The following is a 257,500-nucleotide window of genomic DNA, read 5'->3' as shown; positions in this document are numbered from 1 at the left end:
TTTTGTCTGAAGGGCATTGGCCATGAACTTGTTCTGCGAACAGACGTCAGAACTTTTTCAGTCAACATACACAAAACTACATGGTTTTTCTGCTCTTTAGCGCCACCCTTTGGGCAACTTCTGCTAATGTCGGATGGTTAGCATTGATTCGGAGAATGCGTGTTTGTACTTTGGATTTTAGTCTGATGGACTTGTGTACACACAATCGGATAATCCGACAGAACACAATTGTTGTCGGACAATTTGAGAGCACGGCTAGCCAACATTTGTTGTCGGAAATACCGAGAAACTCGACGGCGAAACACATCGTTTTGCTTGTCTAGTTCCTTGTTAGGCTGTCTAGGATCTCGGCGAGCCAAATTTCTCCATTGCCGTCGAGGAAAAAGAAGACATGCTCTCTTTTTGGCTCGACGAGATCCTCTACAGTTTCCTCGTCGAAAAGTGTACACACAACCGGTTTCCTCGGCAAAAAAAAATACCAGCAAGTTTCTTGTGTACGAGGCCTTAGACATTTTGGACAATTTCATGTTCCCAACTCTGTGGGAACAGTTTGGGGACGGCCCCTTCCTGTTCCAACATGACTGGGCACCAGTGTACAAAGCAAGTTTTATAAAGACGTAGAGGAGTAAATTTGGGGTGGAGGAACCTGACTGGTCTGCACCGAGTCCTGACCACAACCCTATAGAACACCTTTAGCATGAATTAGAGCGGAGAATGTGAGCCAGGCCTTCTCGTCCATCAGTGCCTGACCTCACAAATGCACTTCTGGAAGAATAGTCAAACATTCCCATAGACACACTCCTAAACCTTGTGGATAGCCTTCCCAGAAGAGTTGAAGCTTTTATAGCTGCAAACGGTGGGCCAACTCAATATTGAACCCTACAGACTAAGACTGGGATGCCATTAAAGTTTATGGGCCAGATTCACGTAGGAGAGTGTATCTTTATGCGGGCGTAGCGTATCCTATTTACGTTACGCCCCCGCAACTTAGACAGGCAAGTGCAGTATTCACAAAGCACTTGCTCCGTAAGTTGCGGTGGCGTAGCGTAAATGGGCCGGCGTAAGCCCGCGTAATTCAAATTTGGAAGAGGTGGGCGTGTTGCATTCAAATGAGCCGTGACCCCACGTAAATGACGTGCCTAACGAACGGCGCATGCTCAGTATCACGTCGAATTTATGCCCTAAGATACGCCAGGCCCAATGCCTGTGACGTGAACGTAACCTACGCACAGCCCCATTCACGTACGACTTACGTAAACAACGTAAAAAGATACGCTTGCCGACGTCCATACTTTGCATTGGCTGCGCCTCATATAGCAGGGGTAACTTTACACCGGATGTAAGCCTAACGTAAACGGCGCAGCGGGCGCAAGTACGTTCGTGAATCGGTGTATCTACCTAATTTACATATTCGACGCCTAAATCTATGGAAGCGCCCCTTGCGGCCAGCGTAAATATACACCCAAGATACGACGGCGTAGGAGACTTACGCCGCTCGTATCTTGGCCAAATCTATGCGTAACTGATTCTAAGAATCAGGCGCATAGATACGACGGCTCGCATTCGGAGTGTGTAGGTGTATTTTACACCGCTATTTTCTTGATATCGTTTTTCCTTGTCGTTTCTTTCTTCTCATTTTAGGTTTGTTTGGAAAAAAAAAAATTTTAAATAAAAACGATTTTTTTTTAAATAAAAACTTCATGTGTGTGTACAGGCAGGTGTCCCAATACTTTTGGCAAAATAGTGTATTTAGTAAATAATAACGCATGCTCATCTATTACAAGAATACACGTTTTTACGCTGATCTTTACATGTCACGTCTACATAATATATATTGTTTGGTTGGCAATTAATAATTACATTTTTTACTATACCTTACCGCTATGGCGAGCTAAAAGTTAATTAATAAACTATCGTATTTGTGGTATGCCTGACACGTTCTCTAAAAAAATCTATTTATTTGCAGGAAATCGATTGTGCAAATTATTATGAAAATAATATTTCCGTTCCTTTATTAAAGTGAATTGTGAGGAGTGATGAAAGCAGGGCGGTCACGTTAATACAAGTCATAAGACTGGGGGCACCTTGTGAGGAATCACATTTTAGTGGCCAGAATGAAAACACAAGGAGACCATTGTTTGCCCAGAATGGAGAAATCTGCAGGGATCTCCGAGTCAGAAAAAGAAAATAGAACTGTTGCTATTATATTTAAAATTCATCAGGTGGAAAGTACCGAAAAAATTGGGGCATTCTAACCTAGGCACACACTGAGGCCAGGAGGTTAGTTGGGAAAATAACATTGATCATATGATTGCTGTAAACACGAGAGTGGATCACACAGAAAGTCGTACGCACAGATCGCCTACATTCGTGTCTTTGTTGTTAAACAATTTCAGCTCTAGGAAGGAATATTGGGACATATTTGTACATGTTATTGCTTGTCTCTTAATGAATGTGTACAGGCTATAGATTCTTCATGGTTCAATCACAAGTCTAGGAGAGCAAGTAGCAGAAATGCCTGTAATGGGCTATAGAAACAGGACATACATAAGGCTCAGATCTGAAGTGGATCGTATATGTGCGATGAGCCCACACACATTGATAAATGAGATTTATTTTTCTTCTGAGATCAAACAGATCTCTTCTCTACATCTATAGTTCACAACTCATTCGACAGATATGCCACAGATGGGAGGTAAAGGATGCAAATCAAATATTAAAGTGATTGTAAGCCTTAGACATGAAATATGAACAAAGCATATCCATCTATAGTGTGTACTTGCCTCAATCCAGAGCACATATAGCTAGATTCAGTAAGGGTGTCCTAACTTTGCGGCGGCGTAGCGCCGTAAGTTAGCGAGGCAAGTACATGATTCACATAGTACTTGCCTGCTAAGTTACGGCGGCGTAGCCTAAAGCGGGCGGGCGTAAGGGCGCCTAATTCAAAATAGGCTGAGGGGGCGTGTTTAATGTTAATTTTCTTTGACCTGACGTGATTGACGTTTTTTTAGAGCGGCGCATGCGCCGTCCGCCTACATATCCCAGTGTGCATTACGGCAACGTACGCCGCACGGGCCTATTGGTTTCGACGTGGACGTAAATTACGTAAATCCCTATTCGCGGACGACTTACGCAAACGATGTAAAATTTTCGAATTTCGAAGCGGGAACGGCGGCCATACTTTAACATTACTATTCCAACTATTTGATGGAATATCTTTAGGCCTGATAATGCGTTACGTAAACGGCGTATCTGAACTGCGGCGGCCGGGCGTACGTTCGTGAATAGGCGTATCTAGTGATTTACATATTCTACGCCGACCGCAATGGAAGCGCCACCTAGCGGCCAGCCTAAATATTGCACCCTAAGATAGGACGGCGCAAGCCGTCGTATCTTAGATAGGTTTAAGTGTATCTCAGTTTGAGAATACACTTAAACTTAGGTCGGCGCAGATTCTGAGTTAGGTCAGCGTATCTACTGATACGCCGACCTAACTCTTACTGAATCTACCTATAAGGCCGGGTACTCACGAACAAACATGTACGGTGAAAGTGGTCCGTCGGACCGTTTTCACCGTACATGTCTGCCAGAGGGCTTCTGTACGATGGTTGTACACACCATCGTACAGAAGTCCGCGCGTAAACATTACGCGGGGCGTGTCCGCGTCGTCGCCACAACGATGACGCGGAGACGTGGGCGGGCCTGCCATTTAAAGGCTTCCACGCATGCGTCGAAGTCATTCGACGCATGCGAGGGACGGCGGGCGCCTGGACATGTACGGTAGGTCTGTACTGACGACCGTACATGTCCGAGCGGGCAGGATTCCAGCGGACGGTTTTAAAACACGTCCACGAATATTTGCCCGCTGGAAAAAGGCCCGGCGGGCAAATGTTTGCTGGAATTCGGCCCGCTCGCGCCTACACACGACCAAACATGTATGCTGAAACTGGCCCGCGGACCAGTTTCAGCATACATGTTTGGACGTGTGTACGGGGCCTAAGTGTCATTTCTTTCTGCTGCCTCATTCCTCTGCTATCAGCATGAATCACTTTTTAAAAGTTTTCCTGACACCAAGAGAAAAAAGGTGACAGGGGAGGGCACAGCCTCTGCTTGACAACTTCAGCTCTCTTCCTGTGTGCAGGGGGAGGGTGCCCCTTTCCTCCAATCAGCTATCAGAGCTCTTGTACAGCGTGTACCTGCAGCTCTCTGCCTCCTGCTTTTCAGAGCTGAGGGATCCTGTGTAAATTCTGCACTTTAAATAGATGCTGGAGACAGACAGCTGTAAATAAACAGATACAACTTATGTAGGAGGATTTGTTTCATCTCTGTATCCCCGGATACACTTCACTGGGTATATGGAAGAGTTTACAGCCACTTTAAGATACAATCTTATGATCGAAAGTTTTTGAGCACATCTCTCTTTTCCCTATGTAATCTCACAATCTGATCAATCAAAATATGATCATATTAATGAACAAAGCATGTCAGTGCTATTCCTTGAAGCAAAGTGATCAATAATCTTCATACCTGGCCAATTAATTTGATTGATTGGATAGATTAGGCAAGACCTCATATTACATAGCTTGGTAGATCTAAAGTTGGTTGTACAGTCATGCCCCGTACACACGATCGGAATTTCCAATGGAAAAGGTCTGATGGACTTTTTCCATCGGATTTTCCGATCGTGTGTAGCCCCATCAGAAATTCCATCCGACTTTAGATATAGAACATGTTCTATATTTTTCCTATGTTATTTGGCCGGGCAAAAGCCTGATCGTGTGTACGCGGCAAAAGACTGTAAGCATGGGCTGAGCCCAATGGTGGCCATTACCCTTTGACAGTTGATCAATTTATTTTCTGATCAAAAAGTCACACACTCACACACAGGGAAGTTTGCCCACTGATGCAAAGTAACCAATCATGTTGTGGACCTGGCCATCCCACTTAAATTGGATTGATTGGCTGGTTTAGGCAAGTCATCATATGACATACAGTTGACAACCCACACACAGGGAAGTTTGCCCACTAATGCAAAGTGATCAATCATTTTCGGACCTGGCCAACCCACTCAATTTGATTGGTTGGATTGGGTAGAGATTGATTGGATAGTTTAGGTAAGTCATTTATATTTATATATATATATATATATATATATATATATATATATATATATATATATATATATATATATATATATATATATATATATATATATACACACACACACACACACACACATACACTGTATATATATATATATATATATATATATAAACTGATCTGATGGATATGCCACACACAGGGAAGTGGATTTCGATCAATATTTAAGATACAATAATAACTTAGGATCACAAATTATCCATCATATCTCCGTTTTCCACCAAGCGATCTCATAATCGAACTGATCAAAATACAATCCTAATCAATAATACAGTAAATGAGTGCTGCTGACTGATGCAAAGCAATTGGGAATATTCTTCCCTGGGCCGATCGTCTCTGTTTGATTGAATTGATTGAAATGTAGTCTAAATCCATCGAAAGAGAGAAGTTATTCAACTGTTTGCAGTTTTGATCAAATTTGGATTGGCTTAACAAAACAAACTCTAAATCTATCAGGTGGAAGATATAAACCTGGGCAATTCCCAGGGAAATACCAAGCCTGCAGAACAACCAAATTAACCTGTCTAACAGTATGCGTTAAAACCAGGGGAAGATATAGCTTGCAGAATTGATCTGTTGGTTGAATGACACATCTATCAGATCACAATATCATCCTGTGTATGGGCACTACAAGTGATCGGTCACCACTGGGGAGCAGAAATAAAAGCTTGTGACTCTATGTACACACATTCCTCTAGTAGTAAGAAGTAGCATGCTCGCTCTGTAGAAAGCAGATGTGGAAAGTTGAGCGATATTGAGCTTGTGGTGTAATCTAGAAGAATTAGGAAGTCTTACACCTATTACTGATAAGGGTCACATATACACACAGATAAGAGATGAGCGATAAGGACTTACATATCTGGTAATGAGTCTCCTTAGCAGGCTGCAATCCATGGCTAGTGACAGCTGCCCTGACACCTCCTCCCTTCCATACACCGGCAGGCTGGGAAGGATGTCTTATCTCGGTGTGTAGTCACACATGGAAGGCTGGCCTCCTTTCTACAGGATGAATGGGGGAAGCTTGACATGGGCTGTGTGTTTGTTAACAAGTGCCGATCGTCTATTATCTCCACTCCATGTATTGATCGCTGCCTCTCGCATTGGGATTTCCTTGCTGAGATTGGCCCGATGTGTATCTTTGCTGTGTCTCGCTTTGGCAGTGTCAGTGGAATCGTTCGGCTTTGCCCCCCTCCTGTGGATTTCCAACTAGATGCTTGTTTCTCTTTGATGATCAGTTCCCTCTTCTACACACTCACACCCCTCCCGTCTCATGTCACATGGCCCCTCCCAGCCCTCACTTCGGGATCCTCCCCTCTCCCTAGACCCCTCCCCTCTTCTACCTTTTCGCCTTGTCTCTGATCCCTCACTGCCAGTCATTGCCGAGCCTGCACGCCCCGCTCTCTTACTCTGCTCTCCTCCCCTTCTGTCAGATCTGTCAACTACCCCGCCCACCTCCCTTGTGAGTGGGCACGCCCCCTCCCCCCGCCTGCCTCCCTCCCTATTTCTTTTCATCAATCTGCTCCAGTGCTGGCATCCTGTGCTATTTATATCTCGCCGGCCGGGCGACTTACTTATCCAGCTGGCTAGAAATGAGCTCGGATTGTCACACCACAGCGTGGAATGTGCTAAGCTCTCTACAGATCACCGGAGCGGCTCTCTATAGCAACCAATCAGCTTCCAGCATCATCTTGTTCATTTAAGCTTTGGAAATGATAGCTAGATGCTGATTGGTTGTCATGCACATCTGATCCTAGGCAATCCAGCCTGCACTCTACAGATCACTTTTATTTTTATGAAAACTGGAACAGCTCTGTATAGAAACCAATCAGCTTCCAGCATCATTTAGGCTTTGGAAATGATAGCTAGAAGCTGATTGGTTGTCATGCACATCTGCTCCTAGGCAGTCCAGCCTGCACTATACAGTTCACTTTTATTTTTATGAAAACTGGAACAGCTCTGTATAGAAACCAATCAGCTTCCAGCATCATCTTGTTCATTTCTGCTTTGGAAATGATAACTAGAAGCTGATTGGTTGTCATGCGCATCTGATCCTAGGCAGTCCAGCCTGCACGCTACAGTTCACTTTTATTTTTGCTAAAACTGGAGCAGTTCTGTATAGCAACCAATCAGCTTCCAGCATCATCTTGTTCATTCAAAGCGGAAGTTCACCCGAAAAAAATTTTTTAACATTCGATTTAGGCTAATTATGCTTCCGACAGTCGCATACAGCGCGTCACGAGTTGCCAAACGTCGGTGCGGCTCTATACAGCACCTGCGCACCGATGTTCGGCTACTTTCGGGAACTCGTGACGTGCTGTATGTGTCACCATCGGAAGGCTGTCAATCAAATAGGAATGCCCAGTCCCGCAGCCCATACCCAGGAGCCCCGGAGAACATCTATCTCTACAACGGTAAGTACTGCATTGTTTTAAAAAACACACCCGATTCTGCTACGCATAATTAGCCTCAATCTAATGTTAAAAATTTTTTTTTTTGGGTGAACCTCCACTTTAAGCTTTGAAAATGAAAGCTAGAAGCTGGTTGGTTGCCATGCACATCTGATCCTAGGCAGTCCAGCCTGCACTCTATAGTTCACCATTATTTTTACTAAAACTGGATAAGGTCTGTATAGCAACCAATCAGCTTTCACTGTCACGTTGTTCATTTAAGCGTTGGAAATGATAGCTAGTAGCTGATTGGTTGCCATGCACATCTGCTTTCTGCAGTTCCCTTTTATTTTTACTAAAACTGGAGCAGCTCTGTATAGCAATCATTCCAGCATCCTCGTGTTCACTTAGGCTAGGTTTCCACTATTGCGACCCCGCCTGATTTACAGTGTGACTTTGCAATGCGATTTTTGATGCAATGTCATGCGACTGGTGAGAACCATGGGAGAACAAGTCGGAAGAAAGTAGTGCAAAAACCTTTTTTTGGAGTCGCGGCGACTTGAGTCCAACCAATTAGAACGGGGACCATTGAAATACATGGATTTTGACTTGTCATGCGACTTCACATGTGTTAAATCGCACAACAACTCGCAGTAATGAAAACAGAGCCTAAAGCAGGGGTGGCCCGGGGGGCCACATGTGGCCCGCGGAGCCCTCTGATGTTGCCCTTGCTCTTCAAAAGGTTGGGCACCCCTGGCCTAAAGCTTTGGAAATGATAGCTAGAAGCTGATTGGTTGCCATGCACATCTGATCCTAGGCAGTCCAGCCTGCACTCTACAGTTCACTTATTTTTTTACTAAAACTGAAGCAGTTCTGTATAGCAACCAATCAGCTTTCAGTGTCATCTTGTGGAAACGAAAGCTAGAAACGGATGGTTGCCATGCACATCCGCTCCAGTTTTTAGTAAATCCCCATCTGAGCCCTGTTCACACTGCTGCGATTTGCTGCACCTCACATGGCAATGGAAATCGCATTATTCACATCGATGCAACAGGGTGCGATTTCTGTGCTTTCTTTGGTGCTACACAGTGCGTTTGGTGTTCTGAACTTATATCAGTGTCGGCTGACCCCCTAATCCATGCGCCGGCCCCTAATCCACATGCGTGGCGCCTGATGCATGGCTTTCAATGTTTTTTTTTTTTTAAAGCATGTGATTAGAGCCAGAGGTTTTAATTGGTTTCATAAAGGGTGGGCTCGGGGCACAGAGCCCACCCCCTCCCCCAAAATGGAGCACCAGCTGCCGCTGAATTGTAATCTCTAACGAGAAGGGCCCTCTGATTCCTCTTGTGCCTTCATTTTGTAAGACGCTGCGCAAACTGTTGGCGATCCTGTATAATAATAATAATGATAATGAACTTCAATGGGCATGCATTAAAATGGCATTTTTGCTCCATTTTTTATTTATTTATTTTTTTGCTTAAAATCCAGTCTCTTCTTCCTAGCAACTATGATGTCACAGCAGACATCATTAGTCATTGGCACAAATAAATACGCACAATGCATGAAAACAGATGAAAAATGTGCATAAAAACAGACACGAGCTTATACACCAGATAAAAGGAGAAAGCAGGAAAATGAGAAATGCTTCTTTATTCCAAAAGATGAGGTGATACAGCCCAGAGGTTCAAGGATGTTAACGTGTTTCACACAACATATTGCTTACCCACTTCCCGCCTGGTCAATAGTGAATTGATGTCCGGGAAGTGGTTTTGTTATCCTGACTGGACGTCTATTGACGTCCTGTAGGATAACAGCCGCTGCGCGCCCGGGGTGGCACGCATCGCGGCAATCGGTGATGCGGTGTGTCAGTCTGACACACCGCTCCAGTCTGACACTCCGGCGGAGGCTCTTTACCACGTGATCAGCCGTGTCTAATCACGGCTGATCACAATGTAAACAGGAAAAGCCGCAGATCGACTTTTCCTCACTCGCGTCTGATAGACGCGAGTAGAGGAGAGCCGATCCGCTGCTCTCCTGACAGGGGGGGTTTGTGCTGATAGTTTATCACTGCAGCCCCCCCTCGGATCACCGCACAGGACCACCAGCATGCAACCCAGGACCACCAGGGATGGGCATCCACACTGGACCACCAGGGAATGCCAATCGGTGCCAAGGCAGCTGCCAATCAATGCCCAGGCAGCTGCCAACCAGTTCCCATTCAAAATCCCTGCCAGTGCCACCAGGAATACCCATCAGTGCTGAATATCAGTGCCGCATGTTAGTGCCCATCAGTGCCATGTATCGATGCCCATCAGTGCCGCCTATCAGTGCCCAGCAGTGCCGCCTATCAATGCCACCCATAAGTTCCCACCATTGCAGCCTTTCAGTGCCCATCAGTGTTGCCTATCAGTGCCAATCAGTGCTCACCAGTGCCACCCATGAGTGCCTATCAGTGCTGCCTATCAATGCCCATCAGTGCTGAATATGAGTGCCACCTAACAGTGCCCATCAATGCCGCATATTAGTGCCCATGGTCAGTACCACCTCATTTACGCCGCCTCATCAGTGCTGCCTTATCAGTGCCCGTCAGTGCCGCCTTATCAGTGCCCATCAGTGAAGGAGAAAACTTACTTATTTACAACATTTTATAACAGATAAAAAGAAAAACTTAATTTTTTTTATTTGTATAGCAAAAAATAAAAACCCCAAAGCGATCAAATACCACCAAAAGAAAGCTCTATTTGTGGGAACAAAATGATCAAAATTCTGTTTGGGTACAGCGTAGCATGACCGCGCAATTGTTATTTAAACAGCGACAGTGCAGAAAGCTGAAAATTGGCTTGGGCAGGAAGGGGCGTAAGTGGCTGGTATGTAATTGGCTAATCAAAACTTGTGCAACAGCCCTAGTTTGAACCTGGGCTTATGGCTCGTTCACACGGCCAGCTGGGTCGCGGTAGAAGTACAGTAGGTGGTTGAGCCGTCATTTTTACCTTCTCCTGACAGCCCACCTAAAGAAGGGCTATGTAGCCGCTCAAGGCTGTATACACATCACGGCCACAATGCTTTGACAAAAAATTAACCCACATGTCACTTTTTGTAGGCGCTACCACCACTGAAATCGACCTATTTAAAGAGGAATTAAACCCTGATCGGTTTTACTTCCTCTTTTTCCCTTGCAAAGTAAAAGCATAATGGGCTAGTATACATCACATACTAGCCCATTATGTCTTACCTGCAAAGGAAGCCAGCGATGTCACCGCTGTCCCCTCTGCGTGGAAGCGTCCAACATCACCCCTCTTCCTTCCGGGGCCACGGACTCCAGCTCACATGACGTCACTCCTTCGCATGCGCACAGGGAGCCAACGGTCACAGTATGGGCCCTATAGAAACGGCACGATCGCAAGTGTATATGGTAAATATCTCCTAAACCGTACAGGTTTAGGAGATATTTCCAGTTTCTACAGGTAAGCCTTAATATAGGCCTACCTGTAGGTAAAAGTGGTTGTACAGGGTGTACAACCACTTTAAAGTGGTTGTAAAGGTTCAAGGTTTTTTATCTTAATGCATGGCATTCTACAAACCATCTGTGTGAGCTGGGTGGGAGCCGCCTACTCGGGGCCTACAGCCAGAGTTAGGCGAATGGAGTGTTGTCGGAGTCATTTCCGATAGCCAATGGCACCAGACAAGGCTGCCCTCTCTCCCCCCTGCTCTTCGCCCTCTCCCTCGAGCCCTTCTTGTGTCATATTAGACAGAACCCGGATATTTCGGGGGTGACGGTAGGCAAAAGACAACATAAGGTCTCTGCCTACGCAGACGACCTGATGTTCACCCTAACGAACCCATCCACGTCCCTGACGCACCTCATGCGGGAATTTGAACTATACGGCCAGCTGTCCAATCTGAAGATTAATTTCACCAAGTCGGAGGCCATGGGTGTCGGGATCTGTCAACACCACCTGGTGGAGCTCAGGGAGAGATTTGACCTTAAATGGACGGATAAGGCCCTGAAGTACCCACATACTTACATCACTCGCCCGACTCTTCCACCTTAATTTCCCACCACTTCTTGCGACGGGAAGAAGGTTGCTTGACCAGTGGAACAGTGGCTTGCACTCATGGCTAGGCCGCTGCAATATCCTTAAAATGTCAGTGCTGCCGAAGTTCCTCTATCTCCTGAGACCGGTGGTGGGACATCCTAACTTTGAACCAGGACTCCACGAAGGGAAATTCCTTGAATTACGCGAGGCGGGTTTGGACCAAGCGACGCACTTTAGTGACAGGGGTAAGTGGAAAACCGCCACGGAGCTAACAGACCCTGCAGGCCCGTACAAATTGGACTACATGAGAGCACTTCAGCTTGGACACTTTCTGAATAGTATGCCACCCCACGATGCCATACAGCAACCGCCCACGGCCTTGGAGGAAATCTGCGTCGTGACTGGAGTGGTTTTGCACACCCTGTCCCTGATGTATGGCATTCTAAACACTCCACCCGAGGACAGCCCGATCCCATGTCTTCTTAAATGGGAAAGGGACCTGAACTGTGTCTTCCCGACGGGCAAGAGACAGCGCATACTTGAGTTTGCCCATAAGTCGTCCAGAACCATGCTCCAGAACCCAAGAAACTAATTACAAGATACTTACACGATGGTACAGGACCCCGGCGTTACTGCATACCCTCTTCCCTGGGGCGTTGGACCCAGGGGCGGACTGACCATTGAGTCACTCGGGCACTGCCCCATGCCACTAGGGGGCCCCATCAAGGTTGCCAGGCTCAGTAAAACCAGGGACAGTATGTAAAAATCTATGTTTTTTTTTACATCTGTCTCTGATATGTCCGAAACCGACATGCTTTTGATGTGAAAATCCCAAGATTTTAGCTGTCCCGCCTCTGCACTGCCTCCTGGCGTGGTGGCCATCTGTAAGCCCAGGGGCCCCATAATCTTCTATTGCCCGGGGGCCCCATGAGTTGTCAGTCCGCCCCTGGTTGGACCTTTTCTGGCGCTGTCAGGAGGAGAAGGGTACCCTTTTACACATATTCTGGTCCTGTACTCGTTTACAGGGGTCCTGGAGAGAAGTCCGTCGGGTAACTTCACTGACCGCGAGATACCGGACGACCCGGCATTCTTCTTACTGCATGCGACAGACATCCCATCTAAGGTTTACAAGAAGTCAGTGGTACGCCACCTGCTAGATGCGGCTAGAGCCTGCATCCCACTCACCTGGAAATCTCAACATCCGCCGACCCTATCCCTTTGGCTTAAAAAAGTAGATAACATCAGCCGGCTAGAGGATCTTATCCTCACAAGCCAAGATAGGCAGGAAACCTACAAACAAACCTGGCAGCTGTGGAAAGTTTTTAAATACTCTACTAATACGCCGGCGTAACTCTTTGTTACGCCTAATAGATTTTACAAAAGCAGCTATTTAGAAATCAGATGGTTTAGCACTGTGAAACACTTTTTGAAAGATAAAAAGTGCATTTTATATACAACTATATAGTTTTTAGGGCCGGTTCACACTGCTGCGATGCCAGACATTGCATGTGATTTGCACCACATTGCTGCGTAGATCACATATGATGTCTGTGCGATGCGAATTTCAGCCATAAAAACTGTATATAGAGTGTATATATATATATATATTTGCACCGCATTCGAACCAAACTTGTGTGCAGGACACTTTTTTTTTTCTAGAATCAGATCTCATGGGTGTTCACACTGATTGTGGGGGTGTCGTTAACTTAACAGACACTCCACAATCAGTTTGCACGAACGGGTTTGCAATTTAGATGCGGCGTGAATTTGCAGGAAATTTGCGCCGCATCTAGTGTGAACCAAATCTATCTCAGGGTTAAAACAGGTGGTGAGTAGGCAACATATCAAATGCTCTCTGAAAAGTGATCCACCGCAGATCACTTTTCAGAGAGGCGGCAGGGGCTGCTGCAGATGAGAATGATCCCAAAGTGTTTGTAGCTGTGACAGGATGGCACACTTGTATATAAGCTGGGCTGTGGATGCCTGCAGACTGGGGTTGTGTCCCTAGCCATAGTAAAACAAAGGGTTTGATGTGCGCTGTCATGTGCCTATTTTTGGAAGCGATTCACTGCCTGCTTTTGTGATTTTCTCAGTGTGCTCATGTCCTGACTGACAGGCAGTGCTGATGAGTCAGGCATGGCAGGCAACCTCTTGTCTGTCTTTGTGTACACCATCTAATCTCCGCTATGGGGACGCCTGGATCTTGTTGCAACAGGGAGGTCTGGTTACTTCTTGTCTTGTCATGGACGAAACAAGTTGCTGCAATCCAGCTATTGTGCTTTTTCTGAGGCCATGGAGCTAATACCAGCAGCTGGCGTAGGTCAGGGGTGGACTGGGAAATTTTGGCCTGGGAGGCCTTTTTTTATGTGCCTTGGTGATGTAGCGCCCCCTTTACTTTCAGTAAGGGCACTACGCTAAAGTTAGTGGGAGAAAGAGAGAGGTAAGTTGCTCTCATTCTAAATTATACCTCAGACAGGAGGCTCATATCTTATGCATTATCTTTCTTTAATAATGCCCATAGCAGAAATACAGTAAACATTTATTGTAACTTAAAAGAAAAAATTCAAAGAACTACCCTTCCCAGCAGTCCCTGGGCCAGCGTAGCCCCTCCCAGACCGTAATCTATATAAGGGACTGTCTGAGGTAACCTATCCCTCTTTCTTTCTGCTCATGGCAGAGCACACAAGATAAGTATTTCATGTACCTTTATTATTTACAAGATAGGTATTTCATGTACCTTTATTATTTACAGGATAGGTACTTCTTGTATCTTTATTATTTACAAGATAGGTGTTTCATGTACCTTTATTGTTTGATTGTATATATGGTCTCTGATACCGAGTGCCCCGGTGTCGGGTGATTTTGTTCAGTCTTGACTGATATGTTTGAGGTATTGTGGAACATGGGGAGTTTCCCTGGAATTCCTCCCTGATACCGAATGCCCCGGTGTCAGGTATTTTGTCGGAATTGATTGTTCTGTAGTTTTTGGAAGATGTGGAATACTGGGGGTTCTCCCTGCTATCCCCCGTTTCTGCGCTTTATTTCTGTCTGCCTGACACCGGAGCGGTGTCAGGCAGATATGTTTGAGAGGCCACGTTTGTTTGTTTCCAATTCTTTGATTCTTTGCTCGGGTTTTTTCCCTTTCTTTGACGCCGGAGCACTGCGGCGTCCGTGCGGGATTCGCGCTGTTTTTCATTCGCTCCCTCGGCGGGCGCCATGCCTGGGCAACTGTGTCCCCCCCCCTCCCTCCGCGCGCTCAGGTGGGGGGCAGGGTTTTCAAGGATTTCATACAAAGGTTCTGATTTCATACAAACCGCCAGAAATATCCAACAGAGGCCTTATTGATTCTGCCACCTCGTTGGCATCAGTAGATTTGGCTCCAGCACATATTTTGCTGTTATCAATCTACCTGTTCTGGTTTCTGATAAATTCTGGCAAAACAAGGATGTTGATTCCCTACTTAATCGGCATCCAACTGCAATGGAGCCTGGGCTATGACAGCTGCCTCTTCAGGGTGTATGCCATCACACTGTTCCTGAATTTGGCCACCATCTTTGCTGTAATTATGAGTTTCGGGAGGACCAGGCGACGTAAGACCAAAAGGGCTTCATGCAAGAGAGGTAAGTTAATATTTTAGATTTAAAAAAGAATTTGTTTGGCATTATTAAAATCTCAGAGCTGATATGTAAGCAATAACCTCATCATATCACATTTGAAACTGAATTGTATTATTACATTTGGGACTCTACCTAGAACATGGATCTTCAAGCTACAGCCCTCCAGCTATTGCGGAACTACATGTTCCATTATGGCATTGGAAAACCGACATTCACAGACATGACTAGGCATGATGGGAATTGTAGTTCCTGAATAATTGGAGGGCCGTAGTTTGAAGTTCCATAACCTAGAAGAATGGAAGATCTAAGCGGATATTCACTTAAGGCCGGAATCACACTTGTGTGGTTGCGAATTTCAGCTCTCTTATCTCTGCAGAGAGATAAGAGAACTGTTCAGCAGATCATCTCCGTTTTAGCTGCGAATTTGGAGACCTGGGAGAGGGGAGGGGGAGGGGGGAAGTGTATTGAGGCGAATGAGAGAAATCCTGAAGAGAAATTAACACATCTGCGAATTAGATGTGTGCCCATAGAAGATAATGGGCCTGAATTCGCACCTGAGCCGCACCGCAATGCCTAGAAAACCCACACATTGTGCATCGCACATATGGGAACCAGCCTCATTGAAATCAATGTATTTTATAATGTTATGCGAATTGGATGCGGTTTAAGCCACAACCATTTTGCATAGGTGTGAATCCGGACTTAAGGAAATCTTTGCTGAGGGAAATATGTTGGATGTTATGGCTGACCTGCTTATGAAGATGCTAATCGCCTGTTTGTCATGTCAGAGGGCAAATATTACAGCCTGTCAATTGACATTGTCAAATGTCCACAATTAAAGCCTACTTTACTGTCTCAGCACAGGCTTCCTTAAAATGAAGGAAAAGGAATGTAAAACAACTATCATTGTTCCAATTAGAATTTTCATGAAGAAAATTGTATCAGTTGATTCTTATAGGAAAATATTCTCAGAAGTTACCTCAGAGTTCTGTGATATACACCCGGCCTTGAGTTTTAATACAATTGGCTTAGATTGTTTCCATCCTCTAATATTCTTGTAGTTTATAGGAGGGGGCGCATTCTTCTTAACATAGAAGTACAGTGGGACTTTGGATTACGAGCATAATCCGTTCCAGGAGAATGCTCGTAATCCAAAGTACTCGCATATCAAAGCGAGTTTCCCCATAGAAGTCAATAGAAATAAAAATAAATTGTTCCGCATTGACTTCAATGGCATGCAATACCGCATGTGGCCAGAGGTAGGGGGGTGCCTGAGAGCCTCGGAAACACCCGGAAAGGCCAGCTCTGCTGAACTTGGAAAACCTTGGAAGGCTCGGGAATAGAGTATTTCCAAGGTTTTCCAAGCATTTTCAAATGACTCGAACAGCTCCGGCGCCCCCCACCTCAGGCCGAACGCGGTACTGCACACCGCTTTGGCTTGAATCCCGCTCGTTTTGCGAGACAACACTCACAAACCGAGTCATGATTTTTCATAATACAGTGCTCGTATTGTGAAACGCTTGTTAACCGTGTTACTCGCAATCCGAGGTTCCACTGTACTTAGAATATGAAGCCAGTATCTTTATAGATGTGTCTGTACAGTTCCAGATTGAGTATCTGATCTCTTGTTTTATCCGATTCTACAGGAAAGAAACAACTATCCTCCAGCACAGAACTACCATCAAGCCAAGGACAAAAACCCACACCGACAACTCAGCTATCCAATCCACCAGCTCCACCTGTACCATCAGCTCCACAAAATGAAGCTACGGTTCATGAAAAACATCAGGAGGATAGCACCATTATTTCTGCTGTTGTAGATTTGTTATCCATTCCAACTTCTGAAAAACCAGCTCTACAACAGAAATTTACCACCGACTCCATGCTTCAGGAGGATAGCACCATTATTTCTGCTGTTGTAGATTTGTTATCCATTCCAACTTCTGAAAAACCAGCTCTACAACAGAAATGTACCGCCGACTTCATGCTTCAGGAGGATAGCACAATTATTTCTGCTGTTGTAGATTTGTTATCCATTCCAACTTCTGAAAAACCAGCTCTACAACAGAAATTTACCACCGACTCCATGCTTCAGGAGGATAGCACAATTATTGATGCTGTTGTAAATGTACCATCGCTTTCTGAAACAGCAGCTCCACAACATGAAGCTTCTGTCTTTCTAATACTCCAGGAGGAAAGCGCCATTCTTTCCGCTGTTGTAAATGTACTATTACTTTACGAAACAGCAGCTCCACAACATGAAGCTGCTGTCCATCTAATACTCCAGGAGGAAAGCGCAATTTTTTCTGCTGTTGTAAATGTACTATCACTTTACGAAACAGCAGCTCCAAAACATGAAGCCATTGACCACCCAATTTTCCAGGAGGACAGCGCCATTCTTTCTGCTGTTGTAAATGTACCATCGCTTTACGAAACAGCAGCTCCACAACAAGAAAATGCTGTCCATTTAATACTCCAGGAGGACAGCGCCATTCTTTCCGCTGTTGTAAATGTACCATCGCTGTCCGAAACAGCAGCTCCACAACATGAAGCTGCTGTCCATTTAATACTTCAGGAGGACAGCGCCATTCTTTCCGCTGTTGTAAATGTACCATCACTTTCTGAAACAGCGGCTCCACAACATCAAGCCATTGGCCACCCAATTTTCCAGGAGGACAGCGCCATTCTTTCCGCTGTTGTAAATGTACCATTGCTTTACAAAACAGCAGCTCCACAACATGAAGCTGCTGTCCATCTAATACTCCAGGAGGACAGCGCCATTCTTTCCGCTGTTGTAAATGTACCATCGCTGTCCGAAACAGCAGCTCCACAACATGAGGCTGCTGTCCTTTCAATACTCCAGGAGGACAGCGCCATTTTTTCCGCTGTTGTAAATGTACAATCGCTGTCCGAAACAGCAGCTCCACAACATGAAGCTCCTGTCGATCTAATACTCAAGGACGACAGTGCCATTCTTCCCGCTGTTGTAAATGTACCATCACTTTCTGAAACAGCGGCTCCACAACATCAAGCCATTGGCCACCCAACTTTCCAGGAGAGCTCCACTCTCTCTGCTGTGCAAGCTTGGCCTTCACATTGGGAAGCAGCAGCTCCATACCATCAAGCTGCTGTCTACCCAGTCTTCCAAGAGGAGAGTGCCGCGCTCTCTGCTGTGGAAAACTGGCCTTCAGCATGGGAAGCAGCAGCTCAACACTATCAAGCTGCTGTCTACCCAGTCTTCCAGGAGGAGAGCACCACTCTCCCTAGTGTGGAATATTGGCCTTCAGCTTGGGAAACCACAGCTCCACACCATCAAGCTGCTATCCACGCAGTCGTCCAGGAGGAGAGCGCCAATCTACCTGCTGTGGTAACTTGGCCTTCACCTTGGGAAGCAGCAGCTCCATACCATCAAGCTGTCGTCTACCCAGTCTTCCAGGAGGAGAGCGCCTATCTACCTGCTGTGGAAATTTGGCCTTCAGCTTGGGAAGCAGCAGCTCCACACCATCAATCTGCCGTCTACCCAGTCTTCCAAGAGGAGAGTGCCTCTCTCTCTGCTGTGGAAAACTGGCCTTCAGCATGGGAAGCAGCAGCTCAACACTATCAAGCTGCTGTCTACCCAGTCTTCCAGGAGGAGAGCACCACTCTCCCTAGTGTGGAATATTGGCCTTCAGCTTGGGAAACCGCAGCTCCACACCATCAAGCTGCTATCCACGCAGTCGTCCAGGAGGAGAGCGCCAATCTACCTGCTGTGGTAACTTGGACTTCACCTTGGGAAGCAGCAGCTCCATACCATCAAGCTGTCGTCTACCCAGTCTTCCAGGAGGAGAGCGCCTATCTACCTGCTGTGGAAATTTGGCCTTCACCGTGGGAAGTAGCAGCTCTACACCTTCAACCTGCCATCCCCACAGTTTTCCAGGAGGAGAGCACCACTCTCCCTGCTGTGGAAAATTGAACTTCAGTTTGGGAAGCAGCAGCTCGACACCATCAAGCTGCCATCTACCCAGTCTTCCAGGAGGAGAGTGCCTTTTGGCCTTCACCTTGGGAAGCAGCAGCTCCACACCATCAAGCTGCTTTGTACCCAGTCTTCCAGGAGGAGAGCGCCACTTTCTCTGCTGTGGAAATTTGGCCTTCACCTTGGGAAGCAGTCACTCCACACCATCAACCTGCCATCCACCCAGTCTTCCAGGAGGAAACCACCACTCTCCCTGTTGTGGAATACTGGCCTTCAGCTTCAGAAACCACAGCTCCACACCATTAAGCTGTCATCCACCCAGTCTTCCAGGAGGAGAGCATAATTTTCTATGCTGTGGAAAATTGGCCTTCGCCTTGGGAAGTAGCAGCTCCACACCATCAACCTGCCGTCTATTCAGTCTTCCAGGAGGAGAGAGCCACACTCCCTGCTGTGGAAAACTGGCCTTTGGCTTGGGAAACCACAGCTCTGCATCATCAAGCTGCTGTACACCCGGTCTTCCAGGAGGAGACCCCTAATCTACCTGCTGTGATAACTTGGCCTTCATCTTGGGAAGCAGCAGCTTCACACCATCTACCTGCCGTCCAACCAGTCTATCAGGAGGAGAGCGCCACTTGCTCTGTTATCACTGGACAATAACTTACCGTTGCCGCAGCTGGCCAATATCTAGTCTATATGAATGGGATAATGCCTGGTCAGGCGGCGTAGGGGAAGAAAGTGATTTCCATAAAAAAAGGTAAGTAGATATTTCAGGCTAACAAAAATGTTTATTTTTTTTGGTTTGAAGAATTTCAATATAACAATGCTGATATCTGTTATGTACGGATAACACAAAATAGATAGTAATTTGTATATGCTTTTCTCTCCTGCAGGAAAGAAACAACCTTTCTACAACCGGACAATTCCATTGTCTCTACAAAGCCATGACTCCTGTTTTTCGGTAGAAAGATTCAAGAAGATCGTTCCATTACATCAGTTTTTACACTGAGCTATGCCATCACTTCACCTCTACAACAGAAGTGGACCAGCAACTCAATGATAGCCACGGACAATCCCATCATTGCTGCAATAACAGCACCCTGCTAGCCTTTAGGGGATTTACCAGTACCTTACTGTTCCGCAGCTGGCCAATATCTATTCTATACGAATGGGATAATGCCTGGTCAGGCGGCGTAGGGGAAGAAAGTGATTTCCATAAAAAAGGTAAGTAGTAATTTCAGGCCAACAAAATTTTTTATTTTTTTTTGGTTTAAAGAATTTCAATATAATAATGCTGATATCTGTTATGTACGGATAACGGAAAATAGATAGTAATTTGTATCTGCTCTTCTCTCCTGCAGGAAAGAAACAACCTTTCAACAATCGGACAATTCCATTGTCTCTACAAAGCCACGACTCCTGTTCTTCGGTAGAAAGATTCAAGACGATCGTTCCATCATATCAGTTTTCACACTGAACTATGCCATCACTTCACCTCTACAACAGAAGTGGACCGGCAACTTAATGATAGCCAAGGACAATCCCATCATTGCTGCAATAACAGCTCCCTGCTAGCCTTTAGGGGATTTACCAGTACCTTACTGTTCCGCAGCTGGCCAATATCTATTCTACACGAATGGGATAATTTCTGGCCAGGCGGCGTAGGGGAAGAAAGTGATTTCCATAAAAAAGGTAAGTAGATATTTCAGGCCAACAAAATTGTTTATTTTTTTTGGTTTGAAGAATTTCAGTATAACAATGCTGATATCTGTTATGTACGGATAACACAAAATAAATAGTAATTTTTATATGCTCTTCTCTCCTGCAGGAAAGAAACAACCTTTCAACAATCGGACAATTCCATTGTCTCTACAAAGCCACGACTCCTGTTCTTCGGTAGAAAGATTCAAGAAGATCGTTTCATGATATCAGTTTTTACACTGAGCTATGCCATCACTTCACCTCTACAACAGAAGTGGACCAGCAACTCAATGATAGCCAGGGACAATCCCATCATTGTGCAGCGTCCCACTCAGGACATGTGGGATCTGCAAAAGTATTACTTCTTTGTCATTGCTATATTGCATGTCATTTTGCATTGTATACCTGTGGTATCCCTGTTCATAGGCTGGTCAGGTGTGCTTCATACTTCCCACCACAAGATGGGGATAGCACCACTCTGGGATATCTATCCCAGCTCAGGCTTATCTGTGGTCAGTTGTTCAGTACAGGAAGCAGTGTGCAGAGAGAAAGGAGAATGTGAAGGTGAGAGAAGGTCAGTCCAGAGAAGGGACACATTTAAACTGCTAAAATCAAAGGATAAAAGCCACTAATCGGCAGCAAAGACCTTTGAGTATAAAGGTGAAGGATTTATTAGCCTCCGGCAACCTCACCCATGTCACTGGATTCAAAAGGGACCAGACACAAGTAAGCATTATACTGAACCACAGCCTGAGTCCAGGCCTACTAAAGCCTATTAGCAGTGGATCAGCAGAACTCCTCTATTTACCCAGAGACTGTATTCTAACTGGATGTTTGTACTGCAACCAAAACCAGACACAGTAAAAGTTGTGAGTTGTATTCTACCACTGTCTACCTCATTCTTCACATTGCTACTACAACTGGTTGTACCACCATTAACGGTACTGGCGTCACGACAAATATCATCAAGGGACCCAGCCGCCACAAGCACTCTAAACACCCCTGTCATCACGGGCACCTCAACCACCATCTCGGCTGGCGTTTCCCTATCGCAGAGCGTGCCCCGGAGGATTTCGTGCTGTCTTCCCTTTCACTGTGCGACCGGCCCAGGGAGGCTTTCTGCTAACCGTGAGTAAACCGATGAACTGTATTATTGCTGTCTCTCATCGGCCCACCGTGCACCTCACGTGTTCCCCTGCGGTTCTGGCTCGACGCATAAAAAAAAAATTGGCGTCACGAACAGGATTATTACCCCTGCGCCCTATCTAAAAGACTGTTGCATCAGAATAAGCCCCTTTGCTTTATTGAGAGACTGTTTACTTATTGCATGCTGTGTGGGGCCACAGAACTGTTTAAACTGTTTAAAAGTTGCATGGAAGCGTTATCCCAGTTATCAGCATAAAAATCGCAGCATCCAAAGTGAGAAAATCAGACATTTGTGTGTTAACAAAACTGCATGCAGTATTTGAATTGACTATTTCCATTCACTTAAAATGGCTGCCAGAGACCTTCTTGTCCAAAAATTCCTGCGCCATCACTGTGGATAGGTTAGTGACACCCCCTGAAGAGCGGGAAAGTTTGGTGCCACCCATTGCTTGCCGTCCGAGCAGTAATCGCAACCTGTCAGTTGCCTCTACTAACTATAAGGAGCACTGATAGCTGGAACTCTGCCAGAGACCCAAAATCAACATCGCTGCAGCATTGCATTCAGCTGGCATTAAATTCTTAAAGGGCCATACACCCGCAAGACAGCGGTTGCCCATAGCAACACCGCACAAAAAGTGTCTAAAAACGCATTTGACTTACCTAACTAGAACTCACCTGCTGTTACCATGTCTGTGCAAGGAGATGACGTGCAGCCCGACCTCAGAGGACCCCCTGCATCAGCCGCAGTCGGTCCCAATGCAATACCAACCGCTGCAGCACCAAGTTTAATGCCTTTAACCATGCCTTATTATTTTGGGGCCCCCTGGTTCCCACGATATTCTGGGGAAATTCATACTTTAAGGGACTTTAAAGAAAAAATTCTGGCTATGTTCAGATTGTACCCTGTATCCTCAGAGCAACAGATGGAGATTCTTCTTGCGCAATTGGAAGGAGCTGCGCTCAGAGAAGTGAAATCTTGGCCGAGCTCAGAGAGAAAGACCATGGAGCAGATTTTTCAACGTCTCTACACCACCTTTGAACCCAGAACCGTGTCAGAGGTCAAGATGAGGTTCTTCAGCAAGAGACAGCAATCTGGTGAGTCACTCAGAGACTTTGCATTATCTTTGCAGGAAGCCCTTAGAGCTGTTGTCCAAGTAGACCCCCGTGAGGCAGAAAATCAGGACAAAACCCTGAAAGAACAATTTATTGAAGGCGTCGATACAGACAATCTAAAGAGCCAACTAAGAATGTTAGCCGCCCAACATCCAAGCGCTACCTTCTTAGATTTTAAAGAACTAGCTATCAGCATCCTGGGAAAAAGCCCACCAACAGAACCTGTTAGATCTGTTGACGTGCCTGTATCACAGCTGGTTACCCCTGTAAAGTCTTTACCTATAGTCAGTCAGGCAACCCAAGCTCCAGTTCCTGACGCAGTTGCTGCCTTGACTGAGCAAGTCCGTTTTCTGACTAAAAGTCTGGAGAAAGTCCACCAAAAATTGGAACAATGGGAAAAACCATTAATGCTAGAGGATGAGAAACCTGTGTCCAGAAGACTCTTCCCCTCTAATTCTAGAGAGACTTATTCCAGAAATTCTGGCGGACGCCCCCCTGACCACACTAGTACCCCTAAGCGGCCTATCTGCACGTACTGTCACAAACCAGGCCATACAGAAGCAACCTGCTGGCAGTTAAACGGGAAACCCCCGAGGCCAAGGACCACCCCTCGGGAGGTAAACCAATAGGTCCAGAAGATCCCCACTGGATGCCAAGATACGTTGGATCCCGTCCTGAAGTGGCACTTCAAATAAATGGAGTCCCTTTTGTTGCCCTAGTTGACACCGGATCCCAAGTCACCACCATCCAACAAGCAGCCTTTGAAAAATACTGGGATCAAAATCAGCTTACCCAGCCTCCAGAATCCTGGCTGAGTCTCATAGCCAGTAACGGCAAACCCATACCAGTCCATGGTTATTGGGAACCTACCATTCAAGTAGGAGGAACTACACTACCTCGACAAGGCCTTATTGTGGTACAAGTCAGAGACAATAACCCTAACCCTCCAATAGTCCTAGGAATGAATGTCCTCAGGAACTGTTATGTTGAGATGCTAGAAGCCTTGCACCAGTTAGTGCCTACTGCCCCTCCTGATTCTAAGAAGGTGATCCAACAAACCATCCGTGTACTAAATGCGCAACAGAGATTCACCAACGAAAAAGGAGAAATTTGCTGTGCCCGCATCCGGGATAAACAACCTGTGATCCTCAAACCCAACACCGAAACTCTCTTGTGGTGCCGAGCTGTAGTCGGAATCCAAGGTCAAGACTACCAAGCCCTGGTAGAGCCTGTTGTTTTGGAAGACTATCCTCTAGTTAGAGCTGCAAGGAGCCTAGTAACCGTCTCTGAAGGTAAAGTGCCTATACGACCCCTAAACTTGAGTGATAGCAGTGTAACACTATCAAAACACCTTCCTATTGCACAGCTAATCCAAGTCACTTTTCAAGATGTCATCAGTGCGGCTACAGCTACCACAAAGCAAATTCCCAAGAGACAGAACCCCCAGGACCAAAATGTAAACACATCCTGGTGGAAAGAACTTCATGTGGGAGATGCTTCCACACCAGCAAACCAAATGGAGGGAGTACTAAAAATTGTGAAGGAGCTTCACCTTGCCTTCAGTAAGCATTCCACCGACTATGGAGAAGTGGATATCATCAAGCACTCCATTCCTACAGGTTCACACCCACCGATCAAGGAAAGATATCGGCCTATACCACCAACTATGTACCAATCCGTAAAGCAAATGATCCAAGAGATGAAGGACTCCAATGTCATTAGAGACAGCCATAGTCCATGGGCTGCACCTCTAGTTCTTGTCCGTAAGAAGGATGGTAACATCAGATTCTGTGTGGATTACAGAAAAATTAACCAAATCACCCACAAGGATGCTTACCCTTTACCACGCATAGAGGAATCTTTGACAGCTTTAGGATCTTCAGCCTACTTCTCTACCCTTGATTTAACCAGTGGATACTGGCAAGTACCCATGGCACCTGAAGATCGTGAGAAGACTGCATTTACCACCTCGATGGGCCTATTTGAGTTCAACCGCATGCCTTTTGGACTTTGCAATGCGCCCGGAACCTTTCAAAGATTAATGGAGCATTTTTTAGGACACAACAATTTTGAAACCGTCCTGTTGTACTTAGATGATGTCATCATCTACTCCAAATCTTATGAAGATCACTTGAAACATTTGGCCGAAGTTTTTCAAATCCTCATCAAACATGGACTCAAAGTCAAACCATCTAAGTGCTATCTACTGAAGACAGAAGTCAAATACTTAGGGCATATTGTAAGCTCTGAAGGTGTTAAACCGGATCCAGAGAAGATAGCCGCAGTCCGAAATTGGCCTACTCCTACTACAGTGAAAGAAGTGAGGAGCTTTCTCAGTTTCGCAGGATACTACAGACGCTTTATTCCTCACTTTGCCCAAATTGCGGGGCCAATATTAGAACTTCTGAGAGGACATCCTAAGAGGTACCAAAAGTCTCCAATACCAGTCGAATGGAACACAGAAAGAGAAATTGCCTTCCAGCTCCTAAAGAAGAAGTTAACAGAACCACCAATCCTAGGCTATCCAGATTACCAGCAACCATTTCATCTTTACACAGATGCTAGTAAGAAAGGTCTGGGAGCTGTCCTATCGCAGGTACAGGAAGGAAAAGAGAGAGTTATTTCCTACGCTAGTAGATCTCTTAAAGGTACTGAAAGAAACGACCAAAACTATAGTTCCTTCAAATTGGAATTCCTCGCACTCGTGTGGGCTGTTACAGAAAAATTTAAAGATTACCTTGCCGCAACACCATTTGTGGCCTTCACAGATAACAACCCGCTAGCACATCTGAATACCGCCAAGTTGGGAGCATTGGAACAAAGATGGGCCTCACGCCTAGCTAACTACGATTTCACCATAAAATACAGAACAGGAAAAGCAAATGAAAATGCGGATGCATTATCCCGTCTGCCTACCCAAGAAGACCCTACTAGACAGGAAGATGTTTGGGAAGAGGTAGAAATGCCAGCTTTTTACAAAAATTTTGCCCAACAAGACATTATCACCATCAAAGGAAGAAAAGTCCTTAATCTTCAACAACAAGTGGATCCAAGATCCCAAGTGGACAAAGAAAGGTGGATCAAGCTGCAAAATGAAAGCAGAGTGTTGGGAGAACTGCAAGATTTCTTCACCAGCGGAAGAACACCTGAAAGAATTCGCAGAAGAAATGCTGATCCAGAATTGTCAAAACTTTGGAGACACAGAAAACATCTCTTCCTACAGAAGGGCCTACTATTAAGAAGAACTTTAGACCCAATTACCTCGGATTGTCTATACCAAATCTTAATACCACGCCGAGATGCAAGAATCATTCTTGAGATGTATCATGATCAATCAGGACACTTTGGCGTGCAGAAGACAGAAGCCACCATCCGTAGAAGATTCTACTGGATTGGGATGAGAGGAGACATTGAAAAATGGTGTCGAGAGTGTTCCACCTGTGCTGTTGGAAGAAATGAAAAACATGACCAAAAAGCACCCTTACATCCCATTGTAAGCCGAACACCGCTAGAAATAGTTGCAATTGACCATGTGAAGCTGGAACCAAGTCGCTCAGGTTACACATACGCCATGACCATCATTGATCATTATACCAAATTTGTTGTAGCCGTACCTGTCAAGGATCTGACCGCTAGAACAACTGCAGATGCCTTCTGGAAACATTTCCTACTGCCATATGGATGCCCAGAAAGAATCCTTACAGATCAGGGATCTGCCTTTGAGTCGCAACTCTTCAAAGAACTGTGTACACTTCACAATTGCCAGAAAATCAGGACCACAGCCTACCACCCTCAAGGGAATGGACTTTGCGAGAAAATGAACCAAACTTTAATTGAGATGTTAAGAGCAGTACCACCTGCTACAAGAAGTGATTGGCCTACTCTATTGCCTCAATTGATGTACACCTACAATAACACCATTCACTGTTCTACTGGGTATACACCTTACTATCTCATGTTGGGCCGACAAGGTAAACTACCTGCTGACCATACTTTGGGCGTACAAGTGCCTGATGCAATCAACCCCCTACCAAAGACTGATTGGGTGAGTGAGCACCAAAGACGTCTAATTGATGCACAAGAAATTGTTCAACATCGCATGGAACGTGCTCATGAAAAGCAACAAAAAGATTATAACCAATCTGCCAAAGCAGAACCTCTCAAAATTGGTGACCATGTATGGTTAAAAAACAACCATCGCACCAGCAAGTTTGATAGCAAATGGGAGAGAGAACCTTACACCATTACAGCTATTCTCAATCCAGAGACTGATACTTACGAGATCACTAAAGACAACAAATCGCGTGTAGTACATCGCAATCGCCTTAAGTTATGTCTCAAGGAAAGTACTCAAGAAGAAACTCTTCAAGAAGAAGCTGTCCAAGAGGAAACACAATTCATAGAACCAGAGCCTACAAAATCATCTGATTCAGAGAATCCACTACAGTCTTTTGGAAAAGCATTATTAGACTCTGATCCTTTACAATGGTTCCTTACACCATGGCTCAATATCTTAGTGCCTGCCAAGACCAATACAACCGCACTTCAACCAGAGGAGCTACCTCAAGAAATGTCTACTACCGCTCAAGAGACACCAAGTTCCCTTGAAACAAGGCCTGTAGAAACTCAGCCGCTAAGAAGATCTGACAGAACTACAAGAGGACGACCACCTGTCCGTTTGGAGGATTACCTGCACCAGCAGCCGAGAAGTCGACTACCGACTCTGTCATCTCATCGTTGAGTGCATCCTTACATCGTCTGAAGTTCCAGAGTGAGAAGAAGACTTACTTGGGATATTATGTTTATTTCCTTTAAAGGACTTTTCAAAAGGACTACATACCTACTGTTTTGCAACGTTCAAGCCTGCACCCGGAGATAGACTTTCACGTACCTGAGCCTCCGTGATATTCATCTGTTGACATTTTCCTATGCCCAGGGAACGGACTCATACCCTGTGAGCCTCCTGAGATGTTATTTTTGTTTTGTTTTCCTTTTTCCATCTCATCGTGGACTATTCTGGTTTTGCCATACATCACCAGTCTTCAGAGGAAAAACTACACCCCTTTTTGTCACATTTCGTTGTTGCCTGAGATATGTTTGCCTAACCCATTTTACTTGCAGATACAAGACGTACAAGAATGGGGTTATATTGTTATTTCCTATGCATGCATGCTTTTCCATTTCTCTTATATCTTACAGGAAGACACAACATCGAGTCAAAAGTGTGCCGAGGTCGACACACGTTTTACCATGGGGGTATGCAGCGTCCCACTCAGGACATGTGGGATCTGCAAAAGTATTACTTCTTTGTCATTGCTATATTGCATGTCATTTTGCATTGTATACCTGTGGTATCCCTGTTCATAGGCTGGTCAGGTGTGCTTCATACTTCCCACCACAAGATGGGGATAGCACCACTCTGGGATATCTATCCCAGCTCAGGCTTATCTGTGGTCAGTTGTTCAGTACAGGAAGCAGTGTGCAGAGAGAAAGGAGAATGTGAAGGTGAGAGAAGGTCAGTCCAGAGAAGGGACACATTTAAACTGCTAAAATCAAAGGATAAAAGCCACTAATCGGCAGCAAAGACCTTTGAGTATAAAGGTGAAGGATTTATTAGCCTCCGGCAACCTCACCCATGTCACTGGATTCAAAAGGGACCAGACACAAGTAAGCATTATACTGAACCACAGCCTGAGTCCAGGCCTACTAAAGCCTATTAGCAGTGGATCAGCAGAACTCCTCTATTTACCCAGAGACTGTATTCTAACTGGATGTTTGTACTGCAACCAAAACCAGACACAGTAAAAGTTGTGAGTTGTATTCTACCACTGTCTACCTCATTCTTCACATTGCTACTACAACTGGTTGTACCACCATTAACGGTACTGGCGTCACGACAAATATCATCAAGGGACCCAGCCGCCACAAGCACTCTAAACACCCCTGTCATCACGGGCACCTCAACCACCATCTCGGCTGGCGTTTCCCTATCGCAGAGCGTGCCCCGGAGGATTTCGTGCTGTCTTCCCTTTCACTGTGCGACCGGCCCAGGGAGGCTTTCTGCTAACCGTGAGTAAACCGATGAACTGTATTATTGCTGTCTCTCATCGGCCCACCGTGCACCTCACGTGTTCCCCTGCGATTCTGGCTCGTCGCAATTGCTGCAATAACAGCTCCCTGCTAGCCTTTAGTGGATTTACCAGTACCTTACTGTTCCACAGCTGGCCAATATCTATTCTATACGAATGGGATAATACCTGGTCAGGCGGCGTAGGGGAAGAAAGTGATTTCCTCAAAAAAGGTAAGTAGATATTTCAGGCCAACAAAAATTATTATTTTTTTTTGGTTTGAAGAATTTCAATATAACAATGCTAATATCTGTTATGTACAGAAAACAGAAAATAGATAGTGATTTTTATATGCTCTTCTCTCCTGCAGGAAAGAAACAACCTTTCAACAATTGGACAATTCCATTGTCTCTACAAAGCCACAACTCCAAAGCCACAACTCATGTTCTTCGGTAGAAAGATTCAAGAAGATCGTTCCATCATATCAGTTTTTACAATGAGCTATGCCATTGTCAGGTCACCTGTGGCCAAGTGACAAGTCCCGCCCCCCCCTTTGGGGTCAGGAAAGCACCACAGGGTAGTGAAACCTATGACCGACTGCTGCGATAAGAGAGAAAGTGTGAACCCAAGATCGCCCAGGGCGCGGAGACTAAGACCCAGCTTTGTGTTCACCAGAGCCTCTAGTGGTGAGGATGGCCTTCGCAGCAGCTGGATCCAGGTCGCGACCCCTGTGATCCCCTAGGTCACGCTCCGCAGGGAGAGAGGGGAAGCAGCAAGCAGACAAGCGGTAGTGATGGGTAAGCCGAGGTCGGGGCAACAGGCAGACAGGGGTAACCAAGGGACAGGCAAAAGGTCAAGATCACAGGCAAACAGGAGAAGTCAGGGACGAGCCAAAAACGGTACACAGGAAGATAATCGTAGCACACTGCAGACAGGAACTAAAGCAAACAACACTGTTGAACAGCACTGCAGGCCTGTAGTGCAACAGTTAATATAGACTTCCTGGGATTGCCTGGGTGGGGCCATACAGGAAGGATAGGACATAAGAAGGTAACCAGAACAGAGTCAGGCCTCTTAATGGACAGATGGAAACAGATAAGCTGCCAGACTATTGCATAACCATGACAGCCATCACTTCCCTCTACAACAGAAGTGGACCAGCAACTCATTGATAGCCAGGGACAATCCCATCATTGCTGCAATAACAGCTCCCTGCTAGCCTTTAGGGGATTTACCAGCACCTTACTGTTCCGCAGCTGGCCAAAATCTATTCTATACGAATGGGATAATGTCTGGTCAGTCGGCGTAGGGGAAGAAAGTGATTTCCTTAAAAAAGGTAAGTAGATATTTCAGACCAACAAAATTTTTAAATTTTTTTGGTTTGAAGAATTTCAATATAACAATGCTGATATCTGTTATGTACGGATAACAGAAAATAGATAGTCATTTTTATATGCTCTTCTCTCCTGCAGGAAAGAAACAACCTTCCAACATCCGGACAAGTCCATTGTCTCTATAAAGCCAATGCAATGCATGTGAACTAAAAATCCCTGTTTTTATGTAAAGTTTGCTAAAAAGGGGGTTAGCAGTGTGCAAATGTTAAAATTTGGTCACACTCCTTTAGCCCATATATATATATATATGTATATATAGATATAGATACACTATGGCCCGGATTCACATACATCGGCGCATATTTATGCTGCCGTAGCGTATCTAATATACGCTACGCCGTCGCAGCGCAGAGAGGCAAGCACAGAATTCACAAAGCACTTGCCTCCCAAACTGCGCAGGGTTTCCTCGGCGTAGGTGAAAGTGGGCGTGAGCCATGCTAATGAGGCGTGACCCCATGCAAATGATGGGCCGAGCGCCAGACAGATACGAATAGTGAACGGCGCATGCGCCGTCCCGTGGACGCATCCCAGTGCGCATGCTCAGAATCACGTCGGAACGAATGCCTAAGATACGACGGATCACTGCCTACGGCGTGAACGTAACCTACGCCCAGCCATATTCAAGTACAACGTAAGCAACTTAAAATACAATGGCTTGAGTTCCCTGGTCCATACCTTTGCATGGGTTGCGCCTCATATATGGGGAATAACTTTACGCCGGACGTACGACTTACGCAAACCGCGTATATTATGCGCAAGTACGTTCGTGAATCGGCATATCTCCCTCATTTGCATATGTAAAATCCATGGGAGCGGCAAATGCGCCCAGCGTAAATATGCGTCTACGATACGCCGGTGTAGGCAAGTTACGTCAGCCTATTTTTAGGCGTATCTCAGTTTGTGGGCACGGCGCATAGACACGACGGCGCATATTTACACTTACACGGCGTATCTCGAGATACGTCGGCGTAAGTGCCTTGTGAATCCGGGCCATACTCTCCTGCATCTTGTGTTTGCATTTTGCAGAGTAGAGTAGGGACTGGCCAGAAAGGGATTACTTTGACGCAGTTGGCCAGCTTAAACATGTATTGCAATGTACTGTATGTGAAATACAAATTCCTGTTTTAATGCAAAGTTGTTAGGAGTGCAGAGGATTCATTCAGAATCAGGAGTATATATTGAACAACATAACACATAGGGGGTGATTCAGTAAGAGTTAGGCCGGTGTATCAGTAGATACGCCGACCTAACTCGGAATCTGCGCTGTCCTAAGTTTAAGTGTATTCTCAAACATAGATACACTTAAACCTATCTAAGATACAACGGCTTGCACCGTCGTATCTTAGGGTGCAATATTTAGGCTGGCCGCTAGGTGGCGCTTCCATTGAGTTCGGCGTAGAATATGTAAATCACTAGATACGCCTATTCAGGAATATACGCCCGGCCGACGCAGTACAGATACGCCGTTTACGTAAGGCATTTTCAGGCGTATAGTTATTCCATCAAATAGCTGGACTAGTAATGTTAAGTATGGCCGTCGTTCCCGCGTCAAAATTTGAAAATTTTACGTTGTTTGCGTAAGTCGTCCGTGAATAGGGCTGGACGTAATTTACGTCCACGTTAAAACCAATACGTCCGTGCAGCGTACTTAGCCGCAATGCACACTGGGATATGTACACGGACGGCGCATGCGCCGTTCCTAAAAAACGTCAATCACGGCAGGTCAACCCATATTAACATAAAACACGCCCCCTCAGCCTATTTTGAATTAGGCGCGCTTACGCCCGCCGCATTTACGATACGCCGCCGTAACTTAGCAGGCAAGTACTTTGTGAATGCAGTACTTGCCTTGCAAACTTACGGCGGTGTAGTGTAAATGCCATACGCTACGCCGCCGCAACTATGCGCCCGCCTACCTGAATACAGCTAATAGGGTGCAGAGGTCAGGACTTGGTAACAAACAGTATAGCATACTTGGTGCAGCATTTAGATAAGCTTTAATAGATACATAGAGCCATAAAGTAGGTCATTTGTTTTCAGACATCATTAACCACTTAACCCCCGGACCATATTGCTGCCCAAAGACCAGAGCACTTTTTGCGATTCGGCGCTGCGTCGCTTTAACTGACAATTGCGCGGTCGTGCGACGTGGCTCCCAAACAAAATTAGCGTCCTTTTTTTCCCACAAATAGAGCTTTCTTTTGGTGGTATTTGATCACCTCTGCGGTTTTTAGTTTTTGCGCTATAAACAAAAATAGAGCGACAATTTTGAAAAAAATGAATATTTTTTACTTTTTGCTATAATAAATATTCCCCAAAAATATATAAAAAAACGTTTTTTTTCCTCAGTTTAGGCCGATACGTATTCTTCTACATATTTTTCATTAAAAAAAATAAGCGTTTATTGATTATTGGTTTGCGCAAATGTTATAGCGTTTACAAAATAGGGGGTATTTTTATGGCATTTTTATTAATATTTTTTTTTACTAGTAATGGCGGCGATCAGCGTTTTTTTTCGGTACTGCCACATTATGGCGAACACTTCGGAAACTTTTGACACATTTTTGGGACCATTGGCATTTTTATAGCGATCAGTGCTATAAAAATGCTTTGGATTACTATAAAAATGCCACTGGCAGGGAAGGGGTTAACACTAGGGGGCGGGGAAGGGGTTAAGTATGTTACCTGGGTGTGTTCTAACGGTAGGGGGGGTGGCCTCACTAGGGGAAATGACTGATCTTCTGTTTCGGGCCCCTAGTGGCCTGCGCGAGAGCCGACGTAGAGCTACGGGCTCTCGCGCAGGAGAGCCGACTTGCCACTGTAATATGACGGTGGGCAGTCGGCAAGCAGTTAATGTGAAAAGCACATTTGTCATTTGAATTCATAGTCCATTAAATCCAATGGAATCATTCAGGCCGCGTACACACGGTCGTTCCAAACCAATGAGAATGGTCCGACGGGCCATTTCCATCGGTTCACCGCTGAAGTGGCCTGGCGGCCTGATGTGTGTACACACCATCGTTCCAAAAACTGATCGGGTCAGAACGCGGTGACGTCAAACACACGACGTGCTGAATAAAACGAAGTTCAATGCTTCCACGCATGCGTCGACTTGATTCTGAGCATGCGCGGGTTTTGAACCGATGCTTTCTGTACTAACCATCGGTTTGGACCGATTGGGCAGCGGTCCATCGGTTCGATTTTGAAGCATGTTTTATAATTTTGGACCGAAGGAAAACAGACCGATGGGCTATACACACGGTCGGTTTGGATCGATGAAACTGAACCTCGGTCCATTCTCATCGGTTTTGTCCGACCGTGTGTACGCGGCCTGAGTGTTAAAGAATAACTAAAGGAAAAATACCTTTCTTAGTTTTGGATAGAGTGGAGAGAGATTAAAACCTTTTTACTATTTGTGCCCCCATTAGGGAGGTTCACCCTCTGTCATGTTTACCATTATCAAAGTGAAAGAAAATCCCACATTTTGGGTTGTCGCCAGAACAGGAATAGAGGGGAAATCTTGCAATTAGGAACATTTAGTTCTGGTGACAACCAGGGATTTCCTGTCACTTCCTGTTTTGGCTGTGGGACAGGAAGTAAAGATAAATCTCCCCAATGGGACACAGTTGGTAAAATCACTGATAGGGATTATTACCCACCTTTATCATATACAAAAAAAAAAGGTTTTGACTTTAGTTCTACTCTAACCTACACTTCCATCCGCAATCCATACTCCATTAAAGCATTTACTGTATGCTTTGTTCATCATGTCCGAGGTTTACAACCATTTTAACCACTTAAATACAGGGCACTTAAAATGGATGTAAACCCGAAATGTGTATTTTTATTTACGATTTCCTATCATCTGTGCCCAGTCTTGCCACAAAGAGTTAATCCAGCTCTGAGCAATCCTCTTTTCTTTTTTTCAGTGAGATAAACGGACAAAAAGGAGAAAACTTTTGTCCGTTCTTCCCCCTTGCTGTGAATGACAGGTTATTTACATATCTCATGCACTAGCCTGAGACAGGCATTATTTTTTAATTCCCACCCCCCACTCCTTTTCAGAAGTCATGTGGTTACTTTTCTGGATTTTGACTGGATGTTAGCAATCATAGCATAATTTAGTGTAAGGAATACATAGGAGAAAATGCATGTTGATAAGGGGAGTGTAAAGGTGGGCGGGGAGTCTACTGACATCACGACTCCACCCACCGAGCTCCAGACAACAGACCCACCCACAGAATCTGCAGTTTTTCAGTTCTTATAACAGACAGAGGGGAGACATTTGACAGGTAAGGATACATGCAGGAGGCATCTATATCCTTATAGGTAACCACTATGGCAGTAGTTTAGAAATGATGAGACCCCCCTACATTGCCAAGTGGGAACGCGATCTGGGACTGAAATTCACGGATAAACAGGTTGAGCAGATTATCATTTTTTCTCACAAGACTTCCATGTGTGCAAGACACCAAGAAACGGGATTCAAAGTGATGTCACGTTGGTATTATACGCCAGCAAGGATTCATGTTCCCCCAGAGCACAGACCTGTGTTGGTAGATGTGGAGAGGAGTCTGGAACACTCCTCCATGTTTTCTGGTCATGCAGGTTGATACAGCCCTTCTCGAAGGAGGTGCACCGTATTGTCCAAAAGTTCATGGATCGGGTGTTGCCGGACTCCCCTGAATTCTTCCTTCTGCATCATCATTAGATCCCAACCAAGAGCTACAGTAAATCTATACTGCCATTCTTGCTCACAGTAGCTAAAAGCTGCATCCCACTGTATTGGAAACGGACCCAGCCCCCGACAGTGGCTGCTTGGTTGAAAAGGGTGGAGGACATACACGCTATGGAGGACTTGGTGGCCACGGAAAAAGGTTTAAATGAGAAATTCTCAAAAAAATAATATTTCTGCCGCGAGTTTATCTACTCTGAGGAATACGGACAGCTAATGAACCGACCCCTTGAAGGGGTTTAAATGCAACATTTCCCTGGGGGATTGGTTGTGACTAGACATGTGCATTCGTTTTCGTTAGAATGCATTTTCGTCCGAAAATCTGTTTTTTTCGTTATCGTTTTAACAAACGATAATGAAAGTGCAAGAAACGAAAACCGAAAGATCCGACATAAAAAATGCTTTATTTTCATTTTCGTTGCGGTAAAAATTCGATATAGAGAGATTCGACATTATAGGGAAAAGATTCGACATCATAGAGAAAACATTCGACACTATAGAAATAATAGATTTGACATTACAGAGAATAGATTTCGATTTATGAGAAAATAGATTCGACATTATAGAGAATAGATTCGACATTATTACTAGTCATACAACATTAGAATTCTTGTAGGCGGAATATTCGAACGGAAATGTACGATTCGACGTAAAGATTCGACGTTCCGTCAAATATTTTTTTGACCATTAGACAGAAGCCAACAAAGATTCGACGTTACGGCGAATATTCTTTTGACCATTCGACAGAAACCAAGTATTATTTGATTTTCGGACGAAAGCTATTCCCCAACGAAAAACGAAATAAATCAAAACGATTTTCGGGAGTAACTAAATAAATTTATTTTCCAAGCGAAAACGAAAAAACAAAACAAAATATTCCAGTCTGCACATGTCTAGTTGTGACTGGGCAGGGATATTTTCCCCTCTCTCCCCCCTTTTTCCCCCCTCTTCTACTTGGTTTCCGTCTTCTATCCTCCACCCCCCCCCTATTCCCCTTTTCTCCTCCAGCCCCTCTCTCACTCCATTCTCTTTTTGTCCTTTTTTTTTCGCTTCAACTTTTTTTTGCTTCTGTTTCTGCTTCTGGTCCTATCCGATGTTTTCACAACGGATATTGTCATGTTGGGGTCGGTGTGATCCGACTCCATTACCTTACCTATTCCTTTAAGATACGGCTCATGAGGAAAAATTATAGGGGTCATGCGTGATACGGCGGACTCCTACCTCTATTCTACAGGTTGTGCTCCCAAGAATGTGTACAAAATAGATGTAGAGATGTCCAGATTGTATTGTCATTGTATTATGTCCTGTTGGGTTTTCTGTGTTTCCGCATGTTCTACCATGTTAAAATAAAGAATAAAAAAAAAGAAAGGATGAGAGTGGGTTTACATCCACTTTAACCACCTTCCTACCGAGGCCAATTTTCAGCTTTCAGCGCTGTGCCAGTTTGAATGACAAATACTCAGTCATGCAACATTGAACCTAAACACAATTTTTATAATTTTGTTTCCACCAATAGAGCTTTCTATTGGTGGTATTTGATCGCCACTGGGGTTTTTATTTTTTGCTAAACAAAAAAAATACCTTTTTCTTTGTTTCTGTTATAAAACTTTGTAAATAAGTAAGTTTTCTTCTTCACTGATGGGCACTGATAAGGCGGAACTGATAGGCACTCATAGGTGGCACTGAAAGGCCGCACTGATGGGCACAGATAGAGAACACTGATGGGCACTTATAGGCGGCACTGATGGGTGGCACTGATGGGCGGCACTGATGAGTAGGCATTTCTGAATGTCACAGATTGGCATCTATAATGGGCACTGATTGCCATACTTGGTGGTCATGGGTGGGTATCCCTGGTGGGCTCTAGTGGGCATCCTTGGTGGGTCTGCACTGATAATTAATGTGCTGATTATTATCACAGACCCCCGTTAGGAGACCAGCCGATCGGCTCTCTTCTGCTCGCCTCTGTCAGTGCGAGTGGAGGAAAAGTTGATAAATGGCTTTTCCTGTTTACACTTTGATCAGTTGTGATTGGACACAGCTGATCACATGGTAAAGAGCCTATGTCAGAGTCTCTTTACTGAGATCAGATTTGCGGTGTGTCAGACTGACACACCACGATCACCGGGCTGCGTGCCCCCGCGGGCACGTGATCACGGCTTATGCTGCTGGACATCATATGATGTTCAGTCAGGATAATTAAACCTCTATGAGGTGGTCATATTGCTATATGGTGGGCGGAAAGTGGTTAAAGTAGAATTCCAGTCAAATCCTAACCTACTCCCACCTCCATTCTATCTACCCCTGTAACAGGGAGGATGTCTATACTGTACTTACCTATTCTGAAGTCACTTTGGTTCGGTCACATGATCTCCCCAGAGGAGAAGAGATCACAGACAAAGGCTGCGCAGCCTGGGAGATGATGTCACCCATAGGCAAACTATGGGGCATCCGTTGTCAGCTGTTCCTCCCCTATACTGAAGCTGTTGCTGGGACCCGGCCATGTGACCGAACCGAAGCGCCATCAGAACAGGAAGGTAACGCCACGTTTCCTTTACATAGTGGATAGGATAGGCTTAGAATTGGGGGGGCAGATTTAGGTATAGTTAGTATTTGACCGGGATCCTACTTTAAGACTATTGACTCCACACCAATCACCACAGTTACCATGATCCATACTCCATAAGAAATCAAGACAAGGATGACATCCCTGGCCCTTGTGTCTTTAAAACACAGTCAGAAATTAGGGTTAGTAACGATTATGCTAGCTGGCCTTTAAAGGAAACCTACAGTGTATAAAAAAAACATAACCAGGCAATTGGAAAAATTATAATATCAAATTATTGTTAATGTCATGTGCCCTAAAGCAGGGGTAAGCAACCCTAAAGAGGTGGAGATCTACCTGGGCAACATGGGATAAGTCAAAGATCACCTGGCACAGTTTGACCCTTTTAGGCTGGTGTCTCATGGTCCTATACTCCAGACTGCTTCTCCAACAAAGTTCCATCAGTAATGAAGTGACCAATTAGGAGACATATTAATGGGTATCACATCGTTATATTGTTTATTTAAAATATGGTATAAAAACAGATTGAATTGCACTCACGTGGCAGGTTGCCCAAATACTGGCACCAGCATGATATGATTTTTTTAATATGATTTTTTATTTGACCTGTATTTGTTTTTTTATTGCTTAAATGGTTGCTCTTATGTGTTTTATCCACTAATTTATGTACATCATTATTATGACAAGCTACAATCCTATGAACAAGGACTGAACCGAATGTCAAATAAAGGAATTATTCTTATATAACAAAAAGGGATCATTTTCAAATAAAATGTTGTACCCTTATGTTGTATTCACGTTCTGGTAACATGTTATGCTTGGTGTGTTGCTGTGCCATTTCCAGCACATCCGCACAATGTACCTGTGCTGCAATGCATGGTAACGCACTTCTGTGCATTGTGGTGCTTTGCCTAGGACAAAAAAGGTGTAGGTAGGTTTTTCTGTCCACTCTGGTCCTTTAGCAGCCCATTCAAAACAATGGTCTTCCTTATCACAAAGGGCATTGGCACAGTAAGTGAAGGAAAATCCCCGGAATGGGGCACAGATGGCAAAAAAACTGACAGGGGTTAAAAACACCCCATACCCTATTCAACATAAACTTTAGTTTTATTTTAAAGCTGTAAGGAGATAAACTTGAATTAAACATAAATGTGTAATATGATCAGCATCCTTGATGAATGAATGAATGAATGAATGAATAACTTATATAGCGCAGCACATGCGAACCAAATCGCCTCTGGGTGATCCCTCAGCATGAAGCATTCTATAAAATGTACATACAGAAACTCCAATACTAATTTACTATTGGTGACAGAAATGTCATAGCGAGTTTCTGCCTCTAAACACACAGATTTTTTGTCATATTTTATGGCAGACAAAATTACCCATTTAGAAGACCTGACTGTGGCCAGCATAATAAAGACAGAAGAAAACGACAAATTACACTATAATGCCTTGTACACATGACCGATTTTCACGATGAGAAAACTGCCATTTTTTATATTGTCGTGTGTATGCTCCCTAGCAGTTTTCTCAACGGATAAACTGCTCGCGAACAAATTGAAACCAGCTCTCTTTTTTCTCGTCGGTTTTCCCGTCAGACTTTTTCTCGTCGCGAAAAACGGTGTGTATGCTTTTCCGAGAGAAAAAAAAAACGTGCATTCTCAGAATCAAGTATGCAGCCCAAAAGCAGCCCAAAGGGTGGCACCATTTGAAAGGAACTTTCCCTGTATAGTCCCGTCGTACGTGTTGTACGTCACCGCGCTTTGGTCGAACAGTTTTTTGCATGAACGTGTGTATGCAAGTCAGGTTGGAGAGGAATCACGTCGGGAAAAACATCGTTTTTTTTTCCTGTCGAGAAAAATGGTCGTGTGTACGAGGCATAAGACTATGACATCACCTAGATCAATCATCACATAGAGAAAGCATAGGACAGGGAATTGTGCTTCAGCGAACTTGCATTAATAATATGTAGGCGCCCTCTACTGTTAAACGTTGAAAATTGTCTAAGGGGACACATTGTACAAATATCAGATTTCCAAGGATGGCCTAGAGAAGAAATTTGGAGAAATTCATAGAAAGGCTGTATCCAGTATTAGAATAAATAGCTTGAAATATTTAGGGCAAATGAAAAAAAAAAAAAAAACACATTATGTAGCATGTTAATACGATTCTTCAGGTTAATCCTACCATTGGGCTTATTCAACAAGAACAATATGTAGGGCCAGATCCACTTACCTCCGCGCATCTTTCCGTCCGGCGTAGTGTATCTGAGATGCCGTAACTTTCAGCGTATTTTCCGTATCCTGAAAGAATTTGCGCTGTAAGTTACGGCGGCGTAGTGTAACTGTGTCAGCGTAAGGGCGCGCAATTCAAATAGATAAGATGTGGGCGTGTGTTATGTTAATACGTCTTGACCCAACGTAAATGACGTGTTTTCTGAACGGCGCATGCACCATCCGTGGGGGTATCCCAGTGCGCATGCTCCAAATTAACCCGCAACAAGCCAATGCTTTCGACGTGAACTTCATTCTACGCAAAGCCAGCGTAACTTCTTTGTGGATCTGGCCCGTAGAGTGTATAAAAAAATGTCAAGCAGTTGAAGCGCTTGCAACAATAAAATGGCAACTCAATCAAAAAAAAAGTTTCATTTTTTTTTTCAACTTGACTGTTTGAGTGTTTTTACCCATTTTTTGATCATGTATTATTAACACCTGATATTGCAAGCATACATTATTATACAATATTATCTTTTCTTTAAACCAACATTTTTTTTTCATTTTGGGGATGCCTCATTCTTCCGTCCAACATTCTAGACAGGCAGCTCCATCTGTTGAGGAACATGGGAACTAATGCCCAGAGCTACCTCCTTTTTTCCACCAAACAAAAGAGTCGATTTTTCTGAACATTATTCGGTAATTAGCCGGGGAAAAAAACGAAATCCCCTACTAGCACAAATCCCCCTCCTCTAGTCCCCCCTCCTAGCACAAATCTTCCTCTCCCAAATACCCCTCCCAAACCAATCCTGTACCCCCTATCCCCCTCCTAGCACAAATCCTCCCCCCAATTTCCCCCTCCAGCACAAATTGTTCCCCAAAATGCCCTCTCCCACACAAATCCCCCACAATCCCCCTCCTACCACAAATCTGCTTACCTTCCCCCAAATACCCCTTCCTAGCACAAATTGTCTTCCCCCTCCTAGCACAAATCCTCTCATCCTCAGTACACATATTTGTTACTCCCCCCTTGTGCCTCCAGTACAATTCCTCCCTCGCTCCCTCCCTCAAACTTACACACCACTAGATGCAGCGTAGAAGATGGCTGTGGAATGGGGCTGTCCTTTCCTTATCTGGTGATTGGACACAGATGATCAGATGGTAAAGAGCCGCTGATTGGCTCTTTACCTTAATCTGTGATCAGCAATGTCCGGAGGACATTGTAGTCACAGAGTGTGCTGGGCGTGATCACAGGAGGAGGTCATATGACGCACTCCCAGAACTGGCTGCCCAGGCTGTAGCCGTCATTCGGATATAGCACAGTCGGCAAGTGGGTTAATTTGCAGGGAATTCCTCTCATTTCCTGTTTTGACTACGGGACAGGAAGTGAAGGTAAATCTACTAAATTGGACACAGATGACCAAAAAATCTTAAAGGGCTTATTCTCTCTTTATGTTCATCTTTAACAGACATAGGCGCGTGCACAGGGTGTGCCAGATGTGTCTGGGCACACCCTAATCACCCTGTGCAGCGCAGATTTCCTCAACTGCCCTGGTTCCCCCTGCAAAGCTTCTGGTCTCCTTCCTCTTCTCTCCCACTGGCTGCTGCTGAGGGCATACACAGGGCAGGGGATGATTTAGAATCAGTGGGGGAAGGGGACGGTAAATATGTCATTTACCAGCCTCTTCCCTTTTAAAATGAACACAGTGAGTGATCGGAACCATGTGTTTGAGCTTTAGAGTGCATATGTTAACAGATGTAGAGAAACAACTCCTGGTGTAGAGACTGTTCCCCAGGGTTGATGCTTTGCCAACTCAGAAAGTCTACTTGCCAGTTTTCCACTACAGGTATATGAACCACTGGCCTAAATCAGGGATGATACTTATGTAACGCTACCCCCGGAGGAGCCGCTGTTTGATTCAGGATCGGCTTTCTAAGTTACCTTCTTTGACTTGGTCTAGGGGTGACTTCTGTGAGTGTGAATGAAGAGCAAGTGTCCAGACACAAAATTCAGTTTCAAAGCTTTATTCCAAGGCCCGAACTGGCCAACATCAACAGGGCACACGAAAGAAAAGGCTGATGAGCATAGAGGAACTTTAGTATCAGGCCTTTGGATGTTAGGAGAGAGCAAGCCTGCTCTCGGCAATGGCGTAGATCAATTCGTCGCCACCCAATCAGGGTGGGTAAAGTGCCCCTGGACAGGCAGTTAACTCAGGCCTGGCAGCCGGAGCGTCACTTGCAAAAATCACTGGGAGGATGCAGGCCTCTGCCACAGGCTGGACAATTTAGGATTTAGAAAAGTCGGTTTGAGTAAATCCTCCCAGTTAGTTCAGTCAATGTCACCCACTGACAGCTTGAGCATACCTGTCATAAGGTGTGTTGACCGGATCCCTGATGGTTCGTCTAGGCCTTCCAGACAACCTCTAGTTCTAGGTTCTCCCGAGCCAATTCCCATCGCACAGCTCTTAGCTTAGGATCCTCTCAGCAACAGTTTGAGACCCAGCAAGCCGCTGGGGTCCCTCTCAAATTAAGGTACATGATGCATGACCTCGGCATGGCAGGACGCGGTGGCGGGGCCCATGGATGCACGTACCCTGAAGGTGGGTACCGCACCTGGAACTCGGGCCCCGCAAGAACGACCCGCCCAAAGCGTCCGCCACAGATATATCCCCCCTCTCAGCATGCCCAACAAGGGAAAAACCCCCCTGATTGGCTGCTGAAAGGAGGTGGATCCCCCAGAACCCCTCTAGCGCCAACTGCCGCCCAGGGGTGACGACGCACCCCTGGCGCGCAGACTGACCTACAGGACAGATTCTGGAATTGGCAGCAGCCTAAATTTCCATAATTCGTGAATGGGAGTAATTAAGCCTCCCATTCCCCACTAGTTTTAGTGTAGAGCCCGTACTGAAAGTAGGGGGGCGCTACACTTACAATGAATGTAAAGTGTCCCTTGTGCCATTGGCTGCTATGTTCATTGAAACTTTCAATCCTCTGATCTTCCAGCACTGCGGGAGTTAATTCAAGCAGCTGAACCTGTCACAGGCTTGCCCTTTCTGCCCCCCTATGCCATTCATAGTAGCCTTGCTATTGCTTCCTGCAATGAAATACTCTATGAATGGAGAGCGGGTGCATGCTTGATTTCCAGTATGGGCCATGGTCTCGTTCTGCATACAGACGGCAGAACTTTTTCAGCCAACATTCATGTTTTTTCCGCTCTTTAGTGCCACCCTTTGGGCAACTTCTGCTAATGTTGTCTTATGGTTAGCATTGGTTCGGAGCATGCTTGTTTGTACTTTGGATTTTAGTCCGATGGATTTGTGTTTACACGATTGGATAATCGGACGGATCACATTTGTTGTTGGACAATTTGAGAGCATGGCCATCCAACATTTGTTGTTGGAAATTTTGACAATTGTCCAATGGAGCATACAGATGGTCGGATTATCTGACAAAACACGTCCATCGGACAATTGTTGTCAGAATATCCGATCGTGTGTACGGGCCTTTACAGATACAACCGGCACATTAAAGGGCAACCATACTGCTGATGAAATTGAGTTTGACACTCCTGAAGTATGGTGTGTGAAGGTTTATACTCCATTATTAGGAATGTATTTTACTACCTGGCCCAATCAAAATTTTCGGGTTCAGATCACCTAAATACATTCCAGGTGCATCAAATGAAAAGACATGGAAAGTCTTGAGCCAGTTCAAACCAGAACGCAGTGCAGGAAAAGCGAGTTTTGTGCGTGTTTACAGCACTGCCCTTGCAATTTGCATGTGGGTGCCGATGTATCACTGTAACACAGATTGTAAACTCAGTCTGAGTAAAATAATCTATCCCCTGCAAGCATGGTGCAAGGACCCTTGCTCTGTATGTGGAAGCAGTAGCCTCACTGAAACATTTGGCGTATGAACAGTATGGTTTATCCTGTTGATGGGAGCATACTAAGGTCCAGCAATATGTTTTGCTCAGAACAGGTTCTGTATAAATCACCCCATCCATATCTCATAATCCTCAATTTAGTGAGATATGGATGTTGGCTGGACTGTCAAGTCTGTGGGGGGCGGCACCTCACCAGCTGGGAAAAAAAGGTTCTGTATGCCAAAGGTACCAGCCAGGTATGATGGCTGGGTCGGGTATATGAGAAGAGCATCCGTCTGTTTGTAACAAGTCCAAGGCCAAATCTAGGGGGGTTCTGGGGTAGGCTGTGCTGTCCCAATTTTCAGCAGTGCCCCCCCTCCCCCCAGGCTGCTTTGGATTCAGTGAGAAGCTAAGTGCACCTATGTCACTTCATCCCAAAGAAGTAACACAAACAGCAAAATGAAGACTGACCAGAATATCTGTAAGAGGACTGTTAGAATGCATCCGGCGCGCACATGTGCGCATGCGTATACGCGCAGGCAACGTCAGATTCTCACACGCAGATTCTCACATCGCACGGCGTGCACGCGCAAGGAGCGTGCCCCTAGCCACAATTGGCGCCAGCCGGCCTATTTAAAGGATGTCCTGACTTCTGACAAGTGCTGACTGGTCTTCAGCTGTGTCCTGATAATCTGAACTCTGTTAAATCCGGCTTGATTCTTGCTGCTGAACCTTGGCTTTCCTTGACCCTGCTTTTGGACTCTGATTACTCTGATTACTGGTTCCTGATCCTGGCTTCCCATCTGACCTTGCTCCCGCCTATGCCTTGTTACCTCGCTGCCCGCCTGTTAATGAACCCAGCTATCCCTATGACCTTGCTCCTGTCTCCTGCTTGGCTCAACGCTGTCTCCGAGTGCCTGTGCTGGCTATTCATCCTATCAGCTTTCCTAGGTTCAGCTCCTTACCAGATGCTTTGCCTGCACCTCCAAGCCTGCAACTCCACTTACAAGTTCTGCACGCAACACCTACAGGCACCCGTGTTCCTCCTCACCCTAGCCACCATCTGTTCCACCTTCAGTGGGGCTTGGGTTGGAGATACAAGGGAGACTGACCTCGTCATTTCAGGCCAGGTACGTGACAATATCACAGATAGCCACAGTTGCTGCCAATTGAAAATGCCTGAGGAGGGTGATGGACTCCCTCCCCCCACTCCACCCTGATCAGCCTTAAATTGCGTAATTATGGTCGAAGATAGCAGGCTTTCTCATGAAACGGTCTAAGCGGCTCATGAGCCACTGGAACGGATTCCGAAGTGCCTGAGTTTCTTAGGCTTATCGTTTCCGCCAGTTCGCCGAGAAACGATCTGACGGTATGTACGGCTGCTCCCATAGGCGATCAAAGAGTTAATTGGTCAACTCTATGGCCTTGGAAGACTGGAGCGACAGCTTGATGCCACTTCATGTGTTCTGTCAAAATAGCCAACTTGTCAGAAACTCCATCTACTTAACTTCCGGTTTCTTTAAACCAGCAGTAATTAGAGTAATCAGAGACTTTGACTAATTTCTGTTTGGACACAACACTGACGGTCGAATACAGTCCGATGCACGATATTATGAAATTGTTACTCCGATCAGATGCTAGCCAACAAAATGTCCGCCTCCTAGGCGGCGACAACTTTGTCCTCGTTAGCCGCTGTGCTGTCAAAACAGCTAATCACCAGACTGTATTTGGTTGTCAGTGTTGTGTCCAAATAGCAATTCGTCAAAATCTCTAATTACTAATTGACGTGGTTGGAGTTTCTGATGAGTTTGCTAATTTGACAGAACACCGGTCAAGGCTGGAAGAAAATATACTGTATTTATCGGTGTATAAGACGCACAGGTGTATAACACGCACCTTAACTTTAATAGGGAAGTTTCAGGAAAAAACTTTCCACAGCCCCCTGCACAGTACACAGACCCACTGCATAATACACAGACCCCCCTTCACATTACACAGACACCCTGCACAACACACAGCCCCCTTCATAGTACACAGCCCCCTGCACAACACACAGCCCCCTGCACAACACACAGCCCCCTTCATAGTACACAGCCCCCTATACAACACACAGCCCCCTACACAACACACAGCCCTCTTCATAGTACACAGCCCCCTGCACAACACACAGCCCCCTACACAACACACAGCCCCCTTCATAGTACACTGCTCCCTGCACAACTACCAGCCCCCTGCATAAGTGTAATGTATGGATTGCGCTACCCCTATATTAACTTCAAAAGATCCTTGCCACGAAAACAAACAATTTTTTTTTTTTTTATATAGTGACAACAAAAAAATTAGTATAAAATATATATATATATATATATATGTGATAGAAATGTATATAAATGAAAATTGAATAGAGGTCTTCTAGATTGATCCTCTTCCTTTTAAAGTCCCAATATGTTAACCAGGTGCTCATAAGCAATCAATGCTTCTCCTGTGAGGTGTTAAAACACAACGTGATTTCACCACTTCCATGATAGTCCCATCACCGTTAAAAATGGCCACTCACCAGATTACATTTAATAAATGCCTTTGGTTCATTCCCAGGATAACCACTCCTCTTTTGCGTCTCCACAAATGTCAGGTGTCTTGGGTATATTAGTATGGTCTCTTTTTCTCTATAAAAACTCACAGAAAAAGAGTGCCCCTCATAGTGCAGTATGTAAAAAAATGTATTATTTAAAATCAAAGCATATATTGCACTCACATTTGGTTGTCCCCGTATGCCGGCACAAAGCTTCTCCAGCCGTGTATGCAAACATATGAAGGACAAAAAGCCGCTCCTCTCTCGTGTTCCCCCTACGCCTGTCTTACAGTCAGCGTGTTGTTCCGTAGATGTCAGCAGCCTCTACGAGTTTCGCAAGGTATATTGCGTCCTCAGCCCCCTGCATAGTACACAGCCCCCTGCACAACAAACAGCCCCCTTTCATTATAAGCCCCTCCTGCACTCCCAGTAGAGCCCCAGTCTCCTGTGGCAGCGCTGCCCGCATAATCTAAAGTTGAGTAAACGGCACTGTCAGCCACTTCTCATACACCGCTCCTCCTGTGTCACTCTCATTGTAAATCAAAGCTCCTAAATACCTCCATTAACGCCGGACCCAGTCATGTGACTGCTCTACTCTCTTTCGTTGATGGTCACGTAACCGCTCTTCTACTCCAATCACAAGCTAGACTTGAGGAGGCAGAGCGGAAGGAGGAGAGCGGCCACAAGCGGGGTTAATTGAGGGATTTAGAGACTTAGATTTTAATTGAGAGTTACACAGGAGGAGCGGTATATGACAACGAGCTGGCAGTAATATTTTTTGAACTTTAAGGTATACTGGCAGCGCTGTCCCATGGCCAGGAGAGGCGGGCGGCCTGCCTCACACCCTCCCAATAAGTGGCACCCCTGTCGGACCATCCCATACCCGCCCCATTGGCGTATAACACGCAGGCACAGTTTACCCTATATTTTCAGGGTAAAAAAAGTGTGTGTTATACGCTGATTAATACGGTATATATATATATATATATATATATATATATATATATATATATATACTATACTGTATATATATATATATATATATATATATATATGTTTTTTTAATATATTTTGCTTTTAAAGGTAAAGAAGAGATTTGGGGTCCTATTTCCATTACAAGGAATGTTTACATCATAATATAATAGTGATAAAATAGTAATCTAAAAGTGACATAACATCATCTTTGAAACTATACAAAAAAATTGGGGTAACTATTGTGTTTGTTTGTTTTTTGAGATTCAGTAAAGTGTTTTATTTTTTTTCGAAAAAATTGTGTTTGCAAAGCTGCTGCGCAAATACCGTGTGACATAAAAAATTGCAACGATCGCTATTTTATTCCCTAGGGTCTCTGCTAGAAAAAAGTAAAATGTTTGGGGGTTATAAGTAAGCAAAAAATACAGATTTAATCTTGTAAACAAAAAGTGGCAGAAAAAGTCAGTCAGGAAGTGGATACCTAACTAAAGCATATAAAACTATGCATACTATGCTTCAATTTGTGGATGAACAGAAAGCCGCTCAGCATAGATCACTTCCCATTTGTTCACTGTCCGGTGCAGCTGATGTTGCAGAGAAAGGGGTTACGGAAGCTCTGTCCTCAGTCCCTTTCTCTCTGTTTAGACCCTTAATATTTCACCAAAGCCCCCCGATGGGTCTCCTAAAAAAAAATTAAAATACAAAAAAATAAATAATATTGTAAAAAATTCTTGAAAACATAAAATTGTCAAAAATAATCTAAAAAATAATAAAAATAAAAACTACTGACACCATCCACTGCCCTACTAACACCAATCTTTGCTTTACTGACACCGTCCTCCGCTCTTCTGATATACGCGCATGTGTGTTTGTGCTCTGGGGTGCACACCTTAATGCAAAAGACTGCATACACCAATGTTAGGCACACATTTAACCCTTTGATCAGCCCCTGATGTTTACCCCTTCCCAACCAGTGTCATTAGTACAGTGACAGTACATATTTTTAGCAATGATTACTTTATTAGTGTCCCTGTCCCCAAAAATGTCAGTCAGTGTCCATTTGTCCGCCGCAATATCGCACTACCACTATTAGTCACTGTTCACCACCATTACTAACTATAAGTATATAAATAGAAATATCCCATAGTTTTAGACGCTATAAATTTTGCGCAAACCAATCAATATACATGTAGCGGGGTCATCCTGTCGGAGTCACCTGACAGGTCATCCCCGCTGGAGTTACATTCACATTTGTAAATATGTTGGACATTGTTATGAATTTATGCATTGCGGGGCTATGAGTGGCAGGAGATATGGACTCCATTGACTCTGAGGAGAAAACAGACTACGCCCCTTGCAATGCCCTGTACCATTGGAACACGTGACAATTCCACTCAGCCAGTCAGAACGGACATGGGAAGTTATTTAAGAAAGGGGAGGGGTTAACTTCGCTCTCTCGGGATCTACACTCTCTCCTCAGCGGAGCTGCGGACAACCACAGCCGTGCCACTAGGACAGAAGCCGGGGCCTATTCACCGAGAGACCAGCCATCTAGATAGAATCAAGATCCCAGCATCTAACCTGTGCTCCCAGAGGTCGAAGAGGCAGCCCAGCTGACAACAGAAAGAGTGGAGCACCCTCGTCCGGGATCCCTCGTGCTGTGGAACAGTGCTTTACCAACGCGCCCTTTTCTGAGGAGAAAATCAGGCGGGTCGGCCTGTCGGGTGAGAGAGTACATGCTCAGTTTCTGACTTTCTGGCTATTATAGACACCCAGTACCATTTCACCGGCCACAGACACTCGTTCGGCCCATAGCTAAAACTTAGAGGCCTAGTAAATCGTGTCAGTGATCCGTAGAGGGGATTGATGCTGAGGGGTGATCACTTCACCAACACCTTGCTGTCTTAGACATTGTTATTACTCAGTTTATTCCGCTAATTGTTACCCGTGGATTACAATTTCTGTGCACCCACCGGCCGCAACACAGATATTGACTGATCTGTAGAACTGTCCGTTAGGGCCTGCTCATGAGCATAGACTTCATTTTAGTTTAATGGATGGTACCATTCCTTGGTTCAAAGATAAATATCATTAACTTATATTGATTATTGATTCCTGCAAGGGCCCTTGCGAATCAGACTGAGTTATTACTAGTGATACTTATTATTATTATTTTTTTTTTCAACTATAAATTTTTTATTATATCAATAAAATAGTACATACATACAGCAAAAGCATAAATGACAGAGTTGCAGTACAAACAAAACAGCAGAGATATAATCAGATCTGTAAAGGCTGTGCTTGTAAACATGGTACGGGCCTTGATGACCTAGACCAGTCTACCCCAACTGGGTTCTAACTGTAGGACTGGAAGGACATCACGATAAGTAATGGTACAGCCTGTACTATAGAAAGAGTAAAAATAAATAAAGATAAAAATAAAAGTAAAATAAATACAAACAAAATATCCACTATAAACTAATAAAATATTCATTGCTCTACACCTGCATACTGCTTAATACTAAGCATAAATGTTTTCATAAACTCAAGTAGAAATTAAATATTGCAATCTTTTAAATAGGCGGAGGCTCTATGATGTGTTAGCCATGTTTTCCATTTTTTCCTAAAAGAGGGGATTGTGTGGTTTTTATAAGCTAGCATCAGCTCGAATTGAGCTTGGGTATTCACTCTATTTATAACCGTGGAAATATTAGGTGCTTCTGTGGATTTCCATAGTTTAGTAACAGTTAGTCTCGAGGCTATCAAGATATGGGTCACGACAGTTCTATAAATGGTAGGGTATATCTCCAGGTCAATGCCCAGTAAAGCTGAGGCAGGTGTAAGCGTAAGCAGGTTGCCTGTGAAATCTGCTATGAAGGATGATATTGAGTTCCAAAAGCTTCTCAGTGATTTGCAACTCCAAAGAGTGTGTAGGAGGTTTCCAGTTTGTTCTTTGCACCTCCAACAAATGTCGGACATTGTAGGGTAGATTTTAGATAGCCTGTAGGGAGTTAGATACCATCTATTGGTAATTTTTTGGGCGTTATCCCAATGTTCGATGCATGAAGATGCATTTTTAATTGTCTGGAATGATTTTTCCCATTGATCCCAGGAAAAGGATACGTCTACGTTTTTTTCCCATTTTATCATATGAGCGTTTTTTTCAACTGGCTGGGATGAAAGTATGTTATAGAAGTATGAAATACCTTTTTTAACGTAATCCCTTTGTTGGGATAAATAATCCCAGATTAACGATGGTATCTCTATCGTATTTTCCGGGTTAAAGTCCCTCAGACGCTTACACCTTCCCAGCTTGCACAAAGTGACATTTTTATAATTCAGGGGGAGGTTAACGTAAAGATAATATCCCTGTTTGATCCAATCGTCTACTGACATACGGATTTTGCAGTAGTTAATAATTTCTGTAGGGAGGTATAATTTAGATTTATTTCCTAAATGTCTAGATTTAGAAAGTATGTGTTTCCATGCAAATAGTGTTGCCTTAATACTTAATAGATTGGGATTGACTACTTTTGGGAGTACAATATTAGCTAATGCTAGGGTGTATAAATCGGAGGCCTTGGTAGAATCTTGTTCTATGTTCAACCATAGTTTATCTTTCTGGGGGGAGAACCAATATTTCATTTGATCTAGTATTGCTGCATAATAGTAATTCCTGATGTCAGGTAAGTTCATACCACCATGAGCCGTAATGGAGGTAAGAATGGAAAAGGCTACCCTTGGTTTTTTTTTATTCCAAATAAACTGTCTCAGTTTAATGTTTAGTTGCTTGAAGAATTTAGCCGGAATTGGGATAGGAAGGCATCTAAAGTAATATATGATCTTTGGTAATGTTTGCATTTTGAATGCAGCTATTTTCCCGACCCATGATAATTGAATTTTCTGCATTTTCGATAGGTCGCCACTAATTTGTTCTATGAGGGGGGGGAAGTTAACATCATAAATTTTGGCTGGCAGTGGTGCAAGTCGAATACCTAAGTACTCTACCGAGTTGTTATTCCATATGAATCCAAACTTTGATTTAAGGCTGACTGTTAATGGAGTAGGGATATTTATGGGTAATATGTAACATTTATTTATGTTGATTTTGTAGTATGAGACTTCCTTAAAATTTTCTAGTGCATTAATTACTGAAGGTAAGGATAATTCAGGATCGGTCAGAGTCAGTATAATGTCATCAGCGAAAAGGCCCAACTTGTGTTCATCCTGACCAATCGCAATGCCTTTGATATCTGGGGAAGAGCGAATATATTCCGCTAGGGGTTCTATTGCAAGGGAAAAAATCAGTGGGGATAAAGGGCACCCTTGTCTGGTCCCGTTGGTTAGTGTGAAAGTTCTAGAAAGCATACCTGAGGAAAAAACTTTAGCAGTGGGATGAGTATATAATGCCATAATAGCAGAGTGTATAAATCCTTCAAGGCCAAATTTAGATAAAGTGTGTGAAATATATCCCCAGTGCATTCTGTCGAATGCTTTTTCTGCATCAAGTGTTAAAAGTAGGGCGGGCATTCGATCATTATGTATTCTGTTAATAATATTCAGCATTCTTCTAGTGCTATCGGGAGCTTGTCTACCTTTAACGAATCCTACTTGATCGGGTCTAATTAATGAGGGGGTGATGTCAACTAATCTATTTGCTAGGACTTTCGCATAAATTTTAAGATCGGAATTTAGTAAAGATATGGGTCTATAATTCAAGGGAGAGTCAGGATCTTTGTCAGGTTTTGGAAGTGTTATTATTACAGCTTCTAGAAGTTCATTTGGGAAAGTTTTTGAATTTGCTGCTTGATTGAAAAGTCTGGATAAATATGGGGCTAAAATATCCTTAAAAACCGAGTAATATTCACCTGACAGTCCATCAGCACCTGGAGCTTTATTTTTGGGAAGATCATTTATGACTTTCAAAATTTCTTCATTGGAGATTGGTTTATTGAGATTTTCTAAGGATATTGGGTCGATGGAGGGTAAATTAACAGTATCCAAAAAAGTTTCTATTTTATTAGTATTAGGTTGGGGGGTATTAATATCTTCTTTAAGATTGTATAATTCTTTATAGTACTGTGAAAATGCATCTACAATTTCTTGGGGATTGAACATTACTTTTCCTGATTTGTGGTGGGGTAATTTAATAATTTTATTTTTTTGTCTACGCTGGCGTAATTGGGAAGCTAATAGTTTACCCGCTCTGTTACCTTCTGAATAATATTTTAAATTAAGTTTCTTAAAGTACTTCTCATAGTCAGTTATCAGGATAGATTTGAGTTCCATTCTTAGAGTGGAAAGATGACGTTCCAAATTAATATCTAGAGGATTTTTTTTATGTAACACTTATTGACTTGCAATCTCTTTTAGTAGTGAGTTTATTTTGATATTTCTATTTTTTTTCTCCCTGGCAGTTAATTGTATCAGGAGGCCCCTAACGTAGGCCTTGTGGGAACACCATAAAGTAGCATCGTTAACACTACTATTGTCATTCATAACAAAAAATTCTTCAATAGATTCCTTCATCACAGACTGATGTTTCCCCTGTGCAAGAATAAATATATTATTCCTCCATAAGTAATTGTTGGGGCAGATTTGATTAGAATCAATTTCTATCGTAATAGGAGCGTGGTCTGACCATGTTAGATTATGAATTTTTGCATCCACTATTTTCGGTAGGAGATTTTTGTCTGTGATAAAGTAATCCAATCTAGAGTATGACTTGTGAACATTAGAAAAAAATGTAAAATCTTTCTCTGTAGTGTGTAAGCATCTCCATGGATCATACAAATCTTCTTTCCAGAAAATATCAGCTAAACCTTTCCTAGGAGTCTTTCCTTTTCTTGAAGTGTCCATACCCGGGTCTAGGGGTGCATTAAAGTCTCCACAAATAATAAGACAACCCTTCTGAATCTTCCTTGCCATCTTGATCACTTTCTGGATAAACTGGTGGGGATTCTTATTTGGAGCATAAATGTTGACAATAGTATACGTTGAGTTATCTATAGAGGCTACTAAAATAATATATCTTCCATGGGCATCCGTCTTAAGGTCTAATTGCTGAAAGGAAATCGTATCCTTTACAGCCGTAATCACCCCTCTTTTCTTTTTCTTGTGGTTGGAAACAAAAATATGTGGAAATTTGTGATGTTGAAATTTAGGAGACTTATCCTTGGCGAAATGAGATTCTTGGATACAGAGGATGTCGCTGCCAAATTTGATGGCGTCGGCCCATAGAGCTCTCCTCTTGTATGGGCTATTGAGGCCCTTCACATTCATTGACAAGAGTTTAAGGGTCATTGCTGATAAGAGGATAATTGCTGAGATGCAAGATCATTTTTGTAGACAAGTTGCATGTTAGAATGTGGAAAAAGCAGAGTGCAGATGCAGTAATACTTTATTTCCAGTAGGTGGAGGTGTTGTATCAGGTAAAGCAGCATGGTGCAGATACTATAGTGGAAGGCAAACAACAAAAACAAAACAAAAATCAGAAAAAATAGGAGGAGTTGTGGAACAACTCCTGTGTACAATAACATGTACTTTTAAGTAGGAGGTTATAGGGAATAACTCAAACAAGTTCCTTTAAACGTCCTCCCCTGAGCCATCAGGTAATTCCCAAATGAAATATTGAAGGCAAACGTTAGAAAACCGGTAGAACCAAATTAATGGTGGACTAAGTTCTCTTTTTTCTTCCAGTCTTGTGGTATTGGTCCAGGAGCGCTGACATCCATTTTATCAGTCTCTTGATTGGGGATCAAACCCCAGGAGCGAAGAAGTTTTAGACCCTGATCCAAACTTTTAATTGCGTAGGAGGATCCTTTGTAATCTATAAGCAATTTTGTGGGGAACCCCCATTTATAGATCATTCCATGGTTGCGGAATATTTTTGTGATTGAATTCATGTTCTTGCGAGCTAGAATTGTCGCTTGGGAGAGGTCTGAGAAAAGGATTATCCCAGCGTAAGGGTCAGGTAGTGGTGAATGGCGTCTAGCGTATTGCATGAGCTGATCCTTTACCTCAAAAAAATGAATTCTAGCAATGACGTCTCGTGGTAACTTTTCAGCTTTATGCTGTGGTTTAGGGAGCCTGTGAGCTCTATCAATCTCTAATTCTTGTTTTGAGACTGAAGGAATTAGGTCTGAAATCATGCTTTTAATAAAGCCTTTCAGCTCTGATGGTTTCACTGTTTCTGGTATTCCTCTGAATTTTATATTATTTCTTCTGCTCTGGTCCTCGATATTTCCGACCTTAATTCTAAGCTGTCTGACTTCTTCCTCCAGGTCAAAGTGAGAATCTATTAACTCGTTGTGCGCTGAGGTAAAATCGCACATCTTATTCTCAACATAGTCCACTCTGTCCCCCAGCGCGTCAATTTCTAGTTTAGATTTGTGCATATAGCTCAGCATGTCATGCTGTAAGGCACCCCTGAGGGACATAATCATTTCTTTTATAGTCGTGTCCAGTATGGGTTGACCTGCTGTCTGTATAGCATTAAGTTTGTCATCATAAGGATTACATTCTGGAATATAGGCAGTGTCAGGGTTAATGATGGAAAAGCTACCTTCTTTATCAGTAATCCTTCTCCTCTGCCTCACAGGGCTCAGAATGTCCTCCTGGTGCTCTGTGCTGCATTCAGCCTGTGAAGCACTATGTTTCTCCACAGCTATGTCAGAGCTGGCAGTATTGCTTTCATGAGGAGAGGGGCCGGCGCCATCTTGGATTCTCTGAGGTGAAGCAGGGCTACAGAACTCACTCAGCTTACGTAGCCCCTCTCTCGTTTTTCTTTTGGCCGCCATCCCTCTTTTGTTCCCGCTGTCCTCCGGAGCAAAACGGTGTCACTCGGGGCTTAAAAGTCGCTATATAAGTAGCTCAGGGAAGTCTGTTATAGCAGAGCTCCCTCACACTGCGTCCATACACTCCTGTGGCTGGACACGCCCCCGTGATACTTATTATTATTATTATTATTATTATTATTATTATTATTGAATGTGTTTTATAGCAGAAAGTAAAATATATCGTTGTTTAAAAAAAAAATGTTTTTTTTTTGTTTATAGTGCAAAAGAAAAATCCGCCCCCACCCCCACATATACACAAATACAAATGTAAACGCATGTATGTATGTATGAAAGCGCCAATTGCAATACACATGTTACATATCGCTGCACATGCCGGAATGAGAGCCATATTACTAGCACCAGACCTTCTCCGTAACACTAAACAGGTGACCTATAGGGGGGTGTTGAAAGTGTTGGAAAGCCTATGGAAAATATAGAGTACTAAAGTCTGACACCATTTCTGATTCCCATTTATATAGAAAACAATATTCATCCTCCTGGTTCAACCCCATACCTAAAAATCATACATTTATCTTGAATCGGTGCAGTTTTTTAGTCATAGATTATTTGGAATATCAAACATAAATGTCATTTTCAAATTGGTCCAGGAAAACAGCGTTTCCATGGCGATAATCCTTCCAACTCCACCCATTACTGAATGAAAATGCTCCAAATAGTGCAAACATGAAAACTATGAAACAATATTCATCCCATTGGTTCCCCATAACTGAAAATCATACGTTTAGTTTGGATTTGGTGCCTCTCTCAGACATCTCAAGTCTTCCGCGAGGTCCGGTAGACTGCCGCAAATGCCTCCCGATCTCCCGGGAATGATCGGTGCAGCGGGGAAACAGCTATGAAGACTGACTCTGTCCCCACAGACGTCTCTGCAACACAGCTTCTGCTACTAGCATCCCCTACAACACTAAACAATCTGTCCTTGTAATTAAAGCCCTACCTGGCGGCCATTTTGTGGTGGATCAAATTGCATTGATTTTAATGGGAGAATTCTCAAACGCTAGAGAACAAACTTTCTTCTTGTGTTGAGTCTCCGGCCGGGTGCCACCATTTTCCTAAGGAAAACACCTCCTTACAACAAAGGACAAATTATATATATATATATATATATATATATATATATATATATACATACACACACACATACACATATACACAGTATGGCCCAGATTCTCAAAGGGCTTACGACGGCGCAACGCCATGTACGCCGTCGTAAGTTCTAATCTGGGCCGTCGTATCTATGCGACTGATTCTTAGAATCAGTTACGCATAGATATCCATTAGATGCGACAGGCGTAAGGCTCTTACGCTGTCGGATCTTAAATGCATTTTTTTTTTTGCCGCTAGGTGTGGCCTCCATCGTTTTCCCCGTCGAGTTTGCAAATTAGCTAGATACTCGAATTCTCGAACGTACGCGCGGTCGACACAGTGAAGTTACGACGTTTACGTTAGGTTAGCGCGGCGTAAAGTTGCCCCTGCTTTATGAGGGGCAACCAATGTTAGGTATGGCCGTCGTTCCCACGTCGAAATGTAAAAATTTACGTCGTTTGCGTAAGTCGTCCGTGATTGGGGCTGGACGCCATTTACGTTCACGTCGAAACCAATGAAGTCCTTGCAACATCATTTGGAGCAATGCATCCTGGGATATTTTCCGGACGGCGCATGTGCAGTACGTTCAGCACGGGAACGCGCTTAATTTAAATGCTCCACGCCCCCTACCCGGCTAATTTGAATTAGGCGGGCTTGCGCCGGGTGATTTACGCTACGCCGCCGCAACTTTACAGGCAAGTGCTTTGTGAATAAAGCACTTGCCTGTAAAACTTGCGGCGGCGTAACGTAAATGACATACGTTACGCCGCCGCAGAGATACGCCGAATCTACGAGAATCTGGCCCTATATATTTGTTATGTTTTTTACTTTATTTCAGAGCAGAGATATATATATATATGCTTTGAAGTAACAAAAAACAACAACAAGCCCCCAAAAAATATAAAAACAATTGTAAAAAAAATTCTAAAAAATGTAAAAGTATAAAAATAAAAAAAACTCCCCTGCCCTACCAACACTGTCCACTGCCCCAACCCCCTCCCCCCAAAAAGCATTGTGAAAAAAAATTAAGGAAACAAATTAAACAAATTAAAATGTAAAAAAATCAATTATTAAAAATAAAAAAAACTACTGACACCATCCACTGACATACCACCCACCCTCTTCCCCAGAAGCACTGTGGAAAAATATTAAAAAGTTGATTTAAAATGTATTTTGCCGCGGAGCGCCACTTCGATGAAATTTGTTTTTGAAGGTTGGGATTGTCTGCTCTCTGTAGTCATAAATAAATTGGAATTCAACCATAAATGCAATTTTCAAAAGTGTTTACTAATTAGAATGGAGAATACAGGAAATATTGGAAATATGAACAGAATCAATCAGCTATATAATGCAGATTATCAATAACTTTCTCAAAGTAATTGAGTTTTGCTGAGCCCTTCATACAGATCCTGCTAGTAGACTGTTTTTGTTTTTACTTTCTGTCATTGACTGGCTGAGCTGTCAATCAAAAGTGACAGTTGAAAGCAGTGCAGGTGTCTCTGGCTGTGGCTAACTGTCACTTGCTGAGGAGTTTTCAAAGCGTGTGACAGCTCCAACGCCTCTTTCCTTGTGATCGGCTGATTTACGGAGGATTTCTGCGATTTCTACTGATATCTGCAAGTAACTAAACCTTTATTAGTATTATTATTACTATTGTTGCAATTATTGTGATTATTAATCACATTTTGTGTTCGTTCTTTTCTATAGGCATCCGATACCACCAGGATGGCAGCCTTTGGATCTGGGCGTCAGGAGTATCGCATCCACCTTGATGGGGACAGAGATGCCATTCCAGCAGGTAAGTGTCATATCTGATCAGTGGGGTGTCCTCCATGTGTGCAGGGTACAGGGGCCCCTAAGAGGGATGGGGCCCCCCTCACACACTGCACACATGGGGGGTAATGCTGTCCTCCTTTCCTGTCTGCCCCTGTATACATTCCCCCTTCTACTCCAGACCAATCACAGAGCCCAGGGCAGTGATCTGAGGCTCCTCCTCCGGCTGTCACTGTTTGCTAGGGCCACTGGTATCCTAACAACTATTGATCTTAGTTGTTTGTCGCCCCCCGATTTCAGAGATGAGAGAACTTCCCCCCATTCATCCTCCCAGATCCTATCCTGACCATACAACCCACAGTGTAATGTAAGGGGGGGGGGGTGATGTATGGGGGGTAGTAATATTAGGGGTACAATGATGTATGGAGGAGGGTAGTGATGAATGGGGGGTGTAGTATTGTATGGGGGAGCATAGTGATGTATGGGGAGGGCGTGGTGTATAGGGAGGTGTAGTAATGTATGGGGGAGGGTAGTATTGTATGGCGGGGGGTGATGTATGGGGGGGTGTAGTATTGTATGTCAGGGGGGTAATGTATGGGGGGGGTAGTAATATTAGGGGATACAATTATGTGGGGGGGGGGCTGATCCAGAAGTGAGGGACCCCTCTGCCTGTTGTTTGATGGTGTTTCCATAGCAACAGGACGCAAAGCAGACTTCTGATATCTGATATATGGACATCATGTCTGTCTGTATAAATGTGTGTAATATTTTGTGGTGTATCGCTGATTTTTCCTCATTGGTTGGCTGTGTGGGACAAAATCTTTTTTTTTTTTTTTGAATTCTTCATTTGAAATAATACTTTTTTTTTAGAGTACTTAATCAAGTGTTTTTTAGTTTAATGGTGTGCGTGTCTTTCTTTATTTACACTTCACATTTTTGGTGAATGGATAACAAGGAGTACCATGTACCCCATACTCATTAAGCACGGGGGAGGCCAGATATTTAAAAAATATTCCAGATTCTGAAAAGTTAACCCCCCCCCCCCCACACACACACACAGACCACCCACATGCATCGGACCAGGGATGGGGGAGGAAGACTCTTGTCTGCATCATTATGGGAACAAGATATCTTACCAGGGACCCCCCTAGCAGAGTATCACCCCATGCTAAGGGCATGTGGCCTGGTATGGTTCAGGAGGGGGTGCACTCTCTTCCCCCTTTCCTTGCCTACCAGGCTCCATGCTCAGGTAAGGATTTGGTTTGGATTTGGGGGTGACCCCATTCATTTTTTCATTTTTGGCATATAGTCCCCCTTAAAATCCACACCAGACCAAATGGGTCTGGTTTGGCAGGGACCCTGTGCATTTTTCTTTCACAGGGGTAACTCTCAATATCCATACCAGACCCCCCCCCATTGAGGAAAAGGGTCTGATTTGTGTTTTAGGGGAACCCTACATTTTTGTTCGCTGGTGTCCCCTGCAAAATACACATTAAATCCTCTTTAAGGACAAGGTCTGTTTTAAATTTTGAGATCTGCCGCTACTACAGAGACCCTCGTCTTCCGGGTCCGCACCATTCTGAAAACGCTTTGTGTTTTCTCAGTTCATGCAAAGTGTTCTCTGATTGGATGTGGTGAAGAGGGGGGGGGGGAGATGTCACAATCTCCATCTTGTCCAACCCCAGAATGCTTTGAATTCACTGAGAGAAATGCAAGGCATTCTCTGAATGATGCCCACACAGAGCAGGCGTCCCCTGTGGTTACTATCCAGCAGGGCAGACGCTCAGCATAGGATCTGGAAGATAGAGAGGATCACTGAAGTATGCTGAACCAATGTAACTATGAACATATGGTTTGCATTGATCAGAATGTATGGATATGAATGTATCTTTGTTATTACAGGTCCAATTGCCTCGAGAACCAGGTCTCGATTCTCCTTGGTGGGTCGTGCACCAGACCAGTTACCAGCAAAATCCAGGAGACGTCGGATCCCTGAGGCCAGACAGAGGGATAGAAGCCGTTCTCTGCCCCGTCCTCCGGACATCTGCACCATCTGTTTGGAGGATCTGGAGGAGGGAGAAGGAACTTACCTTCTCTCTTGTTTCCACAGGTTTCATTCCCCCTGCATCGCACAGTGGCTGTATATACAAGTGAATCAATTGCGTTGGCCCCAGTGCCCGATCTGCCGGGCCCTTGTCCCTCTGACTCTATGGTTAAGTAGAACATTCCTCAATGTTTTGGATCTGTATTTTTCTGTAGGAAACCCTTTATTAAATGTAATTTATTTTCCCAACAGCCTATTTTTTCATATTACTTTTGTCGGAGGGGTCGTAAATATTCAACCTTATGTGCTTTAAGAGGAGTCACCACCAGATTGATCAGTAAGTCTTATGTAGCGCTACCCCCGCAGGAGCCGTGTTATGTTACCTCTGTGATGTGTCTAGGGGTGATGATGAGATGATGAGAGCAATGATGGAATGTCCAAACAGCAGGGTATCGTTTTCTGTGCTTTTATTCTCTTGCCCAACACGGCAAACAGTTAACTTGAGGTAGATAGAGAAAGATGGGTGAAGAGAAGAATTGCAGATTCATCCTTAACAATACAGAAGCAGTGCTGCTTCTAACGATACTCTTACTTCGTCGCCACTCCAGCCGGAGTGGGTATAGTGTACCTGGACAGGCACCTCTCACAGACCTGGCAGCCAGTGTATCACTCGGAACCTTGAGAAGGAACAAGTAGGCATGTGCACAGAATTTTTTTTCGTTTTTTTTTGTTCCGTTTCGTATCATTCCGTAGGTTCGTTCCCGTTCGTTTTTCGTAAGACGCCTGTTTTCCTGTTCGTTCCCCTTCGTTTTTCGTACGACGCGATTTTTTCGTATTCCGATCGTTTCGTATTTTGGTTACCGTTTTATTTTCGTACATGCGGGATGGTTCGTTATTCTGTTTAATTCATGTTCGTTACTTGTTAGACAATAATTTTCGTGAATTTTCATCATTTTGTACTTTCGTAAATATATCGCGGGATTCGCGGCACTTTCAACACGCGGCTCATCCATATTAACTATTGTTAAGCCCCATACACTTGGTCAGACTTTTTTAGCAACAAACATAAAAACGATCGTTTTACCGAACGTTCGTTCGTTTTTAAACTCCATCAGAAAACCATTTTTGGGTTCCAGGTTCAAAAGTCTGGCCAACTGATCTCTCCCTTCAGACGAAAATCCACAGAAAAGTTTATTTGGCTTTACTGTACTACTGTACTCAGCACAAAAGAGAAGCTGCTTCACTAACTAACTACACTCACTGTCCATTCAAAAAAACGAAAATGACATCTTATAACAAAAGATTTGCATTCTGTATTTTGAAACCAAATTACGAACAGAAAAAAGGAATTCAGAATACAGAATACAAATCTTTTGTTATAAGATGTCATATGAACATACAAACAGAAAAAGGATTCAAACAAAATACAGAATGAAAATCTTTTGTTAGATGTCATATGAACATACGACTGAAAATCAAAATACGAACAGAACAAGGATTCAAACAAAATACAGGATGCAAGTCTTTTGTTATAGATGTCATATTCGTTATTTTGCCGTTTTCGTTTTGTCGTATTTTCGTTGGATCGTTCGTTCGTATTTGCGGTTGTTCGTTATGCGACTCATTCGTAATCCCGTCGTTTTCGTATTTTGGTGCTTACATTTTTTCGTATGTACACATTGTTCTGCGGGTACGAAAATGAACATTTTCGTACGAAACTAACATTCGTACGAACGGGAATGCACATATCTAGGAACAAGTCTCCGCCAGAGACTTGGCTCAAGTAGAAATAGGAGTGGAACCTCTGCCACAGGCCTGTGCTCTGGAACGTAGATGATAGAGTGAATCCTTCTCAATAAATGCAAATTTGCCTGAATCTCCCTCAGGTAGTCTTCTTAGTTTTGGGTCACTGACTGACAAGTTGCAACGTACAACCTTCCAGTGTCCTGTAACCCCGATCCCTGATAGATTGTCTAAGCCCTGTTGGATTGCCTGCCTCCGGGCTCACCTCAGACTGACTCCCCATCGAACAGCACAACTTGCTTGGGATCTTCCTCTCAGAATGTGGGGAACCAGTCGATTACTGGGGCCCCTTCACAGCTTCAGTCGCTCTGGGCAATGAGGGCCCAGAACTCAGAACTACGCATAGCACGTGCGCCCCGGCCTGGTAGGCCATATCGCCGGGGGCCTGTGATGTACGCACACCCTAAAGGTGGGTGCCGCACCCGGAACCAGAAACAGGAGAAGACCCCCACAAAATGGCATCTGCCCTAGAAGTACCCTCCCTCAGCATGCCCTGCGAGGGAGAAACTCCTCTGATTGGCTGCTGGCAGGAAGGCACCACCGCCTGGACTCCTCTGGCGCCACCTGTCACCCAGAGATGAAAAGGTATCTCTGGAACACAGAATGAAACCACAGGGCAGCCCAGCCTGGCAGAAACCCAATTTACATGAATTAACCGGATGAGAGCAAAGTAACTCTCTCATCCCCCTCTAAATTTAACATAGCACCTGGACTGAAAGTACACAGGTGCTACACACTCCCCCCACTTGAAATGACACTGTCCCCAGTGTCCTAACGAAGGCATTCAAGCCTGAATGCCTGGCCTGATTCTGCGTAACAGCAATAGAGAGAAAGTAGGAAAAATACAACTTTGAGATATAAAACATTAGCTTCCATGAATACTACAGTAAGAACTACAGAATTACACAATCCTAGCTATCTAGTCTGCCCCAGTCTCCGACAGCATTGATAGAAGGTCAAGAACCTGCAAAACAAACAAAAGAACACACACAAAATATATACACTCTCATATATTAATAATTTCTATATACAATCCCTAAGATCAGAGTTGAAACTGCACCCTCCAGCCGGAGTGTGAAATTTCCCTTCCTCCCAAAGAGATACCAGTAAGTGCTAGACATTTTCCTGAATTGCAAGAAAAATAAGAACAAAATATATTACAATTAGTCTCTGCGGTAGTAGGGGAAAGAAAAAGTTTACTGCAGAACACTGTCCCCTAGTGGTTAGTGCGCTGGTACTACAATGGCAGTCCATCGTTCATTTTAGATTGCACAGCAAAAGAAGGGAGATGTAAAAGAAAACGGCATCCCCTTCACTGATGTTTTTCCTGGTGCTGCAAAGAAACCGGCAAGACCCTATTCCAACCAACTGAGATAAACCCAACCCGAAGTTCTGCACATGCACCAAAATGTGGATCCGGTGGGACAAACAAAAATAAACTTGAATAGGGGGAAAAGTTCTTGTCCAAGTCTTCTTCAAAAGCAGCAGACATGAAAATATAGGCATGGGGCCTATTTGTAAAAACGTGGGTCAGGCAAAGAAACAATGTCTCCTCTTGAATTGGCGGAGGTCAAAGAAAACATCCGATCCGTCCTTCCCGGACACTCCAGAACCACACGGTGAATGAATGAATGAATGACTTGTATAGCGCTACACAGAAGATATAGCAACCTGGGCTCCATTCTCTGAGACAGCTTTCCAGGCGGTTGCCTACACACAGAAAAGCATATGGTGTTTCACGATCCTAAGGGGCAAGCACAGTGGTGCAGTGAGTAGCACTTTCGCCTAGCAGCAAAAGGTTCGCTGGTTCGAATCCCAACCACGACACCATCTGCCTGGAGTTTGCATGTTCTCCCTATGTCTGCGTGGGTTTCCTCCGGGTACTCCGGGTTCCTCCCACACTCCAAAGACATGCTGGTAGGTAAATTGGATCTCGTCCAAATTGGCCCAGTATATATGTACATATGTGTGTATGACTGTGTGTCCCTAGCGTGTCATGATCCTACGGGGTAAAAATGACCGCACCAGCCAAGCAGATACTGGCTGGAAAAAGCGCCCAGAGGCGATTAAGTTCGCATGCGTTGCGCTATACAAGTCATTCATTCATTCATTCATTCATTTGCTGGGACATCTAGATTTTCCCAGATAGCGTCTGTCATGGTCTTACCTCTGTCCTGTCTCCTTCATTTGACATGTGCTGGCGGCCATCTTGGTTTCTAGGTCTCTTGTAGCCTCCCACCCTGCGGCTCCTCCTTCCCACTGGGAGGAGCTGGATGCCTGGCTCACATATTTAGGAGGTCTGTGGCTTCAGTTCCTTGCTTGGTCCTCCTGTGTTCACATGCTTCTAAGACTGCTGCTGCTTCTGGTTCTGATCCTGGCTTCGTCTGACTTCCCTGCTGGTTCCTGATCCTGGCTTCGTCTGACTTCCCTGCTGGTTCCTGATCCTGGCTTCGTCTGACTTCCCTGCTGGTTCCTGATCCTGGCTTCGTCTGACTACCCTTCTGGTTCCGACCTCTGGTTTCGCCATCCATTTGGACTTTTGCTTTACAGCTTGATTTTCAATAAAGCCTTCTTATTTTCACTTATCTCTTGTTGTACGTCTGGTTCATGGTTCCGTAACATTAGGACCAAGCCATGAATTTTGACGGTACAGAGCCATCCTCGCTACCCACGCTGGTTGCCAGACTTGATCAGCTGGAGTCCCTGTTGGGTCAGTTCGCCGTGGCGTTGCAAACCCTGCTTGAACGCACGGCTCATGTCGCTCCCGTTGCCGATGGGTCGGTTGTCGCTCCTGGGCCTGCTCCTACTGCCGCTCCGGTTGTTGCGCCAGAGTCTACCCCGACACCTGTTGTTGCGCCTGCGGTGTTTCGGGGCATGACCGGTTCTGCCCCCCTTCCACAGCGATTTGGGGGAGAGCCAACTCAGTGCCGAGGTTTCCTTAACCAAGTGGGCATTTATTTCGAGTTGCTGCCACATGCCTTTCCCACTGAGAGATCAAAGGTGGGCTTCTTGATCTCGCTGCTCTCGGACAAGGCCTTGGCCTGGGCCAGCCCTTTATGGGAGAACAACAATCCGGTGGTTGCAGAGTTTTCCGGTTTTGTTGCTTCTCTTCGGAAGGTATTCGATGTGCCGGCTCGCGCCGCCTCTGCTGCGAAGCTCCTTATGTCCGTCAGACAGGGTTCACGATCCGTAGCCGAATACGCCATTGAGTTTCGTACCCTGGCAGCAGAGGTAGGTTGGAATAATGAGGCTCTGGTCGCTGCTTCCTCTCATGGTCTCTCGGATGCCTTGAAGGATGAGGTTGCAGCTAAGGACCTACCAGTGGAGCTCGAGGCTCTTATTTCTTTCCTGATTTTGATTGACACCAGACTCAGGGAGAGACCTTCCTTTAAGGAGCGCCTGCGGAGGCCTCCTAACAGTTTGGCGCCTACGTTTGCTGTCCCACCCGTGCCTCCCTCTCCTCCCACGCCTCCTGGTGTTGACTTGTCTGGGGGTGAACCCATGCAGCTGGGGTTTGCTCGGCTGTCCGAGGGGGAGAGGGTACTCCGGAGACGCGAGGGCCGATGCATGTACTGTGGTCTCGGTGGGCATTTTCGGTTGGCATGTCCGAACCGTCCGGGAAACGCTCGCACCTGAGATCCTGTCGGGGGCAGATCTTGGGTGGAGTCTCCTCGTCCCCGGTTTCCCGTGTTGATAAACCACTGATCACTGTTGTCCTCTCCTGGGTCGGGGGCTCGGTGACGACCCAGGCGTTGGTGGACTCTGGTGCTGGTGGTTTTTTCATTGATAGTGAGTTCGCTGCCGCCAATTCCATTCCTCTACAGGCTCGAGGTTCCCCGCTGGCTCTAGAGGCGATAGACGGCAGACCCCTCCAGCCGTCACACGTGACTCATGAGACCCTTCCAGTGGGGATAGCCATTGGTGTCGCTCACAGAGAGTCGGTCTGCTTCCAAGTTATTTCGTCTCCACACTACTCGGTGGTCTTGGGGTACCCCTGGCTCCAGAAGCATAATCCGACTTTCGACTGGAGATCGGCCGAGATCCTCTCATGGTCACCACAGTGTGGGGCTAAGTGCATCCATGGGCCTGTCAAGTTGCTGTGTACTTCCTCGGACTCTCTGTTGCCTCCTGAGTACGAGGAGTACCGGGATGTATTCGATAAGGTACGCGCAGTTGCCCTACCTCCGCACCGCCCATATGATTGTGCCATAGAGTTACAACCTGGTGCCGTTCCTCCTCGCGGCAGGGTCTATCCACTGTCGGTTGCGGAGAATGAGGCCATGGAGGAGTACGTGATGGAGGCGCTGTCCCGTGGTCACATTCGCAAATCCTCGTCCCCGGCAGGGGCTGGATTTTTCTTTGTGAAAAAGAAGGGCGGTGAGTTGAGGCCTTGCATCGATTACAGGGGTCTCAATCGCATCACGATCAAGAACGCTTACCCGATACCCTTGATTTCCGAGCTGTTCGATCGCCTGAAAGGGGCCACGGTCTTTACCAAACTCGACCTGAGGGCGGCATATAACCTGGTAAGGATCAAGGCGGGCGATGAGTGGAAGACCGCGTTTAACACCAGGACCGGTCATTATGAATCCTTGGTTATGCCCTTTGGGTTGTGCAATGCGCCCGCAGTCTTTCAGGAATTCATCAACGATGTTTTCCGTGACCTGTTGCAGCAGTGTGTGGTGGTCTATTTGGATGACATCTTGGTATATTCTGAATCCATGGAGGCCCACATTCTGGATGTCAAACGAGTGTTGCAACGGTTACGAGAGAACAAGCTGTTCGGTAAGCTTGAGAAATGCGAATTTCACCGATCCCAGGTAACCTTCCTAGGTTACATCATTCCTGCTGAGGGGTTCTCCATGGATCCTGAGAAGGTTTCGGCTGTCTTACAGTGGCCCCAGCCCAGTGGTCTTCGTTCCCTGCAGCGCTTTTTGGGCTTCGCCAATTATTATCGGAAGTTCATCAGGGACTTTTCCATGCTGGCCAAGCCTCTCACGGATCTGACCAGGAAGGGCAGTAATTCCCAGGTCTGGCCGCTCGAGGCCATCCGAGCTTTTGAGGCCCTAAAGTCTGCCTTTGTGTCGGCTCCGATTCTGTCGCATCCCAACCCTGGGTTGCCCTTTGTCCTCGAGGTGGACGCGTCTGAGACGGGAGTAGGCGCTCTTCTGTCTCAGCGTAGAACACCAGAGGGTCCTCTGCTTCCTTGTGGGTTTTACTCCCGGAAACTGTCTCCCGCGGAATGCAACTATCAGATTGGTGACAGGGAGTTATTGGCCATCGTGCAGGCCCTTAAAGAATGGAGGCACTTGCTCGAGGGCTCGGTGGTTCCGGTTCTCATCCTGACGGACCACAAGAATCTGACCTACCTTTCTGAGGCCAAGAGATTGACACCACGTCAGGCCAGATGGGCTCTGTTCTTGTCACGTTTTAATTACGTGGTCTCCTACCTACCCGGTTCCAAGAACATCAGGGCGGATGCCTTATCACGGCAGTACTCCGAGCTGTCCAGGGAGGAATCGATTCCGACTTCGGTCATACCTCCGAATCAGATCCTGGCCGCCATTCGCACCAGCCTGACCTCTCCCCTGGGTGAGCAGATTTTGGCGGCTCAATCTGGTGCTCCCTCTGGGAGACCCAACGGCAGATGTTTTGTGCCTGAGGAGTTGCGCACTCGGTTGTTGCGAACCTACCATAACTCCAAGACCGCGGGGCATCCTGGAAAGAATCAGCTGTCCTGGGCTGTTTCACGTCTGTTCTGGTGGCCTTCCCTACGTTCCGACATTGCTGCATATGTAGCGGCATGCTCCGTTTGTGCCCAGAGTAAGTCCCCTCGGCACCTTCCGTTGGGCCTTCTGCAACCCATAGCCACCGGGGAGCGCCCATGGTCACACCTGGGGATGGATTTCATCGTGGACCTCCCTGCATCCCGAGGCCATACGGTCATTCTCATGATTGTGGATCGGTTTTCCAAAATGTGCCACTGTGTTCCTCTCAAGAAGTTACCCTCTGCACAAGAGTTGGCCACGATTTTTGCCAGGGAGGTCTTCCGGTTGCACGGTTTGCCCAAGGAGATTGTGTCGGATCGGGGGAGTCAGTTTGTGTCCAGGTTCTGGCGCGCCTTTTGCTCCCAGTTGGGGATTCATCTCTCCTTCTCCTCGGCCTACCACCCTCAGTCCAATGGGGCCGCAGAACGATCCAATCAGGCCTTGGAGCAATTCCTTCGTTGCTATGTCTCCGATCACCAAGACAACTGGGTTGACCTCCTGCCTTGGGCTGAGTTTGCCAGGAACACGGCGGTGAACTCTTCCTCTGGGACGTCTCCCTTCATGGCCAATTATGGGTTCCAACCTGCCGTGTTACCGGAGGCATTCTCTCCCCAGGATATTCCGGCTGTGGAGGATCACCTTTCCGTCCTACGTGCTTCTTGGGTACAGATCCAGAAGTCCCTTGAGGTCTCTGCGCAACGCCAGAGACTCCAGGCTGATCGCAGACGAGCGCCTGCTCCTTCCTACCAGGTCGGAGACCGTGTATGGTTGTCCACCCGCAACCTCAACCTTTGAGTGCCCACTCCCAAGCTGGCTCCTCGCTTTGTTGGTCCCTTCCGAGTGCTTCGCAGGGTAAACCCGGTAGCCTATGCCCTTGCGCTTCCACCTGGCATGCGGATCTCCAACGTGTTTCATGTCTCCCTGTTGAAGCCACTGGTGTGCAATCGCTTCACTTCCTCGGTTCCTCGGCCTCGTCCGGTCCAAGTGGGCAATCATGAGGAGTATGAGGTGAGCAATATCCTGGACTCACGCCTGGTCCGCGGTCGGGTGCAGTTTTTGGTCCACTGGCGTGGTTATGGTCCAGAGGAGCGTTCCTGGGTTCCCTCCGCAGATGTCCATGCTCCTGCCTTGCTCCGAGCCTTCCACGCACGCTTCCCTCAGAAACCGTTTTTTGCACCGCGGAGGAGGGGCCCTTGAGGGGGAGGTACTGTCATGGTCTTACCTCTGTCCTGTCTCCTTCGTTTGACATGTGCTGGCGGCCATCTTGGTTTCTAGGTCTCTTGTAGCCTCCCACCCTGCGGCTCCTCCTTCCCACTGGGAGGAGCTGGATGCCTGGCTCACATATTTAGGAGGTCTGTGGCTTCAGTTCCTTGCTTGGTCCTCCTGTGTTCACATGCTTCTAAGACTGCTGCTGCTTCTGGTTCTGATCCTGGCTTCGTCTGACTTCCCTGCTGGTTCCTGATCCTGGCTTCGTCTGACTTCCCTGCTGGTTCCTGATCCTGGCTTCGTCTGACTTCCCTGCTGGTTCCTGATCCTGGCTTCGTCTGACTACCCTTCTGGTTCCGACCTCTGGTTTCGCCATCCGTTTGGACTTTTGCTTTACAGCTTGATTTTCAATAAAGCCTTCTTATTTTCACTTATCTCTTGTTGTACGTCTGGTTCATGGTTCCGTAACAGCGTCCCTGTACCATTTTTCCCTTTGTTGATCGATTTCGAGAAAAAGGGTCGGAGGTACATATGGGCACTCCCAACCATATTCGGTAGCAACCCTGCGCATAACAATACGCTGCAGATGGCCAGTCTGGGAAACATGCGAGAGTCTCCAAGCCCCGGCAGCACAATAGAGTCAGATGCCCTCCTGAGCACAGGCACTGTAACAGATATAGGATTGGTGATATTAGAAGTAGTAGTGGACTCACCAACTCCCCAGGTCAGCTGCGGAACGCCTGGATTCGATGTACTGGATACACTCGGTGCGCTCCGGCCGGAGCGTTTCTTCCTCCTTCTTGTTCTGTGGGCCCGAAATCCCCCATAGCCTTGGGACTCCGTAAATTCTGATTCAAACCAGTGGTCATCGCCTCCGTCCGACAGGGACTCCAGCTCAGAGGAGTTGTACACTTCCGCAGGCAAGCAATTGTATGTCCTGGATGGGACAGTAGACAGGTCCAGCAAACGGGCAGGCAGGCCTCGACCGCAGCCGCGGGAAGCCTGTGCAGGGGCCTTTCTGGCAAAAGCATGCCATATTGAGACTACATTAGCGGTGGTAGCCTTCGACACAGCTTCGGTTTGCGTGCTCGTCACGCTAGTCACACATTCTGTCTTTTCAGTCTCATCCACTTCGCTAACCTCCGGTGAACGGGATGGTGAGGTAGCCGATAGCAGAGTAAATGTGGATGAGACGGTGACAATTTCAGCATCAACGACCTCCGGTTCAACAATCTCCACGGATGGGGAGAACTCCAGTCCACCCTATACTCCCGGGGAGCTTCAGTGGGTGGCTCGACCTGGAACAGAAGCATCCGACACTTTTTGCACCGGACAAAGGGCAGGATCCGTATGGCCAGCTCCGAGCAGCGAGGGCAGGACAGTCCTAAGGCCTCCACGCCTCCGCTTGAATACAGCACAAATTTTCCTTTGGTGTGCATCCGGATCCCAGTATCCGTGAGGGGTACTCCGGCAGCAGCAGACATCGCGGGGACTCCCGGGTTAGACATCGGGAGTCTCAGCCTCGGAAAAGTTGTGGATGGCACCGAGGGAGCAGACATGTTACACGTGGTCTCTCTCTCGTAGGCGGGCAATCACTGCTGGTTTGGCGTGAAACTTCGTTCTACGTCTCACGCAGGGGTGGGTAGCTCCTCTCACTTGAAAAACGTGTCTGGACACGTTGCAGGCACGCACTCCGCTGCACGTGTGCCCAGACTCTTGCTACATGAGGTCAACTCCTTCTCCACCACACATTTTAACACATGACAATCCCTTGCTCTCAATAATAAATTGAACTCACAGTTCCGTTGTCAGAGGCAACAGCCGATCCCGGACGAGCCCCCACGTGTAGCGCTACCCCCACAGGAGCCGCTGGTTAGATTGGGACGGCGTGTTATGTTACCTCTGTGATGTGTCTAGGGGTGATGATGAGATGATGAGAGCAATGACGGAATGTCCAAACAGCAGGGTGTCGTTTTCTGTGCTTTTATTCTCTTGCCCAACACGGCAAACAGTTAACTTGAGGTAGATAGAGAAAGATGGGTGAAGAGAAGAATTGCAGATTCAGGCCTTAACAATACAGAAGCAGTGCTGCTTCTAACGATACTTTTACTTCGTCGCCACTCCAGCCGGAGTGGGTATAGTGTACCTGGACAGGCCCCTCTCACAGACCTGGCAGCCAAGGTATCACTTGGAACCTTGAGAAGGAACAAGTCTCTGCCACAGACTTGGCTCAAGTAGAAATAGGAGTGGAACCTCTGCCACAGGCCCGTGCTCTGGAACGTAGATGATAGAGCGAATCCTTCTCAATAAATGTAGTCTTCTTAGTTTTGGGTCACTGACTGACAAGTTGCAACGTACAACCTTCCAGTGTCCAGTGACCCCAATCCCGATGGATTTTCTAAGCCCTGTTGGATTGCCTGCCTCCGGGCTCACCTCAGACTGACTCCCCATCGAACAGCACAACTCGCTTGGGATCTTCCTCTCAGAATGTGGGGACCCAGTCAATTACTGGGGCCCCTTCACAGCTTCAGTCGCTCCGGGTCATGAGGGCCCAGAACTGAGAACTCCGCGTAGCACGTGTGCTTCGGCCTGGTAGGCCATATCGCCGGGGCCCGTGATGTACGCACACCCTAAAGGTGGGTGCCGCACCCGGAACCAGGAACAGGAGAAGACCCCCACAAAATGGCGTCTGCCCTAGAAGTACCCTCCCCAATCATACCACGTGATCAGCTGTGACCAATCATAGCTGATCATCGCCTGAACCAGGAAGTGCCGTAAATGGCATTTCTCGGTTTGCACTGACAGGGAGAGCCAATCGGCGGCACATTGATTTTCAGCACAGCCCCCTCAATTGTGCAAATCACCTGAAAACCAGTGCCCAGCAGTGCTCCAATAATAAACTCTGCAAGTGCCCACCACAGTGCCAATCACTGTCCAGCAGGAACACCTGTCAGTACCTCATCATCAGTGCTGCCCATTAGTGCCACCTGTCAGTGCCAATCAGTGCCGCCTGTCAGTGCCCATCACAGCCGCCTGTCAGTGCCCATCAGTGCCGCCTGTCAGTGCCCATCAGTGCTGCCTGTCAGTGCCCATCAGTGCTGCCTGTCAGTGCCGCCTGTCAGTGCCCATCAATGCTGCATATCAGTGCCGCCTATCAGTGCCCATCAATTCTACATATCAGTGCCCCCTCATCAGTGCCCATCTCGGTTTTCAGCCTCTCTGCAGCTTGCAGTCCCTGGTCCTCCGCGCAGCCATTCACAAGGTGCTGGTGGATAGGTGACTCCCGGTGTTGTGGAGTGTCGGTAAAGAACACTGCAACAAGGATCCCTCTCGGACTAAGCGATCCGCTCTGGTGACTTTAGGCCCAGGCTTCTCGGGCCTAGGCATACTGGTAGCAAAGTAGTACTGTGGGAATTATAGTCTATTTCCGATCCACAGTAATAGAGTCTCTGTCTCTCTGTACTACAATGTACTACAATGTCCATCATGCATTGTTCCATAACAGCTAAACCAGTTGCAGCAATATAATAAAGGGACACTGGAGGGAGCTGAGTTCCTTTTAGTCACAAACTGTAGTCTATAAGCTATGCTCCAAAGTGACACCTTGCTACATGTGCGTTATGCTAACTATCAGCAGCACCAAGACGTCTCACTGGTGAGCGGAGGGCAGCATTATTTTTATTTCAGTTCCTGACTGTACCTGACTGTGTCCCCTGGAGTGACTTTCTTCAAACATCCCCTTCCCCACTGCAGCGCTGTGTTAAGTCGCCTCTGGAGAAGTCGCACAGGTGCAGTGTCATCAGCAATCAGCTTTCCCTCTCTGGGAGGAGCTGGGACTAATTCCACACTGTGGGCGGGGTCTAGCAGGCCTTCAAAGGCGGTGGGACGCTGTGCGGAGCAGTATCACGATCAGCAGCACCAAGACGGCTCACTGGTGAGCGGAGGGCAGCATTATTTTAATTTCAGTTCCTGACTGTACCTGACTGTGTCCCCTGGGGTGACTTTCTTCAAACATCCCCTTCTCCACTGCAGCGCTGTGTTAAGTCACCTCTGGAGAAGTCGCACAGGTGCAGTGTCATCAGCAATCAGCTTTCCCTCTCTGGGAGGAGCTGGGACTAATTCCCCACTGTGGGCGGGTCGCAGAGGGAAGCCCGTCTGTGCCCGTCCGGGACGGGTGGGTCGGAAAATCTTGTCAGCACCAAAAGTTGCTAATGCAGATACTTTGATGAAAAAAACCCTAGCCCATAAACAAATTAATTCTACAATAAAAGGAGGACTTCTTAATGCGCGGTCTGCGGTAAAAAACGCAATTACCTGCTAATCACGGAAACCTGGTTCTCTCCTGCTTCCCCGCCCAGACTGGACAAATTGGTCCCGCCTGGGTATAATCTACTATCTTGTGACCGTAGCTCGGGGAGAGGTGGAGGAACTGCCTGCATATACAAGGCATGCATATACAAGGCTAAGTTGAAAATTATAAAAACTTGCACGCAGGATTCTTATGCGTCTATGGAGACACTTTTCCTACAGTGCAACTTGAGCCCTGAAGTAACCATAGGAATGGCAGTGATTTATCATCCTCCTAATGCCAAAGCTAGGTTTGGCGAGGATATGTGCGACCCAATCCCTGCGATATGCCCAATCTATAGTCTTGGGAGATTTCAATTGCTGGGCTGACAATGTAAATAATTCGGATGCCCAGCAGTTGATTGCATTTGCATTTGCATTACACCGTCGTATCTCCTTTCTGAATCCGGGCCTAGAACTTTAGCCTACTTAGACTGATATCTCCCTATTAGAGGAATCTTATGGCATAACTAATACTTATGGCCGGCTAATCAGTAGTATAGGTCACTCCTGCAGGAGGTCTGGAAGCTGCATGAATGTCTGTGGTGGCCACCTGAGTTCTCAATTACACTAGACGAGTCTAATTTTAGTGGTATTTAGAAGATGCTTGTATTTACTGCTGATTTTATATGTGGATAATAATAAATAATCGCAATTAATCTGGTAGTTCCTCCTTGACAAATTCTTTGGAAAATGTCTCCTTTTTTCCCCCTTCTTTATATGCTGAAATTAATTTAGAGGAATAACTCAGTAACTAATATGGTCACATTATATTACTGAGCACAGAGTAAAACCATTATGGGAAGTCTATTTATTAGGCCGGGTTCACACTTGTCCGACAAACGCTCCGACATTGGGAGCTCATGTCGCATGACGTGTGAAAATCAATGTTTCCCTATGAGAGCCATCTTAACTGGTCCGATACAAGTCGTTCCGACTTTTAAAATGCTCCCTGTACTACTTTGATCCAAATTTGATCCTACTTCAGCCCATTGAATATCATTAAAGTCGGACCAAAGTAAGAGCCTTGTCCTTACCATCTGACTTTTGACATCCGACATGTGATTACAGCAGCAGTAAAAGGAATTTATCTCACTCTAGGATTGTTTTGATTGGTCAAAGAACAAGTCAGACTATGACAAAGTCGGATCAAAGTAGTATCCTGTTCATGAAAGTCAGATGGATGTAGGACCAATGTAGGACCAATGTCGCAGAGCAAAGTAGGATGAAAGTCATACTACTGTCGTGTAGTATAGTGTGAACCCAGCCTTACTGGCTTATACCAGATTCCTATTTTTTGATTATTCGGATGAGCCTATACCGTGTGAATTTTTTGTAGATTCATGCATTGCATGAATCTATCTATGGTTGCTGCTGACCCCCCCTATTCAGGTGTCAGGTGTCTGGCCCCTTTTCGGGCGCCAGGCACCTGAATTACAGCAGTGGGGGTGTTTTTTGGAAGCGCCCGTTTAGAGCCGTAGGCTCTAATAGGTGCCCAAAAATGTGAACAGCGGGCGCCATGCGCCACGGAATTTACTTTGCTAACACTGAACCGCCTCTCAGCTAATAAGCTTGCCAGGTCTGTTACCTGTCACCTGATTGGCTGAAACATCAGGCTGTGATTTAAATGCCTGAAAGAGGATGGAAGAAGACACGGAGGACGTGCAGGAGACTGCCGCTGAACTGCTCCGAGACAAGTAAGTGCAGGCAGCATCTGATGGGGCACAGTAGTGGCAATTGATGGGCACACTGGCAGCATCTGATTGGGCACAGTAGCGGCAATTGATCGGCACACTGACAGCATCTGATAGAGCACAGTAGCGGCAATTGATGGGCACAATGGCAGCATCTGATGGGGCACATTAGCGGCAATTTTTGGGCACACTGGCAGCATCTGATGAGGCACAGTAGCGGCAATTGATCAGCACACTGGCAGCATCCGATGGGGCACAGTAGCGGCAATTGATCGGCACACTGGCAGCATCTGATGGGGCACAGTAGCGGCAATTTATGGGCACACTGGCAGCATCTGATGGGGCACAGTAGCGGCAATTGATGGGCATACTGGCAGGATTTGATGGGGCACAGTAGTGGCAATTAATGGGCACACTGGCAGCATTTGATGGGCCACACTGGCGGCAATTGATTGGCACAGTGTCAGCAATTGATGGGTACAGTGGCTGCGTTTTATGGCACAGTGGTGGTAATTCATGGGTACAGTGGCTGCAATTAATGTGATGGCACAGTAGCTGCGTTTGACACAGTAGCTGTGTTTGATGGGCACAGTGGCTGCAATTAATGTCTTTTTTTTCAGTTTGTTTGCGCCCCCCCCTAAAATGTTGAGCACCAGCCACCACTCATGTAATCCCAGACAGACTCCATGATGTTGAGATCAGGGCCTTGTGGGTACCAAACCATCACATACAGGACTTCTTGTTCTTATGTACAATGAAAAAAGTTCTTAAAGCGGAGTTCCACCCAGGAAAACAACATTTGGCCAAAAGTCCTAAAAAAATTAAATAAAAAAAAAGTGAAAAAAAATAATAATTTATACTCACCCGAAATACCTGTTGCTATGCGGAAGTCCGTAATCTGCCTCTTCGGCACCGCGGCATGTTTTCTTCTTCTTCTCCTAGTGAATGGGGCGTGCTGCTTTCTGGGAACTGTGTGTGTTCTCAGAGAGCAGCCGCCCATTCACAAGCCGGCACGAGACTCACACAGGCGTAGTAGGAAATGGGCAGTGAAGCCGTAAGGCTTCACTGCCTGTTTCCCCTAGTGTGAATGGCGGCGCTGGACCTGCATCAGTCATGCGATCGGCATCGGGGGGCCATCAGCGCGGGCACGTAGGACAAGGTAAGTGTCCTTATTAAATGTCAGCAGCTACACTGTTAGTAGCTGCTGACTTTAAAAAATAAATAAATTGCGGGTGGAATCCCGCTTTAATGACATTGGCTGTATGTTTGGGGTGGTTGTCCTGCTGCAGAATACATTTGGGGCCAATCCCACACCTCCCTGCTGGTATGGCATGATGGATAAGTATCTGTATGTATTTCTCAGCATTGAGGACACCACTGATCCCGACCAAATCTCCAACTCCATTTTCAGAAATGCAGCCCCCCAAACTTGCAAGGAACCTTCACTTCACTCTCCCCTGCAGACACTCATTACTGTACCGCTCTCCAGCCCTTCGGGGAAAAACTGCCTCCTTCTACAGCCAAATATTTCACATTTTAACTTATCAGTCCAAAGAATCTTCTACCATTTATCTGCACCCCAGTTCCTATGTTTTCATGCATAGGTTGTGGAAATAAGGCTAAGCAACTCAACCATGCATGAAAACATAGGAACTGGGGTGCAGATAAATGGCAGAAGGTGCTTAGGACTGATGAGGCTGCTTGCAAGTTTGGGACTGTATTTCTGCATATGGAGTTTTGGTCAGGATCAGTGGTGTCCTCAATGCTGAGAAATACAGGCAGATACTTATCCATCATGCCATACCATCAGGGAGGCATTGCATATTAACACATTATGCAAGACTTACCTTAAAGCGGGGGTTCACCCTTAGAGGGCACTTTTCCCCCTTAGATTCCTGCTCGTTATTACTAGGGGAATCGGCTATTTATTTTAAAATATGTGCAGTACTTACCCGTTTACGAGACGCATCCTCTCCGTCGCTTCCGGGTATGGGCTTCGGGAATGGGCGTTCCTTCTTGATTGACAGGTTTCCGAGAGGCTTCCGACGGTCGCATCCATCGCGTCACGATTTTCCGAAAGAAGCCGAACGTCGGTGCGCAGGCGCAGTATAGAGCCGCACCGACGTTCGGCTTCTTTTGGCTACGAGTGACGCGATGGATGCGACCGTCGGAAGCCTCTCGGAAGAATGTCAATCAAGAAGGAACGCCCGCTCCCGAAGACCCATATCCGGAAGCGACGGAAGAAGATGCAGCTCGAAAACGGGTAAGTACTGCACATATTTTAATATAAATAGCCGATTCCCCTAGACCGAACGAGCAGGAAGCTAAGGGGAGATTTTTTTTTTTTTTTTAAATGGGTGAACTCCCGCTTTAAAAGGAAGCCCTCCAGCTGACAGGGGTTCCATCTTCCCCTGGTCTTCTTTCTGGGTTTGTGGCCTCTGACTACAATGATGTCACTCCCACGCATATGCGCAGGAGCCCTTGGCACGATATGCCAGACCTTCATAGCACATGCGCCGGTGACATCACCGCCTGCATGCAGTGTGAAAATCTCCTAACCAATGCAAGTTTAGGAGATATTCACTGTACCTATGGGTTTTTTCAGGCGTTTTAGCGCTAAAAATAGTGCTGCTATACTGCCTGAAAAAAATCATGCCCTGCAGTCTTCAGTGTGAAATCCCGAGTGCTTTCACACTTAAGCGGTGCACTATCAGGACCGCTCCAAAAGTCCTGCTAGCCGCATCTTTGGAGCGGTGAAGGAGCAGGGTGTTTACCGCTCCTAAAATCGCTCCTTCCCATTGAAATCAATAAGAAATTGCGGTAATACCGCCGGCAATGCGCTTCTGCAGAGGTGCATTGCGGGCGGTATTAACCCTTTTTTGGCCGCTAGCAGGGTTTTAAAACCGCACCACTAACGGCCGAATAGTGCAGTAAATACAACAGTATAGCGGCGCTAAAAATGCCACCATAAAACCGCCAGCTCACCTTCTGCGCCCAGTGTGAAAGGGGCCTAAACTTCTAACAGTTTAGCCAACATAAAATGTTCTACAGGTCCATGACATTAGATATAAGATGCCCATGTTATCACAGTCTATATACTGCTTGGGTACAAAGATCTCCTTGTTAGGGAGTAATGCACCTTCATATGAACGTGTGTAGCAGCACAATACAGGACAGAACAGTAATGTGCCAAAAATACAACATGATAATGTGTGTTGTGCTGCCAAATAATGGTCCATGCATGCACCATAATTCACAAAACACCACATCGCATGTTAGTGTATTGTTGTGCTACAATGCACATCCATCAAAAGGTGTGTTGGGTGCCATTCAGAAAGAATAAATGGCATCAGCACACTTAACATGCATGGCACTAATGTTACTGGAATAAACGCAATGTCAACAGACCCACAAGTTACAAACAATTGTGCAATCAAAACACAGAAGTGTATCTCGATGCTTCCACTATCTGCTGATCCTCATGGCCATATATCTACGGGTGTGAGGGGGACCTCTACAATCGAGTTCCCTGGTCTGCACATCTATGTATCCAATCACAGAGGAGCAATTCTAGGAAGCAGAATGTATTTTATATTATAGAGAACATAAGTGTTGGACATTCTGTGCTGCTGAGGACTATTGTCCCAAGATTGCCACCATCATTTAAAAATTATAAGTAAACCTATGCTTAGATAAAGTGTCCTATCATATGTTTTCAGCATTACCCGTTCAGACAATATAAATGTTATTGCAGGCACAGATTGGACGGCATGATCTACAGCCTCCCTGTTCGTCTGCATCCTTGGACTGGACCAAAAGATTGACATCCATTCAACCCCCCCCCCCCCCATCTCTCTCTCTTTCTTATACGTTTTACATGTTCCTATTAATTTACTATTTTTTATTGCAGACATTTATTGGGCAACAACATCTAGAGCTGATCTTCTGGATCCCTGGAAGACAGGCTGGCGCCCATTCAAAAATGTATAAAAAAAACAAAAAAATACCCCCCCCAAAAAAAATATATATATATATATATACAGCTGTTTTCTTTGTTTCTCTGTTTCTATTAATCTATCCATTATTATTGCAGGAATTGGGCAATAAGATCTAAAGATTCCCCAGACTTCATCACCCCTGCATTGCTGGACGTCCTTCTGCTTCGCTGGATGTTGTGACTGACAATGGAGGTACAACAAGGGACATTTTTTCAGATTAGTATTTTTTTACCCACTTGCTGTCCAGGGCCATTTTTTTTTACATTTTTCACACATATGTTGAAATCTGCATTTTTAGATAGAAAATTAGTTAGAGCCCCCAAACATGACATATTCTGTGAATGCAGAAGCCCAGGAGAATACCATGGTGGCTGCTGCAATTTTTTATGCCACATGATATTTGCACAGCTATTTATCAAACACATGAGGGTTGATTTACTAAAAGCAAATAGACTGTGCACTTTGAAAGTGCAACTGCTCCAGAGCTTAGTAAATGAGGGGAAGCTCTGCTGACTTCCATCACCCAATCATGTCTAAGCAAAAATGCAATTTATTTTTACATTTTCCTTGCACATGATTGGGTATTTTTTGAAAAAGGGACGCTTCATCTCATATTCTAAGCTCTGGAGCAACTTCACTTGCAGAGTGCACAGTCTATTTGCCTTTAGAAAATTAACCCCAAAGGGTAAAGTAATGTCATTTAGTGTAGAAATATCCCAAAAATCGGGAGCTAAGTCCATCGTTTCACAGCTATGTATTGTTATTAAAGGGGTACATGGCGGTCCCAGCTGCTATAGACCCATACCTCTCAACTTTTTGAAATAGGAACGAGGGAGACCTATTAGCAAAAGTATGTAGGCATAAGACACACCTCCTGCCACTCCCTACTAAAGGTGAATTCCACATAAAAAAATCCCACGCCATACCCCATCATTGGGGCTCTATATACATTTTTCTACCAGGGATGGAAATGCATTTGGCTATTACCTTTCATTGTAGTGCATGCTCAATAGATTTTTCTCTATTTCTATAAAAAAAGATTAGTTAGGTGTTTTTTTGACACTACTATTCCTTTAAATTGGCTTTTGAAATTTACAAATGCACATATTTAGAAATTGGATGAAATGTTTAGCACTGGGAAACAATTTCTGAAAAATAAATAGTGCATTTTTATGTAAAACTATATAGATCAGACCAAAATGAGGGACAAATGAGGGTCAGAGGGACTTTGTTCCAAATCAGCGACAGTCCCTATAAATCATTGGGAGCTATGTAAACCCCACTTGGAGAAGTGAACATTCATTTCCAAAAAAATAAAAGCAGTGCTCAGGACCTCTAGGAACACCTAATGTAATGTAGAATGTAGAAAGTGCTGTGGTGTAGTGCAGGTAAGTACAGCGTAGTGTAGAGTATAGGGATGAGCCGAACACCCCCGCGTTCGGTTCGCACCAGAACCTTCGAACGGACCGAACGTTCACATGAACATTTAGAACCCCATTGACGTCTATGGGACTCGAACGTTCGAATTCAAAAGTGCTCATTTTAAAGCCTCAAATGGTGACAGGACAGTGCATGCATCCCTGATCAAGGCCCACTGGCGTGGGGAAAAAAAAACAAGCTCCCCTGACCCAGTTCTGCTGCCATATTGGCACAGGTACTTATTGATGGCCCTCTGCTGCGTGTGCAGCCGCTGCAGCATGGCCAATGTAGAGTTCCATCTGGTGGGCATGTCACAGATTAGGCGGTTCTTGGGCAGGTTGTATTCCCTTTGGAGGTCTGTCAGCCGAGCAGTGGCATTATATGACCTTTGGAAATGCACACAGACTTTCCTGGCCTGCTTCAGGACATCCTGTAAGCCCGGGTACCTGCCCAAGAACCGCTGCACCACCAAATTCAGAACATGAGCAAAACAGGGCACATGGGTCAGTTGTCCCTGTCGCAGGGCAGAGAGGAGGTTGGTGCCATTGTCGCTAACCACCATTCCTGGCTTAAGCTGGCGTGGCGTCAACCACCTCTGAGCCTGCCCCTGCAGAGCTGACAGAACCTCTGCCCCAGTGTGGCTCCTGTCTCCCAAGCACACCAGCTCTAGCACCGCATGGCATCTCTTTGCCTGCATTCCTGTGTAGCCCCTCGTACGCCTATGGAGCACGGCTGGTTCAGAGGACACATCAGCACAGGAAGAGGCCATAGAGGAAGAAGAAGCGGGGGTGGAGGAGAGAGGTGTGTCACAACCAGTAGTAGTGGTTTGGAGGCGTGGTGGCAGAACAACCTCCAACACTACTGTACCTTGCCCTGCGTCCTTCCCAGCTGCCAGCAGAGTCTCCCAATGTGCAGTGAAAGAGAGGTAACGTCCCTGTCCATGCCTGCTGGACCATGAGTCAGCGGTAATATGCACCTTACCACTGACCGCCCTGTCCAGCGAGGCATGGACATTGCCTTCCACATGGCGGTAGAAAGCCAGAATCGCCTTCCATGAGAAAAAGTGGCGTTTGGGAACTTGCCACTGAGGTACCGTTTATTCCACAAACTCACGTGTAGCGCCCCCTTGCTTTCAGCATGGGCGCTACGCTAAAGTTAGTGGGGAATGGGAGAGTTACTTCGCTCCCATTCGGTGTTTATCTAAATTTGGTACTTCTGTCATCCCAGAAATGTCCACTGGGTCAGTCTGTGGTCAGGGGGTGCAGTGCCACCCCAGGCCGGCAGCTGGCGCCAGAGGGGTTCTGGCAGAGTACGTTTTCCCCAGCAGCCAATTAGAGGAGTTTTTCCCTCGCGGGGCATGCTGGGGGAGAGTATATCTGTGACAGGGGTCATGTGTTAGAAAATCTTTGCAGGGTTCCCATTCCAGGTGTGGTACCCACCTTCAGGGTACGCGCATCCATGGACCCGCCAGCGCGGCCCATCTGGCCAAAGCTCAAAACTGCATTGAACCTCATCCGGAGGAAAAAGGGGACTCCAGTGCTTCGCTGGGTTCCTGGACCTATTGAGAGAATCCCAGTCTGGGATCGGGTGTCCGGACCACTGACAGGTATGCTTGCTGTCATCTGGGGACCTGTTTAGGAAAAAGTCTACTGGGAGGAGTTGCTCTTTATTCACATAAGTCCTTTATTGAAATTGGCCTGTGGCAGAGGCCCTAGACTAGAGCCAGGTCTGTGTGACAGACCTGTTCCTCCCAGAAAGTTCAGAGTGACACTTTGGCTGCCAGGCCTATCATAGGGGTCTGTCTGGGGGCACTTTACCCACTCCAAGCAGAGTGGCGACGAGTTACAGAAGTTGATACTATACAGAGCAGTACTGACTGCTCCATTGATATCCAGGCCTGATACCGCAAGGTTCTCTTTTTTTTTTGAATCAAAAAGCAAGTTTATTGTATACAGATAGGAATACAATCATATAATTGTACACAGACAGATCAACATTGTTTGCAGTTTACAGGGAAGAATCAGGATATAATCCTATATCCAACATATCCATAAACAGTACAGTCATGAAAAAATGTTATACTTTACAGTACTGCATGTCATATGTAGCATCACCCTGGGAAACGTAATCTGACTGTGTGCAGATGCATCCGACTGCAATCTCAGGAGGTAAAAGAAGTAAAACAAACTAAAGTTGGAAGGAAAGGGAGGAGGGTAAATAAAAGAGAAGGAGGAAAAGAAAAGAGAAGAAGAGGAAAAGAAAAAGAAAGAAAAAGAAAGAAAAAGAAAGAAAGAAAGAAAGAGAAAGAAAGCTGTGGACCTCTATCATATTCCCCGTGCCATTTTAGGTTCTCCAATACATGATGTAGCATGTTCCTCTCTCTCTCACCATCACATTCCCATTCACTAGAGCAAGCTACTCTATCCCTGTAGCAATCTGTCTCTCACCAACTGCAAGGGACCCAGTCCCGGTACATCCAGCCATGGCTGCCACATAGAGTAAAACTTTTTTAAGGCACCCCGGTGTTGATATGTTAGTTTCTCACGTATTAAAATACTGTTAACCTGTTTCACCCATTGTGCACCCGTTGGTACCCTGGGGGTGATCCATAGTTTAGCAATCTCCTTGCGGGCAAGATAAAGCAGTCGTAGCACTGCAGTATGGCCATTTGGTGACAGGTCAGGTAGTTCCAAGGCACCAAGGAGGCAGACCATTGGGTCAGTAAGAACTGGTATCTGAAACACCTGAGCTGTAGTATCCAGAACAAATTTCCAATACCGAAATAGTTTGGGGCACTTCCACATCATGTGCAGCAGATCTCCATTTTGTGCAGTGCATTTTGGGCACAAGGGGGTGTCTCTAAAGCCCCACTTGTGTAGCCTAGCCGGGGTCCTGTACACCCTGTGTAGTAGATATAAGTGGGACAGTCTCTGGGAAGCAGAGACTGAGACTAAGGGGGCAGATGTCAGACATAACTCCCAGGTTTCCCCATCTATAGGTCCCAAGTCACGCTCCCACCCACGTCTACAAGGAAGTTTACTGGCATCATGTGTATGTTGAAGTAGCCTTGCATAGACCCGTGAAATCATGCCATTTCTATCTTCCGTGGAGAGCACATCTCTCATCAACGGGTGTGTTGTCACAACTAACGGGGAGAGTCTACTCTCGCACTGTACTGCGTGTCTCAACTGTAAATATTGATAGAATTGAGTGTTATGTAAGCCAAAGTCCTCTTTCATGGCAGCAAAAGTTTTAAAGACAGTACCAGAGAACAACTGGGTGACGTAATGTATCCCAAGCATTTCCCATGAGCCGAAGCCCTTCAGAATAAAGAGTTCCCCCAGGTATTTATTTCTCCAAATTGGAGTGAACTGGCAGATTGATTTAAGTTTAAAAATACTTCTCACATATTTCCATAATTTGTTCAATAGGCCTATTGTGGGAAGAGTATCAGGGAACTGGGTAAGACCAGCCTCCAGATACACCAGAGCCGGGAGAGCCGAATCCACTGGGACCATCAATGACCTAATCGGGTCAGAGCTATCTACCACTCCCCAGTTACCAAGATGTTGGAGTTGCGAGGCTATAAAATAGAATCTAGAGTGTGGGACTGCTAGACCCCCCTGGTCTTTTGTGAGCTGCAGTGAGTGTAGGCTAATACGAGGTGATTTACCCCCCCAAATTAATTCCCTAAACTGAGAGTCTATCCGAGTAAACCATCTATGAGTGATCCAGATTGGGGAATTGTGAAAGATGTATAGGAGCTGAGGCGCCCATACCATCTTAATGAGGTTGACCCTACCAGTCACAGATAGTGGTAACTTCCTCCAGGCTGAACATTTTAGGCGGAGTTTCTGTAGCAATGGGGACAGATTTTTGTCTAGGTAGTTAAGCGGGAATGGCGTGACTTGTATGCCCAAATATCGAAATTCATCCACCACAGCAATGTCCCTTGCGCACTCAGGCAATGGACCCGGCAGGGGATCTAAGGGCATAAGAACAGATTTGTTCCAATTTATAGTGAAACCCGAGAGCAGACCGAAGCCAGCAATCAGGTTCATGACATTTTGTAAAGAGCTGTCTGTGTCTCCCAGGTATATCAGAGTGTCATCAGCGTAAAGGGAAACCACATCTTTCCTAGGCCCTCTCTGAAACCCCACTATGTCCTGCATGTGCCTGATATGTATGTCCAATGGTTCGAGAGCCAGGGCAAACAGCAGGGGCGACAAAGGGCACCCCTGCCGAGTGCCCCTAGCGAGATGAAAGGGTTCTGATACTTCTCCATTGACGCGCATTCTCGCCGTCGGGGAGCTATACAGGAGCTGAACCCATTTCAAAAATGTGGGCCCCACCCCAAACCGAGTCAGGACCTCCCAAAGATAGGGCCATTCTACGCTGTCGAACGCCTTGGCGGCGTCCAACGATAGAACCGCCCTGTTACCCACATTATCTGGGGGGATTTGTAAGTTCAGGAAGAGTCTGCGCAGATTCTGTGAGGTAGACCTCGTTGGAATAAACCCAGACTGATCCCTGTGAATCACCTTCTGTATACATTTCGCCAACCTGCTAGCCAGAGCCCTGGCCAACAGCTTGACATCACATGTCAGAAGCGAAATTGGCCTATAGGAGTCCGGTGACAAGGGTTCCTTACCGGGCTTCAGCAGAACCACCACAAGGGCTTCATTCATGGATGGGGGGAGGAAACCTGTGTCAAGTGCATGGTTATAGACCTTGAGTAGAGCAGGGAGGAGTTGGGTAGCATATCTTTTGTATACCTCAGATGGTAACCCGTCCGCCCCTGGAGCTCGGCCGTTTTTCGAGTGTGCCAGTGCTTCTAGTAATTCCTCCTCAGTCAGAGGGGCATTAAGTAGAGCAACATCTGAGGCAGACAAAGACGGAATGGGGTATTTGTCCAGGAACGAGTGGATTTCGTCCTGAGTGGGGTTAACTTTGGAGGAATAGACATCCTGAAAAAAAAGTTTAAAGGCCTCTATAACTTCTTTAGTTGAGTGGCAAGGGGTCCCGGCGTGATTCGTGATCGACGCAATGTAAGATGATGACTGTTGTGATCTAGCGAGTAATGCTAACATATGGCCTGTGTTTTCACCCTCTTCAAAGTGACTCTGTTGTAGGAAAAAACGTTTATTTTCAGCTAACTGCATGGACAGGTCTTTAAGTAAGGTTTGAGTCGCTAACCACGATCTTCTATTATCGTCTGTGGGGTCTGCAATATATTTGGCTTCAGAGGATCGCACCTCCTCCAACACTGACATTTCCCATTGCTTTGTAGACGTTTTAACCTTGGAGATTTCCCTAATAAATTGGCCTCTTAGGAAGGCTTTGGTCGTATCCCATACCACGTCTAATGCTGCAGTGTTCAAGTTTCGTTCAAGAAAATTTGTGAGGAGTTCCGGGATAGGGTCCGGATCTGGGATAAGTGATAGCCAAAAGGGGTTGAGCTTCCAGAGGGTGTTACCCCTGCGGGCCCCACACCTGATGTCCATCGAAAGTGGGGAATGGTCCGATACCTGTCTGGGGTGATATTGGGAAGACTCCAACATTGGTAAAAGCAGATCATTCCCCAAACCTAGGTCAATTCTGGATAGACATCCAATAGAGGCAGACTGGCAGGAGTAGACTTTGGCCTCTGGATTATAGACCCTCCAAACATCTGTGAGACCCATTTCCGCCAGTAAACGGGCAAACGGAGTAGGCCCACTCCCTCCCTGCCCCCCCACCCCTCCCTGCGCAGCCATCCTATCCCTAGCAGTATCTAGACAATTATTAAAATCCCCGATCACTAATACAGGTATACCCGTAAAGCGGGCCATGAAATCAGTCAATATCTTCAATATGCTAGATGAAAAAGGAGGGGGAATATAAATTCCAGCCAAAATGCATTTAGTACCGTGTATACAACATAAGATAAAAATATACCTTCCATCCGGATCAATTTGCGTTTTCAGGGCGGTGAACTGTGTGCCCTGCTTGACCAGGATACTCACCCCCCTCGAGTACACTGAGAAGGTGGAATGAAATTGGTGGCTAAATTGCCTTACCGCAAATTGGGGCGTGGAGGTCGGGGGGAGGTGAGTCTCCTGCAGACAAATAATATCAGCAGCTATCCGCCTGATCGTGCGAAGCACGGCCAGGCGTTTAACCGGGTTGTTTAATCCCCTTACATTCCAGGACATAAATCTAGTCAGTGCAGCCATTGTAGTATAGGAACAGGTAAAACATGTATGGGAATGATAGTACTACAGTGCTGAGTAGCAGGACAGTAGTGCAGACCGGCAAGGAGAACATGGACCCGGACAGTGCATGCGATACGTGCGACAGTGGTAGCAGGAATAAGGCAGAGGACATCATATAATAGGTACTTGAGGTAGTCACAAGAGAGAGGACAAATTCAGGGCGTGATCGGAACATGACGGGTAGAGATGGTCCCACAGCAAGGGTGTCCAGTAGGTGGAAAGATAGTAGAAGGAAGAACAAAGTCATATAACCATAGGCCAACATGGCCAAACTTATGTGCCCGTAGGCGAGGTGGGGCCTAAGCCAGATCCACATGGGGGCAACAGTGGAAGTGCACCAAAGAGTTCAAACTTCTCAACAGCTAAAACGAATAGCCCAATTAGTGGAGTGTGGATTAAGCATCAACAGCTTCTCCGCCTTGGAATAGGAGCAAACAGGTATTTATCAGTGGCAATTGAATCGGTGTATTACCCATCCTGTTGAGCGCGGCGTTGGATACGACCATCACGGAGTGAGCGTTCCTCTCTGTCTAGCCATTGTGCGGCTGAAGACGGAAGGTCAAAGAAGTGAACGGAGCCCAGCGCTTCTACCCTTAGTTTGGAGGGATATAGCATAGCATACTTTATGTCCAGAGCCCTGAGACGGCGTTTAATGTCTATAAACTTAGCACGTTGCTTTTGTAACTCAGCAGAGAAGTCAGGGAAACAGGAGATTTTTGCATTATCTATCTTCATGGCTTCAGGTTTGAGCCTGGCATTGCGTAGTATAGCATCCCTATCTTTATAATGGAGCAGTTTGAACAGAAAGGGTCTTGGCGGGGCCCCCGGTGGCAGAGGCCGGGAAGGCACTCTATGTGCTCTCTCCACTGAGAATAATGGAGTGAAAGCCTCTTTGCCAAAAGCAGTCACCAGCCAATTTTCAATAAACTCGACAGGGTTCTTTCCTTCAGCTCTTTCAGGCAAACCCACCAGCCTCACGTTATTCCTTCTCATTCTGTTCTCTAATTCCTCTAAACGGGATGAATGCTGAGTAAGGAGATGGTTGTTGTATGAGAGATCCCTTTGCATGGGGGCCATGTCATCCTCTATGGAGCTTATTCTGCCTTCTACAGCAGAGGTTCTTTCCCTCAATTTTTGTGCATCTTGCCTCAGAAATGTTATCTCAGCCTTAACCCCTTTGATGTCAGCAGTCAGGGCAGTTAGGGATGTATTGCATGTGTTAATAGCTGCAAAAATGTCTCTGAGTGAGGGCTCACCATCAGAAGCAGGACTGGGGAGAGACTGCGGCCTAGTGGGGTTGCCATTAGGTGTACTCACGTCACTCCATGTGAATTCCGGGCCTCCGCCATCCTCCAGGGGGACAGTATCGTCCGCATCGGATGAACCCCCGGACCTCTCGTTCTGCCTCTCTGGGTAAGCGCCGGGATCTGTAGCCAGTACTCTGGAAAAGAGCCTCTCCGCTCCATCCCTGTGCTTTTCTCTGGCTGTGCGGGGGGCCTGCGCGCCATCTTGGATCGCCATGCTGTCTGCGGTCCGGGCCGTAGTTTGCTTCCTATTCGCCGACATCCTCCTCGGATCTAGGAACGGAGGGCACCGGGGTGATCAGGGCTCTGTTCTGCAGCGATCGGGCTCCAAAACCAGGCAGGACGGGTGATGGTAAGGATGGATGTCAGGAGATTCGGCGGAGCGAGCTGAAAGTGCGTCCGGTTACATCAGCTGCCTGGCCACGCCCCCCGCAAGGTTCTCTTTCTTTCCGTCATCAACCTTGACCTTCCCAATTTATTTTGATGTTGGCCGTGTTTGTCCTGGACAATAAAGCATTGAAAACTCTTTATGGGATGTCTGGACCTTCGCTCACTACTGCTGTTCTCACAACTACACCCCTAGACACCGCCAGGGTAACTTAGTAGGCCGATCCCAAATCAACCAGCGGCTCCTACGGGGGTGAACGCTACACACGGAAGGGGGCAGAATCTACCAACTGAAAAGGCAGCAGTTGAAGTGCTAGCAATTTAGCTAAGCTAGCATTCAACCGCTGTGCATGTGGATGGCTGGGAGAGTACTTTTTTAGGCCCTGCAGCAGCTGGGGCAGGGAAATTTGTCTGGTACCATCTGCCATCGGTGTACCGATAGTAGATTGCCCACATGTACTACTAGGTTGTGACACACCTAATTTTACACCTTCAGTCCTATCAGTGCAGGCTTCAGAGAGGACTGAGGGTCTAGTGGGGTTGGAGATCCCAGCTGATGAGGGGCAAGGGGAGGTCCGCTTTGTTCTTTGGTGTGGGTCTTTCAGGTATGCTTGTCAATGAACTGCATGGCAGGTCAACATATGTCTGGTCAAGCATGTGGTGCCCAAGCGGGTGATGTTTTGGCCACGCGAGATACGCTTGAGACATATGTTGCAAATAGCAACGGTGCGATCTGATGCACATGTCTCAAAAAAGGCCCACACCAAAGAGATTTTGCATTAACGTTGAGACACAGCAGCGCCCTGCACAGGCGTAGCTCTGCGATGTAATGCAGTTGGTGTGCTGCTTTTAAGCTGGACCCTGGAGGGCATTCTGCCTCTTTGGGGATGTTCCTGTGCCTCTTCCTCCTCCTCTTCCTCCTCCTCTCTCCTATCAGGCACCCACGTAGAGTCAGTGACCTCATCATCCCCTCCCTCCTCATCACTGTCGAAAACCTGGCAGTATGCTGCAGCTGGGGGAACATGACTGCCAGATTGCTGTCCCTCTGGGGCACCCCCTCTCTCTGGGCTCACATTACTGCCTTCCTCTATCTGTGTTCCATCATCGGAGCCTTCAAAACGCTGCGCATCTTCATGCAGCATGTATCCAACACTGTGTTGAAACAGTTCGGGGGACTCCTCAGGAGAACATGGTGGGACTAGGGAAGGAGTGAGTGATGCCATTGTGCAGAGGGAAGAGGATGCCTTGGCAGCTGGTTTGCCAGACAAAGTAAGCTCAGCCTGGGTGAGAGAGGATGAGGAGGATGAGGACGGCTTGGTCATCAACTCTACCAATTTATCTGCATGTTGAGGCTCAACACGGCCAGCTCCCGAAAAGAAGGACGAGCGTGTCCAACGGCCACGTGCTGAAGAGGATGCACCGTGTCCACCACCAGCACTGTTGCCTCTAGATGCAGAGCCTGCTTGCCCTCGTGACTCTCTGCCTCTCTTTGTTGTCCTTCCAGACATTATAATGCCCTGCAGAGGACAAAGTCAGTACACACACCTCGTAGCTTTAGGTGCAAACTGCAGAGGACACGTGCAGTACACACCAAGTGGGTTTAGGTGCAAAGTAATTAGCACACTTTCACTATACACCAAGTGGGTTTAGGTGCAAAGTAATGAGCACACTTGCAGTATACAACAAATGGGTTTAGGTGCAAAGTAATGAACACACTTGCACTATAAACCAAATGGGTTTAGGTGCAAAGTAATTAGCACACTTGCACTATAAACCAAGTGGGTATAGGTGGAAAGTAATTAGCACACTTGCACTATAAACCAAGTGGGTTTAGGTGGAAAGTAATTAGCACACTTGCACTATACACAAAGTGGGTTTAGGTGCAAAGTAATTAGCACACTTGCACTATACACAAAGTGGGTTTAGGTGCAAAGTAATTAGCACACTTGCACTATAAACCAAATGGGTTTAGGTGCAAAGTAATTAGCACACTTGCACTGTAAACCAAGTGGGTTTAGGTGGAAAGTAATTAGCACACTTGCACTATACACAAAGTGTGTTTAGGTGCAAAGTAATGAGCACACTTGCACTATGCACCAAGTGAGTTTAGTTGCAAAGTAATGAGCAGCACACTAGCACTATGCACCAAGTGGGTTTTGTTGCAAATGAATGAGCAGCCCTCTTGCACTATGCACCAAGTGGGTTTAGTTGCAAAGTAATGAGCAGCACACTAGCACTATGCACCAAGTGGGTTTATTTGCAAAGTAATGAGCAGCACACTAGCACTATGCACCAAGTGGGTTTAGGTGCAAAGTAATGAGCAGCACACTTGCACTATGCACCAAGTGGGTTTAGTTGCAAAGTAATGAGCAGCACACTAGCACTATGCACCAAGTGGGTTTATTTGCAAAGTAATGAGCAGCACATTAGCACTATGCACCAAGTGGGTTTAGTTGCAAAGTAATAAGCAGCACACTTGCACTATGCACCAAGTGGGTTTAGTTGCAAAGTAATGAGCAGCACACTAGCACTATGCACCAAGTGGGTTTAGTTGCAAAGTAATGAGCAGCACACTAGCACTATGCACCAAGTGGGTTTAGGTGCAAAGTAATGGGTTTAGTTGCACTGAGCACACGGGCAATACAACACGTGAGAACACTGCAGCTAGCACAATCAACTGCCTGACAGATTAGGAACAACCAATCTAACTAAACTATACAGTGTATAAATACTATGGCCCAGATTCACGTAGGAGATATGACGGCGTATCTCCAGATACGCCGTCGTATCTCTGAGTCTGAGGCGTTGTATCTTGGCGCCTGATTCGTCTGAGGCGTTGTATCTTGGCGCCTGACCGTCCACCGGAAGTGCCGCTGTTTGGCGTTTTATTCGTTTTTTCAATGTAAGCACATTTTTACCTTTATTAAATTTTAAAGTGCTTGCATACTTCACCATGAGAGCTTTTTATTTCTACATTTGCTCCTGATACACCTTGTGGCTATCCTGTGGAGTCGACTTCGCTGCGCCTGGACCTATACTGGTATTGGATACAGAGAACGCCCCTCGATTCTATCTCAGCACTGGGAAGATTCCGTGCAACACGTGTTACCCACTGTTTGGATTCTGTTCCAGTTTTGGGAGGATTTCGTTGACACGCATGACCTAGTGTCTGGAGGTAAGCGCACTGCGAGCCCAGGCTAAGCAAAGAGTTATCAAGATTGTCCACATTGATGCCCGAAGTGCAGAAGTTTTGTTTATCACTGGCACACTAGATTGATTTATCCAAACTTTGATTTATATATTTGGACTTTTATTTTTGGATTTATTATCAGTTTTAGGGTTATTTCACTAATTTTGAATTCACTGCATATCTTTATTGATTGTTATCAGTCCCCTATGGACTGTCTTTATATTCACTTTTAGATTTTCAGTTTGCGCTCATCATTCTTTATTCAAAGAATCAGATACGCCAGAATTTGTATGAGATACGACCAGCGTAAGTCTCCTACGCCGTCGTATCTTAACTGCATATTTACGCTGGCCGCTAGGGGCGTGTACGCTGATTTACGCCTAGAAATATGTAAATCAGCTAGATACGCCAATTCACGAACGTACGCCCGGCCGTCGCATTACAGATACGCCGTTTACGTTAGGCTTTTTCTGGCGTAAAGTTACCCCTGCTATATGAGGCGCATCCAATGTTAAGTATGGACGTCGGGCCAGCGTCGATTTTTCCGTCGATTACGTTGTTTGAGTAAGTCGTTCGCGAATAGGGCTGTGCGTCATTCGCGTTGAAAGCATTGGCTTTTTGCGGGTTAATTTGGAGCATGCGCACTGGGATACTTTCACGGACGGCGCATACGCTGTTCGTAAAAAGCGTCATTTACGTGGGGTCACAATACATTGACATAAAACACGCCCACATGTTCCATATTTGAATTACGCAGGCCTATTTACGCTACGCCGCCGCAACTTTGCTTTGAGAATACTGCACTTGCCTGTCAAAGTTGCGGAGGCGTAGCGTAAATAGGATACGTTACGCCCGCTCGCAAATACGCTCTCCCTACGAGAATCTGGCCCTATATGTACAACTCCTGGGATGTATATATATCCTCTACACACTGTGGGCCAGATTCTCGTAGGGAGCGTGTATTTGCGAGTGGGCGTAACATATCCTATTTACGCTACGCCTCCGCAACTTTGACAGGCAAGTGCAGTATTCTCAAAGCAAAGTTGCAGCGGCGTATCGTAAATAGGCCGGCGTAAGCCCGCCTAATTCAAATATGGAACATGTGGGCGTGTTTTATGCTAATGTATTGTGACCCCACGTAAATGACGCTTTTTACGAACGGCGCATGCGCCGTCCGTGAAAGTATCCCAGTGGACCATGGCTGCAGCTACAATTTTATGTCCATTGATGAGAGAGGGTGAAGAGAGACGCTGCTCTCAGGCGCAGCGCTGGATTGAGATTAGGCTCAGGTAAGTATTTAGGGGGGTTGGGGGAATCCTATACACAGAAGGTTTGTTTGTCTTAATGCAGAAAATGCAATAAAAACTTCACGTTAACATTATTGCTATCACAAAGGGGCTAAAAAGCCCTATTTTTGACAGCTTTGGACAGATGACAGGTCTATTTAATACTATTTAATACAATGCCCCTGTGGGCTCCAATACGTAGGAAGGACCAAGAGGGCACTACGGGTTAGATTAAATGAGCATATTGCAAACAAAGGGCTTTGATAAGCACTCTGTATCCAGACATTATGATTTAGTGAATAGGAGGGATCCCTCTGGCACTTTATTCATAGGTATTGACAAATACAGGCCCCATTGGAGGGGCAGTTCTCTTGTTAGAGAAATTTCAAAACAAGAAATGTCATGGGTGTACCGACTGAAAACTTATCTGACCTATGGGCTTAATGTGGATACAGACATCAATGCCTTCATTAACAATTCGTAGAGTCTGCAATGATGCCCGTGGTATCAAGTAGTCCTAATTTGGTTGATGGAATTCTGGAGGGGTTTTATTGGGGTCACCCCAATTTGGATCCTATGTGGGCCGTACGGTTGCTTTTTGAAGTTTTTTGCTCTGTTTTGTGTTTTTTCAATGACAAGCCTACAATATGAAAATTGAGGTTTGCCATTTGGGCTTGATATAGTCTAGAATGCTTTCTTTAGAGAGTTTAACAGTACATTTTGGAAAAATAACAAACTGTTAAGTACTCTTAAAGCGGAAGTAAACCCATCTAGTTGATAGTTTAAAAAAACAGTTAACATTCCCGGCATGCTGGAAATGCTAGATGTCACATTTGCTTGTGCTCTCAAACAAACTGTCAAACCATCCAATGGCTGGTTTCATAACTGATCACATGTGCAGCATCGTGGCAGTTGCAGATTAAACAGAGGCCAAGATGGCAGCTTCCTTGGTTGAAAACAATAGGAGGGTTTACTTCCACTTTAATTTAAATTTTATAATATTATTTAATTTTGATTTACTAAATTTTATTATCAAATAACTTTTACATACTTACTCTTTATAAGAGGCCATTCCATCTACCCTTGGGAGTCAGGTCCTATTGAACCTGACGCTCGGGAGTGACTTCTTGTATTACCATTTACTGTATTCTATAGATATGGTTAACGATTATTATGCATTGAGATTGTTTTGATTGTTTTATTTATGTAGCGCCCCTTTACTTTCAGAAAGGACGCTATGTTAAATTTAGTGGGGAATGAGAGAGTTATCTCATTCTGGAATTTGTTAAATTTGGCTGTTGCCAAATCTGGATTGTTCTGTGGGTCAGTCTGCGTTCCAGGGATGCGGTTTCATCTCTGGGCGGCAGGTGGCGCCAGAGAGGTCCAGGTGGAGCCGCTTCTTCTCAGCAGCCAATTGGAGGTGTTTTCCCTCGCGGGGCATGCTGGGAGGGGTATTTCTGTGGCGGAGGCCATTGTTCTGGGTTCTTCGTGGGTTCCTGGTTCCGGGTGCGGCACCCACCTTTAGGGTGTGCGCACATCACGGGCCCCATCACTATGGCCTACCTGGCCTGGGGTCGCGTGCTACGCAGATTTCCTGACTTTGGGCCCTCTTGGCCTGGAGCAACTGATGCTACCAAGGGGCCCCAGTGACTTACTGGGTCCCCACTTCTTTTGAGAAGATCCCAGGCTGTATGCTGTTCGGTGGGGGATTGGCTTGAGGAGAACCCAGAGGCAGGTTATCCAAAAGGGCTTGAACGAACCATCGGGGATCTGGTGACCGGACATTGACAGGTACACTCACGCTGTCAACTGGTGACTCTGACGTGATTTACTGGGAGGATTCGCTCTGCTGTTTAACTTAAATCTTGCACTAGGCCTGTGGCAGAGGTCTCAACAATTAATCAGAGCCAAGTCTGGGGCAGAGACTTGTTCCTCCCAGCAACCTTAAGTCACACTCTGGCTGCCAGGCTTGTGGCAGAGGTCTGTCCGGGGGCACTTCACCCACTCCAACTAGAGTGGCGACGTACTGACGCAACTACAGAAGGCAGGACTGCTTTCTTTATCCAAGGCTTGATACTGCAAAGTTACTCTATTCTCATCAACCTATCCTGTCTACCTCAAGTTGATGTGTTGGTCGTGTTGGACCAAGAAGTAAAGCATTCAGAAAACTTCATCTACAGATTGGACATTCGATTACTGCTCTACTCACTACCTTCACCCCTAGACACTACATAGAGGTAACTTCATACGCCGATCCCAAATCAATCAGCGGCTCCTGAGGGGGTAGCGCTACATTTAAAATGCCTTTCTGGCACCAGATGTTATTCGCTATTGGCGCATGATATTTGGATGCGGATTGGAGTCTTCTGTTCCGAGTGTTCACACATCTTGATTTGTCGGACTCACGACCGCCCCCATAATACGTCACATATGTTTGATTGGGAGACGAGTCGTGTCCAGTCGGCGCTCCCAAACGAGGCTTGGAGGCCTCGAGAGGGGATGCGCACGTGCATCCCTTCAAAACGAGGCTTGGTTGCAATTTGTTCCGAGTGTTCGCACGTCTGGATGTGTCGGGCTCACGACCGTTCTCACAATACGTCACATATGTTTGATTGGGAGACGAGTCGTGTCCAGTTGGCGCTCCCAAACGAGGCTTGGAAGCAGCGAGAGGGGATGCGCGTGTGCGTCCCTTCGAAACGAGGCTTGGTTTTAATTGTTGTTGCTATTTGAGGGGATGACGCGGTACACCGCCCGTGCCCCGAGACGACGTGACCTATCACGAAGCGCGTCGGGCGGAACGAGCGGCTTGCTGAAGTCATCACCCTCATCTGCTCGTTTTCCACACGGACGGGTTTTCCTGTTTGCGTCCGGCCGGCGCAACAGGTTTAAAGGGTTTGTAAAGGAATTTTTTTTTTTATCTTAATAGCTTCCTTTACCTTAATGCAGTGCTGTTTTCATGTCCTCATTGTTCGTTTTTGCTCTCAAGTTGCTGTAATTCTTCTCTGATCTCCACACTTCCTGGTTGTCTGTTTCCTGATAACCACAGTGCTGGGAGCTTTCTTTCTGTGGTCACTAACTTCAAGGAGGTGTGATTACTGTGTGCCTAAAATCCCTCAGCACCAATCAGTTTAGTTTTCCAAACCATCACTGCCCTGAATTGGCTCTGTACCGCAGAGAGGCAGGAAACAACATGCAAAAACGAAACTAGAAACTACAGGTACATTATATGATTGATAATTATCTATTTTTAATCGTTTTTAAAAGGAATCAGTTAATTATTATGGCCCGGATTCACAAAGCACTTGCGCCGCGTAGGTGCAAATATGCGCCGTCGTATCTATGCGCCGGGCTCACAAACTAAGATACGCCTAAAAACAGGCTTCATCCGACCGACGTAACTTGCCTACGCCGGCGTAGAGTGGGCGCATATTTACGCTGGACTTATTTGGCGCTCCCATTGATCTTCTATTCACATATGCAAATGAGGGAGATACGCCGATTCAAGAACGTACGTGCGCCCGACGCAGTGCGCGTAAAGTCATACGTCCGGCGTAAAGTTTTGCCCCATAAAGGAGGTGTAACTCAGCAGCATCCATGCAAAGGGCTGCACCAGGGAACACAAGCCGACGTATTTTACGTAGTTTACGTAGGACGTGAATATGACTAGGCGTAGGTTACGTTCACGCCGTAGGCAGTGATCCGACGTATATTAGGGAGTAGTTTTGACGTGATTCTGAGCATGCGCACTGGGATGCGTCCACGGGACGGTGCATGCGCCGTTCGTTATACGTATCTGTCTGGCGCTCGGCCCATCATTTGCATGGGGTCACGATTCATTTGCATGGCTCACGCCCACTTCCACCTACGCCGGCTTACGCCTAGGAAACCCAGCGCAGTTTTGGCAGCACTGGCTTTGTGAATTCAGTGCTTGCCTCTCTGCGCTGCGTCGGCGTAGCGTACAGGAGATACGCTACGGTGGCATAAATGTGCGCCGCTGTCTCTGAATCCAGGCCTATGTCTCTATACCCTGTAAACAGTCATTTCAGCATAATTTTTTATTTTTATTTACAACTCTTTTAAGGCTGGTCTTACACTTATTAAATGTGAGTTTTTTTACTGTTTGTTAATTCTAATAAAAGTCATAGTTTGCTGATTCCAGGACGAAAGCGCGGCTGACATCTTGGAATATCACTGGGTGTTTATTCATGCTGCAGTTACATGGACTTTTATTCTTTTTGTTCATCCTATTGTTTTGTATGCACTTTGTATTGTCACTTCACTGATGATAGTAGCATAGCCCATTGCAGGGTTTATGTTTTTATGTTTTTTTTTCACCATTGATCTTGTTTTCAATCTATTTATAATTGTTTATGCACATTGGTCACTTTAATATATCGGTGGGGCTGCACATCACAGAGATCTGCCCCTTAACAAGTAGGATTAGGGCCCCCCATGCATGTTATTTAAAATAATTGAGCAGTTAAAATGTTTCACTTTAAGCATTTAAAAAATCATTGCTGCTGGCCAAATGAAATGTTAATGTTATTCAGTGGTATATGTAGTGCACCCTTCCTCAGTGTTACTTTTTGAACCCCCGACCCCCCCCCCCCCCAGCCTAGAAAACTGAACTTTTTAATTTGACTCAATGGGGTTCAACAGGTTTCAGGTTCAGTATCTAAAAATCTTTGAAGTTTGCGGAACCCTTTTAGAACTTAACCCAGGGTGGTTCAGCTCATCAATAGCACACGCTAGTCAATGGAAGGTGGAATACAGGACAGGCCTCTCTCACAAGCCTGGCAGCCAGAATAACACTCGACCTTGGGGTTAAGTCTCTGCCACAGACCCTCCCAACGGTTGCAGAAAATAGTGGTCTGAAGTCCCCTTGACTGGACTTGACACCTGGATCTCCTTCAGGTAGTTTAGGTTTTGGGTACCGACCGATAGGCGGCCAACATCCAGCCTCTCAGTGTCTGGTTCCCCTGGTCCCCGGGGGATGGTCAGGCCCCTATTTGAACACCAGCCTCTCTTGGCACTCCTCAGGCAGACTCACCACCGAACAGCTTCCTCCAACAGGACGGACAGCCCAGGACCTCTATAGGTGGGATCCCAGTCGATTACTGAGTCACGAGCGGCAGATCAATTGCTCCGGGCCAACGTGGTCCCGAAGTCAGGATCTCTGCGTTGCATGCGCACCCCGGCCCGAAAGGCCATTTGCCGGGGGGCTGTGGAGTGGCTACCCTTAGACCCCTTTCACACTGAAGCGTTTTTACAGCGTTTTAGCGTTAAAAATAGCGCTCATAAAACGCTCTCCATGAATCTCAATGGACCCTTTCACACTGAGTCCTGCAAGCAGCATCTTTGGAGCAGCTTTTGGGCGCTGAAAAAAAACGCTCCAAAAACGCCCCTCTCCATTGAAATGAATTGAAAGCGCTGTAAAAACGCCTTGCCCTTTCACACTGAGGCGTTGCACTGGCGGGGCGTTGAGAAAAGTCCTGCAAGCAGCATCTTTGAGGCAGCTTTTGGGCGCTGAAAAAAACGCTCCAAAAACGCCCCTCTCCATTGAAATGAATTGAAAGCGCTGTAAAAACGCCTTACCCTTTCACACTGAGGCACTGCAAAAATGTCTTAGCGGTGCTTTACCAGCACATTGGGATTGCAGATGAGGCTTTGCTCGAATAAGGCTCGAAAAACGCTTGAATAACGCTCGAAAAATGTTTGAATAGCGCTCGGATAACGCTTGATAAAAAGTCCCAGTGTGAAAGGGGCCTAAAGGTGGGCGCCACACGAGGAGAAGACCCAGGAAAATGGAATCTGCCCCATAAATACCCCTCCCCAGCATACACAGCGAGGAAGCCTCCTCCTGATAGGCTGCTGGGAAAAAGTAGTCCTTGACTCCACTGCTGCCACCTGCCGACCTGGGGTGGAACTGCACCCCAGGAACAACAGCATGAGCCCACAGCACAGCTAAGCTGGGACAGAAGCTCCAAATTTGAACTAATTAACCATGGTCAGAGTTACTTAACTCTCTGACCCCCTCTAAGTTTCAATAGCACCGGTTCTGAAAAGTAACCAGGCGCTACACATGCATGCGTGTTTGTTCTCTGGGGTGCACACCCTAATGTAATAGACTGCACACATCCCCTGTCTCCCCCCTGCAGTGCTACCAGCTTCCCTCCACTCCTCTCCCGCCCGCTGCTGTGGTAGATGATTCAGGATGGATGAATGAACACAGTGAGTGATTTGCACCAATTAATCCTGTGTTTATTCCCACTGGATAGACGGAAGTCCCCTGTGCTGAAATATTGTGATTAAAGAGCACAAAGAGCCTAAAAAAAGCTGCTATTAGTAAATAATAATGATACATTAGCTGTTATTACTAAAATCTGTCTGTTAAATAGGTAAACAGTAAATAATAGCTGATGTCAGGCTTTCTAGTGTAAATAAGTTGTCAGGCAGCTGAAGAGGAAAGACAACTGGCAGCTACACTGATCGGGGGACCCCAGACTGGGAACACACACCCACAATGCAGCGCAGCCTCCTCCGCTGTCACAACAACAGAGCGGGGCATTGTGGGAAGTGACAGGAGCTTTCGGCGGGTTGTTAAAATGGCGCCGCTGTAGTGACGGTTAACGGCTGGGGTTGATGCAGGAGACTGTCTAGGGGCTTCGCTGTTCACCGTGTTCTTCCGGAATGGCGACACCGGATCAGAAGTCCCCGAATGTCTTGCTGCAGAACCTGTGCTGTCGTATACTTGGCAAGGGGGAAGGTAATGCGGGCCGCACCGATTCATTCTCTCCATGCTGCTCTGTTATCTGTGTGCATGCCGGGTGATACCAGTCCTGATAGCAGGGCTCGGGCTTTAGGGTGTCACTTCATCCGTGCACTGGACTGTGTGATGACCGGGAGATTAAAGTGCTTTACAGCCACTACTGCATTATGTAAAGTGTTTGGGATATGCATCTATCCAGGGATGTTTTGTAAGGTTTGGGATCTGGATGTATCCAGGGATGTTCCATAAGGTTTGGGATCTGGATCTATCCAGGGACGTCCCGTAAGGTTTGGGATCTGGATCTATCCAGGGACGTCCCGTAAGGTTTGGGATCTGGATCTATCCAGGGACGTCCCGTAAGGTTTGGGATCTGGATCTATCCAGGGACGTTCCGTAAGGTTTGGGAACTGGATCTATCCAGGGACGTTCCGTAAGGTTTGGGATCTGGATCTATCCAGGGACGTCCCGTAAGGTTTGGGATCTGGATCTATCCAGGGATGTTCCGTAAGGTCTGGGATCTGGATCTATCCAGGGACGTCCCGTGAGATATGGGGTCTGGATCTATCCAGGGACGTCCCGTAAGGTCTGGGATCTGGATCTATCCAGGGACGTCCCGTAAGGTTTGGGATCTGGATCTATCCAGGGATGTTCTGTAAGGTTTGGGGTCTGGATCTATCCAGGGACGTCCCGTAAGGTCGGGGGTCTGGATCTATCCAGGGACGTCCCGTAAGGTCGGGGGTCTGGATCTATCCAGGGACGTCCCGTAAGGTCGGGGGTCTGGATCTATCCAGGGACGTCCCGTAAGGTCGGGGGTCTGGATCTATCCAGGGACGTCCCGTAAGGTCGGGGGTCTGGATCTATCCAGGGACGTCCCGTAAGGTCGGGGGTCTGGATCTATCCAGGGACGTCCCGTAAGGTCGGGGGTCTGGATCTATCCAGGGACGTCCCGTAAGGTCGGGGGTCTGGATCTATCCAGGGACGTCCCGTAAGGTCGGGGGTCTGGATCTATCCAGGGACGTCCCGTAAGGTCGGGGGTCTGGATCTATCCAGGGACGTCCCGTAAGGTTTGGGATCTGGATCTATCCAGGGACGTCCCGTAAGGTCTGGGATCTGGATCTATCCAGGGACGTCCCGTAAGGTTTGGGATCTGGATCTATCCAGGGACGTCCCGTAAGGTCTGGGATCTGGATCTATCCAGGGACGTCCCGTAAGGTTTGGGATCTGGATCTATCCAGGGACGTCCCGTAAGGTCTGGGATCTGGATCTATCCAGGGACGTCCCGTAAGGTCTGGGATCTGGATCTATCCAGGGACGTCCCGTAAGGTCTGGGATCTGGATCTATCCAGGGACGTCCCGTAAGGTCTGGGATCTGGATCTATCCAGGGACGTCCCGTAAGGTCTGGGATCTGGATCTATCCAGGGACGTCCCGTAAGGTCTGGGATCTGGATCTATCCAGGGACGTCCCGTAAGGTCTGGGATCTGGATCTATCCAGGGACGTCCCGTAAGGTTTGGGATCTGGATCTATCCAGGGACGTCCCGTAAGGTTTGGGATCTGGATCTATCCAGGGACGTCCCGTAAGGTCTGGGGTCTGGTTCTATCCAGTGACGTTCCGTAAGGTTTGGGGTCTGGATCTATCCAGGGACGTCCCGTAAGGTTTGGGATCTGGATCTATCCAGGGACGTCCCGTAAGGTCTGGGATCTGGTTCTATCCAGTGATGTTCCGTAAGGTTTGGGATCTGGATCTATCCAGGGACGTCCCGTAAGGTCTGGGATCTGGATCTATCCAGGGACGTCCCGTAAGGTCTGGGGTCTGGTTCTATCCAGTGACGTTCCGTAAGGTTTGGGGTCTGGATCTATCCAGGGACGTCCCGTAAGGTTTGGGATCTGGATCTATCCAGGGACGTCCCGTAAGGTCTGGGATCTGGTTCTATCCAGTGATGTTCCGTAAGGTTTGGGATCTGGATCTATCCAGGGACGTCCCGTAAGGTCTGGATCTATCCAGGGACGTCCCGTAAGGTCTGGGATCTGGATATATCCAGGGATGTCCCGTAAGGTCTGGGATCTGGATACAATGGGGAAAATAATTATTTGATACCCTGCAGATTTTGTAAGTTTGCCTACTTAGAAATAAAGGGTCTATCGTTTTTATCTTGGGTGTATTTTTAATGATAGAAATCCAGAAAAAAAACACACAATACAAATGTTATAAATTGAGTTGCAGTTCGGTGAGTAAAATAAGTATTTGATCCCAAAACATGACTTAGTACTTGGTGGAGAAACCCTTGTTGGCAAGCGCAGAGGTAAGAAGTTTCTTGTAGTTGGTGGCCAGGTTTGCGCACATCGCAGGAGGGATTTTGGTCCACTCTTCTTTACAGATCTTCTCTAAATCCTTAAAGCGGAGGTTCACCCTTAGAGGGCACTTTTCCCCCTTAGATTCCTGCTCGTTTTTACTAGGGGAATCGGCTATTTATTTTAAAATATGTGCAGTACTTACCCGTTTACGAGATGCATCCTCTCCGTCGCTTCCGGGTATGGGCTTCGGGAATGGGCGTTCCTTCTTGATTGACAGGCTTCCGAGAGGCTTCCGACGGTCGCATCCATCGCGTCACGATTTTCCGAAAGAAGCCGAACGTCGGTGCGCAGGCGCAGTATAGAGCCGCACCGACGTTCGGCTTCTTTCGGCTACGAGTGACGCGATGGATGCGACCGTCGGAAGCCTCTCGGAAGGCTGTCAATCAAGAAGGAACGCCCGCTCCCGAAGACCCATACCCGGAAGCGACGGAAGAAGATGCAGCTCGAAAACGGGTAAGTACTGCTCATATTTTAATACAAATAGCCGATTCCCCTAGACCGAACGAGCAGGAAGCTAAGGGGAGAAATTTTATTTTTTTACAAATGGGTGAACTCCCGCTTTAAAGAGGGGGTTCATCCTATAAACATATTTTTTTTTCTAGCATTAAATTAAGCATAGTAGCGCGAGATACAGTATGCCTTTATTTATTTTTTTTGGCCCGTACTCACTGTGCAATCCTATAGTGAAGATTCAGACTCCCCGCGGGGAAGGGGCGTTCCTATCCAGAGGGAAGATGATTGACGGCTGGCTCTGGCGCGTCACGCTTCTCCGGAAATAGCCGAAATAGGACTTGGCTCTTCACGGCGCCTGCACCTAGTCTGTGCGCAGGCGCCGTATAGCGCCGTGAAGAGCCGAGACCTACTCAGGCTATCTTCGGGGAGCGTGACGTGCCATAGCCGGCCGCCAATCATCTTCCCTCTGGATAGGAACGCCCGCGGGGAGTCTGAATCTTCACTATAGGATTAAACAGTGAGTACGGGGCAAAAAAAATAAATAAAGGCATACTGTAGCTCGCGCTACTATGCCTAATTTAATGCTAGAATGTTGTTATGGAGGGTGAACCACCGCTTTAAGATTTCTTGGCTGTCGCTTGGCAACTCGAAGTTTCAGCTCCCTCCACAAATTTTCTATAGGATTAAGGTCTGGAGACTGGCTAGGCCATCCAATGACCTTAAAGTGGATGTAAACCCGATTCATGAAATTTGAGCTGGTCACATAAATCTGCAGTGCTTTGTTATCTCTCTTCAAAGTACTGTGTCCCGTAGCTTTCTCCTGCTCCATTTTTCTGTTATCAGCCTGATAACTCATGAAAAGTTCTCCCTCGCATATGATAAAAGCAGCCTGAGTTTTGTGTTAGGGAGGATGCTATATAAGTACATTAGCAGAGTGCTGAACTATTCAACAAACAGAACTGAACCAGGGTCCAGGTGTAAACAGGGATGTACTGTATTGCTCAGGGTCCAGGTGTAAATGTAGATGTCCTGTATTGCTCGAGGTCCAGGTGTAAAGGGGGATGTCCTGTATTGCTCGAGGTCCAGGTGTAAACGGGGATGTACTGTATTGCTCGAGGTCCAGGTGTAAACAGGGATGTCCTGTATTGCTCGAGGTCCAGGTGTAAACAGGGATGTCCTGTATTGCTCGAGGTCCAGGTGTAAACGGGGATGTCCTGTATTGCTCGAGGTCCAGGTGTAAAGGGGGATGTCCTGTATTGCTCGAGGTCCAGGTGTAAACGGGGATGTACTGTATTGCTCGAGGTCCAGGTGTAAACGGGGATGTCCTGTATTGCTCGAGGTCCAGGTGTAAACGGGGATGTCCTGTATTGCTCGAGGTCCAGGTGTAAACGGGGATGTCCTGTATTGCTCGAGGTCCAGGTGTAAACGGGGATGTCCTGTATTGCTCGAGGTCCAGGTAGGGTTGCCAACTCATCCCTTTAAAACAGAACACATATTAATTACACAGGTTCTGTGGCTGATTAAAGCGGTGTTTCACCCTGCAGAACAACTTTTTTGCATAAAATTCGGCATAGTAGCGCGAGCTACCGTATGCCTGTCTTAATTTTTTTATCGCCGTACTCACTGTTATATCGTACATAGAACATTTCGACTGCCCGCGGGGAATGGGCGTTTCTTTCAAGAGGGAGGGTGATTGACGGCCGGCTCTGGCACGTCATGCTCCCCGAAGACAGCCGGAGTAGGTCTCGGCTCTTCACGGCGCCTGCGCACAGACTATGCGCAGGCGCCGTGAAGAGCCAAGCCTATTTCGGCTATTTCCAGGGAAGCGTGACGCGCCAGAGCCGGCCGTCAATCACCTTCCGTCTGGATTGGAACGCCCATTCCCTGTGGGCAGTCGGAATCTTCTATGTACGATATAACAGTGAGTACGGGGATAAAAAAATTAAGACAGGCATACGATAGCTCGCGCTACTATGCCGAATTTTATGCTAGAAGAAAAAAAATATATATATATTTTTTTTATAGGGTGAACCCCCGCTTTAAGGAGGTAATTAAACTCACTTGGTGCCTTATTTGCATTAAATTAGCCTCAGAACCTGTGTAATTCATATGTGTTCTGTTTTAAAGGGATGAGGTGGCAACTCTAGGTCCAGGTGTAAACGGGGATGTCCTGTATTGCTCGAGGCCCAGGTGTAAACGGGGATGTCCTGTATTGCTCGAGGCCCAGGTGTAAACGGGGATGTCCTGTATTGCTCAGGGTCCAGGTGTAAACGTGGATGTCCTGTATTGCTCAGGGTACAGGTGTAAACGTGGATGTCGTGTGTTGCTCGAGGCCCAGGTGTAAACGTGGATGTCGTGTGTTGCTCGAGGCCCAGGTGTAAACGTGGATGTCGTGTGTTGCTCGAGGCCCAGGTGTAAACGGGGATGTCGTGTGTTGCTCGAGGCCCAGGTGTAAACGGGGATGTCCTGTATTGCTCAGGGTCCAGGTGTAAACGGGGATGTCCTGTATTGCTCAGGGTCCAGGTGTAAACGTGGATGTCCTGTATTGCTCAGGGTCCAGGTGTAAACGGGGATGTCCTGTATTGCTCAGGGTCCAGGTGTAAACGGGGATGTCCTGTATTGCTCAGGGTCCAGGTGTAAACGGGGATGTCCTGTATTGCTCAGGGTCCAGGTGTAAACGGGGATGTCCTGTATTGCTCAGGGTCCAGGTGTAAACGGGGATGTCCTGTATTGCTCAGGGTCCAGGTGTAAACGTGGATGTCCTGTATTGCTCAGGGTACAGGTGTAAACGTGGATGTCGTGTGTTGCTCGAGGCCCAGGTGTAAACGTGGATGTCGTGTGTTGCTCGAGGCCCAGGTGTAAACGTGGATGTCGTGTGTTGCTCGAGGCCCAGGTGTAAACGGGGATGTCGTGTGTTGCTCGAGGCCCAGGTGTAAACGGGGATGTCCTGTATTGCTCAGGGTCCAGGTGTAAACGGGGATGTCCTGTATTGCTCAGGGTCCAGGTGTAAACGGGGATGTCCTGTATTGCTCAGGGTCCAGGTGTAAACGGGGATGTCCTGTATTGCTCAGGGTCCAGGTGTAAACGGGGATGTCCTGTATTGCTCAGGGTCCAGGTGTAAACGGGGATGTCCTGTATTGCTCAGGGTCCAGGTGTAAACGGGGATGTCCTGTATTGCTCGAGGTCCAGGTGTAAACGTGGATGTTCTGTATTGCTCAGGGTCCAGGTGTAGTCAGGGTTGCCTTGTAATGATTAGGATCCTGGTGTAGCCAGGGATGTCTTATAGTGTTCAGGTGTAGCCTTTAGTGCACCGAAATAAAAATTCTGGACTGAAACCAAAAATTCAGGATGCACTTGGCCGAAAACTTAAATGGACAGTGTTTAATTTTTTTACATTTAAATATAATTAATGTGGCTGATGATTTTGCATTGACGTCAGTGGGATGCTGGATTTATTCATTTATCAAACGCAAATTTTCAGGGAAAAATACACTAAAATGTGTTTTAATGTGGACAGGCACAATATAATGCACAATTTTTTAGTAAAATCTAAAAAAGGGGAGCTACATCAAATAAATAAATACCAAACGTGCCAAGACTGAAAAATGAGCGTGGCTGTGAAATAGCAACACACTACAGGACCTACATTATTTTATAGGTGACACTGGACACCAATGCTTATGGTAGAAAAAACGTTCATATAAAGTGTTTTTTGTACAAGCATTCAGGAGCATTTTATCTTTACAAGTTATCATTTTGGTGCCCTCAATGTATTGCTCTGATGTTTGTGGCGATTAGCCGCGATACCTCACATTTGTGGTGCAATCAGTGACTACATCATGTGCTCTTTTCAATTAACTTTATTGCCTTTACAAGGGGGCCAATAAGTCCCCTAGTAATAGCATTGGGCAAGCCCGCATGTCTTTAGACCAACGTAATTATAATATATTTTCTGTATAATTGTGATTTTTATTATACTGTAATCTAATAGTAGACTTGGTTTACTGTTTTTTTTTTTCATCCATAAGAGAACTATTGCTAAAATACTGTATTCAGAAGCCTATATCTTTACTGATCGTATTAACCACTTACTGACCGCGCCATAGCCGAATGATGGCTACAGCGTGTCTTGCTAACTCTGGGAGGGCGTACATTGACGTCCTCCTAGAATCGCACTCCCATGCACCTCCTGGGGCGCATACACAGGAGTATCTGTGACCTGACGCATTACGGTAATTGGCCGCTGACACGGCCATCAAATGACAGAGCGATCACTTCTAAACAAACCGGTGTCATGTCCGGTTCCTCTCTCCCCTCTCTGTACCAATCCATACAGTGTGAGCAGAGAGGGGAGGGAACGTTTGCAGCAGCGCTGTGGGCTGGATGTGTAGTGCCCACAGCGCTGCTCTGTGACAACTGCAGCCTCTGCCATCCCTCCACCATACTCTGCCATCCCTCCACCATACTCTGCCATCCTGCCGTCCCTCCACCATACTCTGCCATTTTGCCGTCCCTCCACCATACTCTGCCGTCCCTCCACCATACTCTGCCGTCCCTCCACCATACTCTGCCATCCTGCCGTCCCTCCACCATTCTCTGCCGTCCCTCCACCATACTCTGCCATTTTGCCGTCCCTCCACCATTCTCTGCCGTCCCTCCACCATTCTCTGCCGTCCCTCCACCATTCTCTGCCGTCCCTCCACCATACTCTGCCATCCTGCCGTCCCTCCACCACACTGCCATCACTGGTGAAATAACCTGTTAATATGACAATTTTGTGAAGAAAAAAACAACTTCTTCTTTTGCAAAGAATTGTGGGAAAAAACTACAACTTCAAAAAACTCACCATGCCTCTTATTAAATACATTGGAATGTCTACTTTCCAAAAATGGGTCATTTGGGGGGTATTTGTACTTTTCTGGCATGTTAGGGTCTCAAGAAATGAGAGAGGCCGTCAGTACTTCAGGTGTGATACATTTTCAGAGATTGGCACAATAGCTTGTGGACTCTATAACTTTCATAAAGACCAAATAATATGCACCAATTTGTACTTATTTTTACCAAGGATATGTAGCAGTATAAATTTTGGCCAAAATTCATTAAGAAAAATTACTAATTTGCTAAATTTTATAACAGAAACAAATATATATATATTTTTTTTTATACTGATTTTTTGGTCTTTTTTTTTTTCTTTTATAGCGCAAAAAAATAAAATACCACCAAAAGAAAGCTCTATTTGTGGTAAAAAAAAGGACACAAATTTCATATGGGTACAGTGTTGCATGACTGAGTATTTGTCATTCAAAATGTAAGACACCGAAAGCTGAAAATTGGTCTGGTTTGAGTTCTGGAGGTTTAAGTGCCAAATAGTTAAAGTAGAACTGAAGGCAAAACTTTTTTTAGGATAGAGTAAGGGAGGGTAATCAACCCTGTCAAGTTTTTTTTTGCCATCTGTGTCCCATTGGGGTCATATCCCTTAACTTCCTGTCCCATAGCCACAACTAGAAGTGAAAGGAATTCACTTCAAAGTGAGGGAATTCATGGTTGTCACCAGGACTTTTGTCCCTATTGGAAGATTCCACGTAATTACTATTCTGTGGACAATCCAAAACCTGTTTTTTTATTTATTTATTTTCTTAAAGGGGTTGTAAGCCCTCCTGTTGTTTTTTTTTTTTTTTTTAACATCTGACAATTACCAGCCCCCCGTTTTACTTACCTGGGCCCTGGAATGTCCCACGGTGAGGACGTGCTGCATCTTTGCCTGGGGGTTCTCGGCTCTTGATTGGATAGATTGATAGCAGCGCAGCCATTGGCTCCCGCTGCTTTCAATCAAATCCAATGATGCGGGCACTGGGGGTGGGGCAGAGTTTTGCATTTTTGTCCGCTAGCGGGGGTTAAAAAGAGCCCACTAGCGGACGAATAAAGGGTTCAAAGCAACGATGCTGAGGCAATTTGCAGGCGCTTCAGCGGTGCTGCCCATTGATTTCAATAGGCAGGGGCGTTGTAGGAGCGGTGTATACAACGTTCCTAAAGCACTCTAAAGATGCTGCTTGTAGGACTGTTTTTAACCCCTTAACGCCCGCCGCACGACTATTTACGTCCACAAAATGCCACGGACAGGCAGAAGGACGTATATATACGTCCCTGCCTTCTAGCGGGTGGGGGGTCCGATCGGGACCCCCTCCGCGGCGGGCGGATTCCCTCGGGGAGCGATGCGGGACGACGGCGAGGCTATTCGTTTATAGTCGCTCCGTCGCGATCGCTCCCCGGAGCTGAAGAACGGGGAGAGCCGTATGTAAACACGGCTTCCCCGTGCTTCACTGTGGCGGCGTATTGATCGAGTGATCCTTTTTATAAGGGAGACTCGATCGATGACGTCAGTCCTACAGCCACACCCACCTACAGTTGTAAACACACACTAGGTGAACCCTAACTCCTACAGCGCCCCCTGTGGTTAACTCCCAAACTGCAACTGTCATTTTCACAATAAACAATGCAATTTAAATGCATTTTTTGCTGTGAAAATGACAATGGTCCCAAAAATGTGTCAAAATTGTCCGAAGTGTCCGCCATAATGTCGCAGCCACGAAAAAAATCGCTGATCACCGCCAATAGTAGTAAAAAAAAAAAAAATTAATAAAAATGCAATAAAACTATCCCCTATTTTGTAAACGCTATAAATTTTGCGCAAACCAATCGATAAACGCTTATTGCGATTTTTTTTTTTTTTTTTACCAAAAATAGGTAGAAGAATACGTATCGGCCTAAACTGAGGAAAATTTTTTTTTTTTTATATATGTTTTTGGGGGATATTTATTATAGCAAAAAGTAAAAAATATTGCATTTTTTTCAAAATTGTCGCTCTATTTTTGTTTAAAGCGCAAAAAATAAAAACCACAGAGGTGATCAAATACCAAAAGAAAGCTCTATTTGTGGGGGAAAAAAGGACGCCAATTTTGTTTGGGAGCCACGTCGCACGACCGCGCAATTGTCTGTTAAAGCGACGCAGTGCCGAATCGCAAAACCTGGACTGGGCATTTAGCTGCAAAATGGTCCGGGGCTTAAGTGGTTAACGTCCTGCCAGCGCAGTGCCCCAGTGTGAAAGCACTCAGTCTTTCACACTGAGAATGCAGATGAGGTATTTTACAGGCACTATTTTTAGCACTAAAGCGCCTGAAAACCCCCCTACAGTATGATAGGGGTCTAAGTGTTAATGGAGGCTAAAGACCTTGTTAATTATTTAAACAATGTATTACATTTATTTGTCTTGACTGTTGTATTAAGTTTCATTCACCGTAGTTGACATCAAGGTTTAATTGTTTCTGTTTGGCAAAGTGGTACACATTTCATAAATAATGTAGGAATGTGTACCATACAGTATATCTGTACTGTTAACATTATCAGAATAAAGACTGATCTGTGTTGCCTACATTGTTTTTAGCGGTAGTAAAGGAAATACAACCAAAATAGTGGGCAGCACAATGTTTTAGTGATCACCCCTTCTATCTTGCAGCGTTGGGGCTCTCAAATCCTGGTCAGGAACCTATCTGCGTGGAGTTTACAAGTGCACTTTGTACTTGCAGTTTGCACTTGTAGTGCAAAGTGGATTTGCCTTTAGTAAATAACCCCCACTGTGCCCTGTCAGCCTTGCCGGTTATCTGCTCTCCTTTCCTCACACAGAAACAGCATGTGAGGAAAGGAATGCCAATAACCTGGGCAACTCTGTTTACATGTGACCAGCTGTGATTGTGCACAGTTGATCACATGGGAAAGGGCCACTGTGATTGACCCTTTACTTAGATCTGTGATCAGCTGTATCCAAAGGACACAGTGGTCACAGAGGGTGTGCTGGAGGCACGGTTTTAGGAGGACGTACATAGACTCCCTCCCAGAACTGGAGAGCCAAGTTATAGTCGAAAGATGTGGAAGTGTTTAACCACTTGCCCACTGCGCACCTAAACCTCCTTCCTATCCAGACCAATTTTCAGCTTTCAGTGCTCTCACTTTTTGAATGACAATTACTCAGTCATCCAACACTGTACCCATATGAAATTTTTTTTTATTTGTATTTTTTGCACAAATAGAGATTTCTTTTGGTGGTATTTAATCGCCACTGTATTTTTCATTTTTTTTGTGTGCTATAAATGAAAAAAGAGTGAACCCCCCCCCCCTTTTTTTTATGCACTTTTAATTTCTGTTATAAAACTTTGCAGCTTAGTAATTTTTCTTCATAAATTTTGGCTAAAATTTATACTGTGACATTTTTTGGGGTTAAAAATAACCCAAATAAGTGCATATTATTTGGTCTTTGTGAACTTTATAAAGTCTACAAGCTATGGTGCCAATCATTGAAAATTTGATTGCATCTGATGTACTGATGGCCTATCTCATTTCTTGGGGACCCTAACAAGTCAGGACAGTGCATCCCCCACCCCCTTATGACCCCTTTTTGGAAAGTAGACAGTCCAAGGTATTTAGTAAGAGGCATGGTGAGTTTTTTGAAGTTGTCATTTTTTCCAACAATTCTTTGCCCCTCCCCCCCCCCCCCACAAAAATTTCATAACAAGTTATTTCTCACTGCATATGTATACCACAAATTACACTCCAAAATACATCCTACTACTCCTGAGTATGGTGATGCCACATGTGACTTTTTCACAGCCTGGCCACATACAGAGGCCCAACATGCAGGGAGCACCACCAGGCATTCTAGGGACATAAATTACACATATTCTTTCTAGACTACCTCTTACACGTTTTGAAGGCCATGGAGCACCAAGACAATGGAAACGCCCAAAAAAATACCCGATGGCTCCTGCTGCTATCAATCAAATCCTGTAAAGTGGGGGGAGTGGACAGGGTTGAGCTGTGTTGTATGTGTCTATGGACGTGCACAGCCCCGCTCATGAGCGAGTCTGCAGATGTGCCCCCCCCCCCCGCCATAGAAAGAGGCTTTGCTATGAGAGCACACAGAAGAGGAGCAGCCAAGAGTGCCGGTGGGGGACCCCAAAAAAGGAGGTGTGGCGTTGATCTGTGCAACAGTATTGTAGGTAATTATTACTTGCGTGTTTTTTTGTTTTTTTTTAAACTTTAAGCAGTTTGCCTTAACACAGATTAATTCCTTCTCTACTGATTGGCTGGAACGATTTTTTCTCTTTTTAAGCTGAATTCAGCCAGTAAAAAAAAAAAAATCTAGCCAAGGTGAGATAAAAAAAAAGCTCAAGTAAAAGGAAAGCGGATTTTTACAACTGCTATGTAAGGATTGCAAGAGAGATCTACCACCAGAAAAGTATCCATAAAGAACTTGGAAGTGACACTTTTGGTTCATTAAAATTATTTGTTGTTCAAAATATTAACATGTTTATCCTCTTGTACTTACTTTTCCAGCGGATGTAGCCCAGCAGTTCCAATATGCAGTACGTGTGATCGGCAGCAATTTTGCCCCAACCGTTGAAAGAGATGAGTTTCTTGTTGCTGAGAAAATTAAAAAAGAATGTAAGTATTTATAGTGGAAAATAATTAACACAGGGCATATGGGAACGACCATTGCTGAGACAATCTGAGGGTAAAAAGTCACCTGGTGCCTGATACTGTAGTTCCTGACCTCTCAGCAATGAATCTCACATGCTGGCCCTAATGCACCATACCGTTAAATGTAAAGGTTTCCAAAAGGGGGTTGTTTTCCTTTGTATAAAATGCATATCAATCCTATTGACTTCAATTGTGCAGTACACATAGAAGTTCAGAGGCTGCGGTTGTCCTGCTTTCCATTGTGCTGCGATTCTTTTGGACACAGCATGTCCTATTAAAGTGCCTTTTGAACTGCAAGCAAAGATCAAATTCAGGCTTTTTCTGCCAAATGCTGCTTCCATGACATCACAGCTTCATACCTCAAGATGGAAAAAGGCAGTGCTTGACTAGAATGCACTTGGACATAAACCCTACGTTGTGTAATTTCCTCTGATAAAAGAGCTTGTACACAGACTGGCAGCGTGTTCACTTTTGAATGCTGAAATTTCAGAAAACCTGCAAAGTGAAGTGATAAAAAAGGAGAGTGCTCCTACTGGCCTTTGATGCAGTATTAGAAGACTGCTGTCCACAGCCATGGTAAGCAGGAGTATATTGCATTACCTACAAAATGAAGCACAGAAACATAAAAGGAAAAATATGCAACACCAATGACCCAAAGCATCTTAAAGAAGTTTACATTTTTCATTAATAATAAATGGTAAAAAATTTCAGATTTTTCTTACCAAAAAGACATTGGCGCTGATCAAGTGGAAATGGTTGTACAGAAGACGATCGGTAGATGCACACAACCACAGTGACCATACAGGGTAGAGCTGCACGATTCTGGCAAAAATTAGAATCACAATTTTTTTTTTTGCTTGGAAGATAGATCACAATTCTCTCACGATTCTTGCAGCGTAACCTCATCTTTCACATTAAAACAAACAAAAGAAAATTGGATAATTTTACGGTTTTTATTTTTTATTCATTGAAGTGTATTTCCCAAAAAATTGCATTTGAAAGACCACTGGGAAAATACAGTGTGACATAAAATATTGCAGCAATTGCTATTTTATTCCCTAGGGTCTCTGCTAAAATATATATATAATGTTTGGGGGTTCCAATTAGTTTTATAGCAAAAAATATTGATTTTAACTTAAATGGGGTTGTAAAGGTTCGTTTTTTATTTTCTAAATAGGTTCCTTTTAAAGTGGTTGTAAACCCACTTTTTTTTTACTTCTGCCTACAGGTAAGCCTATAATAAGGCTTACCTGTAGGTATAAAGAATATCTCCTAAACCTGTACGGTTTAGGAGATATTCCCCCCGCAATGCGCCGCTGATTGCAGCGGCGCATGCGCAGGGGGCATCCTCGGCTGAAGGGCCGACCCATGCCGGAATGAAATCTCCCGCGCGCATGCGCGGGAGTGACGTCATCGCCGCTCCAGCCAATCACAGCGCTGGAGCGGCGATACCCGGAAGACACGCTCGGCTCGGCGTGGACCAGGTAAGTTCCGTACCTCGTTCCGAGGTAAGTATTTCATAATGAGCTAATATGCGGTGCATACTAGCTCATTATGGCTTTTGCCTTGCAGGTGTAAAAAAATAAATAAAATGTATATGCGGGTTTACAACCGCTTTAAGCTAGTGCATTGTTGGTTCACTTACATTTTCCTTCGATTTCCCTTCTAAATATTTTTTTTCTTTGTCTGAATTTCTCACTTCCTGTTCCTCCTCAGTAAGCTGGTCAGTAAGCTGTTCTGGCTGACTAACCACCGCTCGGATGATGGGGGCAAGTTTACTGAGGAGAAACAGGAAGTGAGAAATTCAGACAAAGGAAAACATTTTTTAGAAGGGAAATGGAAGGAAAAGGTAAGTGAACCAACAATGCACTAGCTTAAAGGAATCTATTTAGAAAATAAAAAACAAACCTTTACAACCCCTTTAACCACTTAAGCCTTTAGGCAGCTAAATGCCCAGGCCAGGTTTTGCGATTCGGCGCTGCGTCGCTTTAACAGACAATTGCGCGGTCGTGCGACGTGGCTCCCAAACAAAAGTGGCGTCCTTTTTTCCCAACAAATAGAGCTTTCTTTTGGTGGTATTTGATCACCTCTGCAGTTTTTATTTTTTGCGCTATAAACAAAAATAGAGCGACAATTTTGAAAAAAAAATCAATATTTTTTACTTTTTGCTATAATAAATATCCCCCAAAAACATATATAACATTTTTTTTTTTCCTCAGTTTAGGCCGATACGTATTCTTCTACCTATTTTTGGTAAAAAAATCGCAATAAGCGTTTATCGATTGGTTTGCGCAAAATTTATAGCGTTTACAAAATAGGGGATAGTTTTATTATATATATTTTTTTCTTTTTACTACTAATGGCGGCAATCAGCGATTTTTTTTTTTTTTTTTTTTTCCCGTGACTGCGACATTATGGCGGACACTTCGGACAATTTTGACACATTTTTGGGACCATTGTCATTTTCACAGCAAAAAATGCATTTAAATTACATTCTTTATTGTGAAAATGACAGTTGCAGTTTGGGAGTTAACCACAGGGGGCGCTGAAGGAGTTAGGGTTCACCTAGTGTGTGTTTACAACAGTAGGGGGGTGTGGCTGTAGGTCTGATGTCATTGAGCGAGTCTCCCTATAAAAGGGATCACTCGATCGATGCAGCCGCCACAGTGAAGCACGGGGAAGCCGTGTTTACATACGGCTCTCCCCGTTCTTCAGCTCCGGGGAGCGATCGCAAGGGGGCGGCTAGAAACTAATAGCCACGCCCTTGTCCCGGATCGCTCCCCGCGGGTTACCGACCGCCACATGTACCGGGGGAAGGCGGTACATGCGGCGGTCAGTAACCCTACCGACCCGTGGAAAGGCGGGGACGTACATGTACGCCCATATGCCTGTACGTGCCATTCTGTGGACGTATATGTACATGCGGCGGGCGTTAACCGGTTAAGAAAATGTGGTTAAACTTCCTGCATTTACACACAGACTTTGCTCTAAGAAGAAAGTTAGATACAATGTTTCATGTTGTTAAAAAAAACTTGGCAGACTGTCCAGACTTTGTTTACACACACATAAGTGTATCCCTTTGATCTAAACTTGGCAGACTGCCCAGACTTTTTCTTTTGACAGCTGAGTGAGCAGAAAAATTCTCTGCATTTGTTATATGAAAGAATCTGCAAACACTGCATTGGAGATCGTCGGGGGGGGGGTTAAATCGAGATCACAATTTTTTAACAATTAATTGTGCAGCTCTAATACATGGATCAAAATGTGTCCAGTCCCTGCTGAACCGGCCACATTTTTATCCATTTGTGGCCTGCTTTAGTCCATTGACACTTCCCCCAACTCTCCAACAGCTGGAAGAAGAAGAAGGTGTAGCATTACACCTGCAATCCACTGATAATTGGTGCAATGGTTTGCATGCTCCCTGAAGAAAAAAAAAAAAACTGCAAAGGAAACCAGTGCCCTTTTGATAGCAATAAAGTTTTAAAAAAAATAAAAAAAAGCTAAATTATTAAAATAAATAAAATTTACAGCTCTACACACAGCTGTACAGCTGCCCAAAACACGTTTACTAGAATGCAGAGGGTAAAATTTTTCACAAACTCTTGGCTGGTATAGCAGTTCGGATTCCATTTACATGCTGGCAATAATAGTTACATCTGCAGGAGCTAATAGGGTTAAAGTACTCAACAGACAATTGCAAAGCAGTTACGTGCAACTGCGATTGTAATATAAAAGCGATTTACCCAACTTTTTTATGTTCTGTAAAGGGCTGTTCAGTAATCGTTTTTCTTTTCTACAGTTGTGCGCCAGAGAAGAGAAGCAGATGGTGCTCTGTTTTCAGAGCTGCATAGGAAGCTCCAGTCACAAGTAAGTGCAGAATGTCACAAAAAAGGTACATTTACACACTGTGTAAATAAGCCACAGTAAGTGTGTGCGCGTTCTTGCATACTGTATGTGCGCAACATTTGATATGTTCTAGTCATCCTCTTAAAGTGGAGGTTCACCCGAAAAGTACATTTTTAGCCTTAGATTGATGCTCATTTTGTCAAGGGGAATCGGGTGTTTTTTTTTAAATCTAAGCAGTACTTACCGGTTTAGAGAGCGATCTTCTCCGCCGCTTCCGTGTATGGGCTGCGGGACTGGGCGTTCCTATTTGATTGACAGGCTTACGACGGTCGCATACATCACGTCACGATTTTCCAAAAGTAGCCGAATGTCGGTGCGCAGGCGCCGTATAGAGCCGCACCGACGTTCGGCTTCTTTCGCGATGACGCGATGTATGTGACCGTCGGAAGCCTGTCAATCAAATAGGAACGTCCAGTCCCGAAGACCATACCCGGAAGCGGCGGAAAAGATCGCTCTCTAAAACGGTAAGTACTGCTTAGATTTAAAAAAAACTACCCGATTCCCCTTGACAAAATGAGCCTCAATCTAATGTTAACATTTTTTTTTCGGGTGATCTCCCGCTTTAAGTGCCAACAAAGTTTACTTAAAATGAATAGAACACATACAGAGTACTGCTATTACCTTTTAAGAGCTAGAAAAGCCTTTTTCTTTTATCATACATTTATCAGACAGCTGCAGTGGGGGAGAAGACCCCTCCCTCATACTGGGAGGGTGTAGATTGGCCTTTTATGGAGGTAGGGGGTTTCCACTATGGACCATGTTACATGTTGCCCCCTGAATTTATATGTAGCATGGTGTTAAAGGTGGAGCTAGCCTGCCATCCCTGAATCCTAGCATGTTCTATAATTTACTTATCAGACCTCTTGACCTGAGTCTGTGGGAGAGATATCTTATTATATCCCTTTCCTTCTGTTCCCCGGCTTTGCACCCCATCCTCTTGCCCTATCTCTATTTCCTTTCCTCTCTGGACTTAACAGCTTATATACTGTATATACTCGAGTATAAGCCGACCCGAATATAAGCCGAGGCACCTAATTTTACCACTAAAAAAAAGGGAAAACTTATTGACTCGAGTATAAGCCTAGGATGTCCATCTGCATGCCTCACTGTGCCCATGACTAGACTGATGTTTAACATGGGAGTCTATGGAAGGGGTACCCGGCTTTGAAAAATCGGTGCTCCCCAGCCGTAGATCCCCCCCCCCCAGAAAAAAAAACTTTGCACACTTGTAGAGAAGAAATGGGGCTACATGTGTGCCAAGTTCAGGGTCCAGGGGACCTACGACCGGCCGGTACTGGGTCCCCAAAGTCACCAGAGAAATTAGCATTTAAGTCTATGAAAGGGGACTATGGAAGAGGTGCCCGGCTTTGAAAAATCGGTGCTCCCCGGCCCTAGATCCTCCAGACAACAAACTTTTTCACACTTGTAGAGGAAGAGTGGGGCTACATGTGTGCCAAGCTGGTGGTCCAGGGGACCTATGGACGGCCGGTTCCAGGTCCCCAAACTCTGGGCGATCAGGAGCAAAAGGGTGACTCGAGTATAAGCCAAGGGGGCATTTTCAGCACAAAAAAACGTGTTGAAAAACTCGGCTTATACTCGCGTATATACGGTTTATAGTGTGTGTGATTTATATCAGATTTTTGGGTACATTGAGACCATGAAACTTGCGTTTTTTTTTTGTAATTTATTTGTTTTTTGTATTTTGGAAATTGCAGATATGTTTGGCAGTGTTGATATTAAAATATATTTGGCAGGGTTTTTCTTTAAGTGACTCCCCTTTCTGCAACATTGTACTCCCAGGGGAGAAACATAATGATGCATTGATTGGGTGACGCACTTTAATGCACAGCTTGATTGCATTATTTAAAAAATTTCAGTGGAAGTTTTATAGCCTGTATCTTTCTGCTGTGTAAGTCTAATGGACTTTTCTTTTCTCTAGACATAGGAAGGGCATTTCTGCTATTATAAACGCGGTGGTTTTTGCTGTTATTTTAAACCATCAAAACCTTTTAGCATCCGTGATCATAGGAAACCTCTTGCAAGGGATAGATTTTTGTATTTGATTTTGAACATTACAGGCTCAATTCTTTAGTGACAGTTTATTTTTAGAGTAATTTTGTTTTGCTATGTTACTGATTTATTGAATACTCTTTTCACATTTGGAGATTTTTTAGTAGCTAGTGTTTTCTGGTTGAAGGTTAAGATGGTATTGATTATAGAAAGTGGCTAAAGTGGATATATAACTACTAGTTCCTCACATTTTTGCGTCGCTTATTTAATGGCATATTTTCTTATGATATGGACACAGCTGCAATTTTGATAGTAGTAGGTTTGTTTGTAGCACTAAAGTAAGAAAATAAAAATTCCCTAGATGTAACTGCACTACCTTGTGTGTGTGTGTGTGTGTTTGTATTCAATACAATTCAACAGAAATGTGTTTTGGATCAAAAGATCCTTTCTCAGGCTTACAGCGGTATTAAATGAAATAACAGCGTTGTTACAGCGCTCGGTTATCCACATATGATTCAATAAAAAAAAACGGGTCCGCATAGCGTAAGTGCGTTAAAACTGTATGTGTTTATTATTTAAAAAATGCTGAATCGTATTCTATAAAAAAGGGGGGCTCCAATGCCCCAACTCGTGTAAAAAAAACAGACCACACAGAGAGAAACCGGAAGTGACGTATTGCGTACCAAGTCACAACTTGCACGGTTCGTCATACGGCAGCCTCAGATGACGTCCGTATGACGAAATGCGTAAGGCAGGATTCAGCATTTTTTGAATAATAAACACATACAGTTTTAACGTACTTGTGCTATGCGCACCCGCTGTAACCATGCTGCGGAGGAGGAGAATATCTCGGCGAGTGGGATTCCAGGAGTTGGAATATAGTTCACTATACGTCTCTTATCCGTGGAAGGGTTAGGCTCTCTGGTGGAGTCCTGGTCGTTTAAGCGACGCCGTGGAGGAGTAGGACACCCCGGCCAGCGGTACATCAGGGGCAGAAGTACACGCTCTTTACCCCTGCAGGGGTAAGGCTTTTTGGTGGGTGCACATACAAGAGGGAAGCACAACAAAGTCACCCATTTCTTTTGCACATAAAGTTACAATAGATTGTCATCTCTTGGATTTTGCATACGTCACTTTGGGAATCATTTGGATTATGGACATTTGCTAATGATTTTTTTAATAATACAGATTTGGACGCTTTTTTTATACAGATTTTTTTTCTCGCTGCTTTTTGCTTGCATATTTTTTTTGATATGTCTATTTACACCATATTATAGTATTAATCACATAGTGTTTTCTAATACACTAAACACTTAACCACCTTTGTATCTATGAGAATCGGGCGGATTAGTGACTTGGTTATAGAGCAGCGCCACTTTCCCTTTCTTTGAATTTTTTAGGGACGTGTGTCTCATAGATACAAACACACACATCCCTGTTCTGTTCTGAGAGGAGATGCAGGTCGTGAGTTCCTATAAGCTGGGAACCATGATCTGTCATCTCCTATAGCAGGGTTTGACAAATTTGCTTGGAATCTAGGAGCCAGCTAAAAAAGTTAGGAGCCAAAAAACGCACCCCGTCCCGACGAGCTTGCGCGCAGAAGCGAACACATACATGAGCAGCGCCCGCATATGTAAACGGTGTTCAAACCACACATGTGAGGTATTGCCGCGATTGGAAGAGCGAGAGCAATAATTCTAGCCCTAGGCCTCTGTAACTCAAAACATGCAACCTGTAGATTTTTTTAAACGTCGCCTATGAAGATTTTAAAGGGTAAAAGTTTGTCGGCATTCCACGAGCGGACGCAATTTTGAAGCGTGACATGTTGGGTATGAATTTACTCTGCGTAACATTATCTTTCATAATATTAAAAACCATGGGGATAACTTTACTGTTGTCTTATTTTTTAATAAAAAAAAGTAATTTTTTCCCAAAAAAGTGCGCTTGTAAGACTGCTGCGCAAATACGGCGTGACAGAAAGTATTGCAACGATCGCCATTTTATTCTCTAGGGTGTTAGGATAAAAAATATATATAATGTTTGGGGGTTCTAATTAGAGGGAAGAAGATGGCAGTGAAAATAGTGAAAAATGACATTAGAATTGCTGTTTAAAGGGGTTGTAAAGGTAAAAGTTTTTTTACCTTAATGCATCCTATGCATTAAGGTAAAAAAAACATCTGACAGCACTGTCCCCCCCCACCCCCGAGCCCCCGTTTTACTTACCTCGACGTTTGAAAGTCCCGGGCGCATGCTTGTCATCTTGTTCGGTTTCCAGCCTGGCCGTTGATTGGCTAGGCTGGGCGGATTGATAGCAGCGCAGCCAATGGCTGGTGCTGCTGTCAATCACAGCGGATGACGCGGTGCGCCGGGGGGCGGGGCCGAGTGATACAGTCGTGGCTATGGCCGCCGATGTATCACAGGAGCGCGCTTGCAAAAGCTTTCCACCATGCGAGGGATCCGGGTCACTCTGTGCAAAACGAACTGCACAGCGGAGGTAAGTATAACATGTTTGTTATTTAAAAAAAAAATATTATATTATTTTAAAAAAAAAGTTTTGCCTTTAGTGTCCCTTTAACTTGTAATGCTTAACTTGTTATACCAACGGCCACCACCAGATGGCGCCAGCTCACACAAAAAAAAAAAAATAATAAAAATCCCTTAAATCTATCCCCTATTTTGTAGATGCTACAACTTTTTCAATATACGCTTATTATGATTTTTATTACCAAAAATATGTATAAGAATACATATCGGCCTAAACTGGAAAAAACATTTTTAATTTTTTTTTTTTTTAAATGGGGATATTTATTATAGCAAAAGGTACAAAATATTGTGTTTCTTTCAAAATTGTCGCAATTTTTTTATATATAGCACAAAAAAAAAAAATAAAGCTCTGTTTGTAGGGGGGAAAAAGGACGTTAATTTGGTTTGTGTATAACGTCACACGACCGATCGGTTAAAGCTATGCAGTGCCGTATCGCAAAAAATGGCCCGTTCAGTGAGCAGCCAAATCTGAAGTGATTAAAAATTACCTTGCATTTAAATGGTAATTATTTATGGGATAGAATAGAGAAAGGGATCGGGAGCACAGAATAGTCAATATGACTTGATACCTTTTATGCCCTGGTGTATAGGGGGGTAGGGATTGGGGGCAGAATCGAGGGACACTAGGAATTTGAGTAGAAAGAGGTGGGTCTTCATGAATGGAAGTAGCAGAGCAGACCCAATTTCTTTATAAACAAGGTATATGCAAAAGGGGGAGTGAGTAAACTGAGTTTTTTTTTTTTCTTTTCCTTCTCTCTTCCTTTTTTTTCAACTGCCTCTGAACACATTCAATGTTATCCTATGTGTCCATGCACACAGTCTCGTTTATTGCTGTTTTTAGGCAGTTGCGTTTAACCTCGTTATTCCAGAAGCCAAAAAAAATGGGTTCAGACGCAAAAGTTTTCCACGTTTCAGATGCAAAACGCGGCACCAGCGTTTTTTCGCGATTTCGTTTGTAAGCGTTTTTAAAGGGAGTTATTTTTTTACATTAGAAATCTCAAAAATGATGGCAAATGATGAAGAACCAAAAAAAAATAATAAAAAAAATGTAATTGCTTGCATTGCATTGTGGACAATCCACAACTTGGCAGGTGACGTGGCAAGTGGACAATTCACAACTTGTGGCAGGTGATGTGACCAGGTGACGTGGCAAGTGGACATTCCACAACTTGTGGTCAGGTGACATGGCAAGTGGACAGCTTGTGGCCAGGTGACATGGCAGGTGATGTGGCAGGTGATGTGGCCAGTGAACAATCCACAACTTGTGGCAGGTGACATGGCAAGTGGACAGCTTGTGGCCAGGTGACGTGGCAGGTGATGTGGCCAGTGGACAATCCAAAACTTGTGGCAGGTGACGTGGCCAGGTGACGTGGCAAGTGGACAATTCACAACTTGTGGCCAGGTGACGTGCCAGGTGATGTGAACAGGTGAAGTGGCCAGGTGACGTTGCAAGTGGACAATCCACAACTTGTGGCCAGGTGACGTGGCAGGTGATGTGGCCAGTGAACAATCCACAACTTGTGGCAGGTGATGTGGCCAGGTGACGTGGACAATCCACAACTTGTGGCAGGTGACGTGGCAAGTGAACAATCCACAACTTGTGGCAGGTGATGTGGCCAGGTGACGTGGCCAGTGGACAATTCACAACTTGTGGCCAGGTGATGTGAACAGGTGAAGTGGCAAGGTGACGTTGCAAGTGGCCAATCCACAACTTGTGGCAGGTGACGTGGCCAGTGGATAATCCACAACTTGTGGCAGATGACGTGGCCAGGTGACATGGCAAGTGGACAATCTACAACTTGTGGCAGGTCACGTGGCCAGGTGACATGGCAAGTGGACAATCTACAACTTGTGGCAGGTGACGTGGCAAGTGGACAATCCACAACTTGTGGCCAGTTGACGTGGCAGGTGACTTGGCCAGTGGACAATCCACAACTTGTGGCCAGTGGACAATTCAAAACTTGTGGCAAGTGACACGCAAAATACAAGTACACTGCTGCTCTCTCAGCTGCTACTCACTCTGGTCTCACAAAATGGCTGACGTGGCAGGTGATGTGGTCACTTCCGCGAAAACATGGCATTAACCCAGGTTATGCCATTGTGAAAAACTGCACTTTCAGTGCGCCTGTGCCGTAGTCTACGGCGCGTGTAATTAATGTAAATATCTCCTAAACCGTGCAGGTTTAGGAGATATTTATTGCATCTACAGGTAAGCCTTAATCTAGGCTTACCTCTAGGTGCAAGTTTTGTGGTTGAGTTTACAACCACTTTAAGGTTTGGTAAACTATAATTTGTTTTTGCATTTAATACTGCTCCAAATGTATGACATTTGGTACACAATACTGTATATATATCTGTGTAAAGTATCAATTAGATTTGATATTTGACTATTATACTGAAAGTAATTGGAGCAATGTGTCTTGAAAAAGTATTCATACCCCTTGAAATTTTCCAAATTTTGTCATGTTACAACCAAAAACGTAAATGTATTTTATGTGATAGACCAACACAAAGTGGCACATAATTGTGAAGTGGAAGGGAAATGATAAAGGTTTTTCAACATTTCTTACAAATAAATATGTGAAAAGTGTTGCATGCATTTGTATTCGGCCCCCCTGAGTCAATACTTTGTAGAACCACCTTTCACTGCCATTACCTTTTTGGGGATGTCTCCACCAGATTTGTACATCTAGAGAGTGACATCTTTGCCCATTATTCTTTGCAAAATAGCTCAAGCTCTGTCAGATTGGATGGAGACCGTCTGTGAACAGCAATTTTCAAGTCTAGCCACAGATTCTCAATTGGATTTAGGTCTGGAATTTGACTTGGCCATTATAACACATGAATATGCTTTGACCAAAACCAGGGATCTCCAAACTATGTCCCTCCAGCTGTTGCGTTACTACACGTCCCGTGAGGCATTGTAAAACCCTTACATTAAGACCCCTTTCACACTGAAGTGTTTTTCCATTGTTTTAGCTTTAAAAATAGCGCTATTAAAACGCTCTCCATGCATCTCAATGGATCCTTTCACACTGAGTACTGCAAGCAGCTTTTGGGCGCTGAAAAAAACCGCTCCAAAAACGCCCCTCTCCATTGAAATGAATTGAAAGCGCTGTAAAAACCGCCTTACCCTTTCACACTGAGGAGTTGCACTGGTGGGGCGTTGAGAAAAGTCCTGCAAGCAGCATCTTTGGAGCAGCTTTTGGGTTTAAAGAAAAAAACGCTCCAAAAAACGCCCCTCTCCATTGAAATGAATTTAAGCGCTGTAAAAACGCCTTACCCTTTCACACTGAGGCACTGCAAAAATGCCCTAAAACGTTAGGGTCTTAGCGGTGCTTTACCAGCACATTGGGATTGCAGATGAGGCTTCGCTTGAAAAACGCCCCAGTGTGAAAGGGGCCTAACAGACTCGACTAGGCATGATGGGAATTGTAGTTCCTGAAGGGCCATCGTTTGGAGACCCCTGATCTAGACCATTCCATTGTAGCTATTTTGCAGACTCTAACAGGTTTTCATCTAAGATTGCCCTGTATTTGGCGCCATCCATCTTCCCATTAACTCTGACCAGCTTCCCTGGGTTAATGGTATGTGTTCAGGGTGATGTGCAGTGTTAGTTTTCCACCACACATAGTGTTTTGCTTTTAGGCCAAAAAGTTAAATGTTGCTCTCATCTGACCAGAGCACCTTCTTCCACATGTTTGCTGACCACCTCACGTGGCTTCTCGCAAACAATTGCTTTCTTCTTGCCACTCTTCCATAAAGACCAGATTTGTGGAGAGCACAACTAATAGTTGTCCTGTGGACGGATTCTCCCACCTGAGCTGTGGATCTCTGCAGCTCCTCCCAGAGTTTTTTTTATAATCAAACCCTGCTTTAAACGTCCTTGGCCTTCTTGATGTTTTTTTTGTTCACTAAGAGCCGGTTCACACTAGGGCGACACGACTTCCAGCACGACTTTCAGAGGCGACTCCGACACGACTTGAGCATGAACCACAGGGCGATCTGGGGCGATTTACAACACAACTTGAAGTCGTCTCCAGGACAGGAGACTTTCCAGTGGCCAATAAAACAACAATCAGCTCTGGGAGAGGGAGGGGGAGGGAGAGATTTGCCTGAGAAATGTATGTTATCTTCCTGGAAAGTAGCTTCAGATAAGACAGTGATCCGACTTCTGAGGCGACTTCCATTGAAATCAATGGGTACAAATCGCCTACAAGTCGGATTGAAGTAGTACAGGAACCTTTTCTGAAGTCGGATCGCCTTGAGTCGTGTGTATTAACACAGCTCCCATTCACTTCCATTGTTTTTCTCTACAGCGCGACTTGGGACGACTTGAGGCGACATGAAGTCGGATCGCAAATCGCCCCAGTGTGAACCGGCTCTAAGGTTCTCTAACAAACCTCTGAGAGCTTCCCAGAACAGCTGTATTTACACTGAGATTAAATTGCACACAGGTGGACTCGATTTACTAATTAGGTGACTTCTTAAGGCAATTGGTTCCACTAGATTTTAGTTATGGGGTATCCAGAGTAAAGGGGGCTGAATACAAATGCATGCCAAACTTTTCGGATATTAAAACAATTAAAAAAAATTAAAAACCATTTATAATTTTGCTTCCAATTATGTGCCACTTAGGCCCCTTTCACACTGACACTTTTTCAGGCGGTTTATCGCTAAAAATAGCGCTGCTATACCGCCTGAAAAAATCGTGCCCTGCAGTCTTCAGTGTGACCCGAAGCCTTCAGCCTGAAGGCTTTCACATTGAATTGGTGCGCTAGCAGGACCGCTCCAAAAGTCCTGCTAGCCGCATCTTTGGAGTGGTATAGGAGTGGGGTGTTTACCGCTCCTATACTGCTCCTTCCCATTGAAACCAATAGGAAACCGCGGTAATACGCCTCTGCAGAGGCGCATTGCCGGCGGTATTAACCCTTTTTCGGCCGCTAGCGGGGGTTAAAACCACACCGCTAGCGGCCGAATATTGCGGTAAATACGACGGTATAGCGCCACCGCACCTCCACTGCCCCGTGTGAAAGGGGCCTTAGTGTTGGTCTATCAGTTAAATCCCTATAAAATACATTTACATTTTTGGTTTTAACATGACCAAATGTGGAAACGAGGTAAGAATACTTTTTTAAGGCACTGCATATTGTGAGGGGTAAGCTCGGTAGCGGGGTGTGTGACCCCTTGGATGGGTTCACCACACACTGAATTTATAAAGACTGGCAGTCGAAGACGGTTGAAAACAAAGTTTTTGGTTTATTTTTCCATCTTGCTGGAAAACAATTGCAAGCATCCAAACAGCATAAACAAAATCAAACATAAAATAACTCCTAGCCACTTTGGGCGTCTACCTTCCACACAAGAACCTATCTATGAAGTTTAACACAGCCTACTGCTGGGTAGACAGTGCTGGTCATACAGCACAAAACAATAGTCTTTTAATTTTGTTTCACACAGAAAAAAATCAATCCTCTCCTCACCTCCACAGAAGACCTTCTGGCACTGCTCTCCTACTCACACAGCCTTAGGAGTGATGCAGCTCATTAGTGGTAATCCTTTGGACTTCTTATATAGGCCTTAATTGCCTCACTCTGAACAGCTGGAGTCTTTCAACGCCCTTAGACCTTGTCTGGCTATTTCTCGCAGCCGACGATTACACAATGATTATTGTATTGTCTAAGCAAGGCAGAAATGTATGTCCCGTTTGTGACAACACCCACAGATTTACCTGACTTCCTGTCACAATATACAAGTCACCTGGGATAAACCAGTATATTGCAATGTAGTTTTAGTACTAGATGGCTGATCTTTCAGGAAAAAGTAACAAAGATAAAAGATTCACACATAAATGTATCTACTCCATAAATTTAGAAGGTTTCAGCAAATGAAGCTCTAAAAATACAGAGGAGTGCTCTTTCATAAGGAATGAGAACAGTGTACCAGCATGTTCTCATTTCTTCTTTAATGTTAACAGAAAAGAACAAACTATTGCTCTGGCATATTAAAATCTTGTGCAGTAAGCATATAGGCATCAGATTACTGACTCCGTACTCCACTGCTTGTAGTGCTCTGCAGTAAAATCAAGCAAGGTTTAAAGCCTTTGATCCAGTCCTTTAAATTGTTATATGTGGTGGACGTCAGATGACTCCACCGCTGTGCAAATTGAAGGGATGTGTAAATGTGGAGTCTATGAAAAAAATATATACTTGCTGAACCTTATCCGTCTGCAAGAGAAGGCTTCCATGGAGGTTGTGAGAAGTTGTAGATTTAAATATCTATGTGGTTTGAACACCGTTTTCATATGCGGGCGCTACTCACGTATGCGCTTGCTTCTGCGCGCGAGTTCGTCGGGACGGGGCGCTTTAAAAAAAAAAATTTTTTTGTTTTCTTATTTATTTTATTAATTTTTACGCTGTTTAAAAAAAAAAAAAACGGGTCACTTTTATTCCTATTACAAGGAATGTAAACATCCCTTGTAATAGAAAAAAGCATGACAGGTCCTCTTAAATATGAGATCTGGTGTCAAAAAGACCTCAGATATCATATTTAGACTAAAATGCAAAAAAAAAAAAAAAAATGTGATTTGAAAAAAATGACAACAGTAAAATGTGCCTTTTAAGAAGCATGGGCGAAAGTGAAGTTTTGATGTCGCTTCCGCCCTGCTATGCTATGGAGACGGGTGGGGGCCATCTTGCCCTCACTTGCATCCACGACAAGCAGGAGACAGAACCCGATCGCCTCCGCGGATGCCGACGGCTCCGGTAAGCGGTGGAGAGAGCGGCGGGGGGGCCCCCTCTCCTGCTGCCGATAACGGTGATCTTGCAGCGAATCCGCCATGCAGACCACCATTATCGTTTAAAGGACCTGCGCGTCAAGAGATGGATATCTCGGTTGTGGCAGCAGCTGCTTCCATTACCGAGATATCCCTCTTCAAAATGAGGACGTATATAGTCGTGCACGGGTCCTTAAGTGGTTAAACCAGTTTAGACTTGGTTTTGTAAAACTGGGATATTTTTACTGTATAAAGAATGATGTAAAGGTGTTATTATACACATGCATTGTTATTTTAACCACTTAAGGACCGCCTAACGCCGATATACGTTGGCAGAATGGCACGGCTGGGCACAATCACGTACCTGTACGTGATTGTTAAATGCCTAGTCGCGGGCGTGCGCCCGCGACCCGGTCCGAAGCTCTGTGACTGCGGCCGCGGGACCCTAATCCCGCAATCGGTCCCAGGAGCTGAAGAACGGGGAGAGCTGTGTGTAAACACAGCTTTCCCGTTCTTCACTGTGGCGCCGTCATCGATCGTGTGTTCCCTAATATAGGGACACACAATCAATGACATCAGACCTACAGCCACACCCCCCTACAGTTATAAATACAGATGAGGTCACACTTAACCCCTTTAGCGCCCCCTTGTGGTTAACTCCCAAACTGCAATTGTCATTTTCACAGTAAACAAAGCATTTTTAATGCATTTTTTGCTGTGAAAATGACAATGGTCCCAAAAATTTGTCAAAATTGTCCGAAGTGTCCGCCATAATGTCGTAGTCACGAAAAAAGATCGCTGCCATTAGTAGTAGGAAAAAAAATAATAATAATAAAAATGCAATAAAACTATCCCCTTTTTTGTAAACGCTATAAATTTTGCGCAAACCAATCGATAAACGCTTATTGCGATTTTTTTTTTTTTTTTACCAAAAATAGGTAGAAGAATACGTATCGGCCTAAACTGAGGAAAAAAAACGTTTTTTTTATATATTTTTGAGGGATATTTATTATTACCTGCATTTTGGTCTGGGTCTTAAGTGGTTAAACAATGATTTAATAGGAGGAGAGATGTAGTGTAACCAACCAGTGTGAACAGTCTAGGTATGTCCAGCCCCTGGAATGTGCATGTACATAGTTAGTTTAGTTGAAAAAATACACAAGTCCATCCAGTTCAACCAATGGATGTATTGGATAAAAACAGCAAAACTGTAAGCATTTGCAATAATATTTTGCTAAAGCTTACGACCTAATAGTATCCTGGCGAAGCTTTCAACGTAATAAATCCTGATATAGCTTACGACATAATAGTATCCCGACGAAGCTTATGATATAATGGCATCCTGACAAAGCTTTTAATGCAATAGTATCCTGATAATGCTTATGATGTAAAAGTATCCTGATGATGCTTACAACATAGTATTATCCGGACGGAGCTTACGACGCAATAGTATGCTGGCGAAGCTTACGACGCAATAGTATCCTGGCGAGGCTTACGACGCAATAGTATGCCGGCGAAGCTTGCGACGTAAAAGTATCCCTGCGAAGCTTATGACGATGTGATTCCTGTGAATGATTCCTACTTATCCACCTTACCAACCACTCAGTGCCTGCCAACCCTCTCTGCCAATCCCTCTACTTGCTTCCGATTGCCCAACAAATAGGATTCAAAATGTTAATAACATACAAAGCCATATACAACGCTTCCCAAAGTTACATCACCAAGCTTGTCTCAGTATATCACCCAAACTGTCCTCTCCGCTCCTCCCAAGACATCCTGCCCCCTAGATTCCTTGTCCCTTCCTCCCATGATGCTCATCTCCAGGACAGCTTTAGAGCCGCTCCCATCCTCTGGAACTCTCTACCTCAATTTGTCCGGCTGTCTCCTACTCTGTCCACCTTTTAGCTAATTCCTGAAAAGTCATCTCTTCAGGGAAGCCTATTCTGCCTTCAGCTAACAACTGACTCTTTTATTTCTCCCATCAGTTCTTCCCTCACAGTTATTACCTTTTTTGTTCCAGTTTTCCCTCCCTATTAGATTGTAAGCTCTCAGGAGCAAGGCCCTCCTAACCATCTTGTATTGAATTGTATTGTTGCTGTACTGTCTCTCTTTATATTGTAAAGCTCTGCACAAGCTGTTGGCGCTATATAAATCATGTATAATAATAATAAAGTTTGCAAAGTCTGGTTCACAACAAGGAAAGATACAGACCAAGGTTTCTCCCTTGTTGTCCAGATAAGTACAGCAGTAAACAATTGAACTGTCTTGCCAGGTGTTGCTGCTTGGCCTTGATAAAAGAAGGGATGCTGTTCTATTTACAGAACACTTGTGAAGGTTCTGATGTAATCCAGATAAGCACAGCAGCACTGATTGTATTCTTGAACTGAATTGCTAAGTACCCTGACATTATTTGCATGGAAAAATAATTTACTTTATTGTGTTCACAGACCATGTGGACATAGTGTGTTGGGTGCTGGTTGCACACTTGTTAAACATTGAGTTTGTCTAGAATGCAACAGTATAGCACAGAAGGTTTGCTGCATGTACAGTAAGAAAATAAGTCCAGGATATAAATAATTTAAATGGTCCATGTCTGCGGTTTTATGTGTGCTTTAGATATCCATTCTGTGGCATAATGTCATATGCTACAGGACAAATGATTCATAGACACAAAGACAGGGAGGCATGTCTGTATAATTGGAGCATATACAATCATCAGTGAAAAGAAATGTGATGCATTCATTCACCACCTTGGTAGCATACAGATTAAAGTGTTTGTTAACCCCCAAAAAAAGAAAATTTATCCTGTTCCCTTAAAGCATGTTGTACAGCACAGCACAGTGCCTGTGCTGTGTCATTTGGCCACCTGTAATAACTGTCTGTCTGATCCTGCCTGGCTATACCCTTCCCTCTGTACGCTGACCACGATATATCAGGGCTGCTGGGCCCTGACACCATGGTCTGAGTACATGCCTTTGTCATCCGCAGCCATATTTTGCTGTGTCTCCCTCTGTCATCCTCCTCTTCCCTCCCTGCCTGTCACCCCCCCCCCCCCCCGATCCCCCTTTCCTGCACTAAAAATAACTGTTTTTTTCTTCTATATTTCCCTCTGATATAGTAATATACAGTAAGCTCCCCAGTGGATGTCATTTATAAAAATATGCTGTATAATGGCTTACTTTAGAGCGCCGGTCGGTGCTCACGTGACTGCCCGCCGGTCTTCTCCTCGGCTGAGGTCAGCGTGGGTTTCCCAGCACCTCCTCCTGCAGCTATCACATCGAGAGAGTAGACCAGCGGACAGTCAGCTGAGTGCCCAACGGCGCTCTGAAGTGAGCCATTATACTGCATATTTTTATAAATTGCATCCACTTGAGAACTCATTGTTATATATCAGAGGGAGCTAATAGAAGGAAAAAATATTGGCTTCTCAAACACTTTAAAGGGATAAGTTGGTGCTTGTAATGTTTCTGAATATACTCATGTATGGTGTAATAAAAATAAATATAAGGCTACATGCCCACGGACGTTTTAAAAAACGGGCTGTAAAGCTAGTCCAGATGCCAGGAAAAACGCAGCGTTAAAAGCTAAAAAAAAAATCATTTAATGCATGTTTAGCCGCGCTGGCTTTCAGACGTGTTTCTCTGTCTCTATTCAAAACTAATGGTTCCCTATGGGCGCCAATTGATTTGAATAGAAGTCGCACCAGAATTTGGATCAAGATGATCCGACTTGTGTGCTGACGTCACACTGTTTTCATGCAGAAAGTGAAAATAACAGTAAATAGCCAATAAATGACGTAGTTACTACGTCATACTACTACTGTCCCTTTCCCCCTCTCTCCATCTTGAAACCATCTCTCACATCAGCCGGCAGCAGAGGAGAGGAGGGAAGGCAGAAGGGGGACATGGGGAGCACACGGGGTGCTGGGCAGCCAAAAGAGGAAGAACAGGGACACTTACGGCACTTACTGGTACCTATCCATTTCCTCCTGCAGCCGGTGATTGCTGGTGGGAGGGAGAGGAAGAGAGACCGCTTTCAGCATCTGCAGGAGTAAAGTGGATCAGTACCAGTAAATGCTACCCCTCCTGTCCAAGTTCTGGGGTCAGCAAGGAAGAATCACGGTCTACTCGTCGCCTATCCTTGATCAACAGGTTGCTGACCTCTGAACTATTGTGTTTCTGTACAATGGTCATGGGGTGCAAGAGGCTTATGAGCAACATATTTAAAAGGCTTTCTCATAAGTCAAAATTCAGGGATTCTAAGAGTGCCACATAAGCTTGAGATAAACTACTGTACTTGATTTTGCTGATGAGTGCACTTTATCTTTATCTTTTATTAAAATGTAATGGGTTTTTAAGGCACAAAATTTGAGGTGCGCCTTATTCTCTGCTTTTATGTTTTTTGTGCATAAATAGCTTGTTTTAAAGCCTTTTTACTGTTAAAAATATGTACTGATGTCCACATTCTAGACACAAGTGCACTACATTGGGTCATCTGCATTTATTTCTGACATTCACAGTCAATTAACAAACATTTTCTCTTGTACTGTTGTTTTAGGGAGTGGTGAAAAACAGATGGGCAATTCTCTATCTTTTGCTTAGCCTTAGTGAAGATCCACGTAAACAACCAAACAAGGTAAGCATAGATAAGCGTGCTTTTCAATATATTGTGTTACTTTTACCTTGAGCAGCACAATGGTGACCTCTCTGAACTTCTAGTAATTAGCAGTCAGAGGCAGCAGTGCCTTCGATCTCGCACCACAGATATTCCGCTATGAGACTGCCTAGGCACCTTTACATAGCAGGAAGTGCACTGCTATTTTTCATGACCACTTAAAAATGAAATACATTTTTTAGGGTACTGCTTGGGCACGATTTACATTTCTAAATGTTTTCTATAACATCAAATGTTTTCAAAATAATGAATTACACCTTCATCCACGGAAAACCGTCATGGGGGCCCCCCAAAATCCATACCAGACCCTTATCTGAGCATGCAGCCCGGCAAAAGATAGTTTACTGTCAAGGATGACACCCAGGGAAGGGAAAGCTGTCGTTTATCAGTATTAACTGAAAAACCTTTAAGATTTGTCAGGGCGGATTGCGTACCAATAAGGAGAACCTCAGTTTTAGCATTGTTTAATGTGAGAGGGTTGGTAGAAATCTAATAATAATAGTGCAGCGCAAAACAAACAATTTTAAACTATACATACAGAAAGTTAAAACATATGATATATGATATATAATTCGAGATTTTCCTAGCTTGTGACGGAAAATATTAATTATATGAAGACAGGAGGCGAGTATCTTTATGCATTAATCCTTCTTTATTAATGCCCATAGCAGAAAAAATTCAATATTCCATTTAAATGTAAGTGAAAAAACAGAGAAACTGTACGGACTACAACTCCCAGCAGTCCTAGGGCCAGTAGCCACTCCCATTCTGTAGCCCCTATATAAGTCCTGTCCCATCTTGCATCTTCCTCTTCTTTATGCGAATCCTAAACCTACAGGAACCAGGAACATCCCTTGAACGGTCGTCTAATCACCGGATTCTTCGGCCAGCCGGTCCGATATCTCAGTCTCAGGAGACAACTGGGGTAAACTGTAACACGTCCCAACGGGGACTAACCAGCGAAACGTTTTTGGTTAACAGGTCATCCGATCCCAGGAAAACTCTTCACGACCGACAGGTCGTCAGCACACATGGATTGTGATAATGGTCAATAACCTGGAAGAGAAATTAGAACCGTGACAGGGTTGGGTAGGGAGGGAAGATACTCGCCTCCTGTCTTCATATAATTAATATTTTCCGTCACAAGCTAGGAAAATCTCGAATTATATATCAGACAGGAGGCTCATATCTTTATGCAAGTTCAAAGCTTTAACGGTATGTACATTACTATGACTAAAAGCAATATATATGTATATACAAATCCTATGTATATGTGTAACAAAACCAATCATAAGACGGACATGGAGATATGGTCCTCCGGTCTAAAGTAGAATTGACGGAAGGTGGTCTCAGAAGACCAGTCGGCCGCCAAAAGGAGGTCTGCCAGAGAACCCCCCGTCGAAACCACCTTGGTAGCCATAGCTCCCCTGGAAGAATGTGCTCCAAACAGGGCTATGTCTATGCCCGCCATCTCCATGACTGATCTAACCCAACGCGCTAGAGTGGCGGAGGTGACCGGATGGTGAGGTTTGACATATGACAGTAGAAGCTGTGAGAAAACAGGAGAGCGTATGGCAACAGTATATGCTTCGTAGGCCTGCAGGCATTTAACCACACAGAGTCGCGGGTGCGCCGGGAAGTAAGGGTAAAATACTGACTGAAGGTTAGTCTTGGTCCTACGGACCACCGAGAATTTAACCCCTTGCGGCGAAAACTGACGCCTGGAAATGTCCAACGCTCTAACGTCGGAGACTCGTTTGATCGAAACCAGGCACAGAAGGACTGTTAGTTTATAAGACAGAAGCCTGAGAGGCAACGCCTCGTTGTCACCCCATCTAGAGAACAAGTCGAGAACCTTGGAGACATCCCAGGTGGATTGGTATTTAGGGCGTGGGGGTCGTTTGAATTTGATGCCCCGCATCAGTCTACATATCAAGGGGTGTTTGCCGACCGGTAGAGAGTCTACCGGGTAGTGGTAAGCCGAAATGGCTGATCTGTATACATTTATGGAGCTGTATGCTTTACCAGACTCGAAGGAATCCGCCAAGTAATTGACTATGACAGTTACAGGGGCTTGTACGGGATCAACCTGTCGTTGATCACACCAACGCACCCAGAGTCCCCAGGCTGATCGATATGCCGATCGAGTCCCGGGGGCCCAGGCCAGGGCGAGGAGGTCTCTAGCTGACTTAGAAAGGTCGCTGTCTGGGTCTGGCACCCCGAGACCAACCATGCCAGGAGAGTCAGCGTGCCGTCCGCTACCATAGGGTGAATGCCCTTGGTCGGATGGGAGAGGATGTGTGGAAAGTGAGGCAAGAGCCTGGGATGGTCTATGACCATCTCTAGCAGGAGGGGAAACCACGGCTGTGTCGGCCACCAAGGAGTGATCAGCACAACCGTCGCCTTCTGGTTTGCTATATGTAGCAACGCTCTGGGGATCATCGCGAATGGGGGAAACGCGTAATGTGTCTCCCCCGTCCAGGAGTGACGGAAAGCGTCCACTGCTGAGGCCCTCGGGTCCGGTCTCCAGCTGAAGAATCGAGGCAGCTGATGATTGAGGCGAGAGGCGAAAAGATCTATGCCTAAGGGGCCCCAAAGTTGGTTCAGTTGTATGAAGACTGAGCGGGCCAGACGCCAGTCGCTGGAGTCGGTAAGGTAACGGGAATTCCAATCTGCTATAGTGTTGGAAGAACCCGGGATGTATTCTGCCATAGGGATGATATTGCGGGACAGGCAGAAGTGCCAAAAATCTTTGGCAATATCCGCTAGAATTTTGGATCTGGTGCCCCCTAATCGGTTGATGTATTGCACCGCTGCAATATTGTCCATGCGTAATAATACGCAGCAGTTGGATCTTTCCGTGAGAAAACTCTGGATGGCGAACAAGGCCGCTAGGAGTTCCAGTGCATTGATGTGTAGGAGGGACTCCCTGTTGGACCAGGTCCCCCCCGTCGAGGTCTCGCCTAAGCGAGCGCCCCAGCCCCGCCGGCTCGCGTCTGATTCTAATATGACGTCTGGGCATGAGTTGAAGATCGTTTTGCCATTCCACTCGACGGCATGTCGCAGCCACCACTGCAATTCTGTTCTGGCCTCCGCAGAGAGAGGTACCTCGTCTGCGTATCTGAGACCCTGTCGTAGATGAAGGATCTTGAGCCGTTGGAGGGCCCTGTAGTGGAGAGGGGCTGGGAATATGGCTTGTATGGAGGCCGCAAGCAGGCCTACCAGTCGGGCTAATACGCGTAGAGATAGATAGCTCCTGCGTAACACTGCTCTGATCTCTTTGCGGATCAGGGCTAGTTTTGCTCTGGGTAAACGGAGGACGGCTTGGTTGGTGTCTACCAAGAAGCCCAGGAATTCCATTTCTTGAGCAGGGGTAAGGACCGATTTTTCTTGGTTGATCAAGAAACCTAGTTTTTGTAGCAAGTTGATCGTCCAGATCATGTGGCGTGAAGCTTGTGTTTTGGAGCATGCTATGATGAGGATGTCGTCCAGGTAAATTATCAGACGCACTCCTCTGCTCCTCAGAGACGCTACTATCGGTTTCAAAAGTTTGGTGAAACACCACGGAGCGGACGACAGTCCGAACGGGAGGCATGTAAATTGCCAAGTGCGTCCCCACCATCTGAAACGGAGTAGCTGTTGGGATCCTGGGTGCATAGGAACGGTGAGGTAGGCGTCCTTTAGGTCTACCTTTACTAGCCAGTCTCCCGGTTGAAGGAGATCTCGGAGACAGTGGATACCCTCCATCTTGAAATGTCGATATGCGACATGTTGATTCAAGTCCCGAAGGTTTATTACGGGGCGGTAGCCTCCCCCTTTCTTTTTGACTAGGAAGAGGTTGCTGGTAAACCCCGGGGAGGATGGGTCGACTTCGACCACCGCTTGTTTGGAAATGAGGTCCCGTAATTCGTTGTCTATTAGCGCTATGTTTTGCTTTGCAAATCGGATCGGGGGGGGTAGTCCGCCTAGATTCGGAGAGGACAACAGTTCTATGTGGAACCCTGTTATGGTGTTCAGTATCCACGGATCTGCCGTAATCGCAGACCAAGCGTGGGTAAAAAACATCAGTCGTCCCCCCACAGGTGTGTGAGGGAGTGGAGCGATGGGAGTACTCACCGGTATATGGACGAGAGCGGGGATATCCTCTGTTTCCACGTCCTCTCCACGATCTACCACGAGGTGGGAAAAATGGCGCTGGTTGTGCCACAGTGTTGTATGGAGGTGGAGCCTGGGTATAAGGTTGGGCAGTTGCCCTGAACGGTCTGAAACTGGTATTGCGGCCGGCAGAACGGCCCCTACTTCTGCCGGCCCGGGGAAAAACCCTATGCGTTCCAGATTTTTTGAGCGAGGTTTGGGCTTTATCGAGGCTGTTAAAGAGCCCTACAAATTTATTAATGTCCTTGACCAAGGACTCGCCGAACAGCATTCCTTCTGCTGTTGGACCAGGCTCCGTTTCTGCCAGGTGGGCTAATTGTGGGTCAAGGCGCATCAGTATGGAGCGTCTGCGCTCAATAGAACAGGCGGTGTTAGCGCTGCCCACTAGACATACGGCTCTTTGGGCCCATCCTCTCAGTTGGGTTATGTCGAGTGTCTGGTCTGAAGTTGCCGCTTGCTCTGACAGATTTAAAATCTTTGTCAGAGGGCCAAGGAGGTCAAGGATCCGGTCCTGTATACTTTTAAAGGAGCGGTCTATCCCTTTTTTGGGGAATTTTCCTGTTTTTAACAGGTATTTGGAGAGGATGGGGTCTACCTCGGGTGTTAAGACCACCTTCTTAGGAATATATGGGCGAGGGCATTCTGCCCGCAGTTTGTTCCGATTAGTCCTCTCAAGGGACCTACGTGCCCAGAATTCCACATATTTTGATACATGGGGTAAAGGGGACCAATCCCCAGAACGGGGATGGGAGATGGCATCTGGATGAAACAGTGGTTCGCCCAGAGCATCTACTATAGTTGCGCCCTGAGTTTCAGGGGTGGCGTTTTGGTCGAGCGCCATTGACCCAGCATCCTCCTCATCATCGTATTCGGACTCTGAGACCTCAGTCCCACCCGACTCAGCGGATGAATCCTCATCTGAATCAATTATAAATGAGTCGGGTTTTGTCCGCCTAGCGGACCTATGCCTCTTTAGTGACTCCCTGAGGCCCAGGGGTTGGGAGGAGTCCGAGGGATGCGTGGGGTGGCAGTCCGTGTGGGGAGCTGCCTTGAGCATATTATTTACTTCCCCTGCCGGGGAGTCATGGGTTGCCACAGTGTGTTTCCTCTTTTGTGAGGATTTGCCCTTCTTTAACTGTGGCTCATCGCTGTGCGGTGGCGGCACAGGGGCTAGAGACAGGGCCTGCTGCGGTCCAGATGGCATGGTAGCTGAAGCCAGGGCAGCCTGTACAGACTTGGTGATTAAGTCCTGTATCTGAGCCGTGCTCAAAAACTGCGCTGTATCAAGCGTCATCTCGTCTCCCTTAATGGGAACTGAAAATTCTTCTGACATTTTGTTATTGGATTAATATATATAGTTATAAATCAAAAATGAGGGCAAATAAGCTGTTCTATGTGTCGTCTAAGCAAGCTGGTCTTGCCCAACGCAATGCACTAAGCTGTGCAGTAATCAATTAAAGAACCTATCCAGCAGAGAAAAAAGAGAGAGGAATAAATTCCTTCTCCCTGATAGTTATATTAGCTGAGATAATAATAATAATAGTAACGTGATTCAGTAACCCAGGCTCCTACCTCCTGCACCGTCAGCACTGAATAACGCTGCGGTGGGAGGAGAGCCTGGTGTGTATTTCCTCCTTGAGGCGAAGTCTCGCGAGACTACGCCTCAGGAGTCCTATTGGCCAGGAGAGCTGAGTGAATATCCTCCAGAGGCGAAGTCTCGCGAGACTACGCCTCCGGAATCCCTATTGGTAGGTTGCGTGAGGGACAGTGCGACGGACACGCCCCTCCTCGGCCCGCGCGCGCGAAGACCTGGATCGAAGGGGAAGAAGAAGGAAGGGAGTCCTCAAAATGGCGGCAGACACCGCGGCAGTTTGAGGCACACACGTGAGGTGAGGTAGCGCCCGCGCAAGCCACCAAGGGATAAAACGGTGACAGCGGGGAAAAACAGACAGGGCCCGGAGGCAATCCGACAATTAATAAACCATCGCATTAGGCGCAATGGCACTAGCTAAAACCTGACAGAAAAGGGAATAATATAAAAAACCTTTGCCTAACATCTAAGCCATTACATTAAGCGCAATGACCTCAAGGTTAAAATTAAGAAAAAGACTAAATATGAAAGCCGTTGATGATCTTAGGCTATATCATATATATATATGTCATAAAATAATACTTATCTGAATATCCGTGCTGCTATGAGCAGAAAGAAAGAGGAAGATGCAAGATGGGACAGGACTTATATAGGGGCTACAGAATGGGAGTGGCTACTGGCCCTAGGACTGCTGGGAGTTGTAGTCCGTACAGTTTCTCTGTTTTTTCACTTACATTTAAATGGAATATTGAATTTTTTCTGCTATGGGCATTAATAAAGAAGGATTAATGCATAAAGATATGAGCCTCCTGTCTGATATATAATTAAAAATTATATAATAAAGTCCATATAAAGTGCTCAAGTGCAAAAAGATGATCCAAATCGGAATATAATAGTGCAAAAATCCAAAGGGTGATATCCAGAAGGAACCTCCACCAAATAGCAGGAATGGCCTCTCACCTTACAACTTCGACCTGCAATAGGTCACAAAGCATAATCAGAGAACCACCTGTTCTCAGAGGACAGCAAGCAATGCAGCAGTAGAACCACGATATCAGTCAGACTCAGGATCAGGACTTGGTAGAAAGCCAGGATTTAATTTTCCTGACATGGTCGGTAAGGTATTCGGATGAAAGTTTGGTAGCAGGTTTAGTGGACAGGTAGAAATCTGGGTGGCATCTGCATAGCAATGGAAGTGGATGTTACATTTATGAAATGTGAGACCAAAAGGATTCGAAGGTCATTATGAACAGAAGGGGCCCCAGGACAGAACCCTGAGACACACCAGTAGAAAGTAAAGATGGTTGAGATTTAAGTTGGATGAATGGAGTACTGCCAGAGATAAGATTTAAACTAGTTCAGGGGTGTCAGTGAATCCAGTGGGGGCTAATCTATCATGGAGGATGTTATGAGAAATGTCATCAAAGGCCACACTCGGATAGAGGAGGATGAGGATAGTTAAGAGACCAGAGCCGGCTGTTATTAGGAGATTATTTGTGATTTTTTTTTTTTTTTTTTACCAAGGCACTTGCAGTACTAAGGAGATGCAAACCAGACTGAAATGAATCAAATGGGTCAGTCAGAGAGGAAAGTAAAGTCCTGAGAAGGGACAGTTTTTTTCCCCAAGGATTTTGGATAGAAAAGGAGATGGACTTAAGGCTGCTAAAGTCACTGGGGTCTGCACCAGATTTCTTAAAGGGGTTGTAAAGGAATCCCCCCCCCCCCCCAAATAGCTTCCTTTACCTTAGTGCAGTCCTCCTTCACTTACCTCATCCTCCCATTTTGCTTTTAAATGTCCTTATTTCTTCTGAGAAATCCTCACTTCCTGTTCTTCTGTCTGTAACTACACACAGTAATGCAAGGCTTTCTTCCTGGTGTGGAGAAAGCCTCTTAAGGGGGGAGGAGGCGAGCAGGAGGGTCAGGACACTCTCTACTTTGCAGATCAAGGAGCTGTGTGTTAGTGGGCATCCTGACACTCCTGCTCGCCCCCTCCCCCCCTCGAGGCTTTCTCCACACCAGGAAGAAAGCCTTGCATTACTGTGTGTAGTTACAGACAGAAGAACAGGAAGTGAGGATTTCTCAGAAGAAATAAGGACATTTAAAAGCAAAATGGAAGGATGAGGTAAGTGAAGGAGGAGGACTGCACTAAGGTAAAGGAAGCTATTTAGGGAAAAAAAAAATTCCTTTACAACCCCTTTAAAGGAGTTCTCTGACCTAAAAGTTTTAACCCCCGCTGTGCCCGGGCTGTAAAAAAATAGAAAATAAACTGTCACTTACCTGCCTACGATCCCCTGTTGTTCCGATATCGCCGTCCCGTTCTCCGGTCCCGGGCCCCTTCCGCTTCCTGTGTGTCGGTGACTCATAGTGCGCTCAGCCTATCAGCGGCCGCAGCAATGTCCCGTCGCGGCCACTGATAGGCTGAGCGCACTATGAGTCACCGACACACAGGAAGCGGAAGAGACCGGGACCGGAGAACGGGACGGCGATATCGGAACAACGGGGGATCGTAGGCAGGTAAGTGACAGTTTATTTTCTATTTTTTTACAGCCCGGGCACAGCGGGGGTTAAAACTTTTAGGTCAGAGAACTCCTTTAAGTATGGGGGTCATTACAGCTGTTTTTTGAAAGATGATGGAACAATATTAGAGGTTAGAGAGGGATGTATAATACATTACCTACCTGAATAAATACAAACTCTGCACAGTCTGTCCCTGGTGGAATTTGATCTCGAAACTACTGGGCAAGGGTACTAAGGCCATTCTGGTAAATGCTGTTTCCATGGTTTATTAAAAGGAAAACTGAGAAAAATGTAGAAGCTCATTGCTGGCCTCTCCTTTCAAGGTATTGCTTTAAAAAAAAAGTATGTGGACAAAAACTTCAGACTTTTTGCTGACTACTGATCTGCATTATTGTTCCATGTCAGTATTCGGCAAGACAGGAAATCTGTGTTTTCAGAAGGGAGAAGTTAGAATTGCCAGAATTTCTTTCTTTTTTTTTTTTTCTTTTTTTAAACAAAATGTTCTTAATTGTTAAGAGTTTCTTTTTGTAATTCTTGCATCAGCATGATATGTATAATTGTGTGTTTCAGGTATCCAGCTATGCAACACTGTTTGCACAGGCCTTGCCTCGAGATGCCCATTCAACACCATACTACTACGCCAGGCCACAGACCCTCCAACTGAATTACCAGGACCGCAATGTTCAGTCGGTGCAGAATTCGGTTGCTTTGGGCAGTAGTGGGATTGGCAGTATTGGAATGTATTCTTTAAATGGGCCAACTCCACCACCACAGTCCTTTGTTCCTGGGTAAGCTGATATTATTCCACAGCACTGTTCTTCTCATCTAAAAGTCCACATTTGAAAAATAAGAGACAAAGATAATTTTGGAGCTTTTGTAATTTCTGCTATATAAAAACTCTTGATATAAAAACTAGCCGTTCCACTGTCACGTTTCCTTTTACATAAAAGAGGAAGTAAACGCTGCCTCCTTTTTTTGTTTTTTGGGTCACCTGCAAAGTAAAGGCATAATGTGCTAGTAGGGAATTGCATACTAGCACATTATGTGAAACTTACCTGCAAACAAAGCCCTAATCGTTCCCGCTGGAGGCCACATCCATCTTCGCCCGTCTTCCTTTTGGGTCTTCAAACTCCAGCTGTGTGACCGGCCAGAGCAGCCAGAGCCACCGGTCACAGCACAGGGCACTGATGAAACGTCGAAGGCAAATGTTCCTTCAGAGTGCATGCGCCGATGACGTCAACAGGACAGTATACAGTAAATATTTCCTAAACAGTGCAAGTTTAGGTGATGTTTACAGTATCTATACATAGGCTTAACTATAGATACAAACATTAGGGAAGTTTACTTCCTCTTTAGGACACGGTACCTTGAAATGTTTTCATACCCCTTGAAATGTAATTTAATTTGCACTGAAGAAAAAATAAGCTTTTTTTTTTTAAATTGTGGATATTTATTATAGCAAAAAGTAGAAAATATTGTGTTGTGTTTTTTTTTTTTTTTTTTTTAATAGTAGCTCTTTTTTTGTTTATGTGCCAGCTAAAATGCTGTTTTTTATTTTCCTTGCATGTCCCCCCTCTGATCTACAGCGACTGCACTTCCAAGTGCACTTTCAGTGCAATTTCAAGTGCACTATGCACTTGTAGGGGCAGATCCACAGAGTGAGTACGCCGGCGTATCTACTGATACGCCGGCGTACTTTCAAATTACCTGCGTCGTATCTTTAGTTTGAATCCTCAAACCAAGATACGACGGCATCTGGGTTAGATCCGACAGGCGTACGGCTTCGTACGCCTTTGGATCTTAGATGCAATACTTCGGCGTCCGCTGGGTGGAGTTTGCGTCGTTTTCCGCGTCGTGTATACAAATTGGCTATTTCCGACGATCCGCGAATGTACACACGGCCGTCGCATTCTTTTACGTCGTCTCTAGTCTGCTTTTCTTTATCGTTACATCACGGGACACAGAGCGACATTCATTACTATATGGGTTATATGGAGTACCTTCAGGTGATGGACACTGGCAATCTCAAACAGGAAATGCCCCTCCCTATATAACCCCCTCCCATAGGAGGAGTACCTCAGTTTTTACGCCAGTGTCTTAGGTGTTGGTCATGGTTTAGCTTGCCTCCGCATCCTTGGGATTAGGTGAGCTAACCAGTTCTGTCCAAAGGCCTCAGCGCTAAAGTGGTCAGTAACCGGACCCCAAACCCTTGGGGTATAGCCCATAATGCTTTTCTTTTTAGAGAGCTGGACCCTGGGCCCAGAACTTAGAAACCTTTGGGTGCCTAATGTTTCTGTTGCCAGAGTGCTATATGGGCCCAGGACAGTGGATCCTTCATAGGAACCCAGGGCCTGAAGGTCTAGACATCCCCACGGAGATGGGGGAAGATTGGGCCTCTTGCTTGGCAAAGTCCTGCGGCATGGAGCAGGTAAGTGAGGGGAAAACTTGCGGAACTTGGTTCTTAGCAGGTTTTTTCTGGGGGGTCACAGGGGACATGCCTAAAGTTATGCGCTGCATCTGGCAAACTAGTCACATATCTTAATGATAGGATGGCTCTATGTGTATTTTTTCCCCATAAGAAGTGACCTCCCTTGTAGTGTTGGAAAAGCATTTGAGTAGGGCCTGTGTAATATAAAATGTATGTGTGTGTCAGAGAGCTATGCTTACCTGCAAGCCTCCAGGCGATGCTCCATCAGTCTTCCTCCTCAGAGCCTGCTAAGCAGGCAAAACGCTGACCTCCTCGTGGTTCCAGCTGGAGCAGAGAGGCTCCCTTCCCCCCAACCCCCCCCCTATCGGCGGGCGCGCGCGCGCGCGTGTGTTCACGTGTTATAGGCGCAATTCACGCCATTTAGCTGAGGGGGGAAGGGCGGGTCAGTGGTTTAAGGAAGGGGCGGCCCTTCCTTTTCGTTCCAAACAGCATTCGATACATTGGAACTGGGGAGGAAAGACCAGAGTGGCAGCACGGGGCGCCGAGGACACACAGTGGCCAAAAAGAATATTGCAGTCTTCAGAAGACTGTTTTCAAGCCTAGAAATAGGCTGTTTCTTTCCATCTCATAGTTTTTCTTGCAATACTACTCAGGGGGACAGAATGATTTTTCTTTCCTGGATTTGAAAAAAAAAAAAAAAAAAAAAAAAAAGGTCATCTAGGGGAGAGGAAGCATTTTTTATCCCCCAAACAGGTGTTTGGGCAATTAACTTTTATAGTTCCAAGTACCAATAGGTAGCAGGTGTACCTCGGTATTGTACCATGGCATCCGGGTCAGAGGGTACAAGAGGTGGGGATTCCCCCAGAGAGTCTGAGGTCTCGGACAAAGCTATGCCGCTGCTTTCCCCTCAGGGAGCCTTGGGGCCATCGGGATCTGGGGCTGGAGCTGGCGCGGGTCAGTCCAACCCTAAGATGGTCACGGACGAGGTATTACTCACCTCTTTAAGAGAGATGGAGAAAAGAATGGGAAAAATGATAGCCACAGCTATGCAGGGCAGTAAACGGATTAGATCTCCGTCGCCCGAGCGTGGACCCTCAGAAGAGGAGGTCCTTTCCTCAGGGGAATTGGACGATCTCTTGGACAAGGACCAAGTAGGTTCAGGGATCGAAGATCCGGATACAGAGGAGTCTGGAGCAGTCTCCCAAGGGGAGGGCTGGTGGATTCAAGCCTTAACGGACTTGGTCCATAATGCATTCAACTTGCCAGTACCAGATCTCCAGGTATCAACGGTTTCAGCTTTGGGCTCACTGAGGGCGCCTCAAAGCAATGCAGTGTTTCCGATCCACCCTCTATTAGAGGGAGTTTTGTTCCAAGATTGGAACAAGCCAGATAAAATCTTCTTACCACCTAAAAGATTCTCTGCCCTATATCCTATGGAAGATAAATTTTCCAAGAAATGGGCTACTCCTGCAGTGGACGCAGCCATCTCATGTGTTAACAAGTCGTTAACATGCCCTGTAGAAAACATACAGGTATTCAAGGATCCAGTTGATAAACGCTTGGAAGCACTACTTAAGAACTCCTTCACTACGGCAGGGGCAGTAGTACAGCCAGCGGTGGCTGCGATTGGGGTTGCTCAAGCATTATCGGATCAAGTTAAGCAGATGCTTAAACTTATTCCTGCCCAGCAGGCAGAAGAATTTTCGGATGTCCCTAGGGCCATATGTTTTACAGTAGACGCAATTAAGGATTCTATCCAGCAAGCGTCACGTTTATCGTTATCCCTTATCCATATGAGAAGACTCTTATGGTTAAAGAGCTGGGAGGCCGAGCCCCCATGCAAGAAGCTCCTGGTAGGGTTTCCCTTCTATGGAGGACGACTCTTCGGAGAAGACCTAGATAAATACATTCAGACCATTTCAAACGGCAAAAGTACTCTCTTGCCAACTAAGAAGAAGTTTCAGGGGCCTGCGTTTAAACGACAGTACTCCCCTGGGCAGGGGCCCTCTAATGCCAAACAGTATCGACGGCCTCCTGCGAAAGCAAACTTCGGCTTCAACAGCAAGTCTCAAGGACAGGCTGCTAGAGGCAGAAAGCAGTGGTTTCGCAAACCAGCAAAACCAGCCCCCAAGCCCTTATGAAGGGGCGCCCCCACCCACGAAGGTGGGGGGAAGGCTGCGACTCTTTTCAGAGGTTTGGGAAGCCAGCATTCCCGACGAGTGGGTACGGTCTTCCGTGGCCACGGGCTACAAATTAGATTTCCTAAAGTTTCCTCCTCCTCATTTCCAGGAGTCGAGGATTCCAAACGATCCGGAGAAAGGAGCCGCATTAATGTCGGCATTAAATCATCTACTTTCCCAGGAAGTAATAGTAGAGGTACCAGTCCTGGAACACGGACTAGGTTTCTACTCCAACCTATTCATCATCCCGAAGTCCAATGGAGATGTCAGGCCAATTTTGGACCTAAAGATGGTAAATGCATACCTAAAGATCCGCTCATTTCGGATGGAATCCGTGCGGTCAGCAGCTGCCACACTCCAAAAGGACGACTTCATGGCGTCCATAGACATAAAGGATGCCTACCTTCATGTTCCAATTTATCAGCCACATCAAAAATATCTACGCTTCATGGTGGCTTCGCGTCACTTCCAATTCGTGGCGCTTCCCTTCGGGTTGGCTACGGCCCCCCGGGTGTTCACGAAGGTCCTAGCTCCAATCCTAGCCAAACTAAGGATCCAAGGGGTCACGATCCTAGCATACCTGGACGACCTCCTAGTCATAGATCACTCGTCTCCCGGCTTGGAGCGAGCAGTGGCCCTCACGGTCCAATACCTCGAGAAGTTCGGCTGGGTCCTAAATCGAGAAAAGTCAGCTTTCCTGCCCACAAGGCAGTTGGAATATCTCGGCATGAGATTAGACACAGAACAACAAAGAGTGTTTCTACCTCTGAGGAAGGTCAAAGCCATCAAGGAATTAATCCTACTGGTTCTAAGCAAAAAGGAACCGACTATTCGCCTATGTATGAGGTTACTAGGCAAGATGGTGGCCACATTCGAGGCGGTACCATACACCCAGAGTCACACTCGCATCCTGCAGGCAGCCATCCTGTCAGCATGGAGCAGAAGGCCACAGGCCTTGGATATCCCATTGCCGCTCTCATCAAGAGTCCGACAAAGTCTGTGTTGGTGGTTAGACCCTCAGAACCTACTGAAGGGGAGATCTTTCAGCCCAGTGGCTTGGAAGATAGTGACCACAGACGCCAGCCTGACAGGCTGGGGAGCAATTTTGGATGGTTGCACTCGCCAAGGTACTTGGGCAAAGCTAGAGGAGCAGTTGCCCATCAACATCTTGGAGCTCAGAGCTGCTCGACTAGCCCTCAGGGCTTGGACGTCAAAATTGCAGGGGTTCCCGGTGAGAATTCAATCGGACAATGCTACGGCCGTGGCATACATAAATCACCAAGGGGGAACCAGGAGTCAAGCCGCTCAGAGAGAGGTGAGCTTGATTCTCCTATGGGCAGAGGCTCATGTGCCCTGCATATCGGCAATATTCATTCCCGGAGTGGACAACTTTCAGGCGGACTTCTTAAGCCGCCAGACTCTATGGCCGGGGGAATGGTCTCTGCATCCACAAATCTTTCAAGCACTCTGCCAAAGATGGGGAGTGCCGGACGTGGATGTCATGGCATCGAGACTCAACAAGAAGCTAGACAGGTTCATGTCCCGCTCAAGGGATCCGATGGCCTGCGGAACCGATGCGCTGGTTTGCCCTTGGCATCAGTTCAAACTTCTTTATGCGTTTCCCCCGCTTCAGTTACTACCCCGCCTGCTGCGCAGGATCAGGGTGGAGCACATACCAGTCATCCTGGTAGCTCCAGCATGGCCCAGAAGGGCATGGTACTCACTAATCTTAAGGATGGTAGTGGGAGACCCTTGGACTCTTCCTCTACGGCCAGACCTGCTATCGCAAGGTCCGATCCTCCACCCTGCCTTACGGCATCTAAATTTGACGGCCTGGAAGCTGAATCCCTGATTCTCAGGGGTAGAGGTCTGTCTCAGAAAGTAATCTCTACCCTAATCAGAGCCAGGAAACCGGTCTCTAGGGTGATTTATCACAGGGTCTGGAAGGCCTATGTAGGTTGGTGTGAGTCCAAGCTATGGCTTCCTCGCAAATTCACCATTGATAGAGTTTTAAGTTTTCTCCAGCTAGGAGTGGATAAAGGATTGGCATTAAGCACAATCAAGGGACAGATTTCTGCTCTGTCAGTGTGGTTTCAGCGGCCGCTGGCCACCCACCCACTCGCTGGTTAAGACCTTCCTTCAAGGGGTCTTACGTATTAAACCTCCAGTTAAATCCCCGCTTTGCCCGTGGGATTTAAACCTTGTTCTGTCAAGTTTACAGAAACAACCGTTTGAGCCGTTGGCTGAAATTCCTTTGGTTTTACTGACAAGGAAGTTAGTATTTTTGGTCGCCATAGTTTCCGCAAGAAGAGTATCGGAACTGGCGGCCTTATCCTGTAAGGAACCATATCTTATTTTTCATAAGGACAGGGTCGTTCTCCGCCCTCATCCTTCCTTCCTACCGAAGGTTATATCCAGTTTTCATTTGAACCAGGATTTGGTATTGCCATCCTTCTTCCCTAAACCTACTTCCAGAAAGGAAGGGTTGCTGCATACCTTGGATATCGTCAGGGCCATGAAGGCCTATCTTAAAGCTACAAAGAAGATCCGGAAAACAGATGTGCTGTTCATATTACCGGATGGGCCCAAGAAGGGGCAGGCAGCTGCAAAGTCCACCATTTCTAGGTGGATTAAGCAATTAATCACTCAGGCCTACGGCTTGAAAGGGTTGCCTCCTCCAGTATCATTAAAGGCTCATTCTACTAGGGCCATGGGCGCCTCCTGGGCAGCACACCACCAGATCTCTATGGCTCAGGTTTGCAAGGCGGCAACCTGGTCTTCTGTCCACACGTTTACAAAATTCTACCAGTTGGACGTAAGAAGGAATTCTGATACAGCCTTTGGGCAGGCAGTGCTGCAGGCTGCAGTTTGAGACCCTCGGATTCCGGGGGCTCCTCTTTTTTGAGTTAAATTTAAAATTTAAGATTATTTTTCTCAACTAAGTTGGATTTATTATGATTTGAGTATTCTCTAAATTAAATCCTTTTGTCTTGGAGATGTTCTCCCTCCCCTCATTGTAAGCATTGCTTTGGGACATCCCATATAGTAATGAATGTCGCTCTGTGTCCCGTGATGTACGATAAAGAAAAAGGGATTTTTAATACAGCTTACCTGTAAAATCTTTTTCTTGGAGTACATCACGGGACACAGAGCTCCCACCCCTCTTATGGGGACCATTTTGGGAGACATACTGCTTGCTACAAAACTGAGGTACTCCTCCTATGGGAGGGGGTTATATAGGGAGGGGCATTTCCTGTTTGAGATTGCCAGTGTCCATCACCTGAAGGTACTCCATATAACCCATATAGTAATGAATGTCGCTCTGTGTCCCGTGATGTACTCCAAGAAAAAGATTTTACAGGTAAGCTGTATTAAAAATCTCTTTTTTTCGGCGTATAGTTAAAGCTGGTGTTTTGCGGCGCATAGTTAGACTTGCCATGTTAAGTATGGCCGCCGTTCCCGCGTTTAATTAGATTTTTTTTTTGCGTAAGTCGTTCGTGAATCGGGATGGACGTAATTCACGTCTATTTTAAAAAAAATTACGTCCTAGTGACGTCATTTAGCGCAATGCACGGCGAGAAATTTCGGGACGGCGCATGCGCAGTTCATTCGTCGCGGAGACGCGCTTCATTTAAATGAAACATGCCCCCTAATCGTCAATTTGAATTCCGCCGCCAGAGATAGACTACGGCGCCGTAACTTAGGGCGCAAAATCTTTAAGGATTCGATTTAAAGCCAGGTAAGGTACGGCGGCGTAGCGTATCTCTGATACGCTGCGCGGATGCAGATCTCTGTGGATCTGCCCCGTAGTTTGCACTTGTAGTGCAAAGTGGATTTGCCTTTAGTAAATAACCCCTACAGTAATGTGAACCAAGCCTTGGACAGGGGTGTCTCATGACTGAACATACTTTTCAAGGGCGCCCGACTTGAAAAAGGTTGGGAAAAACTGTTCTACAAAGTATTGACTCAGGGGGGCTGAATACAAATGCACACCACACTTTTCACATATTTTATTTGTAAAAAAAATTGAAAACCATTTATCATTTTCCTTCCACTTCACAATTATGTGTCACTTTGTGTTGGTCTATCACATAAAATTCCAATAAAATACATTTACATTTTTGGTTGTAACATGACCAAAATGTGGCACTGTATACAATATGTGTTTAGTAGTATTCTGGAAGTTTATTTGGATGGATTAGTGTAGGGTTGGAACCTTTGTTATGTTTTGTTGTTTTTCTATGTTTGTTCCTTTTTGTGTTTATTTTACCCACTCTCCACCTACTCTGTAGCTGAATGACGGCTACAGCGTGGACTTCCAGGGCTGGGAGGGCGTCAGACATCCTCCTGTGATCACACTGGCCGGCGCCCACTGTGATCACAGAGTCCTTCGGACACGGCTGATCAAAGAACAGGGTAAAGGGCCAGTCACCGCGTGCCATTTACCACATGATCAGCTGTCAGCCAATGATAGCTGATCAGAAAGTAAACAAAAGTTATTGGCTTTTTTTCTCCCCACGATCGTCCTGATCTGTGCCATCCATAATTGCCCACAAGTGCTGCTAATCCGTGCCACCAGCTGCCAATCAGTGCCTATCCGTGCCACCCATCAGTGCCTCCTCATAATTGCCCAACAGTGTCGCCTCATGATTGCCACCCCATCAGTGCTATCAGTGCAGCCTATCATTGCCCATCAATGCAGCCTCATCAGCGCACATTAGTGAAGTAGAAAAATTACCCGTTTGAAAAAAAAATATTGTTCCTTTTTAGCAAAAAATAAAAAACACATTGGTGATCAAATACCATCAAAAGAGGCTGTTGGTGCTTGTAGTTTCCCATTCGCAGAACTTCTTTTTTTTTTTTTTTAAATAGTGTCAACCAGCGGGATAATAAGATCTCCGCTTGCTGTCACTAGATACAGCAGATAGTTAAGAAGCTGCAGGAGGGAGAACATGTTACATGTTCCACCCTAAAAACGGGTGTAACGTGTTCCCAAAAGTGTACTTATCCTTTTAAAGTTGGTGGAAAATCTCACCAACAGGAATATAAACAGCATTTCTAACTCTTCCATTGTAGGATCTTAACCCTTCCTCACTCTAATAATGTCTAATAATAAGACACAAGAAGCGATTTAAAAATAAAGCTCAAGAGGTTCCAAACAAAAATTTAATGTCCAGTAGTTATTTCTTATTGGTGGGTGTTTTCAACAATAAGACCAATCTAGTTACCTTGTTGAGTTGGTTTTTATAATTTGGGTTACTGTGTCTGCTTAATAGTCTTTCTCAATACAAGACTTTGGGCCAGATCCTCAAACGAATTACGCCGGCGTATCTATGGATACGCCGCGTCATTTCAAAGTTCCCGCGTCGTATCTCTGTTTTGTATCCACAAAACAAGATGCAACGGAATCTGGGCTTGATCCGACAGGCGTACGTCTTAGGTGCATATTTACACTGGCCGCTAGGTGGCGTTTCCATCGAATTCCGTGTCGAGTATGCAAATTAGCTAGATACGGCGATCCACGAACGTACGTCCGGCCGGCGAATTTTTTTTTTTTTACGTCGTTTGCGTTCGGCTTTTTCCGGCGTATAGTTACCCCTGCTATATGAGGCGTATCCTATGTTAAGTATGGCGGTCGTTCCCGTGTCAAACTTTGAAAATGTTACGTCGTTTGCGAATAGGGATTTGCGTAGAATGACGTCACCGTCGTAAGCATTGGCTTGTTCCGGTTTAATTTCGAGTATGCGCACTGGGATACCCCCACGGACGGCGCATGCACCGTTAAAAAAAAAAAAACGTCATTTACGTCGGGTCACGACGTATTGACATAAAACACGCCCCCATCACATTGATTTGAATTGCGCGCACTTACGCCGGGAGAATTACGCCACCGTAACTTTAGAGGCAAATGCTTTGTGAATACAGCATTTGCCTCTCAAAGTTGCGGCGGCGTAGCGTTACTAGGATACGCTACGTGGATCTGGCCCTTTGTGTCTACTCAGACTGGCTGAAAACGCTTATCTCAGAAGTGTTTCAGTAGATATGCTGGCCACATTCTGATATATTGCATTGATAACTAATCTAGAATTTGTGTATTGCAGGAAATGTACAAATGTAAATGTATCATTTAAAGGGGTTGTAAACTGCCTATTTAAAAAAAAAAAAAAAAAAAACTGCAAGGCAATGGCATGATGTGCTAGTATGCAATGCATACTAGCACATTATGAAATACTCACTTTGGAAGAAAGCCCTCCAGTGCTGTAAAGTCACTGCTGAGAGGGCTGACATGTTCCCCCTGTTTGTCTTCTGAGTTTGCAAGCTCCGGCTATGCAATTGGCCGGAGCCGCGATGATGTCACTCCCACCCATGCGCGTGGGAGACGGCATTTTTGGCATGAGCTCTGAAGGTCTGGCACTGTAAGCCGGACTGTCTCCTAAACGGTGCAAGTTTAGGAGACATTCACAGTACCTACAGGTAAGCCTTATTATAGGCTTACCTGTAGGTACAAGTGGTCAGGTACAGAGTTTTAAGCTGCTTTCAAGTAAAAATTTCATTTAGAGCCTGTGTTGAAGGTTTTTGTTAATTTCAAGTAATATTTGAATTCTTATACACGTGTAATGGAATTTAACGTCTGCTGTCAATGACCCTTTTTTCTCGCTCAACTCCCTTGAGTCCCAGAGCGTTTGTTATTGGTTCCACCTTAGCGTTTGTAGTCTACAATGATGCATTATACAGTGCATCGTTTATCTTCAGGACACATAGAGCTTTCATTTAAAAGCAAATTTGGGTGCATATGTATTGTAATCATACAGTACAGGTCACAGGCTGATTAATTATAGTTCTAGCCTTGTACCTTGAGGTGATTGAATTCCAGGAAGCTTTTGAGGGCACGCCTCTGAGTCCTCAGTTATTTGCTAGTGTCTTAATGTGATGGACCTCTTTTTCCTTATGGGGAAATCACTCTTGGATTTAAATGTTCACCTTTTCATAAAAAATTACCTGACACCCACCCCCTCCCCACCCCCTTGGTTCTCACTGTATTTACCTCCCATGGTTGATGTACTATTGGTGCCTATGCATCCAGTGTAGCAGTCTGGGCATTTAAAAATCCAATCTCTTCTGCCTGTTCATTGTGCAGGGCTTCTGGGATGGCTCAGAGCATGCCTGATTGGACAGCGTTATCTTTGTGGTGCAGTTAGACAATGCCACGGCCTTACATTAAGGGTGCACCAGGAGTCATGCAGCCTTGACTGGGGAAAGCCAAATCATGTCATGGTTGGAGACTCAACAATCTCTATGGCTGATGACTTGGGAGTGGATGATTGGAAAGCTGCTTATCTCAGCCGCCACCACCTGGCTGTATCAAGGGGAATGGGCCCTTCACTCGGACATCTTAAACCTGGTATGTTAGATATAGGGAAATTAGGATGTTGATATGCTTTCCTCCTGCATGAATAGCAAACTATCTGTTTGTGATGAGGAACAAGGACCCTCTAGCACTGATGCCTCAAGCTTCGTTCAGGCTAATCCATGCCTCCCCCCCAGTGTGAATTCTACCTGGTCTGCGCCACAAGACGGAACAAGCGAAGAAGACAATGATTGTCATTGCATCAAACCCAGAAGAACCTGGAAAACTGACATAATAGGCCTACAAGGAGATGACCCCTGGCCTCTACCCAACAGGCCAGACATGCTGTCTTACTGAAAGAAAGTGTGAGGGTCGTGGCGCTGTCTCAGCTGTGGCTGAATATATCAATAAATGATACAATAAACTTGTGTGTAATCCGGGAGGTGATCTAAACAGTACAAGTGCCTAGAAAGTATCTAGTGTAAGTAAATATGAGTGTGAATATTGTGCAGTCTAACACTCAGACATAGAATATGCTATATACAATGAACACAAATAAACATCAAAGGTATAGGTGTAAAATGTGTGTGACGGTCAGTCACAAAAGTACCCAATATAAGCACTAGGTGGCATCAAAACTGAGAAATGCCAAGTGTGTGTGACGGTCAGTCACAAAGGTAGTCAGACCAATAGATGCACTGAGTAAAAACCAATACAAAAATAAACAAAAAAGCAATAAATGTAAGGTGACAAATGGCCACCTGCCAGCACTAAATACGCTGGATCAGGATCGGCTGTGCACAGGTGGACAGCTCAAAAGGTGTTGGTTGTAATAGTCATCAATTAGTCCAAAAATAATAAATTCAAAAAATAGTTCAATAATCCACGTATGATGATCAAATACAAAAATCAAAAATAAGTGGTAGTGTTCGTGAGCAGGTGATTCCAATCAAAGTGAGTGATCACAGTATACAGTTGGTGAAGGTTCACGCAGTGATTCCGGTGCTCCCCCTCCTGGGTCCCCACTCACCAGAGGCACTCACCCCTGCAGGGGTAAAGTGCATATAAGTGTATAGTCTCCAACGGCAGGGCTTTCTCCTTCCTGGGTCCTCTGGATGGTAATTCCAATCCCGATGGTTCAGATCACCTTGACCTTCCGAGTTCCTCCAGGAGAAAAAATGAACTCATATAGCGTAGTATGTTCAACAAGTATGAGGTAATTTATTCGCACTGCCACTCATGGCATGCACAGAATAGGCAACTTAGTACAACAATTAAATGATAAAACTGGAACCAAGTTCCCAATAAAAAGAATTAAAAACAAAAATGACATAAAACAGATATGCAGCTATCTCTGCACTTGAACATACTACGCTATATGAGTTCATTCATCCTGGAGGAACTCGGAAGGTCAAGGTGATCTGAACCATCGGGATTGGAATTACCATCCAGAGGACCCAGGAAGGAGAAAGCCCTGCCGTTGGAGACTATACACTTATATGCACTTTACCCCTGGTGAGTGCCTCTGGTGAGTGGGGACCCAGGAGGGGGAGCACCGGAATCACTGCGTGAACCTTCACCAACTGTATACTGTGATCACTCACTTTGATTGGAATCACCTGCTCACGAACTCTACCACTTATTTTTGATTTATGTATTCGATCATCATACGTGGATTATTGAACTATTTTTTGAATTTATTATTTTTGGACTAATTGATGACTATTACAACCAACACCTTTTGAGCTGTCCACCTGTGCACAGTCGATGCTGATCCAGCGTAGTTAGTGCTGGCAGGTGGCCATTTGTCACCTTACATTTATTGCTTTTTTGTTTATTTTTGTATTGGTTTTTACTCAGTGCATCTATTGGTCTGACTACCTTTGTGACTGACCGTCACACACACTTGGCATTTCTCAGTTTTGATGCCACCTAGTGCTTATATTGGGTACTTTTGTGACTGACCGTCACACACATTTTACACTTATACCTTTGATGTTTATTTGTGTTCATTGTATATAGCATATTCTATGTCTGAGTGTTGGACTGCACAATATTCACACTCATATTTACTTACATTAGATACTTTCTAGGCACTTGTACTGTTTAGATCACCTCCCGGATTACACACAAGTTTATTGTATCATTTATTGATATATTCAGCCACAGCTGAGACAGCGCCACGACCCTCACACTTTCTTTCAATTCTTTTGTGTCCTTTAGGGGATCACTTATCGGGGGGGCAGCAGTCTCTATAAATTTAAAATGTATTATTTAACACACCACACCCCCTTGTTTCTATTATTCTCAGACTGTTCTTAAGCGCGGCACTCTTTAACTTTATGCTGTCTTACTGTTCCATCCTGAGTGCTCAGTTTATGGATTTAACGACATGGCTGTTAAAGCCCAAGTCTTAAGGGACATAGGAGTCAGATTCGGTCATACCTACCTTGCTAAAAGCAAGAAATGCCACCATCAGAAAGTTCTGTTATCTGGAAATCCTTCTTTGCCTGTTGTGAATACATACACTTCAGTCCCAGAGATTACTCTGTGCCTTGCATTCTGGCCTTCCTACAATAAGGTCGTGATCAGAACTTGGCCTTAGGCACTCTGAATAGAAAAGTTTCAGCCCTGTTCACTATAAGGCTGCATTCACACCTTGGTGTACCTAATCGCGGCGTTTTTGTCCCGCGAATTGCGGCGACAAATTGCGGCGTTTTGTACCGCGATTTGCGGCGACAAAACGCTGCGATTGTGAATGCAGCTTACCCCCAGGTCCACATCTCCTATGCTGAACGCCGAAAGCCGCCTGAAAAAAAGGTCCGGGACTTGTTTTCAAGCGGCAGGCGTACAGCGTTCGGCGTGGAGATGTGAACCATCTTCATAGAGGGCAATGTAAAATCATCCCTCCAGCGTCTTAGGGGCTGCTGCAGCGTCGCGCTTCAGGCGTATATACGCCTAGGTGTGAACAGAGCCTAAAGCAACCTGTAAAAGCATCAGAATCTAAAAAAGAGCTGACCGTTTTTATCCCCCTGGGTTTAGTGCTGGATGCTCACTGTTGCAGACAGCTGGCATTTCTGGCCTTCACCCTCTCTAGGACCTGTAGGAGCTGCTGACACTGGGTGCATTTTTAAAAATGCCACTGGGACAAATCTCTGCTATCACAGTACCATTTTAAAATGGCACAGGTGACCCAACTGGTTAAAATCACACCAACAAAATTACTACACAAAAAATTAAACCGCTTCCAAAATTACTTTGTAAAGAAATGGTTATGCATTTGCTGTTTTAATTAAGAACTATGCCTGTGGAATGTTCAGGGGGACTATATTGAAGTTTTATAAGTATGTTTTAACCATTTTACAGTTTAAGTATTTTTGAGTTTATACCTGGTGGGGGAAAGTTAGGCCAATTAGGCTAGTTAAAAAAACAAAAATGGATATTCATCTCATTGCAGGCATTTGACATTACCAAGCACATTCTGTTTTTACTTTTTTCTTCTAGTCAGTCATATCAAACCTCAGCAGTTGGAGATTCCCTCCGTCAACAATTGGGTACGCGTCTTGCATGGACTTTAGCAACTGGACAGCAGCCAGCTTTGCAAAATCTCACCAACAAGGGCTTTCCAAACACTGTGTCCCGCAATGTGCCAAGAACCAGGAGGGAAGGAGAGACAAGTGGTGAGTCCTTCTCTTTCACACCTGCCCTTTTTTTCATATTGTTCTTTATACTACATTAGTTTGGCTTCAGTTTGTTAGTGTATGCAGACACACCCCTCCCCAAGATTAACAGTGCTGCTGTGCCCCTGTGTTCTGTCACCCAGTGGGGGCACTCTAATACAGGAGGTGTGTTACTGGTCAGATCACCAGATGAAAATGGAGGGTAAAAAAGTCTAAAAATGAAAACAAATGTAGCTACCACAGTTAATGATTTGTAAGCTGCGATTTATACTGGATTACATTTTGGGTTTACTACCACTTTAAACACCTCCCACCCACCGTATAGTCAAATGATGGTGGGCGGGATCCCCTCTTGTTTTGGGAAGACATCCTATGACGTCGCCACTGCTCTCACGCGTCTGCAGCAGAACGATCGTAGGGGCGCCATGTCCCTGGGACATGGCGTGATCTCGCTAAAGATGTGCTCCAATCACAGCCGATCACATGTAAATATGGAAGTGCCAGTAATCGTCTCTCCTCGCCTCAGGAGAGCTGATAAGCGGCCTCTCCTTGCAGGGGGACCTTTACAGGTAATCGGGGCACTGATCATCGCTGCAGCCCCAACAGTGCCCAGCAGTGATGCCAGTCAGCGCTGCCTTTCAGTGCCTGCTCTTTAGTGCCACCCATCTGTGCCCATCAGTGAGGCATATCAGTGCCACCTCACCAGTTCTGTCTTATAAGTGCCGCCTCATCAATGCCTACCAGTGCCCATTAGTACTGCCTCATCAGCGCATATTGGCAAAAAAAAAAAACAGCGGTGATTTAAATACCACCAAAAGAAAGCTGAATGATAAAAATGTTATTTGGGTACAGCGTTGCATGATCGCAAGAGGAACTGCAGTCTGCTCGCATAATTTGTAATACAAACATCTTTTCCATTTTGATGCTTCCCTCCAACCACTTTGCATATTGTTTTATATATACTGTGATTCTGTACTTGCCAAATGTGCTGCAGAAATCTCCCTCCACTGAGTCTGGCTGCAACTATTTTAACTGCGGGCAGCTGAAGCTGCTGTCTGATTACTTCCTGGATTTACGCAGACACACACCTACAGCTCTGCAGCTCTAATTGATCCTCTTATGGCTCATTCCTCCCTTCCTGGCAAACTCTTATGCCGCATACACACGGTCGTTTTTTTGTGATAAAAAAACCCGAAATTTTTAAAAACGTAATTTAAAATGACCGTGTGTGGGGAAAACGTCGTTTTATGTCTTCTGAAAAACGACAAAAAAAAATTCGAACATGCTTCAATTTTTTATGTCGTTTTTCAAAACGTCGTTTTTTGTGTCATAAAAAATGATCGTGTGTAGGCTAAAACGACATTTAAAACAATGTTTTTAAACCCGTGCATGCTCAGAAGCAAGTTATGATGCGAGCTTAAATGGAACAGAGTGCCGCCGTACGTGCTGAACGCAACCGCGCTTTGCGAGAGCATTTTGAAAAAACGATGGTGTGTATGCTACGTCGTTCTTTAAAATAAAGTTTGAAAAACGTTGTTTTTTTTTTCATCACAAAAAACAACCGCGTGTACGTGGTATTAGGAGAGAGAGAGCTGTGCATAATGTCATAAGCCTAGGCTAATGACCAGACAAGAAACAGGAAGTGGGCTGTATAAGGTATTTACTGGCAGGAAAAAAAAAGTTTTACTATCTAAAGTTAAAACAAGTGCAGAGGATTTAATAGATGGAACGTTAAAAACAATGACTGAAGGTCTGCTTTAACTTCACATACTCTCTTCCTTTGTGGACGGTAATTGGCTCACAAGATTTCTGGTTGGATGAACAGCATTTTTCTGGAACTTGTTGAATTGATATAACAAAATGCTATCTTTAGCAGACCATAAGAGAGCAAATAAGATACATTTCCTGTTAGTTTTCATAAACTTTAGACTTAAATGTTTCTTAAAATCCCATAGAGCAGCCTTTCCTCCAGAGGTTGCTGCGGCTTCCATGAGCCGCTGGAAATATTTATGGCTCGATATAAAAATAAGAATGTTTTAAATTTAATTTTGTAGTATAGAGAGTTTCAGATATAGTAAGTACAGCCACATGTGTTACTCGTATCTATAATTTACTGCTCTTGATAAGCTGTTAGATGTATTATTAGACCTGAAAGTTCTTTCAAAGGTTCCTCCGTGAGAGAGGCTGCTATAGAGCCTGAAATAAAGCATAAACCTATGCTTGATACTATATTGAATAAACCTAAGATGAATAGGTTTGCATTAAACTGCAATCTATATATAAAGTCACTGTGCTGCTAGGCAAGACTTTTTAGGTACGGACCTGCAAATCTGTTTCTACAAGAACTACAGATGATGTGGTTTTACTCAATATTGCAAAGAAAAGCAATTCCAGGCAAAAAAGCAAAGTCAATTACTGAAATATTATACTACTGAGGAACATGGGTGCATGTTAAATCAGGAATTCCACTTTTATTCTATTATATCTGAGCTGTACACAATTCAGTGCAGCGAGTTTATAGGTGGTTTATGTCAGGGCTGCTGGCATGGATTTTTTTATTTTTATTTTTTTTATTCTGTTCTCCATTACTTACCTCTTATGCTCTTGTGTGTGCCTGTCAGTGGTGCTGCTTTGAACTTTCAAGAGGGTGATACATTACATGGGTTCAGATTTATTGCTGGTTAAAACATTTTGACTGCTTAACCACTTGTGAGGTATTGAGGTATTGCCGCGATCACTAGAGCGAGAGCAATAATTCTAGCCCTAGACCTCCACTGTAAACAATGCAACCTGTAGAATTTTTTAAACGTCGCCTATGGAGATTTTAAAGGGTAAAAGTTTGACGGAATTCCACAAGCGGGCGCAATTTTGAAGCGTGACATGTTGGGTATCGACTTACTCGGTGTAACAATATCTTTCACAATATAAAACGTGGGCTAACTTTATTTTTTTATTTTAAAAAAGTGTATTTTTTCCAAAAAAAGTGCGCTTGTAAGACCGCTGCACAAATTCGTTGCGACATAAAGTATTGCAATGACCGCCAGTTTACTCTTTAGGGTGCAAGAAAAAAAAAAGTATGATGTTTGGGGGTTCGAAGTAATTTTCTAGCAAAACACTTGTTTTTAACGTGTAAACACAGAGTCTGAAAAAGAGGCTCGGTCCTTAAGTGGGTTTAGTGACACTTGAAAAAGGTAAAAATGAGACAAGAATTTTATCTGCTGGCTAGGTAGAAAACGGCGAAATTTGAATATGCAATATTTCATAATTACAAATAATACTTTTTTTTTTGTTTTCATTTATGTTATGGGTATTTGAGGAATATATTCACGCCCACTTGACCTCATGTCTGTGATGAGGTGAAAATGTTTGGTTTTCGTACATTTTATTTTGTGCTCTGCTTTAATTTTTTTATAGGTTCTGTTGAAATAACGGAGTCCTCTCTCGTAAGAGATATTCTTTATGTTTTCCAAGGCATAGATGGAAAGTGCATTAAAATGTGTAATTCTGAAAACTGCTACAAAGTTGACAGCAAGGTAAAGATTGCATGGTTTTTTAAAGGGGGAAAAAAAATATTAACTCAATTGTAGCCAGATCAGGGTAACAGTTCATTCCTATGTTTTGATACTGAGAAAACGTTTCAATTAAAATATTAAAACTCCTCTTCAAAGTAGTTGCAAAGCACAACTTGCCCCTTCCACATTTTGGTGCCGCCTTAACTCCCTCCAGTGCCAAACTCCTTCTGGGTTTACTGGTGCCTATTGTTGTATAACCACTTCCCAGACCATCAAGGACACTTTCCCTGGGGTGCATCATCTCAACCTGGGCACCCAGTACAATACTGCAAAACATGGTGCCAACATCCCAACCTAAATGCTGTACAGTATTGAGGATAGACAACGTCTAAAGAAGAGAGAGAGGACCCTCTAGTAGTTGCTCGCCTATCCAGAGGACACCCAAAGAAAAACCTATTTATTCTGGGAATTAAAAACATAAAAATAATTGCTGTAGGGAGTGGATGTACCACAAACTTTAGAATTGAGTTTTCACAAATAAATATTATGTACAATAACATTTTTCTCATTCAGTAGTGTACACAATATATTAATCTAGCCTAGGAGTAAAAATCTCTCTCTCTCTCTCTCTCTCTCTCTCTCTCTCTCTCTCTCTCTCTCTCTCTCTCTCTCTCTCTCGTGATTACACCTCTCACATTTTTTGTAAATATATTGATATCTTTTCATAAGAAATTACACTTTGCTACAATGTAAATCAGTGAGTGTACAGCTTTTAATACAATGTAAATATGCTATCCCCTCAAAATCACTCAACATACAGCCATTAATAAAGTGAATGAGGCATAGGGAGTCAAATCAAGAGACACCACATCCCGTAACAAATGAAGAATTCAAATAAGGGGATCGGGTAACAAACCCTGGGACTTTAAACGGTGTCAAAGTAAATAGATCAAAAGGTATTGAATATAAATAAAAATATAATTTATTGAAAGATACAATATTTCACAACATTGAAGCATGACAGTGTTGATCCTTGTAGTCATATAGCCGCTTGGATGAACCAAACAGCGCCCAGACCTGTTAGAAAGTGCCCGACATGTTTCGCTAACAGCTTCATCAGGAGCATATAAACAGGGGAGGCTACAAGGGATAAACAAAGAACAACATGAATATTCATACATATAGATCGCCTACGATCTATATGTATGAATATTCATGTTGTTCTTTGTTTATCCCTTGTAGCCTCCCCTGTTTATATGCTCCTGATGAAGCTGTTAGCGAAACATGTCGGGCACTTTCTAACAGGTCTGGGCGCTGTTTGGTTCATCCAAGCCGCTATATGACTACAAGGATCAACACTGTCATGCTTCAATGTTGTGAAATATTGTATCTTTCAATAAATTATATTTTTATTTATATTCAATACTTTTTGATCTATTTACTTTGACACCGTTTAAAGTCCCAGGGTTTGTTACCCGATCCCCTTATTTGAATACAGCCATTAATGTCTAAACCACTGGCAACAAAAGTGAGTACACCCCTAAGTGAAAATATTCAAATTAGCCATTTTCTCTCCTCCTGTGTCATGTGACTCGTTAGTGTTACAAGGTCTCAGGTGTGACTGGGGAGCAGGTGTGTTAAATTTAGTGTTATCGCTCTCACTCTATCGTACTGGAAGTTCAACATGGCACCTCATGGCAAAGAACTCTGAGGATCTGAAAAAATAATTGTTGCTCTGCATAAATATGGCTTAGGCTATAAGAAGATTGGAAAGACCCTGAAACTGAGCTGCAGCATGGTGGCCAAGACCATACAGCGCTTTAACAGGACAGGATCTACTCAGAACAGGCCTCGCCATGGTCGACCAAAGAAGTTGTGTGCACGTGCTCAGCGGCATATCCTGAGGTTTGTACGTTTGAGGTGTACTCTTTAAAAGTTCCATGGGCAATTTTCATTTTTGTTGTGTGCATATCCAGAGGTTGTCTTTGGAAATTAGACGTATGAGTGCTGCCAGCATTGCTGAAGAGGTTGAAGGGTTGGAGGGTCAGACTATGAGTGCTCAGCCCATACGCTGCACCAAATTGGTCTCCATGGCTGTCGTCCCATAAGGAAGCCTCTTCTAAAGATCATGCACAAGAAAGTCTGCAAACAGTTTGATGAAGACTTATGCCGTGTACACACGATCTGGTATTTGCCCGGCCAAATCACATCGGAATTCAGACGTAATTCCATCGGAAAAAAATTTAACATGTTCTATATCTAAACTCCGATGGAATTCATTGGAATTTCCGATGAAAAAACTCTGATGGGGCTACACACGATCGGAAAATCCAATGGAAAAAGTCCATTGGAAATTCCGATCGTGTGTACGGGGCATAAGGATATGGATTACTGGAACCATATCCTGTGGTCTGATGAGACCAAGATAAACTTATTTGGTTCAGATGGTGTCAAGCGTGTGTGGCGGCAACCAGGTGAGGAGTACAAAGACAAGTTTGTCTTGCCTACAGTCAAGCATGGTGGTGGGAGTGTCATAGTCTGGGGCTGCATGAGTGCTGCCAGCACTGGGGAGCTACAGTTCATTGAGGGCACCATGAATGCCAACATGCTCTGTGACATACTGAAGCAGAGCATGATACCCTCCCCATAGCGACCCCAAACATACAACCACTGCCTTGCTAAAGAACCTGAGGGTAAGGGTGATGGACTGGCCAAGTATTTCTCCAGACCTAAACCCTATTGAGTATCTGTGGGGCATCATCAAATGGAAGGTGGAGAAGCACAAGGTCTCTAACATCTACCAGCTCCGTGATGTCGTCATGGAGGAGTGGAAGAGGACTCCAGTGGCAACCTGTGATGCTCTGATGAACTCCATGCCCAAGAGAGTTAAATCAGTGCTGGGAAATAATGGTGGCCACACAAAATATTGACACTTTGGGCCCAATTTGGACATTTTCACTTAGGGGTGTTCTCACTTTTGTTGCCAACGGTTTAGACATTATTGGCTGTGTGAGTTATTTTGAGGGGACAGCAAATTTACACTGTTATACAAGCTGTACACTCACTACATTACATTGTAGCAAAGTGTAATTTCTTTAGTGTTGTCACATGAAAAGATATAATAAAATATTTACGAGAGAGAGAGCGAGAGAGAGAGAGATATGAATTTGGTTTTGTGGGTTACTACTGCCACCTGGTGTACATGGTGAATTATTGGTTTAGTGCTATTTGAAACTTAACAATCATAATTGCATTACTGCAACGTGCATTTCATTAAAAGTGTGTGTCATATATATATTTTTTTTTATGGTGTTTATGGTTTTTACCAATAGTTGTAGTACTACATGATGGTCAAATTAAATATACCTTTGTAACAATGCAGGAACAAATCGTGAGAAAAGATAGCCAGGCCTGAATGTGTTCCATCTAGAGGAGAAGGAATTTTAAATCTTTTAAATAGAATGTAAAATGTTTCTTCTTGTATAGATTAGCCAAGTAAAAAATAAATTGTAGCGTGTGGATGTTTTATTTCTAAATTGTTTTACCTTGTGATTGCTATCTTTAAATTGAACAAGTTTATGCTTTGCTTCTCATATGGAACAGCCTCACAGCTCTTGTTTTCCATGTCCATACTTTGGATTTAAAGAGGTCTTTCTATGATTTTTTTTATTTTATTTATTTTTTTTACTTTTTTTTTTCTTCTAATAACAGGTGGCTGTATCAAAATCGCTTAAAGATACCACTGGAAGGCTTGCAGAGTTAGGATGGCTTCACAATAAAATAAGAAAATACACAGACCAAAGGAGTTTAGACCGAGCTTTTGGACTTGTTGGACAAGTATGAATATTGTATTTATGCATAAACAGCCTGTCTGCTTCTTTATGTTAACATATGTTTTATGTTGGATATATTATCCGAACCTTCCAATGCTTTAAGTGCACCAGTGCCCAGATAATGGACATTAAACCTGGGTTCACACTATTGCAAGCACAGACATCGCATGTGAATTGCACCCGCACTGCTGTGCCGATTACATGCAATGTCTGTGCAATGCGAGTTCAGCCATACAGTTGTAGGGCCTTTTTTTCCACCGCACGGGAATCGTAATGCATGGGTGTTCATCGTACGATCTGTGAACGATCTGGGGGTGTTTTTAAGATTGTATTGACACCCACAGCGGTTTGCAGAGGGCAGTCAAAAGCAATATTTTTTACTTTTTGCTATAATAAATATCCCCCAAAAATATATAAAAACGATTTTTTTGCTCAGTTTAGGCCGATACGTGATCTGCATATTTTTGGTAAAAAAAATTCAATTTGCGTTTATTGATTGGTTTGCGCAAAAGTTATAGCGTTTACAAAATAGGGGGTCGTTTTATGGCATATTTATTATTATTATTATTATTATTTTTTTTTTTACTAGTAATGGCGGTGATCAGTAATTTTTTTTTGTGACTGCGACATTATGGCGGACACATCGGACAATTTTGACACATTTTTGGGACCATTGTCATTTTTACAGCGATTAGTGCTATAAAAATGCATTGTTTACTGTGAAAATGACACTGGTATTGAAGGGGTTAACCACTAGGTGGCGCTGAAGGGGTTAAGTGTGCCCTACGAAGTGATTCTTACTGTTAAGGGGCGTGGCTACATGTGACACATCACTGATCGCGGTTTCCGATCACAAGGGACAGACAATCGGTGGCAGTGTCACTAGGCAGAACGGGGAGATGCATGTTTACACTTGCCTCTCCCCGTTCTTCAGCTCTGTGACTCGATCGCAGGACACCGGTGGATATCAAGTCTGTGGTCCCGCGGGCACGGTCACGGAGCTTGCGCCCGCGTGGTGGGAATTTCAAAGTGACGTATATTAGAGGTCGGCCGATATTCGGCCATTTTGGAGAAATTGGCATCGGCCGATTATTATCCGAATGTGGCCGCTATTTAACACATCTGCATCTGTGTCAGCAGAGTGTGGAGAAGGGAGGAGGAACGTGGGGTTCCTCCTCCCTTCTCCACACTGTCTGCAGAGCAGCGCCACGTGTGTGAATCATTAAGGAGAGAGAGAGAAAGGAGCTGTCATTAGCGAGGTCTGATGTCAGGGTGGGCGGGACCCAGCTATCCAACACCAGCCAATGGGATGAGGTCTAGGCGGACCGCTACATGTATGTGGCCCTGCCCCTTTCTTTAACTGCCCAATCATTGACTGGATAGCTGCTGGGGCCCGACCACCCCGGGTCCCGCCCACTTCCGACATCACGCTGAATCTGAGCTCCTCTCTCTCTAGATACAGTTTTTCACATGGTGCTGCAGAGAGCAGTTTCACACAGCTACATTATCAGCTGTGAAACCTGCCAGTGCCACCTGCTAATGACTTCCAGTGCCACCTGCCAATGCCATCCGGTGCCACCTGCCATCGCCAACCAGTGCCATCTGGCAGTGCTAACTATTGCCATCCAGTGCTAGTGCCAATTAGTGCCACCTGCCAATCAGTACCAACCAGTGCCATCTGCCAGTGCTAACTATTGCCATTCAGTGCCAATTAGTGCCACCTGCCAATCAGTGCCACTTGCCAGTGTCACCTGTTAGTGCCACCTGCAAGTGCCATCCAGTGCCTCCTGCCAGTGTCAATTAGTGCCACCTGCCAGTGCCCAAAAGTGCCACCTGCCAATCAGTGCCAACCAGTACCACTTGCCAGTGCCTCCTGTTAGTGCCTGCCAGTGCCACTTACCAATTGGTGCCATCTGCTAGTGCAACCTGCCAGTGCCAATTAGTACCACTTGCCACCCATAATCAGTGCCAACCAGTACCACTTGCCAGTGCCTCCTGTTAGTGCCTGCCAGTGCCACCTACCAATCAGTGCCATCTGCTAGTGCAACCTGCCAGTGCCAATTAGTGCCACCTGCCAGTGTCACCTGTAAGTGCCACGAGCCAGTGCCACCTGTCAGTGCCACCTGCCAAAATAAATAAATAAAACGGCCTAAAATATCGGCCGCAAAAATCGGCATCATATATCGGCCATTGGCCCCCCGATTTCTAAATATTGGCATCGGCCAGAGAAAAATCCATATCGATCGACCTCTAACGTGTGTGTGTGTATATGTGTTATATATATATATATATATATGTCACTTTGCCCAGCCCAGCCATTCTGCCAACGTAAATCTACAGGAGCATCTCCATAGGCGACGTTTAGAAATTTCTACAGGTTACCAGTTTAGAGTTACAGAGGAGGTCTTTTGCTAAAATTATTGCTCTCGCTCTAACAACGCCATTTACATATGTGGTCGTGACGTTTGTATATATGTGTTTGCTTCTGCACGTGAGCAAGGATGGACGGGGCGCTGTAATTTTTTTCTTATTTATTTAACTTTTCTATTTTACATTTTTACACCGTCCCTTTTAAAAAATATATTTTTGGATCACTTTTATTCCTGTTGTGGCACCGGTAAGCAGTGGAGACCACTGGGACACGACGGGAGGGTGCACCTCTCAAGCCACCCATAAAAGTGATCTTGCGGCGAATCCGCATTGGAGACCACTTTTATCCTAAAGCGGACCGCCTGCTGTGGAGAAAAATACCGGGGTTATATAGATCTGTTGCCTTAACAATGGTATTTAACGCCAAAGTACCAATATATAGCCACGGTGGGGGTCTGGAAGTGGTTAAGTTGGATGGGTGATTTTACAGCAGAAATCAAGTTCGCGTTTAGAGGCTAAATTTAAAAGAAGGGGACACCTGTAATCTCTTTCCCAAATGTCAGCTTTTGAGCTCTTCCAACACATAATTGAAACTTCAAAATGTTGTACTTTTTCTATTTTCTTTATAAATAAAGATGCTGTAATTTATTAATATTATCTTTGTTTAACAGAGTTTTTGTGCTGCATTACATCAGGAACTTAAAGAATATTATCGCCTTCTTTCAGTTCTGCATTCTCAGGTATGTTATATTACAGGACACTTTTAGTAAATTGTTAGATAATAATTAGCTTTTCCTGAAACATATAATGTTGCCTATTCTGTGGTTAGTGATTTAGACCTTTTTTATCTAAAAACTCTGGCGAAAAGGGACATTGATTTTCAAATATAGAACACAATGGGTTTGATGTAATAAAACTGGAGCATGCAGCTCTGGATGGAATCGCCAGAGAAACGTGAGCTTGTATGAATGGGGAGGAATGATCACCAAGGGAGTTAGAGAACATGGAAGTAGAGGATGTTAGGGTGTTCTCCTAATCTTCTCTCACTTGCCATCCTGAAGTCACAAGTTGTGGTCTTGGTCTGTATTATATTCTTGCTTTAGGAAATTCTGTTCCCATTGTTCTTTGCTGAACACCTCTAAAGTAATATTGCTTGCGCTGAATGTTTGACCCCCCCCTTACAAATGACATTTCATAGACTTGTACTTATCATATACTTATGTATTTTCCAAAATATTTTCTGTAAGTTTATTCCCTTCAGAAGTTGTTTTATTAAAACTGAATTCAGCCAGGCATACTCAGACTCTTTGCTTAGGACTGTATGAAAATGTAAATATTACAATAAATGTGTTCTTTTGTCACAAAAGTTACAGGCAGAAGATGATCAAGGTGTTAACTTGGGACTTGAAAGTAGTTTAACTCTTCGTCGCCTTTTGGTATGGACGTATGATCCCAAAATTAGATTGAAAACACTTGCAGCACTTGTTGACTACTGTCAAGGTGAGCTGGTAATTGCATATTTTTTTACTTTTCCCTTTTCAGGAGCCTTTTTAGAATTTTCCCAATTACCAGGCAGCAGTGAATTTATCTGTGGGTTGGTTCATTCAGCTAAAAGATGTTGGTCTTTTCAAATTTTTGGCATGTATGCACGTGTTGAAGGCTGGAGTTGTGCTCGCGGCAGCGATTCACGCAAATATGCGGCCTCTCAGCGCCAAGGACCAAGCACCGAGAGGCCATATATTTGTGTGCCAAGGGGTTAAAAAAAAGTGCTTTTCCCACATAAAACCTCCACTCTCCTGCATAGTTTGTTAATCATACATTACAGGACACAAAAGGGTTAATTTTGCTCTACCTGCAGATGATTAGACACTGGCATATAGCAAAACTTGACCCAAGCTACAAACTGGAATTTCGTGTCTTGCCTCCTCTATGCTTCATGTCGTCAAACGTGCCAGCTGCACCTGACAAAAAATCAGCACTCTTTGCTGTGCTGGACCTGTTGCGCTCTCATGGTGTCATTGCCCCTGATCCAAAATCAGAGGCAGAAAGGTTTCATGGTGGGTATTTCAAACTTTATAGCATTTCCCAAGCCAAATGGCGATGTGTGGCAAGTTCTGTGTCTACACTTTAGACACGTTTTTGCATGTTCATAAGTTGGCTCCTCCTCGCATCGGTAAACCCCCTGCTCTCCCTGGGGGTTACCTTGCGGGCGTGCACCCGGGTCCAGCATTTGTGCCCATAGACACAGAATGCCGGACTCTACCTCTGCCCTGGCGCCCGCGTCATTGGATTTGTTTGACAGCAGCGGGAGCCAATGTCACATGGGCAGCACCTAACAATCAGAACCCACATTGCCCGCCTGGTCACTGCGGGCAAAGAGGAGAGAGCCACAGGGATTTCAAATCCCCGGACCAGTAAAGCGGCAATACGAGCTGTCAGTGCGGGGGATCGCTGGACTCCAGGTTAGCGGGGCCGGGGGTGATGGGGAGGGGGGGTCGAGTGTAAGTTCACCTTACAGATTTTCTGTAAAGGTGAACTTACACTTTAAATTCATAAACAAATACCTTCAAATTCCAAAATCTTGCATAAAATCTGCAAGGTCGGTTATTGCCTCTCTGAAAAAAAGGGGACTACTTGACATCTGTAGACATCCAACATGCCTATCCTTAAATTTCCTCTTTTATTCACCACGTCAGCGTTATTTCCATTTTGTATCGCTGCCATTTGGCCTATCCTCTGTCCCCACAGTATTCGCAAAAGTCCTTGCACCTCTTCTTGCCTTTCTAAGAACTCAGGACGTCCTGGTTGCAGGTAAACTAAATGAATTTCTTCTGAAGCACCCATCTTCCTTCCAGCTATCGACAAAAAAAACACAGTTCAATGCGGATCCTTCATGCTTTTGCTTGGGTGATCAACTTCCAAAATGTGATCTCCATCTCTCTCTTTGCCTGATATACTTGGGCCTAAGTTTAGATACAGCCCATGCAAAAGTCTTCCTTCCAGAAAGCTGCTCTCTTTTAGAAATTACACTCGGGATGTGAATTCAAAGAGACCTCTCAAACACAACTGTGTTGGCATAGAACAAGCAAGTTCCTTCTCCCAACCTACCCATGCCCTTATCCACCCAAGCAGGAACTTGCCTAGCTTAGTGGATTTTCAACACAGTCGTTAAAAGTCTTGGAAGTAGTTTTTGCCATACATCTCTAAAAGGTGATAATGGCAGATACCAGTCTTTTCGAGCTGCAGAGGAATGTTGCACTTAATCATCGTTTCAGATGAAACCAAGCTCCTCAACCCCTATTTTTTCTGAGCTCTAGGATGTTGCTGTACCACTGGATACCTCTTCAGCATGGATACCAAATCAGGGTGCAATCAGACAACACCACAGCTGTGGCAACTCTTTTGTAAGGAACAACTCCTCCTTCACAATGACAAGGTAGTCCTACACCCAAGACCATCTTTTCTCCCTAAGGTGGGTATTAGTTTTCCACCTCAGTGACAACATAGTCTTTCACTTTCTCTGCTCCAAAGGAAATTTCTTTTCGCTGCCTGGACATAGTCAGAGCCATCAGAATCTACCTCAAAGCATCAGCTTATATCGGGAAGACAGAATCTCCGGGTTTTATGCACTCACTCCACCAGGTCGATGGGTGTTTTCTGGCATTTCCCGACATCAAGCCTCTGTTGCCCAGCTGGTCCTCTGTTCATACCTATTCAAAGTTCTACCAAGTGGATGTCCAATCTTCTCTGGGTGCAACTTTTGGTACCAGGGTTGCACTGTGCAGTATGCTGACTCGTTCTGGCACAGTTATGTTTGCCTAGCTGTTGCCCATCCCTCTCATGCATTGCTTGGGGTCATCCCAGGGTTATATATATTATATATTCAGCCTGTGTCCTGTACGGCTAGGATAAAAGGAATTATGACTTTCCTGTGAATTCCATATATTTGAGTGTAGTACAAGACCCATGCCAATTTCTCTTCCATTTCTTGGTCACTCTGCATTGCTTGCTACAAAACTGAGGACTCTGAGTGGGGAAAGGTTATAGGGGTCAGATGCCTAGGGGACATGTCCTCAAAAGCTTGCCAGTATGCAGTGACCTGAAGGCCCCAGCCTATAACCCAGAGTTCATAAATATTGCGTCTGTGTCCTGTACTATGCTCCTAAAATATGGTTTACAGCAAAGCCATTTTTTTGTGCACAAAAACACAATTTATTACCCAATTTATGGGAAAATATACAAGAAGCGTTTGCTCCTAATAAATAGCTATCCAACGTGAAACATTAAAATGCGCATAACTATGAAGGGGCAACAAACTTCAGTATCCAATAAGTGATGTTTTAAAAGTACAAACAGGTTATCAGTTTAGCGTTAACCGTGAATGATTACAATAAATGCTTTCACTCTGGCATAAGCAGTGATATGTACCACAATCCCTAATTTCGTACATAGGCCTTCCCTGGCATTAGCATGTATAAAAATTATTTTAGGATTAATTGTTTTAACTTTTATAATTTTTTTATGATTTTCTTAGGAAGGAAAGGGGGAGAGTTGGCATCGGCAGTACATGCATACAGTAAAACAGGAGACCCATATATGCGTTCCTTGGTGCAGCATATTCTTGGTTTAGTGTCACATCCAATTGTAAACTTCCTTTACCGCTGGATTTATGATGGAGAGTTGGAAGATACTTACCATGAGGTATGACTTTAACCGTTTATTTTGTTGCCTCTTTAAAGTATAAGTAAAAACAAAACGAAAGGCAAAACTTTTTTTTGGAAGCAGTGAAGTTCAATTAAAACACCTGTTAGGTTTTTATTGCTGTATGAGCTTTTTGATCTCTACTTCACCTGTTTCACACTATCATCAACCGTCCAAATAAAATAAACTTACAAATGTTGGCCTGTCTACAAAACCGTGAGTCCCCGTACACGCGACCGGTTATCTCGGCAGAATTCAGCAAGAAACTCGATGGGAGACGTATTCTGCCGAGAAAACCGGTCGTGTGTACACTTTTTGTCGAGAAACCCGTCGGGAAACCCGTCGAGCCAAAAAGAGAGCATGTTCTCTATTTCCTCGTTGGGCAATGGGAACATTTGGCTCGACGAGTTTTCTGACAGCCGAACAAGGAACTCGACGAGCAAACTGATGTGTTTTGCCCGTCGAGTTTCTCGGTCGTGTGTACAGGGCCTAATGGAGGGAAAATCTTCCAATGAGGACACTAGTTCTGGTGACCTGGAGGGGCTCAATGGATTCCCTTAATCTGCAGGGATTTCCTCTCACTTATTTTTTTGGCTATGGGACAGGAAGTGAAGGTAAATATCTCCATTGGGACATAGATGACGAAAAAAAAAAGAAAAAATCTTGACAGGTGTTAAAACCCTCTTACTCTATCCAAAATGGGGTGCCTATATGGTTCTACTTTAGCTTGGTCTGTTAAAAACAAAGTGTGTTGATTTATTAAAGGCAAATAAAGGAAGTTGCATTTAGCATTTGCCTCAGAGCTTAGTGCATATGGTGAACAAAAAAAAAATTACCTAATTCGCCCATCCAAACATTGGATGGGGGAATCCTCCCTGCTGCGTCTTTGTATTCTGATACCGAGGAGTCTCCCTGCAGTTAAGGCCCTTTCACACGAGGCGGATCAGTAATGATCCGCCTCCGTGTGTCCGTCGGCTCAGCGGGGATCGCTCCGTATATCCCTGCTGAGCCGGCGGCTGACAGGGCGGTCCCCGCACACTGTGCAGGGACCGCCCTGTCTTTTCTCCGCTCTCCCCTATGGGGGGATCGAATGAACACGGACCGTATGTCCGTGTTCATCCGATCTGCAGACGGAAGAAAAAATAGGGTTTTCTTCCGTCCGCAAAATCGGATCTTTGCGAAGGCAGGTGATTACGGGTGTCAGCGGATGTTCATCCCGCACCCGCAATCGCATAGGGACCAATGTATGTCCCGTTTTCATCCGCAAATCTGAAAGGGGCCTTAGAAAAAAATAAATGAGCACTATTGTAGGTGGCACTGATTGAGCAAAAATTGTCCCAATAAAAAAAATAAAACATTTTTATTGGCGGAAGTGCTTTTAGAAATGCCTGGGGCTTTTAAAAAATGAAAGGGGCTTCATGGTGACTTGAAATTTTTTAATGTTTTTTTAAAATTTTTGCTAGAAAATTTCTTAGAACCCCCAAACATTAAAGCGGTGGTTCCCCCTTAAAAACAACTTTTTTTTATTTCACTGCCCCCCACATTCCATCACGATTAAGGCAACCCCCTTATGTTTGTATTCCTATTCATGTAGCATACCAAAAAAATAAATATACATTATATTTTACCTTTCTCTAGTTGTTTCTTTGGAGCAGGATTTTACACAGGACTACAATTTATTCTGAAAGATTGGTGAAGGACAAAGAGGGGGCAGAGTTCATTTCGGCTGATACAAAACAACATACAAGCTTTAAGATTGTTAACCCTTTGTTAGTGCCCGTTTACAACTGCTCTGCTCTCTGAACAAAGAAAGTCTAAACAAGGCCATATACTTTTATGGGGGCTTTGAGATGCGGCAAAGCATGATGAAAGTGACACAGGCTATACATGGCACATTTAACCACTTCCGGACCCTGCACTGTGTATATATACGTCGTAATTTTAAAGATGGATATCTCGGTAACGGCAGCAGCTGCTGCCACAACCGAGGTATCCATCTTTAGTGCTAAGGGTCCTGTACACCAGTGGTCATCAACCTTGTCCTGCAGGGCCCACTAACAGGCCAGGTTTGCAAGATAACTGAAATACATCACAGCTGATATAATTTGCTCCTCAGTGATTGCAGTATTCTAGACTGCATCTCCCCAAGGTAATACATAAAACCTGGCCTGTTAGTGGGCCCTGAGGACAGGGTTGATGACCACTGCTGTACACGATAACGGCGGTCTTCGTGGCGGATTTGCCGCGAGATCGCCGTTATCGGTGGCGGGAGAGGGCCTCCCGCCGCTCTCCCGCGCCCTCCGCCGCTTACCGGAGGCGATCGGGTCTGTTCGGCAGCTGACTGGGGATGCGAGTGAGGGAAAAATGTCCTTCACCCGTCCCCATAGCTCTGCTGGGCGGAAGTGACGTCAAAACGTCAGTCCCGCCCAGCGTCTTAAAGAAACATTTTTTTTTTTTGTCATTTGAAAAAATGACAGTTTCAATTTTTTTTTCTTGCATTTTAGTCTAAATATGAGATCTGAGGTCTTTTTGACCCCCAGATCTCATATTTAAGAGGACCTGTCATGCTTTTTTCTATTACAAGGGATGTTTACATTCCTTATAATAGGAATAAAAGTGATTAATTTTTTTTTTTTTCAGTGTAAAAAGTAATACAATAAATAAGAAAACAAAAACAAATTTTTTTTTAAGCGCCCCGTCCCGAAGAGCTTGCGCGCAGAAGCGAACACATACGCGAGTAGCGCCTGCATATGAAAACGGTGTTCAAATCACACAAGTGAGGTATCGCTGCGATCGTTAGAGCGAGAGCAATAATTCTAGCCCTAGACCTCCTCTGTAACTCAAAAAATGCAACCTATAGAATTTTTTAAACTTCGCCTATCGAGATTTTTAAGGGTAAAAGTTCGACGCCATGCCACGAGCGGGCGCAATTTTTAAGCGTGACATGTTGGGTATTATTTTACTCGCCGTAACATTATCTTTCACAATATATAAAAAAATTGGGCCAAATTTTAAGATTGTTGTCTTATTTTTTAATTAAAAAAAGTGATTTTTTTCCAAAAAAAGTGCGCTTGTAAGACCGCTGCGCAAATACGGTGTGACAAAAAGTATTGCAATGACCACTATTTTATTCTCTAGGGTGTTAGAAAAAAAATATATAATGTTTGGGGGTTTTAAGTAATTTTCTAGCAGAAAAAACTGTTTTAGTCTTGCAAACACCAAATCTGAAAAACACCTAAGGTCCTTAAGTGGTTAAGCAGGGCAAACTCACTTGTACGTACAGGATTGTACGTTAACAATTGTATTTCATAGAGCGTCTTTGCTTGGCATTCACATTGCTTTAAAAGTGTTTCTACTGCCACAATGTAAAGTAAGTGTAAGTAAGGTCTTAAAGTACCATTCAGCTCCAATTTTTAAATGTCGAACACATATCCTAATGAGAGTGCTGGCTGTCATTTTAAACAAACTGCTAGCAGGCTTCAACAAGTTTGAAGAAGTGCTGAAGTCTGCTAGCAGCTTGTTTAAAACGACATTAAGAGAAAAATAGAGCTGTGCTACATGAAAAATAAAAATGAAAAATGGAAAAGTAAATAACATTAAATATGATTGAAATAATCTAATCTGAAATAATCTATTGTACACATTAAACGCCATTGTGTACAAAGAGTGAAAACATGCCTTAAATTATCCTCGTGATATTAGTGACACACAGCACGATCATAAGTGTTCCTCTACCACATAAATTGCACGCTTACCAGACAGCAAGCATATGAGCGTTTTGTGGCTTAATACCCAGCCCTTATGAGAGAAGACAGATGGCAATTGGAATCAGGGAAGATTCACATATATTATAGCAGAGCAGGTGATCTGATCCCTTCACGAGATCCATGATGGCCAGAATCCATTTCAATAGATGTACTCAAAGGAGGACCCAAAAAGGAAAAAAACTCAGCATAGTGTAAATCCAACGGACGTTTTATTTAAAATAAAGGAATGCACTTGCATCGAATGCATGTAAAAACAGCATGTATAGGAAAAAAGCCGGCCGGCTGTGGGTGTCGATACAAAGTTAATGACACTCCCAGATCGTTTCACAGATCGCAGTACGAACTGTGAATTTGGACAGGAATCGGATCACATGGGTGTGAACACCCATGCAATCTGATTTCAGTGTAGGGGGAAAAAGGGTTTCTGTACCTTTTTTCATGCAAATCCAATGCGAGTCCAGCCATACAATTATATGGCTGAATTCGTATTGCACAGACATTGTATGTGATCTGCACATCAATGCCTGTGTTCGCAATAGTGTGAACCCAGGCTGAGAGCTTGTTTACACTTGTGATGGGGGAGGAAAGCAGTAAAATCGCCATTTTTAGTTTGGGTACAGTGTTACTTGACTGCGCAGTTGTCATTCAAAGTGCAACAGTGCTGAAGGTGAAAAATTGGCTTGGGCAGGAAGAGGGTAAAAGTGCCCTGTATTGGAGTTTAAAAAAAAATGATATTAATTTACATTTTTAAATTACTATATGAATGGGTGGGATCATGCAACATATAAAGCAGGTGTTATGCCAATTTGGTTGCAAAAGTGGAATCATCTTGCTGGGTAATTTTAATATGACATAGCTATTTATTTTTGTGACTGTAAAGCTGCAGGGTAATATGCTGGGTAGTACATTATTGTTTGGGGCAATTTGCTTGATTTTCCCGTTTCATATTATAACTTGGTTTGCCTTTTGAACTATTTGATTTAAAACTTGTTATTTATTGTACTGCAGATATAATCTAATTACTATCTTGGTTTGTTCTTTTGCGCACTGACATTTTCTGAGAAAACAAACTGGTGCCAAGAGATCCTCCTGTGTTCCGAATCGGGCACAAGAGGTATACTACTAATACAAAAGATTCCAGATACCCATTCTGGATAAATACCTTTTCAAGCATAAATCATTTCCCATAAACATGTCAAGAAGCAACATCATTTTGGTGCCTTTAATAGCTAATAACATGTAAAACTGAATGCTATTTACATTTTACTTACTTAGCCTTGGCATTTACCCAGTAATTAATGAGAAATCATAGTACAATTATCTTTTTTTTTTTTCTTCACTTTTTCTGCATGTCATGATGGAAATCGCAGATCCTTGAACAGGGATTGCATCAGTACATCAGTAGATAATGACCTTGATTGCTTTTGTTCTTTTGTTTCCTTCCATTTCCAGTAATGATGGCACAGTGTAATTATTTTTTTTAACATGTAAACTATGTATGTGATTTCAGTATGTTCTTAGGTGCAAATACTCTGCAGGTAAATTAAAATTCCTTTTACCTACATATGTTTTTCAAGCGCAATTGTCTTTTGTTGTAATATTTTATTAACATTTCTTAACATGCAAATGTAATAGAATCAAGGTCATTACATGAAGCTACTTAATGTTGGGTTTGGAATATTTACAGAAGGGTTTTATTTTTTTTAATTTTTTTTTTTAATTGTATTTCCATTTGGTCCTTTTCAATTCCTGAAAGTAAACACATGCTTGTTTGTCTCTTCAGTTTTTTGTAGCTTCAGATCCAACAGTAAAGACAGACCGACTTTGGCATGACAAATATACTCTTAGGAAATCAATGATCCCATCTTTCATAACCATGGATCAGTCTAGAAAGGTGAATTGTTTTTGGTATTTCCATTTACTGATCACGTAAAAATAAGCTTTGTTTTTCATACAGGTGTTCCTTTCCCTACACTTCTTGCATGTGAGGTTTGGGCACACCGTTCGTTGACATTATGTCCTGCATCTCCAAGCAGATGCGCAAACTGACCATCCCAGCATGGATCTGCTTCTGTGCTTGGCGTAGTCAGAATGAAACGGGGAAGAGGAGGAACTGGCAGGATCACCAAGTATTTCAGTGCAAATAAAGAACAGGCTACTTTGTCCAAAAAAAAACATGAAAATAGACATGTACTATATATCTGATATTATTTCTGGGCTAACATACATTTTAAAGCACAACTAACTGTAAAAATACTTTTCTTTGTTGCAATGGTCTGACGCCAAAAAGTCCTTTGCCTGTGCCAGCTTCTTTCAGGTGCTAGACTTTGGCTGTCTTGATTGGCCAGCACGGGATGACATCACTCCAGTGCATGCGTAGTAGTGAAGTCATCCCAGCAAGCAGGCAGGCAGTGTGCATTCTATAGGAGATTGTGAACAGGCAAGTAAGTGTATCTTATTGCAATATGTCTTCTGTAGTAAAGACTATGTCTGTTTGAATTTTTTTTTTCTAACTTTAGTTCCGCTTTATTGTTAAATGGAAATTGCAGATTGCCTTTGTAAAGTCACAGTGGTGTAGTGGATAGCACTTCTGCCTAGCAGCACTTGGGTCGTTGGTTTGAATCCCAACCACGACACTACTTGCCTGGAGTTTGCATGTTTTCCCTGTGTGGGATTCCTCCAGGTACTCCGCTTTCCTCCCAAACAAAGACATGCTGGTAGGTTAATTGTATCCTGTCTAAATTGGCCCTAGTATATGTATGCGAGTTAGGGACCTTAAAGAGGAGTTCCGTCAGAGGGTTTTTTTTTTTTTTAAGCCAGCAGCTACAAATACTGTAGCTGCTGGCTTTTAATAATTGGACACTTACCTGTCCAGGGAGCCTGCAATGTCGTCGTCCCAGCGGATTTTCAGGTCGGGTCCTGCCGCCGCCATCTCACTAAGAGAAACAGCCCTTCGGCTTCACGCCCGGCTGCTTGCTGCACAATCGTGACGTTTTCTAATTGGCCAGGCGGCGGAAGGAGAAGGAGGGGGAGCCGAACTTCCATGGGATGGCGCAGTCTCCTGGAAGTAGGGACAGAGACCTGTCAAAAAATAGGTCCCTGTTCCCTCCTCTTCCCTTAAAGGTGCCAAATGTGGCTCCGGAGGGGGGAGGAAGAAAATAAGCGGAGGTTCCACTTTTGGGTGGAACTCCGCTTTAAATTGTAAGCTCCTTGAGGGCAGGGACGGATGTGAATGTTCATATATGTATGTATGTCAAGCACTGTGTAAATTGACAGTGCTATATAAGTACCTGTAATAATAAAGTTAGATTTGGCAATTTATGAATTAATTATTTTGTTCTCTAGTGCCCATGCAAGTACAGATTCGTTTAAGTTGGGTTTCAACAGACACATTTTATGAGATGTGTGGATGGCCAAATTTGACTGATTTTCAGTGTCCACAAACCATTGAGGGCCATAAAAGCAGCAGTGCTAGGACTGCACACCTGCAGAAATAAAGTCCCTCTTGAAACACATAAAAGCACATATTTACTCCAACACAACAAGTTGTCAGACATGGTAATATAGACAAAAACGCACCCAAGCTCTACCGCATGTTTGTAGGATGATGAGCTGAATAACGCTGTTCAGTCCATTGTGTCCCATACATCAAAATTGCAAAAAGAATGCCGGCAACTCGATTGCTTCGTCTTTAGCTTTATTGAGCACAAACAGCAGTGCGACATCAAAACGCAAAACTGCTGTTTGTGCTCAATAAAGATTTAAGAAGAAGCAATCGAGTTGCCGACACTCTTTTTGTAAGTTGCCAGACAGTTGGGAGGTTTATGTGGACTCTTTACACCGTAGAGTAAATGTGTGTGTGTGTGTGTGTATGTGTGTGTGTGTATGTATATATATATAATATATATATATATATAATGTCATCACTGCAGGTTGTTCTACCATAGGTCCTTAAAATGCCATTGATAACCTAAATCAGCAACTCTCTTGTAAATGCAGTACCTAATAATTTGTAGCACAATAAATCTGTTTATCTTATTTTTACAATACAGGACACAGGCTGACTATTCAAATATTGTTGGTTAAAGGCTCATACCTTCAATTTATGGGACACTGGCAAGGCTTTTGAGTATATGCGCATGGGTGCCTCCCCTATAACTCTACCCTACTCTGTGGGTCTTGAAGTTTTCCGCTATTGTGTCTTAACCACTTGCCGACCGCGCACCGTCGAAATACGTCCACAAGGTGGCTCTGCTGGGCGAGAGCACGTAATAAGACGTCCTCTCTCCCAGCCGCCACTAGGGGCGTGCGCCGCCGGAGGCGCGCGCGCGCGCGCCCCCCGCTCGCCCCCGACTCCCGTGCGTGTGCCTGGCGGGCGCGATCGCCGCCGGGCACACGCGATCGCTCGGTACAGAGCGGGGACCGGGAGCTGTGTGTGTAAACACACAGCTCCCGGTCCTGTCAGCAGGGGAAATGCTGATCTTCGGTTCATACAATGTATGAACCGAGGATCAGTGTTTCCCCTAGTGAGGCCACCCCCCCCCCCACAGTAAGAACACACCCAGGCATACTTAACCCCTTCCCCGCCCCCTAGTGTTAACCCCTTCACTGCCAGTGGCATTTTTATAGTAATCCAATGCATTTTTATAGCACTGATCGCTATAAAAATGCCAATGGTCCCAAAAATGTGTCAAAAGTGTCCGAAGTGTCCGCCATAATGTCGCAGTACCGAAAAAAAAAATCGCTGATCGCCGCCATTACTAGTAAAAAAAATATAATAAAAATGACATAAAACTACCCCCTATTTTGTAAACGCTATAACTTTTGCGCAAACCAATCAATAAACGCTTATTGCGATTTTTTTTTCCGAAAAATATGTAGAAGAAAACGTATCGGCCTAAACTGAGGAAAAAAAAGTTTTTTTTATATATTTTTGGGGGATATTTATTACAGCAAAATGTAAAAAATATTCATTTTTTTCAAAATTGTCGCTCTATTTTTGTTAGCGCAAAAACTAAAAACCGCAGAGGTGATCAAATACCACCAAAAGAAAGCTCTATTTGTGGGGAAAAAAGGACGGCAATTTTGTTTGGGAGCCACGTCGCACGACCGCGCAATTGTCTGTTAAAGCGACAGAGTCCCGAATCGCAAAAAGTACTCTAGTCTTTGGGCAGCAATATGGTCCGGGGGGTAAGTGGTTAAAGTTGTCCTAAAGCTAAAAGTTTTTTACTTTAATGCATTCTCTGCATTAAGGTAAAAAAATGTTGCCACGTGCCATACCACCCCCCTTTACCCCAGGCACTTACCTGAGTGCTGCATAGATCCTGTGCTGTGCTCATTGGCAGTTCATCTTCCCTGTCTTTCTCTTTTCACAGAATGTTCTTGCAGCAGTGGGAGCTTTTTGCTCCTGCTACTGTTCGTCAAATCCTGAGAGCAGAGCGCGGGGGGCAGGCCTGAGCAAGCGGCTTGGTATGGCAGACACAGAAGAGGAGCCTAGATCATACGATTGTCATTTTTTAATTAGTACAGTTTTTGTCTGAAAATACAATACAATACATTACATAATTTCCAAATACTAATGCCGCGTACACACGATCGGAAATTCCGACAAGAAAAATTTGATGTGAGCTTTTGGTCGGAAATTCCAACCGTGTGTAGGCCCCATCTGACTTTTTCTGTCGGAATTTCCGACAGAAAAAATTTGAGAGCAGGTTCTCAATTTTTCAGACAAGAAAAATTTTTCTCGGCTCGTTGTAGTGTTGTACGTTCTACGTTCTTGACGGTCGGAATTTTGTGTGACCGTGTGTATGCAACACAAGTTTGAGCCAACATTCCGTTCGGAAAAATCCACAATTTTTTGGTCGGAATTTCCAATCGTGTGTGCGCGGCATTATTCTGTTGTATGAGAATTTTTGTAACTTCAGTAACCTCTTCATTTTTGATATGGAGCATGCACAAAATAAATGATCATTCAATCTTACCAGGCTGTGGAGGATTTTTCCAGTGCCCCAAAGTCCAAGAAACATGGTCATTAGTGGAAACCAAGCTCCCTATCAGTGTCCTTAAGCTCAAAGAAATGAGGATGGTTCTGCATCACCGCCCCCTCCCCCCCCCCCTCTCTCTCTCTCTCTACAAGGACACTAATTTAGGGTGCAATCAGACAAATTGACCAATGGCCTCTCTCCAACAAGCTAGACCTGCTGTCTCTGGGTCATTCATTAAATCATGCCTCTCAGTCACTAGCTTTATTGGCATAATTGCTGAATCCCAGGTTGTAAGAGACAGAGGGGCCTATGAGTCTGTCATCCCTACCTTGCTTAAAGCAAGAAAAGCCACTTCCAGAAAAATCTATTGTCCTACCTGGAAATCCTTCTTTGCCTGGTATGAACACAGGCATCTTCAGTCCCAGAGATTACTCTGTGCAGCCTATTATTGCCTTTTTACAATAAGGACTTGACCAAAACTTGGCCTTAAAACAGTAGTAAAGTGGTTCGAAAGGCAGAAGGTTTTTATCTTAATGCATTCTATGCATTATGTCAAAACACTTCTGTGTGCAGCAGCCCTCCTAATACTTACTTGAGCACCCTCTAGATCCATTGATATTGCAAAAGAGCCTTTGCTGTCCAGAACTCTCCCTCCTCATTGGCTGAGACAGCAGTGGGCGCTGCTGTTAATTAAAGTCAGGGAGCCAATGAGGAGAGAGAGGGGGCAGGGCCGAGCCGTGGCTCTGTGTCTAAATGGACACACAGAACAGCGGCTTGGCTCGGTGCCCCCATAACTAACTGCTTGCTGTAGGGCCAGGAGCGCCGGTAAGGGACCCGAGAAGAGGAGGATCTGGAATGTTGTGTGCAAAACCACTGCACAGAGCAGGTAAGTATAACATGTTTGTTATTTTTTTCAATGAGATGTTAATATCACTGTAAGGGTCCTTTCACACGGAGCGGACCGTTTCTGTGTCCGCTCCGTGTGTCCGCCAAAGCTCAGCGGGATCCTCCATCATCCCCGCTGAGCTGTCGGCGGATAGGGCGGTCCCCGCACACAGTGCAGAGACTGCCCTGTCTCTGCTCCGCTCTCCCCTATGGGGGATCGGATGCAGACGGACCGTCTGTCCGTCTGCATCCGATCCGTTCCGCCGAACGGAAGAAAAATAGGGTTTCTTCCGTTCGCAAAAGCGGATCCCGACGGACGCGGACGTTAGCGGATGCTCCATCCGCTAACGGACGCGATCCCATAGGGATTCATTACAAGTCCGTTAACGGACTTGTAATGAACGGACGAACAGTCCGCTAGTGTGAAAGGACCCTAATGCCCCATACAGACGGTCATTTTTTGTGATGAAAAAAAAATGACGTTTGAAGTGATGAAAAAAAACGACATTTTTGAAACTTCATTTTCAAAAACGATGTAGCATACACACCATCATTTTGAAAAATGATGAACAAAGTGACGGCACTCTAAAGGGGAAGTTCTATTCGCCTTGAGGCTGCTTTTAGCTGGTTACTTGTTAGTAAAAGATGATTCGTGCTTTTCTGTCTGTTACAGCGTGATGAATGTGCTTACTCCATTATGAATGGTAGTTTTACCTTCCGTCTCAAAACTTGCTTCTGGGCATGTGCGGGTTTAAAAACGTCGTTTTGCCCACACACTATCATTTTCATTGACACAAAAAATGACATTTTGAAAAACGACACAAAAAATTCGAGCATGTTCGAATTTTTTTTTTGTCATTTTTCAGAAGACATAAAATGACATTTTGCCCACACACGATCATTTTAATTGACATTTTTAAAAATGTCATTTTATTTCATCACAAAAAATGACCGTCTGTACGCGGCATTAGGCTCGGTTCACACTGCGATACGGGAACCCTGCGAATCCACTGTGGGTTACCGTATCGCATGTCTACTGGTGGCAGTTCACACTGCTGGAAATGTCTATTGAAAGTTAATGACACCCCCCATATCAGTTTGCATATCGCAGTGCGAACTGCAAATTCGGACAGGAATCGGATCACATGGGTGTGAAAACCCATGGGATCCGATCCTGCTGCTGACCAAAAAAATGGTCCTGTGTGAGTTTGGTCTGAATGCGATACAAATTCAGGCATGCTATGTGGATGGCTCAAATCGCATCACACAGAGATCGCATGTGATTTGCACTGCAGTACAGTATAGATCGCATCCGTAGTTGGACATCGCACTAATGGGAACCAACCCCAAAGGACGAATCCCCACCAGTGCTTTTACCTGCCTTCTCTACCTAGTCAGTGGGGACTTCCTTGGTTTTCCTTGCCCAGCTTTGTAAGGCCGCTAGCTTTCCTCTGTTAGCTTTTCATAGATTTACCAGGTGGACACGCAGTCATAGGCAGATGCCGGTTTTTGCAGCGTCACTCTGAAACATGGTCTTTTCACTTTTTTGTTGAAGGGCACAGTTCTGTTTGCGTAGGTGTTGCCCACCCTTCTCATTTGTTGCATGGGCATGTCTCAAGGTCTATGAATACTCAGCCTGTGTCTTGTACAGTATAAGAAGAATTTTGAATTACCAGTAAATTCCATATCTTGGAATACAGTAAAAGTCACGGGCCACCCTCTCTTCTATTCCTTCTTTCCCCTGCATTGCTTGCTACAAAACCAAGGACTCAGAGGTGGTGTTCTGACGCTATGAGTCTATGAATATTCAACCTGTGTCCTGTACTGTTCTCCAAGGAATTTACAAAAGTCTGAATTCTTCAAAAGTCTATTTTTTTTTTAAATATACAATATGACTCACAACATTTTGGTACTAATAGAAAATTCTTTATACGGTTAATTCCTAGGTTCTTTTGATTGGGAAGTCTATTAACTTTCTGCATCAAGTGTGTCATGATCAGACACCTACAGCTAAAATGATGGCAGTGGCCAAAACCGCAGAATCACCAAAGGATGGTAAATGCCACTAATGCACTATAATCTTCTTATTTTTTTTTTTATTTTTTTTTATTCCACGAATGGCTACACATGGATGTTTTATATGAACAGCTTAATATGGAGATTAAAATATAAATACTACTTGTGTTTGATCAATGTTATATGAAACTATCGATTCTAAGATGTTCTACAGATTTGTTTAAAGTATAAAGCCAATTTTAGATTTTACAATCTTTTTCGATTTTGAGTAAGGAGAGGTTAAAATCCCTGGCAATTTATTTACACAGCATGTAGCACTGCACAGTCTCTAATGTGTACTGTAACCTTATTTTTGTTAGCATTTTATTGAAAATCACAAACGTCCATGACTAGGATTTTTACTTTGTTTATGTGTTAGGATTGCATTGGGCAAGGATGCCCATTGCAGCCCTGTTTAGAATGGTCCCTAAGGGAGCTTTAAAGCAAGCCATCCTGGACCTCTTGCTGCGTGGAATAAGATGTTGTTTGTTCTCCTAGAGCACAATAATGACTAAAGTAAGGTTTCATTTTTTTTTCTATTTAACAGTTTAACCACTTGCCTACTGGGCACTTTTACTCCCTTCCTGCCCAGGCCAATTTTCAGCTTTCAGCGCTGTCACATTTTGAATGACAATTGCACGGTCATGCAATTTTTTTTACAGAAACAGAGCTTTCTTTTGGTGGTATTTAATCACTACTGGGTTTTTTATTTTTTGCTAAATAAACAAGAAAAAAGAGAAAATTTTAATAAGGGAAAAAAAAAAAACGTTTTAATAGTTTGTTATAAAAATTTCACTAACAGGTAATTTTTCTCCTTAACTGGTGTGTGCTGATGAGGCGGTGCTGATAGGCAGCACTGATGGGCACTGATGAGCAGTGCTGATTCGCACTGATAGGTGACGCTATGAAGGAGGCACTAATGAGCACTGATTGATGGCACTGATTAGTAGCACCGGTGGGCACTGATTGGCAAATGAGAAGAGAAACACAGGCGCCTCTAGGTTAGAATTGTAAACATTTTAATGAGATACAGGTGCATTATCCATTTACATGGGGTTTAAGGAAGTAAGACACAAGTCCATCCACACTGGCGTGACATTCACTGCAGAGCAGCATTCTGAGCAGCTGATTTTTCTGCCTGTGGGGGAGAAATCCAAGCCAGCAGGACCAAGAAGATGAAACTGAGGCTTGGATCAGGCCGATGGTGAAAGCTGGAACGCGGCGCTGGGCCTGATGACGTCACTGGTGGGTTGCAACGGTGTTTCAGAGTATGCGCACTGGTAGATAAAACTCAGGGCGCGCTCCTTTGTCAAGCTCTGACTTTGCCCATCTAATTGGCAATACTGATGAGTACTGTTGCTACTGCACTGATAATCCGGACACTAATCATGAACCTTTTACACAAAACTGTTATTGACTGGAACTGCTGTCAGCATGGGGAAAGGAATTCCGATAACCGGCTTTTGTTTACATCGTGATCAGCTGAGATTGCAAGATAACTTTTCGTATGAATAAATGCCTTTAGTTTCCTACAATACAAAGGGCTGAGATTATGTAAGTAAACCACATTGGCGTTTAATAGTCACAATCTTTTTCCAACCTGCTTCATTACTTTAGTGGGACTCAGAATAGCAAATTCACACTGTACCTGCTTTGAATGTGTGGGGAATGTTATAGGTAGAAATTATATTACGCAACACCTAGAACTCTCCTGGGTATAGATGATCCTATCTCTAGCCAGATTTACTGGATAGCTGGGTATGCATGCATTTGTAGGAAAAAGTAATGTGATGTGTGCAACACTGTTGTAAGTATTAACGACATTCCACTGTCAAAATACAGTGTTTTTCTGTGATTGTGGTATCTTCTTTAAATAAATAAAAAAAAAAAAATATATATATATATATATATATATATATATATATATATATATATATATATATATATATATATATATATATATATATATATATATATATATATATATATATATATATATATATATATATATATATATATATATATATATATATATATATATATATATATATTAAAGCTGCATAGCAGACATTTAAAATGAATGCATTTTTGTGTATAATAAACCGTGCACAATTAATTACATTTGTTTCTCATGCCTTTTAGTTGCAGATCTTTTCACAGACCTGGAAAATGCTTTTCAGAGTAAAATTGATGCTGCATATTTTGAGACCAGCAAATATTTACTGGATGTTCTTAACAAGAATTACAACTTGCTTGAGCACTTGCAGTCCATGAGACGTTACCTCCTGCTGGGTCAGGGAGATTTTATACGCCATCTAATGGACTTACTTAAGTAAGACATTTTTATTTTAGTTAAACTTGAGCATTTCTTTATATTTGGAGCAGAAATAACATTGTCACCTATAAATATAAAAATTGGCTTAATTCAGAACATAGAATTGTAAAACAAATTTATAACTGTAAAAACTTTACAGTGGTCAGCACTTTTTCCTTGCAGTATTGGGGTCCTAGGTTTGATCCCGACCAGACGTTTGTATGTTGTCCCTGTGATTGCGTTTCCATCCACATTCCAAAGATATGCTGGTAGGTTAGTTGGCTGCTATCAACATATGTATGCATGTGAGAAAGGGACCTTAGATTGTAAGGTCCTTCAGGACAGGATGACAGCAACTACTGTAAATGTAGAGAATGTAAAGAGCTGTATAAATTGTCTGCATTATTTAAATGCTTGTAATTAGTAAATAAAACATCAACTGTATATGTTAAAGTGGAACTAAATCCTCCTATTATTTACAGCGGAAGATGACGCCGCCTTAGCCTGTATTTAGATCTGTAGTTGCCATGGTGACATCTGATCAGCTATGACACCAGTTGTTTACAGACTTGAAAGTTTAATTGAAAGCTGACAATACTATAAGCAGACTGGCAACTGTGATGTACATCACCAGAGGCATGCCTTTGATGTAAGGCTTGCCATACACCTTAAGATTTCTCTTGTTCAGCCCTGCAGTCTGATTTGAAGTTAGCTGGGGCGGGTGGTCCCGGGAACGCCTCCCACAGCTCTGATATCCTCTACTTCAGCAGGGAGTGGACAGGTTTTGAGATGTGTATAACCAGCGTTACTCTTTTGGGATACAGATAAGTTGGCGGGTTGATTTCCGCTTTAAAGTAATTGTAAAGGTTTGCTTTTTTTTTTTTAATAAACATGTTATTCTTACCTGCTCTGTGCAATGGTTTTACATAGAGCGGACACAAATCTCCTCCCCCACTAATGCGGGCTTGATCGCTAGGTAGCCTTTGAGCTTCTATTGACACTTACAATGCAGCTAGGCCCTGCCCCCGCTCCCTCCATACAGAATTTTATTGACAGCAGAAGGGGCCATTGGCTTCCACCACTGCCTCTGAGTTCTGCGAGATGAGAAAGAGAGAGCAGCGCTGCTGCTCTTGGGCACAACAATAGATTGAGCTCAGATAAGTATTTGCCCTAGCTGGAAAGCAGTCTTTCGCTCTTAGTCGAATGTCTGGGAAGTGCTGGTTAATAACAGCCTGGTCTTGATAGCAGTTGAGAGAACATCCATATTTAATTTTTAATGCATGTTAATAGTACATATGCTATTTGCAATGCATACTTATTGTTGGACTTATGCAATTGCAAATGTGCAGATTCTCGTATACATGCCAGCATCTACTCGGTTACATGTCTCGGTGGAGATAATAGATCAGTCTACATCCTGGTGCATTAAAGGCCACATTAAGATGTACAGTATATCAAAGTTGTACAAGTAGAGAACAAGTACCGTATATGGTACATTAAAGTAGAAAGCAAGTATATTCACCGAAACATAACAATAGCCCCTCTAGAGAAGCAACAGCCTTCGAAAAAATGATTTTGTATATATGCAGATTTTAGTTGAGGTCATGGGACCACCAATTCCTTTAGCGATCCTGTACTTGGGTGGTGGGTGTAGTATGTTGATTTAGGTATGGGATATAGAACATGTCTCAACTTCCACTTAGAGAGGGTGTCAACTTCATGTCTGAGCTGACAATGAGATGACGGCATGATGACTTTATGGGTAAAACTTAAGCAAAAACTTGCTTTTTGAGGGTTGAAATTGCTGCTGAAAATTCAGTAGAGCAGTACAGTTGTTTTTAACCATCTGTCATGGAAAATACTGGATTACAGCAAGCACTGGCAGGATTAAAATGTATTAGATTGGAACTGAGGAGGATTTGGAGACATACATTGGTATGGCTTATAGTCTTAGGAGTAACAATGGGTTAGTTCACCTTTTTACCAAAAAGCAGACTATACTGTTGTTTATCGGTATAGCAGCATAGTGTGCTAAATCCACTCTCCAGCTGGTGCTCGTTTTCAGTTCAAAGAATGTAGGCCAAAACCACATTTAAAAAGAAGCCTTCTTAAAATCGTAAAACTATTGATGTCTCCATCCCTAGGGACAGGGCAGCAGTTGGGACCAGCATCATCCAGTGCCACAGAAGGGGGTGCCATCTTGTTTTTTCAGATCACACATGCGCAGTATGTACTCTCTTTTGTCACTGCCACTGAGCTTATCTTAGGCGACAGGAGAGAGTACAGACTGTGCATGTTCAGCCTGAACAGATAGTACGGCACTCCCTCCGGTTGTACTAGGGGACACTTGTCCCAGCGGATACTTTACCTACAATAATGCAGGATGTAGCCAGCACAGGCAGTTCATGATTTAAAAAAAAGCCTCTGTTTAAGGTAGTTTTGGCCTACATTATTTGGGTGGATGGTAGGTTTAGCACACTATGCTGTTATACCCATATGGGGCAGTTTAATGTGCTTTTTTGGTAAAGGTGAATGTAACCCTTTAATAATTGTGTGGATTTTGGGGGTCCACTTGAGGAAGGTGTCTATGAGATATTGCAGAATTGAAATGATGATATCTGTTTATTATATCTTAGACCAGAACTTGTTCGTCCAGCAACTACATTGTACCAACATAATCTTACAGGGATACTTGAAACTGCTGTGAGAGCAACCAATGCACAGTTTGACAATCCTGAAATACTAAAGCGATTGGATGTCCGGCTTCTAGAGGTAATGTGGCTATGTATTGTACCAATGTTGGGGATGAGCAGACTTGCTGTTCTTTTCTTTCTCAGTGTCTTTAGCTCAGAGGCAAATGACAGCTAGGACACTGAGCTTTGTAGAGCAGTAGAGAGGGGGCTGGACTCATGGAGGTGGGTGTTTCTAAGTGAGAAAAGCCGAAGCTAGAGTGCGTCTTCCAATACAAGGCTTCCCTTGCCTGGCAAAAAATAAATAAAATAATGTGATCTGTCTTCCAGTGCACAAAGAGCCTGTTGGGGTATCTGGTTGTGTATACAGGAAGTTACCCCTCTGTTAGGCTAAAAATGCTGCTATTCACTTGTGATTTAGGTTGCTAAAAACTGGAGCAAGCAGCAGAGAAAAGACTCAAGTATTCTAGCAAGTTAAGTTTAATCTTGCCTATCCCCCAGATTTTGTACTACAGGGGGTGACATCACCATCCTTGGGATGTGACGGCACAGCGCACTAGTGTCTGCTCATGAGATTTGGTCTACCTTGTCATGCACAAGTAGAGCTTGCTCTTTACTGTAGGTGCGTTAAGCATGCATATTTTATTTAAGTCTGTATCTGTGCGCTGGCAACTCACTGTTAATGCTCCCATCCTTGCCGTTATCTACATTATTTAGTCTATTACCTATAGCTGTATTTGAAATGCTAAAGTTTATATAAAATATCATCAATATAGTCACTATGGTGAAATAATTTGTTATAAAGTAGAATATGGTAAAGAATGTTCTTATTAAACTAACAGAAACAGTATGTTTTAGTGCGTAATTGGCTGTATGTCATGCCGAATACCCCTGTATTAAATGTAATTTTCTTGTATTGCGCTGTGTGAAAATGTACTAGACTAATACCTAGGCAATTGCATACAAATGCTTGCATCCTAAAACATTTATAGTGTTTAATTCAGCAGTACCTCCCTTGCCAATATAAAGTAATAAACAAACATCCTTAGAATTGGCAACTAAAGTGCTGCTAGACAGAGCACATAATAACCTCAATTTTCTTTTGATGATTCAAATGGGGCCATTTAGGAGAAATAAGAAGACATTATTTATTGCATTCATCCACACTGTAAAAATCAAAATACGAATCAAGGCTTCCTCTTTAAAATGAAACTCTCTTGTTATTGAGAGTGCCTGCAAGCTAATAACTCAGGCGGGCCTGTAACAAAAAAGAGACTGATATGTCATAGGACCAATCTGCTTCCCTCCTGCGCCTCTAGTGCACGCTGTTTATGCTGTGCTTTGTCAAAGATTTTTTTCCTGTTTGTTTTCTGTTTGGAAAAAAATAACTATTCCTATCATCTAATTGGCCACTCCAGCTTTTTGAGTACACTTTTTTATTTATTTTTTTAAATCCTGTTTTGAAGAAATTAATAGCAGAAAATGTGTTTTTGTTGTATTATATAAAACCTGTTCTTTATCCAAAGCTTTGCTGTTTGAATATTTTTGTCATCTAGCATTTGAATAATTTCATATGCTTTTTTGTGATTTAAAAAAATTGCCACATTGAAATTTGGAACAGAAATACAAAGCATGGATGATTTTCACTTTGGCAATTTGCACTTTAAATTTTGTATGCACTATGTCATAATTTTTATTTTATTTTTCGTTGGATGCTTTCCTAATATTTATAGACACATCAACATGGGTTGTATTAATGCTATAATAAACAAGGCTGTATGTTTTTTTTTTTTTTAAACAAAAACTTTTTGGAGCAAGTTTATTAAAGCAAGTAACTTTAGACGGCTTCGGCTCTCCTAGATTCAGCTACAATTGCTGACCATTTGCCATGCACATTTGAGGAACCATACAAATGATTTATGGTTAAATTAGACCTTGTTTTAAACATTGACTTTAGGTCCCCTGTTTCAAGCTGCAGCACCTACTCTAAAAATATCCATTTGAGCACTGAAAATACTGCCAGACTTTTGTAGGCTTTGTCTAGGTCCGCCAGACCGCTGTGCAATTCTGCTTCTTTGATGCATCTCCAATTCTGCTTCTTTGATGCGTCTCTGATACACCATCATTAATCGACCGCTTAGATAAAGGCAGCCAAATAATTTACAGAGCAGACACAGACCAAGACAAAGGTTGACAGGTAAGTTGTTTTAGTGCTCCAATTGATGTTTTTGAAATGGGTCTAGCAGCTTGGAACAGTGGAAACTAAAGTCCACTTTAGTATTGTCATTTGCAATGTATCTGATTTACAGTAAATGGACATGGCAGGTCCTCCATAGGAATTGTTAGGCAAATCTTAGAAAATAACTTTGCACTCTCCCGGAAAAGAAAATGTCAGTCAGGGAGGGCTATACATTTTTTATATTACAAATACGAAAAAATATAATTGGTACTTTATTTTCCATCATAGAATAGGAAATTAATATGCGATCCAGCAAATATGCATTGTTACCATGACAAACCGCCTGACAGGTGAATGATTGGTTTACCAATTGTTCGTTGCTTACAGAGTCTGTCGACTCCAAACTATTTTCATTTTTTTTTGTAAACTCTGTTTCTTGCACATTAGATACAATGGCAGAATTACAGAAATATTTAGGAGACAATGAATGCAAAAAAGTTGTTATTTTACATTCTATATCAAAAAGTAGCATATTCTTTATAATAAACGCAAGCAAAATAAAACTAAGAAAAGAACCTTTAAACCACTTTGCTGTGATTTACATTAACGAGAAGTATGAGATATAATGAATCTCTTTAGAAGTTAACCACTTCAGCCCTGGAAGGTTTTACCCCCTTCCTGACCAGAGCACTTTTTAAAATTTGGCACTGTGTCGCTTTAACTGACAATTGCGCGGTCATGCAATACTGTACCCAAACAAAATTTGCGTAATTTTTTCCCCATAAATAGAGCTTTCTTTTGGTGCTATTTGATCACCTCTGCGGTTTTAATTTTTTTGCACTATAAACAAACAAATCGGCAATTTTGAAAAACAAAAAACACAATATTTTTTACATTTTGCTATAATAAATATCCCTAAAAATATTTTTAAAAAACAAATTTCTTCATCAGTTTAGGCCGATATGTATTCTTCTACATATTTTTGGTAAATAAATCGCAATAAGCGTATATAGATTGGTTTGCTCAAAAGTTATAGCGTTTACAAACTAAGGGAAAGATTTATGGCACTTTTATGGCTTTCCTTTTTTTTCTTTTTTTTTTTAACTAGTAATGGTGTGACCTGCGATTTTAAGCGGTATTGCGACGACAGATCAGAAATTTTGACACCTTTTTGATTAGTGCTATAAATATGCACTGATTACTAGGGGTGTCCCGATACCCCTTTTTTAGGACTGAGTACAAGTACCGATACTTTTTTTTATGTACTCGCCGATACCGAATACCGATACTTTTTTTTAAATGTGTCCTCAAATGCAGCCATGTCCCCCCCCATATGCAGCCATGTCCCCCCCCCCATATGCAGCCATGTCCCCCCCCCCATATGCAGCCATGTCCCCCCCCCATATGCAGCCATGTCCCCCCCCATATGCAGCCATGCCCCCCCCCCCCCATATGCAGCCATGTCCCCCCCCATATGCAGCCATGTCCCCCCCCCCCATATGCAGCCATGTCCCCCCCCCCCATATGCAGCCATGTCCCCCCCATATGCAGCCATGTCCCCCCCCCATATGCAGCCATGTCCCCCCCCATATGCAGCCATGTCCCCCCCCATATGCAGCCATGTCCCCCACATATCCAGCCATGTCCCCAACATATCCAGCCATGTCCCCAACATATCCAGCCATGTCCCCCCCACATATCCAGCTATGGCCCCCCCGTATATCCAGCCATGTCCCCCCCGTATATCCAGCCATGTCCCCCCCGTATATCCAGCCATGTCCCCCCCGTATATCCAGCCATGTCCCCCCCGTATATCCAGCCATGTCCCCCCCGTATATCCAGCCATGTCCCCCCGTATATCCAGCCATGTCCCCCCCGTATATCCAGCCATGTCCCCCCGTATATCCAGCCATGTCCCCCCCATATATCCAGCCATGTCCCCCCCGTATATCCAGCCATGTCCCCCCCGTATATCCAGCCATGTCCCCCGTATATCCAGCCATGTCCCCCGTACCTACTGTTATGATGCCGCTGCCGCGTTAATCACCGCACGGGGAACATTTCAGTCAGCTTTCATTTGAATAGCTGTTTTCCCCGCCCCGCCGCGCTGTGTATAGAGAGTAGAGACACTCCCCCTTGCTCGTGATTGGACAGATCCGTCCAAGGGGGGGTGTCTATGCGCGGCGGGGAAAACGGCTATTCAAACGAAAGCTGACTGAAATGTTCCCCGTGTCGCGGTGATTAACGCGGCGGCGGGGGGGGGGGAAGTATTCTATTTTAGCATCGGCGGTATTAGCGGGAGTACGAGTACTCCCGCTAATACTCAATATCGGTCCCGATACCGTTACTGGTATCGGGACAACCCTACTGATTACTGTAAACATTTCACTGACCAGGAAGGGTGTTCTAACTGTATGTGGAGGGGAGTGACTAGGAAAGATGACAGATTGCTGTTTCTACTTTGTAGAAACACACAATCTGCTGTCGCTCCTCTGACAGCATGGGGATTTGTGTTTACACACACAAATCCACGTGCTGGCTTTCGTGCAGCGGGTGCGCCCTCTGGTGGCTCTCCTGGGCAAAGCTGTATATGTACGGGATTTCACCCAGGAGAGACATTCTGCTGCAGGATATCTGCGTGAGCCGGTCGGGAACCGCTGAAGCCCTGTACACACAATGAGAATATCGGATAAACGATCATCCGTTTTTTTTTTGCATGTTCGTCTCGTATTGAAAATGAAAAGACTACTAAAGTTACGAAAATTCTCTTACGACAGAATACAACTTCGCAAGTGATGTTTTTTAACCACTTGTCCACGGGATATCTGAATGATACAAAAATAAAACTGCGCCAATAGAACAAACCAGCAACAGGGTGCCAGTAATTAATAGAGAAGAACAAAGTCTCTGAGCCCCAAGAATAATAACATAATAGGGGTATAGGTATTAGAAAAGTCCCTAGTTGTATGTAGGGGATCGAGGCAGACCCAGCAAACAGGATAAACAGCACCACCGTGAAAATTACTTCTTGTGAGGAAACCACCACCTAATGGAAAGCGGCTTACCACAACCAAGAGGTTCAAAAGCCTATAAGAAACTCCTTCCACAAATTGAGGCACCGGACCAGCAGGGACTCCAAAGGACAGATATCCAAGGTATGATCACTTCCTCATAAATAGATAGGTCCTGTGCATTACGCTCTCCTTCAAGCGAGGTCCATCTTTTTCCTAATCGATATTCAGCTGTCACATGACCCAGAAGATCCTTCCCAGCCTGTCTCATTCACATGATATTTAGAATCTTGTCAGTCTTTGAATGGATTTTTAGATGACATCACTTCCTGTAGCTTGTATCAGCATTCAGTGCTTGTAAGCCGCCTGGAGGAGAAATGTGGGGTCTTATTGACCCCACATCTCTCCATAAAGAGGACCTGTCACACTGATTCCTATTACAAGGGATGTTTTACATTCCTTGTAATAGGAATAAAAGTGATCAAAAAAAAAAGTGAAAAAATAAAAACAATTAAGTAAAATAAAATTATTTTTTTTTCTTTTTCAAAACGCCCGTGTCCTCGTTATCTTGCGCGCAGAAGCGAACACGCAAGCAAGTCCCGCCCACATATGTAAACGCCGTTCAAACCCCACATGTGAGGTATCGTCGCGTGCGTTGGAGCGTGTGCAACAATTCTAGCACTAGACCTCCTCTGTAACTCGAAAATAGTAACCTGTAAAACATTTTAAAGCGTCACCTATGGAGATTTTTAAGTACCGAAGTTTGGCGCCATTCCATGTGTGTGCGCAATTTTAAAGCGTGACAAGTTGGGTATCTATTTACTCGGCGTAACATCATCTTTCACATTATACAAAAATATTGGGCTAACTTTACTGTTTTGTTATTTTTTAATTCATGAAACCGTTTTTTTCCCCAAAAAAAGGCGTTTGAAAAATTATTGCGCAAAAAACGTGCGAGGGGGAAAAAAAGTTGCAATGACCGCCATTTTATTCCCTAGGGTGTCAGCTAAAAAAAAAAAATATAATGTTTGGGGGTTCTGATTAATTCTCTAGCAAAAAAATTTAGATTTTTACATGAAGGAGAGAAGTGCCAAAATAGGCCCGGTGGACTAGTGGTTAAATGTATTCTATATTTTCTGAGCATGCATGGTCTTGGTTTTTACATTTTTTTTTCGGACGAATACTGTACTGATTAAGCGAAAATTGTACATTCTGGTAACGTACGACAAAAGTTTTCTTTTGTAAAATCACTTGCTAATTTCTCATATATCTTGAGAATATATTGGTGGGATCTCTGCGCTTGAGTTGTCTGGGTCAGTACACCCCATGTATTTCATGCTTAGGGGATTGCAAGGTGGTTCTGAACATGCAAGGATGACAGAAAGCCGCAAACGCTTAAGTGAAGAAAAATTATGGCAAAGTTTTATCTGTAACACATCTCGTTTCTATTTACTGGCCATTTATTAAATATGCCCATTGTGTAAAATAAGAATGATACAAAGCGGTAACAAAACATCCATGTAAAAACTTGTTGTTTAAACACGTGAACAGTTGAGATATTGAAAGTAACGAAACTGTTTATTCTAAAGCAGCCTGCGTATCATACATTTTGGTATGCCTAGACTTGGATGTAGCGTTGAAGTTTCCATTTCTACATGCTGGCTATTTTTTTTAATTCGTTTTTAGAAAAGAGTCAAGTAACATTGCTAATAAGGAAGCAGTTTTATTGAATGCTATGCCCACACTATGCCCCTAAACTAAATTCTTTATTTTTTTTTAATTTGGCCACAATTTTAGCTACAGAATTGTTGGGTACCTAGTAACATCTGGTGCAATTTATTGGGAGTAGAATACAAAAGACATGCTATTGTTGTGTTTTCTTGGTTTTGCTTGTCACACATTAGTTTACAGATAATTCTATTCTCATTTTCAAAAACATTTTATGTATATATTGTAATTGATTGGATATCCATATTTACTAATGTTCTTCTTCGTGTTTAGTAGAGTGGATATGTTACACTTGTCTATGCTCAGAGCTTTCTGCCCACTCTTTTAGACCGGCGCAAAATGGATAGGCAGATCCTTCCATTTAAAAATCAGTTCAAAATTAACATGGTAAAACAAATAAAACATGAAGCAAAAGTTCGTAAAAGCACTTGGTTCCAAAATGGTGTCTCAAAAAGGCACGTGGTCACTGGTAAAACCACTACTTGTATGGGACCAATACTCATGTAAACCACACATAGTTATTGTATAAGCTCAATATTTATTGATAAAGGTTTTAAGCAATGCCAGTGCAAGAGGTGTGTGTGAACCGTGGCTGACTTGCACTCCACTGAGAGAGGTCCAGGATGTGTATCACTGGGGATAGATATCAGCGATGGTAACCTGCTAACCGGAAAATGACTGCCCACCAACCAGAGAAGTTGGTCTGCCACATTGTGGGGACACACCGGATGAAACTGTTGTGTTGCCAAGCCGTAACTCTGTGGGAGGAAGCGGCTGGTGAACCGCATTCCAGAAGCACCTGGATAGCAAGCTAATGCCAATGGTCCTGTCACAATGACAACATGTTTCGCATGCCTGCGCTTTGACATGACTTGCCGGGCAGTCCTCTTCCGGTTAGCAGGTTGCCATTGCTTCTATCTATCCCCAGTGAGACACATCCCGGACCTTTCTCAGTGGAGTACAGGTCAGCCACGGTGCACACACACCTCTGGCACTGGCATGTCAAAGCGCAGGTATGCGAAACATGTTGTCATTGTGACAGGAACATTGACATTAGCTTGCTATCGGGCGCTTCTGGAAAGCGGTTCACCAGCGGCTTCCTCCCAAGGCATTTCCGGCTTAGCGAGTGATGTCATCGCTAGAGGATGGACACAGACGCCTTCCTCCCACAGAGTTATGGCTTGGCGACAGCCCTTTTCCTGGTCTCTCTTTCGTCCTTTGTGTCCCCACAATGTGGCAGACCAACTCCTCTGGTTGGCGGGCAGTCATCTTCCGGTTAGCAGGTTACCATCGCTGCAATCTATCCCCAGTGAGACACATCCCGGACCTTTCTCAGTGGAGTGCAGGTCAGCCGCTGTTCACACACAGCACTGGCACTGGCATTGCTTAAAACCTTATCCTTTATCAATAAATATTGAGCTTACACAATAACTATATGTGGTTTACGTTAGTATTGGTCCCATACAAGTAGTGGTTTTACCAGATGCCTTTTTAAAGACAACATTTGTGGATCCAAGCGCTTTTAGGAACTTTTGCTGCTTGTTTTATATGTCCTACTCCCAGCTACGATCTACAATTGGCAATGGCTTATGCTCTTCATATAGCAATTTGTTGCTCTTCAGTAGGCGCCTGATTTCTTTTGCTGCTTTTTGTTATGGTAAAACAAATAGTGGTTTCTATTTCATCCAAAAAATAATGACTCTGCTAAAATGTTTTCTAAATTCCCAGATTAATTTAGTGTTCCTATTTCTACCATTTTCTGTTCTGTGGAAAGGATTTCCTCAGAGAATCTGTAGGAAAATAGCAGTTCAGTGATAGTGGAACAATTTAAAAAGACTGTTCATCCCTACCTTATACTTACATTTTACTATTCTGTAGACAATTTGACTTAAAAAGCGCAAACATATTTTAGAAAGGGTACATGAAGTGACCACTGTGCCTTTTGACATGTTTGTTTTTGTTCTAAAAAAAGGAATTGGAGAGTTTGTTTTAACCTTTTATCTCTGTTACTTTTTAGGTTTCTCCTGGAGACACTGGATGGGATGTATTTAGTTTAGATTACCATGTGGATGGACCTATAGCCACTGTAAGTTAATTTCTGTTCTAAATATCACTGTTTAACTATCCTAGAATCAAAGCAGCACACCTCTCTAGCTTTGTGGAGGATCCGTTTTAGATAACTGTAACTGGCTTTTTGTTATAATGTGCCATTAATTGTACCCCAAGGTCTTTAGAGACTTCACAAAACCACAAGAGTGTGTATCAACAATCCCACTGCTCATAAAACTGTCTTTATGAAAGGTTCTTGTCATGTAAAGCAGGGTCTGTCAATCTTTTTTCAGTCAAGGCACCTTTTAACATTATCCACGGTCTCAAGGCACCCCATTCTAAAAGGTAAATAACTATTCTAATAGTTGCATAGTCACATAGTAGGTGAGGTTGAGAAAAGACACAAGTCCAACGTATGTTGCAGCAACATCCACACATCTGGGATCCCAACATTTAGAGGTGATTTATTCTTCCAAAGCAAACTTGCCTTTGCTTACTGGTACTGACTAGTATTCTTCTTCAGTTTTTCTTCCTCACTCAGCTAATGTGACCCCAGTGCTGATGGAGAAGGGCAGGGGAGGGACAAACAAGGATGCTGTGCAGGGGCCTGACATCATCCTTATTAACCAATGACATCATGACGCTGGCAGCTGGGAGGTTGTAATGATGCACAATGAAAACCTTTAGGCTTTGTGCAACTAAAGGCAGACTTGATCAACCCTCTGGCTTGTATACTATTTTTGGGCAATATTTAGGCATTTTACTACGGCACCCCTGAAAAGACCTGAAGGCACCTCGGTGCCTGGACACCCTGGTTAAAAAAAAAGCCTGACGTAAAGAGTGTTTTCATTAATAAGTGAACTTATAGCCAAAAAGGATATATTGTTGTCTTTTACCAAGTTTGTCCAAAAGGCTATTTAGTTATTAAAGCAGTCATGGGTTAAAAGGGCAGATTATTGAAACCAGAGAAAAAAAACTGTAAAATACAACATTCATATTTTATTCATGTCCTCTTTATGCCAAGTGCCTTCAAGTTAGGCTAGGTTCATATCTATCCATTTCCTGCATGCCACGTTTGCACGGGCACAGCAGCCCATTCATTTGGAATGGGCTGCTGTACCTGCGGAAAATGCAGGAAAGAAGTCCCTGCGGCTTTTAAAAAAAACAGCTGCACTTGAAACCATCTGGTGCTTTTGCACAGGTGTTCCATGCAATCACGCGCAGTGTCATTCATGTCTATTGGGATGCAGCAGCTGTGTTTGTGCAGCAGGTGCACAGCCCTGAAAACACCCACACTGGGAGCATTTGGTGTATTTGTGCAGCTGCCGTGTCCAAATAGACATGAATTGGACTGTCTGCGTGTGGATGCATGGAACACTTGTGTATCTACGTGCGGACAAACACAGCCTCCACAGGGTTCTATGCTGTAGTATGCCTGTATGTGAATGAGGCCTAAATGTTATCTGTTTTGATGTCTGTCTTTGGTGAAACCATTTGACACTGAAAACTCTTATACTTGACAATTTTCTAATGTACAACAAATATATAAAATTAATTAATCTACATATAGTATTTGTTTTCTACCCCTCTCTTTTCTTGGTCCTTGGTTAAAATTTTGTACTTTAAAAAAAAAAAAAGATTATCCAAAAAATAAAGAACAAAATCTGTCTCAATATATTTAGTGCACACCACAAATCCATACAAAAAATCATGCAAAAATGTACAGAACTTTCATGCGCATATGTATTTCAGCAGCATAAGCAATCTATATACCGGTATATAAAACTCAACGTGTGTGTGTGTGTGTGCATGTATGTATGTTCCAGCATCACGTCCAAACGGCTAAAGATATTAACATGAAACTTGGCACACATGTTACTTATATGTCAGCAACAAACATAGGATAGGTGGTTTAACCCTTACCCACCCCCATTTGCCATGGTCGGGGTTTTTCTTTAAAGTCCCATTCAACTCTATGGGAAATACATGTTACTTCATAACTTCCAAACGGCTATACATATTTCGATAACACTTGGTCACATGTTACTTATATGTCCACTTAAACTATAGGATAGTTAATTTATCCCTTAACTACCCCCATTTGTGAGGGTCGGGGTTTTTGTTTAATGTCCCATGCAAATCAATGGGAAATGTATGTTCCCACATAACTTCTGTACGCCTGGAGATATTTCAATAATACCTGGTACACATATTACTTATATGACAGTTAAATTAACCCTTACCTACACCCTTATATAAAAGATGGGTATATTTATATTACTATGATTTTCCTCCCCAAAAGGTTAAGATAGGAAGACCGGGCAACGCCGGGTATTCAGCTAGTGTGCATATAAAGTTGATGCTTCATGGTGTAACGGTTTGTTGTGTCGTACCTTATGAACTTGATGCATGAATGGTCTGGTGGTTTGGGGTGTTGCACCATTTTAACCTTTTCGATGCCAGGTCCTGTGCTCCAATTTTAGTCTCGGTTCACACTATCGCCCCATCTGTCGCACAGAAGGGGTCCGGTGCGTGCTGGTTCACTGCTTCAGGTCCGATTTTAGCCCGAATTTTGGGCTGAATTCGGACCTGAAACCCCCCCAAAAAAGGCACACGTTTTTCCTGCCCACCACACCAGACCTGCTGCGGAGATATGTGAACCGGCTCCATAGAGAGCCAATCATATTTTTCTGATATGCGAATTGGATGAGGGGAAACACGCATTCAATTTGCATAGGTGTGAAGGGAGCCTTAAAATTAGCTGGCCAGACCATTTTTGCAATTTTTACCATTGCTTTTTTATTTTTCCCTTGCAGTTTTTAAAAGCCCCTGGCCAAACCATATATTTTCTGAAAGCACATGACCAATAGAATAAAAATAATATTCTCACTAAAACTACACTAAAATCATTAGCAGATAAAAACACATCCCATTTTACATAATTCCTGCTCAACATAAAAGCTTAAGGCCCCTTTCACACGGGGCGGATCAGTAATGATCCACCCAATAAACCTCCGCTTGCTCAGCAGGGATCGCTCCGTTGATCCCCGCTGAGCCGGCGGATGACAGGGCGGTCCCCGCACACTGTGCAGGGGACCGCCCTGTCTTTTCTCCGCTCTCCCCTATGGGGGGATCGGATGCAGAATTGGATCATTGCGGAGGCAGGCAAAATCGGGTGTCAGCGAATGTTCATCTGCTGACATCCGCGATCTCATAGGGACCAATGTATGTCCCTTTTTCATCCGCAAACGGATGTATGTAAAAGCGGACATACGGTCCGCAGGTGTGAAAGGGGCCTAACTTGTATTTAGTTGATAAAAACAAATATTAGTACATTTTAAATTGTGCCTTTTCTGCGAAATGGTGATAATCGAACATAGGCAAAAATTTAAATATCCAAATTTCTCTAAAAGAAAAGTTTTTTTTAATTTTTCACTCTTGAAAACACATGTCCTGTATAATACAAAGAAGGTGCTACTGGTTTTAATGCCCAGTGATATTTGCACATATGTTTATCAAAACAATATATTCGCTAAAATCATTATTAGCAGATATAAACGCAGCAAATTTTACAAAATCCCCACTAAATTCCTACTAAACAATAAAGCTTAAACTGTATTGAGTTATTAAATATTAACATCATTTTTAAATTGGGCTTTTTTGAAAAATGGTGAAAACTGAATGTACACAAAAATGTAAATGACCAAATTTCTCAAAAAATCGGAAGATTTAAATTTTTCCCTTACGGCTTTCAGAGTTTGTAAAATATTTTCTGAAAGCATAGGACCAGTAGAATAAAAGGAAGGCACTACTGATTTTTAAGGCCCTACGATATTTGTGCAAATGTTTACCAAAGCAATTTTTTTGTTAAAATGACACTAAAATCATTATTGACAGATACAACACAGCACAGTTCCTTCTAAATATAAAAGCTAAATCTGTATCGAGTTAATAAATAACAAGTTTTTGTATATTTGTAAATTTTTTATTTTTGAGAAATGGTGAAAATCAGACGTATCCAAACATTTCTTAAAACAATTTCCTGTTTCACTTACAGCTTTCAGCATGTGTAAAGCCCCGTACACATGGTCTGACCTTTGACCGACCAAAATCACATCGGAATTCCTACGGCTTTCCATCGGCGTAAAAGAGAACATGTTCTCTATATAAACACTGGCGGAATTCATCGGAATTTCAGATGGAAATAATCCGATGGGGCATACACACTGTTGGAATTTCCGATTGAAAAAGTCCGTCTGACTTTTTCCATCGGAAATTCTGATTGTGTGTACGGGACATAAAAGACCCACCAAACCATATGTTTTCTGAAAGCACATGGCAAGCAGAATAAAAAGAAGGTGCTACTGATTTTTAAGGCACAGTGATATTTGCGTAAATGTTTATCAAAACGATATCTTCATTAAAAATGCACTAAAATCATTATTGGTGGATTCATACATGGCAGAATTTTCTAAATTCTTACTAAATAAAATAAAAAAGTTAAAACTGTATTGAGTTAATAAATAACAAATACTTTGTAAATGAAAAAATTCACTTTTTCGTGAAATGGTGAAAACTGAAGGTACGCAAAACTGTAAATAAAAAAAAAATACTCTAATAATTCAGAACTTACCATTTTTCAATTGCAGCTTTCAGAATTTGAAACCATACATTTTCTGGAAGCACATAACCTGTAGAATTTAAAAGTGCTACAGATTTTTTTTGGCTCCCGCAATAATTGCACAAATGTTCATCAAATCGCTATTTTCACTAAAAATACACTAAAATCATTATTGGTGCACATAAACACAACATAAATTCCTGCTAAATTGCTACTGAAGCATTGTTTACATGTGGCATACTGAAGTGTATGCCCATGGAGGGTCATGGTTAACTGCAATGCGATACACAGGTGCAGGCAGTCCAGTCCCATTTATGTCAATTGGGATGCAACAGCTGCATAGGCATAACCGCTGCTCCCAATCTGACATCGGTGTGGGTGCTTGACCCCAAACGCAGACAGTGAGCTCAGGGACACGAACCTGGACCTACATGGATGTCAAATTGGGAGCAATGGGTCTGTTCGTGCAGTTGTTACATCCCAAATGACATGAATGGACTGCCTGCACAGGGATGCGTGGAACACCTGTACATCCTGCTACAGGTAAACATGGCCTTGCAGGCGTGTATGCCCTGTGTGAACAAGGCCTCAGGCCCCTTTTACACAAGCAGGTCGATTGGGTCCGCCTGTCTGTTTTTCAGGCGAGCTTGATCTGACCACCCATTGCTCTCTATGGTGAGGCTGATGTAAATGAACATGTGTCCGTTTACACCTGCCTGCATCCGATTCTGTCCGATAAAAACATCCCCATCCATCTAGCAGAATGGATCAAATGAGAATTGGATTGAAACATACAGACAGTCCTTTTACTTTGGACGGCCCCATAGAGAACAGCAGGCTATGTTCGTGTCTGCTCTGCATTAACTGAGCGGACATGGACCTGTCATCTGGTGAGCAGGCAGATCTGCTTGATGGAGTCCGCTCCATGTGAAAGGGGCCTTACTATGTTTCTTTATTTTTTACCATTTTGATTTTTTTAATAAAAAAATAAGCATTTTTACAAAACTTCACAATTTTAAATATTACTAAGGCCCCTTGAATGCATAGGCTATTTTCTGAAAAAGGTGAACCTAGCCTTTAAGGCATGGCAGTGAATATTACGGTTACAATGTCAGTTTCTTTTAATGTGTTATATGTAGATAAGTGGCTTTTTATTTAAACCTCATCTTATATATTTAATAATTCACTTGTTCTCTTTGAGATTTAAGCATGTCCTTAATAAAATAGTTCATTCATTGTGTTCCATTATTCATAGACTATCAACTAATTTGAAATAATTTGCAAGGCACTGTGGAATGTATTTAAGTACTATCATATTTATACAATTTAAAATAAAATATGATGAAGGATTCATTAGGTTTGATTAGAAAATAGCTGGTTTATTGTTCAAAAGAGTTTTATCACCTAAAATCGGTATTTTGCTTAATGAAGCTATTATGTTACTTTACTCAAGAAGCAAATGGCATCTCTTTAAAATGCTTGAAAATGTTTGTCGTGAAGTGTGAGGTAATTTGCATGCCTATTTCAGAAAAATCTATACATTTTCACATGCTGACTTGCAAGTGCTAGTACAACAGTGTGCACAAATATATTAATATGTGTATATATACACCTATAGACAAGGCTGAGGTACATTTTAAAACCTTTAGAGATGGGGCTTCTTTTGCAATGGAGGAGTGTTGGAGCTGGATACAGTGCTTTCTTATGGATTGTTGGTACATTTTAGTTTTACGTGTGAGGATTGAAGAGTATATGGAGAGATGCAGGAGTTCCTTCCTAAAGATTGGTTGTTTTAAAACTTTTAAAAACAGAAATTCTTCCTTTTGGCAGATAACAAATCCAAAAATATTCAGTGACCTAAATACGTATTTCCAGTTGATGAAAGATCTGGGCTGCAGGCAGACCAGTTAAACACCTGGACTTTTCTACTATGAAGTCGTACTGTTGTCATAGATGCAGTATGTGGTTTATTGTCCTCCTTAAATATGAAAGAGCTTCCCTGGAAAAGACATTGTCTGGAGCCACCCATATTCTTCTCTAAAACCTGGATATATCTTTCCGCATTAATGGTGCCTTTCCAGATCTGCAAACTGCCCATTTCACATGGACTAATGCACCCCCATACCATCAGAGATGCAGGTTTTTGAACTAAGTGCTGATATGCTGGAGGCTCTCTCTCCTCTTTAGTCCAAAGGACGCAGAGCCCATGGTGAAACATATGTCAAATTTAAATTTGTCCAACCACAGAACAGTTTTCCACTTTGCAACAATTTAAATGAGCTTTGACCCAGAGAAATTCTTGAAACACTTTGATGATAATTTGTACTGTAGATGATGATCTATTTAAAGTCTTTGCAATTTTAAGTTGAGGAATGTCATTCTGACATTGTTGGACAATTTTTAGATGCAGCTTTTCACAGGTTGGTGAGCCTCTGCCCATCTTTACTTCTGAGAAAATCTCACTATAAGATTTTTTGGTACATTTTCCCAGTTTAAACATTTAATGTTTTCTATTTTCTAATATGAATGAAATATGGGTTTATGAAATTTGCAAATAGTTTTTTTTTTTTTTTTAATGTACAGTGCATACGGAAAGTATTTACAGCACATCACTTTTTCCACATTTTATGTTACAGCCTTATTCCAAAATTGATTAAATGAATTATTTTCCTAAAAATTCTACAAACAATACCCCGTAATGATAATGTGAAAGAAGTTTGTACATGAAGAAGCAAGTCACAGAGATATCCTTCATGAAAACCTGTTCCACAGCGCTCTGGGGCGAAGGTTCTTTCAACAGGACAATGATCCTAAGCTAAGATAACAAAGGAGTGGAAATCTTTGGAAATGTATTAAGAATAAAAAACTAAAAAAATCTCATGTACATAAGTATTCACAGCCTTTGCTCAATACTTTGTTGACGCACCTTTGGCACCAATTACAGCCTCAAGTATTTTTGAGTATGATGCTACAAGCTTGGCACACCTATTTTTGGTCAGTTTACCCCCATTCTTTTTGCAGGACCTCTCATGCGCCATCAGGTTGGATGGGGATTGTCGGTGCAAAGCCATTTTTAGGTCTCTGTATAGATGTTCAATTGGATTCAAGCCTCTGCTCTGGCTGGGCCACTCAAGGACATTCACAGAGTTGTCCCATAGCCACACCGTTGTTATATTGGCTGTGTGCTTAGGGTCGTTGTCCTGTTGGCAGATGAACCTTTGCCAGCTGAGGTACAGAGCGCTCTGGAGCAGGTTTTCATCAAGGATGTCTCTGTACATTGCTGCATTCATCCTTCCCTCAATCCTGACTAGTCTCCCTGTTTCTGATGCTGAAAAACATCCCCACAGCATGATGCTGCCACCACCATGCTTCACTGTAGGGCTCGTATTGGCCAAGTGATGAGCGGTGCCTGGTTTCCTCCAGTCACGACTCTTGCCATTCAGCCAAAGAGTTTAATCTTTGTTTCATCGGACCAGAGAGTTTTGTTTCTCATGGTCGGACAGTCCTTCAGGTGCCTTTTGGCAAACTCCAGGTGGGGCTGTCATGTGCCCTTTACTGAGGTGTGGCTTCCGTTTGGCTACTCTACCATACAGGCTTGATTGGTGGAGTGCTGCAGAAATGATTGTTCTTCTCTCCACAGGGAAATGTTTGAGCTCTGAGTGACCATCGGGTTCTTGTTCACCTCCCTGACTAAGGCCCTTCTCCCCTGATCGCTCAGTTTGGCTGGGCGGCCCGCTCTAGGAAGAGTCCTGGTGGTTCCAAACTTCCATTTACTGATGATGGCGGCCACTGTGTTCATTGGGACCTTCAATACTGCAGGCATTTTTCTGTACCCTTTCCCAGATATGTGCCTCGATACAATCCTGTCTCTGAGGTCTACAGACAATTCATTGGGCTTCATGGCTTGCCTTGTGCTCTGACATGCACTCTTAACTGTGGGACTTTATATAGACAGGTGTGTGCCTTTCCAAATCATGTCCAATCAAGTTACTACAGGTAGACTCCAATCAAGTTGTAGATCATCTCAAGGATGATCAGTGAAAACAGAATGCACATAAGCAACATTTTAAGTGTCATGGCAAAGGCTGTGAATACTTATGTACATGACATTTTTTTTATTTTTAATAAATTTGCAAAGATTTCAGGCAAACTTCTTTCACATTGTCATTATGGGGTATTGTTTGTAGAATTTTGTGGTAAATAATGAATTTAATCCATTTTGGAATAATGCTGTGACATAAAATGTCGAAAAAGTGGGGCGCTGTGAATACTTTCCGGATGCACTGTAGATTTTACACAGCTTTCCAACTTTTTTTGGAACTGGGGCTATATCTATAGTTCTAAAAAATGTCCCAATAATAATGAAGCAATAAATGTAGCGATAAATGGTATTCAGCTGGAGACTGACAACACCGCAGTGCAGGACAAAATCATCAGTGAAACCGCCACCACATAGACAGCCTCTTACCAGATTAATAAGAGGGAATAGCCTTAAACAGGTTAACCGCACAGTGGTAACACCGGGTCCAGGGGAATCCATATCCAATCCTCCACCGGGAAAGAACCTTCCTCATTCAAAATGAGCGCAGTGGCGTCACTGAGCGCTCAGTGACGCTACAGCGCTCATTTTGAATGAGAAAGGGCTCCTTGTTGCCGGCGGGCACCAATTTTAAATGTTTTTATGATTCTGCTTAATTGTAAGTACAATCTTTTTTACTGAAATAAATACCCTCAAACGGTATCACGCTATGGCCTGTTTTTTGTTCTGGTGACCCACGGGACTTCCGAGTGAAGGGGCAGCTAGTTTTCTGTGGAGGATTGAGGATTCCCCTGGCCGCTGGTTCTTTCCCGTGGAGGATTTGATCTGGATTCCCCTGGACCCGGTGTTACCACTGTGCGGTTAACCTGTTTAAGGCTATTCCCTCTTATCAATCTGGTAAGAGGCTGTCTATGTGGTGGCGGTTTCACTGATGATTTTGTCCTGCACTTCGGTGTTGTCAGTCTCCAGCTGAATACCATTTATCGCTACATTTATTGCTTCATTATTATTGAGACATTTTTTAGGACTGTTTCACTCTGATCAATTTATTTATTTTGTTTGCGGCATCACAGCTGGTTGTATTGAGTTGGCGCAGTTTTTTCTTTTTTTCTATTTGTATTTATGTGTATATGCACTGTTTACTGCTGCCTTCCGGTTTAACATACCTATATATATTTTTTATTCTTTATTAATTTAATTTATATTCTTGGGTTAGCGCGAATTTTCTTGTCTCCATATCTATAGTTCTGCATTAGTAAGATAACCTTACAAAAATACACAATTTAAATGTAGTATTTATTACACATGCTTTTGTTATAGATTATGGTGAATTTTCTAACTATGCTCACACAAATAATTGTTATATATAAAATATTGTTTTACATTGTGCAACTATCATAGGGCATCCAGAATCACCTGGACCAATCTTAAATTTAATCTATCTATCTTGCACGTAGGGGGAGAGAATGTGTCAAAAACTGTTAAGCCAAACATAAGCCTAAATTTGATCAGCAATTTTTTATTTTAAATAAGTCAGCTCACAGCAACATAAAGGTTAATTGCTACAGGAGTGAACTGTATAGACCAGGGGTCTCCAAACATTCTAAACAAAGAGCCGGTTTATTGTCCTTCAGACTCTTCGAGGGCCGGACTTTGGCCAGTGGGAGTGGAAATTTTCCTGGCATCATTGTTAGTAAACATCTGGTATTAGGGGGAGGAATAGTGCCCCATTGCTGGTATCATAGGGAGGAATAGTGCTCTATTAGTTGTGTCAGTGGAAGAAATGGTGCTCCATTGTCTGTGTCAGATGGCAGAATAGTGTCTCGTATCAATGAGAGAGATAGTGCCCCAAGGGCCGGATAAAGGTAAGCAAAGGGCCGCAGTTTGGAGACCACTGGTATAGACCACAGGTGGTACCACCTCTTACAAGTGATCCTGGGGACAATATGTTTAACCATTCCCAATAACAGTTTAGAGCACTCGTACTACACAAACAGATTGGACCAAGGAAATTAACTGCGCCCCGGCATGGCTAAAACTGCATGTATGAGTGCACCCTTAGCCTTGACTAGGCAATGGTTTGATTTCTATGAACTTATGTGATCATCCACTTTTCCCATGCAGGTCAAAACTGCAGGTTCATGTTAATGTCTTTTTCATTAGCATCCCCACTTCCAAGTGATAAAGCTTGGCTTATTTCAAAGTATCTGCACTGTCACTTGAGAGGAAGGGGCGGAAATCACATTCTTCTCCATACCCAGAGGTACTGGATATTTTCTTCCTTTCTGGTCGCTAGACAATGCCGCAGTGGGGTAAATGAGAAGTGTTTGCTACTTGGAAAGGATCTTAAATTAAACTTGTTACTCTGCCCTGCATGGGCACCATTGTTTCAAGCGCCATTGGACTGTGCCACAGTTGCTTTTGTGATGGGCCATTAAATGGCTAAATGCTCCAAACACATGCAGCACAAGCATTTTAAGGCTGCACAGTGACCCTTGAATTTTGAAGACTGGCAGTTGAGCAGAAAGAGCGCTTTTGGGCACTCATACAAACAAAGCCCAAGTAGTTTATTTGTTGTGCCTACAGAAAAGGCAATGAAGATTCACAGCTTCTAAGGCTTTTTTTACATTTATGTTAAATTAACCTGCATTTGTTTCCAGACTTTGTCTAAGTCAGGGACACTTTTTTTTATATTTATTTTTTAAGCATCAGATACTGTTCATTATCTTTAAATTAAGCTAACAATGATACCCATTAGTATCTATAATACTGTGTGTTGCTGTAGTAGACCATTATTGTACATTATTTACCTCACTATTTTGGTAGAAATAAAATTAATTTTGCCCAGCTCGTGTTTTGCTTACACAGTTTGGCCACAAAGGCTACGCGCAAAGCCAATAAATTAGAATAAATTATTTGAAGAATGATTCCACAATACCAGCTTATTGATTCCAAAGTCATCAGTTTGTCCATTATCAAAAACCTTTTGTTGTTGTTTTTTTTTTTTCTTCTTAGGTCTTTACCAGAGAGTGTATGAGCCATTATCTGAGAGTGTTCAACTTTCTTTGGCGTGCAAAGAGGATGGAATACATTCTAACAGACATTTGGAAAGGACATATGTGCAATGCAAAATTGTTGAAAAGCATGCCAGGTAAATTGTTTGGTGTTATATTTTTATAAATTAGTGCATTAGTCCACCTTAATATTTTCATATAACTTTGACTAAATTGGTTTCTGCTATTGACTCACATGTAGGGATTTTGTACTGTAAATTGATTTCAGAGAAAAGTCCTTTGACTTTCCCTAAAAAGAAAAGGCTGCTGGTATTCCAGAGATAATACTGATATTCCTAAATTCTGAGAATCTGCATTTAGTCCTGGGATCCCAAAAAAAAAGTTTTTCTATAGGACGATCTGCATTACTGTAATTCAGATTTGTGTTAATTTATCTAGGGTTTCAATTTGTTTGTTGAATGCAGTCTATAGTATACAGCCAAACAAATGGTACATGACTTTTCCACTAGGTTTCTTAAAAACTGTTGCTTCAGTAAACCGATAATGCATTATCTATTAAACCTCTAATAGAATTTTAGCAAAGGTACATTATAGCTGCTTCCAAAACCAGTAGGCATCTGCAAGACATGATGTGGTGGATTATGTAGTTCTATGTAGAAGAAAAGCACATATTGATACATGGAATTGGATTTAAGAGGCTTTTAAAAATATCACTGCATATGTAATATTTTTTTATGGAGCTTGTGGCAAGAAACTCAAGTGGGCATATACTGAAAAGAGATTACAATCCTTTTTTTCATTTTGTTCTGAGTGCAGCCAAATCCAATAAATCTTTGAATTATCCAGGCAAATCCTACAAGTGCTTAATTAAGGCAAAATCCTGCAAAGTGCTTTAATTAAGTGTCATTAGAAAATCATAGTCATGAACAGTTTTTGATAGCATAAACCTGTTTTTAATACATTCTGTAAGGTTTAAGATTTGTTTAAGATTGCCTGCAGCCTAATTTAAAAAAGGGAAACACTGTTGTTTTAAAATGAGCAGTCATACAAATCGTTAGATATAACTTTGACCTTCAAATAAGAAGGCAACTTCGATGCAAACCTGTATTTCACACCCATAAACCATTGTCTTTGGTCCACTTCTACTAGAGCAGACCAATCTGTACACTGTCACTAGAACTGACCTTTGTTTCATGGTTTATACTCGGCCACAAAATACTGGTGGAGGACTGGCAAAACATTTGAATTTTTTTTACCCCTACGGAGTAGTTACTGTAATAGGCATGAGAGAGTCATCTGAAAGTAAATGTACATATTCGCCAGCACACCTGGAATCTTCAGTTATCGTCCAAAGGTTTTTATTGCAGATAGATCACATCACAAAGACAAGTGCAATGTTTCGGAGCTACGCAGGACCTCTTCATTCACATGCCTGACGAAAGGGGTCCTGCATGGCTCCGAAACTGGTCCTTGTGATGTGATGTGCTCTATCTGTAATAAAAACCTTTGAATAATAATTGAAGATTCCTGATGTGCTAGCGACTATGTACATTGACTTGGTGTTTCCGGTATCCAGCCTGTAATCTCTGCAGCACCCATTACTGATGAGCCTTGTTTCCAGGAAGGTGTACAATAGGAATATTGACAAGGCTCATCTGAAAGTAAGGCATTCATAAAGTTAGTCAGTGTGTGCTTATTTTGACTACAAAATTGTGCTTTGTCGAGTTTCCTTTCATTCTATATTAAAAATGCAAGTCTGCTTTAAAGAATTAGGGAGGTTTCCGCACCACATCAGTGGCAATATCTTACTCTCAACAGAATAATTTTAGCATTTTCACCCCTCAAAATCTTAATTTTCTTCATATATTTGATCTATCACATTATTCTGATACATACAAATTAGGGATTTTAGGACTGAGTACAAGTACCGATACTTTTTTTCAAGTACTCGCCGATACCGATTACCGATACTTTTTTTTAAATGTGTCCCCAAATGCAGCCATGTCCCCCCACAAATGCAGCCATGTCCCCCCACAAATGCAGCCATGTCCCCCCACAAATGCAGCCATGTCCCCCCACAAATGCAGCCATGTCCCCCCACAAATGCAGCCATGTCCCCCCCCATATGCAGCCATGTCCCCCCCCCATATGCAGCCATGTCCCCCCCCATATGCAGCCATGTCCCCCCCCATATGCAGCCATGTCCCCCCCCCCCATATGCAGCCATGTCCCCCCCATATGCAGCCATGTCCCCCCCCCCCATATGCAGCCATGTCCCCCCCCATATGCAGCCATGTCCCCCCCCCATATGCAGCCATGTCCCCCCCATATGCAGCCATGTCCCCCCCATATGCAGCCATGTCTCCCCCCCCCATATGCAGCCATGTCTCTCCCCCCCCCATATGCAGCCATGTCTCCCCCCCATATGCAGCCATGTCTCCCCCCCATATGCAGCCATGTCTCCCCCCCATATCCAGCCATGTCTCCAGCCATGTCTCCCCCCATATCCAGCCATGTCTCCCCCCCCATATCCAGCCATGTCTCCCCCCCATATCCAGCCATGTCTCCCCCCCCATATCCAGCCATGTCCCCCCCCATGCAGCCATGTCTCCCCCCCATATCCAGCCATGTCTCCCCCCCCATATCCAGCCATGTCCCCCTTACCTGCATCCCGCCGCATCCCCGCTGCCGCCGACTGGTTAATACGCGCGGGGAACATTACAGCTTTCATTTGAATAGCTGTAATGATTCGCGCCGCGCTGCGTATAGACACTCCCCCTTGCTCGGGATTGGACAGTTCACCCGAGCAAGGGGGAGTGTCTATACGCGGCGCGAATCATTACAGCTATTCAAATGAAAGCTGTAATGTTCCCCGCCCGTATTACCCAGTCGGCGGCAGCGGGGATGCGGCGTAACGGCGGCGGGATGCGGCGTAACGGCGGGGGGGTGGTGGTATCGGATGAGGCATCGGGGTATTTGCGGGAGTACAAGTACTCCGGTAGTATCGGTATCGGGACAACCCTAATACAAATGGAAGTGATGCAAGTCTTCCCCCTTCTGACTAGGTAGCCAATGACATGTCTGTGGTGTTTTACATAATACATTGGGGGGATTGTAATATATATATATATATATATATATATATATATATATATATATATATATATATATATACAGTACAGACCAAAAGTTTGGACGCACCTTCTCATTCAAAGAGTTTTCTTTATTTTCATGACTATGAAAATTGTAGATTCACACTGAAGGCATCAAAACTGAATTAACACATGTGGAATTATACATAACAAAAAACTTATCCTTTAATACACAAGATGCCATTTTGAAGGACTTTGTATATTTTCATTCTGAACTATACACCTTTCAAAACTACTAGACCCATGACATTTCTTCACTCCCATAGTCACATTTTTTTTTTTTTTTTTCAAAATCCTGGATACTTTATAGATTTAACTTTTACACTTATATTGTCAGATCTTTAAGAGGTATTTAGTAAGGTTCTCCGCAGAATGCTCACCATCCTTGATAAGCCAATAAAGTGCTAATTTGAAACCAGGTAAAATCTGTGGTCCCCACTTGTACGGGCCCATTTCTCATCTGTATCATATGTAATATCACGATTTTGAGGAGCGTTCCAGGTGGTAGACATGGCAAGGTCATAATGTCAGTGATCCACCCAGATCAGGCAGAATTCATGCCTCAAAAATCTACATTAATCCACCCTGTAGATTTTTTTCTAAATATGCAAACACCCTCTGATAACCTGGCAACTAGGGCCTTGCTGTTGCTCAGTGCCACCAAGACATATGACATATGACAGCATGAAATGTCTGTACCTCTGGCCAGTGCTCAAGAAATGTGGTTTTGGGACATCCTTTTATTGCATGATTAAAACTTCTATATGCTAATCCATTGGAGGCAAAACATAAAGGAGATCTCCAACCTTCACTTTGGGAAGGCGTACTTACTGTTGTTTGCCTTGACCATATAGCTTCTGGCTGATGCTGTGATAAGAGACAATGTAATGTTGGTTTCCACAATACGTGAAAATATCATGCTATTATGCGGACGCTACCTTGTTTCTGTTGGATGATACCATTTCCTCCCTTAAAGAGGTGATGGAAGCAATGGAACCCTTTGACAGCCACTCTGGTTTAATACATTGGTCCAAATCTGCATTCTATTCTGGATGGTGACTGCTCTCAACCAATTACCCCCTCTTTCGCAATACCACTCTCAGACACACTTAAGTACCTAGGCATTCAAATTCCCCCAGATTTTACTAAATATTGGCACGTCTGCCATTTTCGCTTGGTAATTAGGTTGTTGATTAAAATCTGGAGTAAGACATATGCTGAAACTCTTAATATACTTGACTGTATAGCAAACGTGAGATGCACAGTTTATATTTTGTAATTGTTTTATTGACATTTTAGTATTCAATAAAGAAACTTTATGATTGAAAAAAAATTGAAGGTGGGTACCCCTCCTTTCCCCCAGCATATGCAGTTGATAATGCTTCTTTGGTCTGTGGGGGACTAACGGAGTAGTACTTACTCTTGGTTCACAATCCTGAGGCAGTCATTACTGCAACCGTCGGGAAGAAAGCCTGTGGAATGTGAATTAAGATTACATTTAGACAAAACAATTGTTGTAACTAGGGTTGTCCAGATACCGATACCAGTATCGGTATCGGGACCGATACCGAGTATTTGCGGGAGTACTCGTACTCGCGCAAATACCCCCGATACCTAAATAGAATACTTCGCCCCCTTCCCCCCCCCCGCCGCTGCCGCCGCATCGCGCCGCCGCATCAAGGGACATGGCTAGAGGGACATTGCTGCATATGTGAGGGACATGGCTAGAGGGACATTGCTGCATATGTGAGGGACATGGCTGCATATGTGAGGGACATGGCTAGAGGGACATGGCTGCATATGTGAGGGACATGGCTAGAGGGACATTGCTGCATATGTGAGGGACATGGCTAGAGGGACATGGCTGCATATGTGAGGGACATGGCTAGAGGGACATGGCTGCATATGTGAGGGACATGGCTAGAGGGACATGGCTGCATATGTGAGGGACATGGCTAGAGGGACATGGCTGCATATGTGGGGGACATGGCTGCATATGGGGGGGACATGGCTGCATCGCGCCGCCGCATCAAGGGACATGGCTAGAGGGACATTGCTGCATATGTGAGGGACATGGCTAGAGGGACATTGCTGCATATGTGAGGGACATGGCTGCATATGTGAGGGACATGGCTAGAGGGACATGGCTGCATATGTGAGGGACATGGCTAGAGGGACATTGCTGCATATGTGAGGGACATGGCTAGAGGGACATGGCTGCATATGTGAGGGACATGGCTAGAGGGACATGGCTGCATATGTGAGGGACATGGCTAGAGGGACATGGCTGCATATGTGAGGGACATGGCTAGAGGGACATGGCTGCATATGTGGGGGACATGGCTGCATATGGGGGGGACATGGCTGCATCGCGCCGCCGCATCAAGGGACATGGCTAGAGGGACATTGCTGCATATGTGAGGGACATGGCTAGAGGGACATTGCTGCATATGTGAGGGACATGGCTGCATATGTGAGGGACATGGCTAGAGGGACATGGCTGCATATGTGAGGGACATGGCTAGAGGGACATTGCTGCATATGTGAGGGACATGGCTAGAGGGACATGGCTGCATATGTGAGGGACATGGCTAGAGGGACATGGCTGCATATGTGAGGGACATGGCTAGAGGGACATGGCTGCATATGTGAGGGACATGGCTAGAGGGACATGGCTGCATATGTGGGGGACATGGCTGCATATGGGGGGGACATGGCTGCATTTGGGGACACATTTAAAAAAAGTATCGGTATTCGGTATCGGCGACTACTTGAAAAAAAGTATCGGTACTTGTACTCGGTCCTAAAAAAGTGGTATCGGGACAACCCTAGTTGTAACTGTGCATATGCATAGGAGGCATTTAATTTAATTGACCTATAAGTGAGATCTGTGAATTTAATTCAGGAAATGGACATCACAGAATAATGAAATATTATACCAGGCTGTTCATAATAATGCTGCGTTTATTAATATAGCAATCAAGCCATTTTAACTTTGAAGATCTCTATGAAATCTAATGTGAAGGCTGCCACTCCTTTTTTATCGAAAATGCTAGTTGTCAGGTTGCTATGCTCACCCTGTTTTACTCATTAGTCTGTAAGCTAGAACAAGTATGCAGATATAGGCTTTTGGCTTTTCTCCAATTTTCCTTCTGTTCATACTTGAGTCAACAGCTAGGTAAATAGCATTCAAAAGAAGGGCAACAACAACAGCCCCATATTTTCTTTCTGCTTTAAATCATATACGTACTCTCATTTTTCATATATTTACTATTCATTTCCATTACAGAGCTATCTGGGGTGCTTCATCAGTGTCACGTCCTGGCTTCAGAAATGGTCCATTTCATTCATCAGATGCAGTATTACATCACATTTGAGGTACATTTTTGTTTTATGTTTGGCTTTGGTTATTAATGTTCACCCCTTTTTGAATTGTGATGTACCCTGATCGTGTTTTCCTTTAGGTTCTAGAATGCTCATGGGATGAACTTTGGAACAAAGTGCAGCAAGCACAGGATTTGGATCACATCATTGCAGCTCATGAGGTGTTTCTGGATACAATAATTTCTCGCTGTCTACTTGACAGTGATTCAAGGGTAGGTTTACTTTTTGTTTTAAACATTTGTTTATGAAAAACAGCAATACAGTTTATGGAATAAGTAGTTTCTACCCACATAAAAATTTGCCAACAAATTAACTCCGAGGCAAATAAAAGTATCCTGTAATGGTGAGGAGTTTACAGCGTCTCTCCAGGCAAAAAATAAATAAAGAATTAGAACTCTGTTGTGCTAGGTTCCCATAATCTATGTAGGTTCACAACATTTGCCCTTAAATTAGTCTTTGTTAACCTCTTAGTGCCGGCGCCTCCCGACCGTTTAAGAGTTTTATGACGCTAGGAGGCGGGACTTAAGATCACGTGACCGATTTGATTAGCTGGCATGGCGGTCACGTGATCTGAAAACTGCTTTCGGTTAGGGGGAAGTAACTGCTGGGAGCATGCAGCGTAGAGGTGTACTTGCAGCAATTAACGCAAGCATCGCCCCCTTGTCGCTAAGGACCAGGTGCAGAGAGGCCGCATATTTCCATACAGCTGGCGCCAAGTGATTAATAAAGTACTTGGCGATCCTGTGATTTTCTTACTTATTGCCATGGTTACTGTTCAGGGAGGACAACACTATACAGCCTCTATACAGATTGCATACTTGTGTTGTCGGAACTTGGAAGCTATGCTTCTGTGGATTCTGTTCCTGCCACTCACCAACACCAAGGGATAGCGGTGGCTTCACCACATATTAACAACTGAATTTAATGGTAATTTCATGTCTCTGTTTACTAATCAATTGTAAGAGTGTAAGGAAGCCGTGTTGAAGGTAGCATTTTGGCTGTGGATTGCATGCTGCATTGACAACTACTTTAAAATGGCACAAACCACTAATGTTTGTGGGCAGTTTTTTGAAGGGTAAATTAAAGCAACCCCAAAGATTTGTCCGTTCTTCCTTTTATATAGTAAAAATCCCATTGTTAGTAAATATGACCAAAAAAATGCTCACTAGGTCTCGAAAAATCATTGAAAATTAATTTGGATACAGTGTTGCAGGCAGAGTAATTGCCAGTCAAATTAAAACTGCTCTGAAAAAATGCATCCTAACCTTTTGAGAACAATGGAGTGGCCCCTAAGAGTCGCACATCTAGGTGTCTTGGAGTGGTGAGTAGAGTGGCAACCTCAGCCTGGATTCCAAACAGGCCACACCCCCATCCTAACCTTTTGTCGTTTTTTTTTCTTTCCTATCCCCTGAGGGTTACAGGAAACCTTTAAGTTATACTGGCAAACAAAAAGCCTTAGATAAACCCTCCTAATACCAGCATGCCTTTTTTGTAATAGTAAACCGCTCTGCTTTGTTAAAGACTAACATTTTTATCTTAATCGCACAGTACAGAACACAGGCTAGATATTCATAGACCCTAGGTTAGCAGCTTCTACCTTCAGGTGATTAGACACTGGCAAAGCTTTTGGGCACGCTACCTGGAGACCTCCGTTTTTTTGCTACTGTCTTTTAGGTATTGAATCTCTTCTCCCTTACGGGGAAGTTTCTTTGCTTAACTAGGTCTTATTAACTTAAATTTTTTCAATCAACTCTTCACTGGGTTGTACTATAACAATGGAAGCTGTGCATCCGGATTGGTGCAACATCGGTAATGACTTGGGAACAGTATGAAGACCTCACACTGTTGGGATGGCCTGTAATGTTGCTTCGGCACTGGATTTTGCTTCGGGTGCTCACCTTGGCACGGAGTGCAACTAGTGTAGTTGGCCCTAGGGTGCTATACAGGTCTAGGACCGTGGTACATCCTTATGGTTCCTAGACCCTGTAGACCCCTCTTGGGGGTTGGTGGTTATGTTATTGACTACATGAGCACTCCGCCCTCGTGTATTCTATAATGCATGATTTTTCAGTGTATATACATAGATTACATTGGGTTCAGTTTTCTGATGGATTCATATTTTATGTATTCATATCATTATTTTGTCAAGAATACATATACAGGTTGTTTACTTAAGCTGTAATCCTTGAGCAAGTCTTTTCAGATCCAGTAAGTTCCAGGTATTTCTGGCTGATCTACTATTGCCTGTGACATGTAGATTTAATGGTACTGTACTCTGTTCCAGACGGCTATCACCTGAGAGTTTAGGCAAATACTTTTTTTTTCTCGTATAGTTCCCAATACATGAGGCAGCCCTATTAAGATTGGGCCTCGTTTATATAGCGTTTCTGTAATGCAATTAACAGTACAGTAAAGGTTTTCATGCATGGCATTCAGGTGTGGTAACGCAGCAGCTGGGGCAATATGCAGAATATAATTATATAGATGGAGTTTATTGGAGCTCAATATTGGCAATGAAAAAAACAAACCTTTCTGGTTTTATTCAAAGCTACAAAAAAATCTGAATGGAGTTCCACTTTGTTAAAACATATTTTATTTGATCTTAAAACAAAATGTTGCGATATTAGGGCTGGTTAACACCAGTCCACTGCATTTTTATTGCGCATCAAAAAAACGTGCCCTCAACTGAGGGGAAGAAAAAAATAAAAGGACAAAAATACACTGGAACGCATCAAAAACGCATTAAAAACACATGCAGGAACACATCCAGAACACAAATTGTGGTATGAACGGGCCCTTAGCTTATCTTTGCTGGCTACCATGATTTAAATGCTTTGTTGTTGTTGTTTTTTATTGCCCCACCCATATGTACAGGTTGTTTGACTTGATACTTTTCTGTTTTTTCTTTTTTTTTTCTCCAGGCCCTACTAAATCAACTTCGTGCTGTGTTTGACCAGATAATTGAGTTTCAGAATGCCCAGGATGCAATGTATAGGTCATCTCTTGAAGAGTTACAACGAAGGTTGCAATTTGAGGAACGAAAAAAAGAGAGAGAAACAGAGGTATGACTTCCAGAAACTGTAATACAACTGTTTTTTTATGGTTTACGGAGAAAGTTTGGCTGTTATTTCAAGTATTTTTTATTGTAAGTGAAATCCCATGTGTAGACTTTTTTTTTTTAATAAAGTAAGTTTAAAAAGCTCCTGTAGTATGGGGAGGCTGCCATTGGTAACAATCCTCAGCAAAAATTGGCTGCTTGACTGTCGCAGTTTTCAGTCCTCCATGGGTTGCTGAGCTAGAACAAGAAATTTAATTAAATTGGCAAATCCGCTAACTTGGATAGTTTTAAATCCACTTGGTTAGAATGTATTACAGGCATCTACCATGTGTACCATGTCCGTAGAAGATGTCATCAATGCTAGTCTAAATATTTCACTGAGGTCACATTTTCCTTTATCTCCCTGTGCTTACTATTTACATTAGAAGCAGATTTGCAAAAACACATAAAATACACTGCTGTTGCAGCCCAGAGACTTACTGGAGGTAAGCACAAAATGGGTTTTTGGGTTTCTGATCCACTTTGCATCTCTCTTCTGTAGAAGCTTTGTTTTCACTGTTTCGGGGTTTGTTTTATACTCTTACGACTCGCGCGAGCGCGGTGCACGCCCGCCCGTAAAGCCGCAAACTGTCACGGCCGGGTGCCCACAGTTTCAATGGAGGCGCCATGAAGAGGAGGGGTAGAGGAGCGAGGCTGGACCGTGGGACAGGCGAGTGTCTGTTTATTAAAAGTCAGGAGCTACACTTTTTGTAGCTCCTGACTTGTAATAAACGAAAAAAGCCTGGTACTGCGCTTTAAATGATGCATACTTGTGTGTCCCTATTTTACCCAGCTCATCATTGGTACCTGTGCTTTGCTACAGGCACTCAACACTACCAGTATGTGTCCTTACTATATGGTCCATCTTCCTCACTCCAAGTGTTAACCAAGTTATTGGCACCAGTGCTAGCCTTCCAACACTCCCAAGATATCCTTGTGGGATACTTACTGTATACAAACCAAGTCAGCACAAATACTGATCGAAAATATGATGCTGAAAGTTCACACCTTAAAAAAAAAAAGAGGTTTGGTTGGACTCTGAATCTTTGGAAATTGGCACTTGAACCAGCACATCACTTGGATTATCTGGTCTTGTCCTAAACCTATTCCAAGCCCAACCTTCTAACGTTCAGTTCCCAGACTCTACGGTCCATTCCTGTAATTCTGCATGAGAGTTTTGGGTCTTGATTGTAGCCTCTTCCAAGGCAGTACCAATTAAAGAATATGTAAACCCAGCTATTTATATTCCTGATATAAGCCTGCTGTTCTTTGTTTTGGTTCCTTTGGGTGAAACCTCTGGTGTTCCTGCCAGTCCCTCTGCTTACCCTTTAAAAACTGACCACACTAAGCAGGAACACACTGTGATCAGTTCTTTAGCTGTCTGGGGAATTCAGCCTGCTCTCCTAAAACGATCATATTTGTCCTGACACCCCCCTTATTTCCTGCACAGCCTGTCACTGGAAAGATCAGTGTGCTGCTGCCCCCCCCCCCCCCCCCCCCCAGCTCTTATGCAGCTAAGAACAGAGTTTATGTGATTACTTAATCACTTGCTGACCAGCTAACGCACATTTACTGGGGCAGGTCGGCTCTCCTGCAGGAGCATGCAGCCGGCCGCCCATAATCGTTATGCATACAGGCAGAGCAGGGATTGGTGTTTGTAAATAAGGCTATTCCTCTTTCTGCCAGATGACATGACAGAGATCTACTGTTCCCAGTGATCAGGAACCGTGATCTCTGTCATGTAAATAAGCCCACCCCCCCTACAGTTAGAACACAGTTAATGCCTTGCTCGCCCCCTAGTGTTAACCCCGTATTATTTATACATTGATCAATGCATTTTTATAGCACTGATCAATGTAATCATGTCACTGGTCCCCAAAAAAGTGTAATTTGGGGTCAGATTTGTGTGCCGTAATATCGCAGTCCCGCAATTTTTTTTTATAAATAAAATGTATTATAGCAAATTCGAAATTGTCGCTCTTTTTTTGTTTTTAGCACAAAAAATAAAAACCGCAGAGGTGATCAAGTACCACCAAAAGAAAGCTTTTTTTTTTTTTGTGGGGAAAGGGGACATTTGTTTGGGTACAAAGTTGCACGACCGCGCAATTGTCAGTTAACCACTTAAGACCCGGACCAAAATGCAGCTAAAGGACCCGGCCAGGTTTTGCGATTCGGCACTGCGTCGCTTTAACAGACAATTGTGCGGTCGTGCGACGTGGCTCCCAAACAAAATTGGCGTCCATTTTTTTCCACAAATAGAGCTTTCTTTTGGTGGTATTTGATCCCCTCTGCGGTTTTTATTTTTTTGCGCTATAAACAAAAATAGACCGACAATTTTGAAAAAAATGCAATCATTTTTACTTTTTGCTATAATAAATATCCCCCAAAAATATATATATATATATATATATATATATATATATATATATATATATATATATATATATATATATATATATATATATATAAAAAAAAAATTTCCTCAGTTTAGGCTGATAAGTATTCTTCTACCTATTTTTGGTAAAAAAAAAATTGCAATAAGCGTTTATGGGTTGGTTTGCGCAAAATTTATAGCGTTTACAAAATAGGGGATAGTTTTATTGCACTTTTATAAAATTTTTTTTTTTTTTACTACTAATGGCGGCGTTCATCGATTTTTTTCGTGACTGCAACATTATGGCGGACACATTTTTGGGACCATTGTCATTTTCACAGCAAAAAATGCATTTAAAATGCATTGTTTACTGTGAAAATGACAGTTGCAGTTTGGGAGTTAACCACAGGCGGCGCTGAAGGGGTTATGTGTGACCTAATATGTGTTTACAACTGTAGGGGGAGTGTGGCTGTAGGTGTGACGTCATCGATTGTGTCCCCCTATAAAAGGGATCACACGATCGATGACGCCCCCACAGTAAAGACAGGGGAAGCTGTGTTTACATACAGCTCTCCCCGTTCTGCTCCGGGGACCGATCGCGGGACTCCAGCAGCGATCGCGTCCCGTGGTCACGGAGCTTCGGACCGGGTCGCGGGAGCTTGCCGCGGGCGCGCGCCCGCGACCCCACGGCTGGGCTTAAAGGGCAACGTACATATACGTTGATGTCCTCAGCCATGCCATTCTGCCGACGTATATCGGCGTGAAGGGGTCCTTAAGTGGTTAAAGCGATGCAGTGCCGTATCACAAAAAATAACCTGGTCATTAAGGGGGCAAATTCTTCTGAGGCTAAAGTGGTTTAAAATGCCCAGTTTTAACATACATAGATAACAATTAGCAATACTCTTTCTGCAGAGTTGTCGATTTTATAATACACAAATGTCTATACACAAATGTTTTGCGTTTCTTTTCTATTTTAAATAGATTTGCACCGATACTAGTTTCTGTATCGGTGCCGATACCGAGCATTTACATGAGTACTTGTGCAAATGCTCCAATGCTTGACCCGATACTTGGGCAGCCTCAGGGGTGATCGGTGCAGCGGTGGGGGGAGTTACAAGCACTGATCTCTCCCTCCTGCTGCTGTCAGGGAGATCGGTGTTTGTAACTGGCCCCACTGTTGCACCGATCACCCCGGCTGTCCCCCCTCTGTGCTCCTCGTTGTCCTCCTCCGGGTCCCCCTGCATCCCCCCTGGCTCTCTGTGTCCTCCCCCGGGTCCCGATACGTTTTATCCTCCGGGTCCCCCTCTGTGTCCTTAAGTCTCCCCAAGTCCTCCTCTGGGTTCCCCCGCTTCCTTCCTGGCTCTCCGGGTTCTCCTTCGGTCCTCCGTGTCCCCCTATGTCTTTCCTGGCTCTCCAGGTCTTTCTCTGGTCGTTCCCGTCCATGTCCTTCTGCCCCCCTCTGTCCTCCCCCGGGTCCCCCTGTGTGCTCTCCGGCTCCTCCACAGGTCTCCCCCTGCCCCCAGATCTTTCAGGATGAAGAGCAGAGGAAGGAGCCAGTAAATTCCATTTCCGAATGAACAGAATCAGTGGTCACTGCCTCTGTCCATTCATCGTAACTGAAACATCCTAACCCGTGTTTACGATGCTTCCGTTTATGAACGGAGAGGCTACAAAAAAAAAAGGACTGGGGAATCTGTGTCCTCAATCCCTTTCCCTGTCTCAAAAAAAAAAGAAAATAAAGCATTGTAAAAAAAAATAACAGAAAAATATAAAATTGTAAGAAGTAATAATAATAAAAAAACATGTGCCAATGTTGCATGACATTAAAAAGGTGAGTACAGTGATACCTCGGTTAACGAACTTAATTCGTGAACTGACTCTGGTCGCGAACCGAATTGGTCGCGAACCGAGGCACATTTTCCCATAGGGTTCAATGTAAATCCAGTTAATCCGTGCTGACCTTTTTTTGGGGGTTTTTGAAGCACAAAAATATGAAACAAATTACAATACACATTAGTACAGTATAGTAATGTATAAAGAGAGGACACTAACCTTGCTTGAGATGACTTCTGGCATGGAGGAAGGCAGGTGGGAGGCAGTTATTGTTTGGAGGGAGAGTCCCCCTCCATAAGGACATCAGGGGGATCTCCTTCAGTGAACTGTACAATACAGCAAGGACAGTACTGTAGTACAGTACAGTACTGTATGTGCTAAAAAGCACACCAAAAATCAAAAAATCACTCAAAATGTTTGCAGACTACTCACAGTACTTCTTTCTGTGTGTCTTCTTCTCTCCACGGTCTTCCTACAGAAAGTCACGACCATGTGACAGCCTGGAAATAGCATTAAAATGGCTGCGGCTCCTGTTCGTGAACCGAGGCGGAGTTCGTGAACCGGAGCATATTTTTATGAACTTTCCTGTTCGTGAACCGAGTTGTTCGTGAACAGAAGCGTTCGTGAACCGAGGTATCACTGTACTTGGGGGGGAGGGAGAGTATCTGTACTCGGTCTTAAAAAAGTGGATCGGTGCAACCCTAAATTTAAACTTAATGAGGTTTTTTTTACAAGGTGAGGGTTTACGATCACTTTAATCTTTTTTACTCCAGACCCCCTACATCACATCATTCTTTTAACGTGGAAAAAATCGGTTCAGTCTCTAGACAAACCAGCTTTCCTGACACTGAAGCCCATGTTATCTCTAGCCTGGTGGCTCAGGAACCCAGGTCTAGAGTTGGGGAAAAGATTTCCTCCCACTGTCATGGAAGAATATCACAACAGATGCCAACCTGAAGGGCTGGGGGAGTCCTAGACACTTTGTTGTTGCAGAAGACCTGGTTTACAGGAATCTCATCTCCCGATCTACATACTTGAGCTCCAGGTGATTTTTTTTCCTTACAAAGCTAGACACCCTAACTCGGAGGTCATATAATCAGGATCCGGTTGGACAAGGCCACAAAAGTAGTGGGGAGGGGGGGGGGGCAGGGGGTGTTGGTCAAAAGGCTTACCACAGCAAGAAGGAAGAATGGACCCTAGATAGACAGAACTCCACGTTTCAGCTAGATTTTCTCAATCCGCAGCGACTTGACCCACTTGATTGTTCCTACATCTGGAAGTGTTTCAGCACCTGTGTCACAGGTATGAAGGGCTGGACACAGACCTCCAGGTTCAGCAAAAAAATGGGCAGATTTGTCTTCAGATGCAGAGATCTTCAGATGAAAGTAGATGCTCTGGTGACTCCTTAGGATCAGCACAGCCTGATCGGTGTCTAAAACTCCTTCCTTGACCACTCTGCAGGATTGAGATGGTGGAGGCATTCTGTTTGTGCTCCTAACTGGTTCAGGTGGATGTAGTACACCGACCCAGTTGACTTTTCCAGATAAACTGAATCTTAACACTCTGCTTCATGGCCACCATTTTTTTGTGCATAGTTGTTGAAGTTTGGATCTTGAGAGACAGGTCATTCTGATTTGGTCATTCCCATGCTTTTAAAAGCTAGGAAGTCTACTTCGCCTATTGGACATAAAAAAACTGACTTCATTTGGTGGGAGAAATTAAAATTCCACCCCAAGAAATGCATTTGGTCTTGAATACCATTGAGGGGGAGGCGAATCGGTGGTATTCCAACTTGATTCTGTCAGCGCTTCAAAAACAACGTTTCCTGACAATACAGGACACATGCTTTTTAAAACCTTACAACTGGGTTTATATGCAGCCACTTTCAGGTGGTTGTTCACTGGCAAAAAAAAAACAGGAGACATACCTTTAAAACACTTTCCACTCCTAGATGGGCCTCATGGATCTCTTCCTTATTGAGGTTTTTCTGGAAATGATTTAATTCAAAGACGATTCCTTCATCCCTTGGCTGCACCAAATCCACTGCAGTTCTTCATGCTGCTACTAGATTGATGCCATACTCAGACTCTCCCTTCTGGAAAATACAGGGTTGGACTGTAATGTTGCACTCAATCCTGTTGTTGGCGCTCCCCTTGGCAAATTGAACAGTGAATTGGGTAGAGCTAACTGCAGGGTGCTGTACAGGTCCGGAGCTGTGGTCTGCCTGGTACAGAGCCAAGTCTCCGAAGACCTCCACTGGGCTTTGCTGAATCTTGTGTCCTTTAATTACCTGTAAAGAAACAGCGCTTTTGTAAATAAAATCTGGTTCTTGGGATTCTTAAAATGACAGATGTCCAAAATCGTCCATGTTTGTAATCTACTCCTTAAAGTGGTTGTAAACCCATTACAACCACTTTAACCTACAGGTAAGCCTAGATTAAAGCGGGAGTTCACCTGAATTTTTTTTTTTAACATTAGATTGATGCTCATTTTGTGAAGGGGAATCGGGTGTTTTTTTTTAAATCGAAGCAGTACTTACCGTTTTAGAGAGCGATCTTCTCCGCCGCTTCCGGGTATGGGCTGCGGGACTGGGCATTCCTATTTGATTGACAGGCTTCCGACGGTCGCATACATCGCGTCACGAGTAGCCGAAAGAAGCCGAACGTCGGTGCGGCTCTATACGGCGCCTGCGCACCGACGTTCGGCTACTTTTGGAAAATCGTGACGCGATGTATGCGACCGTCGGAAGCCTGTCGGAAGCCTGTCAATCAAATAGGAACGCCCAGTCCCACAGCCCATACCTGGAAGCGGCGGAGAAGATCGCTCTCTAAAACGGTAAGTACTGCTTTGATTTTAAAAAAACTACCCGATTCCCCTAGACAAAATGAGCATCAATCTAATGTTAAAAATTTAGTTTTCGGGTGAACCTCCACTTTAAGGCTTACCTGTAGGTGCAACAAATATTTCCTAGACAACAGCGCAGACGAACTGAGTGTGCCATTAGTGAGGGCGATCGTGCCGTCACTGGCTGCTCCCGCACACATGCACGGGAGTGACGTCATCGCGGCTCCGGCCAATCACAGCGCTGGAGCCCTCGATACCCGGAAGTAACTCGGGTATCAATGGCGGTGGCGGAGGTGACGAACGAGAGTCGCTTCAGGGGCTTCGATCTCCGGTAAGTAATTCATAATGAGCTAGTATGCTATGCATACTAGCTCATTATGCCTTTCTCTTGCAGGTTTTTTTGTTTTATTTAAGATATGCTTTAGAGGGTTTACTTCCTCTTTAATGAACTTCAAGTAACAGATTTTGCAGTGAATACAAAAATCCTGTTATACCCTTTTCCAATCATTTTACAATTGTATTTACTGGCTTACTTTCATATTAAAAATCGTAGGTGACCGCACTACAGTAAAATCAACGTATTTGTTGTGGTGCATCAATAAAATCACATGCAATACAGCAATAGAAGTGAGACCTACCAATCACTTTCATTGTGATTATGCGCACTACAGTGTGTTTATTACTATATTGTATTTGATTTTTTTTGGATAAACTACAGTAATTAAGTTTTATTTTTTATTTTTTCATATGGTCCCTTCAGTATTGAGCTGGACGGGCAGCTGGTAATTGGGCAGATAAGGATTGACCGACCTGGAGCAGTATCATATATTGTTTGTTACTTACCATGTTGCTGTCTTTTTTTTGTGTTTTTTTTTTTTTTAGGGAAAGTGGGGAGTTACAGAAGCTGAAGAGGAAGAAGAAAATAAAAGGGTTTTAGAATTTCAAGAATCAATACCAAAAATGCGTTCTCAACTACGAATTCTCACTCATTTCTATCAGGTAAGAATCCATTTGATAGGAACATTACATCTTATGTTTATGTACTGATTTATGTAGATATTGTGTACACTTTTTGTGCTTTTGGAACAAAAATCAAACTGACAGGATTGAGTACTTTGATTGCTTTTATTTCCTAGTGCAGTTGTCAGTTTTTTTTTTTTCCATCCTTCTTCCCTTCCTATAGACCTAGATGCAGTATCTCACAAAAGTGAGTACACCCCTCACATTTTTGAAAATATTTTATTATATTTTTTCATGTGACACTGAAGAAATTACACTTTACTACAATGTAAAGTAGTGAGTGTACTGCTTGCTGTCCCCTCAAAATAACTCAACACACAGCCATTAATGTCTAAACCCACTGGCAACAAAAGTGAGTACACCCCTAAGTGAAACTGTCCAAATTGGGCCCAATTAGCCATTTCCATCCCCGGTGCCATGTGACTTGTTAGTGTTTCAAGGTCTCAGGTGTGAATGGGGAGCAGGTGTGTTAAATTTGGTGTTATCGCTCTCACTCTCTCATACTGGTCACTGGAAGTTTAACATGGCACCTCATGGCAAATAACTCTCTGAGGACCTGAAAAAAAGTTGGTCTACATAAAATATGGCCTAGGCTATAAGAAGACTGCCAAGACCCTAAAACTGAGCTGCAGCACGGTGGGCCAAGACTATACAGTGATTTTACAGGACAGGTTCCACTCAGAACAGGCTTTGCCATGGTCGACCAAAGAAGTTGAGTGCACATGCTCAGCGTCATATCCAGAGGTTGTCTTTGGCATATAGACATATGAGTGCCGCCAGCATTGCTGCAGAGGTTGGGGGGTTCATCCTGTCGGTGCTCAGACCATACACCTCACACTGCATCAAATTGGTCTGCATGTCTGTCATCCCAGAAGGAAGCCTCTTCTAAAATAATGCACAAGAAAGCCCGCAAACAGTTTGCTGAAGACAAGCAGACTAAAGACATGGATTACTGGAACCATGTCCTGTGGTTTGATGAGACTAAGATAAACTTATTTGGTTCAGATGGTGTCAAGCATGTGTGGAAGCATTCAGGTGAGTAGTACAAAGTCAAGTGTGTCTTGCCTACAATCAAGCATTGTGGTGGCAGTGTCATGGTCTGGGGCTGCATCAGTGCTGCCGGTACTGGGGAGCTACAGTTCATTGAGGGAACCATGAATGCCAACATGTACTGTGACCTACTGAAGCAGAGCATGATCCCCTCCCTTCAGAGACTGGGCCGCAGGGCAGTATTCCAACGACCCCAAACACACCTCCAAGACGACCACTGCCTTGCTAAAGAAACTGAGGGTAAAGGTGATGGACTGGCCAAGCATGTCTCCAGACCTAAACCCTATTGAGCATCTGTGGGGCAGTCTCAAACGGAAGGTGGAGGAGCGCAAAGTCTCAAACATCCACCAGCTCTGTGATGTCGTCATGGAGTAGTGAAAGAGGACTCCAGTGGCAACCTGTGAAACTCTGATGCACTCCATGCCCAAGAGTAACCAGTGCTGGAAAATAATGGTGGCCACACAAAATATTGACACTTTGGGCTCAATTTGGACATTTTCACAGGGGACAGCAAATTTACACCATTACAAAAGCTGTACACTCACTAATTTACATTGTAGAAAAGTGTAATTTCTTCATGTTGTCACATAAATAGATATAAAATCTTGCTTTTGGATAGATTCAATCATTAGGGAATGGTCAGTACACCTGCCAGGTTATTATTTGCTATCATTTGTAAAAAAAAAAAAAAATTCTTCCTGTCCCAGAGACCCAACAGGAAATTAGAGGAAGTCTCCCAAAGTGAGAGAATTTCCCCCCTTAAATTTGGCCTTTAAAACGGGTATCTTCATTGGACAATGTTGCCTCGCCTCTTGTTCTCAGTGACAATGGTCACAGTACAAACAGGGGTAATGAATCTTCCTAGACACAGGCAGCATTAAAAATTCAAGAGAGTCTAAAGCCTTGTACGCACCACTATTTTTATTTACTTTTTCAACCGAGCGGGTTGAATGAATAAATAACAATCCAAGTCGGAGCTGCTGTACCAACAATTCGACTTTATTACAGCCGTTTCCCCTTCCGTGCTATTGTGTTCTGACAGGGGTCATGAGCATTTGGCCCGCTTCTGTCGGACTGGCTGCCATACTCATGGGGCCGAATGTTGGACGGTTTCTATTGAGCACACACAGCTTCATTTTATTCACTAAGATCAGTGAGCATTTACTTTGCCAAATAGTCTATTCCATTAGTAAATCCAATTTTTTTCCAAAGTTTAATATATATTTCTCCATTGTCTATTGAAGGACACTGGAATTTGAAACGGTTGGGGTTATACCCCCGGCTGCTTGAGGTTGGACTAGGGAAACCAGGAACATAAAAAGTCTATTTAGCTTTCCTTTTTTTGCGTACACTTGTTTATTTTATTTTTTAAATGTACAAAATTGCAGCATACAAACAGACACAAAATTCAAGTGATAGCATAATAGCCTCATCTTTTTTTAACTTTAATCAAGATTCTTGCTGCCATGTTGTCTCCATCATGACTCCTTGCTACAGCTTGAGCTGGTCTCTACATGGCAGGTACTTAAATTGACAGCTTCTCACCACTAGCTTTGGAGGCCATGCTTGAACCCTGCTTGAATGGATGTGCAGAGCTAGCTTAGACTGACTTTTGGGCTCTGTATTGTGGAGCTTTCCAGACTTTTGTGTATTATGCTGGCTGTGGTTTACATTCCTGGTTCGAGGTATGGTAGATGTGTGACTGTGAATCTCTGAAAACTCAGTAAGTAAGAGCAGTCCAGCACCAGTAGCAACCTCTCTTTTGCCCTTATGTTTCCCCTTCGTTGTCTGAGAGCCTGAATTTGGAACGAGACTTCCAGATGGTCTTTCTGGGCCAGGAAGTTCTGAAGCTACCTTTTTGGGGGGGGGGGGGGGGGTTGTTTTGCTTCCTCAGGGTATACATCTGTTACTTAGTATTTTTTCCTGGCCTCCATTTGAAATTACTTGTTGCTGAGCCTTCACCTCTGGAAAGGTCTGTGAACTTTCCTTGTGACTGTTCAGTTTATCTGGTTTCTACACTGGACAACCCCCAGTGTGCTACACTTGACAGCACTATCATCCTTGGAGACAAGGCAACATCATATGGCTATATTTCACTGGTGGTGTCCACACAGAAGATGGGGGATCCAGAACGTTGGCACTCTCCTCCTCTCCTGAATGGCAGGGAGTATTTATTGCTGGAAGGCCCTGTGCTCCCCTGGATTGTCAACATGCTGAACGCCCAGCGATCCTGCTGCCAGTATTCCCTGGTGGAGATAAAGTGCTTTTGAAGGCCCATGTGGGGCCTGATCACTGGGTATATCGGATCGGATAGGTTTCAGATAGGTATAGAGCTGATATGCAGCCTATTGAGTAAGTTCCTCCAGACTGCATACTGATTTTTGTCCCTAATCAGTTCAAAATTCTTAGTAGTGTGGCTAAGAGTCCTGTCCTTCACAGGTGAGGATGCTTCACTAAATCCAAACAACCTCATGCTTCTGGATCAACGATAGGCAGGTTTGCAGGGTACCCCAGTCAGACCCAGTGACACCTACAGTTCTAAATTGGGTGAGCCCATGCTCGTCCTTATGTTTTTTCATTTCATGTCATGTGAAAAAATTGTTTTTAGGAGAAACCACTAATGAGTATAGAAACTGGAGGCCTATGCCACATCCTGATTGAAAGAATTTACAAAGGGAAGTGCCCCAGAGATTCTACAGGCATAGGAAGTAAACCAGATATTCAAGAAGTATTATAATGTAAAAAAGTACAACATTTATTTATATGACATAATAGTAGAATTATTGCACAAATAAGAACACCTAAAAACAGTATATTAGGACACGATCAAAAGGCAGGAAATAAATTCTTGAGACACACACATGGTCTGACGAGATCAAATTATGTGTATGATTACAATATACCCGCCATGTTTCGGAAATGGGGTGAAATATTTAAATCCTTCTTCAAGGTCTGAATTGTAGTATGCGTTTTTTTTTTTTTTCTAGTAACAAAAAAATAAAACCAATACATAATGCACTAAAATTATATAAAGGCAAGGTACAGCAGTTTTTACAGCATGGCAAACATTTGACAGGCAATAGAGATGAGTAATACTTACGTAGTCTCTTTTTACACATCAGAATGCATATAGAAGCAGGGCTTTCAACTTCGTTTGCTTGATCGCACAATCTAATAGCTCTGGGAATTCACCAATAGGGGCAATATATAAAAGTTTCACCAAATTTGATAATATGTACCATATATACTGAAGTATAAGCCAAGTTTTTCAGTACATTTGTTTGTGCTGAAAATGCCCCCCTTTTTGCGCCTGATCTCCCAGATTTTGGGGACCCGGTAACAGCCGGCCGTAGGTCTCCTGGACCCCAAACTTGGCACACATGTAGCCCCACTCTTCCTTTACAAGTGTGCAAAGATTGTTGTCCAGGGGACCTACGGCCGGGGAGCACCGATTTTTCAAAGCCGGACACTCCATCCATAGACTCCCATGTTAAACAGTAATTTCTCCGGTGACTTTGGAGCCCAGTACCAGCTGGTTGTAGGTCCTCTGGACCCGTAACTTGGCACACATGTAACCCCATTTTTTACTGTACAAGTGTGCAAAGTTTGTTGTCTGGAGGACCTACTGCTGGGGAGCACTGATTTTTCAAAACGGGCAACCCTTCCATAGACGTGTTAAATGTCAGTCTAGGCATGGACACAGTGAGGCATGCAGATGGACACCCTAGGCTTATACTTGATCAATACGTTTTCCCATTTTTATGTGGTAAAATTAGGTGCCTCGGCTTATATTCGGGTCGGCTTATACTTGAGTATATACTATAATTCCACACAAAAGAGCAGTAAAGAGAGGTTATCTGTGTGATTGGGAATAGCAGCAATCACAACGCCATACAGCACACCAAATCTCAGAAGGATCGACCAAAATGAAGTTTTTTCGAGGTAAATCTAGCACAAAAGAAAACTATACAGCAGTGGCCTGTATCATAATGAAAGCAAAAAAAAAAAAAAAAAAAAGAGTAGAAAAATATAGTCAGAAAAGTTCTTGTTTTTTCAGCCTCAAGAGTCATTTAGTTTATTTATTGGATATAATGCTGTGAGGGCTCTAACATTTCCTTATACTTTTAGTGCGAGATTTGTTGCCTAACCAGGGCAACCTCTGCTTTTTTTTTTGTTGTGGAACTTCCTTTCCTTGATTTAAATTTTTTTAATTTTGAGGCTTGAGTCTTATGTTGACCAGCTGATCTATTGTTTTGAGACTGTTTTAAGTTGTCCAAATTTCTCTTTGGGGAACTATTATTCTGGTACTTATCCTAATTGTTTGTTGACCACACATCGTTGTTGATCCAGTTACAAGAAATTCAGGTTGTATTGCTCCAGCTGTTCTGGTAGATTTCTGGTGGGTTCATTCAGCCTTGTGGCTGACTTATGTTCCTTATGTATTATTATTATTATTATTATACAGGATTTATATAGCGCCAACAGTTTGCGCATCGCTTTACAACATCAGGGAAGACAGTACAGTTACAGTACAATTCAATACAGGAGGGATCAAAGGGCCCTGCTCATTAGAGCTTACAGTCTAGAAGGGAGTGTATTGTTATACACATTGCTAGTGGCATTTTTGTCCTAGTTTGTGGCACCAGGTTGATCCTCTGGGTTTTCCCATGGTTGTGACAGTTTTTTTTATAAAGGTTCTGATCTGGTTCAAATTCAGGCATTGATCCTTCAGGTATCTCTTTGTTTCTGATAGATACTTCCCAAAACCTTTGATCTGGCGACGGCAGTGGCTCACCCCTTAGTTGGATTGCATTTGAACATCCCAATTGTTTGAGTTCCTATTTATTTCAATGGCTAAAAAAAGTTAGATCACCGGTGCAATCTTAGGCTCCTGCAGACTGTCAGTTTAGCTGTCTGTCCATACGTCATATGGACAGGCAGTTGCTGAATGACAGGAAAGATCTTTGAACTACCGTGAGCGCTCATCAGCACCCTGGTAATTCATTGAGAACTACAAGCCATCAGCCTCAATAGCTGGTGGTCGTGATGCAGAGCCCCGCACAAGGGGGACAGTTTTGCAGTAGCAACCCTGTAACATTTTACACTCTAAATATGGGTGAAACATGTTACTAAAGGTGAACTTATCTTTTAACAAGAGAGTCTTACAAATTTTCTGTATGCCAGTGTCCCAACCTCCTGTTGGAGGGGGGGGGGGGGGCACTATAACCCCAACTGTTTGTGAATTCCTATAAAACTGATTTTATGGCAAATACAAAAAAAATATATACTTTTTTTATGCTTGAAACCATTGAACTTCTGTATCCTTTTTTCTTTTAGGGTATTGTGCAGCAGTTTCTAGTTTTGCTGACTACGAGTACAGATGAAAGCCTTAGGTTTCTGAGCTTTAGGTTGGACTTCAATGAACATTATAAAGCTAGAGAGCCAAGGCTACGTATGTCACTGGGTTCTAGAGGAAGACGCAGCTTACACGCCTGAGGAAAATTGAATTCTGTGGAGAAGTAGAAATAACACTATCCAGGAACACCTATATTTTACTTTGGTTCTTGCGGTTTCACTGGAATAATCCATCATGCATCAAATTTCCACATTTCTGTAAATGAGCCTTACTACTTACCTTACGCACAGCTGTTTGTGTGTATGTGTGTATGTGTATATATATATATATATATATATATATATATATATATATAATCACATACAGGTTTTTTTCTGTTTGCATTTTTTGTCAAATAAGGGGCGTACTTATAAAACAGTGAATGTGACATTCCTCCAAACATCTACTGCATGTGACTCAATTACATCAATTTAAAATGGGTGCACCAGGAAGATACATCTGTTGTGAATGTTTGGCAACTGCCACATTCACGGATTTATAAATATACACAAGAGAAATCTGTTTTTTTGTTTTTTTTTTTACTTCTAGCTTTTTCATGCTTTAGAAGACATAATCTAGGTTATTTCTAAATTGTATCCATCCTCCCCCATTTTTTTCTAAATTTAAACAATCCAACCAAATGTGCTATGCTTCGCTTGTATTTATCCAGGCTGTCCTTAGAATTTCAGTGTGTATACAGCAGAGCTGCAGGAAATAAAAGCTTTTTTTTTTTTTTTTTTTGTGCAACTGTTTACACTGTAAATTATAACATTGTATATTTTTATGATGAAATGTGTTTGTCTTCTACTTTTTTGTTAATGTTGAAGTATTATATTTGGTTTGAGTAAAGTCTAGAAAGCACAGAAATATTTGCCCCCATCACTTTAAAAGGTACTTATTTCTGGTTCATTAGCTTTAGATTTTAAAACTTAGTGTCACTAAACCCACATCATAAAAAAATATCAATAAATGCTATATTATATGCTGTTCATACTCGGTCACTGAGATTAGTTTTCTGTATTCTGCAAAAAAACTTGGTTGATCCTGCTGCTCTCTATTTTCACCTTCTGTTCATGTCCCCAACGCAGCTAGGGAGTTTGCAGAGCAGTGTTGGCAGTGAGTTTCTATGCTAAGCATTTCCTCCCTATCACATCTGAGCAGGCCATGTGACTAAAGAGTCACACATGTGGGTGTATACACTATGGTAAATAACAGCCCACTCCCTCCCTCCTTCATGCCCACTTACCAGCTAAACACAATAGGCGCGGGGTATTGCATGTAAATGAATGAAGGCTTTACTTCCCTCTTATTCAAAGACACAGGTTGAAGGGACGCGCTACAGCCTGTGACTGGCAGAAATAAGCCCCATACCATGTTCTTTCCACAAAATAATAAAGATTTGATTTAAAATACATATTTGCCATTTTAAAACAATTTATTGATTTTTTACTCTGTATTCCAAAGGCTGTTTATTTTTTATTTTAAACGTGACCAGCAGCAGAGGACTAGAAGCTCCTCCTGCTTATGTTTCCCTGCAGACAGGCTGGGAAAGATCTGGGTCATGTGACAGCTGTATATTGATTAAAAAAAATATACTACAGTCAGGTCCATAAATATTGGGACATCGACACAATTCTATTTTTTTCTATACACCACCACAATGGATTTGAAATGAAACAAACAGGATGTGCTTTAACTGCAGACTTTCAGCTTTAATTTGAGGGAATTTACATCCAAATCAGGTGAACGGTGTAGGAATTACAACAGTTTGTATATGTGTCTCCCACTTTTAAAGGGACCAAAAGTAATGGGACAGATTAACAATCATAAGTCAAACTTTCACTTTTTAATACTTGGTTGCAAATCCTTTGCAGTCAATTACAGCCTGAAGTCTGGAACGCATAGACATCACCAGACGCTGGGTCAATGAGAATGTACTACCTGAAATTGCAGCTCATCTCGCCTTTCTTCTTCCTCTAGCAGCAGGGGCTGACAGGCTGCCAGCTATCTGATCGTAAGATCAGAACAATGACTCCAGAAACTGATTGCAAGCGGACCGAACCGCTTACAGCATCTGCTGTTTGTCTAGAATTGAAAGTCCTCCTACCAGAGGCGGCAAGGCGAGATGAGCTGCGGTTTCAGTGCCTCTGTTGTGAACGATGAGATGAATTCCTTTGTAGTGCTTGAAGCAACCAAGATCAATGAGAGCTTGTTTTAAAGCTAAATTACTACAAATATGTCCATATTTGAATGTCCATAGCTTGGCCCCAGTATATGGAAGTATGTGTATTATTCTCAAGGCTACATTTTTAATTCTGAATGCATTATTTACATAAGGGTTAGAGTGAGCGTAATTTGTTGGTGGTATTATTAGGCTTCATTTAAAGCGCAGGTTCACCAGAATTTTTTTTTAAAAGCCAGCAGCTACAAATACTGCAGCTGCTGACTTTTAAAAAATGGGCACTTACCTGTCCAGGTCGCCCGCGACGTCAGCAGCCGAAGCCGAGCTACCGATTGGCTCTTGGCTTCCCCCGCCGCCATCCTCGGTAAGGGAACTAGGAAGTGAAGCGATGCGGCTTCACTGCCCAGTTCCCTTCTGTGCATGTGCGAGTCGCGCTGTGCTGTCCTCACGGGTCCCCGCTGTGTTTCCCGGAACACAACGGGGGGGGTGACACGAAGGGGTGGGACTCCCGCGGGAGTCTATACCAGGAAGTGGTGCAAATACCTGTATTATACAGGTATCTTCACCCCCCTCCCCCCTGAATGGTGCTAAATGTGACACTGGAGGGGGGGGAGGGTTCCAAAAAGCAGAGGTTCACTTTTGGGGGAACCGCCGCTTTAAGTTTAAGGTCTCATGTTTAGGGATAGGGTAGAAATCAGGGACGTTATTCCAAACTTGCTTTTGGTGCCAAAAGCCCTTCCTGAAAAAAATGACAGTGCCAGAAATCAGAAAATCAAGATATCAACCTACAAGAGTTAATTTGGGACCATGCAAAGCACTGGATATGGTGGTGGTATACTGTATTAATCCTTGTATCTTTCTCACATCCAACTGTCATTTTTTTAATTAACATTCCACCTACATATATAGCTAGGTACCCACAGTCCATGAATGAATGCCTTGTTTATGTGGCTTCGGCTGACAAGCCACTCTTCTACAGCATCAATAGCAGGGGTTGCTATAGTGAGGAGGCTACATTAGTCAGTACATCTGAAGTGTCAAGAAACATTCTGTAAATGTGCCCCCATATTTTTTATTGAAATGACTAAATGGTATCAGAATACTGTCTGGCTATGATTCATGTGGGGGCAGTGAAGCAATTAACTGTCTATACAATCTAGGAATGCCAATTTAAATAAATGTCTCATTATATATTCAACCATTTCGGCAAAGTAACCTGTACACTTAAAATGATTATTTCAACAGTGGCTCTCTACATCTGCCCCCTTCTGTAATAATATATATATATATATATATATATTTAAGAATGGAGCACATAATACACTTAAGGGCTGAGCAAGACGTTTGATCTGTGCATTCACCACCTTAGATTAAAGTTTACCTAGATTGATGCACACCATGGCCTGTATCATTTCTTATGTGAACATACACTAGTTTATGCTGTATAGTCTTCACCGATGCAATCAGTTGCCTGCAGATATGCGATTTGTTTGTTGTACAGGCCACCTTTACCACAGAGAATAAAGCCCTGTCAGGATAGGAAGTCACAAGAAATCTCTCAAACAGGGACAGAAACAAGGAGCTAAAACTGCCTGTTTTTAATTCTGTCCCTGCTTTACCATCCTGGTGACTAGCACAACCTTTATTTCTTCCATAGGTGTCATGGGAACAGGAAAATATCTCCAATTAGGCCATGGACACAGGCAAAATAATCTGTCAGGTTTTTAAGTCTTTCCCACTTTATCAGAAAAAAAAGGCTTTAGTTGGGCTTAAATGTGAACTGTTTTGTATATCGAATTATACAGTATATGGGTGCTGTGGCCTTTAACACACATCATTCATGTTCCCTGTGACAGCGGCTGAGGGTTCCTTTCCCCTGCAGGTAGTGTCACATTTGAGCGAGGTGGGGTTCACCGCTCCAGGGAAATCCCAAGTGCAATTGTGGATAAGTCCAGGTGGATGTGGGTGCTGGCAATGCACTAGGCAATGGAAAGTAGCAAAGGACGGATGGACGGCCGCAGACCAAAGAACTCTTGAGTTGTCTTTATTGAAGGAACATGAGCAATACCGCAAATACACAGCAGAAATCAAAAACGGCCGACGCGTTTCACACTTAGTGCTTATTCATGGCCAGTGTCACATTTGAGTCAGTGTTCTAGAGCACTGTGCTTGGCTAGCATCAAGGAAGATGGGACGCCAAAATGGTTGTCTGTTCCGGAGGAAAGCCACTCAGTGCCGTATCGCAAAAAATGGCCTGGTCATTAAGAAGCCAAATCTTCCATGGCTAAAGTGGTTAATGTGCATTTCAACAACTACTTCAGGTCTGCCCTATAGCCAGATTATGTTTATATATGTGATCTGGCTCTTCCGGGTAAGGGTCGCACCACCGGAAGGTTTCTTCTGCTGTTATCGCACAACAATGGGAGCCCAGTCCGGACAGGAGGGAAGAAGGCATGGATCCTGTGTGTCTGCAAAGCAGGGATTATGATCCATATCTTCCCCTAGTAAACACACCTCCCTCAGTTTAGTAAATCACAGGCTAGGCACACAGCTCTTTGATCACCCCTCATGTTAACCCCTTCCCAGCCAGTGTCAGTACAGTGACAGTGAATATTTTTTTTAGCACTGATCACTTTATTAGTATCACTGGTCCTCAAAGTGTCAGAATGTCTGCAGAAATATTGCAGTCCCGTTATAAGTCACTGATCGCTGCCATTACTAGTTAAAAAAAAAAAATTGTCCATAGTTTGGTTTGTGCAAAAGTTATAGCGTCTATAAATCAATATACACTTATTGGGGTTTTTTCTACCAAAATATGTAGCAGAATACACATTGGCCTAAACTTATGATGAGATTTGTTTTTTTTTTTTCATTAGATATGTTTTTATAGCGGAAAGTAAAAAATATATATTTTTTGTGTTTTCAAAATTAGCAGTCTTATTTTGTTTATAGCGCAAACAAAAAATGCAGAGGTTGTCAAATACCACCAAAAGAAAGCTCTGTATGTGGGGGAAAAAAAGACAAACATTTTATTTGGGTACAGTGTTGCATGATCACGCAATTGACAGCTAAAGTAACGCAGTGCCTTATTGCAAAAAATGGTCTGAAGGGGGGTGGGGGGTAAATCTTCTGGAGGTAAAATGGTTAAGACAGCCTATCAATTTTGGAAGGTCTGTCAATGCACAAGAAAAACAGATATACGTCCCAAACAGAATGAACAATAGCACATTCTAGGGCGCTGGGGCTGTACAGTAAAACCTTGGATTGCGAGCATAATTTGTTCCAGAAACACGCTTGTAATCCAAAGCACTTGTATAGCACATTCTTTGCGGCCAATGAGAGATGATCTCATATGTAAACATATGAGATCATCTGTCATTGCCGTTTTACACAGAGACAGCGGTGCTGTCTCTGGAGAGGAGACCGATCTGTGTCCCTTGTACATAGGGACATAGATCGGTCACCCCCCCTCCACCTACAGTTAGAACACAATGCAGGGATACATTTAACCCCTTCCTCACCCCTAGTGTTAACCCCTTCAATGCCAGTCACATTTATACTGTAATTAGTGCATATTTATAGCACTGATCGCATTATAAATGTGAATGGCGCCAAAAATGTGTCAAAAGTGTCCGATGTGTCCGCCATAACGTCGCAGTCACAATAAAAATCGCAGATCGCCGCCATTTCTAGTAAAAAAATAAATAATAATAATTCTGTCCCCTATTTTGTAGGCGCTATAACTTTTGCGCAAACCAGTAGCTTATTGCGATTTTTTTTTTTTTTTTTTACCAAAAATATGTAGAAGAATACGTATCGGCCTAAACTGAGAATTTTTTTTTTTTTTTTTTTAAATTAGGATATTTATTATAGCTACAAGTAAAAAATATTGTATTTTTTTCAAAATTGTCGCTCTTTTTTGTTTATAGCGCAAAAAATAAAAACCGCACAGGCGATCAAATACCACCAAAAGAAAGCTCTATTTGTGGGGAAAAAAGGACGTCAATTTTGTTTGGGAGCCACGTCGCACGACCGCGCAATTGTTAGTTAAAGCGACGCAGTGCCGGAAGCTGAAATTTCACCTGGGCAGGAGGGGGGTATATGTGCCCAGTAAGCAAGTGGTTAAAGAGAAGAGAGGCGCCTCCAAGCAATATATTGCTAAATGTTGTACCTTCATTAAATGTAACTATATTTCTACACTTAAATGCACTGCTCTTCTCTTTTATACTCAGTTGTGACATGACGCTACTTGTATATCAAGGCATTGCTTGTATATCAAGTTAAAATGTGTTAAAACATTTAGCTTGTTTTGCAAAACACTCTTAAACCAAGTTACTCTCAAACCAAGGTTTTACTGTATTGCCTTGGGCATGTTAGTGCGTTAACATGTGCCTCCCTACTAATTTGAAGCTAAAGGTTTTGGTATTATACTGTTGATTTAAAGTGGATCATAAGTTCCAACATCACTGGCAGCTATCAGTGACTCAAAGTATTGAGGTCAGGGTCACCCAGGCAGCTAGCATTTTCTGAAGCACGTCAGTGATGGCAGCCTAATTGTTGCTGTCAGCACAAGCTCTTCATAGCCTGATGATTGTAAGCAATGCTCAAATTGAGTGCACCACAAAGACGACTTGTACATTTGCCTCCTTACTGGTTTATGAATGAGGACTTAAATGTCTCTGAACAAGGAAAACCCAAATAATTAAGCCTGTTTGATTTGTGTGTGTGGTTTTGTTTTTTATATACATATTTATATATTGCTGTTTAGCTGTATCGGTCTTTGTATTATTTATATATATAAAATACAATCTCACACGTCACTAAAACTTTGCTACGAAGTGTAAAAATAAAAACATTTAAAAAAACGCTTTTGTTTAAATGTGTGTAATAGAGAAGTTTTCACGCAGGCTCTTTTTTGCTTTGTACTGTTTTTCATATAAGGTTGCATTCACACCTGAGCGTCGGTCGTTTTTTCTGGCGTTTTGTCGCGCGTATTCATGCTTATTTGCATACAGCGTCGTCCGACATTTTTGTACTTCGACGTTTTTTATTTTAGCCAATAGGAAAAAAGATCATCTTTTCATCACTTGTTACTATGTTGGTAGATTTTTTTTATCTTCTGCCTGGGTGAAATGTTCTATTGATTAAAGCGACAAAACGCCCGTAGTAAACGCTCGTTGTCGCGCTAGTCGCTTGAATCGAGCGTTTCCATTACTTTCTATGGGAAATAGAAACTCTCAAACGACCAAACTGCCCGATACGCGCGACAAAAAAGGGTCCGGAACTTGTTTGAGCTTCAGGCGTATTGGAGTGGAGATGTGAACCATCTCCATAGGGAATAATGTATTTTTTCCCCTCTAGCGTTTTTGAGCATCGCGCTTCACGCGACAAAACGCTCAGGTGTGAATGCATAATATTGTTTTTTCTTTAAATAAAGACACATGGTTTGATTAAAGGAAAACTCCACTTTCATGGAAAAAAAAGGACACAAAGAAATAATAATAATATAGCGTATACAATTGCGAGACAAGTCACGTAATTACGGTAAATGTTATTAAAACTGACCTTTCCTTTTCAATCCGTAGCGCTGTAATTTTCTGGAAAATGCAATATGGCAGCCTGGAGGTGTTCTGTGCACAGATGGTGTAGAACGCCCCTTAGAAATGTAATTTCCTGATGGTGTGATTGGCTTACTGATTTCCCCAGAAGTCTGCACCAAGATACAAGCCAGATTTTGGGCATCACCTGCAACAAAAATGTAATGCATCTTTCCTCATTAGAACCCTACATGTGCTGCAGTCAATTGATAAATTAATCTGTTTGGAAGTAGTTGTAATCCACTGGACATTTTATTTTATTTTTTACCTGCAAGGTCTGCATAATGTGCTAGTATGCATAGAATAATAACACATTATGTTAAACTTACCTTAACCACTTGCCTACCAGGCCAAGTCTGACATTTCTCTCCTACATGTAAACATTATAATTTGCTTTGCTAGAAAATTACACAGAACCTCCAAACATTATATATGTTTTTTTTTAGCAGAGACCCCAGAGAATAAGATGGTAGTCGTTCAAACTTTTTATATCGCACGGTATTTGCGCAGCAATTTTTCAAATGTGTTTTTTTTTGTGGGGGGGGGGGGGACATTCTCATGCATTAAAAAAAACACTTAAAGCGGGGGTTCACCCTTAGAGGGCACTTTTCCCCCTTAGATTCCTGCTCGTTATTACTAGGGGAATCGGCTATTTATTTTAAAATATGTGCAGTACTTACCCGTTTACGAGATGCATCCTCTCCGTCGCTTCCGGGTATGGGCTGCGGGAATGGGCGTTCCTTCTTGATTGACAGGTTTCCGAGAGGCTTCCGACGGTCGCATCCATCGCGTCACGATTTTCCGAAAGAAGCCGAACGTCGGTGCGCAGGCGCAGTATAGAGCCGCACCGACGTTCGGCTTCTTTCGGCTACGAGTGACGCGATGGATGCGACCGTCGGAAGCCTTTCGGAAGAATGTCAATCAAGAAGGAACGCCCGCTCCCGAAGACCCATACCCGGAAGCGACGGAAGAAGATGCAGCTCGAAAACGGGTAAGTACTGCTCATATTTTAATATAAATAGCCGATTCCCCTAGACCGAACGAGCAGGAAGCTAAGGGGAGATTTTTTTTTTTTTTTTAAATGGGTGAACTCCCGCTTTAAGTTATCCCAGTGTTTTGTATAATGTGAAAGGTGATGTTACCCTGAGTAAATAGATACCTAACATGTTCCGTTTCAAAACTGCACACGCTCGTGGAATGGCGCCAAACTTAGGTACTTAAAAATCCCCATAGGCAACGCTTAATTTTTTTTCCAGGTTACATGTTTTGAGTTACAGAGGAGGTCTAGTGCTAGAGTTATTGCTCTCGTGCTAATGTTTGCAGCGATAGCTCACATGTGTTTAAAAGCGGTTTACATATGCGGGCGTGACTTACGTATGCGTTCACTTCTGCGAGTGAGCAAGCGGGGACAGGGGCATTTTAAATATATATATATATTATTCATTTTACTTTTATTTTTCTATTTTGACACTTTCTTTTTACATTTTTTTTTATCACTTTTATTCATGTAAACATCCCTTGTAATAGACATAGTGCTTGACAGGTCCTCTTTACATTGTGATATGGGGGTCAATAAGTCCCTGGATCTCACCTCTAGGCTGGGAAACCTACAATAAAAATAAAACCCCCAAAAAAGATCCAGGCAAGGCGGCTGCACTTTTTTTTTTAAAGGCAGAGGCCGGGTGTGACGTCATAACATCGCGCCCAGCCTCTCAATGGTCATAGAGACTCTGGGGACCATCTGGCCAGAAGGAAACCTCTATGGTATGCATCCCAGGCTGGTCGGTTCCTTCTCTGGTGAGTGGGGAGAAGTACAGGAGGGGGGGTTACGTCCCCTACCGCTGCCTGTAAGAATGATCCAGCGGCTGAACAGCAGGTGAAGGGAATCGCCAGCTCTAAAAGAAGATATCTGAATGATGCCTGTATCTGCAGTCATCATTCAGATATCACCACTCAGTCATATGGCGGGCGGGAATCGGTTCTTGCTTCTGGGTTCATGGACTTCGGCTCTGTGACTGGCCAGAGCTGCGATGATGTCACTCCCACGTGTGCATGCGGGAGACGCTTTTTATGGCCCAGGGCTCTGAAGAAATGTCACGGGCCACCGTTCCTTTAGAGCGCATGTGCCAGTGGTGGGGGGGAATGGGATAGGTGGCAATGTTGTGGGGAGTTCTGATCATCCAACTTAGGTGCTCTTGATCTGGTAGCAGTGACACCAATGCCGAAATCAGGAGATACAGTTTCCTCCAGCCCCTCCCACTTCACATTCCTCACCAGTCAACTGCCCCCCCTGTCATGCCGTGAACTGAATGGGCAGCTGCGAAGTGGCTCATTGGTTGCCTGCAGGCTCCAGGGACAGCCTTGCTGGGCAGCCGCAAAAAGGAGAGCAGAAACTGCCCAGGATTCGGTGACCCCTGGCAAATCGTCATTCGACCCCTAAGAGGGTCCCGACCCCAGGTTGAGAACCACTGATGTAAACGGACATGTGGCTGTTTACACCTGCCTGCATCTGAATCAGGCCACTACAAAACAGACGTATGAGTGTTCCCCATCCACCGATCAGATGACAGTCGGATGGAGGTGGTCCGATTCCATCTGACCGCACCATAAAGAAGAGTGGGCTGTGTCCACTCAGCATTGCAGATTGTGGACACGGACCTGTTATCCACCTGATCAGCAGAGAAATTTCCAGCTGAGCAAGTCAATTTGTTATATAGAGTCCGTTCCGTCTGAAAGGGGCCATAATGCATGCAGAGATCTGTATTAAAACACAATGGGCCGGATTCAAATATGAGATACGACGGTGTATCTCCTGATACACCGTCGTATCTCTGAGTCCGGCCATCGTATCTATGCGCCTGATTCATAGAATCAGTTACGCATAGTTATGCCTAAGATCCGCCAGGTGTAAGTGTCTTACACCGTCGGATCTTAGGCTGCAATTTCAGTCCGGCCGGTAGGTGGCGCTTCCGTATATTTTACGCGAGGAAAATGCAAATGAGGATTTACGCCGATTCAGAAATGAACGACCGCCCGGCGTTTTTTTTTACGGTGTTTGCGTTCGGCTTTTTCCGGCGTATAGTTACCCCTGCTATATGAGGCGTAGCTAATGTTAAGTATGGCCGTCGTTCCCGCGAGTTTTCAATTTTTACGTCGTTTGCGCAAGTCGATTCACAATTGAGCTTGGCGTAAGTTACGCTCACGTCGCTTTCATTGACAAATAGCGACGTGATTTGGAGCATGCGCACTGGGATTCAGTCGCGGCCGGCGCATGCGCAGTTCGTTCGGCGCGGGGACGCGCTTGATTTAAACTTACACGCCCCCTACCCGCGGAATTTGAATTCCGCCAAGGGAATTTACTCTACGCCGGCTCAACTTTACAGGCAAGTGCTTTGTGGATAAAGCACTTGCCTGATAAACTTGCGCCGGCGTAATGTAAATGAGATACGTTACGCCAGCAGAAATATCCGCTGCTCTTTCTGAATTTGGCCCAGTGGGTTCTTTAGCGACCAAATGGATGCTACTAAACCTCTGTGGTAACTGGCACCAAGCAGTCAGTAGCAGATCCTTGAAGTCCTGTAAGTTGCGAGTTGGGGCCATCACGGATCAGACTTTTTTTTTTCAGCAGATCTCACACATGATTGAGATCTGAGGAATTTTGTGGTCAAGTCAACACCTAAAATACACCTCATTCTTGTGATCCTCAAACCATTCTTGAACCATTTTTGCAGTGTGGCAGGTTGCAATTTAATGCTGCCATCAGGGAATACCATTTTCACAAAGGGTGTACTTGGTCAGCAACAATGTATAGGTAGGTGGTATATGTCAAACTATATCCACATGAATGGAAGGACCAAGGTTTCTCAGCCGAATATTGCCCAAAGCATCACACTGCCTCCGATTTGCCTCTTTCTCATATTGCACCCTGGTGCCATCTCTTCCCCTAAGTGATGCACATGCATCTGGCCATCCACATGACATAAAAGAAAATGTGATTCACCAGAACAGGCCACTTTCTTTCATTGCTCCGTGGTGCAGTTTTGATGGTTACATTCCCATTGTATGCACTTTTGGCTTTGGACATGGGTCTGTAGCTATACAGCCCCATGCACATCAAGCTGCGATGCTTGTTTTTCTGCTTTCAACATATCCTTTTCGTGGACATGTTTACTTGCTCCCTAAGGCCGGGTTCACACTGGTACGACATGACAGTCGTACCGCTTTGGATCCGACTTTGCCCTGCAACTTGAAGTCCGACTTCAATGAACAGGGATCCGACTGATCCCCAATAATACCAGGCTCTGTGTCTGGTATTAAAGGAACACTAAAGGTTCGTTTTTTATTAGATCAATTGATTGCTGTAAGCTAGAGCATTTAAATATCACTTACCTCGTTTTTCCTTTTGACCTCCAAAATACAGTAATCCAGGTTTGAAAATGCCATTTCCTGTCTCTCCTCTTCTTGCTTTCCACCAGCACCTGAGCTGTTTTGCATGGTGGAAAGCAGAATGTGCTCACCCCCTCCCTATGACTACAGCCCTGCGTGAAGATGCTCTCTTATCCCTCACAGGCATGGAGGCCAAGCCTAATGGGAACTGTAGTTCCCATTATTCCGTGATGTAGCAAGAATAAATGCGCACCGCAAACCAGGAAGTCAGTAAGAAAAACAATTCAGGAGTGACGGAGGTGAATAAAATAGCTCAATTTCAACAGGTATCAAACTAGTTATAATGCAAAACATTACTTTTTACTTTATCAGCTACTGTCAGACTTTAATTTACGAGGAAAATATTTTTGTCTTTACAACCCCTTTAATCTTTAGAGGGAACTCCATGGGTCCAAGGGAGGTGGCGAGCACAACACTCCACACCAAGGAGAAAGCCTTGCATTACTGTGTGGCGTTACAGACAGAAGAACAGGAAGTGAGGATTTATCAGAAGAAATAAGGACATTTAAAAGCAAAATGGAAGGATGTCCCCCTCAGATATACAGTGACTGCACTTTCAAGTGCATTTGTAGTGCACAGTGGATTTGCCTTTAGTAAATAAACCCCATTGTGTACAAGAGTTAAATAATTGATGCTGGCTTGAAGCCAAAGGGTAGTCTAACCAAATATTGATTTGATTTTCCTTCCGTTCGCTCACTTTGCAAATAGATTAAAAAATATATATTTTTGAAAGCATTCACTTTACAGCATTTCTTCACACCTGCCTTTTGCACAGTACTGTAAAGTCATACTCAACGTAAAATATTTTTCTCAGAGTCCAATGAGGGACACAACTACCTCCCCTCATATTGTTTGTCCTGTCTTTGGACTGTTACCTACAACAAAGCAGATGGGAAGGGTTAAATCCTTAAGGTAGGCCTTCAGTTTTTATGTGCCTAAAGACCATTTCTCCTTTGAACAGCAGTATTATCCTAGGTTACATCAGGCTGTGTTCCTCATTGGACTATGTGAAGAGAATTTTATTGTGGGCATAAAAGTTATTTTTTTCTTACCCTTTATCCTGGTGCCATTTAACTAAGCAAATCTGCTGATTGCAGTAACATTTATGTTAGCGTTGCTGGTGTGGAATAAACTCTACCTGCATCAAGAAACAGTACGATAATTGGGATGCAACTAATCCACCAGAGAAACATTATATTTATTCCATGTGTCAAGATCATTCTTCCAGTATGGTGAGTAAGAAAGGATAATTAACTCTAAATAGCGTGTCATATGTACTAGTCAAATTTCCCCCTAGGCACTTTAAGTGAATGCCATTTCATTTCAATGGAACATTGATTGTTAGAAATAAATAACATGTCACTGAGTTAATACTGAGTACTTCTCACTTATAATTATTGATTTATGAATTTGATAGAGATTTAAATACGTTAAGTTACTGCCTTGGATTAGACACCGTTATTTATAATTCTTGTCTGCAAATAGACTGATATTGCACCTGACAGAAGTCATCACTTTAATGTTAAACCTTCTGATTCTAGGCCTTTTTGGTGCGCATGGACTGCTTGTAGATAATGAAAATGATAGTTGCAAAAAGAACAGATGTAGGAAATAGCATCTCAAATAGGACAGAACTTGCAAACATTTCAGTGAATGACAGGAGTTGGGATAATCTACCAAACTGCTCATAAGACTAATAATTTATGATTTCCATACCAGAAAAAAAAAAAGTAAAGGCTCCAAACACTATTAAAACTGACCTTTACCCTCTTGTAGCATTCTCCTCCTCTTCATCCCGGCCCCCCTCTGCAGCACACATATTGTATACATTTTTATTTTTCTACTTACTTTTTTTCCCGTGTAAAAGCCTCGGCCCACCCTCTACCTTCTGGCATTTACCTAGGTGAATAACGCTGGTGTCCCAGTGCCTCTTGGGATGCATGATATGCAGTTCCATTTATTAAGGAAAAGGGGGTGGGCCTATCGGCGACTGCACGCGGAAGAGCTGGCAGCTGTCAGAAGGCAATATGGTGGCGCCAGATCTGTGCAGGGGCTGCAGAGAGGAGGAGTGAGTGCTGGATCCACTAGCAAGGTAAGTATCCTTACTGTGCAGAACACAGTATCAGGTAATCAGTGGGAAAAAATATATTTGGGGGAGGGCAAAGGCTGAAGTTTCTCTTTAAAGGGATAATTCATTCACCTTTACCACAAAACTGCCTATGAGATAAGGGGCACCTGTAGATACAAACAAACTGTGTAGCTCTGGCTAAAGATGAATAATAAATTAGGAAAATGGCTGATATGTCATTATATAAGGCACCTCATCCCAAAGGTTATTAACCACTTGCCGTCGCCGCACCGTCATTATACGTCCACAAGGTGGCTCTCCTAGGCGAGACCACGTAAATGGACGTCCTGCCTTTTAGCCGCCACTAGGGGCGCACGCGCGCCGCCGGAGGCGCGCGCGCGCGCTCGCCCCCGACTCCCGTGTGTGTGCCCGGCGGGCGCGATCGCCGCCGGGCACACGCGATCGCTCGGTACAGAGCGGGGAACGGGAGCTGTGTGTGTAAACACACAGCTCTCGTTCCTGTCAGCAGGGGAAATGCTGATTTTCTGTTCATACAATGTATGAACAGAAGATCAGTGTTTCCCCTAGTGAGGCCACCCCCCCCCCCACAGTAAGAACACACCCAGGCATACTTAACCCCTTCCCCGCCCCCTAGTGTTAACCCCTTCACTGCCAGTGGCATTTTTATAGTAATCTAATGCATTTTTATAGCACTGATCGCTATAAAAATGCCAATGGTCCCAAAAATGTGTCAAAAATGTCTGAAGTGTCCGCCATAATGTCGCAATACCGAAAAAAAAATCGCTGATCGCCGCCATTACTAGTAAAAAAAATATTAATAAAAATGCCATAAAAATACCCCCTATTTTGTAAACGCTATAACTTTTGCGCAAACCAATCAATAAACGCTTATTGCGATTTTTTTTTACGAAAAATATGTAGAAGAATACGTATCGGCCTAAACTGAGGAAAAAAAATGTTTTTTTATATATTTTTGGGGGATATTTATTACAGCAAAAAGTAAAAAATATTCATTTTTTTAAAAATTGTCGTTCTATTTTTGTTTATAGCGCAAAAAATAAAAAACGCAGAGGTGATCAAATACCACCAAAAGAAAGCTCTATTTGTGGGAAAAAAAGGACGCCAATTTTGTTTGGGAGCCACGTCGCACGACCGCGCAATTGTCTGTTAAATCGACGCAGTCCCGAATCGCAAAAAGTACTCTGGTCTTTGGGCAGCAATATGGTCCGGGGGGTAAGTGGTTAAAGAACAGAGCCAGAGGGAGGGGGATTATTGCAGTGCCAAAACAACTCAATCAGAATTATCATTAAAATACCAAATTTTATTACATTGTTTTTTTAAAAACACGTATTGCAAATATAAATTCTCATAAAAGGAGCATATAAGATATACTAATGGCCAGGGTAATATTGGCCTGTTATAGTGGCGGGTCAGGTCTTCCCTACATGTTTCAACAAGACATTGGCTTCCTCAGGGGGAATAGGATGTGACCAAAGTAGTTCTAGCTCCTGGTGCCCCCAAGGGGCAGGGTCATCACGGAGTATGTCCCTAGGACGGCAAACCAACACTACTGCAGTGTGGCTGCAGAGGGCGGAAAGGAGACCAATAAAAACAAAGTGAAGATCAGATTAGAAAAGAAGGGGCACTTGGATGGCCATAAAAATCCAGTCAATCAATAAAAAGCATTTAGATTGGAACTTGAAATGGGATAACCATAATACCCCCTCACATGCTCTTTCTCTCCCCTGATGCAATAGCTCTGAGCTCAGCATTTGAGTGCTCACTCCTGTGATGGTGGAGGTGACCAGTAATGACTAGGCCTCACTTAGCAACATCCTGGGAATATTCCAGTCAGGCTTCATAAGGTATGTAAATGACTAGATGACTAAAGATGAATAATACCCTTGTTATAAGTGTAAGCAAAGAAATTGGGAATCCTATTCATCAGTGTACAAGCTCTAATCAAGAAGTAGAAAATGAAGGGTTCTGTTGAAACCAAACCACAGTCAGGTAGACCAACTAAAATTTCAGTCACAACTGCCAGGAAAATTGTCCGGGATGCAAAGAAAAACCCACAAATAACTTCTGGTGAAATACAGGACTCTCTAAAAACATGTGGTGTGGCTGTTTCAAGATGCACAATAACCACTTCAATACCGCACATCGTCATATGACGTCCACAAGGGGGATCTGCTATCCTGGGTGGACGTCATATGACGTCAAGGACTTTGTGCGGTGATATCTGAATGATGCCTGCAGCTAGAGGCAGCATTGATGCCTGCAGCTAGAGGCATCATTGATCGTTCTTATAGGCAGCGGAAGGGGACACCCCCCCTCCCGCCGCCATCCGGTGCTTCTCCGGGCTCCCCCGTGCCATTGTGGGGCCCAGAGAAAGAATCGCCCTGCGCCGGATAGGAAGCATAGAGATGACTGGTGACCAGATGGTCACCAGTCATCTCTATGACCGTCAGAGGCCCGGGCGAGATGTGATTACGTCACGCCGGGTACCCGTAAGTAAACAAAGCCGCAATTGCGGCTAGTAAGCAAGAGATCTGTGAATTTTTTTTCACAATCTCATGCTTTCCAGCCTGGAGGAGAGATGTGGGGTCTTATTGACACCGCATCTCTCCTTAAAGAGGACCTGTCACACACTATTCCTATTACAAGGGATGTTTACATGCCTTGTAATAGGAATAAAAGCGATCAAATATAAATAAAAAAACATTAATAAAAAAAAAAATTAAAACGCACAGGTTTTATACCACTTACAATACACCGAACAACACAACAACAACAGAGACAAGCCTCAAACCTTCTGGCACAATGTCATTTGGAGTAATGAGACCAAAATTTAGCTTTTTAGCCACAACCTCTCCATTTGGAGAGGAGTCAACAAGGCCTATGATGAAAGGTACACCATTCCTACTGTGAAACACGGAGGTGGATCGCTGATGTTTTGGGGATGTGTGACCTACAAAGGCACAGGAAATTTGGTCAAAATTGATGGCAAGATGAATGCAGTTATCAAAAAATCCTGGAGGAACATTTGCATTTATCAGCCAGGAAGCTGCACTTGGGACATATTATCAATCAACAGAGTTGATTGATAATAAATGGCTTCAGCCAAACACTAACCAGTGACCACTAACCAGTGAAAGAAAAGTTTTTGTGTTATTCATATTCTCAAAAAAATGGCCAAGAAATCATAAATGATGCCAGGTTATGTAAACTTACAAGCACACCTCTCTCTCTCTCTATATATAAATGAAAGTCCATTACTCGATCATCACTGTCATGTAAATTATGAATTGCACCTTTTTTTATTTTCTGTACTTCTTACCAGTTAGGTCTGCCAGTATTCCTCAATTGACATAACTTCCTGTAGAGGGTTGACAACAATGAAAGATCACTGCTCAAATTCAAGCAGTGTTGTCATCTGCTCACTGAAGCATCTTCTCTTCAGACTGCTAAAATACATTGGCATGTCTCGGGCAGGTGTTGTCACTGCCTACCACTGGACAGTGCCTACCGTTCCTTCCTTCCTCCTAGGCTCGCTCCAGCCCTGGGAGTGTTGAAGAGTGGTTAGTGAGCAGCCCAGACATAATCTGAAATGGTGAAAAATAATAATACGGAAGTGCCTTAAAGTAGCTGTCCCCAATCACTGCAAGTTTCTGAAAAAAAAAAAAAGAAGCAATCTAAGGGGTCCCATGACCATTGGAAAAAGCATAAGATAAGGAATTTTCAAAGATACATTTGCTAAATTGCATGGATATAATCTTGCACTGGATTCTTACCATGTACTGCAATATTGTAGGCGAGGATGGGAACATGTTGGGGATGAGAAGAGTAAAGGGACAGGATTATCAAGAAAACTATAGCAACTAGTTGGTACTCTGTGTTTCAATTCAATTGTTACAATGTGTTGGGGCATTTATTGATGGCCTTCAAAACAAAGACCAAATCTTGAGACATAGTATTTTTAGAAATATCTAATTGCTACTTTATTATGTAATGCATGAATGTGCTATATGGGTGAAATTCCCAAAAATGTAAAAGCCATCCTAGCAGTTGATTAGCCACTGGATTGCTTTTACAGGCAGAGGGAGGGGACTCCCTTCCTCCTCCTGCCGCTATGAATAAGCACTTTTGAAAGTGTGAAACGGGTCAGCTCCTGTATTCCGTTGTATGCTGTGGCTTGCATTTTTTGGATTATTACCTCTTTTTAATAAAGGCATTGATTTTGAGTGCGGCTGTCCAGAATTTTCTCCTCACCCAATCTCCTCCTGCCGCCCACCGTCACCTCTTCAGGCTCTCCTGTGTGATCGAGTCCCTCGGGATCTGATCCAGTACTTAGTTTGCCACCATTCCACGAGCGTGCACAATTTTAAAGGGTGATATGTCAGGTATTCATTTACTTAGCGTAACATCTTCTTTTTTATGTTACCAAAACATTGGGGGTTATTTACGAAAGACAAATCCACTTTGCACTACAAGTGCACTGAAAGTGTACTTAGAAGTGCAGTCGCTGTACATTCATGGGGGACATGCAAGGAAAATAAAAAACAACATTTTAGCTTGTACATGATTGGATGATAAAATCAGCAGAGCTTCCCATCATTTGAAATGTTCCCCTCGGATTTACAGCGACTGCACTTCCAAGTGTACTTGCAGTGCACTTGTGGTGCAGGGATTTACCTTTCGTGAATAACCCCCATTGTGTTATATATCATGTTTTTTTGTATTAGAATTCATTAAAGTGTTTTGTTTTTTCCCCCAAAAAAATGAATTTGAAAAATCGCTGCGCAAATACCGTGTGAAATTAAAAAACACCCACCTTTGTATTATCTAGGGCCTCTGTTTATATACAAAGTTTGGGGGATCTGAGTAATTTTCTAGCAAAAAAATTATGATTTTTACATGTAGGAGAAAAATTACTGAATTGGTCTGGATGGGAAGTGGTTAATAGCAGAAGCTGTTGCAAATAACTTGCCTATGTAATTCATTCTGTTACAGATTATCAAGGTAGGGTTGTGGCTTTCATTGAAATTGCAGTTATCTTTATCTTGCTATGAGGGAATATTACTTTTTTTATCTTAGATTGGTACTTCCTAATTTACAATATGGGCCCCTCTACCTCAATCATCTTGGTCAGCAAATAAGGTTATGCAATCTAATGTAAACTAGCTATGTATCCATCCATGTACCCTTTGTGTCACTCCAAGGCAGTGTACCTGTCATTTTGATCTAATGTCAATGGAAGTGTCCTTGTAATGGTTACTATTAGTATAAATGCCAGTGTCAACATTTGTGTCACTGGTGTTCTGTTTCCGTCTAACAATCTAAAGGATGCCATATGTTTCTGGGTTGGGTGCATAACGATTCACTAGATGATGGTATATTGCATATGTATTAGGGCTCATGCACACTGCAGCTCAAAAAAAAGATCTGCTTTTACAGTCAATTGAGCTTTTATTTCTCTGCCAGCTTGGAGAAGCTTGTTGTTTTTTTTTTTTTTGCTCTTTTGCATGTTTTATTGTGCTTTTTTGAGCTTAAGCGTTTTTATTTACAAACCCTCCACTTAATTTTTCCTTTTAAATGTGCGCATTTTTAAGTTTTTTTTTGTGATTTTTCGCATGTTTTTGGGCGCATGGACGTCTTTTTTGCTTGAAAGCTCATCTAAAAAAACGCGAGTTTGGTGGGGGGGTTTTTCTGCCTGTAAGTGCATGGACGCATTGGCTAACAGAGAGGGAAGTTTTTAGGTAGAAAAAAAGCTCAAAAGCCTGTGAGAGCAGCTTCTTTGAGCTTCTTTGAGATACAGTGTGCTTGAGCCCATAATAATAGTAGATGCGATCAGAGAATACTTTGGAATATTTGAGAACACTTTAAAAGTAAACACTCTGCTAGAAAAATATTGTTTATGCTGACCAACTTTGGTACATCAATAGCAATAAGCAGTTTAGTTCTAACACAAGAATGTTTCTCCTAGACATTAAAAAAAAGGAACTTAAAAAATAAAAAATAAAAATAGTACAAAGGACAGTGGAGATGTTTACCATAGCAACAAAATTCTAGCTTCTACCTTCTTTCAGCACAGTAACAATTACTAGAAAATAGCTCAAATGTTTGGTTACAATATTAAAAGGTTATTTTTTCTTTTTTTTTTTTTCATACCTATAGGTGGCAATCACCACCAGTGGGATATTGAAGTTGCCCTTCGATCCATTGGCTCATGGACTAGTTCAGAAATGGACAGAATTAGGATAAACCTCAAGTGGTGGTTGCTTGACTGCCACTAGTTATACTTGGCTGAGTTTTTCTTTCTCAGACAACTTTTCTGAGACATGCTGAAAATATGAAACACCTGTGCTCTAAAGCTGAACTTCAGGCAAACAATTACATACCAAAAACTGCATATATGTATTTAGAACTACCAAAAATATGTAAGACCATATCAAAACACATTCCCAGTATACATCTTCCCTTGCTTTGTTCCATCAACTGTAACCCTGTACCATTTACCTACCACCCCACCCATTAAATTTTTTTGTATACTTACATTTAAATAAAGAATTTATTTAAAAAAAAAAGCCCTGCCCCCCCCCCCTTTCACTTTCTTCCTCCTCCTTTCATATGAGCCTAGCAGAAGAGTTCAGAGTACCTGCTCATCCTCCTTCCAGTCTACTACATAGTCTGCTACTACGCAGGTTTTGCAGGACAATGATTTGTGTGATGAGTGTCCAAGAGGGCATACAGTATATTTATGAAAAAACATATGTCCCCCATTAAATCCAACAAAATGCAAATCACAGGACTGCTCTAGTCACTGCATGGAGAATGCAGTACATATAATGCCTACACAGTAGAACCACGGCTTCCATATATCAAGACACTACAAAAACAATACCATCCGGCTGAAGTTGGCCAAGAAACGTCTTCAAGGAATATAAATGAATGAATGGAAATAATGGAATACGAACTGTATGTACAGCAAATGTTCTCTGTGGATGACAATAGATGTCCTTTTTTGAGGATGCCACTGTTATGCCTCGTACACACAATCGGATTTCTGATGGAATAGAATCCGATGGATTTTTTCATCGGAAATCCGATGAAGCTGACTTTCATCAGTCTTGCATACACACTATCAGACTAAATTCCAACCGTGCCAAAACGCAGTGACATAAAACACTACGAGGAGCCAAAAAAATGTTCAATGCTTCCGAGCATGCGTCAACTTGATTCTGAGCATGCATGGATTTTTCTCCGATGGCGTTCCACACAGACTGTCGTAATTTTCTATCGGTTTTTTATTCATCGGAAAAATTTAAAACGTGTTCTATTTTCCTACACCGATGGAAACAAGACCGATGGGGCCCACACATGATCGGTTTGTCCGATGAAAAGTCGGACTGTTTTCATCGGATAAACCGATCGCGTGTACACGGCATAACAGTTATACATTTTATTCACTTTTCCTAAACTGGATTTTGTCATTACACATTTACTGGCACTAATGGCTGGCATTATATTTTTAAAGACACTGTAAGCCCTGGTTCACACTGGGTATGATTTGGAACGATTTGAGATGCGATTTGACATGTCAAATCGCATCACAAATCGGCGGCAATTGTCGCCAATGGCACTGTCCTAATCAGTGCGACGCCGCATCTGCGATTTCAAAAAGTAGTTCCTGTACTACTTTTTGTGATTTACATTAAATTGCGGCCGAAATCGCGGCAAAATCGCAGCCGCGAAATCGTGGTAAAATCGCGCATTTTACCGCGATTTTGAATTCGCAGCAGTGTGAACCTAGGCTAAAGACTATTTATTTGGTCTCTGTGTATCTGAATTATTACTTATTGACCCTACCCTGATATAGCTTTAGTACAGGGGTCATCAACCCTGTCCTGCAGGGCCCACTAAGGCCCCGTACACACGGTCGGACAAAACCGATGAGAATGGTCCGACGGACCGTTTTCATCGGTTCACCGCTGAAGTGGCCTGACAGCCTGATGTGTGTACACACCATCAGTTCAAAAGACCGATAGCCTATACACACGGTCGGTTCATTCTCATCGGACCAAACCGACTGTGTGTACGGGGCCTTACAGGCTAGGTTTGCAAGATAACTGAAATACATCACAGCTGATATCATTTGCTCCTCAGTGATTGCAGTATTCTAGACTGCATCTCCCCAAGGTAATACATAAAACCTGACCTGTTAGTGGGCCCTGCAGGACAGGGTTGATGACCACTGCTTTAGAAGAACCAAAGTCATCTAAACGGTTCTTTCACAGAACAGCCTTGGTTTACTAAACTGATAAAAAAAAAAAAATTCACAGCAGTATAGGGCATGTAACAACCCTATGTACAAAGCACAAATGAATAACAGTGCAGCTTGCTTCCCTCTTCCTAGCCATTATGGCCAACTAGTTTTGTTTTCTTTTACTGACCCTTTAATGATTTTTCAGTTCTGTGCACAGAAGGATTGCTGACTAATCAGAGAAAGTATCAGACTTTATTGCCCCGTACACACAACTGGTTTTCCTGTTTGTAAAAACTCAGATGAGAGCTTTTCGTCAGGAATCACGACCGTGTGTATGCTCCATTGGACTTTTTCCCACAGGAAAACTGCCGAAAAAAAAAAAAGAGAGCAGGATCTCTTTTTTTCCATCAGGAAAAAATACTAGCAGGAAAACCGTTAGTCTGTAAAAAAAAAGTCCATGCTCAGAATCAAGTCGATGCATGCTCAGAACCATTGAAATTCATTTTCTTGGCTCGTCGTACGTCATCGCGTTCTTGGCAGTCAAAATGTCACCAAACTTTTGTGTGACCGTGTGTATGCAAGGCAGGCTTGAGAGGAATTCTGTCGGGAAAACCATTGTTTTTTTTTCCAGCAGGAAAACCGCCACAGTTTCACATGTTGAACCCATGCTTATTAAAGGTAAGAATTTGGATTCTCTTTCCTATTATTCTTTATTTCTGTATGTGTGTTGTTTCTAAAATTTTATTATTTTGCTTATAGATATAATTCACTGCCATGGAAGAAAGAGGGTTGAAGATGGATGCGGCCACCAGCAGGGACATCACGGACATCGTGGGCTTCATTTGCAGGTAAGTGGCACGTATTGGGCTAGTATGCAATGCATACATTATGCTTTTGCTTTGCAGGAGAAAAAAGAGGGGTTTTCCTCCTCTTTAAAGAATAGTTTCTAGCCAGTATAAAAGGAAACAATTAAATTATCAATTTTGAAGAGAAGTGACTTCAAGAAGAGAACTTCATTATCCTATAGTCACCCATCGTATGGGGTGGAGGGAGTTCTGTGATTTTTGGGGTGGATAGAAGTTGGACTATTCACAATGGCGTGCTTGATACTAAAACTGGTCCAGTTGTGCATAGTAACCAATCGGCTTCTAGGTTTTATTGTAAAAGCTAAGTATTACTAAACCCAGCAACCTGCATATCCTATATTTGGTCTGCCACAGTACACAGAAAATGTGATTATTTTAGAAAAAATATTAACTTCTAAATACCTTTTCTCATCAGCAGTTAGAGCAGTGTTGTGACTTCTATTAGTGCCTGGTTAAAGCTTGTAGGAGTAGTATTCAATCGTATTGCACTGGCTGCAGTATCAGGATGCAGGACCCCTGGCCCTCTGTCTGGACAGACCTGATTGGCCCTTTGCTGATCACATGCACTCTCCTAAAAAAAAAAAAAAAATCTAGCAATACAAACCAAACTGAGCATGTGCAGCCTGACTCCAATAACTCTGTCTTATCCGGACATGTTTTGGGTGCAGAGGATTAACCCATTAGTTTACACAGTAAGTATAACAGGCATGCTTTACTGCATATACAGACTGATTTTACTGTTGTGGGTTTAGTAACACGTTATTGAAGAAGCTGAAGTTAGAAGCTGATTTGTTACTATGCACGGCTGCACCATATTCTGTGTGCACCAGTTTAGTAGCACCACCCCCCCCCCCCCTCATATGAGTAAAGTAATATAAATATTTTGGGCATATAGGTGACCTTTTTTTCCCAGAATAGGAGAAACTGTAACCATTATTATGCAGCCTCACACGGGGAAAGTCTTTTTGAAGATATTTTGTATTTAATGCCTACTGTGAAAGTATGTTTTAGTTTCCCAGAATCAGCTATAAAGACACAATTCATCAATGCAGCTAAAATGTATTGTGTTTCTTAATGAATAAATTGCTTAATTTCAACATTGTTATTAAAATTGTTGAGTAAAAGAACTAAACACGCTTACAGACAAAACACAGCAGCGAAAGGTTAAATACATAATAGTTAGACAATGCCTTATAGGTTTTGTTTAGTGGCATGTTAGTGAACTGTATACTCTATTATGCAGCAACAGTTGGTCTGATATATTTAGCAATTGAAAACAATGTATGTAAACAGTTTGGCTCTCCTGTCATTGATCATACTT

At 43.9% G+C, this 257,500-nt stretch overlaps 2 protein-coding genes across 7 annotated transcripts in view; one reads left to right on the top strand and one right to left on the bottom strand.

Annotated features, from left to right (window-relative positions):
* ATP11A (ATPase phospholipid transporting 11A) overlaps window positions 1–6,429 on the bottom strand; it is a 251,388-nt gene extending 244,959 nt beyond the window's left edge. For 3 of the 6 annotated variants that reach the window (XM_040336232.1, XM_040336233.1, XM_040336230.1), the window contains exon 1: window positions 6,016–6,429. In XM_040336232.1, the coding sequence (XP_040192166.1) occupies window positions 6,016–6,054 (39 nt within the window). In that variant the 5' untranslated portion in view covers window positions 6,055–6,429. The remainder of the gene's footprint in view (window positions 1–6,015) is intronic. The other 3 variants (XM_040336228.1, XM_040336234.1, XM_040336229.1) reach the window with 2 other exon arrangements.
* A 93,033-nt stretch (window positions 6,430–99,462) lies between these two features.
* On the top strand, window positions 99,463–233,726 carry TUBGCP3 (tubulin gamma complex associated protein 3). The gene is made up of 22 exons (XM_040336227.1): window positions 99,463–99,682; window positions 111,881–111,988; window positions 115,824–115,891; window positions 131,817–131,894; window positions 140,767–140,984; window positions 155,657–155,832; window positions 159,247–159,365; window positions 163,056–163,181; window positions 166,219–166,287; window positions 166,915–167,047; window positions 170,082–170,248; window positions 175,799–175,909; window positions 182,831–182,939; window positions 185,082–185,271; window positions 187,890–188,025; window positions 196,879–196,947; window positions 208,586–208,721; window positions 215,026–215,114; window positions 215,201–215,332; window positions 218,042–218,182; window positions 226,151–226,267; window positions 232,676–233,726. Exons 1-22 carry the CDS (start codon window positions 99,607–99,609, stop codon window positions 232,832–232,834), a joined length of 2,727 nt encoding a protein of 908 aa, XP_040192161.1. The 5' UTR covers window positions 99,463–99,606; the 3' UTR covers window positions 232,835–233,726.
* The last annotated feature ends 23,774 nt before the right edge of the window (window positions 233,727–257,500 follow it).

This window comes from Rana temporaria, chromosome 2 (genome assembly GCF_905171775.1).
Source record: "Rana temporaria chromosome 2, aRanTem1.1, whole genome shotgun sequence".
Classification (NCBI taxonomy): domain Eukaryota; kingdom Metazoa; phylum Chordata; class Amphibia; order Anura; family Ranidae; genus Rana; species Rana temporaria.
This window is presented reverse-complemented; position numbering and strand designations above follow the sequence as displayed.

What these genes read in the sequence shown, in the direction of transcription:
- TUBGCP3 (XM_040336227.1), top strand. Translation starts at nt 99,607, where the DNA reads ATGGCGACACCGGATCAGAAGTCCCCGAATGTCTTGCTGCAGAACCTG. An exon ending in TGAGAAAATTAAAAAAGAAT is followed by an intron (nt 111,989 to 115,823) that starts GTAAGTATTTAT and finishes TCTTTTCTACAG; the next exon opens with TTGTGCGCCAGAGAAGAGAA. An exon ending in CGCAGAATCACCAAAGGATG is followed by an intron (nt 182,940 to 185,081) that starts GTAAATGCCACT and finishes CATGCCTTTTAG; the next exon opens with TTGCAGATCTTTTCACAGAC.